General features: G+C 33.6%; 10 protein-coding genes, 1 long non-coding RNA gene and 1 pseudogene across 21 annotated transcripts; 10 read left to right on the plus strand and 2 right to left on the minus strand.

Annotated features, from left to right (window-relative positions):
- Positions 1–2,753: 2,753 nt before the first annotated feature.
- On the minus strand, positions 2,754–79,411 carry LOC143082183 (uncharacterized). Of its 11 annotated transcripts, XM_076257764.1 has the most exons (32): positions 79,272–79,411; positions 75,747–75,945; positions 75,065–75,188; positions 74,256–74,276; positions 73,834–73,854; positions 72,607–72,717; positions 71,908–72,015; positions 68,849–68,995; positions 52,439–52,471; positions 50,883–50,977; positions 50,121–50,202; positions 48,266–48,355; positions 47,110–47,236; positions 42,992–43,071; positions 41,687–41,791; positions 41,217–41,340; positions 35,754–35,771; positions 33,138–33,161; positions 32,508–32,587; positions 31,409–31,651; positions 30,222–30,332; positions 28,976–29,075; positions 27,833–27,953; positions 26,831–26,984; positions 25,617–25,775; positions 22,181–22,356; positions 20,461–20,541; positions 8,006–8,083; positions 7,271–7,464; positions 6,628–6,714; positions 6,295–6,320; positions 4,593–4,754 (listed from the first exon to the last, which is right to left on the minus strand). In XM_076257764.1, exons 2-32 carry the CDS (start codon positions 75,917–75,919, stop codon positions 4,743–4,745), a joined length of 3,105 nt encoding a protein of 1,034 aa, XP_076113879.1. In that variant the 5' UTR covers positions 75,920–75,945; positions 79,272–79,411; the 3' UTR covers positions 4,593–4,742. The 11 variants fall into 11 exon arrangements, with proteins under 11 accessions (XP_076113871.1, XP_076113873.1, XP_076113874.1 ...); XM_076257756.1 differs by lacking the exon at positions 6,295–6,320 and having other exon boundaries at positions 2,754–4,754; XM_076257758.1 differs by lacking the exons at positions 6,295–6,320; positions 74,256–74,276 and having other exon boundaries at positions 2,754–4,754.
- Positions 79,412–79,853: 442 nt separating this feature from the next.
- On the plus strand, positions 79,854–85,397 carry LOC143082184 (uncharacterized). The gene is made up of 4 exons (XR_012980311.1): positions 79,854–80,063; positions 81,302–81,373; positions 81,899–82,065; positions 85,106–85,397. It is a non-coding gene; the product is annotated as an uncharacterized LOC143082184 (long non-coding RNA).
- Positions 85,398–91,533: 6,136 nt separating this feature from the next.
- Positions 91,534–129,994, plus strand: LOC143082185 (arylsulfatase I-like). The gene is made up of 14 exons (XM_076257768.1): positions 91,534–91,757; positions 93,846–93,957; positions 109,452–109,503; positions 110,263–110,366; positions 114,325–114,431; positions 115,276–115,340; positions 116,400–116,504; positions 117,416–117,479; positions 121,779–121,876; positions 122,202–122,338; positions 123,066–123,124; positions 123,392–123,497; positions 127,899–128,200; positions 129,467–129,994. The coding sequence occupies exons 1-14, from the start codon at positions 91,658–91,660 to the stop codon at positions 129,634–129,636; spliced, it is 1,581 nt and encodes a 526-aa protein (XP_076113883.1). The 5' UTR covers positions 91,534–91,657; the 3' UTR covers positions 129,637–129,994.
- Positions 129,995–164,892: 34,898 nt separating this feature from the next.
- Positions 164,893–168,316, plus strand: LOC143082188 (actin-3-like). The gene is made up of 2 exons (XM_076257770.1): positions 164,893–165,188; positions 167,173–168,316. Exons 1-2 carry the CDS (start codon positions 165,063–165,065, stop codon positions 168,175–168,177), a joined length of 1,131 nt encoding a protein of 376 aa, XP_076113885.1. The 5' UTR covers positions 164,893–165,062; the 3' UTR covers positions 168,178–168,316.
- Positions 168,317–179,978: 11,662 nt separating this feature from the next.
- On the plus strand, positions 179,979–182,327 carry LOC143082189 (actin, cytoplasmic-like). Its single transcript, XM_076257771.1, has 2 exons — positions 179,979–180,212; positions 181,169–182,327. Exons 1-2 carry the CDS (start codon positions 180,087–180,089, stop codon positions 182,171–182,173), a joined length of 1,131 nt encoding a protein of 376 aa, XP_076113886.1. The 5' UTR covers positions 179,979–180,086; the 3' UTR covers positions 182,174–182,327.
- Positions 182,328–188,122: 5,795 nt separating this feature from the next.
- On the plus strand, positions 188,123–190,469 carry LOC143082192 (actin-2-like). The gene is made up of 2 exons (XM_076257775.1): positions 188,123–188,277; positions 190,218–190,469. The coding sequence occupies exons 1-2, from the start codon at positions 188,152–188,154 to the stop codon at positions 190,467–190,469; spliced, it is 378 nt and encodes a 125-aa protein (XP_076113890.1). The 5' UTR covers positions 188,123–188,151.
- A 148-nt stretch (positions 190,470–190,617) lies between these two features.
- On the plus strand, positions 190,618–191,380 carry LOC143082191 (actin, cytoplasmic 2-like). The gene has a single exon (XM_076257774.1). The coding sequence runs from the start codon at positions 190,618–190,620 to the stop codon at positions 191,221–191,223; it is 606 nt and encodes a 201-aa protein (XP_076113889.1). The 3' UTR covers positions 191,224–191,380.
- Positions 191,381–210,239: 18,859 nt separating this feature from the next.
- Positions 210,240–212,880, minus strand: LOC143082187 (uncharacterized). The gene has a single exon (XM_076257769.1). It carries the CDS (start codon positions 212,696–212,698, stop codon positions 211,634–211,636), a length of 1,065 nt encoding a protein of 354 aa, XP_076113884.1. The 5' UTR covers positions 212,699–212,880; the 3' UTR covers positions 210,240–211,633.
- Positions 212,881–215,040: 2,160 nt separating this feature from the next.
- On the plus strand, positions 215,041–218,816 carry LOC143082190 (actin, cytoplasmic-like). The gene is made up of 2 exons (XM_076257773.1): positions 215,041–215,250; positions 216,491–218,816. The coding sequence occupies exons 1-2, from the start codon at positions 215,125–215,127 to the stop codon at positions 217,493–217,495; spliced, it is 1,131 nt and encodes a 376-aa protein (XP_076113888.1). The 5' UTR covers positions 215,041–215,124; the 3' UTR covers positions 217,496–218,816.
- A 3,276-nt stretch (positions 218,817–222,092) lies between these two features.
- On the plus strand, positions 222,093–224,127 carry LOC143082194 (actin, cytoplasmic-like; annotated as a pseudogene).
- A 39,939-nt stretch (positions 224,128–264,066) lies between these two features.
- On the plus strand, positions 264,067–275,910 carry LOC143082199 (actin, cytoplasmic type 5-like). Its single transcript, XM_076257781.1, has 3 exons — positions 264,067–264,282; positions 265,807–266,185; positions 275,146–275,910. Exons 1-3 carry the CDS (start codon positions 264,157–264,159, stop codon positions 275,769–275,771), a joined length of 1,131 nt encoding a protein of 376 aa, XP_076113896.1. The 5' UTR covers positions 264,067–264,156; the 3' UTR covers positions 275,772–275,910.
- On the plus strand, positions 272,663–275,572 carry LOC143082198 (actin-2-like). Its single transcript, XM_076257780.1, has 2 exons — positions 272,663–272,820; positions 274,766–275,572. The coding sequence occupies exons 1-2, from the start codon at positions 272,695–272,697 to the stop codon at positions 275,015–275,017; spliced, it is 378 nt and encodes a 125-aa protein (XP_076113895.1). The 5' UTR covers positions 272,663–272,694; the 3' UTR covers positions 275,018–275,572.
- Positions 275,911–288,358: the final 12,448 nt, after the last annotated feature.

Below are 288,358 nucleotides of genomic sequence, written 5' to 3' on the forward strand. Positions count from 1 at the left end.
CTGAAATGTCTTGCCTACTCTACCAGTTCTTATATCTACACACTGAAATGTCTTGCCTATTCTACCAGGTTTTATATCTACACACTGAAATGTCTTGCCTACTCTACCACTTCTTATATCCACACACTGAAATGTCTTGCCTACTCTACCACTTCTTATATCTACACACTGAAATGTCTTGCCTACTCTACCAGTTCTTATATCTACACACTGAAATGTCTTGCCTACTCTACCACTTCTTATATCTACACACTGAAATGTCTTGCCTACTCTACCACTTCTTATATCTACACACTGAAATGTCTTGCCTACTCTACCACTTCTTATATCTACACACTGAAATGTCTTGCCTACTCTACCACTTCTTATATCTACACACTGAAATGTCTTGCCTACTCTACCAGTTCTTATATCTACACACTGAAATGTCTTGCCTACTCTACACACTGAAATGTCTTGTCACTCTACCAGTTTTATGTTCATATTCACAAAAAACTTTACTAAAAGCACAATCAAAGAAAATGAGGTCCAGGTCAGATAACCAAACTGGAAATACATGTACATCATATAATCATCCCATTATTGCTAAGTTTCTTTTAATCCTAATAAGTAAATCTTAACATGAACCAATGAACCATGAAAAAAAAGGTCAAGGTCAGATGATACCTACAAGGCAAACATATACACCTTGCAATCATTCCATACACCAAACATAGTTGACTTATTGCTTATAAGAAAAGCAGACAAAAACATAAAATTTAACACTGAGCATTGAGTTCATGGTAAAATAAAACCTGTTAGATTGATATGTACATTGTAAAATATTTCCATACACCAAATATTGGACCTATTGCATATAGTATTAGATAAAAAGATCTGATTAATACACAAAAACATAACTTCAACCACTGAACCATGAAAATCAGGGCAACGTCCGATGACACCTGCCAATTGAACAGGACCCTGTAAGTTATGCACATACCGAATTTAGTTGTCCTATTACTCATAATAAGGGATACATTAACATTACAAAATATTCAGATTTTTTTTAAGTAGTCACCATGAAAATGAGGTCAAGGACAATGGACATATGACAGATGGAAACTTCATAACATAATGCATCTATAAACAAAATATGAAGCATCCAGATCTTCTACACACTAAAATTTCAAGTCTTTGAGTAGTTAGTTAAAGCCACCACTGAATCTTTATTCCTATGTCGAAATTTCTGCAACAAAAGTCACAGGGTCGAAAAAAAAAATCAAAAATTTAACAATGAGCTATGAACCGTGAAAAATGAAGTCAAAGTCAAATAAAGCTTGTCAAACTGACATGTACATTATAAAACACAAAAATTTGTATTAAGCAATGAACCGTGAAAATGAAGTCAAGGTCAAATAAAACTTGTCTGACTGACATGTACATCATAAAATATTTCCACACACCAAATATTGATGCTGCATTCAGTATTAGAAAAAGAGACCCAAAACATGAAAACTTATCTTTGACAACTTAACCAATAAATTGAGGTCAATGTCAGATGACACCTGCCAGTTGGACATGTACATCTTACAGTCATTACATACATCAAACATTGTAGACCTGGTTATAGCATCTGAGATATGGACTTGACCACCAAAACTTAACCTTTTTCACTGATCCCTGAAATGAGGTTAAGGTCAAGTGAAAACTGACAGGCATGAGGACCTTGCAAGGTATGCACATACAAAATATAGTTATCCTATTACTCATTATAAGAATAAACGTTACAAATCTTTTTTTAAAAGTTGTCACTGAACCATGAAAAAGAGGTCAAGGACATTGACATAAGACAGATGGAAACCTTATACCATAAGGCATCGATTAAAGCATCCAGGTCTTTTACCTTCTGAAATACTTTAGCTTTTAAAAAGTTAAAGTCTTAACCTAGGGTTGGTGCTTTCAAACATGTCATATTCTACATATTCTATATGTTCCTGTCCTAAGCCTACATATTCTATATGTTCCTGTCCTAAGCCTACATATTCTATATGTTCCTGTCCTAAGCCTGTTACTCTGTGGCTGTCATTTGCTGTTGTATATCATGTTTGTTTTGTTGTTCATTTAAATCAGACAGTAAGTTTTTTCTTTCGAATTGTTTTCTTTTTCATTTAGGTGTTTTTTATAGCCAACTATGTGGTATGGGTTTTTGTTTTTGTTGAAGGCCCCACAGTGACCTATAATTGTTAACTTCTGTATCATTTGGTCTCTGGTGAAAGTTGTCTCACTAGCAATCATACCATATCTTCTTATTTTTATATTGTACATATGTATACTATACTTGACTCCGTTAACAACATTACTCAAATATATCATATTAAATTCATTTATAATAAATCCATGATGTTGACCTTTGAACTAGGCTCCTTGATCAATATTACTTAAACCTAAGTTTATGATGTTGACCTTTAAACTTGATTCCTTGATAAACATTATTCATATACGTTATATAAACCCTCACTCCCTGATTTTCATCTTTGAGGTGAGCCATTTGATACTTATTAATTAACAGGCTAGGAGATGGAAATCAATTTTAGAAAGTATCATCATGGAACTCAAAACATTTCCCGAACTTATTGACTAAAATCAAATGGATGGATTGGTAATCCTATTACCATCTTGATCCTGATCAAACAGGGAGATAAATATTATATTTCAATATATTATTAATAATATTTCAACATATTAATAAAGTACAAACATAAAAAACGACGGAAGATTGGATTTTTATTGAGAAGATCACAGATTGTATCAGCAGTAACAACTAACATCAACATTTATAACATGATAATTGGACAACCAGCCATTTTGTTATTTTAACATTGGCAAATATACCAACTGTTCTTACACTATCACATTTAAAATATAGCTACAAATATATATTTCTGTAAATATTGGACGGAATAATACTATTATTATTAAAAAAAATTAATTAAAAAAAGATAAATACGTTTAAATAAAATTTTCATACAAATATGTATAATTCTTATATAAATCTAGATCTTACAGCTAAGAAAATTAAAATTTGGCATACCTCAGTGTTAAGTGTTCATTTGAAGAAAATTGAACTTTATGATTTTGGCAAAAAAATATTTAAAAAAAATAACAACTAATTATCATATCATTGTCTATTTTGACGGGTGAAATGTGAATTCATTTAAATTTTGCAAAGTGAAAGTGAAAATTTTGGCACATCTCAAACTGTGTAATAGAAAAACATATGGATCGATTAAAAATATGAATAATAAACTACTATGGAATGTACTGATAAACTAGAGCTGAAAGTAAGCTGTATCACTTAGCTTATATCTTTGCATAATGACAAATTCTGAATAATGAAAAAAACTCCGGATGATATTCTAACAAAGCTTCATTAGCCTGAATACATTTGGTAGCTTTTACCACTTTACATGATATATTTTTTCAGATTTCTTATATTACTGTTATCTTTTTAAATTTTTTTCAATTTAGTATTTATGATAGCTACTATGTTCAATGGCCTCTAGAAGAAAAAACAAGTAGTTTCTGTTTTTCAATGCAAAATTTCCCTCCATTTCTACTTAGTGTATCAGGGTCGAGTATGTATATAACCTTATGCAATATACTTTAAATTTAAAAAAAAGAATAACATTTGTTATCAGTGGTTTATAAGTATGATATAATATATATTTGTTTCTAATCAATAAACAGCCTTTGTGTATAATATATTAAATTCCTTGTTCTCACAAAATGTTTGTACTTCTACTTGAAGTTTTAAGGAAGTCCACATCTAAAACTTTTTAAAGATAACAATAGTTAATAATTTTCTCATACAATGATTTAATCATTCATACTTCCTGGCTATTTTTATTTAAGTTAAATACAACAAAATATTTCTTCACTGTTAAAGTTATAATTTCTACAAGATAAGATAATTTAAATGTCTTAAATAAGGATGATAAATTACTTTTGTATGAATATTTTCTTATTGAAGAAAAACAATGTTATGCCCCAGCATTAATGAACATTGCCTGTGCTTAGTGTGTATGTGCAAATTAACAGTAACAATAGACCTTAAAGTGATAAGTACATAAGTACACTATTGTATATACAGGAAATGTAAAACACTTCCTTATTAGTCACCATGAAACATATCAAGAAAAGCAGCCTTTAAAATTTCATTAAAAAGGTTTATAACATGAATAAAATTTGACCAAGAGCAGTAAATTAATAAAACAATAAATATAAAAAAATGATAAAAATGTAAAAATAAAGCATTTATCTTTATCCTATATAACAATACAACACATTATCAAGAATATTTTGACACCAGAGAAATCTATAGTGTGGTGATCATCAAGTCTTATAATACTAGTCTTGTAATCTTAGAAGTCTAATTCAAACATTCCAGATATCTGACTGAGGACTTGAGTTGAGGTATGATATGGAATAACATCACACAAGTCCAAGGTTACCAGTATGGTGAAGATAGCCTACACCGACAGACTGTCTCCTATTTATTGGAGGTAATATTTGACTAAGTTGGCTGTAAGCTGAGATTGCCGAACCACTAGACAATGGTTTGGACTGTACTGGGCTGTGCATGGCGGACCCAGGAGTTGTTAACCCCATAGTTGACTCTGTTATCATTCTCTGACGTAATGGATGGAATGGATTGGTCTTCACTTTCTTAGATATAGCTCTGACCAAGTCTCTGGCATGCTTTAAACTGAAAGCTGTAATAACACAAATACACATCAGTCACATGGCTTGGTATTATTGAGTTTTTAAAGCAATTTATCTATTTGCAATAAAATATTCCAATCGTTAAGCTGTTAATGGGATTCATCTTAGAAAGTGAAAGTAAAGACAAATCACTTTAGAAAAGATTGAAGAATTTTACAACTTTAGAAAGTTAAGCATCCAAATGTGGACTCTTATTACATCTCCTCTTATCGGATATACTAGGTGAAATTAAAAAAATCTAAATTTGAAAATTGGGACTATAAGTTTAATGAGCATTAGTTTCGTGATAATAAACCTTAAAAAAAATGGCTGAAAAATGCTAACTCTGTTTGCATTGGTACAGTACTTGGCCAAAAGTATTTGTCACCTGCATTTTTTTGCTTTATATTTCATATAAAAACACATTTTAAAAAAAATATATTTTGAGGGCATTTATGGTTGGATTTTTATCAACAAGGCCTTAAAAGACTTAGAATCGTCTAAAGTATGTGTTTATTTGGTTACAGTTTTGTCTTCAGGTGTTTTTGTGTTCTCTTGATGTGAACACATACAATAAATTTTCATAATTTAATTTGGTTGAATATATAGCCAATTTCTAAACAGAAAATAATATTTGTGTTTATCTTGTGAAAAAATGAAAATGATCAACAAAAATATATAACCAAATAAACAAATAAACCTGTGACAATTCTGCTTCTATTGGTACCAAGTTGCTTAAAATCAAACCAAAAATGACCCCAAAATAATATTTTGAAAAATGTAGTTTTATATAGCCCATTTCTAAACAGAAAATAATATTTGAGTTTATCTTGTGAAAAAATGAAAATGATCAACAAAAATAATATAACCAAATAAACAAATAAACCTGTGACAATTCTGCTTCTATTGGTACCAAGTTGCTCAAAATCAAACCAAAAAGGACCCCAAAATAATATTTTGAAAAATGTAGTTTTATATACAATATATAGCGAAAAATCTCAAGTGATGAATACTTATGGCCACACTCTGTATTTAAATGTATTTGTGTCTTTTAAAAATCGAAAGAAAAGAAATCTATAATCTGCTAGTGCTTATATTTTGGTAAATGACCTTTTATGAGTTATTGAAGTCTTATATGAAAAGAAAAATGAGTGTTATTGGGTAAAACATTTTACCCTACAGGTATCATGTGAAAAAAACCAGGAGTCGGAACATTTGACATAAATTCATAAATCTCACTTGAATACATCCCTAAGACGAACATTGTTTTTACTACCACGTTTCATTTATATGTCTGTAGATTTTTTGACTGGATAGTGGTTTGGTATCCACTGAAACAGCACAGTAAAATGATCATACCATTTAAATGGCCAGATAGGTTCTTAATTGTATGCTAGTACAACAGACCCCATATTGGAAGTTAAAAGTATTCCTATGGTTTATTGTTTTAAAAATAACAGCATAAACAGGGAACACCATGCATCAATTAGTCCGTAAAAATTAAACATGCTTTAAATGAAATTTCAAAATGTTGAAAATCAAAATACTTACCATTAAAAGTTTGAAATTTGACCTTCCTTAAATAGAAAAAATATCAATCCAGCCTGTAGTAGCCTACATACTTTGGGGGTCTTTTAATTCTTATGGTAACAATTTACTTTGATTAAGAAAAACAAATTTTCTTTGATACTGGATTTTTGCCAAGAAATGCTATAGGGAATTTATACTTTGTTGAACGTTTTGAATTTGTGGTTGGTATTACATTGAAAAGATCCACAATACATTGGTATCCACAGATCCACAGTACATTGGTATCCACAGATCCACAGTACATTGGTATCCACAGTGGGATAATGAATCCACAGTACGTTGATTTTCTCTTACCTTTTAATCTGGCTTTTATATCATCAGTAAAATATCCACATTCAATCCACTCATCATAATCCACAATGTAATCAAATGCTGTCAAGCCTTCAAAAAGTAAACATATAACATGTTACATGTACCTAAGCTGCAGAGCAGAAAAAGTTAAAATAGGACAACAGACTTACGTTTGATTACAACAAATTGTTATGCAAATGATTCAATAATTTAGGAACTGTAAATGGAAGTGATAAAAGGACTGTAAATAAAAATCTACTTTTTACTGCACAATGTCTTCTAGGTTAAACAGGTGTTGAAAGTATTAAAAGGCCTTAGAAGAGCATCTATAACAATCAAAGTTTTTTTTTTATTCAGACATTTAAGTCCATATCTATCTGTATATAAGTGATTTATCTCTAACTTTTACTACTAAGACTTCATTCAGACATTTAAGTCCATATCTATCTGGATTGTATATAACTAATTTATCTCTAACTTTTACTACCAAGACTTCATTCAGACATTTAAGTCCATATCTATCTGGATTGTATATAACTAATTTATCTCTAACTATTACTACCAAGACTTCATTCAGACATTTAAGTCCATATCTATCTGGATTGTATATAACTAATTTATATTAACTTTTACTACTAAGACTTACCATGTACATCTTTCTGTCTGACATTAGCCCCTTGCTCCAGGAGAACACATGCAGCAAATTGATTATTGGCCTGGGTAGCATAAAACAGTGGTGTCCTTCCCTCCTCATTGATGGGGTCCACATCAGCTCCGTATGATAAAAATAGTTCCAGTATCTCTGATGTCCCATCCAGTCCAGCAGAATAATGTAGTGCACTGTAATAGAGAACAAGTCCACATACTAACAAGCCTCTCCCAATTAATCAGTGGTTGTCTTTTGTGACATATACAAATATTTTTGTTTGCGTTTAGATTGATTGCATATAAAGCTTAAGCTCCTCTTTCAGCCCTTTTGGCTATTTCACTGCAGCCAGTTATTGTTGATGGAATCCAGCAATAAGTTTTATATACAAAATCATATCGCATAATGACTGAATCATATAACTTATCAATGATTCTTAGTCTCTTAGGATATGTATGCGAATTTAGACAACAATTGGATGTAAGGGGACTCGTTGAGTTGAAATAAGAAAGCACAAGTAAAGCTACTGATAATTGTATGATCTTAAGAATTTCTGAAATCAAACTTATTTTAAGATTGCAAGCCATAAACCTGAAAAGTATGCTTTAAATAAAATATACATATATAGTGTATAGTACTGGTACTTTACTTTTATGCATTTACTAAATATCAATTATGTAACTTACAAAATTTCTTTACATATGTATTATTCTGAACAAATATAATATCACTTACCAATTACCCCCTGGGTACCTTGGATTAACTTCAGCATCATTGTCCAGCAAAAACTGGACAGCATCTACTGAACTCTTCCTGTAAAGATAGTAATATTAAATATACTTGATCATAACTACATAATATGGTAAAAAAACTCATATATACAAACTCAGCTGATAATCACTTCAAATTCAGTAAGGCAAAAGTAAATACAGTATAAGTATGAGCTATACTCATATACAGTTATGGTCAAAGATTATAACCACTTTCACTAAAGAGACAAGTAACACATACTCTTGAAAATTACATATTCAGAACTAACAACATGTTGTCAAACAATTCTACCTTGAAGAAACAAAAAATATTTTATTATTTATTTTAATAAGTAATAGATTTGTCAATAATAACAATAACTATTGGTTTCCTTCTCCTATAAGGGACACGTTAATGCCTTCCTTATAAATACTTTTGAACATTACAGATCTACATATATACACAAAATGTCTGTTTACAGAAAAATAACCAGAGAACAGCACCATACTACTTTTAACACTAACAGCTAAGGGAGATAATTTGTTAATACAGAAACTAAATTATATAAATCTTAAGACTTTGATGACAGTAGAAAAGTAGAAAAATATAAACAGATTTTTCATGGCTTTTATAAAGGAGACCTAAAAATATTGTAAAAACTTTACAATATTCATAAACCTTATCCTTCTGTCACCATAACTTACCATGAATGTATGCCAAAGAAGTCGATTTTAGGTGGATTTTTACATCTAATAAAAATAGATTGTAGATATGACTTACTGTTTTATACATGTATGTTTTACATCGAATGAAAATGTAATTTGTTTATACAGTAAACACAAGATTCTTAATCTGTTAAAAATCACTCTTAGGAGGAGAAGACTCACCCACAATCACCATTGTTTTTTTCTGAATAGATAGGGAGTGATTTTACGAAAAAATGAAAATGGGTGTACTGTACAAAGAAAATGGGTCTGAACATTAAAACTACGCCAAACAAGAATTCTACACAGTAGCAATATTTTCCCCTTGCTGCATAAATGAGGAATATGGATACAATACTCCAATATAATTTATTGTATCATCAACTTATCAATTTTAAAGGAAAATCTATAAATTGATAATCAGGGCTATTCCAGTAAAAATTATCCAGGGGGGGTGGAACGCCACTTATTTTTTGACCCCCCACCTATGGAAAAGATTAAAAAAATACACCCCCACCTAGAACATGTATTTTCTTCCAAGACCCCCTACCTAGAGAAAAAAAATAAAAGTTAGCTAGTTTTTTAAAGTATACAAAAATGTTGCATCCTGTCAAATAAATGTAAAATTTGTTGGTTTATCTATTTCAGTGCATCCAAAAAGGGGCCCCCCCCCCTAAATCCGCCTAATCATACCACATCTTCTTTTTTATACTAGCTATGTTGCTATTAAAATATAAAATGAAACATGTAACAATGTTATGGAGCAGCAGACGACAGATGCAACATGACAGCAATAGCTCACAGTGACCGAAAAAGGGGGGTGCGATTTTAATTATGGCCCATTTTATTTTTAAAACTGTCAATAACATTTTCAGGTACGACATATTCTTCAGGTGGGGAAACTGGTTGGCACCAACCATTTGATGTTTCAGAGTTTAGTTTGAGCCATAAAATATTTTTGGTAGGCACAATGTAATTCTTTTTTTATTTTTTGTATTTCTTATATACATTTTTTTTTTTTCAATAGGCAAATGTTGAGGAAGATGATATACTCTCCTGTGTAACAAGGCCATATTTTTCCGCAAAAATTAGGCCATTTTTTTCCTTCAATACCACCCACGCAACATGCGCAATAAAAATCTAATTGTCTGTGCCAAATATAAATATTTTTTTATGGACCGCATAGTTTGGATGTCACCCACACATATTTTTTTGTGGGGAGACGGTATACAAGGGAGAGGGTACTTGAAGTTGTTATAAACTGTATGCAATAAAATATTATTTGGGACAAAAATTGCAAAGAATTGGCCAGTCCACCTTATTAAGGACATATTCTTTGCAAGGAAAGAGATTTAAGTACAGCAAATTCTGCCATTTCAATTTCAATGAATATACAATAACTTCTTCCAACCGCAACAATATTTAAGTTAACCTTTATTTACAATGTTTAAACTGGTACTGTTGCCTTGTTCATGTTCATGTTGGTTTTTTTTTACATTAAATTTGGGTCTTCGTCGATACCATATATATACTTCCGGTGAAATCATCGGTTACACGTTATTTTTTCAAGCAGAAACTTTACATTTAATGATGCTTTTTTAAGCAAACATTACAAGGGATAATCAACAGAAACATACATCATGTAATATAATTTTAAATTTCACAAGATTCCGACATCACTGATGGGATTAATTAGTAGATAACAAGCTATTTATATATAGTGTATCAATTTGTAAACAAAGAAAATGGCGGTGAACTATGAAAACCGGTACCAATTATCTGAACTGAAAAACATATATACCTTACCATCAGCACCTTATAAGAAGGCACAAAAAACTAATAAAATGCTCATACCATTCGAAAAAATAGATCTGTCACTGTGTAGGAAAGCTGCATATTGTACAATATTTATTACATCTCGTGAAAGAATGCATTTCTGGATTCATGCATTAGGACAATTGATAATCATAGGTAACAAAAATAACCCCTCAATCAAAGTAGATTGGCACGACTCTACTGCACAAGGCATAACAGAAAGAACGGAGTTTGAAGTACACTCTTCCGAAAGTATTGGGGATTATGAAGGGGATACATTAATGTACAAAGTTATTGTGTACCTGACCACAGGTAAAATAATGATTCAAGGGAAATTCTTTCAACAGTGGTGCTCAAATGAATTTGAAAAAACATTACAAATAGTTGAAAACTTGTCATCTAGTTCTGAAATGACCACTCCAAAAAGTCTTCAATTTGAAAACGGAGAAGATGATATTGAGTCCTCCACGAATCACCATACCATTCGAAAAAATGCACCTGTCAATGAAATCATGGAAATTCAATCTAAAAATTCAGAAACCCTTTCTACAAATTTAGAAATCGTATCAACAAATTCAGAAATTTTACAAGAAGAAGATCAGATCAAACTTAAAACTCCACCGGAAAAAGTTCCAATCACACCAGTACTGCAGGCAAAAAATGAAAATATCACTATCAATACAGACTCAAACAATAGTATATCAAATGATCCACATTCAGAATCCTCTCAGATTCAGCAGAGGTTAACTATTTTAGAAGAAAGCACGATTAATATGTCATCGGAAATTTTCAATGCACATTCAACTATAAAAAACTTTGAAACGTTACTCGGTACGAATCTCCAAGGGCTTAGAAATGATATCGTCAAAGACGTGCTAAATTTGATGAATAAAGTTGAAACTTCTCCCGAGTCTATAGAAACACTAAAACAAGTCCATGCAAGAGAGCTTAAAATGCTACGTGAAAAAATACAAGAATCAGATATTGACAAGAAGAAAATAATTGAAAAATTTGAGATAGAAAAATGTCAACTCTTGAGTAAAGCAAAAGAATTGGAGAGGAATAGTTATCACACTAAAGAAGTGTTTCAAGCAGCGGAGGAAAAGCTACAGAATAAGATAATAGTTCTCACTGAAAAACAAACTGAACTAGAAATTCTTCTCCATGAAAAACATGCTAAACTGCAGGAAAAGACGCCACAATTGAAAAATTACATGATAGGCTTCAAACAGTAAAAGAAGATATACTAGGAGGCCAATGGTCGGCTGTGAATGGACAGCAATCCAAGAATGAGTCATGCTTAGAAACGTCTGGTTTCAAACACCAGTCAAATTTGCATCACAATACAAAGAGTTCAGCATCAAGGGATTCTGTGATTCAGGAGAAAGAAGTGTCATTCACTGATTTTTCTACTCTCAAACAAAACCCTGTTAAAAAAAGGGTAATCTTTCATCATAGTTCCATTCCGAAGTTCATTGATATCAAGCGGCTGACAGCATCTTTTCAGTTGGAGGGTCTGGCTAAAAGAACCGCCACATTAGTAGACCTTGAAGGATATATTCAACAGTATGAAGATCTGACTGACAGTATCGTAATTTGTCATGTAGGAACAAATGATATACGACATTCACCTGATGTGGTATATTCCGCAGTGGATAAATATGTAGAAATAATTGAAAATCTTGAAAGACTTGGCGCAAGAATCGTCATCTCATCGCTTTTACCATGTAGAACAACTAGGCTTGCTAGAAATATTTGCCAGTTCAATGAAACATTGTACTCAAAAATAAGAGACAACAAAAATGTTACATGGTGTGACAACTCTAACTTTTTTCTTGACAGCACGTCATATAATGTCAAGTTGAATCTTTATGACAAAGATGGTCTTCACATTAACATTAACGAAGGAACAAGAGTCTTGGCAGGAAATTTGAAAAAGACCTTACATTTCGTGCTAAATGGGAAGTGGCCTTCTTACAAAAAAAACAACAAAGTAACAATCAATAGTACATTCAGTAACAAAAGCTACCAAAACCATGGTTTCTATGATGGCTATGCTAAAGATCAAATGAACAAGCACGACATGAGAAACAACAATGTTAACAACAGATTTGTAGATAACTATGATGGCTATGCTAAAGATCAAGTGAACAAGCACGACATGAGAAACAAGAATGTTAATAACAGATTTGTAGATAACAAGGATATGAAAATGATCGAAATGGTTGTAAACACTGTTGCAGCCCTTCAAATGTTCAAAAATTAACTAGTCCCACCATATTTATGTATAACTGTCATATATACACAATGACTATATAGTATTGTTTATTGTACCTATGATATATTTTATTTTCATTTTTCTTGTTTTGTTTTCATTTTTTTATTTTTATTTTATTTTTTATCTAGTCAATTGTCTTGAATTTTTCTAGTCATAATTTGTTCTCTCACGTTTTTTTTTTTTTTTTATTATTGTTTTTTTCTTCAAAATTTAAAGGATACACATTAAAAAAAAAAAAAAAAAAATTAAAATGTTTCTGTTGAATCCCTTATAATTCAAAGAATGTTAAAAAACAAATTAACAATTAGTTCTTGGAATGTTCATGGTTTGTTTTACAGGGAAGATGGTAATAGATATTGCAAACTTAATGACCCTGATTTTTGTGAAAATATAAATTCTGATATTATATGCCTATTAGAAACAAAGGCTGATAAGGATGACAATCTATGTCTGAAAGGTTATACCTTATTAAAAAAGGTCAATCGCCTCAGGAAAGGTAAAGCTATTCATGGAGGCATTGCTTTATATGCCAGAACTAATGTTAGTAAAGGAATTACATTAATCAAAGGTAATTCATCTGAATTTTTGTGGGCAAAACTAAGTAAAACTTTTTTTTCACATTCATCTGATATATTTGTATGTTTTGCTTACAACTCACCAATACAGTCTAGCTATTCCAAATCTCTAAAAAGTGAGTTAACAACACTAGAAAAGATAGAACAAGACCTGAGTAAGTTTTCAAATTCAGGGGAGACTATCATTATGGGGGACCTAAATGCCCATATTAATGAAAATGATTTAGATTTCATTTCATCTGATCACGTTAAAAGTTTACAAGATATACTTCCTAATTCATATTTGGCAGATAATGTACAGTATAGGAGATATTGTACTAAAAAGAATATTAAGACTGATGAATACGGAAAACGTGTATTAGAGCTTTGCATATCATCTAGAAGCCGAATTCTAAATGGAAGAACTTTAGGGGATACATTAGGTAAACCCACTTCCCATCAATATAATGGTAGTGCTGTTGTTGATTATTGTATTGTTAGTAATAATATGCTAAAAAATGTATGTTTTTTTACTGTAAAGGATTTTACCGTCCACTCTGATCACTGTCCTATAAATGTATGTTTATCTTTAAATTTTTCTCAAGTACAACAAAAAGTTGGGAGACCAATACCTAAGGGTTTACATTGGAACAATGAGGTTCAAAAATGTTATACAGAAATGATGTTATCAAAAGAAGTTGAATCTAATGTAAAATCATTCTTAAGTAAAAACAGAGTACCACAAAGAAATGGGGTGGATGAAGCCACCGAGGATTTAACAGATATTTTTAACAACATTCTCGATAAACTAAGAAGTCATTTAAATCTTCCTAAGGGTAACAGATTTAAATCAAAAAAACGTAAACGAAAGAAATCTAGTTTAGGGTTTGACAGCGAGTGTGAATCAATGTATCGTAATTTAATCCAATCTTCTCGTTCACTCTCTAAGGGTTCTGTAAACGAAGAAAACTTGAAGAATTACTATGGGCTAAAAAAGCAGTTCAAAAAACTAGTACGAAAAAAAACACGACAGTATAAAGCAAAGATGCTTGATTCCTTGCTGGAATTAGAAGATAAAAACCCCAAAGCTTATTGGGATATTATTAATAAATTTAAATATTCTGACAAGGACATCAGTGATCAGAGTTCCAATATTCCCTCTGATGAATGGTATAATTATTTTAATAAACTATTAAATGTAGATTGTAGTAATGAACAGGATGATTTTCCTACAGGGTTTAATGTTTTTCTTGATTATGACATACATATGCAGGAAGTGTTGAAAGCTATAAAAAGTTTAAAGAATAACACAAGTGTAGGTTTTGACTGTATAAGTAAGGCCACGGTTTTTTAATTTGTTGGTTTACGGATTTTTCGCATAAAAAAGTCGGGTCGGTCGGTCGGAAAAAAAAAGAAAAAAAATATCTTTCAAAACAGAAAAAATACGCAAAATAAAATATATATCTCACCTTACTAACAAAATGTTGGTCTTATATGCTGTTTTGTCATCATTTCTTAACATTAAGTTCGTTGAAATGTTATTGATCAGTGATCATGAACATCGCATGACATCGTTTAATAATTTCCTGTAAAAAAGGGGGGTTGCACGGACAAAGACGAAATTAAATCGTCATTTCACAAACAAGAAAAACAGATTCGCGTAGCTCTCAATCAATCTCAGAAAACTTGGTGAATAATGATCTTCAAGCACAAAAACTGATAAAGAAAAAAATATAAAAACGTCGTACAAAAATAAGTTTCAACACACGTGTCGAAAAACGTAATAGACTCGTCCACTGGAAAAACGACAATATCGGGTTAATCAGTTGTCATGCAATCCGGTTTTTATCCCAATGATCGATATTTTTTGTTATCTATGAAACATGAAAATTCCAAATGATTTGTTAATATTCAGTACTTTAATTGATGTATTCCACCTGTCCACATTTGGACAAGTCTATTTCTCTGAGATGATGCATCTTACGGACTGATGACAAATAAGGAAAACGAACTTATTTTGTAAGTGGTTTTAAACACAGGTTTCGTTCCACAAAATTATTTGCGCAAAAGACATTTCAAGGTCAGTTATAATTGATTTGTCTATTTTTAGAAACGTAAATTATTTTTCACAACAGAAAGGGTTACAGTCAACTTTGTTAATGATTAATGCATTTCATTTCATAATAAAGAAAAATTTAATTATTTTTCAGGGATAATGCATTTAAAAGGGTCGGCGGGAATAAAAAAGCATGAAAAGTCAATTTTTATTTTTATTCTGAAAATCGGCAAAATCGGGTCGGCGGATCCGTAAACCAACAAATAAAAAAACCGTGGCCTAATGAGATGCTTAAACATTCTAGTGTGAATATGTTGAATTGTATTTGTAAACTTTTCAATATCATTTTGAAATCAACTTTATTTCCTAGTAGTTGGACAGAAAGTATGATTAAACCTCTTTTTAAATCAGGAGACGTTAGAGATCCAAGTAATTACAGAGGTATAGCAATATCTAGCTGTTTAAGTAAGTTGTTTGTAAAGATCTTGTGTAACAGATTAGATTTTTTAGTATCTGAGAACAACATACTATGTCAAAATCAAATAGGCTTTAGAAAAGCTAATAGAACAATTGATCATGTTTATACATTAAAATCCATTGTGGATAAAATGTTTAGGGCAAAAAAATATCTATATTGCTGTTTTGTTGATTTTAGAAAAGCCTTTGACACAGTCCGGAGGAGTTTTCTGTTTTCTAAACTTTTTGAGCAAGGTATTAGTGGCAATATTTTCCATTTAATTAAAAATATGTACACATGTGTTAAATATTCAGTTAAACTAGATTCCGGACTGACTGATTCCATACTCTCAAATGTTGGTGTTAAACAAGGGTGTATACTGAGTCCCCTTCTTTTCAATTTATTTATGAATGACTTTCCAGGATACCTTGATAAAAAGTGTGATCCAGTAGATATAGGAAATACAAGCCTAAATTGTTTAATGTATGCAGATGACATAATTTTAATGTCTCAAACCAAAGAAGGGCTACAAAATTGTTTATCCTCATTGGAACTTTATTGTCAAAAATGGCAATTATCATTGAATATAGAAAAAACTCAAATAATAGTATTTAACAAATCAGGTAAATTATTGAAAGACTGTAATTTTTATTTTGAGCAAAATCTGATCAAAAGTGTTCAAGAGTATAAATACCTAGGTATTGTAATGAGAGCATCTGGTTCTTTCAGTACTGCAGTTGAAGATCTTAGTAAGAAAGCACTTAAAGTAATTTTCATGATTAAACGTAAATTTCACTGTACACATAATAACACACCTTTGCTTTTAAAACTTTTTGACTCCTGTGTAAAACCAGTCCTTCTCTATGGAAGTGAATTGTGGGGTCCGTACATTCTTAACCTGGACAAAAGATTAACACAAGGTTCAAATGATGATTTAGAAAAAACTTTTTTAAATTTTGCTCCTGAAAAGGTTCACATTCGATATTGTAAATATGTACTGGGTGCCACTAAATATGCTCCTAATATTGCAAGTATGGCAGAACTTGGTCGTTATCCAATCTCTATTTTTGTTATTTTGCAATCTCTTAAATACTGGCTATATTTGTATAAAGACCCTCTTTTGAATTTTTCAAAATTAGCATATAAGTCAATCGAAGAAGTTGATTGTACCTTTCCATGTACCTTCAATAAACATATTTTTAAGTTTCTAAAATTAATTAATTTTGACCATGTTTGGAATAATAAAGGAACTATGTCAGAAGGAAAACTCATATCTGCAGTGAAAAAGATTTTACAAGAAAGATATGGAAATTATTTTTTCTCATGTTTGTCAGGTAAAAAGCAAAACAAACTACGCACATATTACAAGTTAAAAGAGGAATATAAACCTGAGACTTATACAAAGTTAAATATCCCAAAACAATATGTTAGACAATTATGTAAATTAAGAATTTCTAACCACAATTTACACATTGAAAAAGGCAGATATAATAAAACGCCTTTGGATCAAAGAATATGTACACATTGTATTGATAACAAAATTGAAGATGAGTTTCATTTCATATGTGAATGCAACCTCTATCACGAGGAGAGGGAAAAGTTATATGATGACATTGTTAATATTATACCATGTTTTTGCAATTTAGACAATTTTGATAAATTTAAATATTTAATGAACTGTTCGGAGACTGATGTTCTCACCAGATTTCTTATATATATAGACAAATGTATTTTGATTAGACATTCATCAGTGGGAATAATTGCATAATATTGAAATTTGAGTTTTGTCTCTTGCTTGTTATAAGTGTCAAAATTGTTGTCTGTTATGTTTTATTTTTGTTTTGTATATGTTTTTTTTTATATGTGTTTATGTGTTTCAGCGATGATCCTTTTGTACTGGATTTTATACTGAATAAAATTAGTTAGTTAGTTAGTTAGTTACTTATTCCAGACGTTCCGTATCAGAGGACATTTCAGGTAATTCCTCTGCACTTCTTGTATCATTATATCTTCATCACGGTGACAAGAATAACAGTATAGAGTACCATCAATTCATAGAACAAAACAACAAATCGCTGAAGAAGTCATGTTTACAAAATGTCAAAATGAGCCAAAGACCAAAAAATGACAAGGACAGTTAAGCGTCTTTTATGGAGACAAAAACTATATTCCTAAAAAGTCTTTGGGGTTCTTCAATCGAAATAATAGCAAGCTAAACTAAATGAGATTATTATAAGGGCTAAATCTCGTCTGTACTAGCCAAATTTAACAAATTTAAAGTTATTTATAAAAAAAATATATATCATGAATGATGGTTAATTACGTTTTTCGGGTTATCAGTTAGACCGCATGGTTTTATTATTACAATAGGAAAACACCCGAGACGTGAAATCGCATGGTTCTATTATCATAGGTAAACAGGGTTACACTAATGACTGGACCGAATGACAGGACTGAATGACAGGACCAAATGAAAAATGCTAATAACTTTTTCATTTCGCAAAGGATTGATCTCAAATTTGAAATATAATAAGATTTCATCATTTGATAAATAGATTTAAAAAAAAAATTAAAAAATTTTGTAAGAAACTTTAGAAAACGTGACATGACCAACTCTGATAATGACAGGACCAACATCGAGAATGACAGGACCAAATCAAATTGCTAATAACTTTTTTGTTTTTCAAAGGAATTATTTCAGATTTGAAATATAAAATGGTATGTCATATTTTGAAACCAAAATGTTATAAAAATTATAGATTTATTTTCAAAAACTTTCGAAAACGTGACATGACCATCGCTGATTGACAGGACCAACATCGACAATGACCGGACCAGATGAAATTGCTAATTTCTCTTTTATTTCTCAAAATATTTTTCTAAAATTTGATATATAATAAGATTTCATCATTTGATAAATAGATTTAAGAAAAAAAAAATTAAAAAAATTGTAAGAAACTTTAGAAAACGTGACATGACCAACTCTGATAATGACAGGACCAACTTCGACAATAACAGGACCAAATAAAAATGCTAATAACTTTTTTATTTTTCAAAAGAATTATCTCAGATTTGAAACATAAAATGATATGTCACATTTTGAAACATTTATGTTATAAAAAAGAATAATTTATTTTCAAAAACTTTCAAAATCGTGACATGATCCCATCGCTGACTGACATGACCAACCTCGACAAAGACCTGAACAAATGAAATTGCTAATTATTCTTTTATTTCGCAGAATATTTCTCTGAAAATTAAAATATGTGAAGATTGTACCATTTTATACATAAATATAAGAAAAGGTATAAAAAGCTTGCTGAAATGTGACCTGGTTAACGTTGTCAATAACAGGACAATCCTCGACAATTAATGACAGGACCAAATAAAAATGCTAATTATGCATAACATTTGTCAGAATATTCCTCTCAAATTTGAAATAATGACAATTAAGACCATTTTGCACATCATATAAGAAAAATATAGAAAGAAAAACGTATTGAAAGCTTGTGGTTGTGTGACCTGACCAACATCGGCTATGATCTGGCCAATGATTTTACTGAAATTGTTCAATTCTGATCCATAATTAGTAAGATATATCTTATAAATTCAGGAAAATATATTCTATGGTGGTTAAAATTCTTGACCTAGCTACTAAACATGCTAAACGTATGTTGGCAGAGAGTCACAGGACATGCAGAGTCACAGGACAAAAAGACACGAATGATCACTATATTTAAGAAAGAGATCTTGAAATATTTATATGTAATTACATAAAATCATTTTAGAGTTTAAGAGATTGTTCATTAAACTATAGATAAATTCAGATTTATTGAATTGTCATCATAATATTTCTTGAAAAAAAAATATATAGGTGTTCCTATTATTGGAGGAACATTACACAGTTGTGTACACACACATGGCGGCATGGAACACGATCGGAAATTCATTTGACGATATCTAAACGTTTCGAAACGAAGTGAAAAGTATCGTGCGCCACGTGGGCGCTTACATTTGTCACTGTATGCGCCATTTCTTGTCAATATGCGCTATAGGCGCAGGGGGCACGTCCTTCCCGATCACTGGTTTGACAAGAACACAAACGGACGCTTAAAATTAGTGGTCTGCCAACTTTATTTGCAGTCGGATGACCTTTTCAGGAGAATCTTCCTTCATAACAGGGGGAACAATATGTTTAACCTATCATTCCGAAACCCCCCACCAACAGAAATGAATTTAAATCGGGACCACCACCCTCCAGAATACAATTATGTTGATAACCCCCCACCTATGGAAAAAAATATCGTCGGCGTTCCGCCCCTCCTAGGTAAATTTTACTGGAATAGCCCTCAGAGATTTGATAATTGTTTAGACTAATTTTATAACTTTTTTTCACTTAATTCTAATTCATAGTTCAAATAGCGAAAGGTGTAAAAACAATGGTACCAAAATCTATGACATTACCCATTTACTGTAAATTAACCTTTAATTCTAATAAATCATTTGGTTGTATCAAACAACTCAATTTGAAAGTAATAATGACCTATAAAATTTACTCTAACATTTCTATACTTACAAATTTAACTGCTCTGTTAATATTCTTCTTAGTAAAATATTCTGTTCCTTTTCTTTGAAATAAAATCCATTTTCTATCAGCCTGTAAAATGTATAAAGTTGTTCTTTAAAAATTAAAGGTATTTAAAACATTTTGAGTGTTTATGGAAAGGCGGCACAATCTGATGTCATCTAACTAATCCTGATCTTTATATAATTATTATAAAGTCCAAATCAGTAGATCTCCAAACAAGAGGCTGTCAAATTGACAGCAAACCCCATTTTCTTAAATGAAAATTATTTTTGCAAATCTGGACCCCCAAACAGGATCAAGTAAAAAAATAAATATTTTTTTTTAGGGTTAAAAAATGGAAAGGTCATAATCTTCCAAGTATCACTTTTCCGTGCTTAAAGGTTTTCCAACCCATCAACAATAAAGCTAAAATTGAGAAAGTTGACTTTTATTAAGTCACAGGAAACAACATATCTAATTTTGAAAAGGTTTCGTCAAAGTGTCTTCAAGTTATACACAGACAAAGCTCTAAGTATCACTTTTCACAACTTAAAGGTCTAAAATTCAACAAAGATGAAAGATAAAATGTGAAAATAGAACTTGACCTTCATTTAGTCACAGGAAACAACATATCTAAATTTGAAAAGTTTTCTTTAAGGCATTATCAATTAAATGAACAGACTCTGTATGGCAGCCACCATCATGCATACATCATACAAATTAATACTGATTACTGATGGTTTGACTATAAAATATACCACTTTAAAAAGCTGAGTCTATAAAGTCATTAGCCACTGCTAGATGTGGCACACTTTGGATATAATTTACATACCACTTAGCTGAGTCTATAAAGTCATTAGCCACTGCTAGATGTGGCACACTTAGGATATAATTTACATACCACTTAGCTGAGTCTATAAAGTCATTACCCACTGCTAGATGTGGCACACTTTGGATATAATTTACATACCACTTAGCTGAGTCTATAAAGTCATTAGCCACTGCTAGATGTGGCATACTTAGGATATAATTTACATACCACTTAGCTGAGTCTATAAAGTCATTAGCCACTGCTAGATGTGGCACACTTAGGATATAATTTACATACAACTTAGCTGAGTCTATAAAGTCATTAGCCACTGCTAGATGTGGCACACTTAGGATATAATTTACATACCACTTAGCTGAGTCTATAAAGTCATTAGCCACTGCTAGATGTGGCACACTTTGGATATAATTTACATACCACTTAGCTGAGTCTATAAAGTCATTAGCCACTGCTAGATGTGGCATACTTAGGATATAATTTACATACCACTTAGCTGAGTCTATAAAGTCATTAGCCACTGCTAGATGTGGCACACTTTGGATATAATTTACATACCACTTAGCTGAGTCTATAAAGTCATTAGGCACTGCTAGATGTGGCACACTTAGGATATAATTTACATACCACTTAGCTGAGTCTATAAAGTCATTAGCAACTGCTAGATGTGGCATACTTAGGATATAATTTACATACCACTTAGCTGAGTCTATAAAGTCATTAGCCACTGCTAGATGTGGCACACTTAGGATATAATTTACATACCACTTAGCTGAGTCTATAAAGTCATTAGCCACTGCTAGATGTGGCACACTTTGGATATAATTTACATACCACTTAGCTGAGTCTATAAAGTCATTAGCCACTGCTAGATGTGGCATACTTAGGATATAATTTACATACCACTTAGCTGAGTCTATAAAGTCATTAGCCACTGCTAGATGTGGCAAACTTGGTGGATTTTGATCCTCCTCTGCATTAATTGTTTTAATCATTAACCCCTCCTGATCATTACGAATTAACATCTTCATCACATCAATACGTCCCTGCATAGCACAACAATGAATTGGTAGTAGGCTCTAAAACAAAAAAATAATCATATGAAGTTCACATCATCACATCCCTGATAGGCATAGTAATGTATTACAATTAAAACATCAATGAATGCATTGTCATGCTAAGCATACTCAACTTACAGACCCCAAAATGCACACATAGTACAAGTAATATATATTTGTCAACCAAATCTGAAGACACTCTGTTCAGAGGTATAGAAGAAATGTGTGATCCAGTACACAAAATTATTTAAAAGTATTTGGCAACAAAATAGTAGGTACCTGACAGACAAAACAAATGCTGACACAATATACGCCTCATCAAGTTAAGCTGCTGATCAAATGATCTTATTCTGTATTTTTAGTTTCTGAGAAGTGTGAGAACAATGTTTGTTGGACAAACTAACAGATGGAACAAGATGATTGCAATAAAGCCCCTACTCCTTAAATGTTGGTATAATGTGACACACACTAGAAGGACACACTAAAATCATATCTTTGACTCTTTTTAATATTGTTACTGAAGTCTCATTTCCACATCCATAGGGGGCTCCCTTATAAATGGTATGCTATCCATTGGCAGTTGATAAATACACTAACAATATTGACAAAATAAAATTTAAAAAATAAAGCAAATTATCAAAAAATATCATAACAAAACCAGGTGCTCCGCAGGGCGCAGCTTTATACGACCGCAGAGGTCGAACCCTGAACAGTTGGGGCAAGTATGGACAAAACATTCAAGCATGATACAGCTCTGAATTTGGATTGTGATCAAATTTTTGACATTAAATGGTTTTTTTTTACACAAAACAAATGCCAAGATTTTACAAATCAATTAAAGATTTCTTCTTCAAACTTTTTAAATCTAAAATTAAATAGTTGACACAGCATAGGTTTCTGACACAGAATGAATGTGGTCTAATGAACTTAAAAGGTTTTTTTTGCCTTTGAGCAAATCACTATGCTGTTGAATATTAATCCTCTCAAAAAAATGTTTGAAGAAATTTTCTTTTTATTTATGAAATCTGAAATGAGAAAAATTTAACCCCCCCCCTCCCCTTTTTTTTCACATCCCCGTTTCCCTTTTTCAAAACTGATATCAATTCAAATTTCTAATGGAGTTTGCAACAATAACTACTCATTTAAATACATCATAAAATATTAAGATGTAAAAAAACTGCTTGTTATCACTGAATGGTAAAGATTATTTAAATTTATCAGTTGGTAGTAAAAAGTGTATATACATTGTATATTGTATATAACAAAGATTTAAGTTGATTCTGGACAAAGAAAGATAACTCCAATTAAAAAAAATTCTTGCTATTGCACAAATAGGATATTTCTTGCTTACTATTCTGGACAAAGAAAGATAACTCTAATTAAAAAAAAATTTGCTATTTCACAATATTGTGCAATTAGATATTTCTTGCCATTGCACAATACTGTGCAATTGAAAAGACTTGCTATTGCACAATACTTAATATAATAATTTTAGATCCTGATTTGGACCAACTTGAAAACTGGGCCCATAATCAAAAATCTAAGTACATGTTTAGATTCAGCATATCAAAGAGGCCCAAGAATTCAATTTTTGTTAAAATCAAACTTAGTTTAATTTTGGACCCTTTGGACTTTAATGTAGAATTTGAAATTTGAAAACAGGACCAAAAATGAAGAATCTACATACACAGTTAGATTTGGCATATCAAAGAACCCCAAGGATTCAATTTTTGATGAAATCAAACAAAGTTTAATTTTGGACCATTTGGACCTTAATGTAGACCAATTTGAAAACTGGACCAAAAAAACTTCAATAATCAAGAATCTAAGTACATTTTTAGATTCAACATATCAAAGAACCCAACTGATTCATTTTTTGTCAAAATCAAACTAAGTTTAATTTTGGACCCTTTGGACCTTAATGTAGACCAATTTGAAAACGGGACCAAAAGTTGAGAATCTACATATACAGTTAGATTCGGCATATCAAAGAACCCCAATTATTCAATTTTGATGAAATCAAACAAAGTTTAATTTTGGACCCTTTGGGCCCCTTTTTCCTAAACTGTTGGGACCAAAACTCCCAAAATCAATACCAACCTTCCTTTTATGGTCATAAGCCTTGTGTTTAAATTTCATAGATTTGTATTTACTTATACTAACATTATAGTGCGAAAACCAAGAAAAATGCTTATTTGGGTCCTTTTTTGGCCCCTAATTCCTAATCTGTTGGGTCCTAAACTCCCAAAATAAATACCAACCTTCCTTTTGTGGTCATAAACATTGTGTTTAAATTTCATAGATTTCCATTTACTTAACCCAAGGTTATTGTGCAAAAACCAAGAAAAATGCTTATTTGGGCCCTTTATTGGCCCCTTATTCCTAAACTATTGAAACCAAAACTCCCAAAATCAATCCCAATCTTTCTTTTGTGGTCATAAACCTTGTGTCAAAATTTCATAGATTTCTATTAACTTAAACTAAAGTTATGGTGCGAAAACCAAGAAAATGCTTATTTGGGCCCTTTTTGGCCCCTTATTCCTAAAATGTTGGGACCAAAACTCCCAAAATCAATACCAACCTTCCTTTTATGGTCATAAACCTTGTGTTAAAATTTCATAGATTTCTATTCACTTTTACTAAAGTTAGAGTGCGAAAACTAAAAGTATTCGGACGCTGGACGACGACGACGACGACGACGACGACGACGACGACGACGACGACGACGACGACGACGACGACGACGACGCAGACGCCAACGTGATAGCAATATACGACGAAAATTTTTTCAAAATTTGCGGTCGTATAAAAAACCCCATCATTTAACAAATGAAGATCAATTTCTTATTTAAACAATATACAACATATTACACTGTTGTTCCTTTTACTATTGCATTAAATTAAGGACCCCACCTACTTATAACAAGCTATCAGCAATCTTAACCCCCTTTCAATGTATAATTTCCTTCTTTATACATAGCTTATCTTCCAAATGTGGAATGATGATACCAAATTTACTGGGGACCAACAGTGACAACAGGAAGTATTTCTGTAAATTTCAGAAGGAGAGGGGAGGGAGGGAGGGGGGGGGGGGCTATTACCATAACTTTAAATGTTAATTCATCCTTGTACATGACACATCTTTTTGTAGAGGTAAATAAGCATGCCATTTCTGGTCTCCCTAGTAATTCTGTGGATAGAGTGTAAATGATTTGTGATTCCCACTCACAGATGGACAGACTAGCTGAATAGGAGGTGGCTTTAACAATCAGATATCTTACCCTGTTGTTCCGTTTACAAATGTTGGCATTTTTATGAAGCAGAAGTTCTATACTGGCCATTTCTGCTGGTTTCCCTGTTTCTCCGTAACATTTAACATGTAGAGGTGTGTTTCCCTCAGAGTCCTCAGCATCAACTAAAGCTCCTGAGTCAAGTATCTCCTACAATATACAACATATATCATGTAACAAAACATTGATGGTTTCTCCGTAACATTTAACATGTAGAGGTGTGTTTCCCTCAGAGACTTCAGTGTCAACTAAAGCTCCTGAGTCAAGTATCTCCTAAAATATACAGCACATTTTGTCATAAAACATTGTGGACAATGGGAAATCTATCATCAGTGTCTAACTTGTCCTTTCTACTTCTCCTTTTCAGTTTTTTTAATTACTAACAAAATAGCATCTAATAGATAAAATTAAATAGTAATGTAACTATCAAGTAAGATAAAAGTAAATTGTAATGTAACTATCAAGTAAGATAAAAGTAAATTGTAATGTAACTATCAAGTAAAATAAAAGTAAATTGTAATGTAACTATCAAGTAAGATAACAGTAAATTGTAATGTAACTATCAAGTAAGACAAAAGAAAATTGTAATGTAACTATCAAGTAAGATAAAAGTAAATTGTAATGTAACTATCAAGTAAGATAAAAGTAAATTGTAATGTAACTATCAAGTAAAATAAAAGTAAATTGTAATGTAACTATCAAGTAAAATAAAAGTAAATTGTAATGTAACTATCAAGTAAAATAAAAGTAAATTGTAATGTAACTATCAAGTAAGATAACAGTAAATTGTAATGTAACTATCAAGTAAGACAAAAGTAAATTGTAATGTAACTATCAAGTAAGATAAAAGTAAATTGTAATGTAACTATCAAGTAAGATAAAAGTAAATTGTAATGTAACTATCAAGTAAAATAAAAGTAAATTGTAATGTAACTATCAAGTAAGATAAAAGTAAATTGTAATGTAACTACCATGTATATATTTTTTTAGCATGAGGTGATTTTATGAATACAAATTAACAATATTAAAAACAAAATTGGTACTTACACCTATATGACCAGTCTGCAGTGAAATATTTTTTTGTAAATATAAATCATGAAAAGACGTGGAGAAACTCATAAAATGTGTTTGTTGGTGTCACTTTGCACACATATGATTTATTTTTTCAGTTTCACTTAAGTGTAAAGCTGTAAATCTATTTTTACCTCAAGTATTGAAGCATTTCTGGATCTGTGTAATGCCGTAGCTCCTTTGTAGTCCCTCACATTAACATCGACCCTCAATGACAGGATATCTCTTATTCCTTGTATGTGGCCGTGATAAGCTGTAGTGTGAAGTAGGGTACTGCCATTTATACATCTGAAAATAGAAATACTTTGTAACATCTCTTGTCATATCATTCTTCTCATACCAAAGGCCATACCTCACAGAATCTATATCTGAAGGAACAGATCCTAGGAAAGATAATATGATATCAATTATTTAACATTATGGGGTTGAATATACCGTAAACCAACTAATGTTTGTGACTTTCATGAGTAGAAAAATAATCTGAATAGTAGTGAAAATGTGAAAATTGGATCTTTTCTTATTTAACTAAATCCAGTTAATTTGAAAGTCGTGAAATTAAATCATAGTGAAATGGACTATAAAGGGCTGAATGTAAAATAAAGCTTCCACCAAAATAAGCTGGTTTACAGAAGTTAAAACACAAGTAGTTCACCTTAAACTGACCTGATCACAAACTTTTACAATTTGTTGACGCTACCAGAAACAACATACCTAAGTCTCTCGTAGTCAAGGTGAGACAAAAATTTTAAATTGCATCCAGGGTTCTCACTAAGGCGAGTCCATGAGTCCTTGATTCATCATAATCTGTCTGGACTCACCATTTCCAAAACTGGTGAGTCCACAGATGCATCAAGATTGAAATATTTTGTATAAACTGAACACAGTTAAACACAAATATCATCATTTTATAGCAAAAGTTTAAAAGTGATCTGAATTTGATTTCATTTCATTGCTCTGTTAGGAAATGGAGACTAAAATATTACTTTATATTGCAATAAAGTATTTTCCTCTTGCTGTTGGACTCATCATACCTAAAAATGATGAGTCCCTAGACTCCCCTTCAAAAATCCTTAGCGAGAACCCTGATTGCATCTGTTATCAATTTAGGATGAGTCCTACATTTTATTTATACTGACCTGCTTCTTAAACAGCAATACTCTTTATATCCCCTGGAATGGTCTGACAAGGTTCTATCCAATAGATCCATATCACCTGACATTATTTTAGGTACTATATTGGAATAGTGTTCATATAATTCTGGAACAAAAGATAGAGTTATCTAACTGAATGCCATGAGCTGTTATACACTTTATCTAATCCCTTATAGCTATTTTAATATAGAAAATCTAATTATTATTCTTAGTTATACTGACATGTTTACGACTTAACAGTATACTTTCTCCTACAAATCTTTTCCAGAAAACTGTCACATGCTTGTAACCAAATAAGGAGATACTATATATTTTTGTTTGATCATTACAAAGGATGTTATTCTTAACCAAAGTTATTTGTCCATTGAATATGAACTGTAACTTTCCAAGATGTGTACATTCACAAAACATCATTTCTTTATGACTTGTAGTAGAATTTTCTTGGAAAGCAGTGAGGTTTGTCTTTACTGATTTTGTCTCAAGATTAGCCTTGCCCTTTGTATTTCAGATTCATAAAACTTTTCCTCTCAGGAGCAGCTTTACTATATTCAATTTATTTCTATCATTTGCTTTTCCCAAATTTTTATGCAATATAAAATGTAATGCCACTTTTCATTGGATGACATCTACCGTCAATTACATTGTTGAGGGTCTGAAGCTCCTTTTCCAAAGAATCTTATTACAATAACAAATTGTAATTCATATTGAAATTTTCAGGACTTAGAAACTTTTCTGAAATCTGTCACAGATGTTGGCAACAAGGTTTCAGGGATAATTCAAAGGTTGTATTTTGAAGATTTTGCTAAAATTGCATAATAAATAACAGTACTGTAGAAGAGTTGCTATAAAAAAACAGAACTGTTATTCCTACATAAATTGTGAGAGTTTCTGATAGCTACAAAACCAGCTTTAATCCATCATTTTTCTACATATGTAAACGTCTGTAACAAGCCAGGCATATGACAGTTGTTTTTCATTTGTTTATGTGTTTGAGCTTTTGATATTCTTATTGGATAAGGGACTTTCTGTTTTGCATTTTCATTGGAGTTAGATATTTTTGTTATTTCACTTTTTATGCATTTTGTGTGAATTTTCATATTTCATTGGTAATATGTTTGATTTACATACCTATTAAATATTTCTTAAAGTCATCGTTTTTGACAGTTTCAAACGGTGAAAGTTGTTTGGTATTTCTACAGTGAACATCACAACCCCATTCTATAAGGAGCTACAAAATATAAAAGAAGTTAATATGTAAATTTTACTAAATTATGTTGTTAAAAACATTCATAAAATTCTTTTTTTTCTCAAAATTGATCATATCTCTGGAACCTTATAATTTTTAAAACACATATAACATTTTCTTTATTCAAATGGAGTAGATTTAAAATACTTAAAACATTTCATAAACTTTTTTTAATACTGTCAAATACATATACTTTGTCAAATGTCAATGAAAAGGAATTTTTGTTTGTTCTAAGAATTGCAACATTTGAGTATTCTCCCATTGTTATGATTTACACTTACATGACAGACTTTTCTATGAAGACCTTCAATAGCAGCATTCAATGGAGTATTCTCCCTTTGTTTTGATTTACACTTACATGACAGACTTTTCTATGAAGACCTTCAATAGCAGCATTCATTGGAGTATTCTCCCTTTGTTATGATTTACACTTACATGACAGACTTTTCTATGAAGACCTTCAATAGCAGCATTCATTGGAGTATTCTCCCTTTGTTATGATTTACACTTACATGACAGACTTTTCTATGAAGACCTTCAATAGCAGCATTCATTGGAGTATTCTCCCTTTGTTATGATTTACACTTACATGACAGACTTTTCTATGAAGACCTTCAATAGCAGCATTCATTGGAGTATTCTCCCTTTGTTATGATTTACACTTACATGACAGACTTTTCTATGAAGACCTTCAATAGCAGCATTCATTGGAGTATTCTCCCTTTGTTATGATTTACACTTACATGACAGACTTTTCTATGAAGACCTTCAATAGCAGCATTCATTGGAGTATTCTCCCTTTGTTATGATTTACACTTACATGACAGACTTTTCTATGAAGACCTTCAATAGCAGCATTCAATGGAGTATTCTCCCTTTGTTTTGATTTACACTTACATGACAGACTTTTCTATGAAGACCTTCAATAGCAGCATTCAATGGAGTATTCTCCCTTTGTTATGATTTACACTTACATGACAGACTTTTCTATGAAGACCTTCAATAGCAGCATTCATTGGAGAATTCTCCCTTTGTTATGATTTACACTTACATGACAGACTTTTCTATGAAGACCTTCAATAGCAGCATTCAATGGAGTATTCTCCCTTTGTTATGATTTACACTTACATGACAGACTTTTCTATGAAGACCTTCAATAGCAGCATTCAATGGAGTATTCTTCATTATATTTTTAGCATCAATATTGGCACCATTTTCCAATAATAATCTTACAACATCCTGTAATAAAAATATAAAACGACGTGATACCAATATACGACCCCAAAGATTTGTGCGGTCATATAAAAATGACTATCAAAGGAAAGGTACTTATGTTGAGTTATCTTACACATTTATTGATGTGCCCCTATAGTTGTTTTAGTATTTGCATTGTTTCTGTATTTTCAGTGCCTTTGTCTGGCCATTCATGACAGCATTTGTAAGATTTCTGTATGTTAAAGTAGCACAATACAAAGATTTTATAACTCCAACTCCTAAGTTTTAAAATGCTGTAACTTTCCTAATAATGCTTGAAATTTTATAAAAGTGGTAATTTTGGATAGCTAACAGATTACTCTTTCAAATAAATGCAATGTTAGTATTATGCAACAATTATGTAACCAATTATAATGTTAACTGTGTCTAAAATATTTTTCACCAAATTTCCACTTTCAAATGAAATTAGCTTCTGCATAGGTATCCCTCAAGGATTGATTTTGTTATATGTTGCTCCTATGGCCATTATCTACAAAAGGGTGTCTCAGATTTCAGATAGAATGTATAGAACAAATTTTACACCTAATTAAACATTATCTTCTTTTATGTGGTTAGGATGTTTACACTAATTAGAGATTTATGAGAGAATGGAATAAAATAGAGACAATCTGAGACACTCTTTTGAAGCCCATGATGTGTTGATTAAGATTTCGTTAAAATTTTCTGTATAGTTAAAGAGATGATAGAGCTAAATTCATTCAAGTGAACTTACCCAGATTTTGCCACTAATTACATAATAATTGATTACATAATGATTGCATAATAAAGATATTGCATTCATTTAAAAGATTAATCTTTAATCTATCTATATATACCTCTTTTATTATTTTCTATGCATTCATAAGAAAGTTACAGCATTTCAAAGGTTATTGATTGGAAGTAAAAAAATCTTTGTATTGTGCTACCTTAATAGAGAATATACTAAACAAAAACAAAAAAGACATTCAAATTAATTGACTTCAATGTTTTTGTGTATTAGTATATATTTCAAATAATTATAAAAGACCATTTCTAGAAGCATGATTATATGGTATACATACAAAATGTCCATTTCTACAAGCCCAGTGCAGAGCTGTATTAGCAGATTTTGGCTCCTTAGAATTAATAAATGCAGGATGACTTTGGAAAAATACAATCATCTTTTCAACAGTCTCATATTCATTGTCTCTTGCAGCTTTTATAAATAATCTCTGCCATGATACTGTGTTGCCATGGAAAACTTGGTACAGAAACTGCTGGCCAGCTTTCAGTTGTTTGTTTCGACTAGAGGCTTCAACATATATCTAAAATGACAAATACAAAAAATGTAATACCATATAGTCATAAAGAACTTTTTTAGATGAATTTATTCATGTAAAGTCAAACCTATTTTAAGAGACCGATTAAGTGAGAGCAAAAAGTGGTCTCTTAATACAGTTAATCTTTTAATACAAGTTCAATTTATACAAAATGTACTACAGAGGAATCTTAAATCTGATCTTGGTTCAGCATTTTTTTCCGATTTTTGACTTCCTATGCCTTTTCAATAATAATTATGATCAGTAGTTATATGCCTGTGGGTTTGCACTATTTTTGCAAGTTTTAGGCCTCTAAACTTCCTGTGTAAGACACAGAAGGGAAGCCCACCCCTCCAGAAAACCGGCTTTCATCCGATTTCAATTTTCCAAGTCCGTATTTGTGCTCAAAATGGGCACCGCATGGTAAGGGTTAATGAGATATATCTGAGCCAACATCAGCTAATGGTTTTAATGACCTAAACAAAACATTTTTTTTAGATTGATTTTTTTTTGGTGCATATGGTCCTTTAAGACAAATTTTGCAAAGACTTATATTCACAATGTTCTATAATTTTGCTAATATGTTCATTAAGAGTTTATCCAAGTTTGACATATTGAGACATTTTTTTTATATTGGCCTTATTCTTTTACTTCTGAAATTAAAACATTGGTGAATATACATTGGTTAGCAGTAATTTGTTGTTCACTTCTTTTCCCTTCTTTGGAAGATCATACTGATCTCAAAATCAAGATAATCGTTTCTTTGTATATCAACCCAAACAATAATTGTAAGATCAGTAAATAACACCCCCATCTCCTCCTCAATATCACTGCTCCCCTGATATATCTACATTGTACTGACCTCATACTCTGGATGATCATTCGGATGTACATCAACCAAACCAACCGACGGTAACTTTAGTAATTCTCTTACACTTGGTCCTGCAAAATAAAAATTGAAATTAGTATAACTGACTTTTGAAGAAGACTAATGATAGATTTACTCATTGTAGATTTAGAAATAATTGAGTGCATTTTAACTGCTACTTTTGAAAAAGGGACAGATATACAAGAACAATAATTGCGATTCCAGGAAAGTTTGATATGTATAGAAGCAGAATAATATACCAATATATCTCTGTATTATCCCCAATATAAATAAAAGACTTGCCACTGGGCATTAAGCAAACATTCTGCATTCACACATAACAATTCATAACTAGAATTAACGAATTGTTAGAAACAAATATGTGTTTGGACTACTGGACTGACAATATGATGGCAAAAACACCACTCTCAAGTATATGTATAAAATTGCTAAAACCAATCTTCTTGAAAAATGTATAGCTCTTTTCCATGCAACTGATGTGATATAAAAAGTTCACCCCTGATATAGTACAAATACAGCAAAGGAAAACAAAACCATACAGTGTGCTCCCATTTTCTCTAAGTACATTCAAATCAATCAAATATATTGTCTAAAAACTTATACCACTTTTCTTATCATCCTGTTTTTCTGAAAATTTATAAAAGTTATTTAAAAGTACAAAATATATATTCAATGAGCCCCAACACTTTCTAGTCAAGGATTTGTTAGCAGAAGTTTTATATTCAATGAGCATCAACACTTCCTAGTCATGGATTTGTTAGCAGAAGTTTTATGAATAAAATCAGACATAAACATGTAATAACTTTCAAAGTAAAACAGTTTGATCATGTTGAATTATTTGTAGGTCTTACTTTGCTGTACATTATTGCTGTTTACAGGTTATCTCTATCTATAATAATATTCAAGATAATAACCAAAAGCTGCTAAATTTTCAGAAAATTACCAATTCCGGGGCAGACACCCAACAATGGGTTGCATAATTGGTCTGAAAATTTCAGGGCAGATAGACTTTGACCTAACGAACAAATTCATCTACATCAGATTTGCTATAACGCTTTGGTTTCTGAGATTTTAGCCAAAAACTGCATTTTACCCTAGATGTGCTATTTTCAGCCATGTCAGCCATCTTGGTTAGCAGGAAGGGTCATCGGACACATTTTTTAAACTACATACCCTATGATGATTGTGGACCAGTTTGGTCTCAGTAGTTTCAGAGGAGAAGATTTTTGTACAAGATAACAAAAATCGACAAAATTGACAAAAATTGACTATAAAGGGCAATAACTCCTTAAGGGGTCAACTGACCATTTCGGTCATGTTGAGTTATTTGTAGATCTTACTTTGCTGAACATTATTGCTGTTTACAGTTTACCTCTATCTATAATAATACTCAAGATAATAACCAAAAACGGCAAAATTTTTTTAAAATGACCAATTGTGGGGCAGCAACCCAACAACAGGTTGTCCCATTCATCTGAAAATTTCAGGGCAAATAGATCTTGACCTGATAAACAATTCTATCCATGTCAGATTTGCTCATAAGTCTTTGGTTTCAGAGATATAAGCCAAAAACTGCATTTTACCCCTATGTTCTATTTTTAGCCATGGTGGCCATCTTGGTTGGTTGGCCGGGTCACAAGACACATTTTTAAAACTAGATACCCACATGATTGTGGCCAAGTTTGGTTAAATTTGGCCAAGCAGTTTCAGAGGAGAAGATTTTTAAAAGTTAACTATGATGGACGACGGATGCCAAGTGATGAGAAAAGCTCACTTGGCCCTTTGGGCCAGGTGAGCTAAAAATTGTCAATTTAAAATAAATATACAATAATATTTATACGAATATTCAATAATTATATATATCTACTTTCCACTTATTTCTTGGTTATATTGAATATATACATACAGTAAACGTTCAAAAACCAAACTACTGTTTAAATGTTAAAGTAAAATAATGGTAAACCATGGTAACAAACTTTGCCTTCTAACAATTTTTTTTCTTCAACCCTAATATATTCATCAAATCTTTTCTAAAAGATAGTTGGGATTTTAAATCATGAAAACTGAGAAATAATTTAATGCAAACAAAAACAACACCATACGATTGTAGGTTAAAAATATTGATAAACAAGAATGTGTCCAAAGTACACGGATGCCCCACTTGCACTATCATTTTCCATGTTCTATGGACCGTGAATCGGGTAAAAATCTAATTTGGCATTAAAATTAGAAGGATTATACTATAGGAAACATGTGTACAAAGTTTCAAGTTGATTGGACTTCAGCTTCATCAAAAACTACCTTGACCAAAAAACTTTAACCTGAAAATCCCACTTTCATTTTCTATGTTCAGTGGACTGTGAAATTGGGGTCAAAAAGTCTAATTTGGCTTTAAAATCAGAAAGATCATATCATAAGCAACATGTGTACTGTTTCAAGTTGATTGGAATTCAGCTTCATCAAAAACTACCTTGACCAAAAACTTTAACCTGGAGCAGGACAAACGGACGACGAACGAACGAACGAACAGAGCCACAGACCAGAAAACATAATGCCCCTCTACTATCATAGGTGGGGCATAAAAAACTGATTTATTTGAGGGACAAACCCTATTTTTGATGTATCCTGGATCCATCTCTATTATTTATAGTATTACCAGTCAATGTAGCATGAAAATGAAGTCAGAGTTACTTCTCTTGGTTAGGAATCTAGAATTCATTTAAAAAATGCAGCTTTAAACAAAGTTATTTTGTAAGATTTGTAATAACTAAAGATCTGATTTTGAACACATGTGATTTGTTTTCAAAGGTGGCTGGTATACTCCCCAAGATGTCCATTACACCAAGTAATACAATAGTTGACCCCTTAGTATCTGAGAACTGAATTCAGAGGTTCTCTTTGATTAAAATAAATGAAATGTAAAATATGGATGTGTCATAAATTTTGATGAACCCTAGTTAAAAAAAAATATAAGCCAATTGTTTATTTGTTAAACCTTGACCAAAATTAATACTACACAGAATGTGCTATTATCTTTCATGTAAAAGGAGGTCTTACATTGGTGGAAAAAATAAGCAAATAACTGCATATCTAATTTACAAGTATTTGCAAAATCTAATAAATTCAACAAAATTTTATGCAAATGAAAACAAAAAATGATAAAACGCCCAAACCATCACCTATAACAACATGACTACAGCTGTCACTCATAACACATACCTCTGTATATATTCTTTCCTGTACATAAAATGTATTTTTATAACACATGTTCTATAATAATCAGATAACAACAGATTCCAAGTGTTATAATTCAAAATACCGGACAAGGTCATAAATTTGAGCTCGTAATTCAAACATAAACTTTAGTTTCCAAATCCTATCATCAGCTATCAGTACCATCATTTGTGTGTGTTTTTTAATTCGCCAGATAAAGAAAATACAGCTTCAAAGCCATAGTTTTTCTCTAAAATCAAGTTACAATCTTTTCTGTTAAGTTTTCTACATCTAAGTTATAATGTCAGCTACTGGTATCATTTTGGGAAAAAAGCAATAATAAACTTTTATCTAAACAAAAGTCAAAGTTCAGGACAGAGGCAAACTCAAGAAAGGTTCAGGATCAAAACTGGTGTTTAAATAGGATTATAATAGATGACTTTAGCTCCAACTGTAAACTAAGAGCCAGGATTAACAAACAGTATGAACTTTAAAGAAAAGGTCAAAAGGAAGTCACAGTCATTCCTATGTTTGAGGTATTAAAAAAAGAAAAGGCTGACACACAATCTAAATAATTTTGTCAATAAAGGGTCAGTCAAACATAAGAATATGGTCTCACTCTGTCTAAGAGGTTCAAGAGGGTCAAAGGTCAAAAGTAAATTAAGGTCCTGCATGTGTTGGCCATACACATTCTGAAAAAGATCAAACAATTTCACAAAATAAGGAATCAAAATTGAGGGTCAAAGGGGTATATTTGGATTCTGCCTGTATTGAGTCATACATATTCTGAAAAGGATCAAACAAGTTCACAAAATAAGGCTCAGAATCACAAATTCCACTTTACCATTATGATCTTTGCCAAATGACCATGGTTCAGCATCTACATGATAAAAACACAGAACAATGTCTGTATATATTGAAAACATCTATCTATATATAGGATTTAAACATTTAAAAAAAAAATTATTATGAAAAGTAACAATTTTCTAAATAGTTTGACTGAAATCTTAGATGCACTATGGTTAATCTTTAACATTTATATCTAATATAACAGATGTAACAAGAAGTAATTGTAACAGGATGCTGTTACGAAGTCTCCCAAACAAAGCTCCCATAACACGCCATTCATATGGACCCATGTTCATTTGATTTGATTTTTTGTCCCATACAGGAATATATATGGCTTACGAGTAGGGATCTCCACCATTTACAAGTATTCAAACAGGAGGGGGTGGTGGTGACCCCCAGGGAATTTACCTCCATTTCATTTTATTTGTTTTATTGTCCCCTACAAGAATGTATATGGTTTAAGGGTGGGGATCTGGACCGTTTACCAGATAATAGCACATTCTCAAATTGAACGGGGTGGGGCAACCCCCAGGAACTTCCCTTTAATTTCATTTGATTAGCTTTATTGTCCCATACAAGAATATATATGGTTTAGGGGTGGGGATGTTGACCGTTTACAAGTTTTCAAACAAGAGGGGGTGGGGTGACCCCCTAGGGACTTCCCTCTTATTTCATTTCATTTGTTTTATTGTCCCCTACAAGAATATATATGGTTTAGGGGTGGGGATGTTGACCGTTTACAAGTTTTCAAACAAGAGGGGTAGGGGTTACCCCCTACAGAATTCTCTTTTATTTCCTTTCTTTTGTTTTATTGTCCCCTACAAGAATATATATGGTTTAGGGGTGGGGATGTTGACCGTTTACAAGTTTTCAAATAAGAGGGGGTGGGGTTACCCCCTACAGAATTTCTTTTTATTTCATTTCATTTGTTTTATTGTCCCCTACAAGAATATATATGGTTTAGGGGTGGGGATGTTGACCGTTTACAAGTTTTCAAATAAGAGGGGGTGGGGTGACCCCCTAGGAACTTCCCTTTAATTTCATTTCGTTTGTTTTATTGTCCCCTACAAGAATATATATGGTTTAGGGGTGGGGATGTTGACCGTTTACAAGTTTTCAAACAAGAGGGGGTGGGGATGACCCCCTAGGGACTTCCCTTTAATTTCATTTCATTTGTTTTATTGTCCCCTACAAGAATATATGTAGTTTAGGGGTGGGGATCTGGACCATTTACAAGATAATAGCACATTCTCAAATTGACTGGGGTGGGGATGACCCCCTGGGACCTCCCATTAATTTCATTTGATTTGTTTTATTGTCCCATTCAAGAATATATATGGTTTAGGGGTGGGGATCTGGACCGTTTACAAAATATAAGCATATTCTCAAATTGAAGGGGGTGGGGATGAACTCCCAGGGACTCCCCCTATATTTCATGTGATTTGTTTTATTGTCCTATAATCAATTCTGAAGACTGCATGTATCTATCACTTACAGTTTTCAAGTTATATTCATTTGAAAATTTTAGAAAATAAAATCCCATAGGGTTCTATAGTAAACCCCTTCCTCATTTCTACCCCCCAAAATACCCCTTAATAGACCCCAATGCACAAACGAAAGATTGATGGCTCACCTAGACATATTAGTCTACCATTTTATGAAATTCTAAGTCAATCTGACAAGCGGTTTTGGAGAAACGCTGCGGACAAGTTCATTTTTTAAAGTGGCGGAAGAAGAGGAAGAAGAAGAAGAAGAATAACTAGATTTGCCATTGCAAGCAATAGCGGATGGCACCCTTCCCCTATTGCCAGGTGAGCGGCAGCCATTTTGAAAATTCCAAAGTCAAAAATTGCATCTACAGATGTGCATTAACATTGTTGTAACGTTTCATTAATTTTGGAGCATTTTGAAATTTTTGAAATTTTTGCTATTTCCATGGTAACGAGTTCCATTTCTAAAATTGCAAAGACAGGTGCCACTTTGGGACATGCCATGTTACATATCTATAAAGTTTCATTGGGATTGGTGCTATATTCTTCAAGAAAATGCATCTTTAATGTATTTTCCCATAGGGCCAATGTTAAACTTTCGCCCTGTTTCCATGACAATGGCGGCCATTTTGGAATTTTCTTATATTGTCACAACATCTAGGCATACCAAGGAACATTACCACTAAGTTTCATCCAGGTAGGTCTTATAATGAAAGATTTAAAATTTGCATTTTTTTTCACATTTGATCAGTTTCCATGGCAACGGCAGCCATTTTTTACCATTCCAATGTCTCTTGCACAACTTAACATGGCGGTTCATATTATGGTATAGTTCCATCAACATTGGTCTGACCAATTCTGAGAAATAGTATGGACAAAATGTGTGGAAGAATAAAAATAATAATAATAAAAAGAACTAGATTTGCCATTGCAAGCAATAGCGGATGGCACCCTTCCCCTATTGCCAGGTCAGCGGCAGCCATTTTGAAAATTCCAAAGTCAAAGATTGCATCTACAGATGTGTATTAACATTGTTGTAACGTTTCATTAATTTTGGAGCATTTTGAAATTTTTGAAATTTTTGCTATTTCCATGGTAACGGGTACCATTTTTAAAATTCCAAAGACAGGTGCCACTTTGGGACATGCCATGTTACATATCAATAAAGTTTCATCGGGATTGATGCTATATTCTTCAAGCAAATGCTTCTTTAATGTATTTTTCCATAGGGCCAATGTTAAACTTTCGCCCTGTTTCCATGACAATGGCGGCCATTTTGGAATTTTCTTATATTGTCACAACATCTAGGCATACCAAGGAACATTACCACTAAGTTTCATCCAGGTAGGTCTTATAATGAAAGATTTAAAATTTGCATTTTTTTTCACATTTGATCAGTTTCCATGGCAACAGTGGCCATTTTTTACCATTCCAATGTCTCTTGCACAACTTAACATGGCGGTTCATATTATGGTATAGTTCCATCAACATGGGTCTGCCCAATTCTGAGAAATAGTATGGACAAAATGTGTGGAAGAATAAAAATAATAATAATAATAATAAAAAGAAAAAAAAGAAACGAACAATAACAAGATGTCACCCCAACTCCGTTGAGGGTGCCATAAAAAAAAGAAACGAACAATAACAAGATGTCACCCCAACTCCGTTGAGGGTGCCATAATAAAAACTAGAATTGCCATTGCAAGCAATAGCGGATGTCACCCTTCCCCTATTGCCACTAAGCGGCAGCCATTTGAAAACAATTTAACAGTGAATGCAGATCAACGCATTGCGATATATCTTTCTGTAAATTTTCAGTACATTTTGAGCATAGTCAAAAGTTTCACATTTCTTCTGTTTCCATGGCAACAGCAGCCATTTTGAAAATTCCAAAGTCAAAAGTCTCATCTATACATGCCAGTTAACAATAATATGAAGTTTCATTAAGTTTGGAGCATTTTGAAAATATTTGACATTTCTGCAGTTTCCATGGCAACGGTGGCCATTTTGGAAATTCCAACTTCAAAAGTCTCATGCAGACTTGACAGTCAACAAATATATTAAGTTTCATAAATTTTGGAGCATTTTGAAATTTTTGAAATTTTTGACATTTTGGCTGGTTTCTATGGTAACAGATACCATTCCAAATTTCTAATGGCAGATACCACATTGGTACATGGGAGGGAACATACCATCAAAGTTTCAATGGATTTGACCTACCATTTTAAGAAAGTAAATGCCACTTTAAGGTTTTTGAGGCATTTTTACCATTTTTGACTTGTTTCCATGGTAACGGCAGACATTTTTGAAATTCCAACGCCAAATTGCACATCTACCAACGTTGCTCATCGTTACTGTGGAGTTTTATTAAATTTGGAGCATTTTGATATTTTGGAAATTTTTGGTGTAGTTTCCATGGCAACATGATAGTTCCAATGATTGCCAAAATCATCCAAAACCAGTATGTGCCTGGCACCTACATTGTATCAAAATATAAAGATTCTAAGTTAAAGCAACACCAAATAATTCATTAAAACCAAAAACTGGAATTTTTCACAATTGTTCCGTTTCCATGGTAACGGCAGCCATTTTTATGGTCCTAAGACCTACTGCAACCCGGAATTTTGTGTTCCTCATTATAGTTAACTATCATTAAGATTGGTTTCATTGGCTCCGAGAAAACTGCCGGACAAAATAGGTGGAAGAATAATAATAATAATACAGAAAAAGAAACAGAGGAAAAGCAATATGTCACCCGACATTGTCGATCGGGTGACATAATAATAAGAACTGAGCAAAAACAATAAGTCTCCAAACTTTGTTTTGGAGACTTAATAAGTAGCTATTTTTTGCTTTCAGAAAGAATCCGAATTAAGCTAATACAGGAAAATTATCTGATAATTCAGAAACAGTGTTGTAAAAGGCGCTAGTACCAATTGCAGATTTGAGTTTTTTTTATGCTGACAACTTCCAATTCATTACTGTTTTCATTACTATAATTACATACTTTAAAATGTCCAAAATAAAATTATTAAAATATCCATTTAACATTGACTGCGATTGTGTTAAGCTGTTGGCAATAACTCTAGAATTATAGCTGTTTTATCCAATCATTTTTATGAATACAAACCTCGTTTTCCACTGAAATCATCATGAAAATCTTTTGTACGTTTATTTCTCAACACAACTTTTCTCCCTTCTGGCAGAGATTCTTTCTGCATGGCTAAATAAAAGCCTGATCCATTGGTTAAAGTCTGAAAAAAACACATTTATCAGTTTATTGTCCTAATATGAGTACTCCAATAAATGTTAATTATGTGGCAACAGTAGAAGAGCTGTTTTTCTTTTTTCTATTTGCTCCAAGAAGTAAGTGTTGGTGATGCAGGTTTTTTGTATCGTCCAATACTATTGGTTATTTCTGTCATCTTTTTTATGCATAATTTTTAATCAATTGCCAATAAAATGTATGTTAAATCACATTATTAAAACCTGACAATGAATAAAATTCTCAATCATCTTTAATATAGCATGTAAAATTGATGATTTGTTTTTATTCAAAATATATGTAATGAGAAGACTTATAATCAAATGAATACTCACTAAGTTAACAACACAAGACAGACAATAGTCATTAACACTGATATTACGTGGAACATCTATGACATCAAATCGGTCCTTCATCTTATCACGGATCTGTTTTCTAACCTATCAAAAATAAATAAATAGTTACAAAATAAGGCATCCATACTTTAAACACATGAAATATTTTTTACTAAGATAATATATATAGATATAAGAAGATGTGGTATGAGTGCCAATGAGACAACTCTCAATCAAAGTCACAATTTGTAAAAGTATAACATGTTTTAAATTCACTTCTATTTAGCATTAAAATAGCAACAAAGTCTATTTCAATGGCACTTGACATTCTATCATTTTCATTGGTTCAATCATTTCAATGCATTTTCAGATAGCTTTTGTTTTATAAAGCTGAGCAAAAGAACCCAGTATAATATATTATATATACATTTGTGTTCTTTACGACCTTTCAAAGCATCTTTTTGCATGATAATGTGTACCTGAAAATAGCAATAAAGGTTTAATTCTTTCCTCCGTTATGTTTAGTTGTAGATAATTATTCATTATGATGGTATTATTCTACAATCCTTTTGTAGCACAGTTTTTCATTCTCATGTGATTTTTTTTTCTCTTTTTTCATGAAAAATTAGTACCTAACAAGAATGTGTCAAAAGAACACGGATGCCCCACTCCCACTATCATTTTCCATGTTCAATGGACCGTGAAATTGGATAAAAAATATAATCAGGCATTAAAATTAGAAAGATAATATCATAGGGAACATTTGTACTAAGTTTCAAGTTGATTGGACTTCAACTTCATCAAAAACTACCTTGACCAAAAACTTTAACCTGAAACATGCACTTTCATTTTCTATGTTCAGTGGACCGTGAAATTGGGGTCAAAAGTTTAATTTGGCTTAAAAATTAGAAAGATCATATCATAAGGAACATGTGTACTAAGTTTCAAGTTGATTGGACTTCAACTTCATCAAAAACTACCTTGACCAAAAACTTTAACCTGAAGCGGGACAGACGGACGAACGAACGGACGAACGAACGAACGGACCCACAGACCAGAAAACATAATGCCCCTCTACTATCGTAGGTGGGGCATAAAAAAATAAATGAATCCACAGTCTTTTTATTCACATCTGTAATTGTATGAGCCTTCACCAGCTTAAAGCTTTGTTGTGAAGAAGATTATAAGATTTAGATACATTAGTATTAACTATCAAGCTCATTTCAGAATGCTGTTGTAAAAGGTTTAACCTGTCAGTAAATATTTTTGCACATGTAGTTATATCCATAGTAACAAGATACTAACCTCACTTTTGACATCTTCCACATGCTGCATCCATTTCTGACAGTACTTTATATCAAATCTTTTCTTCAATTTTTCCTGAGCTAAAATAAAATAACAAAAGCTATTTTAACCAAAAAAACTCCTATGTGATCCTATCTTCTATACAAATGTATATTCCAATTGAAAGCAAGTAAAGGGTCAAATAAAACTGTTATTACAGAGATATGTCTCGCCTTTTTGTAATTTTGATAATGCAAATGTTGAAATTAAAATAGCAATACTTTAACATGTAAGTAATGCAAATATTCAAAGTCAATGAACAATGATTGTAGGTACATGGCTAAGCAATATCCATTGAAATGAGATGTGTCAATGCTAATTCAACTGCATACCAAATACCATTGACTTATTATAAGTTATTCCCTTTCAACAAACCTAAACTCAAACATCACTTTGTAAACTATGTACAAGTTTCAAAGTCAATGAATCATGATGAGGGGGTGGGGCTATATAATCTCCATGGCAAATGTTTCAAAGTAAATAGACCACGACTGAGGAGCCCTGGAAGTGAAATGTGTCAAAGCTGATAAAACTGCATATCAAATATCATTGACCTATCACTTGTGATGCATCATAAACTAGACCTTATCACAAATTAATACATTGTTGACGCCGCAGCTGCTGAAAACAGTATACCTATGTATCGCATTTTGACTCAATAAAGGCGAGACAAAAACCCAACAGTACTTCACTTCAAACAACTAATCAAAGCGCTGTAAGCGCTGAAGGCAGTTAACCAAAAACCAAGGCAACCGTAATTATGAAAACTGTGGCAATGTTGCCTCAACATTAAACATTCATATATAGTACATTCATGTTTATCTAATGATTAATTTATTAAGGCAAATAATTTATATGTTATCAAGGTTTCAAAAGCAATGCATATATCAATGTATATTTTTTATGGTGAGTCTGCAGTGGTACAAGTTCCCAATGATTGCAGTTGTTCTACTTGGTAGTTAACCTTGGTTTTATTTGACTGCTAGAAGTTCAATTTGACTTAGTATGAACATGTAATAGTATGAATGGACTGGTTTCCCTGGAAAAAAAAACTGAGCTTGTGTTCTATAGTACAAAAGTTATGAGACACGAATCGGACAAATGTTCACTACAACAGGGATCAAAGGTGAGGTCTGACTGACCTGCCCATAGTAAATGTAAATGATTTGTTATTTTGTCCCATACATATGAATATATATAATTTAGGGGTGGGGATCTCAACGGTTTTCAATTTCTCAAACAGATAGGGTATGCAGAGGATTTAGGGGGCAGGGGGCCCGGCCTCCCCTTTTTGAGAAAAAATTGGTTGCTTATATAGGGAATCACTGAAGCGTGACTGGAGCGGGCCTCTCTTAGGTCAGTCAGTGGGCCCCACTTATGAAAATTTCTGGATCTGCCACTGGGGGGGTAGGGTGACCCTAGGGACTTCCCCTACATTTCATTTTATTTGTTAAATTGTCCCATACATGAATATATATGGTTTTGGGGTGGGGATCTCATTGGTTTCCAAGTTCTCAAACAGGAGGGGTAGGGTGACCCCAGGGACTCCCCTATATTTCATTTAATTAGTTATATTGACCCATACATGATTATATATTGTTTTGGTGTGGGGATCTCGACCGTTTTCAAGTTCTCAAACAGGAGGGTTGGGATGACCACAAGGATGTCCCCTATATTTCATTTGATTTGTTATATTGTCCCATACATGAGTATGTATGGTTAAGGGGTAAGGGTCTTGACCATTTCCAAGTTCTCAAACAGGAGGGTGAACAGTGACCTCAGGGACTCCCCTATCTTTTATTTGAATTGTTATTGGTCCTGTACATGAATATATATGGTTAAGGGGTGGCGATCTCAGTGGGTTTCAAATTCTCAAACAGGAGGGGGTGGGGAGACCCAAGGGACTCCTCCTATATTTCATCTGATTTGTTATATTGTCCCATACATGAATATATATGGTTTAGGGGTGGTGATCTCGACCATTTTGAAATTCTAAAACAGGAGGGGTGGGGTGACCCCTAGCGACTCTTCCTATATTTCATTTGCTTTTTCATATTGTCACAAACATGAATATATATGGTTAAGGGGTGTGGATCTCGACCGTTTCCAAGTTCTCAAACAGGAGGGGGTGGGGTAACTCCAGGGACTCCCCCTATATTTCATTTTTTATTTATATTGTCCTATACTTGAATATATGCAGGGGCAAATTCAGACGGGGAGGGTTGCGAGCTTGCACCCCCCCTTAAATTTGCAAAGCATGGGTTGTTCTCAGCTTAATAAAGAATATTCCGATAATTTTACCTCAATTTTTTTTTTAACCTCGCTCTGCTCGTTTGCGCCCCTCCTAACCTAAAATCCTGGATCTGCCCCTCATATGGTGTAGGGGTGGGGAGCTCGCCCGTTTCCAAGTTATCAAACAGGAAGGGGTAGAGTGGCCCAAAGAATGCCACCTATATATCATATGATTTACTTACATTAAGGTATATATAATATAGGTGCATTATTTGTGAAAATAAAGAAAGAAACTTTCAGCTACTTTAATTGACCCTTCAGAATTGAGAAAAAACAAATAACCCCTCGAAATTGCAGTAATATGTTTACACTTTAAAAGCATCTCACATGCATTATCATCATTTATCATTTATAAAGAAAATTTAGACTGTGACCATGAACATGTATATTGTTAGATATACTGTTTCCAGCTGTCACGTTGTATTGGATTTTTAAATTAAAATTTGTCAAAAAGTAATTTTGAGTTTCTGAATAAAATATTTTTCTGCTTTCTTTTACATATATCTTTTAGTTTACAATACTAGTGTTTATATTCATTTACCATCATAGATGTATTTTTTTCACCTGCTTGGATTTATTTTGTACAACATCGCCAAACCCGGAATTACTCTTATCCGCTTCCGGAATCGAATCCGATTTTGTAAAATTTTGTCTTCACGGCCGCCATTGTTATGTGTTTACAATGTTGTTTTTGTCAATCAGGTACGATTTTACTCGAATTTATACAATATTTGTCGGCGATTTTCTGCATAACGCTAGCGATTGAACAAAATGAACATCGCCGTCATGAATAATAATGATAAAAATAAGTTTTTAGCTCGTTTAATTGGAGACTTTGGTGAACATGATGAAAAGGTTTTCAAAGTAATTTCTTATTTTCTTTCAAATGGAAGGTAACTACGTCGGGCGTAGCTAGAAACCAACTATCCTAGTCGAAATTCCGCTTGTAAAAGTGGAAGGTCGCGGACCTCGGACCACTCTAATTTGCACACCTGTCTCCAAATTGAAAAGCTACGAAAATTTCTTTTTCTAATTTGAAATTGCCGCCAACAGCATGAACAGTTGAACTTATTATATAATAGACTCCTGACGTAGTTGTACTACGTATTGATGACAAACAATATTCCTACGACTTTTGTCATTTGGGAAATCTAAACTACTTGTCTTAAGAGATTTTCGGCGATTAAATATTTCATACATTTGTTCTTTGACATCTTAGCTAAAAGCACAAGTCATAATGAACTACACAAGGAATCTTAATAAGCACTACTTCCTATGTGTAACTTTAAAACTTTTGGATAAATCGACGATCATTTAAGGTTTTTCTGGTCATTTTTTTTGTAATCCAGAATAAAAAGTATTACCAAAGTGTTCAATTAGTTATATATAACATAGTAGCAAGCTAGATAATAACAATGGCAAGTATTTCAGGATTTATTGGGTAGAACACAAATCTAGGGTGCTCGCATAATGCAGCTTAACTGCATAATAAAATCATTTTTATAATAGTTTAAATGTCAATGACTAATTATATATACATTTCCATTCTCAATTTCAGTGCAATTATGTGAGAAAATACTACAGATACAAACAAAACCTAGTTTATGTTGTTCTATTTCCTGTTTTAAGACAAACCTAGTTTATGTTGTTCTATTTCCTGTTTTAAGACAAACCTAGTTTATGTTGTTCTATCTCCTGTTTTAAGACAAACCTAGTTTATGTTGTTCTATCTCCTGTTTTAAGACAAACCTAGTTTATGTTGTTCTATTTCCTGTTTTAAGACAAACCTAGTTTATGTTGTTCTATCTCCTGTTTTAAATCTTTCCTTCTCTGTAATTCCTGCATGTTAGAAATCATTGCTGGCATCTTGTCCAGCTGGTGATTACATTCTCTGATTAAACGATTCATAAAATCCTTAAAGAAATAAAAAAATTAAGAATTAAAATTGACACAAAAATAATAATAAAATTCTTATACATGGTACATTGTGTTAATGACATACTGTAGATTCACCTAATTTCGTTGGTACCAATTTTTGTTGATTAAGGAAAACTTACATGTTTGTGGATATTTAAATTCGTGGTTTTGCTGACATTTGCATACAGGCCTATAGGAAATGTGTCATTCGGTAAACATTCAATTTCTTGGTTCACCTTTACATAGGAAATCCATGAAAATTGGTTAACAGCCAAAAATAATGTATCCACAGTACCCCACATATTATATTACTCATTCATATGACATAATAACAATTGTAATGACAAACATTGGCAGATTCATTTTGAAAGACGCTCTCATAGGGTGCCTCCATTTTTTTTCCTCTGACCAACAGCCTTTGATGCAGCATCAGAAGGTTTTGATGTTGTTTTTTTTTACTTACATTTTTGTCTTTTTTAAATTTAATCTCAGTCATATTGGGTAAATTTCCCAATGAAATGTATAAAACTGCAAGCATACTTTTACAGCCTATTCAATATGATAAATAATTGTTGAAGCTAAAATATCAAAATGAACATTGAAATGCAAATAATGACATAAAATAAATTATGCAAATCTAGTTTCAATTATATAATTTCTGTTACTGCTTTCTAGTGGAAAAAGAAAGATATACTGTATCAATTCATGACACAAAACAGCAACGTCATGTACGTACACACAACAGGAACAGATCTAGAGCTTTTATTGCTGTTTTTCATCTTAAAGTGACTTCAGCCCCAGATTGGATTAGCGTAAAATTCCACTAGATGTTGATCACACTACATTTGTTCAATTACAAAAACAGCTGCTAGTAATAGGGAAAATATCAACAAATTATAAATTGTAGCTGGCAACGACAAATATTGTCATACAATGCCAGACAATCTTACTGTAAAATACATAAATTATACAAACATATACACAACCAATGGGCATTTTATGATGTTTTATTTCATTAATACTTACAAATCTACTAAGAACTGCTTGACTTTGCCTAAACTTATATCCCATCATAAAGAAAAAGCAGAAATAGGCACAAACAGACTGGGGGTCAGACTGAAAGAAAAAAAAAATTATTATCTTTAAATCATCATACATCCCTGTCAAAAGAAACAGTACATGTGGAAGTGTGTTTTCCATTTAGTTTTGATAAAATCTCTTCTTATCTTTAAGTTTTACCATATCAGACCCTTGTATAATTTTCCCCAAGGAAGATTCCTAATTTTTTGTATAATGCTAATCCCTGCAAGTTCACCCTTTACCTGAACCAACCAAAGATTTACATGTTCAAAGCCTATCACTGGATCAAATATTATATTGACAATGTCATGTGACTATTTCTTGTAAAGGATTTTATAGATTTTCTTTGCTTGGCTTCTCAATAAGAACCAATTTGTTTTTATTTTTATAACAACAAATTGCACTTTCTACTGTTAACAATATACATCACTAGTTCAGCATTCAAGTGAAGTGTCCCTGTTTGTTAATACCAGAAATCCAGGGTTGTTTTCTGGTAAGCATCATAATTATATATCAACATTAGTTTTATAATCTAACAGCTAAATCATAAAATTATCAGCAGTGAAATAATAAACAAGTAAATATCAGTGAGACTTATTTGTTTAAATATATATAAAAAAAATACTTTATATGTATATATATATATCATCTAGCAATAAATGACTTTTAAGTATTGTTTCCGGAAATTTTTCATATTTTCTCCATTAACTTATGCATTGTTTTTCTATGAAATAACTTCCTGGTTTGAAACAAAATTGTCACACCGTTTTATGACTAAAAATAAAACAAAAAGAAGTGATGTTGCATTTTCACAGGTATGTCTAAATCAGAATGTATCAGTAGTTTAAAGAAGATCAAGAGTAAATACTTGTTTCTTTTTTTAATATATTTTTTTTTGTAACGGTAAATTGATTTAAATAGCCCCGTTATTCGTCACATGTAGCGATGAACGGTAAAATTTATATTACTTAATCAGTTCCCGATATGTAATTTATAAAATTTATTTCTTTAAGTTACTTTTTCATTCATTTATTTTTGCTAGATCATATATTTCTCAAACAAAGAAATTATTTCAACAATTTGACAGTTTTATCTAGAATATATAAGAACCAATTTGTATTGTATATGTTTTGGGTATAATACTTGGCCCTTTTAAACTTTTTTGGATTCGAGCGTCACTGTTGAGTCTTTTGTAGAAGAAAAGCCCTTCTGGCGTATATACGAAATTTAGTACTGGTATCTATGATGAGTTTATTTATTACACAAAAAGGATTTTTTTTTACAGAAAATTAGGTCAATCTTTTAAAAATATTTTAAAAAAGCATGATTATCCCTATCAGTACACCTGAGTTCATCCCTTCTTTTGATGTGTATCATGTTACTTAATTATAAGTTGTCAATGAAGAGTCTAGTGGACTGGTAATTATCATTTCATAATTGTCTTTTGGCCATGTTGGTTTTTTTTCTGTTACATGTACTTATAAATTTTGATTGTCTCCCTTTGGTTTCTTGTTACATTTTAATCCTCACATGACAATCACTGTACGAAATGTTAAATTTACCCCCAAGATGTCTTTTGGTTATTTGTGTGGGTTGCTGTGCATGTTTCTCAGATTTATACCCAATTTCTCCTTTCATTCAGACATAAAGTTATACTGCAGTGTATAAGTTGCCTTTAATAGTAATACCACTTTTATACAATCTATTTTTAAATTATGATGAGCACATACATTCCCCATTAGGTCCTCAATGGCTTAGTTAACTTGATAAGAAGATTGTGGGTTAACTTGGTTATAAATACCTCTACTAAGTCTTCAGAATTAAATGGAGTATCAGCATAAAACATCCTCTCAGCAGCCTTCAGCGCCAGGTTGATTGTCCATCTAAAATTATAAACATCAAATCAAACATTAACATATAATACTGTTGATTCAATATTATTAGTGTGGAGATCTATTCTTCTATTTCATGGGTATAAATTAGTGATGAATTTTAAGTTTCAAAGAAATACAAACTTCCTGTAGGCTTGAATGCAAAAGGTTTTAACCCATGAAACCAAGTATCCATGAAATACATTTAGTTCTAAATCATAGTAAATTTGTATCCAGAAAATAAATGAAGCCCTAGAATACAATAAATAATTTTTTATGAGGCAACTACAAAGACTGTTTTAAAGCAAACAGTGGCTACATGGCATAAGTACATGTGTCATGGACAATGCTTTAAAAGTTGTAAGAATCAATTATCACTTTCAGAATTCTTAAACACATGTTTGAAACTTAATATAGCCTGTTTTATTTTCATATCTTTACACATTTTATTTATTTTTCAAATCATGCTAAGAAGAGTCAAAAAGGTGAATAGAATGAATATACTTGAGACAACCACCATAAATAAATTCTGAAAATTGTTATCAGTACTATGATTGCTGGTATTTGACTTGCAAATAGTTTGACAGTTTGGGTGGTAATTTAAATATGACTATAGTAAAAAGGCCTCAATCACCTAATCCTTAGGACAATTGGAGGGAGTGAGGTGCAATCTGACATATATATATACAAACCTATCATTCAGTAGGAGGTCGGATGTGAAGGTGTTTGGTACAAAAGAGTTCACTAGGGCACAAAGAACACGACTGTCTACTAAATCATCTACTTTCTGAAAGATTAATATGGTTTCAAAAAAGACATGTACTGATAATCTGTATAAATTCAAACAAGAGTGCACACGCTGAAATGTCTCGCCTTCTATACTAATCATTGATATTATGTTGATAGTCCTAAGTATAAAGCTAAGCTTTATTACAACTGTCACATAAACTTAACATTAACCAAGATAACTAAACAAAGACCAATGAACCTTGAAAAAGAGGTCCAGGTCAGATGAACCATGCTAGGCAGACAGGTACAGCTAACAATGCTTCTATACAACATATATAGTTGACACATTACTTATAGTTTAAGAAAAATAGACCAAAACACAAAAACTTAACACTGTGCCATGAACCGTGAAAATGAGGTCAGGGTCAAATAAAACCTGTGCGACTGACATAAAGATCATAAAATATTTCCATACACCAAATATAGTTGACCTATGGCATATAGCATTAGATAAAAAGACCAAAACTCAAAAACTTAACTTTGACCACTGAACCATGAAAATGAGGTCAAGGTCACATGACATCTGCCCGCTAGACATGTACACTTAACAATCATTCCATACAACAAATATAGTAGACCTATTGCATATGGTATGAGAAAAACAGACCAAAACACAAAAATTTAACTATAACCACTGAACCATGAAAATGAGGTCAAGGTCAGATGACACCTGCCAGTTGGACATGTACACCTTACAGTCCTTCCATACACCGAATATACTAGCCCTATTGCTTATAGTATCTGAGATATGGACTTGACCACCAAAACTTAACCTTGTTCACTGATCCATGAAATGAGGTCGAGGTCAAGTGAAAACTGTCTGACAGACACGAGGACCTTGCAAGGTACGCACATATCAAATATAGTTATCCTATTACTTATTATAAGAGAGAATTCAACATTACAAAAAATTTGAACTTTTTTTTCAAGTGGTCACTGAACCATGAAAATGAGGTCAAGGACATTGGACATGTGACTGACGGAAACTTCGTAACATGAGGCATCTATACACAAAGTATGAAGCATCCAGGTCTTTCACCTTCTAAAATATAAAGCTTTTAAGAAGTGAGCTAACGCCGCCGCCGTAGCCGCCGCCACCGCCGCCGGATCACTATCCCTATGTCGAGCTTTCTGCAACAAAAGTTGCAGGCTCGACAAAAAGGGTACAATTAATTTTTTTATAGACTTCAATTTATTCCTAGCTGAGCCATTTAATAAACATTGATGTCTTGTGATTATTTTTGTTGTTAAGTTGTTGTCTCAATGATATATGCCCAAAAGCTGCTTTTATTCATTTTCCACATGCAAAAACAACTGAATTTTTTTTACAATAGAGAATTAATGATACATTTTAAATCACTTAACAATTTACATGTGTACAACTAAATTGCTAAAATTGAAAGACAGTAACATAAAATGCAGTGTTGCTGTGGATATAAAATCTTTAAAGATAACTTACATAGGCATAAAGGCTTCTTCCATCTCTGGTTGTCTAAAATAAAGAAATCAGTAGAAGTTAAGAAATATTTCACACAATATATTGCAGAAAACATAACAATGAAACAAACCCATGTAATATACACTTGATTGGAATATGTTTTCTAAACATAGAGGAATCAAGAAATCAACAGCAAGTTACCATTTTTATCATTTCAATTTCTAATAAAATTTTGTCAGTAAAGTTCAAAATGAGAAAGTTGTATGATCAACTACCTTCAAAAATTTATGTTTAAAAAGAGGAGGTGTGGCAAAGGCCGTATTTGGTACCTAATATTAAGTCCATTATTTCACATGAGGAAAAAATTATGTGGCACAATGTGTCATTTTGGTAAGATAGTCTACTCATTATGGAAAACCATAGTAGAAAGTATAAGAGCTTTCTGTCAAATGGTCTCAGATGAGTTGTTATTGTAGTAGGATAATCTAATTATGATGGAAAACAATAGTAGAAAAGCTTTCTGTCAAAAAGTCTTTGAGGAGGAAAATTTAAAAGGTCACAAATTGTCACAATACTTCATGAAATAGTTCAGTTACAACAACTCCTGTATAAATGGTTAAAACCAATGACTATATAATATCTTTAACTACAAATGAAGGCATATCATACTTTCAAATAACAGAGGTATCTGTAAGAGGGTAAAAACATAACAGAAACAGAAGGACAGACAGATGGAGACCATTCCCATCCCCACAACAGTGCCACGCTTGAAGAACAATTCAAAAGTTTTAGTCAATTGGTAGCTATTGGTTGCACTTTGTAAATACAGCTGTTTCTCAAAACACGCCTCTTTTGGGGAGATCTTGAATATTCATAGAAAATTAATTTTGTTTACATACTGGTTCCCAGTTATGCTCTCTGTGTTCCATCTCACATAGACATAACTTGGGAATGTTACCAGTAAATTTACATGTGCATATTGTTTACATTGAAATCTGTGGTAACCTTTCATTCGAGGTAGGGGTAGTTAAGACAAGAGTGCACACACTGAAATGTCTCGCCTTCTTTACTAATCATTGATATTATGTTGATAGTCCTAAGTATAAAGCTTTACTGTCACATAAACTTACATTAACCAAGATAGCTAAACAAAGACCAATGAACCATGAAAATTAGGTCAAGGTCAGATGAACCATGCCAGGCAGACATGTACAGCTAACAAAGCTTCTATACAACAAATATAGTTGACCTATTACTTATAGTTTAAGAAAAATAGACCAAAACACAAAAACTTAACACTGTGCAATGAACCATGCAATTGAGGTCATGGTCAAATAAAACCTGTGGGACTGACATATAGATCATAATATTTTTCCACACACCAAATATAGGTGACCTTTGGCATATAATATTAGATAAAAAGACCAAAACTTAAAAACTTAACTTAAACTAGAGGCTCTAAAGAGCCTGTGTCGCTCACCTTGGTCTATGTGCATATTAAACAAAGGACACAAATGGATTCATGACAAAATTGTATTTTGGTGATGGTGATGTGTTTGAAGTTCTTACTTTACTGAACGATTTTGCTTCTTACAATTATATCTATAATGAACTTTGCCCATTAGTAACAGAGAACTATATTTGGTAAAAATTTACATATATTTACCAAATTAATGAAAATTGTTAAAAATTGACTATAAAGGGCAATAACTCCTTAAGGGGTCAATTGACCATTTAGGTCATGTTGACTTATTTGTAGATCTTACTTTGCTGAACATTATTGCTGTTTACAGTTTATCGCTATCTATAATAGTATTCAAGATAACCAAAAACGGCAAAATTTCTTTAAAATTACCAATTGGAGGGCAGCAACCCAACAACCAGTTGTCCAATTCATCTGAAAAATTCAGGGCAGATAGATATTGACTTGATTAACAATTTTTCTTCTTGTCAGATTTGCTCTAGATGCTTTGAATTCATAGTTATAAGCCAAAAACTGCATTTTACCCCTATGTTCTATTTTTAGCCGTGGCGGCCATCTTGGTTGAATGGCCAGGTCATCGGACACATTTTTCAAACTAGATACCCCAAAGATGATTGTGGCCTAGTAGTTTCAGTGGAGATTTTGTAAAAGATTACTTAGATTTATGAAAAATGGTTAAAGATTGACTATAAAGGGCAATAACTCCTAAAGGGGTCAACTGACCATTTTGGTCATGTTGACTTATTTGTAGATCTTACTTTGCTGAACATTATTGCTGTTTACAATTTATCTCTATCTATAATAATATTCAAGATAATAACCAAAAACAGAAAAATTTCCTCAAAATTACCAATTCAGGGGCAGCAACCCAACAACCGATTGACCGATTCATCTGAAAATTTCAGGGCAGATAGATCTTGACCTGATAAACATTTTTATCCCATGTCAGATTTCCTCAACATGCTTTGGTTTTTGAGTTATAAGCCAAAAACTGCATTTTACCCCTATGTTCTATTTTTAGCGGTGGCGGCCATCTTGGTTGGTTGACCAGGTCATGCCACACATTTTTTAAATTAGATACCCCAAAGATGATTGTGGCCAAGTTTGGATTAATTTGGCCCAGTAGTTTCAGAGGAGAAGATTTTTGTAAAAGATTAATTTAATTTATGAAAAATGGTTAAAATTGACTATAAAGGGCAATAACTCCTAAACGGGTCAACTGACCATTTTGGTCATGTTGACTTATTTGTAGATCTTACTTTGCTGAACATTATTGCTGTTAACAATTTATCTCTATCTATAATAATATTCAAGATAATAACCAAAAACAGCAAAATTTCCTCAAAATTACCAATTCAGGGGCAGCAACCCAACAACCGATTGACTGATTCATCTGAAAATTTCAGGGCAGATAGATCTTGACCTGATAAACATTTTTATCCCGTCAGATTTCCTCAAAATGCTTTGGTTTTTGAGTTATAAGCCAAAAACTGCATTTTACCCCTATGTTCTATTTTTAGCCGTGGCGGCCATCTTGGTTGGTTGACCAGGTCACGCCACACATTTTTTAAACTAGATACCCCAAAGATGATTGTGGCCAAGTTTGGATTAATTTGGCCCAGTAGTTTCAGAGGAGAAGATTTTTGTAAAAGATTACTTTAATTAACGAAAAATGGTTAAAAATTGACTCTAAAGGGCAATAACTCCTAAACGGGTCAACTGACCATTTTGGTCATGTTGACTTATTTGTAGATCTTACTTTGCTGAACATTTTTGCTGTTAACAGTTTATCTCTATCTATAATAATATTCAAGATAATAACCAAAAACAGCAAAATTTCCTCAAAATTACCAATTCAGGGGCAGCAACCCAACAACCGATTATCCGATTCATCTGAAAATTTCAGGGCAGATAGATCTTGACCTGATAAACATTTTTACCCCATGTCAGATTTGCTCTAAATGCTTTGGTTTTTGAGTTATAAGCCAAAAACTGCATTTTACCCCTATGTTCTATTTTTAGCCGTGGCGGCCATCTTGGTCGGTTGACCGGGTCACGCCACACATTTTTTAAACTAGATACCCCAATGATGATTGTGGCCAAGTTTGGTTTGATTTGGCCCAGTAGTTTCAGAGGAGAAGATTTTTGTAAAAGTTAACGACGACGGACGACGACGGACGACGGACGCCAAGTGATGAGAAAAGCTCACTTGGCCCTTCGGGCCAGGTGAGCTAAAAATAAGCCTTTTAAGAAGTTAAACAACGCCGCTGCCGCCGCCGGATCACTATCCCTATGTCGAGCTTTCTGCAACAAAAGTTGCAGGCTCGACAAAAATTAGTGTTAGTTTAAACTCTGAGAAGTTTAGGGCATATAAACGTTGAAAATATGCCGCACAGCCCTATATTTGACCTTTGAAAAAAATTGTGGTGCATATGAACTTTCAATTGTAGGATAAGATTTGTTTCAAAACTTCATAGTAAAGTGGTAGTTTTAGCCATAAAAGGAGTTCCTATGGGAAATTGCATTGTCAATATTTACAGAAATGCAACCTATTGGTTTGCTTAAGATATAATTTAAAAACCATTTTTTACATGACTGAAATTATTCAGGTAAATAATTGTCTAAAAATTATTGATGTGCTCTTACTAACAGGATTATAGATATATATGTATAAACAATATATATTTATGTGTGTATTCTGTATTGTATTATAAAAATATCTTTATGTCTATATTCATTACATTTATTTATTTATTTATGCATGAATGTTATTTACACAAGCTGCCAAAATTAAACTATTACTGGTTAATATAGACTTTATTAGAAATCCCTGTAATTACCCCTTTAAAGACATTGTTCCTTTCAATAAGGCATTGAATATTAAATCCTAAAGTTTAAATTTTATGTAGTTATCATTGAAAATAATAGGTCAAGCACTCTCGTGACAAGGAAGTTGTATCATATTACAAAGTTCAGGTAAAATTATTTGTTACAAGAGAGAAATAATGGCTTATTCTGCTTCTGTTAAAAGATCCCAGGACATTATAGTTTGTGGATTATGTGAAAAAGACACAAAAGTTAAAGTCAAGTGTATAGACTGTGATCTTTACTTATGTCAAACATGTAAAGTCAAAGGACATGCTAAGTTCAAGAACGCCAATTTACACGATGTTGTGGCCTTAAAGGACATTCACTCACATAAAGCTAAATTCAAACCAGTCCAATGTAGAGACCATTCGAAACAATATTCCTGTATGTACTGCTTAACATGTGAACAACTCGTTTGTCCAATTTGTATATCAAAAACTCATCACAAACATGACATGGGAGAAATTGAAACTATCTGTGAAAGGAAACTTACAGAAGTACAGGGATTCCGTCACAAAGTAGAAAACCAACTGGACAAAGTATTGGAAAAGTTAAGCTTACTGCAAGAAACTAAAGAGGAGGATGAAAATCTTATTAAGGAACTTCAAAAGATTGAGGAAAGTTTTGAAACAAAAGATACTGAAAAGTTTATTGATGGCACAAGCAATCTCCAAAGTGGTATAAAAAAATTCAACAATACATTTTCAATTTTCAAAAAACTACAGGTAGGCATTCCAAAGGCTAAATCAATTGTTAAAGACATCAAATTTGAGAAGAGTGGCACGTACAAAACCTCTACTCCTTTCATAGCCAGCATAACGAGTGATGAGGATGGTAAGCTGTGGATAATAGATAATGACCAATGCATACAACAACTGGAAATAAAAGATGCCATTAATACAGTAAATTCATATACAATTGAAGGTGAAATAGGTGAAATAAGATGTTTAAATAGAAACAAAATCTATTTCACAAGTTCTACACAAATTTTGTGTTTAACTCAAAAGGACAAAATCAAAATATTGAAAGACTTTGCTCCAAACAAAGTTAGCACCATTCATGTATCCAGACGTAAAGAAATTATTGTAGGAATGGATCTAACTGAAACAGAAAGATCTGACGACCAACCAGTCCTAATGACACTTGACATTGATGGGAAAATTACTCAGGTTTATGAAAATCAAGGTCGACAATTACTGACAAGAGACAGGGTTAGATGCTGTACAACTTTAGACGATGGGACTATTTGTTATCTAGATACTACTGATAATTTTTGGAAAGACAAGACTTTTGGAAGCGTGGTCCGTATTGACATCAATGGAACTATTATGTGGAAATACTGCGGGAACACTTTTATCAATTCTGAAGATCAGCCATTTTCCCCTATTGAAATTTTAACTACAGAGTCAAATAACCTTATAATTTCTGATGTGTTTGTTAGTGTTCTGCATATCCTTACTTCAGGAGGTTCAGTACTAACAATTCTAGAACTAAAATCAGTGGGAATTAAAACACCACAGGTGATGACAATGGACATAAACAAGACTTTATGGATTGCATGGAAGGAAAAAGGAATTCAAATGCTAAATGATGTCACATTTTCTGGATTCTAAAGAGATTTATATAAGAAAACAACTTATTTGACTTACTTCTTAAAATCTTACATCATAATGAACATTTGTTCATTTATACTAAGTTTCAAGTTAATATGACCTAACATTTTCACGTTAACTATGTATAACAGAAACACAAAATCCTGATAATGGTTTGTTGAAGGACCACAGACAAAATACAACCATATTGTCTCTTTCTTTTTATTGTTACTTACATTGATTTTGTTTTTGAAAAATAAAAACTTAAATAAATGTATATTGCTATATATGTAGTAAATGGAACTCATGATCCTACATCCTGTCAATATTGTTTACTTTACTTATATTTAGACATTGTATAAGGTCATGTTTTTCTCGACAAAAATGTTATATATCTCTAGCTTGAGGTAAATATGGTCAATTACACATGATGGCACACAATAGTATGTTGTATAAGAGATTTCTGTCAATTGATGTTAGGGGAGTTGCATTTATAAGTTGTCATTGTTCACAATACTCTACAAAATAGGGAAATCAACAACTCATACAAATATATTTGGTAATGAAAAAATTAATTATCAAATTATGTCAACTACAAATATTGTGATTCCCATAAAAATGGTTGAATCAAACAAACAGTTTAATTTGGTTGGTTAGATGATGGCCAACAATCCTATAAAAAGTATAAGATCTTTCTAGTTGTTGTATTCACAAGGTGTTATTGTGACAATATACACAAAAATACATAATTCCTGTAAAAATGTTGGAACATGTACATCATTGTCAACTAAACACGTTGGCAAACAATCTGAAGTATGAGAATTTCAGTAAACAGAATTATAGGAATTGCATTCAAAGTGTCATTCAATTTCTTACAAAATCAAGAAAAAAACATAGTCCAAGTCCCATAACTCCAGTAAAAATTTTAAAATCAAACTGACAATATTGCAAGGTTGGTTGAATATGACATATATGACAATATGATGTCAAATGGTTTCTCAGAATTGATGTGTTTCTGACAGACTTATAATCCACATATCTCATAGGTGATGTACTGGTGGCAAACAAAATGTTTATATAACTGTGTAGTATTTGCTATATATATGTAGGAAAATATATCTTTTGTAAAAAATGAAAACTGCCAGAAATAGTGACCTTTCCCAAAATCCTTCCCTTTTACCAAATACAACTGTAGAAATTAACATGTGCAGGGACAGAAACTTTATATCAAAGTCAATTATACAATATTTCAAAAAGTGTAAAATACATGTTTATAAAATCAGATGAAAATAGGATTGATTGATATTATGTTTACCTCATGCTAATTTTTTAACAATTTTTGAATAAAATAGTTTTTTCCTTCTAATAAAAACATGTTCCTAACTTAATTTATCTCAGAAAATACTGGTACCTATCTTGACCCATCTTAAGACATAATATGTAGGACAATCTTTGTACCCTGCGTCTTAAATCAAGCACGAAATGTGCACAGGCAATTTGCACTATAATGAAAACCATATTACATTTAAATTTGGTTTGTATTGCACTTCTTATACTTATCTTTTGTTATTCTACTGACTGGCTGAAAGGTGACCTATAGTTGTTAACTTCTGTGTCATTTGGTCTCTGGTATAGTTGTCTCATTGACAATCATATCACATCCCTTTATTTACATTTTTATAGATAGTAAAGGAAAGGAATTTAGTTCTTAAGAGCTAGCTTTAGTCGAACTTAAACCAAATGTGATGTTCCTGTTCTTAAATAATCATAAAAATACCTTTTAAATGTTATTGAAAATAAGTTGAAGTTCCTTGATAGTGTATTTTAACAAAGTCAAAATAGAAGCACAAGGAGTGGCTTTGCAATATAATACACATTTATAATAACAAGTTGTGCTTTTTTTATATAGTTGACAATACTAAGAATCTAGGATCTCAAAATTTTTTTATTTGATATTTTGCTTTGAAAATGTGATTTGGCAAAAAGCATTGTATACGAAAAAAGTTAGTCAAGGATTTGTGATTATTTGAGCAGAAAGAAATATTTACAAGTAAGCAATTGATAATTTACAGAAGATTTTTGTTACAAGACTTATAATAAAACTTGAGATGAAAAGGAAAAGAAACTAGAGGCTCTAAAGAGCCTGTGTCGCTCACCTTGGTCTATGTGCATATTAAACAAAGGACACAAATGGATTCATGACAAAATTGTATTTTGGTGATGGTGATGTGTTTGAAGTTCTTACTTTACTGAACGATTTTGCTTCTTACAATTATATCTATAATGAACTTTGCCCATTAGTAACAGAGAACTATATTTGGTAAAAATTTACATAAATTTACCAAATTAATGAAAATTGTTAAAAATTGACTATAAAGGGCAATAACTCCTTAAGGGGTCAATTGACCATTTAGGTCATGTTGACTTATTTGTAGATCTTACTTTGCTGAACATTATTGCTGTTTACAGTTGATCGCTATCTATAATAGTATTCCAGATAACTAAAAACGGCAAAATTTCTTTAAAAATTACCAATTGGAGGGCAGCAACCCAACAACCAGTTGTCCAATTCATCTGAAAAATTCAGGGCAGATAGATATTGACTTGATTAACATTTAACTTCTGTCAGATTTGCTCTAGATGCTTTGGTTTCATAGTTATAAGCCAAAAACTGCATTTTACCCCTGTTCTTTTTTTAGCTGTGGCGGCCATCTTGGTTGAATGGCCAGGTCATCGGACACATTTTTCAAACTAGATACCCCAAAGATGATTGTGGCCTAGTAGTTTCAGTGGAGATTTTGTAAAAGATTACTTAGATTTATGAAAATGGTTAAAGATTGACTATAAAGGGCAATAACTCCTAAAGGGGTCAACTGACCATTTTGGTCATGTTGACTTATTTGTAGATCTTACTTTGCTGAACATTATTGCTGTTAACAATTTATCTCTATCTATAATAATATTCAAGATAATAACCAAAAACAGCAAAATTTCCTCAAAATTACCAATTCAGGGGCAGCAACCCAACAACCGATTGACCGATTCATCTGAAAATTTCAGGGCAGATAGATCTTGACCTGATAAACATTTTTATCCCATGTCAGATTTCCTCAAAATGCTTTGGTTTTTGAGTTATAAGCCAAAAACTGCATTTTACCCCTTTGTTCTATTTTTAGCCGTGGCGGCCATCTTGGTTGGTTGACCAGGTCACGCCACACATTTTTTAAACTAGATACCCCAAAGATGATTGTGGCCAAGTTTGGATTAATTTGGCCCAGTAGTTTCAGAGGAGAAGATTTTTGTAAAAGATTACTTTAATTAACGAAAAATGGTTAAAAATTTACTATAAAGGGCAATAACTCCTAAACGGGTCAATTGACCATTTTGGTCATGTTGACTTATTTGTAGATCTTACTTTGTTGAACATCATTGCTGTTTACAGTTTATCTCTATCTATAATAATATTCAAGATAATAACCAAAAACAGCAAAATTTCCTCAAAATTACCAATTCAGGGGCAGCAACCCAACAACCGATTGACCGATTCATCTGAAAATTTCAGGGCAGATAGATCTTGACCTGATAAACATTTTTACCCCATGTCAGATTTGCTCTAAATGCTTTGGTTTTTGAGTTATAAGCCAAAAACTGCATTTTACCCCTATGTTCTATTTTTAGCCGTGGCAGCCATCTTGGTTGGTATACCGGGTCACGCCACACATTTTTTAAACTACATACCCCAATGATGATTGTGGCCAAGTTTGGTTTGATTTGGCCCAGTAGTTTCAGAGGAGAAGATTTTTGTAAAAGCTAACGCCGGACGACGGACGACGGACGCAAAGTGATGAGAAAAGCTGAGGTGAGCTAAAAATAGTGAGATAAAAATTTATATAATATTTTTTAATAAAAGTTTTAGAGAGCTGTAAGTTATTACTCAGGAGTGACAGTTTCTTAGTGCAGTTCCTAAGCCAATAAATACAAGTTTGGGCAGTATAAGAAATGTATGCTTCAAGTTTCTATAATGTATGTACTGTGGAGACATTATTTGATTATGGGGTACCAATCTTTTGTGAATTTTGGTGTTTATCTTCTGATGGTGAAAAACAATAGTAGTCATAATAAGAGCTTTTAGTCAAAAAGTCTGAGGAGTAGAATTTAAAAAGTGTTATTGTCCCAATTCTCCATAAGATAGTCAAAGTTTCACAACTCCAGTAACGATGGTTAATTCAAAATAATGGTATACTATTATTAACTGCACATGATGACAAATATTACTTTTAAATACAAGTCTCAGATGATTATTGTTCACAAAGTGTTGTTGTTCAATACTTCAACAACTTATCTCCTGTAACAATTGTCAAATCAAACTTAACCATTAAGCATGCTCATCAAAATATGACAACAGATAATTCTTGCTAGTACAAAGATTCATGTCAAAAGTCAATTTCTATTTATAATTTTCAGACAAGACTCAAACAGAACCTTTAAAAATGTTTGATTCGATTAGAAGGTCATGAATTCAGCAGCTACTGGTTTGTTTCTTATAAAATTTTTTTTATAAAAGTTCAGTAATCATATGGGTGAAATTATATTAATCATGGAGTTGCTCTTACTTATAGGGGGATTATAGAAATTCATACACAATATTTGTAATATATGTAATCTGTATTCTAATACAATTTATATGTCTATCCTTATGTCTTTATTATGCTTATTTATCTATGCATGTATGTTTATTTTCTCAAGCTGACAAAATTTACTATTACAGGTTTAGATTTTAACTTTTAACTGTAACTGATCCTTTAAAAAAGATATTGTTTATGACTGAAAGGTCTTTTAATTGATTAAAGACTAAATCCTAAAGTTTAAATTTATGCATTTGTCTTTGAAAATGATAGGTGAAGCGCTCATTCAGAAAGGGAAGTTGTATCCTATTTCAAAGTTCAGTTAAAATTATTATTTTAGAAGAGAACCTATGGCTTATTCTGCTTCTCTTAAAAATCCCCAGGACATAATAGTTTGTGGATTATGTGAAAAAGACACAAAAGTTAAAGTCAAGTGTATGGACTGTGATCTTTACTTATGTCAAACATGTAAAGAGAAAGGACATGCTAAGTTCAAGAATGCTGATTTACACGATGTTGTGGCCTTAAAGGACATTTACTCACATGAAGCTAAATTCAAACCAGTCAGATGTAGAGATCATGCCAAACAATATTCCTGCATTTTCTGTTTAACATGTGATAAACTGGTTTGTCCAATGTGTATAGCAAAAACTCACCAAAAACATGATATAGTGGAAATTGAAAATATCTGTGAAAAGAAACTTACAGAAGTAAAGGAATTCCGTCAGAAAGTAGAAAACCGAATAGAAGAAGTATCAGAAATGTTAGGCTTATTGCAAAAATTCACAGATGAGGATGAAAATATTAAAAAGGAACTTGAAAAGATTGAGAACATTTTTCAAACAAAACAAACAGAAAAGTTCATTGATTGCATAAGTAGTTTGCAAAGAAATATGGAAAAATTCAGCGATTCTATTTCAGTTTTCAAAAAACTACAGGAAGGCATCCCAAAAGCTATATCAATTGTAAGCAGCATCAAATTTGAAAAGAAGGGCAAATATGAAACCTCTTTTCCATTCATAAAAAGCATCACCAGTGATGAGGATGGCAAGCTGTGGATAGCAGACAGTGACCATTGTATACAACTGGAAATAAAAGATGCTGTTAATACAGTAAAATCATTAAAAATTGAAGGAAAGATAGGAGAAATAAGATGTTTAAATAAAAACAAAATCTATTTCACAAGTACTACACAAATTTGCTGCTTAACTAGAAATGGCAAAATCAGAATCTTGAAAAACTTAACTCCAAACAAAGTTAACACAATTCACATATCAAGAGATAGCGAAATTATTGTAGGAATGGATCTAGGGGAAACAGAAAGTACTTACGACCAACCAGTTATAATGAGACTTGACATTGATGGGAAAATTATTCTGGTTTATGAAAATACTGGTGGACAATTGCTGACAAGAGACACTGTAAGATGCTGTACAACCTTAAAGGATGGGACTATTTGTTATCTAGACTCTCCTTATTCTTTAAAGAAGGCTGGAAGTGTTGTCAATATAGACAACAATGGAATAATTCTGTGGAAGTACAGTGGGAACACTTTTATCAATTCTGGAGATCAGCGATTTATCCCTGTTGAAGTTTTAACCACAGAGTCAAACAACCTCATCATTTCTGATTGGAATGGTGGTGTTCTGCATATTCTAACTTCAGGAGGGACCGCACTGACAATACTAGACCTTAAATTAATTGGAATTAATAAACCAGATGTGATGACAATGGACATACATGAGAACTTATGGATCACATGCTTGGAAAATGACACTATAGAGCTAAATGCTGTCACATATTCTGGATTTTAATGACATTTATATAAGAATAAAATGCAAACTTGTATAATGTACTTGTACATCTTTAATCCAACAAGCAAGCACACACTGAAATGTCTCCCCTTCTTTCCTCACAATTGATATTATATTAAAGTTCTAAACATATAGCTTTACTACAACTATCACATACACTAAACTGATCCAAGAAAATGAGGACAAGGTCATATAAACCAAAACAGAAATACATGTACACTTTACAATCATTCAATACACTGAATATATTTGACCTATTGCTTATAGTTTCTAAGAAACAGACTTAACCAAGAAAACCATACATTGACCAATGAATCATGAAAATGAGGTCAAGGTCAGATGAACCATGCCAGGCAGAATTGTACAGCTTACAATTCTTCCATACAACAAAGGAACAAATATAGTTCACCTATGGCTTAAAGTTTAAGAAAAACAGACCAAAACACAAAAACACTGAACAATGAACCCTGAAAATGAGGTCAAGGTCAAATAAAACCTGTGAGACTGACATGTACATCTGAAATATGCCCATACATAAAATATAGCTGACCTATTGCATATAGTATTAGAAAAAATAACAACCTAAAAAACTTAACTTTGACCACTGAACCATGAAAATGAGGTCAAGATCAGATGACACCTGCCAGTTGGACATGTACACCTTACAATCCTTCCATATACCAAATATACTAGACATATTGCTTATAGAATCTGAGATCCATGACAATGAGGTCAATGGCAATGGATATGTGATAGACGGAAACTTCGTAATAAAAAGAATCTATATACAAAGTATGAAGCATCCAGGTCTTCCACCTTCTAAAATATAAAGATTTTAAGAAATTAGTAAAATCTGCGCTCGATTAATATCCCTGTCTAGCTTTCTGAAACTAAAGTTGCCGGCTTGACAAAAATGGTGGAACATGTACATCATTGTCAACTACACACAATGGAAACTAATCTTAACCCTTTCACCGATTGCTGTCCAGACAGAATCTACTCTGAGACGATGGCTTCCCTGGCTACTATTACTCAAGTGGGAGATCTTCATAATAAATGTCAATAAAAACTTGTTTGTAGTTATTTGTGTATTTATTTCATTCACTAACACCATGTTCACAGTTTTGTTCATGTTTTGATAATTTTTCTTCATAAAATATTCAAATTTTCGGCATTTTCTAGGTGAAATTCTCAAAATTCTGCTCTTTGACCCCAAATCGTAATTTTTTAACCCAAAACAGCAAAATTTTTGAAAAATTTTATGAGGCTGTACAAATTCCTCACACTGAACGATGTCCATTCCAAGTGTTTTGTACATAAAACGACATTTTATGTTTTCAACAAACGGAAGCGCCATGTTTACACTTTCATCCGGGTATTTGTCAAAGAAAGATAACTCATGTTTGCACTGTTTTGAGCGGAAAATATAAAAGAGGTATTCCGATCCCGGTAAAACGGGACTCATCGTCAGCTGTCTAAAGCGTGAATCCGACTCATCGGCAAAAGGGTTAAGTACAACAATTTTCATTTAAACAGAATTATAGAAGTTGCATTCAAGGTGTCATTCTAACAAAACTAAAAAATAGTACATAGTCCAAGTCCCATAACTCCAGTAAAAATTGTAAAATCAAACTGACAATATTGCAAGGTCAGGATATGACAACATATAACACTACCAAGTATTACAATATGATGTCAAATGGTATCTTAGAACTGATGTGTTTCTGACAGACTTATAATCCGTATATCTCATAGGTGATGTACTGGGGGCAATCAAAAAGTTTATATAACTGTGTAGTATTTGCTATACAGATGTAGGAAAATATATCTTTTGTAAAAAATGAAAACTGCCAGAAATAGTGACCTTTCCCCAAATCGTTCCCTTTTACCAAAAACAACTGTAGATATAAACATGTGCAGCGACAGAAACTTTCACTTTTTATCAAAGTCAATTATACAATATTTCAAAAAGTGTAAAATACATGTTTATAAAATCAGATGAAAATAGGATTGATTGGTATTATGTTTACCTCATGCTAATTTTTTAACAATTTTTGAATAAAATTGTTTTTTCCTTCTAATAAAAACATGTTCCTAACTTAATTTATCTCAGAAAATACTGGTACCTATCTTGACCCATCTTAAGACATAATATGTAGGACAATCTTTGTACCCTGCGTCTTAAATCAAGCACGAAATGTGCACAGGCAATTTGCACTATAATGAAAACCATATTACATTTAAATTTGGTTTGTATTGCACTTCTTATACTTATCTTTTGTTATTCTACTGACTGGCTGAAAGGTGACCTATAGTTGTTAACTTCTGTGTCATTTGGTCTCTGGTATAGTTGTCTCATTGACAATCATATCACATCCCCTTATTTACATTTTTATAGATAGTAAAGGAAAGGAATTTAGTTCTTAAGAGCTAGCTTTAGTCGAACTTAAACCAAATGTGATGTTCCTGTTCTTAAATAATCATAAAAATACCTTTTAAATGTTATTGAAAATAAGTTGAAGTTCCTTGATAGTGTATTTTAACAAAGTCAAAATAGAAGCACAAGGAGTGGCTTTGCAATATAATACACATTTATAATAACAAGTTGTGCTTTTTTTATATAGTTGACAATACTAAGAATCTAGGATCTCAAAATTTTTTTATTTGATATTTTGCTTCGAAAATGTGATTTGGCAAAAAGCATTGTATACGAAAAAAGTTAGTCAAGGATTTGTGATTATTTGAGCAGACAGAAATATTTACAAGTAAGCAATTGATAATTAAAAGATTTTTGTTACAAGACTTATAATAAAAACTAGAGATAAAAAGACAAAGGAAAAATAGTGAGATAAAATTTACATAACATTTTTTAATAAAAGTTTTCAAGAGCTGTAAGTTATTACTCAGGAATAACAGTTTCTTAGTGCAGTTCCTAAGCCAATAAATACAAGTTTGGGCAGTATAAAAAATGTATGCGTCAAGTTTCTATATTGTATTTACTGTGGAGACATTATTGTTTATGGGGTACCAATTTTTGTGGATTTTTGTAGTTGAAACAAAACAAATTTAAATGAACAACAAAGTGTATATTTCCTATAGCATTGAGCTTGTTTGCAAATTTTGGCCAAAAAACAGGATTTTCCTCAATCCATAAAAATTGGTTCCCAGGATAAATAAATCCACAAGTAAATATATAATCACATACAGATTCTCAATCAATATACTTTTGTTGAATCTTCAAAAACACAGTTATAATTTCCACAGATGAGAAATTTTAAAGCATTAATTTTACACTATAGAAACAAGAAACATAACATTTTTCAATGCTGGCCTTGCTACTTACTGTTTCTGTCTGAAAAATAAATCTTAATCAGCAAAGACTCCAAATAAAATATATATTTATGGCCAGATTAATAAAAAATCTACTTTCTCAAACCTCAATTTTATGCTCCACATTATTTTTAGGTTATATAATTAGCCATACTTTCTTTAATTCAGAAACTGCAATGTTGTATCAAAAAGATAGCTAGCAGGATTCCAACAACAAAAATTAGCAATATGTATATTTTCATAGTTAGGAATCAAGATAATTTTTTTAATAAAAGTCCCCTAGTTTGTTGACTGTTCATCTATTATCCTTTGTCAAATGTTTTACTTTTTGAAAGGGGAGGGGTGACTTTTGACCAATTAATTACCTAAATATTTTTATTTTACATTTCTTGAATTTGTTTTTACCTGTCAACATTTTAATGACATGTATTTGTTTCTAGACACTCTTTAATAACACCAAACAGTGGTGTGACTTTAAGGAGCATGCAATCAATCAATCAAAGACAAGATACATAATTTCTTTTAAAGACTTTTCAAGATGACCTCATTTCTGACATTAGAATCTTTCTCAAAAAAATTTCTTGGTCATCCAAATAGCACAGAAAAGCATATATTTGGTCAATACAACATTCTATCGAATATACTTCACAGAAAATTACTTAGTGCTAAGTTAGCAGTAATTAGCTTCACATGATAAACATGATTCTAAATATAAATACCTTTAACTGATAGTTAACCATTTCCATAATACATTCCTCAGGACTAGGATAATCATCATATTTGACTTTTTTCTTTTTAAATTTCTTTACATAATCAGCATTAGGGAATCTAGAATACGGCTCTGCTTCGACTACTTCTATTTCATCCTGAAAAACAAGGCACAAGTTAGTACTGAGGAGTCAGGAGTAGGACTGCATTGAAATCAAATATCACTTTTAAAAGAAAAATTGACCATTAAATGAAACAGAACGAACAGAACTATATCAGATTGAAATGAGGTGAAGAACATCTGTAAAGTTTAATCCATTTGTAATGATTCCTTACAAACCTTGTTATTTATAGATTTGACAACTTTCCAACAACCTAATGAAAGAGGGACGAAAGATACCAAAGGGACAGTCAAACTCATAAATCCAAAACAAACTGACAATGCCATGGCTATAAATGAAAAAGACAAACAGAAAAACAATAGTACACACGACACAACATAGAAAACTAAAGAATAAACAACACGAACCCCACCAAAAACTAGGGGTGATCTCAGGTGCTCCGGAAGGGTAAGCAGATCCTGTTCCACATGTGGCACCCGTCGTGTTGCTTATGTGATTACAAATCCAGTAAATAGTCTAATTCGGTAGGTCATATTCATGAATAATGACCTGTGACAATGTATTTGCATTTTCTGTTAGTTTTAAATCAAAGAACCAAGAGCGCTATAGGCAGTTAATTAAAAAAAGAACCAAGGGCACTATAGGCAGTTAATTAAAAAAAGAACCATGGCAAACGTGGTAGAAGTTAAGATAAATAGTGTGGGAGAATAGGTTTAATTATTTATCTCAGCTATTTAAAAATCAAAAAATGTTTGTACCTAAATGCTTCTGCTATCCAATCTTACTATTTTCAAAATTTATTTCTAATTTAAAAAAAAATGTTTCTTTTAAACTTTCATGCAAGTTAAAATTACCGCCAACTTAGACTACCATACTTGGCGCCAAACAATATTCTTGTGCCTTTTGCCATTTGGGAAATGTAAACGACTTGTAATTAGAGATTTTCTGCAATGATATATTTCATACAAAAGTTCTTTGACATCTTAGCTAAAAGCACAGGGGATAATAAACTACGTATTGAGCACTATTTCCTGTGTGCAACTTCAAATATTTCACGTGGTTCCACAATCATATAAGGTTATTCAGATCATAATTTGTGTATTCCAGAATTAAAGTAGGAAAAAAGTGTCCGATTAGTTTTAAATAACATGTAAGCCTGCTAATAAATAACAATGGGACTTTTTTCAGCATTCGTTGAGAGGAATACAAATCTAGGGTGCTAGCATAAGGCTGCTTAAGGTGGTAACTAACACTACAGGGAGATAACTCTGTAAAATCAGCTAAACGTTTTAATTACGTTGTGTTGTTAAGGGAATATTAAGCTTCTCAATGATCAAAATAAGTGTTTGTCAAACTGCTATATAACCAGTGTAATTTTTCTGATAAAACAGTTGGTTCAAATTTTTTGAAATTTTTATATTTTTGTAAAAGGGTCAAAGTAAATACTTTGTCAAAATTTTAAGAAAATTAAACGAGCCAAATTAATTTTAGTTAAGGTGTTGGGTACCACCTTAACTGCCTTAAAATGATGTAATGTTATTTTTGAGTTACCTGTGATTCTGATTGCTCCTCTATCACAGCTCCAGGACCAAAGCCTGTCAACAGTGATTTCTTTACCTACCTGTGATTCTGATTGCTCCTCTATCCCAGCTCCAGGACCAAAGCCTGTCAACAATGATTTCTTCACTTACCTGTGATTCTGATTGCTCCTCTATCACAGCTCCAGGACCAAAGCCTGTCAACAGTGATTTCTTTACTTACCTGTGATTCTGATTGCTCCTCTATCACAGCTCCAGGACCAAAGCCTGTCAACAGTGATTTCTTTACTTACCTGTGATTCTGATTGCTCCTCTATCACAGCTCCAGGACCAAAGCCTGTCAACAGTGATTTCCTTACTTTCCTGTGATTCTGATTGCTCCTCTATCACAGCTCCAGGACCAAAGCCGTCAACAGTGATTTCTTTACTTACCTGTGATTCTGATTGCTCCTCTATCACAGCTCCAGGACCAAAGCCTGTCAACAGCGATTTCCTTACTTTCCTGTGATTCTGATTGCTCCTCTATCACAGCTCCAGGACCAAAGCCTGTCAACAGTGATTTCTTTACTTACCTGTGAGTCCGATTGCTCCTCCATCCCAGCTCCAGGACCAAAGCCGTCAACAGTGATTTCTTTACTTACCTGTTATTCTGATTGCTCCTCTATCACAGCTCCAGGACCAAAGCCTGTCAACAGTGATTTCTTTACTTACCTGTGAGTCTGATTGCTCCTCTATACCAGCTCCAGGACCAAAGCCTGTCAACAGTGATTTCTTTACTTACCTTTGATTCTGATTGCTCCTCTATCACAGCTCCAGGACCAAAGCCTGTCAACAGTGATTTCTTTACTCACCTGTGAGTCTGATTGCTCCTCTATAACAGCTCCAGGACCAAAGCCTGTCAACAGTGATTTCTTTACTTACCTGTTATTCTGATTGCTCCTCTATCACAGCTCCAGGACCAAGGCCTGTCAACAGTGATTTCTTTACTTACCTGTGAGTCTGATTGCTCCTCTATACCAGCTCCAGGACCAAAACCTGTCAACAGTGATTTCTTTACTTACCTGTGATTCTGATTGCTCCTCTATCACAGCTCCAGGACCAAAGCCTGTCAACAGTGATTTCTTTACTTACCTTTGATTCTGATTGCTCCTCTATCACAGCTCCAGGACCAAAGCCTGTCAACAGTGATTTCTTTACTTATCTGTGATTCTGATCGCTCCTATATCACAGCTCCAGGACCAAAGCCAGTCAACAGTGATTTCTTTACTTACCTTTGATTCTGATTGCTCCTCTATCACAGCTCCAGGACCAAAGCCGTCAACAGTGATTTCTTTACTTACCTGTGATTCTGATTGCTCCTCTATCACAGCTCAAGGACCAAAACCTGTCAACAGTGATTTCTTTACTTACCTGTGATTCTGATTCCTCCTCTATCACAGCTCCAGGACCAAAGCCTGTCAACAATGATTTCTTGGCTTTCTTTGCTTTTGGTTTTTCTGGAGTAGGTTCTGGAGTCCACTGCAGTATAAAGACACAGTCATGGTAATAGTTATGCGGTAATTATTTGTTCAATAGACATACTTATTAGAAAGCATGAATTTTCCTGTGAAGTATAACCCCCAATTGTAGTTAAAAGTATTGTAAAACAGGAAGGAGGTATCGGACAGATTTTAAAAGTCCAAATCTGCTACAACTATATAGTCATAGTTGGAATGTTGACCACATACATTAATAAAGTCTATTTGTTTAACAGTTTCTGAGATTAATGTGAAGAAATATTTTAATTCGTTCAAAATATCAACAAAAAAAACGAAGTACAAAATGTATCTGCAAATAAGAAGTAGGTAGGTGACAGATAAAAACAGTGCTTACACATTATAACTCATTACTGTAAAGCTGCTGACCAATTGTTGTCATTCTGTTTGGTAAATTCTGAGAAAAATGTGAGGAATTTTCATTGGACGAATTGCCAGACAGACGAGCTGACTGCAGTGTAAATGCTTTATTATGAGCATCAATTTAACATTTTATTTTGCTCAGAAATTTCTGACTTACAATTGGTTAGTGACCATTGAGTATTTTGGTCCAAGTATCCTTTATGTTACATACCTTGAATGGTACTTGGCAGAGTATATCTTCATCTTCGTGTTGCAGGTATTCAGCTCTTTCCCAAACAAACCAAATATCATGGCTGACTAGCCTCCACATGACTTCAAATACCTAAAACAAATTACATTCATATCTTAATAATTGTAAATTCACTTGACTTGGACAAATATTCTGAAAATACAGCATACCTGTATATTTCTATAAGAAGGTTAAATGTTTAAGACAGTCAGATATTGTTTTACACATCATAATTTATCTATATATTTACTGCAAAATTCACTTTCATTAAATCAAAGTCATAGATAATCACATGGTACCAAGAAATATGATATATGTTATAATTTTTAGCAGTTTTAAATGCCTCCTCCTTGGTTATTTAATTTTTAAAGACTCAACAATCGTCTTTTGATGTGGAGTAAAAGAAATTCTCAAGATTTAACATTGGGCCTATCTGTAAACTGATCATTCACATATATATATATATGGAGATATTTGCCAGTCTATGGAAAGTACTTTATTTATAGTGGAAATTTAACTTTCTTCTTTCTTATGGTACTTTATTTATACACAAAGAAAAAGTTTTACATCTTACAGGAAATAAAAAGATCTTAATATATATAATATATAGTGTGAGAATGTCTTCACAGAGAAGTTTTCTTTGAAGAAGTTTAAGGAACTTTATATTATACAGTGAAAAACATTCTAGAGAAATTAAGGGATATTTACATAGACATAGAAAGTTGTACCTTCTTTAGAGAAAAATAAAAGTACTTATATTTATATATTAAAGAAACTTTATAGTCCACATATACTATAAAGATTGTTTAAGATTTCTTAAGAAAATTCAAACTGATATACATTGAAGGAGTTATGGTATAATATCAAAAAACAAGACAGAAAGACAATACACCAAGTTGTCAGTGCAAACGTTTCCAAAGTAATCCCCATTACCATACACAGTTGTGTAGATCACAATGAACGGATAACTTATTACCAATAAACAGCAAATCTTACAGAGGTGAAAATACATATGGGTTGTTTTTCCATTTCACATTACAATGTTTACATTTATATTTATGTCTACTCATTTTTGAGAATTAGAGATAAGTGGTATTTAGGAGGATATTTGATTTCTTTTACTTCTTTCAAAATACACTATTTTTATGCTGATTAGATAGTTTGCTGTATATTGGTAGTAAAATCAAGAATTAATTCACTTTTACTCACATAACGATCGCCTTCAAAATTCTAAAAATTTAACATAAACTGCAAAAATGGCCTTTGTTTGGAGAAATAATATGTGATAGTATGTGTTTTCATACAAATTGTGCATAATAGGCATTCTATTGTCTCCATTCAAAAAACCTATCGTGCATCAGTGGAAATAAATTTAAATAAAATTCAAAAATAATCAAAAATAAGTTATATTTTAAGTGCATCCATGATGGAAAATTGAAACATTTAATACCAGAATAGACATTAAAATTACATGGAGTTTCTTTGAAAGACCACAAAGTTAATATCAATGAAAAGAAATAAAGTTTTCTCAATAACTAACAATTAAAGTTATACAGAAATAAAAATGAAACAACAATCTATTTTATTTAACAACATGTTTACGTTTTTGCATCCCAAAACCAAATTCTTACCACTGGTTCTCCTTTCTCTTTCTGTAAACACATCAAATATAAATATATTTTGTCATTCAGGGGTTGTCTTTGGGTTATATTTTCTTCTTTTGGGACTTAGAAAATTTGTTAAATCTTTTACTTGATACTTTTTGTTTTCTCACAATCTGTTTAGACTTAAGATGATAATGCTTGACATATTTTATAGGCAAAAGAAAACCTCCTAAAGCCCTTTATATATTTTTAGCTGTTCATTTTTTATGTTGGATTACTGTCTCGTTGATGTACATGTTTACCCCACATCTCCATTTTTTTCAATTTGTGTGTCTGACATCTATCTTTAAATGCTTTCTTTGACATAGCCAAATGATATATAATTAATGTAACAACTAAAATAGGATCAGAGACTCAAGTAGATGGTTGAATGGATTGTTTTTGAACAATAGAAAATGGTTTACACTGAAGTAAGTTCAAGTAACTGAACATTTAAATATATGGAAATAAAAAATCCAAACAACTCTATAGTGGAAGGTGAACAACCGCATCAGGTTTTCAAACTATCTGTGAATTCCAAAAATATGCAATCCTTTCCACAAAAAAATCTTACAATCAAAATGTTCATGACTTACAAGTATTTTTACTCTAAAGATTTTTTTTTAAAAGAATGCCTTGATCCAAAAAAAACCAAACATTTGAATTATTTTTTACTAAAAATGACTAAGTTCCAAAGTTTGGAAAAATGAAAAAAAATCCTAAATCATGTCTTGTATATACAATTAATAAATTAAGTAGCATGATTTAAAATAAAATAATTTGTATTATAATCCAACCTGATCAGCACTTCTCATCACAAACAACCGTGAATCAACAGAGGAATCCTGTGGTAATACACCATTGTTCTTCAACTCGTCTACGATCCAGTCTATACGTGTCTGTTTCTGCTGCTGTGACAACCTACACAGATTAATACATCAAAGTTAATTCACAAATCCTATTTATCACTTACAGATAAATAAAGTTTGACACAACAAGACACATAATTATTAAAATTAAAATGTGCTCTGGACTTGCAATATTGTTTTGAAAGTTTTATCTAACATTCCACCACATTCAGGGTACAACAATAAAACGAGGTACTTTCGACTGCCAGCCTGGTAATAAGTATACATGTAGATTTGATTTTCTGCATACTGACTTTTCAAAATATCTCAATTCAGAAATTAAAGACATTTTTTTTAATCATAATTCTAATAACTTTTTTACATTCCTTAAATATGTTTTGTTTGTCTAGAAGGTACCCTGATAAGTTCCGCTGTAACTTTGTGAATTCCCTGTGAGATCAGTTCTGTTTTATGATACAAATCTGTGATACAAGACTTACTGAGTGACAGAGAAAGGTTACAAATTAGATGTATGATACTGATGGCTTAAGCATAGAAAATTTGTATTTGTTGGCAAGATATTTTAGGATAGCATTAAAAGTTTCATTAGATTTCAAATACAACTATTTACCCATCAAAACTCTCCAGTCTTTTTATACTGCTACCAGTCATACTCTCAATTAGAAACTTCATATGGGTACCAGTCAGTAGATCCATCAGACAATTGTTTAACAGTTGGTCATACTGTAACAGCCTCATATTGACCCAGGCCGTAAAGCTACGGATCTTTGTTCGAAGAGACATATTTGGTCTTTGTTTGTATCACTGACCTTTAAAAAAATAAAATGCATTCACAATGTTAACTAAAATTATAAATACTAACATGTTTCTTTTGTTTATATCTACATTGAATGTATATCAATTTGATCTGAGAATCACATAAGATTTCCTCTTTCTGTGTTACTATTTACATGTCATATTATAGCACAGAAAGACATGATCTATTGAAATTCATCAAATATTTACAAATCTATCTAAAATCTTCTTAAGGTTACAGCTACTGAGAATAGATTCCACAGTGTGCTTTCAGTAACTGCTTAGACATGTTAGTTATTGTTTACTATTGTTATCATGTACTTGTTTTTTTAATGTTATCTTCTAAAATTCTATAATACTTTTATTCTATAGTTCTCTTCCTGTATAGATTTGATTAACATACAATGTACCTTAAAACTTTTTTCTGAGAATATCTTGCGATGGTATTGCAATTTAATTGTTTATTACTTCGTGGAACTTTTTAAAGTCTTGTTTTTTAGCCTGCATTCTTGTAGGGTTTTCCAGTTTGGATTTAATGGTATTTCAGATACACTGCTAGTGTTGTGAAATATGTTGCAAGTATATTGTGCAGCTCTTCTTTGCACTTGTTCAGTCTGTATATATTTTCTGAAGTTTGTGGATCCCAAACTGTGCAGCAGTATCAAGTTTTGGGCTTACTATAATTGTTTGATATGCTCTTTCCTTTTGCTAATTTTGAACTTATTTTTATTTTTCGTCTGACAATTGATGTATTTGTTTTTTTTTTGTTGACTCTTAAGATGTTACATTTGTCAGAGTGGAATGACATGAGCCAGTCTTGCTCCCATTTTACAGCTGCTTCTATGTCTTCTTGAAGCTTAAATCATTTGTTTTGGCAGGAAATAGGCCTGTAGATAATTGTGCCATCTGCAAAAGTCTTATTTGGCAGTGTTTAGGGTAGTCAGCTAAGTCATTAATATAAATATGAAAGAGTATTGGTCCTAGTACAGTGCCCTGAGGAACACCTGATGTTATTGGAATTTTTTTAGATGTTGTGTTCCTGAAAGGGTTGTTTAATTGAGTTCTGTTAAATGAAACTGATTGAATCCAATTTCTTGCCTGATCTGAGATGCCTAGTGTTTTAATAATAAAGTAAGCATTTGTGTGGCACTTTGTCCAGTGCTTTGGCAAAATCCATGATTACTAAGTCAGTTTGTATATTCTTATCATTGTTTTGAGCTAGTTGGTGTATAAGAGATATTACTTGACAATTGCATGATCTTTTTGATCTAAATCGGTGTTGTAGTTCATATAGTATTTGATTTGAGGTGTTTCACCATATTGCTACATGTAGCTAGTATATGTTCAAGTAATTTACATGAAATACAGGTATGTGAAACTGGTCTGTAATTACAAGGATGAAGTTCCTCTCTTTTTTTACTTGTGTAACGTTTGCATGGTTCCAGTGGTTCCAGTGGTTCCAGTGGTACATTGTTCCAGTGGTTCCAGTGGTTCCAGAGGTACATTGCATGTTTCTAGAAGTTTTCAGAAAATGATTGTATGTCTGAGGTTATTTTGATGTTTTCCTTCTGTGTTGTATCTGGTCCTGTAGTTTTGTTGGTGTTTTTTTTTTAATGAGTTCGTATACACCTTCCAGACTGATTTTTATTAGTTGATTTGACTTCAAAATAATCAAAAACTACCTCAAACAAAAACTTTAACCTGAAGCGTGATAAACAATCGAATGAAAGGACGTTAAAACCAAAAAACATAATGCCCCTATGTGGTACAAAAAAAAGTAGCAAGAAAATAATAGTATAGTGTTTCCTACAGGTGGTTTTGGCGTGTAATGGCGCCCTGCCGCGATTTCTCGACGCCCTGCCCTTTTTGTGAAAAAAATATGGTGCCTGCCCTAATTTTGTCGAAATTCCTGAAGCCATGCCTTTATCGTCGTAATTAACAACCGGTACTGAAAGACATATTTTATGAATACCGCTCGAGTTATTTCCCTTCAAACGTAAACAAAAGTTCACTAGGACGCCATTTTGTAATCGATTTCATAATCAGCTGATTAGCTGTCAACTGTAAACAATCTTGTTCTAGTGTCAGCAAATACCAAATCAATAGATGATTTGGATATCAGGGAATGTGTCAACCTGTTTTTAGGGAAAAAAAGGAGGATTTGTCAATGACAATTGATATGACCAAAGCAATATTTTTATATATATGACATAGTTCTTTCTTGTTTTTAAACATTTTTAAAGAACTGATTTTGTTTTTAATTGTGTTTATTGTTTTAAATATTTCATATATATGTTTTAAACACCTTTTTCTTGTTTAACAATTTGTTTTAATGATTGATTACAGATGTATATGTCCTTTTTATAGCATTAAACTAGTATGTTTTAAATGAATCTATTTTATAGAAATTGCCTGTTTATATTAAGTAAGTGCCCTAAAATTGTTGTCCATCACGCTTTATGTGCCTTCTGAGCTAACAATTACCCTGCCCTTCTTAAAAGCTGCAGGAAACCCGGTAGGTCTTTTTACCACCAAACATCACCGCACACCAACGAACACCCCAAAAGTTTATTATTTTGTCTTTTATCGTTATCAATGTGAATTAAATATAATATTCAAGTTATTGATTCAACGAATCAGAAGATTTAAAGTCAAAATATCTACAGAAAACAGAAAGGAAGCGTCTTATAACACCCCACTTTTTGCACTCCGCTGACCCTCATGGATACCTCAAATATACTTTTTTCCATTTTTCTTCTTCTATCTCTTCTATAAAATAGTTGTACCAATAATAATAAAAGAGAAAAATATCAAAATCTTACCAATGAACAGAGATCCAGGATACTTGAACTGATTACTAATTATGAATATATTTGAATTTTATAACACACACAATGTAATCCGGAAAGTGATGAATCCGGAGACGTTTTTTCTTATATTGATTTTTGATTTTGACATAAAAATGATGCCCATAAAAATTGAAAAATTGATTAAATTATATGTAATTTAATTTATTTTATCGTTTTATTGTATAATGTCAAAGTTTTTCTTAGTGGTTGGTGGTTTTTCAGGTGTTCGGTGGTGAAAACCCGCAGGAAACACTATAGTAATACTGTTACAGACATCACCCCTTTCAGCTGTCATCTGTCTTTTTCGTATGCTCATAGCAGTATGCAGGTAATATATAATTCATATATAATTATAAATTAAGGGTTGATATAAATTTAAATATTTAGCAGTACCATACTGTATACATGTATAAAAAAAAAGTATTGCGACTTCAAGTTGAAAGTGTTTGCATTACCAATTTACTCTTTATTATGTATATTCTGATGCTAACTGTTTTTAAATAACTTCAGGTCTTATTCTGTGTTGATTAGGTTTCTCCAAGCCATTCCATTTTCTTATGTAGACGATATAATCAGATTTGTGTGCACCTGCATCTTGGCGGTCACTTGGTCGCCATTTGTAAACATACAAGAGATTAATTGTGTCTCGGGATTTATCGTACATAAATATCATCTATCTTACAAGTTCCGAAAAAAAATATGAGGACATTTCGGACCACATGTATTTCGTCTTATGTATTGGAGAATTACAATAATTGTTCCCCGGGTACGTTTAGACTACAAATCACACGGTAAGATATAGGGATGGTTCAAAATTTAAACACTAATTTAAAATATTGCCGTGCTCAGTCTTTACGTAATGATAGAGTTAACATACCTATTATTTTCTATTTAAAAAATTAATAGGCGTTTTTTCTCTCTCTTTTTAATGAAGAGTTCAAAAAAAGACGGGACTAGTGTGTGGACGGAAAGTAGACGGGAATAGTGTGTGGACGGAAAGTAGACAGGAATAGTGTGTGGACAAAAAATCGACGGAAATAGACGGGAATACTGTGTGGACGGAAAATAGCAAACTCCCCGGCAGTTCCAGTTCCGATCCGCATACGGGCCCGAATACTACTCTACACTAATCACTGCCTTCGGCTTTTTTCGTTACGCGCTCTTCAAGCGGTTTGACCCGGATTGACCTTTTGTTGCTACTGAAGCAAATATGGCTGAACATTGATGAATGAGGATAATATTGTCATTAACTTTACCAGTATATATGAATAAAAACACTAACCGTGAGTAAAATGCACTCAATCCAAATAATTTTACAAAATAAAAATTTGCAAATTTCTGTATCGTTAGGTCGAAGAATTCAATTCTGGCATGAAAACTCGATCGACTTTGTTGCATTATATGCCATATAAAAAAATCTTCGTCAATGAAGAAACATAAAATATGATTTTCTCGTCTGTGAAGTTGAAAGAACACTTAACGCTATAGCTTTTGAGATTAAATTGGACATACTTTTAATAAACTGGCACCCAATCATCAGCTAATAAACTCGTTTGAAGAACAGAATACAATGTTGGGAGAGTGGCTAAATTTTACCCGAGAAGCTGCTCCATGTGGAATTAAAGATATTTTACAAAAGACAAATTTGGACTCTATAGGGATAAATTTAGGATTTCCTGGGAAAGGGGTGCAAATAATGCCAAATTGACACATGGCTTAAAATACATTATTTAAACGAACTTCAGTAAGGGCTGTATTACATGTATATAATATTAAGACTCTGTTTACTTACCAATCTCCGAATTTCTCAAAACTCAATTTAGATTTCATGGATAAAAAAAATAAAACAATCATAAATTATTATAATTGAAAAATAATATAGGGTAACACACACATTACTAAATTTGTTATGCAATTTGCTTTTATTATATATATGTCACCATGGTCATGTATGTATTAATTTACAATATTCTGGATGGGAGCATTTCCATTTCGATATTACTATATTTTATTGAATTATTATCCAGTCAATTTATAGTCTATACAATATAATAATAATTAACCCCCCCCCCAAAAAAAAAAAGTAAAATCTTTATAATTTTGGTCCAATTATTCTGTATTCTATTTACCCTTTAAGAACCACATTTGGGCCAAATAAATAAATATGTGTGTTTCCTATTTCCCTCTGTACTAAACCCTATATGTTTTAAGCTTGGAAATAGCTGCCTACCTTAAAGTTTTTTTTGTAATTTTTCAATAAGCACTGTTTAAGTCAGAATATCTCTCCCTTAGACTCAATGTAAAAAAAAAATGTTGAATTACATAAATTCCCTACCTACCTACCATTTATTTTCAAAGATGTAATAGGAAACACACACAGTATTTTATTTGGCCTTAGCCCTTATATATACAATGTACATGTACTCTTAATAAACCTTTTATTCCTGCAATAAAAAACACTTTTGACTATAATTCTAAGACGCCAGTAATCAATTCTAATGTTTTTATTTTTATCTTACAGATGGTGACAAAAAAGATAACAGCACAGTGTTAAGATTGAATCAGAATGAATAAAACAAAAAGATTATAATAGGTATTGGTTTTTTTTTAAAATATTTTTATTTGCATGGATTAATTACTTTATCAATTTATAAAAAAAAAATACTATTTAATTATCCTGCCTTGCATGGAATAATTAATTATCCTGCCTTGCATGGAATAAAATGACAACTTACATTGTTCTAAAAAAAATGTTAGTAAATAATGAGTAAAATTAATGCTCAATAACAATGTTTAAAATGTTAACATGAAAACTGATTTTGATTTGAAGCCATATTTTATGAAATTGATTAATGTAGACAAATCTTTTTTATAGTTACAAATGTAGGTGACACTTAAACACTCAATATCTTTCTTTAATTAGTACATGTATAGTATGATGATACAGATTGATGCCTGTGAAAGAATTATAAAAAAGGTTGCATTCAGTTTTTTATTGTCAATAATACTTCCCTCCCCCTATTTTTCTAACTTTTTATATGTTAAATAATGCAGGTCCTTGCATTTCAACAATTTATTTTTAGTTATACTCATTTTATTATTTCATTATTACTTTCAGCTCCCTCAACCAGAAGAACTATGAACACAGTTATTGATTTCTATGTTTCCTTGGAGATTTTAACAGTTATTGTTAAAACTTGAAATCTAACAGAATGAAAATTTGAGAAAATTTACATATACAGTGTACATGTACATGTAGCTTCAATATAAATCAACTGATAGACCGTAAGTATGTCTTCTATATATGAAAGTTATAAATTGGTTTGTTTACAAAATTTATTTTTTACTAGATATATTTGAGTAAATACCGGACCAAATTATATATTAAAGCAAATACTCACAAACGTTTTTTTTTTTTAAATTACTAATATTTCCTATATGGTGATATAAATTATATGATCAAATTGTGGATACAACTACATGGTTTATGCTATAAACTGTGAATATAAAAAAAGAGTATGTTGTATGATTGCCAATGAGAAAACTCTTCCAACAAGAGACCAAATGACAGAAGTTAACAACTGTAGCCTATAGTAGGTCATAGTACAGTCTTTAAAACAATGAGTAAAGCCCATACCACTCAGAGAGCTATAAAATACACTGAAATGACAAATGTGAAACAATTAAAACTAGAAATTTGGCCTAATTTATCATACATGTATGTACAAAATAATGAACGAAAAACAAATATGTGACACATCAAACAACAACCACTGAACTAAAGGCTCCTGAATTGGGACAGACACAGACATACATAATGTATCGGGTTAAACATGTTCGCTAGGACCCAACCCTCCCCTTACCTGGGACAGTGGTGTAAGAGTACAAAATAAAAACAAACTATAAAATTCAGTTGAAAAAGACTTAAATCTTAACTCATCATGAGATGGATACAAGTAGAAATAAATAAAACCAAGAAAAAGGGGGCATGGTCAGGTACTATTACATACAAACAACTGAAAGACACTTAGTATAGATCTAGATTATTTACTCTAAGCACACTCAAGCTTAATAGATGTGAAAAATGCCCTAAATCTGATAGGTCCTGCAACTTTTAACTCCGAAAAATTACTTACAAAGGGAACTCAATCTTAATTTTGTGTTAAAATTTCATGAGAAATTGTTCAAAGCAAAGGAGAAAGGCATTAAAGGACTATTTTTTGTCCAAGAATATAAACTATTCCAAAAAGCCCCATTATGTTTGGAATTGCATAAATTTAAGAAACATGAATTAAAAACATAATATTTTTTATACGACCGCAAAAATTAAAAATTTTTGGTCGTATAAATTGGTATCACGATGGCGTCGTCGTCGTCGTCCGAATACTTTTAGTTTTCGCACTCTAACTTTAGTAAAAGTGAATAGAAATCTATGAAATTTTAACACAAGGTTTATGATCACAAAAGGAAGGTTGGAATTGATTTTGGGAGTTTTGGTCCCAACATTTTAGGAATTAGGGGCCAAAAAGGGCCCAAATAAGCATTTTCTTGGTTTTCGCACTATAACTTTAGTTTAAGTAAATAGAAATCTATGAAATTTTGACACAAGGTTTATGACCACAAAAGGAAGGTTGGGATTGATTTTGGGAGTTTTGGTTCCAACAGTTGAGGAATTAGGGGCCAAAAAAGAGCCCAAATAAGCATTATTCTTGGTTTTCGCACAATAACTTAAGTATAAGTAAATAGAAATCTATGAAATTTAAACACAAGGTTTATGACCATAAAAGGAAGGTTGGGTTTGATTTTGGGAGTTTTGGTCCCAACAGTTTAGGAATAAGGGGCCCAAAGGGTTCAAAATTAAACTTTGTTTGATTTCATCAAAAATTGAATATTTGGGGTTCTTTGATATGCCGAATCTAACTGTGTATGTAGATTCTTAATTTTTGGTCCCGTTTTCAAATTGGTCTACATTAAGGTCCAAAGGGTCCAAAATTAAACTTAGTTTGATTTAACAAAAATTGAATCCTTGGGGTTCTTTGATATGCTGAATCTAAAAATGTACAGTATTCAGCAATAGCAAGAAATCTTCAATTGCACAGTATTGTGCAATAGCAAGAAATTTTCAATTGCACAGTATTGCGCAATAGCAAGAAATCTTCAATTGCACAGTATTGTGCAATAGCAAATATTTCCAATTGCACAGTATTGCGCAATAGCAAGAAATATCTAATTGCAATTTCAATTGGAGTTATCTTTCCTTGTCCAGAATAGTAGTTGAATCAACTTAAATCATTGTTTTATTCAATATAGAATGTATATTCACTTTTACTACCAACTGATAAATTAAAACAATCTTTACCATTCAGTGATAACAAGCACTTTATTTTACATTTTAATATTTTATGATGTATTTAAATGAGTAGTTATTGTTGCAAACTCCATTATTAGAAATTTGAATTGAGATCACTTTTGGAAAGAGGGAAAGGGGGATGTGAAAAAAAAAAATGGGGGGGGGGGGGGGTTAAATTTTTTTCATTTCAGATTTCATAAATAAAAAGAAAATTTCTTCAAACATTTTTTTGAGAGGATTAATATTCAACAGCATAGTGAATTGCTCAAAGGCAAAAAAAATATTTTAAGTTCATTAGACCAAATTCATTCTGTGTCAGAAACCTATGCTGTGTCAACTATCTAATCACAATCCAAATTTAGAGCTGAATCCAGCTTGAATGTTCATGTGTCCATACTTGCCCCAACCGTTCAGGGTTCAACCTCTGCGGTCGTATAAAGCTGCACCCTGCGGAGCATCTGGTTGTCTGATAAGGTCACAATTACATCATGAAGACGAGGACAAATATAGTATTTATGCAGTTTCCAAAACAACAAAATAATTTTAAAAAACTTTTATTATAACTATTGACATAATCTCACTAAATATAATTTTTTTCTTGGATGGGCACATTACAGTCTAAAATATAATTTTATTTGACAAAAAACAAAGAAAATTAAGAAATTTTACAAATTTGGTCTAAGTTTATTGCCATGGTAACTCTTTAGTTGTAAAAAAACCCCATTATTTTCTGAATATGGTGTACCTTAGTCTAGTTTAGACAAATTTTGAAATATTTAGGATAACTGTTAAATTAGCAGTAATATCTGGGCCAAATAAAAACCTTTTTTAGTTAGCCCCTACTACTTTGAGATATTGAACAAAGTGTTGCCATAATGATTTTAAAGGATGGATGGACAAACAATGGCATAACATATACATCACTTACCTACCAGAAGTTACAAAGTTATAAAAAAAATGTTTATATATTTTCAGATCACAATTATGTCAACCTAATCATTGGAAGTTTATCAAGTTACATGAGAAGCATTGAAAGCCTGCAGAGATTCTACATGTATAAATAAATGGAATAGACTCACACTTAAAAATAACTTTTACACAAGACTAATGCACTCTCAAACAAGGATTATTCATGTTTCAATGAGTGAATTGAAGTGCATACTAGCTGCTCATGAAAATTTGTGTGCATTTTTTAAATATTTATTTTCGTTTTATTGATTGTTGTTTTCAAAAATTTGTATGTCTTCATAAATTAATCATGAACATACATGTATTGTTGTTAATAATTAAGATAGATGTAAAGAATATTTTTATCTCAGTTTTAGCCAAATGATACAGTTAAATCTGATTTAACTTCTTTCCAAATATATAAACATATGAATACAAGGAGATTTGGGGTATAGGTTCATTGGACAGCATCCCAACAACAACAAAAAACCACAAGACTAAAGTTGATTACAATTTTCCAAAACAGAATAGTTTCAATTGGCCATTCATCAAAAAGTGTGAATATATTTATAGCCCAACAAATAAAGATCTGCTATCAACAAAAAGAAAACAATAATAAAATTATCTCGCAAATGAATTATTATTGTGCAAACAGGGTTAACCCGATCTCAAAATGGATACATTATAAACACTTTTGATTAAATAGTAGATTTTATGCATAAAAAAAATGCAGTATTACAACTGCTTTTACTACAATGACATTCATTTTTGTCATGAATTTGATGTTAAAATAATTATGGCATATATTACCATATGAGATATTCAAGCTCCATGTAGCTTTCAGTTTTTGTCGAGCGTGCGACTTTTGTCGCAGAAAGCTCGACATAGGGAGAGTGATCTGGCGGCGGCTGTGTATGCTAACTTCTTAAAAGCAATGTATGTTAGAAGGTGGAAGACCTGGATGCTTCATACTTTGTATATAGATGCTTCATGTTACAAAGTTTCCGTCAGTCACATGTCCAATGTCCTTGACCTCATTTTCATGGTTCAGTGACTACTTGAAAAAAAGTAAAGATTTTTTGTAATGTGAAATTCTCTCTTATCATAAGTAAAAGGATAACTATATTTGGTATATGCGTAGCTTGCAAGGTCCTCATGCCCGTCAGAGAGTTTTCACTTGGCCTTGACCTCATTTCATGGATCAGTGAACAAGGTTAAGTTTTGGTGGTGAAGTCCATATCTCAGATACTATAAGCAATAGGTCTAGTATATTTGGTGAATGGAAGCACTGTAAGGTGTACATGTCCAACTGGCAGTTGTCATCTGACCTTGACCTCATTTTCATGGTTCAGTGGTCAAAGTTAAGTTTTTGAGTTTTGGTCTTTTTTTTCTAATACTATATGCAATAGGTCAACTATATTTGTTGTATGGAAGAATTGTTAGCTGTACATGTCTGCCTGGCATGGTTCATCTGACCTTGAGCTCATTTTCATGGTTCATTGGTCAATGTTAAGTTTTCTTGGTTAATGTTATGTTTATGTGACAGTTGAAATAAAGCTTTATATTTAGGACTATCAACATAATATCAATGATTAGTAAAGAAGGCGAGACATTTCAGCGTGTGCATTCTTGTGTTTCCTTACTGAATAAAAATTATGAGATTTTAATTGCTAGTGAGACAATAATTTAGCAGTGACAAACAGGCAATTGGACCAGATTCCTTTTCAAAGTTTTTGAAATATAAGCAATTAATTTACAGTACATATATTCATCACTGGTTTAATGCACACAACTACAATAACAATTATTGTTAATGCCAAGAGTATCAGGACATAATTTGGGTGTAACAGCTACCAAGGTATCTGTTAGCTTAAAACCCAGTCCCCAATCATGTATATTAAATAATTGAAATTGGTTAATGTGCAGTAAAAGTAAAGAGTATATGTACAATAATGTAAAAGAGAAGGGGTCAAGATAATGTTTTGATGAGCAGTAATAAAAATACAATAAAAATTAATGCAGCAAGGTTCAGTATTTCAAAGAATTATTTCATAGGTGTCTAGGTAAAATGTTTGAACAAGAATAGGATTCATAATTATTAGGACCATTACACCTACATATACCATTCATCTATTAAAAGGGGGGGCAGGTTTGTTTTCTCTCTCGGAAATAACATAAATTTAAACTGCATTGATCAATTTGTTTTATACAACTGCTAGAAATTTGTGGCTGTGTAATGAATGGTATGGTGATGTCATCATTGGGAGACATTTAGTTTTTAGACAATAACTAAAGTATAAGAGAAGGGATCTGTACAAGATGGTCCAACCGGTCCAAAATTAAAGTTTTTGTTTGATTTTTATAAAAAATAAATATTAAGGTTTTTTTGTTATGCTGAAGCTAACCATGAATTTAGATTTTGAGCCCCATTATTAAATTAGTCTCACATTGAAGTCCTAAGGGTCCAAAACTAAACTTAATTAGTTTTCATTAAAAGTTCAATTCTTCTGATTCTTTGATATGCTGAATCTCAACATGTAATTATATTTTGAATATTATACCATATTACATGTACATATTATAAGGGAACTATCCAGTTTTAAAATTTAAAGTTCTTAGTCCACATTCAATCTGTGCCAGAAATCAAGCTATGTCAAATATATATATATAATCACAATCCAAATTGAGAGCTGTATCAAGCTTGAATGTTGTGTCCATTATTGTTCAGGGTTCCACCTCTGGGTAGTATCTTAAGCGGCACCCAACCATGCCAACAGAGCATTATATTTTGGAAGGAACAAACTTATTTTAACAATTCACTTTTGAAAACAATTATTATAGATACAACGTACATAAATGCTGATTTCATGAATTTTCTTGTTGCATTACACCTCTGTCATGATTGATGAAAAGAAAGACTGACCATATTCATACTTGACTTGATGACGTCATAAAAAAGTTCAAGCAGTATCAAGCCTGCAATAACTCTTGGATGTGTGGTTGTTCACAAATAAAATAAAACTGAATAAACATTATAATTGCTATTGTAGGTAAGAAAATCTGGAACACATGTTAAAATATGTCACATTTTGTAAGGTTTGACATGACAAAATGACTGAGATTACTAAATAAGTTTTAGTCATTGCAGACTGTGGCACATGCAGGTTATACCTTATGACCTATAGTTGCTTAAATCAATATCATTTGAACTTTGGTGGATAGTCACATTAGCAATCATACCTGAACTCCATATTTTAATCATCATGTATATTACAGCACATAATGTGTTAAGAGTTTCTGTTCCAATCATTGTATAAATATCAAATGGCCAATATATTATGTGCTACTCAAGTTAGTGAACATATTGAAGGGCAAGTTAACATGGTCATTTGACAACCTCTTTACTTCATACTGAGAATGTCTTGTCATAGTGAAAGTACAAAAGTGAAAAGAATGAAAATGGCACGTACATTTTTATGTTTATGTTATTTGCAAAAACTTTTCCCAGAGAACCTTACTTCTATCTGGCATTTTTTACTAACAATGTTAAACCTTGAACAGAAATGATATGACTGACCTAAAAAGGGGGGGGGGTTTGTTGTTTCCAGTCATGCTTCAGTGATTCCCTATATAATAAACCAACATTTTCCAAGGAAAAAAGGGGGGGGGGGCTGGGCCACCCTGGATCCGACTATAAAAGAGATAAAAGATGTCCCTTTATGTTCATAATTGAGAAAAGGAAACATGGAAAGGCTTGCATAATTTGGTAGACCAAACTTCCTCCGTTGACATCGGCATATTCATTCAAATCATCATTTGTACCTGTCCAAGTTTATGTTGCAGCATTTGGGCTTGTTTTCCCTTTGGACTTAGGAGGGACTATGCGCCTAACATACATATCAATTATATATCTGATTCACGTTTCCCTCCATGTTTACTTTTCAAAGGGTTCGGGGAGATAACTTAGATAAGAATGCACACATAATAAAGGTCCTGTGTGGGACGTAAATTTAATGCTCATTTTTTAAATCTAGGAAAACTTGTTTAAATTTTGGGAAGAAATTATCAAATTGAAGTTTTTCAAGCCGGTAACTAATGGTTCTGAGGAAATTTATTGCGTAGATAATCGTTCCAAAATTTGGAACGAATTTCGAAAGCCGGTGGCAGTGATTGATGGAGTAAGAGAAAACAGTTCCGGAACGGAAACGATCACTGTCCGGAGTTTGGGAAAATAGACGGGAATTGTGTGTGGACGGAAAATAGACGACAACAGTGTGTTGGCGGAAAATAGACCAGAATTATTGAGGACGAATAGTAGAAGTGAGTAATGTGTGGACGGAAAGGAGACCGGAATAGTGCGTGTACGAAAAATAGAGGGAATAGTGTGTGAACGGTTAATAGACGGGAATAGTGTCTGGACGGAAAGTAGACGGGAATAGTGTGTGTACAAAAAATAGACGGATATAGGATGTGGACGGTAAATAGACGGGAAAAGTGTCTGGACGTAAAGTAGACGAGAATAGTGTGTGGACGGAAAATAGACGGGAAGTATGTGTAGACGGAAACTAGACGGGAATAGTATGTGAACGGAAAATAGACGGGAATTGTGTAGACGGGAATAGTGTGTGGACGAAAAGTAGACGGGAATAGTGTGTGGACGGAAAATAGACGGGAATTAGGTGTGGATGGTAAATAGACGGGAGTAATGTGTTGAAGGAAAATAGAAAGTACTTACAGATGAATATGGAGTGAAGAAAAATACTTTATTTGATAAAAATACGGACAAAAAATGTTTTTGAAATTTTGGAATTGACAATAATTATGGATAGCTAAAAGTTTAACAATCATACAAAAAAAAGACAAAAGAAAAATTAAAGAAAAATTAAATACATATACAATTTACTGTTTTCGTGTTAAGACTAGAAATTTCCTTTTTGATAAATAAAATAAAAAAAAAATACGACTTGTTATCATATTTTTGTTTCCCTGATATGCAAACCGACATCATTGAATCAAAAGACAGTCCAATCACTTTCTTATGAATTTAGATTAGCACCGAGGCTTTTAAACACTTTGAGAACACGTTTTGTATTACATGTTTTATATCTTTTATGGTTACCTAGATCGAATTACATTAAATGTTGTTTTTTTGTCATGCTAAGGTGACAGAAATAGCCCGTGATCGGAGCGAAAAGAATAGTCAAACCACCACCCTTAGTTTAATCCGCACATGTTTTCTGTTACATCATTGTCCCAAGTTAGGGTGAGGGTTTGGATCCCGCTAACAAGTCTAACACCGCCACATTCTGTATGTAATATGTCTGTCCCAAGTCAGAAGCCTGTCAGTAATTCAGTGGTTGTAGTTTCTTGCTGTGTTATATATTTAGTTTTTGTGCATTTGTTTGTACATTAATAAGCCTTTAGATTTTTTCGTATGAATTGTTTTGGAGCCTTATTTAGCTGACTATGTGGCATGTGCTTTCCTCATTGTTGAAGGTCATACGGTGACAATTTCTGTGTCATTTGGTCTCTTGTGAAGCGTTGGCAATCATTCCACACCTTCGATTTTCGATATCTTCGATAGCCCCTAGTTAACCTGTAGGCCACTTTAATCTGGCCCTAGTTAACCTGTAGGCCACTTTAATCTGGCCCTAGTTAACCTGTAGGCCACTTTAATCTGGCCCTAGTTAACCTGTAGGCCACTTTAATCTGGCCCTAGTTAACCTGTAGGCCACTTTAATCTTTATCTTATTCTAGTAAAAAAAATAAACATCATCCCATGCAGTGGATAATGTCGATATCTGTCAGGTGAACGAATTACTGTAAATTGAAGATGGTTCAAAGTCCACGACGTGCTTACGGCAAATAGATGTTAATAAAGTTTAAAGAATTTGATTTTCAATTTAACGGTGTAAGATCTGCGGATACTTAACTACTTAGTTTTTGAATGGTGATCTTTTGAATAACGAGTCTCTTGTGTGTCTTAAGAGTCGATGGTTGACAGGTGTACACCTGAACACGATAGTTATCTAAAAAACACTTAAAATTCGCTAGAAAAGTGACTAATTATATCAATTTGATCTGTAAGCACGTCGCATTCAGTACATTTTAATATTACAAATGCAGACCTCTTCTGAAGAACGATTTAAAAGTATTTATCTGGGTATTGACCTTTTGAGGTCAACCAGTTTAGTTTTACATAATATTGTTGACACACAAAAAGTTGTTAATCTATTGAACAATATCTGATATGTGATATATTAGTTATAAACACGCGACCTTTTGTGCTGTAAATCAACCAAGAAACCTGTATATATATAAACACACACTGTTAGCAGTATCTTTATAGTAACTATTTTGAGAGACCTGTCATACTCGTTCATTCCGAATTCGAAGTGTTTGTGATTAAAGCTAAAGATATTTCACATATCACTGCATCTATTTTTCATTTCCGATTTATTTTTTAAATATTTTATTTCCGATTTCCGAAATTTTAATTGAGGTACTTGGAATCTTAACTAACTGGATGTGATGACGACTGCCGGTGTTTGTTAAATTATTGTGAATTTCTCTCTGACAATGGATACTATATATTTATTTTATTTTATGGTGACAATATTTTCCTTAGTCAGTGCATATCGGAAACCAAATATCATATTTATTGTTGCTGACGACTTAGGTATGTATGGGTAAATAAAGCAACTATAAAAATATATCATTTATTCTGAAAAAGAGAGAGACCAGGGGTATTCTTATTGTAATGGAATTGATAAAGCATGTAAAATGATAAAAGATGTGGTATGATTCCCGAGAAGACAATTCTCCACAAAGAGACCAAATAAAACTGTAATTAACAGCTATAGGTTACCGTACGGCCTTCAACAATGAACAAAGCCCATACCGCATAGTCAGCGGTGTAGGTCTATATATATTTATAGGTGCTGTTTTATCCTTAGATTAAACTAAGATGTTTTAAAGAATTGAATATGTTAACTGAAAATTGTATGAATGTGTTATGATTTTGTCATGAAAATAAATTTGAATCGTGATTTCCGCAAGACTGGGGCTGTTTTAAATCCATGTCCGAACGTCTGGACCCTTAATCTTATGTTATATTTCCTATTTTGCAAATTCGGAATTTCAAAATATATCTATAACATCTCCTATATTAAACCCCCTGTGAGCTATAATCACAACTTAACGTTGTAATTTCAATTAAATTTAAATTATGGGAAAGTAGATAGATATTTTTATTATAAAGTATTACATTAGTTATTCAACATTACGCAATTGTAATGGTTTATAGCTACGTAATTTTAACGGCCTATCGCATCTAATGTAGAAAACAGACTCGCTGTATAGGATAATCAAAGGACGAATGTTTTGTTAATAAAATCACGTTTTGATGCAATGTCTTTTCATTACACTTGCACTATTGCACTATATGTCATATTCATAATTAACAATAAAGGGGGTCTCATTAGGGCATTAATCTATGGCTTCTTATATCATATACATACTCAAATAATAGACATTTGGTTGAGACAAGCAAAATATGGGGTCTGATGTAAGAAGTGGTCGCTCCTATAAATATGATGCATTGTTTTTCTGAGAACATTTAAATTTACGTGTTAATTTGTAAACCCAAGATATAATCTATGACTTCTTATATCATATACATACTCAAATAATAAACATGTGGTTGAGACAAACAAAAGATAGAGAACGGAAACCAGACATACGGACGTACGGACGGACGGGTAACACTTAATGCTCCCTCTGGTGACGACGGTGGCATTCACATGTTCTAGTATTATTTGACGTTTAATGAAAGCGGAGAAATATGGGTTAGATTTAGTCCATTGACCGCATTACTCTAGATATAAGATATATACCGGGGTGATATAATCATTAACCTGTAACTAAGTACATAATCAAAGGGCAGAGTGAATTTCATCATAATTCTATCATAACTTAGTACTATAATGTGTATACAATTACTGTTTGTGTTCACCCAAATGAACAGGAAAATACCAATTCAAACATAAGATTAAGGAGAAAAGTATGAAAATATATATAATCATACGGAAGGCCAAAAACTCATTGTCATTGGTTAAAATATTTCATTATTTACTTTTTATTGATTTCTAAAAGCGGTCCATTTTGTATATTTTGACGAAATTATACGGACTTGTATCAGCTAACACAAAAAATGTACTGCTCTCGTGGAAAAAAATGTTGAACCAGATTAATTCAAGTCTTAAGGGACATATTTAATGAATAAAGGATATATACCGAACCATCTAGAACTAGTCTCACATTTACTCAAGAGCATGTCTCAAGTCATGAACCTCGTCTTATCTAAGATGTTGCTTGTTTTTTCGATAATCCGAAACTGTTTACTTCCCTGGCCGGGATTCGAACTCCTGCTACTGAGATATCGTGGCACCAAATCGCCCTGGCTGCACTATGCCCGACACGCTAGACCACTCGACCACCTATAGGGTCTACAAAATAATAAAGTTTACAGTGGCCTAATGTTACCTTTCTTCCTCAGTTTTTATATAGTGTCGTTACACAGTACATGATATATATAAAGCATGACGATGAAATTTTTACAAATAATTTAAATTATCTATCGTAAATGATCTTACAAATCAATGTAGGATGCAGTCACAGAAATAATTATATTACAGGTTAGCCTGAACCAGTGCCAACTCTGCGACTCTACGACTATATATATATTCATAACATAATATTCTTTTAGGTTGGAATGATGTCGGATGGAGAAATCCAGAAATAAAAACACCCAATTTAGACAGACTTGCCAAGAATGGAGTTATACTAAACTCTTCTTATGTCAGTCCCACATGTACACCGTAAGTTTGTTCATCAGTAAAAACTATATTGCTTTCGGTGCAGGTTTTATCCAGGGTATACAAATATTCATGTACACTTAAGGAATGACTGTAAAAAAAATCTGTCTATGAAGAAATAACATCAAAAATTTGGTGCACACTTAATTACGCGCGTAGCGGTTTATTTTAATGTGTGCACCACATTTGTTTATGTTATTTCGAATTGACAGAGAATATATTACAGTTATTTCTTATAAATTTATTCTAAATTTCATTTAAACTGGTGCAAATCTTGAAAAAACGTTGATGATGTCACAGTCACATGTATAATTATGTCTATGAGCTGATAGACAAAACACTGTCAGCCAATCAGAATACGCGTTACAGCCAAAATTAAATTATTTTAGAATAATGATTTTAGATAAAAAAAAAAAAAAAAAAAAAAACGTTTCGCTTTCATTGGTCTGACTTCTTGTTCGAGTTTTGATGCACGTTTTTCTCATTATTTATTTTATAAGCCATCAAATTTTGTATTATACTTTATATACCCAAATATTTTGTTTTCGAGCATCATTGAAGAGACATTATTGTAGAAATACGCATCTGATGCAGTAGCATTGGTACTATTAATATTCTAGCATCGTCAGAATGTTTAAAATATTATTTATACGATCTTATAAGAACTAGAGGCTCTAAAGAGCCTGTGTCGCTCACCTTGGTCTATGGGTCTATGTGAATATTAAACAAAGGACACAGATGGATTCATGACAAAATTGTGTTTTGGCGATGGTGATGTGCTTGTAGATCTTACTTGGTTGGTTGGTCGGGTCACCGACACATTTTTAAAACTAGATACTCTAATGATGACTGTGGCTAAGTTGGATAAATTTGGCCCAGTAGTTTCAGAGAAAAAAAAATTGTACAAGTTAACGACGACGGACGACGAACGCCGGACGCCAAGTGATGAGAAAAGCTCACTTGGCCCTTCGGGCAAGGTGACCTAAAAAGAAGGGAAGCCAAACCATCTAGTTTTTTTCACGTTTCGTAGTGAATACAAATTAAAGACACCAATAAAAGTGTCCGTTCATTACAGAATCATGACACATAGAGTTGATATACGCATGTAAAATACGAAACAGTAATAGTTCTACGATTTTGCTGTGACTATGGCATCGACGAGTAAGCGAGTTAAATCAGAATGACAAATGAATTTGAAGATAGAGCTATAAAAATGTGTCGATTATCAAAAATGTTGCATGTATATATATACTATAATTCTAGTCTATGAGAGCAAACAATTTCAACACTGTTTTCGGCCAGCAGTTTAGAATGATTTCTATTTCTAAATACATTACAAAAATGTATATACGTATGTTTAGTAAGAGTTATATTTGTTACTGACATTATCACTGTATATTCTTAAGACGTGCAGCACCATTAATTGATTAACATCATAATGAATTGTTCTCAATATATCATATTTCAATTACGTACAAACTAATGTTACTATCTGTCAATTGTTTTTTACTTAAAATGACAAGCAGTTTAATCTTGCACATGGACTTTGGACTCAATTGATCATTTTCGTACGAAATTATGATTTTTGTTTCAACTTCCCTATGCTACCAAGAAATAACGAATAAAAATGAGAAATATGTATAGGATGGTGTAGATTTTACGTCCTCAATTTTCCAGTAAATATAAACTAAGTGTAGAACTATCTAAGTTATGTGTATACATAATATGCAATAATATTTTCTAAGACTTGTCTTCACATGGGGCAAGCCTTTACTTTTTCTTTTATATGGGATAATACTTGTGATAAAATAGTAATTATTAAAGGATATTATCACAAGAAAAGTTGAATAGTACAAATTCATTGACCGATTTTCAGATGAAATTGTTAACACATTTTAAAAACAACATGATCTGGCAGTAGTAGGGCAAAGCCGATTCTGCCTCACACATGCAGAATCCTGCATAGAAATCCCCACCTCGAGGGCAAAATGCAAACAGACGGCATTCCTATTGAGTATAGGGTAAATACAAGAATTATGTCTTCCGTACAGAGCATAAGTCAGTCTCCACAGGAAAGTGGGGATAAGGACACCTTAAAGGGAAGGATGTCACAGGTTGAAATAAATAAAAGGATGGAATCCAATAGTGATAACATGGATCACTATCAGGATTTCTTTCTGGAGAATGAAGAAGATTTGGAAGAAAGCACCCCAGCCCCAACCCCTCAAAGGCAGCAGCAGTGCTGTGATGCCCCCAACCTGACGCAGATGGATGAGCATACCCAGATGTGTCAAAATTGCGGTGCGCAGTCCACCAAGCCGCGATTTGAGCATCAACCAGATGGGGAGCAGAAGACCACCTGCGGTTATCCACTGAAAAGGAAGAAGGGGCAGCTCTGCAAGAGCAAGCCCGGGAAGGATGGCCTCTGCTGGAGGCATAGCAAGCAACCACGCCAGCAGGAGGAGGAGATCATCCCAGTCGAGGGTAAGATGGTGGTCAAAGAGACCATGAAGACCCTACGTCAAATAGCTAAGGACGAGGGTCTGAGGGGGATCAGCAGGAAGAACAAGAAGGCCTTAGTGAAGTTCATCGAGGAGAAAACCGCCCGTAAATTTCCCCGCCAGGAAGTCCTCAGCAAAAAGCAGCTCAAAGCACTGGCAAAGAATCGTGGTCTCACCAAGTACTCTCAGCTCAAGAGAGACGATTTGAACCATTTGGTCGAAGAAGATATTAAAAACGCCCCAGTCGAGGATGAGATCAATGTCACCGATAGACGTCAAGCACTGAATGGTGTATTTGGCACGGTCGTTATCGAACCCGCGAAGCAGCACGACGTGGCCACTTTTCTAAAGGTAAGTCGAAGCACCGTCACCACAACCATCTCCGATGCGCTCGCCCAAAAGAAGGGATTGAAGGTAAACTTAGTGCTTCTAGCAGAGCTGGTGAAGACCGACCCAGCGACTGGGGAAAATAAATACGTCACTCCCTACTTTCAATCAGCCCAAGCTATCCTCACCCAGTCATCTGACCTCGAATTAGAAATCGACTTCATGATGGGGAAGGTCAAGGAAAATATGGCAAAGTACATGCGGGAAGGGAGTGGGTGGACATTGGGACACGTCGAGAACCTAGAAATTCACCTCAACCAATTCAACCCGCTCAAAGGGGCTTCCTTCATACCGACTCCATCAGCACTCGCGAAAAAGAAGGCCATCATCAACGTGCAGAACAAGGATCAGGAGTGCTTCAAGTGGGCTATCCTCTCCGCGCTTCATCATGAGGAGGTGGATCAGAAAAATACTAATCGCCCCAGTCAGTACGTGAAGTGGGAGGATGATCTAAAATTTGAAGGCATCGATTTCCCAGTCTCACTCAGGGCGATCGATAAATTCGAGAGGTGTAACGTAGATCTCAACATCAACGTTTACGGCTACGACGGGCTAAAGAAAGGCGAAGATGGGGAAGAAGATCTTCAGGTATATCCCCTCAGAATATCCAAAAATACGGGCATGCGGCACGTAGATCTTCTCTTCCAAACCAGCGATAGCAAGCAGCACTACTGCTGGATCAAGAGCCTTTCACGACTCCTAGGCTCTCAAATCTCAGAGCATGGTCACGAACTCTTCTTCTGCCGAAGATGCCTCAACCATTTTTCCAGGCAGGATATCTTGGACGAGCACATGGAATATTGCAGTCAAAAGGATGCCGTCAGAATCGTGATGCCGGAAGAAGAATCCTTCGTCGGCTTCCATAATCACAAAAAGATGATGAGAGTCCCCTTCGCGATCTACGCGGATTTTGAGTGCTTCACAGAGAAGCTCGACACCTGCCAGCCGGATTCATCACACTCCTACACGAAGGCCTACCAACTTCAGCGACCCTCGGGCTTTTGCTATCACATAAAGTACGCCCACGGCGACTACAAAGATCCGGTCGTCTACTGCGGAGAGGATGCAGCCAAGAAATTCGTGCAGTGCATCGAGGAGGAAGTGCGGGCCATCGCCAAACTATACAAGGAGAAAAAGCCTATGGAGATGACCGACGACGATAAGGCGAACTTCGAAGCAAGCACGCACTGCCACATCTGTGGGGATGCATTGGGAGGGGATAAGGTTCGGGACCATGACCATCTCACCGGGAAATATCGCGGCGCAGCACACAACCAGTGCAATCTGGATTTCCAGCTCCCGAAGCACGTCCCCATCTTTTTCCACAATTTGAGCGGATATGATGCTCACATCTTCGTCAAGGAGCTTGGATTCTCTGAGGGTAAGATCAACGTCATCCCCAATACCGACGAGAAATATATCAGCTTCTCCAAGCAGGTGGATAATTTGGAGATGAGATTCGTCGATTCGTGCAGATTTTTGCTCAGCTCGTTGGATAATCTAGCCAAGAATCTCACACCTGACCAATTCAAGACCGTGAAAGCAAGGTTTGGTGATCGTCACGAGCTGATGATTCGGAAGGGAGTTTTTCCCTACGAATATATGGATGGACCGGTCAAGCTGGAAGAGACTTATCTCCCGCCCAAAGAAGCCTTCTACAGCACGCTCTCCGGAGAGGATATTAGTGACGAGGACTACACGCACGCTCAGAAGGTCTGGGAGGCCTTCGAGTGCAAGACTCTGCGCGATTATCACGATCTTTATCTCGAGACCGACGTGCTTCTGCTGAGTGATATCTTCGAGAATTTCAGGGATATCTGCCAGACTCACTATGGGCTTGATCCTGCCAACTACTACACATCCCCCGGCCTTTCCTACGACGCCGCCCTCAAAACCACTGGGCAAAGATTGGAGCTTCTTTCCGATCCAGATATGCTGATGATGTTTGAGCAGGCGACCAGAGGAGGGGTGGCCATGATCTCTCACCGCTACGGCAAGGCCAACAACCCCTATATGAGCACGTACGACGCTTCCCAGCCCACCAAGTATCTCACCTACCTCGATGCCAATAATCTTTACGGGTGGGCGATGTCGCAGCCTCTTCCCACGGGAGACTTTGAGTGGGTGGAGCCAGAGGAGATTGGGGAGATCCTGGAATATCCCGACGATCACGAATATGGTGCCATGATAGAATGTGATCTCGAATATCCACAGGATCTTCACGACGCCCACAACGACTATCCTCTCGCCCCCCAGAATGTGGAGATCGACAAAGTCCGGAAGCTAGTGCCTCATCTAGGCAAGCGTGAAAAATATACGCTCCACTATCGAAATCTAAAGATGTATTTGGAGATGGGCATGAAGCTTACGAAATGCCGTCGGATCATCAGGTTCAAGCAATCCCCATGGCTCAAGCACTACGTAGATCTGAATACTGCTCTCCGCGCCAAAGCCAAGACCGACTCCGAGAAGGACTTCTTCAAGCTCATGAATAATTCGGTCTTCGGCAAAACAATGGAAAATATTCGGAAGCACGTCGACGTCAGGCTCGTCACCACCGAGAAGCAGGCCCTGAAGCTCGTGGCCAAGCCCAATTTCGATCGTCGCGTCGTCTTCACTGAGAATCTGGCAGCCGTCCACATGAAGAAGACGAAGCTGAAGTTTAATAAGCCGATCTATCTAGGAGCCTGCATCTTGGATATTTCGAAGCTCCTCATGTACGATTTCCACTATGGATTCGTGAGGAAGATGTACGGCGATAAGGCTCGGCTGCTTTTCACCGACACGGACAGCTTGGCCTATGAGATCCAGACCGACGATTTCTACAAGGATATTTCTCCACACGTCGAGGCAAAATTTGATACGTCAAATTATCCCATCGAGCATCCTTCCACCATCCCCACCGGCAAAAATAAGAAAGTCCTCGGGATGTTCAAGGACGAATGCGGCGGGAAGATCATGACCGATTTCGTGGGGCTCCGGGCGAAGCTATACGCCTTCAAGATGGACGACGGTCAGGCCACCAAGAAGGCGAAGGGAGTCACCAAGAGCGTCATCAAGCGCAGCATCGCCTTCGACGACTACAAGCGATGCCTTGAGACTCAGCAGGAGATCCGCCGACCGATGAGCATCCTCCGCAGCCATCTCCATCAGATCTACGCCGAGGAGATCAACAAGATCGCTCTCTCCGCCAAGGACGATAAGCGCCATATCCTCCCGAACGGCATCAGCACCCTTGCCCACGGACATTATCGAATCACTCACGGCGCCCCGCACTTAAATAAATGAGTAGCATACGAGTGCATGACATCCTCCTCCCCCACAAGCCCCTCTCGGATGCAGAGCTCGAGGATGCTGCCTCTGCCCTGGGAATATCTCGATTCAGAGGAATATTCATGCGCGATGGCCTACCACCCGCCCCACGACCCATCGAATGTGGCATCCTGAATCACGACGACTTCCATGGCCCCGGCACGCACTGGACATGCTGGCATAAGCGCGAAGGACTCAAAGTCTACTTCGATCCTTACGGCCTGCCTCCGCCTGACGAAATGGTAGGCTATCTGCGGCCGGAGATTCGATATAATACCGATGAGCTCCAGCGGCGCGGCGACGTGGTCTGCGGACACTTTTGCTTGCACGTATTGAAGCTCCTTTCGGAAGGTCGGACGCTCGAGGATGTGATCTTCGGACTATAGATAAATGGATAAGTTTGGATCTCACTCGAGAAAGCGCATGCCCATCTGGCGGATGCTCCAGGATCTCGATATGAACGATAATCGGATCACCAGTCTGGGATTGCCGAGGGATAGCTCAGACGCGGTCACGAAGCGATGGGTCAATCTCCAGCTAAAGGATGGCGTGAAAGCCATAGATGAGCTAGAGGTGGAGCTTGGTGCGACTCAGAAATCCATCGAGGTAGAGAAGAAGCGTCTGGATCGCATCGAGAAAGAGATGGTAAAGTGCTTACCCACGGCTGGCGGTGAGATGAATGGTGATATAGATATGAGGGGGCATGCCATTCGAAATCTATCAAAAGGGACGGAAGCAGGCGAGCCAGTCACGAAAGGATGGTATGCAAAGAACTGGCAGAAGCTGGTTGCAAATATGCAGGTGAAGATAAACGCCGCGGAATCTAAATATAAAACCCTTGAAAATCAGATGTTCGTCAACCAGGAAAAAATTGATGCCCTTGAGACTTTTATCAAGCTGAAGCATCACACAACTGATAGGGTCGGTCGGCGCTCGGTGAGTGATTTGACCGATTATGAAAGAACGATCGATGCAATCAAGAAAGTGCTCCCACGACGGGGCTAATCCTCTTTCAAGACTTTCTGGTCTCCCTTGATCGAGACCGGAAAGCCTGCTTGGATCATTGCAAGTCGGACTCCTTGATCCAGGAGTTGAATTCTTTGGGATACCCTCTCCACTTGACGTAGATTTCCTTCGTCCCTCCCCGGGTCCGCCGGCGTAAGACTTTCTCGATGCGATAGATATCCTGGTCGGTGCGCTGGAGCTCGGGCTCGTAGAAGGATCCCTTGATTTCCTCACCCTCGTAGTCTTTGAGACGATAGGTGGGCGGCTGCGTCGCTAGGGTCTGGGAGATGGTAAAGACCTCCTCCGTCCAGCGTGGAGTATATCCTTTCTCGAAGGTGCCCTTCTTCTTGGTGATTCGGACCTTATCGCCGACGTCGAATCGCCGTGGCTGCATGGGTGGGAGATCTCCGTAGAGATTCCAAAAGACCTTAGCCTCGTGCTCTTTCTGGCTGGCGGCGGTGGGGGTCATCTTGATGGATCGATGCTTGGTGGTATTATACTGGCGGACGAGATCCTCCAAGACGGGAAGGTAGGCTCGCGTGGAATTGGCCGAGAAGTATTTGAACATCTTCTCCTTCATGGTACGATTCCAGCGCTCCACCACGCTCGATTTCTCTTCATTCTCCGTGGAGTAGAGCTCGACGCCGTGCTTCCGGAGAAGATCCTTCATCTCGCGATTATAAAATTCCGTGCCCTTATCGGTCCATAGCTTCTCGGGCGTGCGATCCTTGAAGACGGTCCGGAAGGCATCTCGCACCGTGGCGCCTTTCTTATCCTTGAGCGGCACCAACCAGCCGTACTTGGAGAAGACGTCGATGATGCTCAAGAGGTATTTGAAGCCTCGGTTATCGCGGGAAAAGGCGCTCATATCTACGAGATCGGCAGCCCAGGTATCATCCACCCCACCTACCACCACGCGACGCTTCTGAAATTTACGTCGGACTGGCTTATGCAGCTCTTCGGCTAGCTCATCCGACCACCGGACTTTTTTTTTTCCCCCACGCCTAGTCCAAATCGTGCTTTGGTACCGATGATGGGTCTGACGATACCACGCTCGAAGCGCTCGCGTGCAGTGGGATTGGGGATGGCATCGAGGGAGGCTAGCATCGTCTTATCGCAGATCGAATTGCGTGCGGCCGTATCCTTATGCTTGGCATAGCAAAGATCGTGGCGATAGGCGGCCTCATCGACTCGATTGATGGGCCTCGACCAAGGTTTGGGGGTGCCGTCGGCATTGAGTCGCTGGCTGAGTCTGGTCCCTGGACCGGTAAAATTATGCCCCGGCAGATGCATCTCGACGGGCAGACGATTGATCATCTTATTCATGAGTCCGGCGCCCCTCTCCGTCTTGATGAATTGCGACTTTCGCGTGCCGCACTCGGCGCAGGTCCCTACCTTCCGCCGCCGCCGTCCGTCATCGCTCGTGATCACGGCACGATTATTCTTCTCCGTCTTCTTCTTGCACTTCAAGCAATACATTCCCATTTTATATAGATAAATGGACGTTGAAGACCTTACCTACGATGAGCCCGCCGTAAGTCGTCGGCATAATCACTATCTCCTCCCGCAGCGATCCATCCGAGGTCTGATCATCGGGAAGTCAGACTGCGGCAAGACGACGCTGCTGAATAACCTTCTCTTGCGCGATGGGTGGCTCGATTACGATCGCCTCTACGTCTTCGGAAAATCGCTCCACCAGCCCATCTATCAGCTACTGCAGCGGGCTCTTGGGAAAGGATTTTCGAAAGACGATATCCGCGACCTTCTCTCCATCAAGGATCGCTATCCCCACTCTTTGGTCGACGTGGTGCAGGCGATGAAGCCACCACCCAAGCCTGGCGGTATCGAACCCTTCTTCTTCGAGGAGGCGAGCGACGTGCCCGATCCCCGAGAGCTCGATCCCACCCGCAAAAACCTCATGGTCTTCGACGACTTGATGCTGAGCAAGCAGAGCAAGTGCGAAGACTACTACGTGCGCGGTCGTCATAATAACGTGGACTGCTTCTACCTCTGCCAAAATTACTTCAAGCTCCCGCGGCAATCGATCCGGGAGAATGCCAACTTCATCTGCCTCTTTGAGCAGGATGCCAAAAATCGCGATCATATCCGCCGGGACCATTGCGGCGATCTCACCCCGGCTCAATTCGATGCCCTATGCGATCACTGCTGGGCCAAGCCTCACGGATTCATGACCATAGATCTCACGAGCCCCAAGACGGCTGGGAAATATCGATGCAATCTAGACGATTTCTATCGAGTCTAAGATAAAGAATGGATCACTTTCAGGAATTTTTCCTTGAGAATCAACGGGACTTGGATCTGAAGAATGCTCCGGAGTCCCCACCACGACCACCCCCTGAATGCGAGCACCAGTGGGAGCGTATGCTTATTAATGGTGAGATCCCGGGATATAGCTGCAGTCAATGTGGTGCTGAAAGATATGCTCGCCGCATCGATGATCAGGATTTCGAAGGAAGGACCTATAATTCCCACTCCAACCGCCAACCTAAGCCGCCGCCCGGACCACCGTGCAGCATCAAGACCGTCCGCGGCCATCGGTGCACGCATCCCTCCGTATCGGGCAGTGATAAGTGTAAGAAGCATTTGAATCTTTTCCCCGAGGCATGCTATCGGTGTGGTGCTCAGATCGCTCGCGGCAAAGATTTGCGTCATATCCACGACGAGATTATAGCCATACCCAAATTTGCCATCCTCTGGTCGGGCGTAAAAGTGAGGATAGTGGGGGAGTACGATATTAAAACCGCGAAGAGAATCAGCCGCGAGCCCTACTGCTCTTTCGAGTGCCTCTTGGATGCGAAGTCTCCGTATGAACTTCCTCCACGCTGGCAGGCAATATTCAAACGCTAAGGGGCGATCCATCCCTTCGGGAATCCACGGTTTTTTCATCCCGCTGAGGCAGGAGGTAAAAAAGCATCGGAGAATGATCGATCAAACGCTATGGGGAGATCGATCCATCGCTTAGGGGCGTTCATTCCAACGCTATGGGGCGATCGATCCATCGCTTAGGTTCGTTCATTCCAACGCTATGGGGCGATCGATCCATCGCTTAGGGGCGTTGGCGATGCTATAAATAAATGACGTTTATCAAGATCACTGATCCCAAGCAGCGTGAGGCGCTTGCCAGGGACTTGCAGGAGACCAAGCGCAGCATCCAAGCTAGCGATATGCAGCGTCGCCTAGATAAGATCGGACTCAGTCGCGACCTTTCCAAGATATTCAAGCCCGTGGTCGAGACGCAAAAGGAGACCGCCTCCCAGATCACCAAAAAGATCGAAGATATCCCACTCGCTCTGCCCGCCCCGGTGCCTGCCCTTCCCCCTCCTCTCCCTACCGACGAGGACGATGACGACCAACTTGCCATCGAGCAAGCATTGAAAACTAACCTCGGTCCGCGAGCCGCCCACTATCTCCAGCTCAGTATGACTCCCCAGGCCGACCATACCTTTGGATTGCGCGTGGAAGACGATACCATCATGATCGGGAGTCTGCCCGTCACCTTCGATGGAGACGATATCTTCGTCGATGGCGAGCGCTATAAGGGTACTCCCGGCCTATGGGAGCTTATGGTCCTGAAGCATCCCAAAGATTTCGACGTGGAGGACTTGCATACCTATGGCGATATCCTGCGAGCATCTAATGTCATGTATCAAGGCAACTCTGCGCTCTCGCAGACCCCCAAGGCCAGCAAAAGCCGTAAATGGAAGGAGATCGTCTCGTATATCTATAAGCAAGATAAGTATGGCAGCGGGGTGCCCACCGTCTTCCTCCCTAAATGCTTCAACCAGCTGCTGGATCGTCTCGATCTTTGCGCTGCCGCCTACCAGGCTGGGAATAATGGGGTGTGCAACGAAATCGTGGCCATCCTCGACGCCATGAGGAAGTCCGGTCATATCAGCAGGGATGAGTACGAGAAGCTACATCGAAAGCTCCTCTAAATAAATTTACGATGCCTTTATTAGTGAATCACGGATATCGTCGGAAGTATGCCGTCGGCGGACGAGGCCTTTTCGATACCATCGCCAATCTAGCCGGACGGGTGCTTACCTCCTCCGCCGCCAAGACGTTGGGTAGCAAGGCCGTGAGCGCCGCCACCAATGCAGCCCTGAAAGGCGTGGAGAAAGGTGCAAGCAAGGCGGTGGACCACGTCGTTAATCGAGTGACCCGCAAAAAGAAGCCTCAAGCACCACCCATCAAGTCCAAGAGGACCTCGCAGCAGCAGGCCCGTCTCAATAATCTCATCTCGGGCGGGGGCATCGCCACCATCCACGACTTCGTCCAGCGCTATAGATAAATATATGATGGCCGATATGCTCTCTATCACCGAAGGACTAACTTTCGATGAAAGTCTCCAGGAATATCAGGTTCACGAATACGAACCTCAAGCCGGGGCGCAGCTGAATAATGCCGGCGCAGAGATACGCATCAATATCGAGACTCAGGATCTCTTCCTCCATCCCGCCGAAAGCTATCTCTTGATCGAAGGCCGACTTCAGAAGAATGATGGCACTGCATATGCTGACGGCGATCTGGTATCGCTCATCCATAACGGTGTCATGTATCTCTTTCGTAGCATCAGCTACCGACTCTCCGGCCAGCAGATCGAGCACCTCAACGACCCCGGCATCGCCACCACCATGCTAGGAATGTTGACGTACCCCGACGATTTTTCCAAATCCCAAGGCCTCAACCAGCTATGGTTCAAAGATTCCACCACCGATGCCGAGGCAGATAACGTTGGATTCGCAGCGCGCCACGGATATATCATCACCAAGCCAGTCAATAAGGGATCCTTTTCCTTCTCCATCCCGCTCAAGCACGTCTTTGGCTTTGCCGAGGACTATGATAAGATCGTCTACGGATTCAAGCACGAGCTCTCCTTGGTGCGCGATTCGGATGCCAATGCCATCCTCCGAGCCGCCGCCGTCAACGACGTGGCCAAAGTAGTCTTGAGCAAGGTCTCGTGGTTCGTCCCCCACGTCATCCCGTCCGACGAAAAGAAGCTGCGGCTCTATAAGACCATCCAGAGCAAGACCAAGATCGATTGCGGATTTCGCATGAGGCAGTGCGACTCCATAGCCGTGCCCCAGACCTCGCAATTCCACTGGCGTCTGGCCGCTAAAAGTGGACGTGAGAAGCCACGATGGATCATCGTCGCCTTTCAGACTGAAAGGGGCAACGACCAGCTGCATAATGCTGCCGTCTTCGACCACTGCCGATTGCGAAATATCCACGTGACCCTCAATGCGGAGCGCTATCCCGCCGTGGACTTCAATGCCGGCTTCACCCAATGCAGGGTCGCCAGGGTCTATAAGGAGGCTGCCGAATTCCGCAAGAAATTCTATAGCATGGAAAGTCTGCTCAGCAATGGTGGCATCAATCCCTCCGACTTCATCGATCTCTATCCCCTATTCGTCATCGACGTGAGCCATCAGTCCGAGCGGCTGAAAGAGTCGACGGTGGATATCCAGATCCGAGCCGACTTCGAGCGCAACGTCCCTGCCAATACCCAAGCCTTCGCCCTGATCATCTCCGATCGAATCCTCCAATTCGAATCCGACGGCCAGAAGATGAGCGTCGTCTTCTGAGGAGGGTTAGATAAATGGATGCTTCACTTTTGCGGAAAATCGCCACCAATACCGAGCCCAAGCATGGGTTCTCCTTCATCGTCTCTGGGAACGATAGTCAGATCTTGACTCGCTTCAATCCACCCCTCCAGCTGCGCGAGGAGAAATCTTACGAGATAACCCTCGTGAATCTGGAGACTTATTACTCCATCCCCAATATTCATGCTGGGAATAATTCCTTCCGCTACTCTCCCGACGATGGCGCCCACTGGTTTCCCATCGCACTGAGCACCGGCTCTTATGGCATCGACGATATCAATGATGAGATCCAGCGGCAACTGCGGCTCAATAAGCATAAGGCTAAGATCCTTCTCGATGCCAATCGCGCGACGCTGAGAGCGACCCTCACTTTCGCTAGAAATTATCAAGTGGATTTCGACGTGCTCAATAGCATCAGTTCGGTGCTTGGATTCGAGCGCCGGACGTATGCCTACGATCGAAGCACTAATGGCTACGTGGAAGGTGAGAATATCGTCAATATCATCAACATCAATAGCATCCTGGTGAATAGCGATATCATCCACGGAAGCTACGTCAACGGCACCCAGCAGTCCACCATCTATAGCTTCTTTCCCGCGGTCGATCCAGGCATGAAGATCATCCAGACTCCCAAGAATCTGGTCTACTTACCCGTGACCCTGAGGACCATCGATCGCATGCAGACGTATCTGACCGATCAAGACGGTCGCCCTATCGATCTGCGAGGAGAGAATCTCACCATCCGCTTCCATCTGCGTGAGGTATAAATAAATGGATTATCAAGAGTACGGTCTCAACTTGACGAAAGGTCAGGCAGAGAAGATTCAGCGTGCGGCAAAGAACGGTTGCCCCGTGAGCGTCCGATTGTCGCATGCCAACCTATCCGGTAATCATAAGATGTTCCTCACTCGCCGCCAGATCCAGCGCATCGCCAAGCTCTTGCAGAGCGGTAAGGGTGGTATGGTCTTGGAGATGAGTCCGAAGCAGGTGAGGTATAACGTGCAGAAAGAAGGTGGATTCCTCCCCATGCTCGCAGGTCTCGCCTCTGCTGCGCTACCCATGCTAGCCAAAACCGTGCTACCTGCTTTGGGCGTGGGCGCATTGAGCGGTTTGGGTAGTGCTGCCATCCAGAAGGCCGTGGGATCTGGATTATATCTCAAGAGGGGTGGAGAAGTATGCTGCGTGAAACCTCGGGGTCGTGGTCTGTATTTGAGCCCAGACACTTTGCCCAATACCTACGGCGATGGATTGTACTTGAAGAGCGGACGTCAATTCTACGATGGTAAGGGGCTGATCTTAGGCCCCAATAGCCCATTTAAGAGTATCCCCCTGCTCGGCATGCTCCTATAAATAAATGACCGATGACGTGGATGCTAAACTCGAGGATTTCCTGGAGTCCGAAGTTCTGAAATATGCCCGCATGCTTCGGATCTATAAGCGACTCGATAAGGTGGTCTCCATTGTCCAAGCTGCGGCCTCCATAAGCAGTCTGCTACTTACCAGCGGCACCATGGGATCTGCTCTGACCGGGGTTGGTGTCGCGGCGTCCCTCCCTCTTGGATCCCTCGCTTGCCTGTGTGCTACGACCGCCCTAGTGCTCTCGCTGATCGCCAAGCGAATCACCAAGAAGAAGAAGAAGCATCATGATACTCTCCGCTTGGCCAGATCCTACCAATCCCAGCTCCCGGGTGAAGATGGTGCCCCTGCCGTCTGCCTGAAGAATTACTACGATGAGAAAGATCAGTTGCGCCGACCTTCTACCACTTTTAGTGAGGACCTTAATGCGCATGCGCCGTAAAAACACGCCTCGTCACTCCGCTACGCTTCGCTCCGCTACGCTCGAGGCGCTAAATAACCAAAAAAAATTTCCCATCCAGCTCTTTTGCCGGATGGGAAATTTTGTACCCCAACCCCCAACTTTTTTTTTTTCATCCTCACATCCTCACCAGGTCGTATGAGAGGTATTGCTGTTGAGATTTCTTGCTCAGCTTGAATCCCGTGCTCTGGACGAAAGCTCCTTGCAAGGGACCCTTCTCTTTGTTGAGCGTGGGGCAGGCCCATACCTTGATAGTCTCCCCTCCTCGATTTTTTAGAGTGAGAATTTTGCTTTTGTTTTTGTCAAATTTTCCATCCACTTCCACCACCTCCAAGATCTTATAAAACACCTCGGTGGGTATGTCCCTCCATTTGAGAGCTTCCTGATTCTGCTCCTTTACTTTCTCCTGAAGGGCGTCCTTGCTGGGAAAATCCTCCATGTTGACGAATCCATTATGTAAGAAAGTCATGATTTACCCTATACTCAATAGGAATGCCGTCTGTTTGCATTTTGCCCTCGAGGTGGGGATTTCTATGCAGGATTCTGCATGTGTGAGGCAGAATCGGCTTTGCCCTACTACTTCTGGCACTAACAAAGTTTTCAAATAATTACAATTAGAAGTATACAAAACTCTTGAGAAATAATAAAGCTACAAAAATTGGCGTAATACTGGTATATATTTCACGGACATTGTGTAGTAGGGATATTTAAGACATCAAATGGCATGTAGAGACAGCAAAAGACCGATAAAAATTAAAAAAAAAAAAAGTCCAGTAATAACAATCTCTAATATATTTTACATCGAATCAGATATTAAAACAATGACTATATGAAATTAGTTTATCTTTGCAGATCTAGAAACAGTATATTAACAGGAGTTTATCCATTTAGAGTTGGATTGCAGGTGAGCCTCCCCTTTTTCTAACAATGTGTTCTCTCCAAAGTATTCGTTAATCTTAACATCTGGTAATGCATGACAAATCCACGTGTGATAGTCAAATCTTTAAACTTTAAAATGCGAGGTTGGCCGAGTATTTAAAACTAGTTTTAACTTCAATGTGTGACTTTTTCAAAATGAATTTATTGAAATTTATGAAACTGGTCAGAATTAACAGATAAAGCTCACTTTTACAAACTTCCCATCCACTGAAAGTTAATGTCTAATAAATCTGTTGAACATAAAGCTTTATCACAGACATGACAATTTCCCAATTGTAAACTTTCCTTAACAGAAAAGTTATCTTTTAGTGTTACTTATTGTACAATAGATACACACAAATATATATATATATATATAATTACAAGTATTACTTCAGGCTGCTCAATATCTGTCAGTCTGATTCCTGCATGATAAGCGAAAACAAGAAATATCATATATATTTATTTTATCATCTGCAAATAGATAAGTATCCAATTTCATTACTCCGAATATTTTGTCTCTTCGTGTTATTTTTTTTCATTTCATATTTCCTTTTTATAATTTGGATAATTTTTTGTGTGGAGAAAACGTGTTCATTAAAGAAAGAGAAAAGGTCAAAATGAGGAAAATAAAATGTGGGAAGGGTGAAATATAGACACAGGAGACAAAATTCGGTCTACCCATTTCATGTGCCTTTAAAAATGAGTTTCCAATGTAACCATACTATCTTATTGTATGTTTTAGCATAGTTCTTTACTACCTCAAGACACTAGACATCTGTCATTGGACACCCCGACCCTTCCAGAGAGACTGAAACATCTGGGATATTCTACTCACATGATAGGAAAGTATGTACACTATCATTAATAATTGATTGTTTTGTTTTGTTTATTAAGCCCAAAATCTGGTTTATTGATAATTGCTATGCATATTCCGGTCAGCAATGGGTGCTGCGAATGGCATACTAAAATATCTCTGATCATGTGTGTACAAGATATAATTTTTGACATTTGGAAAGGGCACGGGAAAAGTTGGGAGATAACATTTTTGCGATCATTGAAACATTAACCCATATTTGAATACATTTACACCCATTTAAATAGAATTTTTATTCATTTATGCCGGTCAAATTTTGACTGGTCAGTACAAATTCCTTTTAAACGACATTCAGGTCATACAACATACATATCAATATAATAAAGTTATAAAAGGTTTACAATTTGAAAAGTTCAGGAATGATCGGTCCATTTACATTTTTATTAAAAATATCAACATAAAAGAATCTTTGATGGGACAGATGTTGTTATAGATTAGTATTGCCTCACAACTTTGATATTTTAATAATTTTACTACAAGGGGTACAAGATCACAAGATATATAACTATCTTAAAAAAACGATGAAATATATTTCATAAAAAGTTAAAACGTTGTTACAATTCTATATGCAGTTTTTTAACAATTGTGACGTCAGTCAGGGAAGAGTAAAGATATTAATCGTCTTGACCTTTGACCACCCATCCTTTCAGAGTATTTTCGGCGATTAAGGAAATTACAGAGTATTCACGATTCAGGACTTCAAATTTGATTGTCAAGTTACTCAGTATTCACTTATAAAAGGAATTCCTGTTAAGTATGTACGCATTTCCTGGCATCATCATGTCAGTGTTTGACCAACGTCATTTTGTTTTCAACATACATTGTAATTGTAAAATGTTGTTACCAATATAAAATGCGTGCATTGAATATAATGTCAACTTTTTTACATTTCCTTCGCACAAGTTTCATTTCTCCATTTTAAGATTTTAAGATAAATATAACAGCAGCATGTGATTATAAGATAAGATAAGATAAGATATTTTTATTTCCAATTATGGGCCCCAAAGGGCATACACATTACAACATCAATAATTTTTTCATAATACAATACAAACAATGAGATAAAAAAAAAAAAAGTTAAACGAGAACTATTTAAGTTCTTAAAGAATACGTAGATAAAGAATCTATAGTATGTTGTTTTTTTTTAATACTAATGCATTTTATTACAAGTGTGGTTGATATAGATAACAAACAAGCAGCCCAAAAAGAAAAAAAAAGAAAAATAGATATCCACATATGTATAGTACACAAAAAGTTGGATCAATTAAATATATAATAATTAGCCAAAAAGAAAGTAGAAATTAAACATGTCCATGACTCATCCTGTGTCAGCAGCAAATAGGAAAGCATTATGGTTTCCTAAAGGCAGCTGACACCAGAGGACGATACCTTATGGGCCATAGGCATGTAAAATGTGTGTAAATGTCTCTTTCCTACCTGTATCAAAAGCAAACAAGGAAGCATCATAGGTAACTTGAATGCAGTTGATACCAGGGGACGATGCCTCAAGGATATAAGAGAACATTTGAATAAATAATATATCTTAACAATTATTTTTTTTTTTTAATCGGCTAGTATGTTTGTGATATTCAGATGAATATAATTTTCTATGTCCAATCAAATGTATATACACACATAGATTTCCTTTAACTAATCTTCACTAAGGAAGATGTTTGTATATAAAATTACATATTATATATATGAGCACATAGACGTATAAACCGCACTTCCATTTTCATATCGAAATCCCATTTATACAAACTGATTACACCGAATCTTAAATACAACCTGCAATAATTTTAATACAAAAATATATAAAAACCCCAACCTGAACAATCGAGAGAATGTTGGGTGTATTCAGCCATGTGATGATATCAAACCAAAGAAACAAACAACCAAAAGACGTCATTCGTATACTCTAAATGATCATCACAAATTAAACGGAACATCTAAAGAACAAATCTTCAACAATTATTTTTCGGTTACTGTTTTGTTTAGACATAAGACCTTTATTTAAACACTATCTCTGGTAGATAATTGTTTCACAAGGCATCATCCAACATCTCACTTTTTTATAACGATCTCTTTCAGTCATACTTTACTAGCCTTCATTACTAATGGTTATATTGTAGAAAAGGGGGTGTCCTTATTAGGTTGAGTGTACTGTATGAACAAAAGGCTGTGTGGACTATACGCTCGACAGAAATTATCATAACAACAAAAATCCCCAAAACATCTAGATGTTATCATACGGTCTTCAGTCCCTTGTAATCCGTTAAACGTTAAACGCAAAAATGAAAAGGGGAGAGTTTTGTTTATCAGAGGCTCGAGGGTATAAAAATTTCAGAAAAAAATCAAACATTTATTTTTCATTACAAATTTTATTTATTTCCTTTTGTAGTTGTTACTTTATCATATGGTACAAAAATCATTCAAAACAATCAATTCGTGTTGGCCCAGATGACTTTCAAAATGTATATATCATTGAAAAAGTTCCAAATTATCTCCCTTTGGTGGAAAAAATGCCATTTTTTGGCTCTTAAATTGAAATATCTTTTTCAACTCATCGGTGACCTTTTTTTTTAATATAATTTCCATATAAGCTGTACTTAAACTAAATTATTGTAAAATTTTAGCGATTTCTGTAATAAATTTCTTTTTTTTATTTCGATATTACCATTATTTCTCCTATTACTTCAACAGAAAAAAAAAACGCCATTACAAAAATGTATGCTTCTTTCGAAGGCAGATTGTGAGCGCAAATGAACGGTGACCCCACTTTTTTATTTTATTTTTCTATTAACTATAAGATAAAGTTCATTTATAGAAAAATATAGAGAAATCCTATATAAATGATTTAGACCCGCGAACCGCCTTAAATAGTCACAGAACCGTTTTGTATACAATGACAACCATCGAAGTTTTAACCTCACTACAGTTTATTTTATTTGTTTGAAAAACGTAAACAAATAAATTGGTGCAATAATAAGATTAAAAGTATTCCAATCGGAGGTTATGAAGGTCAATGACTCTTCGCTTCTTAACATTGAATAGCCATTGGTCATCCTTTAAACTCCAGATTGTATCCAGTAGAATAGAAGTACTAAGTATTTGTTTATACAATATACGTGGGTCAGTTTGTAAATAGTTTAGATAAAAAGAAATCACGCCATCACTTGACCGTTTATTGCCAGGTTTTACACAAATTAGGTCTGTATGAGGTCATCGACCAACCAGAATTTGGACATTTTTTTGCCAGTGACCTTTTTGCACTCACCACTATCAATTTTCTTCTTCCTCAACTACTGGTCACGGGAAATACAAAAATGATTGTATACATATTTCATGCATGAAAGAAGGAAGGATATTCTATCAAATATCTTCTGCATGCGTATTTTGCGAAATATGAATTCAAGAATGCATTAGGTATTTCAATGACACAGCAGCCCAAAGACAACAATCTACCATGTACACTAGATGTTCGAAAAAAATGATAACAAAAAATTTCGTTGGTTGCTGCCCACTATATCAATTTTACGATTATTGTTTTATACAAAGTAAGGCGGAACTTCGGTCAGCAAGTATATAAATAGTTTAGCTTCATTGTTGCTAGCAAGTCGTCAACTCTGATGTTGTGAGTTTAAATTAAACATGAATTGACCAGTATTTGCTTTTTTTATGGTTTTCACTGGACGCTCCGTCCTCCCCTCCCCGCCAATCAAACCGTGACCCCGATATAACCAAGAGTGTTGTGGCGTTCAATACCAATTTAAAAAGCAACTAATCAAACTCAAATCAGGCTGTTGGATTTTTCGTTTTAATTGACATGACAGTTAGTTACATTTGGTTTCTGCTTGATAGTTGTCTCCTTTGCATCATACACTATCTGTTCTTTTAAGGTGACATTTATGTTTGCTTCATGTTCTTCAGATGGCACCTAGGGTTCTGTGATTGGAAGCACACACCTGTACATAGAGGTTTTGATTCATTCTTGGGATTTTTGAATGGCGGCCAGGATTACTACAAGCATAAAAAGGGTAAGCGGTTGTCAAAACAATTCTATAAAAATGAAATAAAATAAAATTTCCATACTAAAAAATTCTCTGTTTTTCCTTATTTTTAAAGATTAACAGAAAGATTTTTTTTCTTTCTTCAATAAAATGAAATATTTCTAACGATATGTTGTCCTGGTATCTATGATGAGTGTATTTACAACCACTGCTGGGTCAATGCCACTGTTGGTGGAGTTTATATCACCCGAGTAGTCAGCACGTCAATGCCACTGTTGGTGGAGTTTATATTACCCGAGTAGTCAGCACTTCTGTGTTGATATGGATTATCATTGATTATGGTGATAATCATAAGTTAACTGTTTACAAAACTTTTAATTTTTGAAATACTTAGGCTTTTCTAGCTCAGGAATAGATGACTTTAGCTGTATTTGGCAAAAGTTTTAGGTACATTTGGTCCTCAATGCTCTTCAACTTCGTACTTTATTTGGTCGATTTATCTTTTATTGATTCGAGCGTCACTGATAAGTCTTTAGTAGACGAAACGTGCGTCTGGCTCAAAAAAATTCAATCTTGGCAGAGACATATGTATTATGTATATGTATATGTCTCTGATCCTGGTATCTATGAAGAGTTTATTGTTACAGTATATATGAATGCGTCTAAATATGTGATAACTTTAATCAGTCTATCGTATAACATATGGTTATAAACATGGCTTTAGCTAACACCACAATTTCATTTTTCTAAGAATAACCCTACAATGTAAATATCAGTGCTGTTTTTATTTTTATTCTAAAGATAACTATGATATAAATTAATAATACTTGTTTTTATTTAAAATAACTTGACGTATATTTGTTCGTTTCAGAGAATACCTATGATTTTTGGTTGAATAAAACAGTTTATTATCCTCCAAAGGGAGAATACTCTACGGTAAGACAAGCAATAAAATTGAGCATGGAAATGGGGAATGTGTCAAAGAGACAACAACCCGACCAAATAAAAACAACAGCAGAAAGTCATCAACAGGTCTTCAATGTAGCGAGAAATTCCCGCACCCGGAGGCGTCCTTCAGCTGGCCCCTAAACAAATATATACTAGTCCAGTGATAATGAACGCCATACTAATTTCCAAATTGTACACAAGAAACTAAAATTAAAATAATACAAGACTAACAAAGGCCAGAGGCTCCTGACTTGGGACAGGCGCAAAAATGCGGCGGGGTTAAACATGTTTGTGAGATCTCAACCCTCCCCCTATACCTCTAACCAATGTAGTAAAGTAAACGCATAACAATACGCACATTAAAATTCAGTTCAAGAGAAATCCGAGTCTGATGTCAGAAGATGTAACCAAAGAAAATAAACAAAATGACAATAATACATAAATAACAACAGACTACTAGCAGTTAACTGACATGCCAGCTCCAGACTTCAATTAAACTGACTGAAAGATTATGATTTCATCATATGAACATCAGGCACAATCCTTCCCGTTAGGGGTTTAGTATCATACCATCATAACATAGATGAGAAGAACATAACCCGTGTCATGCCAACAACTGTTTTTAGAATAAATGTGTTTAGTTCCGATGCAAAGACCTTATCAGTGACTCAATATTAACGCCAAAATATGCAATCTTTAATGACTTGACAACAGTATCGTAATTATATCCCTTCTTAATAAGTCTAAGCATGTAATGAATCTTCCCTCTTTGTCAGTTGGCAACTTGCATGGTTGTTTTCTTGTCAACATTTATAAAAAAACATATTTTTATCACAAATTCAAAAGCTAGATAGTTTGAGAAATTGAAAGCTAAATTAAATCTTTACCAATTTTCTATGGGGAAACGATTACGTCCTCTATGAAACGTTAATTAATCAATAATCAAACAGTTTATTAAAAATAGAGAAACACATGTGGTAAAATACAAGGCATCTCGAGAACTTATATATTTTACTTATATTGTTTCCAATTTACTTATCTTTTTAGAAAACGTTTACTAGGAGAGCAGTTGACCTTTTCAGACAACACAAAGGAAAAAAGAATCCAATGTATTTGTATCTATCCTACCAGGCAGTTCACACTCCTCTTCAAGTATGTTCATTCATGATAATCTAAATAATAACATTAGATGTTACGATGATGTATGTTTCATTATCATACATAATTTTGATTTCCTAACAGCAATCTCGCGATGAATTTACAAAAAGAAGCATTCAATGCTTGATTAAAATATAGAACTCGGATTTCATTATACGAATATAGTATAAGAAGTCCTAGTTCTATATTTTAATTAGATTGAATTATTTTCAAGGAAAAGTATATTTGAGCCGGAATTTCCAAGAAATATTCAGTCTAAAAATGATGGTGTTTTAAATGTTATTTGCTAGCCTAGTCCATTACATTTTTTTTTTTTTTAATTATTCTTTATTTTGTATTTCTTCACCTCATACAATATTTATATGCATTTTATCAAAGAAAAATACAAAACATGTTTATTCATTTTGACCTGTCAGTGTCAGTGCTTATATGAACATCCCCCTCCCCATACAAAAAAAAAACAAAAAAACAAAAAACAGTATCTTAATCCTCTTTGCACAAGGATGATGCATATGATACTTCCTTTTTATATCTTCATCTCTACAATGACAAAGTTCAGGTTACGGCAAGACATTTTAAAGGGTATCCCCTTGATAACAATAATACCCCAGGGACAGACCTTGAATTCGACGCTGTGTAATATATATACACCCTTTAGATGAAATGGTAATTGCCGTAGAATTACAATAATTTGATAATAATGTAGATTAAAATGCCTCTAAACGGGTTAACAAAGCACAGGTTGTTCTGAAACCATCATAGAGATTCGATTATAAAATCATTCTTTAAAAGTAAAACATGTCCCATTGGTGGCCTTCGGCTGTTGTCTTCTCTATGGTCGGGTTGTTTTCGAATTGACACATTCCCCAATTCCTTTCTCAATTTTATTCCCTTTGATATTTCAGGTTCCAAAGAAATATGAGCGTATATACAAACACGTTACAAATAAGGATCGACGTACTTATAACGGTAACTATAAATTTATTGCTAATACATTTGGGTTTTATAAATCAAGGGCAATTACAGTTCATCATACGTCCTTTCAGAGTGTAAACATCCACATGTATCATATATTAGAAGATAAAAGGCTGAAACACCTTTCACGAACTGCATTTATAACTACTCTGTCATCACTGCTGGTAAGCGGATAGTCGTAACTTAAAGTTACGACCATCCGAAAATGGGAGACAACTCTAGGGATAAATTTTTCTTTTCCGATTTTCGTGCAGTAAAAGACTTATTTGAGCCAAACCGCTTGTCTCATACATACTAATCATGAGTGCGTTGTTATTGAAATCAAATTTGACACATTAAATAATTTCAATTTTCGAAAAATAGTCATTCAAAAATTTGAGCATGATGGTCGTAACTTTAAATTGTGATGGTCGTAATGTCAACTATAGTAGTTTGGATGATGGTCAAACCGACATAAGATGGTCGTAACCGATATAAGATGGCCGTAACCGACATAAGATGGTCGTAACGTTGAAAGATGACCGTAACTCAAGTATTTAGACGAACTTTTATCAAATTATTTAAAAAGTACTGTGCACATAACCATGTTAATAAACTCAGTTGATATATAAAGTTTACTACAAACAATATTATTTTATTTGTTACTCTGATAATGGTATGCAGAAATTAAGTTAAAGAATTATCAAACATACATTTTTGATATATTCCAAACGACCATCATTTAGGAGTAACAGTGAAAACCAATCAACTCGCATTAAGCCAAATTGTATGTTAGGCTTGAGTATTAATATATATTTTTTACTGTACGTTAAGGCATCAAATTGTTGAATACTAGTGTGTTCCCTCATATTTTCTTTTAGTTTTTTTTTGTTTACGACTTTTTATTACCTGCAATCATGTCGGCAGATGACATATTTGAACGTACAATTTTGAACACTCATCGTAATTTCTAATCAGCTTTTGCAGTTTTTATAAACCATTGGCTTTCAAATATTCGGCTTTTGGTCGTTCATGATTAATAAAAACCCACAAATGCCAGGTGTTTTTAACGTGTTGTCTTTTTTTTTATCAATTGCATGACGATCTTGCAGTATATCATTGATATTTGTTCTATGTATTGGTACGGAATAAAAACTTAATCCATGGGGTCGCAGTGAACATTGTGTTAACCTAGAAAGTATGAATATTGTTGATATAAAGTTTACAATGCTACACGCGTTGAACTTGAGAGTAAGATCAAATATTAGTAGTTCGTAGCCAGGCTTGTAGCCAGGGTATATTACAAGGTAGAACTAAATGTACTGCGGCAACTATCACATACATATGCAGGTATATAGTTTACAATGCTACACGCGTTGAATTTACGAGTAAGATCAAATATTAGAAGATTGTGGCCAGGCTTGTAGCCAGGCTTGTAGCCAGGATAAAATTACAAGGTAGAACCAAATGTACTGCGGCAACTATCACACACATATGCAGGTATATAGTTTACAATGCTACACGCGTTGAATTTACGAGTAAGATCAAATATTAGAAGATTGTAGCCAGGCTTGTAGCCAGGATATATTACAAGGTAGAACTAAATGTACTGCGGCAACTATCACATACATATGCAGGTATATAGTTTACAATGCTACACGCGTTGAATTTACGAGTAAGATCAAATATTAGAAGATTGTAGCCAGGCTTGTAGCCAGGATAAAATTACAAGGTAGAACCAAATGTACTATCACATTCATCTGCAGGTTGAAAATAATGTTTATGTTATATGTTTATATTGTATGAAGGTACTCAGATTTAAAAGACCAGCACGCTGAGTTGAAGCATAAAGTTCTATCGTTAAAATATTAATATTGGCTACAAGCTATGTATGAATATTGTTTACTGAAGTTCTTTTGCTGAAGTTATAAACATCACATTATCATCAGCATATAGTAAACAATGTAAATTGCTAACTCCTTTAATATTCGTTAGAAAGAAGTTTAAGGATCCATACCATGAAGGAATTTTTGACTCGTGTAGTAATTTTTATTCTAAATATGCTTCCCCCAGTAGTGGAAAGATGATCCCAAATTTTCAAGCCTGTGCCATTATCTGATCATAGACTTTGCAATGTCAAAATGCAGAGGGAATCAACCGAGTTCTGAAAGAGTAGCAAAATGTGTTGCTATTTTGGTAACACCAAGTAAATGTTCAAATTCAATGTGTAGTCTTTCTGAAAGAAGCTTTGGATAAGTCTGATCTACATTTGTAGTCATAGATTTTAATTTTTATAAAGGGTTGAAATATCTCCAAATTTATGTACTATATAAGAGAATAGGTTTTATTGTATGATCAAATACATGAAGGCTTTTTTTTAAAACTTGGATTCAGTGACAGAAAGTCCTTGCGTAGCTTATTGTAGACTTTTAACGCCTTATTATACAATTCTCTCTGAGCGAAGGAAAAAGTTCCAGATGCACTAAAAGTTATTGCTAAATATTAACAATGTTGAGCACAATCAATAAGTCTGTTATCAAAATAAAAATCATGTTTGATATATCTGCCTGTCTTATAAAATATAAGCACCTTGGTTTTAATGGGATTAATTTTCAAACACCAATCTTTACAATAGGTACTTAATCCATCAACTTTACCCTGAAGTCCTTTTGCTGAAGTTAAAAAATGACAATATCATCAGCATACATATAGTAAAGAATGGACTGGTCGTGGATTAAAAACAGTTGGATCAGGGGAACTTTTAAAACAATCAGGAAGTTCATATATGAAAATTTTAAATAAATTTGGACACAAATTGTCTCCCTGTTTTACTCCAACTTTAGTTCTAAAGAGATCTGTTACCTCTTTTTAACTATATCCAATAGCCCAATAGCTTAAGTTTTATCCCTGGGAGAATGTATCAAAAGCCTTCTGGAAATTATTTTTTGATAGTTTTTGAGAATTTTTCATGGTCAATGATAAAGCTGTGAAAATCAAGAGAGAACATTTTCTCGCCAACATTTTAATGGCTAATATCTCGAAAACAAGCACTTGAACCCCTATATTTTTTTTGCTTTTTTATTCCTCAATTCATCTTCTATCAATATATACTAGTGTAATGCAAAGTTATTTATTTTGAAAGTGAGCAGCGAACTTCCTTAATTTGAGTACGGACCAGCGAATTCGCGGGTACGGTCAAGTCTCGATAACGACCCCCATAACATTATTTTGATTCCTTACTTATGCGCTTTCGACTTAAAGTATCAATTTTAAATTGTAGATGTTTCTTTTAAATTCCACCTAATAGGTAGATAATAGTTTTTAAAAAGTTTATCTTTCCAAAAGATGCTAAATATATAAAGAAAATAAATCAGGATACTGTTATTTCAAGTGATGTCAAATTTGTTAAAAACGCCTTTTCTTAATTCGTAACAAAACTAAGAATGATCATAACCAGAGCTGTGTTTCTTGTTTTAAAATGAATTCTCCACTTTTGAGAAATTTATATTGTTATTGAATTTAACCGCTTATAACTATTTGCCTCTTGGTTAATTTTATACATTATATTTAAGTAACAGTGACTGGTTATTTAATTTTGTATTGTTTTTTTCTCGATTCGTTCCATTTTTCTTCCCTTTCGCACTTTACAGGTACCCCTCTCTTCACCCCTTTTAGTTTTTATCATTAATTTTGGTGAAATCAATTTCACAAATATATCATATAATATATTCATATAATAAAAGACACGTTTAAAACCCTTGACTTGTCTTATTCGGTCCTATCTAATAAACAGTTACGACCATCCTGAACATTTTTTTGTTTTAGTTACGACCATCATGCTCGAATTATTAAATGACTATTTAACGAAAATTGAAATGTTTTTATGTATCAAACTTTGTTTCAATATCAACGCACTTACGATTAGTATGTATGAAACAAGCGGTTTGGCTCAAATAAATCTTTTACTGCACGAAAATCGAAAAAGAAAAATTTATCCCTAGAGTTGTCTCCCATTTTCGGATGGTTGTACGACCAACCGCTTACCAACCGTGTACCATGAAAACCATACTTTTGTATATATTACAGTCTGATTTGTATTGTCTATCATCTCATAGACACAATTTGTCATGTGACCGTGACGTCACCAACGTTTTTCCATGATTTATTTCTTAAAATGGAATTAGAATTCAATTAAGGACTGACAATAATATTTGTTCTGTGTATTCGAAATCATAAAAAATGTGGTACACACTGAATAACCCGCGTAGCTCCTTAAACACACATAACACATAATGTTAGTTTATACTATTACAGGAATGGTAACGGCAATGGACCAATCAGTTGGCACAATTCTCTCTGCTCTGAGGAAATACAAAATGCTGGGAAATACAATTATTGTATTTACAACTGATGTAAGTTACTGGTTGAAAGCCTCGTCATGACGTTGAACTGAACAACAGCAATACAAGTGTTTTTCATTTTTTTTCTTGTGTCCTGAAAGAATAACCTTATTTTTCTTTGCACCAGTTAAGGACTACAGGCGTTTTATAAATCTAAGCATGAGATTGTATCCCCCCCCCCCCAAAAAAAAAAGAAAAGAAAAGAAACAAAGTAAAGTTTTATAATTGCCATTTCTAGTTATTTTAGATTTAAAGATCAAAGATGAGTAAGTATAAAGCTGAATCACACAAACTTTCTTTATTTGTTTTTTTTTAAATACTTTATTTATATGTTCAGAATGGAGGAGCAGCAAATATTGCCGGAAGTAATTTGCCTCTCCGTGGGTCTAAGACGACATTGTGGGAAGGTGGTACCCGTGGGGTTGGTTTTGTGTATAGTAAGAGATTGTTCAAGAGGAAATACGTCCATGAAGGGTAAGTAAAGTCTTGTTAATGAAAGAAATTATGAGGGTAACTAGTGTCCAGGGAAACACATGGTCATGACTATTACCGAAGGAAGTAAAGACATATGAAACAACCCACAATACACAGAACACTACACATAAGTACCTTGGAGACACATATATTATATTTCTTATATATATTTCACGGGGTTCTGCTAAAATGTTCGTACTAAAATGAGAAGTTCACAATAGGAAATTAAACAGTTCACCTTGGTATAAACACCAGAAGAGAGCACACACAGCAATTTTGAGAGATTTATGTACATTTTGAGTATTTATAAGCAAATATACAAAGGACATTGTTAACTAACATCAACATTCGGTTGAAAGGAAAGCTGTTTTTGTCTTTAGGGTGCACATTCATTCATTTTGATATCTCCTTTGAACAAAACCAGGACTCCCAAAAATAAATACGTTATAAAAGATGTAAGATAAACAAAACATCTCTTTTGGCAGTTTTAATCACTAATATGTACCACCAGTACTGTACGTACATATAGCGGTCTTTTCAATTTCATTTGTATAGTAAACAAGTAAATCATACAGAGTATCTGATGGTGATGAAACAATACGACAATCCTCAAATAGTCCAATAGAAGCATACATTAAGAATGTGTTGAACTTTCTACGCTCTTTCTTCATCATTTTTTTGAAAATGACTGTTGAGGTATTTACAATATAAGTAAAATATCTTTTAGGTTGTTCCACGCTGTTGATTGGGTACCCACATTATTAGCTGCTGCTGGCGGTAAACAAGGTAGGTTTTTACTTAGTTTAAACAATTGTGAACAGTTTCATTGACAACCAGGTTTCAATGTTCTGAATTTTCAACCAACACTTTTACGCAAATCATTAAATTGACACATTTCCATTTGGTGTAGAATCCAATACTGGTAAGGGCTCTTTGTCAAATTATCATATTCATTTTATAATATCGCTTTAACTTGCCAAAATATCTAAATACTAAATACTACCAAATATATAAAATATCTGTAAGCATATATATCTTTTTCTATGATTTAAGACAAGAAATTAGATGGAATAAACCAGTGGCCTATGTTACGTGGAGGTAAACCATCAAGAAGAAATGGATTCGTCTACTCTATAAGTGAAACAAGTGCAGCAATACGGTAAATATTATTTTTACACTGTTTAATGCATGACTCATATTGAGCAGGATTTGCTAACTGTTCCGTAGCACATTAATATGTGTGACTCTGTCTTTGGTTTTCTATGTTGTGTTTAGCGTACTGTTGTTTGCCTTTAAGTGTGTTTTCCCCATGGCGTTGTCAGTTTATTTACGACTTATAAGTTTGAATGTCCCTTTAGTATCTGTCGCCTCTGTTTTGAGTATATCATGATGTTCAACTTTGTTTCTTATATGTATACAGTGACTATAATCACAGAGATAAAATCATACTATGCATAATGTTAATGAGGCTGAAACCCAATTAACTAATAAACCAAAAAAGACAACATTATTTCTTGTTTATACTGTGTAAAAATACTTTGACTCAAACAAGCATTTCTACGTTTTGTATTTTATGGCCATTGACGTAATACATTATAATTAGTTATCAAAGGTACTAGGATTATAACTTTGTACGCCAGACGCGCGTTTCGTCTACACAAGACTCATCAGTGACGCTCATATTAAAACATTTATATAAGCCTGGCAATATTGATGATTTATTACAACCACAACGACGATGCTGGTGGTGGATGTTGAGTCCCCGAGATATAAGAAGATGAAAATGCTAACAAATATTACTGACTTTCCATTTAGTAAAAATAATATTCATGATACTTCAATCTATTTTTCTACCCCCAGGTATGAATTACCATAGCTGAATTTGGCAAAAATTTGGTTCCTCACTGCACTTCAACTTCGTACTTTATTCTTCCTTTTTAACTTTTTTGATTCGAGCTCGAGTATAGATGAATCTTCTTTTGAAGACGAAACACGAGTATGTTGTACCAAATCTTGATCTTGGTACCTATGCGGACTAGTCCTTAATACTCTTCAACTTACTTCTTGTTTGACTTTCTCACTATTTTGATATGAGCGTCACTGATGAGTCTTATGTGGACAAAACGCGCGTCTGACATATCAAATTATAAGCCAGGTACCTTTAATAACTATTTACACCACCGGGTCGATACCGCTGCTGGTGGACGTTGCAAAAGTATTAATTATTTGAAATACTAAGTATTTTCCTATCCCAGTGATAGATTACCTTAATAGCCGTATTGGGTCACCAATACTTTTCAATATTGTACTTGATTGAATTTTTCACTATTTTAATCTGAGCCCTCATATATATGAGGCTTATGTAAACGAAACGCTCGTTTTACGTATCAAATAATAATCCTGGTGCCTTTGACAATTATGCACACCACTGGGTCGATGCCACTGTTGGTGAACGTTTCATCCCTGATGGTATCACCAGCCCAGTAGTCACGCTTCGGTGTTGACATGTATTTCAATTTTATATGATCATTTTTAGCTCACCTGGCCCGGAGGGCCAAGTGAGGTTTTCCCTTCACTTGGAGTCCTGCGTCCTGCGTCGTCCGTCGTCGTTACTTTTACAAAAATCTTCTCCTCTGAAACTACTGCGCCAAATTTAACCAAACTTGGTCCCAATCATTATTGGGGTATATAGTTTAAAATATGTGTCCGGTGACCCGGCCATCCAACCAAGATGGCCGCCACGGCTAAATATAGAACATAGGGGTAAAATGCAGTTTTTGGCTTATAACTCAAAAAGCAAAGCATTTAATGCAAATCTGCCATGGGGGTAAAATTGTTTATCAGATATATCTGCCCTGAAATTTTCAGATGAATCGGACAACCCGTTGTTGGGTTGCTGCCCTGAATTGGTAATTTTATGGAAATTTTGCTGTTTTTATACGCCCGTCAAAATTTTGACGGGACGTATTATGGTATACAAATGTCCGGTGTCCGTCCGTCCGTCTGTCCGTCTGTCCGGCGTAAACATGTCGCACCGTAACTTGAGAACGACTTATCCAAATTTCATGAAACTTAACATAGTTGTTTCTTATGATGGTCAAATGATCTGTATACTTTTTGGTGAAAATAAGATTAAAACTTTTTGAGTTACGGCACTTTGTAACTAAAACAGGGGTGTGTTTTTTTCACATGTCGCACCGTATCTCAAAAACGATTCTTGATTATGGCTTAAAACTTAAAACACTTCTTAGTTATATTAATCTTAATATCTGTATACTTTTTGGTGATGATTAAAAATTTTATTTTTGAGTTATTGAGTATTTTGTAAAAAAGGGGGAGGTTTTTTTTACATGTCGCACCATATCTCAAAAATGATTTATGATTATTTCTTAAAACTTTACACATGTCTTTGTTATATTAATCTAAAGATCTGTATACTTTTTGGTGATGATTCAAAATTTCATTTTTGAGTTGTTGAGTATTTTGTAAAAAAGGGGGAGGTTTTTTTTTACATGTTGTGCCGTATCTCAAAAACAATTTATGATTATTGCTTAAAACTTTACACACTTTTTTGTTATATTAATCTAAAGATCTGTATACTTTTTGGTGATGATTCAAAACTTTATTTTTGAGTTATTGAGTATTTTGTAAAAAAGGGGGAGGTTTTTTTTACATGTCGCACCATATCTCAAAAATGATTTATGATTATTTCTTAAAACTTTACACATGTCTTTGTTATATTAATCTAAAGATCTGTATACTTTTTGGTGATGATTCAAAATTTCATTTTTGAGTTATTGAGTATTTTGTATAAAAGGGGGAGGTTTTTTTTACATGTTGTGCCGTATCTCAAAAACAATTTATGATTATTGCTTAAAACTTTACACACTTTTTTGTTATATAAATCTAAAGATCTGTATACTTTTTGGTGATGATTCAAAACTTTATTTTGGAGTTATTGAGTATTTTGTTAAACAGGGGAGGGTTTTTTTTACATGTCGCGCCGTATCTCAAAAATAATTTATGATTATTGCTTAAAACTTTACACTCTTCTATGTTATATTAATCTAAAGATCTGTATACTTTTTGGTTTTGATTCAAAATTTTATTTTAGTGATATTTAGTTTTTTGTAAAATAAAAAAAAACAGGGATGGGGGTTTCACATGTCCCGCCGCGTCTCAAAAACAATAAATGCATGGTTATTGCTTAAAACTTTCTCAGAAACTATTTATGATTATTGCATAAAACTTCCACACAAGAAATTCGGGCGTATCATGCGCTCATGGCGCAGCTGTTTATTGGTTATTATCTTGAATATTATTATAGATAGAGATAAACTGTAAACAGCAATAATGTTCAGCAAAGTGAGATTTACAAATAAGTCAACATAACCGAAATGGTCAGTTGACCCCTTTAGGAGTTATTGACCTTTATAGTCAATTTTTAACCATTTTTCGTAAATTTTAGTAATCTTTTACAAAAATCTTCTCCTCTGAAAATACTTGGCTAAATTAATCCAAACTTGGCCACAATCATCTTTGGGGTATGTAGTTTAAAAAAATGTGTCCGGTGACCCGGCCATCCAACCAAGATGGCCACTACGGCTAAATATAGAACATAGGGGTAACATGCAGTTTTAGGCTTATAACTAAAAAATCAAAGCATTTAGAGCAAATCTGACGGAATTAAATTGTTTATTATGTCAAGATCTATCTGCCCTGAAATTTCAGATGGATCCGACAACCGGTTGTTGGGTTGCTGCCCCTAAATTGGTAATTTTAAGGAAATTTTGGCGTTTTTTGTTATTATCTTGAATATTATTATAGATAGAGATTAACTGTAAACAGCAATAATGTACAGCAAAGTAAGACCTAAAATTAAGTCAACATGACCAAATTGGTCAATTGACCCCCTAAGGAGTTATTGTCCTTTATAGTCAATTTTTAACAATTTTCATAAAATTTGTAAATTTTTACTAACATTTTCCACTGAAACTACTGGGCCAAGATCACTATAGATAGAGATAATTGTAAGCAGCAAGAATGTTCAGTAAAGTAAGATCTACAAACGCATCACCATCACTAAAACACAATTTTGTCATGAATCCATCTGTGTGTCCTTCGTTTATGATATGCACATAGACCAAGGTGAGCGACACAGGCCCTTTAGAGCCTCTAGTTATAAATTTACTGTTAGCAAAAGTCTGTACTATTCGAGATACTAAAAACTTTCTTATCTCAGGCATATATTACCGTAGCCGTATTCGGCTCAAATTCCACAACTTTTGGGATTGTTGGGTCCTCAATGCTCTTCAACTTTGTACTTGTATTTTGATCTTAGCGTCCCTGATGAGTATTATTTAGACGAAACGTGTATCAAATTATAAGCCTTGTGTTTCTTGATAACTATTATATATATCTACAAATTAGACTTCTTAATTCCGCTATTAAGATAGAAAAGGTAACCCAATTTAAACAACAAAAGATTAATGATTTTTTTTAATACTGTATCTTTCTCTTGAACATGTATGTCGTGTGTAATGTGTTGGTTTTATTTCAGAATTGGTGACTACAAACTTATTGTAGGAAGTCCAGGGATTTATAACCAATGGTTTACAATGCCCAAAACTAAGTCGTTCTGTAACAGTGGAGAAGTCGCCGAGGATATATTTTTATACGATAATTTGAATAATGCTGTCCGAAATATAAAGAGTTACATCAGTTGGTTTGGAAGTACATTGCCTGGATATTCTTATTGGCGACATTATAAACGATTGCATGCTCTACAGAAGTGTAAGCAGAAGGCTAAGAAAGAAAGACAGAAGTGGGTGTTTCCTAAGTTCCTGTTATATAACATAAAAGGTATGAAAATAGTGATATCTATCTTAATTATAGACTGATTGTATCGCTATAAGTTAAAATTACAGCGGTATACACACAGGAAACCAGAATGTAGACACCACTTAATATTCAACACACAATGAAATATTCTCATACAATATGTAACGAAATATTCTCATTCAATATGTAATATTCTATATACAATAAAATATTCACATACAATATGTAATATTCTATATACAATGAAATATTCTATATACAATGAAATATTCTACATACAATATGTTATAGTCTACATACAATATTATATTCAACATACAATTTATTCTACATACAATGTAATAATTTGCATACAAGGTGATATTCTACATACAATGTAATATTCTCCATACAAGGTAACATTCTACATACAATGTAATATTCTACGTACAATGAAATATTCTACATACAATGTAATATTCTACATACAATGAAGTAATCTATATAATATACAATATTAATGTAAAACAAATCAATTGATTTGATATATAGAAAACCACATACAATGTATATTGCCTTTATCTATATACAATTTTATATTCTTCATACAATGTAATGTTCTACATACAATGTAACATTCTACATACAATGTTAAAAGTAAAATCACAAAAATACTGATCCCCGAGAAAATTCAAAACAGAAAGTCCCTCATCAAATGGCAAAATTAATAGCTTAAAATACATCAAACGAATGGATAACAACTGTCACACTCCTGACTTGGTACAGGTATTTTGTAATGTAGACAATAGTGGATTAAACCTGGTTTTACAGCTAGCTAATTCTCTCACTTGTATGACAGTCACATCAAATTCCACTGTATCGACAACGATATGTGAACAAAACAAACAGACATAATAGGTAAAAATGTCGAAAAGACAGCAGTCAACATTGTTTAATAATCTTAATCTCTAAATCAAACATGCAAATATGTAACAAAAAAAGCACAGAATGACGTATAGACCAAGCATATTAGCCAAAATTAAAGACAAGAATACACAAAGTTACCATAACACAATGACGTGATGTATAAGTACAAAACCACGTCATATATGCAACAAAAAAACACACAAATGAAATATTCCACATACAATGATTTTCTACACATAATGAAATATTCGTCGTACAATGCAATATATCAAAAATGTTTTAAATTTGCACATTATGCACCGAATAAATATTCGAATTCAATTGATTTGTTTTACATTTCAATAAACAAAACACATTTGACACTATTTTTTTTTGTTATAGAGGACCCTACAGAAACCAAGAATCTTGCCGGAAGTAAACCAGTGATATTCAGAAAGTTAAAAAGTCGTTTGGAGAGGTACTGGAAAAGAGCTAAGATTTTCCCAAATCAATCTACATTCAGTGATAATACTGGAAAAGTCAATGAAGTATGGACACCTGGCTGGTGCTAAATGTTAGAACATTTGAATTCACGGTTATTAGCTTAAATTTACAAACTATTGGCTTACGTTTGGATTTGAAAAAACTTGAATGGCAATGCTAATTTCAGAAACATGTTTTGAGTATTATTAGATGAGTGTGCAGAATGAAAGTTTTGGACTGATTGCTGATTGCGTAACGTCATCACCGTTTAGAAGTTCTAAATATAGTTTGTTAATTCGACAATCATCCTTGCTTCACAATGTCAGTAGAGTGTTACTTATATATATGTAGGACAGTTATGTCTCATAGTTTAACAAGAAGAGGTTATCATCTGATCGTTACTGTATAAAATAGTTCAGATTATTATTTATAACAATATTTTCTATATTTCATATAATCTTCTATCATGTTGCCATTGTTAACTATTCTTAAGATGTGCATACTCTTCCGGAGCACATGAGATCATTCCCGATCATGCTGACATTGTTAATTTAGCTTTAGATCCACATACCCTTCCGGAACACCTGAGATCATCCCCGATCATGCTGCTATTGCTATTTCATCTTTCGATTTGAATACCCCGATCAAACTCACATTGTTAACTTAGATCAAGATTCGCATACCCTCCTGGAAAACCTTAAATCACCCAGATCATGCAGTCATTGTTTACACATTTTCAGAATGGAATACCGTCCCGGAGCACCCGATCATGCTGCCATTGCTAAATAAAGGCAACAGTAGTATACCGCTGTCAAACTCATAAATCCATGGACAAAAAACAAAATCGGGGTAACAAACTAAAACTGAGGGAAACACATAAGATATAAGAGGGAAACAACGACACAACACTACAATGTAACACACACAGAAACGGACCAAGCATCAGACAAAATCCCACGAGAAAAACAAATATAACATCAAAACCAAATACATGAATTTGGGATAGACAAGTACCGTGACACGTCTTATCGCAATGTGAATTTACACTTAAAATTAAGAGAAAACAAACGACGCAACGTTAAAATGTAACACACACAGAAACGAACTATAATATAACAATGGCCATATTCCTGACTTGGTACAGGACATTTTTAAAGAAAAAAAAATGGCGGGTTGAACCTGGTTTTGTGGCATGCCAAACATCCCCTTTTATAGCCATGTGAAATATAACATTAAAATGACAACTCAACACCACAGGACTACAATATAAATAAATTGGAGAATACAATTGACAAAGAAACACACGAACAACAGCCAACAAAAGGCAACAAGTTGAAAATTTTAATACGCCAGAAGTGCATTTTATCCACAAAAGATCTACTAGTGATGCCCAGATACAAACGTTTGAAAGCCGAAACAAGCATAAAGTCGAACAGCATCGAGGACCAAAAGATCAAAAAAGCTGTGCCAAAAACGGCCAGGGTTTTCTGTTAGTTACCAGAACATCCTTATTATTTAGAATAATTTAAACTTTTGCAAACAGTAAATTTATAAAATTACTAAACAAAAGCTGTACATGATAGAACTGAAATATTAACTAATTACAGGAAACAACTGAAATACATTACATAACCAGACACATCCGAACAAGCCCAAACCCCAACGCCAAGTGACGTCATATTTGAAATTGTAAAAAATGACAAAAAATGCTAAGTTATTTTTAGATTTGCATACCGTCCAGGAGCATCTGATATCACCCCTGATCATGCCGACATAGTTAATTCCTTTCAAGATATGCATACGCGAGAAGATATACCGGCATAAAACTCAGGGATAAATGAAAGAAAATGAACAAGAAGACACAGATAAAAAAAGACCATCTGGCAAGAAATTGATCATCTAGAAAACCCTGTCACTGATAATGAGGTTAAAATGGATGAAATAACAAATCCATTTACAGAATGGAATTACAATGAAAAGAAAAACGCAGATCATACAGCAAGCAAAGATTCTTCACACACTTAGCAACAAAAAAAAAAGAACAAAATCCCCAGAATGTTAACCCCAGATGGTAGATCCATGAATGTGTTTATGTATACATCAATAATATTTAGTTTGCTTTTAATTTACTGATAACAAAATCAGGATAATATTAATACCAATAAAACAATATTCAAAGATCTAGTTACAATGTTAAATTGATAACCTTTTAGAATAAGTTTATGGGTTATAATATGTTTGTTTACTATAAGACTCTCTGTGGAGCGCACAGACTTGCGTGTAGATGAATTTTAAATTTCATTCTTTAAAACGTCCGTTTGATGTTTACGGCATACCATCCAAAGTATGTTTCGAAGCAAGACAAAATGAATAACTTATTTCAATAATTCTTTATAAAAAAACTAAATATCCAGAAATAAAAGTTGTCACTGTAGTAATAGAAAATAAAACATTTAAAAGAAACAATTGTGCAAAACCTGCAGTTAACTTTTTCTAAGATCTGTCCGTTAGCAAATTGTCAATCATTCTGTAGTTGTAAAGAAATAAAACAATTTGAAAAAAATAAACTATTTGGCATTGGTGACGTCAATCCAATTTTTCTCGACTGTAATTGTTTTTATTTGGATTCATGTCCCTGATCTTCTCCATTTCTAACTTTATTAACAAAGTAATGTAGCAAGACGAAGAAGTGTAATTTATCACTTGGTCTGTTTATCCTCCTAGAGCACACAATATTATCTTCGGGTTTTAGTAGTGTTTGTTCCCCAATTTTACGTCATAAGGTATCATTAGGTTTCGACAATTCTGTTTCAGGAGAATCCAATGTTTTAGAACTGAAACATTTCTAATCATTTTCAAGGCGTTCATTGACATCATTGGACGTATGGTGCATACTACCTGGTTTTGTTTTACTCTGGAGCTCTAATCACCTTGCCAGCACACCAAGAACGGAAACTACGTGTTTGAACGTACGTACGGACGGACAAGGGTAAACTTAATGCCCCATCCACGGCAGCGGGAATAACACATTAGACCAATTCCCGACTATCCCTATAACCCCTATACGATCAGGTTATTCTGGTCTGGTCGATATCGTACTGAGATCGAGTATAGTTGATTTTGGTCTGGCTAGTTAAGTAAAGATCGTCTACAGATCGTTAGATGGTCGGAATAATTGAACACGCATTCAATGATGGAGATTTATGAGTCGTGAATGGTCCAGTTAAAGTCGTGTACAGTCGGATAAAAGTCGTAAACAGGCCCGATCACGAATTTGGTCACGCTTGGTCGTGGACATTTTGACTATCTGGATCATCGAGTTGATCTGATCGGCAGTATGAACCTAGCTTAACAACGTCGTCAATTAATGTAAATATACTTCTATAATATGCTACCGTCACATCAGTCGTAGCTAGAACTATATATTCTGATGTATTTTATATATTTGAATGATCCTGACAGTACTTCGAAAAAATCATTAATTTTGCTCAATTTCGTTTCCATCAAATATCGACTTGCAGTTCGGGTGATGTTTGTTCTAGTCATCCGGTTGTCATGTGAACAGGGATTTCGCATGAGGTTATGTTGCACAAAAAGAGATTAAACTTTCTTTATATAATACTCTTGTGATAGTGCCTAAATGGCGGAAATGTCTTATTGAATTGTATTCCAAATTTCCGCTACTATATTTAGTCTACTCATTCAAATAACAAATCCATATATAGTTATGTGTAACTAAGAGTGCACTTCCATTATAATAATATTTACAAACAATTGGTATTGGTGTCGGTTTTGGTTTTATTAAAGATTTTCCAAAAACGTTAATTGGTTTCCAGAAAAAGAAAACATACTACAATTTAAATACCGGTAACTAATTATCAACAAAATATTAAACAAACATATTGTCAATGCGACATTGATATGTAAATAAAAAATATACATTTAAAAACAGCTTGTGAGTTCAAAAGGTATTATATTAAAAATCTGACGTGTACAAGATATCAGGAAGTATTAACCGTTTTCAAATATTTCAATCATAGTAGAATAATATATTTTGAGTTCATCTTACTCCTATACATACGAGCAGGCGAGTTTATATGGATCAGTATTTCAATCAGTTTGCAAATATTTGAAACTTTTAAAAGGTATGTAGAATACATATAATTGCATTACATACATTTTTGTAAAAATCATGTCCTCAAAATACAAGTCCAAACGCATTGAGGAGAGGCGATATATACCGAGTAAAGAAAATGATATGAAAGATCTTACATTCTATACAAGATATATTAGTCACTATATTACATATCTTATAAAGTTTATTAGATATCGCACCATCTAAACAATTAAATCGGATGTCGTTTTGCTAATTAAATGGAAAATCGTATCGTGTGAACAGAACGCTGTAAAGTTTTGCGACAGTATCAAATCAGATTGAAAATCGAAGGAAAATCGTATTTTACTACAGCTGATAGTATATTCAACCCTAAAGTATGCATCAAAGGAGTTATGTTCAATATGTTTTCACTAATGTGTAAAAAAACATGACTTCCAGATTTTAATAGAATTTAAAAGAATTGTTGAACCCAGACAAATAATGGTACAGAAGACACAACATAGAAATTTAAAGACTAAGCAGCACGAACCCAACCAAAAACTGGGGGCTGATCTCAAGTGCTCTTGAAGAGTGAGCAGATTCTGCTCCACATGTGGCACCCGTCGTGTTGCTTATGTTATTACAAAAGAGGGACGGAAGATACCAAATGCGGTGAATAGTCTCAGGTAGCAATAAACAGTTAGGAAAAAATACTTAAATTTGTCCTTATGAATTTTACCATCCCCTTTTCATTGCTTTCTTGCAATATCAAGCTTACTGTTTGTGTCATATATGGGCATATGTATGTAATCAGAATCTTCCATAAATTTTATATCCAGTATATAAAATGGTAAAATATCATTTCTTTTTGGTGTATCCATGGCAACAATCTGCATTTATTTGTTATAAAATATTGCAAAAAGGGGGGAAAGGTGTCTCATATTTCCCCAAAATTTGGCTAAAAGTAGAATTTCAATCGCTTGAAGTAATAGCTTTTCTGAAACTGTGTACATATATCATTCAGCAAATCCAATGAAAAGCATATGTCTTTCGTCTCATTTTTTTGTAAAATTGCGTCAAAAACTTCGTGTAGAAAAAGAGTGTTTGTAAACAGTACATTAATTTCTGGACCGATGGCCGGTCTAGCTATGAAAATACGGATTGTCAAACAGAAAACAGCCCATAACACATGTAACAAATAATCTTGATGCACTTATAAACCATCTTTGAAGGCTAAATTAACACTCATCTGTCTAAAAATGAATTTTATTACACAATAACTTTCCTATTTGAAAAATCCACAGGGACAAAATGCGAAACTAAACTCCTAACTGTGTATTGCTACCTCAATCGGTAGGTCACATTCGTGAAAAGGGAAGGGTATTGTAGTTAAGGCATGGGGAACATATTCGACATCATCTGTGACGCGGTTATTTCATAACAGCCAACCAAATTGTGATGGCGTCCGTAAAATTTGCGCTATACCATTTGGAACTCCTGGTTTAATAGCTTCCTTTTGAGCAGCACCCCTCTATCAAGAAAATCATTTTTGGAAACACCATCCCGGGAATATCGTATCAATAATATTGGGAGATATATACTTCGTATGCAGTCGCTGCTGGAATGTTGCTAAATAGAAATGAAAAGTTCACAATTTAAAACATATTTTCATTGTTTTTATTCAGCGTAAAATTGAAATGGGTTACTATTTTAGAATACCTAGGCTTTATCTAAATACTTATATTTTTGGGGCAAGCTTTGACAACGTTCGTTGATTTTTTTTCCAATGTTGTTCTTGACCTATATTAAATATATAAACACAAGTCTATCGTTTATTGTTGATGTTTAAACCTCTTTTATATTATTTTATGAATACTCAAGTTAATCAATGTAACAACAAGATATATATTGAAAGGATTTTGCATATTTCAAAATGGAAATATGGCATAGTATTTCATGGTAACGAAATTAGTTTTGTATCATCATTTAATTTAATTGTTTTTGAACTCGATGAATTAAAGTTTAATTTTATTATAGATATGGCAGTACCGATGGAAGTTTACAGGCTCTTAAGAGCATTAGAGGATCCAAATATTGACCTTTCTGCTAAAGCTCCTTATCAGCCAAGTTCAATTGTACGTCATGTTGCATATGGATCTGGATCCAACCATGCATCCCGCTTTATATCGACTTCTCGTTCGCTAGAAGATGCTCAAACCTTCAGATCAATCAATCAATACAATAGATTTTCGAATGGACCAATCGTTAAGATTAGCATTGTTGATGGAATGACTGTCTATGACCTTAATAATCCAATTCAAATAGAACAAATTTTGCAGGCCGAAATTTCAGAGAAGCATTCACAGCAAACCATTAGTCAATTCCGTGACTACGCTGAAGCACGTCACGAAGTTCTAATACAAGACCATGTTCCTTTCAAAAACTTCGTAATTTTGAATAATTAGATATTGTTTATTTCATTTCACATCTGTACATTTGTTATAAACTTAAATATAAGTTCAAAAGAATTCATCGTCAAAAAAGGAGGGGGTTTCTCCACGGACCTAATTTGGATCAGCCACTGCACAAAGTCAGCTAAGTAAGATGCTTCTTATATGTAGGACAGCGATGTCTCATAGTTTAACAAGAAGTGGTTATTTCCGATCATTACTGTATAGAATAGTTCAGAGTTTTGTTCTATTAAATTATTTTTTATATTTCATATAGTCTTGTATCATGATGTCATTGTTAACTCATCTTTGGATCTGCATACCTTTCCGGAACACATGAAATATGCCATTGTTAACTAATTAGGATAAACAAGGCAGTTTGCATTATAAAACTAAAGTTCTACAGGAAAGGAAAGTAAAAGACAAGATATTCTTGCATACATCACATAGGGTAAATGAATGAAAACAAGCATGAAGACCATTGGCGAGAAATTGAAAATCTGGAAAACCCTGTCATTGGTAATGACACACATCCATTTACAGAATGGAATTACAAGGAATGACAAAAATAGATCAAATATCAAGCAAGTAGTTCTTTAGACAATAAGGGACAACAACGAATACGACACCTAAGAATGACGAATAGTTATCAAAGGTACCAGGATTATAATTTAGAAAACACAACAAAACACTCTTTCTGTAGTGATGGAAAATTGAACATAAAAATTACAGTTTAATTTTCAAATTAAAGAAACGTAGGACATTCTGTACAGTAGTATTTTGCTTTTAAGGCAAATTAAAAGAAGGCAAACCACATCATCTTGTATTTGTGAGTAAAGTTGTTTGTCCACACAACCTACTAGCGACTGATTTCTAGATTATCAAAATAAATAACAAATTTCATTCAATAATGTATTGATATCAAAGGTATAATTTACAAATAAAACAACAGCAAAAGAACATGTGCCCTTAAAGAATGTGTCAGAAAAAAGTACCTTTGTATGTATTTAATATATTTGAAATGATCCTATATGTCATTGATTTTTCTCCATTCAGTTTATTTCTAGTATCGACTACCGGTACAGTCCAGTCATCCACTTCATGTTCCTCAACTGCAAATTCAACTTTCCCCAAAAAGTACTCTGATGATTATGTCTATATGACGGGAACGTCTCAAAAAACACATACCGTGTCATACCAAATGTTGTATACCAAATCTCCACAAGTTAATTTACCGACCTATTTGAATATTAAAAAAAGGAGAGGAGATGAGAACAGGATTTAAAAAGGAAATCCCCTTCTGTTGTATTTGAATATTAGTTTGTTTCAGTAAAATATTATGATATTATTACGTAAGTATTTCTGTATTGGCCTTGTTATTGGTCCGAGGCTTTCTATATTGACCTGAGGCGAAGCCGAAGGCCAATACAGCTGGCCTCGGACTTATAACAAGGCCAATACAGAAATACGTACGTAATAATATCTTTATTAATTAACTACAGTGTTACAATATTTTTTTTTATTTCATTTCAAAAGAGATAAATATTTTTACCTTGAAGTGGAACTATCCAAATCTCAGTTTGTTTCTTTTTATTAGATGCAATACATAATGATCTGGTGCTGTTTCTAGGTGTCTTCAGCATTTTCTCATCTGATGAATATTTCTACCCTTTTCAGGCACTATAAAGTGTTACAACTTAACTTTAGACGCAACCCATAAATAGTTATTGAAAAGGTACTGCCATTGCATGTGTTATGCAGAAACTATGTACAATCGTGAAATTATGAGGTCGTCAAGAAATGAACTTTGTGATAATCTACTCGTTCCCCAAACCTGAATTAGTTTATCGTCTGCTTTCAAAATACATTTTAAATGAATATGACCGTCTTTCGCGTAAAATGTATGCCATACTGACATTTTAGCATGTTTAAGATAACTAAATGACCACTGCGTCTTCGAAACAACTGTTTACTTTCAGTTTGTGTTTATCGTGACTATCGTTGTAAAATCTAGAGACGTTCCGAAATCCTGCACTTATGTCAACTCGGCCAATATAGAATAACTCGGCCAATACAGAAAAAAATCTATATTGGCCGAGTTATTCTGTATTGGCCTAGTTTACACATCATATTGCATAGGCAGTTTACATCATATTAAGTCCAATAACAGTGTAGTTAATTAATAAACAAGTATATTTATGTGTAACTTAAAATGAAATCTCCTTTTTGAACAACTTACTTACCCTACCTAGGTTTCTGTTTCAATTTCGGTTTCGGCTTACGGTACATATTTTCTAAAAACAGTTTCCAGAAAAAAAATATACTCGAATTTAAATAAGATATCAACAAAAGATTACACAAAACTATTGTCAAGGCTTCACTCATCTATGATATAGGTAAATTTATTTATTTTAAACACCACGTAGTTCTTTTATTTATAAGTATTATATCACTACGGTGCCGAGCATAAAGTATCAGTAATATTTACCCTTTTCATATATTTGGAAATCTTTAGAGGTATGTAGAATATATATAGTTGCATTTTTCTTTAACAGAAATTTTGTGTGCAGTTTATTTGATCAAACTCGTAAGTCGAAGATAAACTGATATACATGTAACGGATTTTTTGTTGTCTCTTTGACATATTCCCTATTTCCTTTCTAAATCGTATATGTAACGAAGGAGTACCGTTCACCAGATTTACACCTAGTTTGGCATTGTAAACCACTTCTGCGATTTCGTCGTGGTATGAAGTATATAGGGATTTCAATCCAGTGGCGGTGGAAAAAGCAGATCTTGAAGCGCCATAACTTGAATGTAGATGCTGTATGTTACGATATTTGAATCTTTCATCCGTCCAATGTACTTAACCTCATTTTCACGGTTCATTGACTGATGAAAAAATAAATGGTATGGTATGATTACAAAGTGTACATATCGGATGAAAGGTTTAATCCGAATATGACACCATCTACATGGTTCATTGGACAATGTTAAGGTTTTGTGGTTTGGTCCATTTCTAAGATACTATAAGCAACTTGTCAATTATAATTTGTGTATGAATGATTGTCAGGTGTACAGGTCTGTATTGCTGGTTTCATATGACCTTGACCTCATTTCATTGTTCATTCGACAGTTTTTAGTCTTAGTGGTTTTGTCTGTTTCTTAGATACTTTTAGCAAAGGTCAACTTTATGTGATGTATAGAAGGATTGTACGGTGTAGTACATGTCTGTCTGGCACGGTTCATCTATGTTGATAGACGTGCATACTAAAGGCAAATTATCTAAAAACGAATTATTTAGTTTCAAGAACTATGAGGACTTCCTCTGCTAGCCATGCAAAATAGGTGCAATTTTGGTACTGTGACAAAGCCTTATCTGATAAGTAACTCTTTCTAGAAAAAAAACCAAAACCTAACAATTACAGATATCAATTTTTTATATATATATCTTGTATATACTAAATGAAATTCGAATGGCCCCAACGAGAAACAATGTGAAACATTTAACATACAAAAAAAAAGAAGAACAAAAAGCAAACCATTAAAGATCATTAAAAAACCCCAACAAACAAACAAAAAACGCTCGACTTATAAATAAAATACAACAACCACTGATACATTTTTGCGTTTTCTCAATGTTTCTCCTATCCATGAACAATAACCTTGGATAGTGGTGTATCAACACAACATAAGAACAAACAAGTGGAAATAACTGATCATGAAGTACAAACATATCTAACATCAAGACAAACACACAAAGTTCTCGACTAAAAGTAATTGAACTTACTGATACTAGTAGCTGATTATACCAATTAGAAGTAAAAGATAAATTATGTTCTCCTATAGTGTCAATCAGTTAACCTTCCATTGTCCTCAATGATATTCAACTTCGTACTTTAATCACTTTTATTCGAGCGGCACTGATGAAACGCGAGTCTGGCGCAAATATAAAATTTCAATCCTGGTATCTATGATATTTATTTACAACCACTGGGTCGATGCCACTGCTGGTGATGTTTTTATTCCCCGAGGGTATCACCAGCCCAGTAGTCAGCATTTTTGTGTTGACCATATTAATCATTGGTATGGTCATAATTATAAATGAACTGTTGACAAAACTTTGAATTTGTGTAATACTAATGGTTTTCTACCTCATGAATAGATTAACTTAGCTGTATTTGGCAAAATGAGTAGGATTTTTTTTTTAATCCTGAATGCTTTTCAAATTTGTACTTTATTTAGCCTTTTTAATTTTTTTTGTTTCGAGCAGATGTGATGAGTCTTTTGTAGGCGATTCCCGCGTCTGGCGCAAATAATAAATTTTAATCCTGGTATCTATGATGAGTTTATTAAGAACCACTGGTCGATACCGCTGCTGGTGGAGTTTTAATTCCCCGGGGGTATCACCAGTCTAGTAGTCAGCACTTCTGTGTTGGCATGAATTATCATTGATATGGTCATAGTTATAGATTAACTGTTTACCAAACTTTGAATTTTATAAATACTACGGCTTTTCTTCCTCAGGAATAGATTACCTAAGCTGTATTTGGCAAAACTTTTGAAAGGTTTGGTCCTCAATGCTCTTCAACTTCGTACTTTTAATCATTTTTGTTACGAGCGTCACTGATGAGTCTGTTTTTGAAGAAACGCGCGTCTGGCGCGATTATAAAATTTAAGTCCTGGTATATATGATGAGTTTATTTACAACCACTGGATCGATGCCACTGCTGGTGGAGTTTTTATTCCCCGAGGATAGTTTGCACTTCTGTGTTGACATGAATTACCATTGGTATATTCATAAATATAAATTGTTTGAATTTTTGAAAATTAAGGCTTAATTTTACCTAAGTTATGTTATGCAATTTTGTTTAGGAATTTTTGGTCTTCAACCCCGTACTTCATTTGGCCTTTTTAACATTTTTTGATTCAATCGTCACTGATGAGTCTTTTGTAGACAACACGAGCGTCCGGCGCAAATATAAAATTTCAATTCTGGTATCTATGATTAGTTTATTTACCTATTTGTACGTTGCTAAATTACATTCAGGTCTTCCAGCTGCTTTCGCCATGGTTCGGTTTGCATTCGATTTTTATCTGTACACCTACTTGGACTTAAATAACAACGTATGACCATAAGGTTGTCATTTGGTTAATGAATGGAAGTCGTATCGTGTAAACATAACGCTGTAAAATTACCTTGGACGACGTTATCATATCTACTAAAATTAATTGAAAATCAAAGGAAATCATAACGTATAAATAAACACATCATAGATACCAGGACTAAATTTTATATATACGCCAGACGCGCGTTTCGTCTACAAAAGACTCATCAGTGACGCTCGAATCCAAAAAAGTTTAAAAAAAGAAAAGGCAAATAAAGTACGAAGTTGAAGAGCATTGAGATCCAATATTCCTAAAAGTGTTGCCAAATACAGCTAAGGTAATCTATGCCTGAGGTAGAAAAGCCTCAGTATTTCAAAAATTTCAAAATTTTGTAAACAGATAACTTATAAATATAACAATATCAATGATAATTCATGTCGGCACAAAAAGTGCATATAACATCATAGCAGCTTTATCTAGAAAAAAAATCCTTTATAGATATTTTTCTATAATTACGATATTTTGCTGATGGTTTTATCAACCATTGAATAATTGCATCAGTTTTTTTTTAAATATTACATTTTTGTGAAGTTTTGTTTTCAATCGACCCTCTGTGCCAATTTCTAGGTGTAAGTTACGATATGAGGCCGACTTAATTGTTTCTGTTGTATCCTTTATCTCTAGTTAGAGGGGATAGTGGTTTATGCCACAGGGTAGTGATATGCGTCAAGTGTGGTTACAATTCATTGATTTGTCAACTACCGCTGGCTAGCATACTTGCTGTGAGAAAAGAAAGCCGAGTGTGTAAGTGTGTACTGTCTTTCCTGCCAGTACACAGCCTCTACACTATCAAGACTCCTGCAGTGCCTCCCCGCGGCAGTGCACGTAAACTGGGGTCTAGTACCTCAGGCTAAACTGCAGAAGATCTCGGAGCAGCAAGGGCCCTAGAGATGTAGTGTGTAGGCCCACCAGTGTGTGGACATGCCCTAGCACTCATCAACCTTGTCCCAGCTATGGGTAAATAGGCGGTTAGATGAGAGTCGTAGCCCAGTAAGGCAACTCATCTAGGAGATGGTAAACTTCGAAAACAAACCTGGATATAATGGATTCATAAGCTTAGGACAGCAGCCCTTCTAGAGGATGGAACCGTTGACTACAAATTCCCTGGCTCTCCAGGTTGGAGTGTTGGGCATGGGGTTAACTCCCCATCCTGTAAAAACAACTACAGTTACAGAAACCACAACAAATGAAATTAGATTACCCTCTGTTATAGGTTCAACGGGGGACTCAAACCACAGCGGAATGACTTCTCCTAGTGAAAGCCCTATTGTAGAAACTAGGAAAATGAGTTTTCTAGGGCCTAAAGCACAAGTACATATAGGAGCCTTTAATGTTCGCACAATGTATGAAACATCAAAGACTGCACAGGTCATCAAAGAAATGCAGTACTACAGGTTAGACATTCTTGGTGTGAGCGAATGTCGTCGGACTGGCTCTGGAAAGACAAGAACAAATAGTGGAAACATCATCCTACACGCTGGAAACATTGACATACATATTAATGGTGTAGCAATAATTATATGCAAAGAAAAGGCAAAATCATTATTAAAATGGGAACCAATCAGTGAAAGATTAATAACAGCAAGATTTAACTCCAACTACTGTAAACTTTCTATCATACAGTGTTACGCACCAACAAATGATGCTGAAGATGAGATTAAGGATGATTTTTATGAATAGCTGCAGACTGCCATTTCCAAAGTACATCAACACGACATGCTGGTAATAATGGAAGACCTTAATGCCAAAGTAGGATCTGACAACACTGATGCTGAATATGTGATGGGCAGGCATGGTTGCGGGGTGAAAAATGAGAATGGTGAACGTGCTATCGATCTCTATCTTTGCAATAAACTGGTGATAGGAGGTACCATCTTTCCACATTAGAAAAAAACATCCATAAACTAACAAGGAAATCACCTGATGGAAGAACGGTTAACCAGATTGACCATATTGGTGAACAAAATGTGGCGTAGATCATTAAGAGATGTACGAGTATTCAGGGGTGCAGATGTAAACAGTGATCACTATCTACTGAAAGCTACCATCAAACTAAAACTAAGAAAGGCAAAGAGACAAGACACAGCAATGTTGAAGTCACCAAACGTCAAGAAAGCTTTTTGCTTAGAATTGAAAAATCGGTTTAGTGTGCTAGATAACTCTGATGATGGAGAAGATAGTGTACAAGAGAAATGGGAGAACATCAAAGATATTTATGTTAAGACGGCAGGAAAGACAGTTGGTCACAAGACAAAATAGAACAAAGATTGGTTAACATCGGAAACATGGCAGAAAATTGAAGAAAGAAAAACTATAAAACTAAAATCAGTAAATGCAAAAAAATCCAAAAGTTTACAAGATCAACTGCAAGTAACATACAGAGCAAAAGACAAAGAGGTTAAAAGAAGTGCTAGAAAAGATAAAAGACAATATCTGGAGGACCTTGCAAAAGAAGCAGAAAAGGCAGCCATTCTTGGGGAGTTAAGTACAGTTTACAAAATCACCAAACAACTCTGCGGAACACCAAATGCACAGACAGCACATGTAAACGACAAAAATGGCAAAGCATTGAAAACAAAAAGGGAACAAGCGAATCCAACATTTCAAAGAGGTATTAAACTGCTCTGAGTCTGCTTTCATAGCTACCCCTGAACCATCAGAAGATGATTTAAACATCAACACAGAACCACCAACTAAAGATGAAGTAAGAAATGCCATTAAATCATTTAGGACGGGGAAGGCACCAGGCATTGATTCCAGAGATGTTAAAGACAGACTTAGATACACCATCCAAAGTACTCCACAATCTTTTCCTTGTCATCTGGGAAGAAGGGGACATTCCATCAGACTGGAGCAAAGGCTTGATTGTGAAATTACAAAAGAAAGGCAATCTACGGAACTGTGACAACTGGAGAGGGATTACATTACTATCTGTCCCCAGTAAGGTCTTTTGCAAAATTCTTCTAAAAAGAATTGATAAAATTGTGGATAAAAACCTCAGAGAAGAACATGCAGGCTTTAGTAGAGGCAGAGGATGCATTGACCAAATTTTCACTCTGAGGAACATCATCGAACAATGCACTGAATGGATTAAACCACTCTTCATTGATTTCATTGACTTCAAAAAGGCCCTTGACAGTATTCATAGAGAAACTCTTTGGAAAACTGTTAAATCATATGGAATTCCACCCAAGATATTGATGCTAATAAAAGCCTTCTACAACAGCTTTGAATGCATTATCCTCGAGGCCCAAAAACATAACAAATAGATAATAAGGTTTTAGCAGTATTTGGCCACAGCTTTATCTTGAATAAAATATAACATAATTATATGATATATAATATGTATTTAAATTGGCAATCTTGCTCTGAAATATATTTATCAATGTCTGTATTTAATATATATGTAAATCATAATGTTGCTACCGCAAATTATGGCCACTACTATAAATATATTTAAGTAATATGTCTGGTACCAGAAGTTGACTGATGAGCCCTGGTAATCAGAGGTTATCATTACTGTTCACTGAATATATGAATGTTAAATCCAGCGCAGCGAAATGTGCCAAATGTGCTCTGCCAATGTCCACTTTTACATCTATATTATGTTCATTAGTTGTCTCCTACTCTCCCATCTCAGTACCATTAGCAGAAACAAGCTGAAATATAAACTTAAAAGCAGTATCTGGTTTCTTACTTCCATTCAGAACAAATACACATGTAACACAAAATTAATTTACATTGGGAGGGTGGTGGGTTTTTAAGAAGATTATTTTCTCGTCCAATTTTCGTCTGCTGCAATCTTGCCGACGTATTTCGAAAAGACCAAAGCGAGGTTGCGATCAAACTAATCAACACAAATGTTAAATACCCAACAGTGAACCACCACCTGCCCAAATTAAAATCTTCGAGTTTGTACCCAATGGATAACGGGCTTTAAAACTGTAGATTTTAAATCCTTTTATCCTCGAGGCCCAAAACATAACAAATAGATAATAAGGTTTTGGCAGTATTTGGCCACAGCTTTATCTTGAATAAAATATAACATATATGATATATAATATGTATTTAAATTGGCAATCTTGCTCTGAAATATATTTATCAATGTCTGTATTTAATATATATGTAAATCATAATGTGGCTACCGCAAATTATGGCCACTACTATAAATATATTTAAGTAATATGTCTGGTACGAGAAGTTGACTGATGAGCCCTGGTAATCAGAGGCTATCATTACTGTTCACTGAATATATGAATGTTAAATCCAGCGCAGCGAAATGTGCCAAATGTGCTCTGCCAATGTCCACTTTTACATCTACATTATGTTCATTAGTTGTCTCCTACTCTCCCATCTCAGTACCATTAGCAGAAACAAGCTGAAATATAAACTTAAAAGCAGTATCTGGTTTCTTACTTCCATTCAGAACAAATACACATGTAACACAAAATTAATTTACATTGGGAGGGTGGTGGGTTTTTTAAGAAGATTATTTTCTCGTCCAATTTTCGTCTGCTGCAATCTTGCCGACGTATTTCGAAAAGACCAAAGCGAGGTTGCGAGCAAACTAATCAACACAAATGTTAAATACCCAACAGTGAACCACCACCTGCCCAAATTAAAATCTTCGAGTTTGTACCCAATGGATAACGGGCTTTAAAATTGTAGATTTTAAATCCTTTTATCCTCGAGGCCCAAAACATAACAAATAGATAATAAAGTTTTGGCAGTATTTGGCCACAGCTTTATCTTGAATAAAATATAACATATATGATATATAATATGTATTTAAATTGGCAATCTTGCTCTGAAATATATTTATCAATGTCTGTATTTAATATATATGTAAATTATAATGTGGCTACCGCAAATTATGGCAGACCACTAATATAAATATATTTAAGTAATATGTCTGGTACGAGAAGTTGACTGATGAGCCCTGGTAATCAGATGCTATCATTACTGTTCACTGAATATATGAATGTTAAATCCAGCGCAGCGAATTGTGCCAAATTGTCCGATAAGATCAGGGTATTAACTTGATCTGATTGGACAACCGCCACTGAAAAGAGGGGGTGTAGCTGCGCGAAGCTGAGCCAAATAAATTTAATATATTAACTTTCAAGTTACTTCCTAGTAACTTACTTGAAACGTCAGATATAAAATGTTAACATAACAGTTGTATCTAATTACAGTCGGGGAAGGTTAAATTAATGCCAAGATTCCTGATGATCATTTCTAATCCTCCCTGAAGGGTATTAAAACAAATGTTATTTCCCAAAGACGTCAAATGCACTCCATCTTTCATTAAGAATAATTCATTAGCCTTTATATCAGGGTAACGGATGTAACAACCATCTGTTTTGGTTAAACATGATGCTATAGAGGTATTAACCCTCAGTCTACATTTTCCATGGCATTAATATTGTCAGAGTAACGCCAACTTGATCTCGGAATAATTTGAGACCAGACAAAAACTGTGTCCAACATCAGTTGACGCATCCAACTGAACTGTTTCCTTATTAGTTCACAAAGAGTTTTTGTACTTTTTTCCCCTATATCATTGCCTCCAATATGTAAAAGTAATATAGTTGGCGGATCTTCATATTTAAACATGATTCTTATTTGTTGTTTCATGTCCAGCACTTTACCTCCACGTTTTCCCTGCCACCAAATATTTACTCTCATCCTCTGCAGCCCCAAGTTTACCCCTCCCGGTCTTCCTCTGGCTTCCCCACAGGCATGCTTAATAATCGAGAATCCAACGATCCAAACTGTAGCATGTCCTGCAATTCTTAGAAAGCAATTATTACTTGCTTATATTGATGCAGGACATACCATTTATTTACATAATACAATATTTATTCAAATGCCAGCTCAAGACTGCATTACAAAATAAGCAAATATAGAAGCATATTTACACAAATAAATGTACATATATAATGTTCAGGCATTTAAATCCTAATGTAACTCAAAAAGGCCTGTGACTTCCAACGTCCCATTTCTTTAATTTGTTCATCAGAAATACCCTCTAATGCGCATGTAGTTGCCATGCCAATTCTAAAGGAATGGGACTTAAATCCATTGTTTTCTATACCAATTACTGACAGATACCTTTTTAATAATGCTGAAAACTGGTATCTTGTAAGGGGGGATCCATGAAAATGACAAAATAAAGGTCCCAGATAAGATGGGCGAACTTTAATAAAATTAGCCATTATTTGTACTGGACATACATTTTTGTTTTTCTGCTTAGAAATAACGATTGTTGTTCCAGAACCAAACTGATCAGTTTTAGATGACGTCAATAAAACCTCTAATCTTGCATCACAAAGCTTTATATTTTCAAATTTTACAGTATGCATCTGCTTATTTTTTACAATCAACTGTTATTTCACCTACTCTCATAAAACCATGAAAGGCTAGCGAAAATGAAGTCATAAACAGTTTTGTCTCATACCCGTTTTTGCAAATCACCGCCAGTGACCTCAATAATTTTTCCAATATATCTCTCGTTATAGGTAATCTAGTGTCCTTTTGATTTGGGCCTCCCAACCTTTTTATTCCTTCAATCAATTTTCTGACCACAAATTTTTGTGTATTGTCTTCTAAATTGTTGATTTTATTAAAGTAACTTAATCCTGAAATATAGCCAGATACTGTTGAGTGGGACAATTTCTTTCTAAACATATAAACAATGAATGATGTTAAGTCATCAAGCGGAATAGGCCAGACATCATAAAAACCATGATTTTCTCTGAATTTAACAAATATGTCCATGCTATGCAAATATGCTTTCTGTGTACTGGGTGCTAATGAATTTATAAGTAAATGATTCATTTCAGTTCTGAAATCATCGACAGGAATTCTTGTGGGATTGCTGCTGGAGAACTGTCTGCATTCTGAACCAAGTCCATAAAACGTTGTTCCTGAAATCGAGAAAGAGCATCTGCGATTGCATTATGCTCACCCTCAATAAGTTGTGCCCTAAATTGTATGTTATTTTTCATAGTGAGAAAAACTAGTTGTCTTATCAATATCATAACTCTCTTTGATTTTGATGTTCTTTTGTTCACAATGCTTACTAATGCCTGATTATCTATTCTCAATAAAATCTTTTTATTTTTAAATGAAGGACCCCATATCATGAAAGACAGCACGATGGGAATAAGCTCCAAACATGTTATATCCAATGAAATGCTAGTATCAGCCCAACTACTTGGCCACTGGTATTGTACCCAGTGACCTTGAAAATAAGCTCCACAACCTAAAAAAACATTACCTGCACTATCAGTGAATAATTCCAGACTTTCATTAGTCGACCAAAATCTATCAGGAAAATAACACTGACCATTGAATTGATCTAGAAAATTTAACCAAACTCTAGCATCTGCTTTGACCTCTGAATTCAATCTGACAGTATAATGAGGCTTTCCATTCTTAACTAAAGCTATCAAATCGTAAAAACGACGAATGAATGCACGGGCTGATATAATAGCCCTTGAACAAAATGCCATTAAACCAGTAATTGATTCAAGTTCCTTCAGTGCCATTTTCTTTTTCGACAAGACCTGATCAAGCATAAATTTAAGTTTATCTAGTTTTTCAGAGGGGATTCTAACCAACATAAGTACTGTGTCAATTTCAAGGCCTAAAAATGTGATACATGTGGTAGGACCTACTGTTTTACCTAGCTGCCTACATACTTCATTAAAAGTGTCCATCAAAATGGTACAATTATCCGTTGAACTTTCACCAGCAAAGAAAAAGTCATCCAAATAGTTGTCTAAAGTCTCAATGCCAGCTTTCATGCAACTGTTTTATGCAAAAAAGTGGCAAATTTTTCAAAGAGGGCACATGATATAGAATAGCCTTCAGGCAGACATTTATTAATATAATATTTCCCATCAAAGAAAATTCCCAGAAGGTCAAAATCAGCTGGGTGAACCAATAAAATTCTAAAGGCCTGACTAATGTCCATTTTTGCGCAAAGCACGTTATTTCCTAATTCAGAGATCATCCCAACCACTTTATCAAAAGAAGAATACTTTACTTTACAAATTTCTGGATCAATGAAATCATTCACACTCCAGTTTAGAGGATATGACAAGTGAGTTATAAGACGCCATCCCCCGTCATTTTTTGCAACTACCCCAATAGGAGATATTCTTAAAGTTGAAATTGGTATTTTTGAAAAGGGGCCCAACATTCTACCAAGATGCACTTCTTTTTGTAATTTTAAATTCGTTTCAGTTTTGTGAACTTCTGCCGAAATGAGATTGCTTGCAAAACTCGAGATCCTTGGACCAGTATAGTTTAATCTAAACCCCTCTATAAATCCCAATAATAACATTGCTGCATCAGTTTTGTTTTCATAATTTGACAGTAATTCTCTTAAAGATTTAATTTTGACTGGGGTTTTGCCTTTATCCAATAAATAGTCCAGGAGAACGGAATCTTGTGTTATTTTGCATTTGCCTAGGTGCAAAGGGTTGAAAATAAGATGCTGTTTTTTGTGGTGCTTGAGGCCGGGCTGATCTAAATCTCTGAACAATCCCAGGTGACTGAGGATTATTAGAGTTAGTCACTTTGCTATTAGTGCAATATATAACCGGATGTACCCCACTGCATTTTAAACAAGCATGTTTGTATGTGCAATATTGTTGGGTGCACGTCCCATTATAATTATATGCATAGCATTTAAGAAAATTGTTTGTTGGTTTTTGTGCAATATTGAACTCTGGCCCATTAATTGGACCTGCTGGTTGCATATACAATAACCATAGCTCAGTGTCTATGACAGACCAGGATCCAGCAGGCTCCTGTGATCTACGTAGTCTAAACTGTTCATCATACAATTTCCATCCTAAACCTGCATAGCGTTTAGCCCCTAACCTGACAGTTTGCATATACTTCAACAGTTCTTGGAACTGAGATGTATGTATAGTACAATAAATACTGATATATATTAAAAAGACATCCGTCCATATACCTATTGTGTTAATTCTTGTATCCTGTTGCTAATATAATCTGTCCCTGATTAAATGTAAGTGTTTGATTCACTCCTGTTATGTTTTGTGAATTATTCAACAAACTGCCCATATCTACATATTCCCCATTTATTACTTTTTGTTTGACATTTTGCGATACGTTTCGCGCTATGTCATCTGACGCCTTAACCGTTTCAATGGGTAAGGCATAACCTGTGTTAATTAGGGGTTGGTGTAATGTTGTATTACCTGGAGCAGGGTAAATTGTTTCTGCTGGCAGTGTTGCTGGGATCATTATTGGACTGTGTGATAGTACATTAGTTGTCACTGTGTTTGAGCCGAGCTGTACAGGTGGTGTTCCACTTGTTCTAGGTAAATTCCAAGGTAATCTATCTGCAATATTAGCAGTCGCCTCTTCCTGTTGCTGTTTCGACTTCCTTGCAGCAGCCGCTGCGCCTCCATTATTTGCCCTGCTTGTCGGCACCCTTTTTCTGCCGGACCTCCTATACATGATCTGAAACTTAAAGTGTATGTGTTACCTTCATTCAAATAAATACATTTGCTTAACCTTTATATATATATAAAATATTAAAAGTGAATATCCAACAATATACGTATTTCACAAATCTCTCTCCGATTATATGCCTATAGTTTGCTCTTTCGTGTTATTCTCAGGATATATAAACTAAGAATCGATTACTACTTACTAAAATGATTGTTTTGCCATTTGTGCAAATCCGGAACATACGAGTTTATCAAAGCCGGTTCCGGTTTTTATGCCCACCGTTAACCGGAAGTTTGTCATTACAAGTTTGTCAATAAATAGAGTCGAAACACTCAACTTTTTGCTCATTTTTGTCCTGTATTTAGATGAACTAAGTTATCGACTGCATCAATTTATATGCTGACAATAAGCTATTTCTAAATTTCATCGTGAAAATATTTGGTTGATTTGGAAACCCTTTATATCACTAAAGTTCGGCAATAACAGTTATAAATTCCTTCACATTTTCAAATTGCATAAAAATTTAATGTCTAACACAATCTTGGTTTGATTTATTTTTGGCTGTGACCGTTTACTTAAATTCGAAATTCATTTGCACATTAAATTTTTGTATGTTTTTAAATGTCGTTTTTAACTAAAATTTCAAGACATCAGGATTAAATCGATATCAATCCGTCTTTATCGTATATCAAAATAAACTTATAGCCCTTTATCAAACCTATTTCAGGTGTTATTTCAACTTTTTAAGAAGATTATTTTCTCGTCCAATTTTCGTCTGCTGCAATCTTGCCGACGTATTTCGAAAAGACCAAAGCGAGGTTGCGATCAAACTAATCAACACAAATGTTAAATACCCAACAGTGAACCACCACCTGCCCAAATTAAAATCTTCGAGTTTGTACCCAATGGATAACGGGCTTTAAAATTGTAGATTTTAAATCCTTGTGTCATCCTTGATAGCTCTATCTCAGACTCGTTTGAAGTAAAATCTGGTGTAAGACAAGGATGTATTATGTCACCAATCCTATTTTTATTGGCCATTGACTGGATACAAAGAAATACAACATCAGACAAGAAAAGGGGTATCCAGTGGACCATGTTTAACCAGCTAGAAGACCTTGATTTTGCTGATGACATTGCCATATTATCAACAACAAGTGAACACCTCCAAGAGAAGACCAACATTCTTAACAACTATGCAAAGCAAACTGGTCTGAATGTCAATGCCAAGAAGACCAAGGTAATGTCAATAAACACTAGAAATACAAAACCAATGACAATCAATGATCTGCCAGTGGACAGTGTTGAAGATTTTACTTACCTTGGAAGCATCATAGGTAAAGACAATGGGACAGGGAAGGATATAAAGGCAAGACTATCTAAGGCACGTGCAACATTTGCAAGACTTAATACAATCTGGAAGTCCAACCAGTACAGTTTAGGGACCAAACTGCGAATTTACAACAGAAATATAAAATCTGTCCTACTGTATGGTTCAGGAACTTGGCGTGTTTTAGTGAGTGACCTTCAAAAAGTAGATACTTTCCATACTAGCTGCCTAAGAAAATTCAACAAAATATTCTGGCCAAATACAATCAGCAACAAAAGCCTTTTGAAGAAATGCAATGCTAAGAGTATAACAGCAGAAATCAAACAACGAAGATTTAGATGGTTAGGCCATGCACTGAGAATGCCACAACATCGCACACCTAAAACAGCTCTATATTGGACACCACCAGGACAAAAGAAACCAGGGAGACCAAGAATCACCTGGCGAAGAACCGTAACAGCAGAATTAGAAGCAATGGGCTACACCTGGGGCCAAGCCCAGTACATGGCTAATGACATAGAGAAGTGGAGGCAGTTTGTTGTGACCTTATGTCTCACTTGGGATGAAGACGATACGAGAACAGATATATGCGTTCAACAAAGTCACCAAATTCTGAATTATTTAGTGAGAGGACATCATCTATAAAGCGGAAAGTAAAGTTAAAGGATATAACTACCTTCCTATCTTTTTTCCTAAGAGGTTTATGTATGAAGTCAGCCTCTTAAAAATAAAGGAACTGGTCGATAAGAAGAGAGGCACAATTGGTTCCCGTGGGACTGCCGAACTTGATAATGTCAGTTTCAGAGAATTAATCTTTTGATTCTCAAACTTTCTCACTCCCTTGGCCACAAAAAACACACACATACACACATACAGTCGATGCCTGATGCAGAAGTTCTGTTCATGATATATCTAACAAAACACAATAAGTTCATATTTTCCGATATCCTGTATTGTAAAATCCCTACCTGCTTAGGAATTTGAATAACTATGGTCATTACACGTAGATCTTTATGTACTCGAAGTAACTGAAAGTTAGTTGATTGATTGGTTGATTACTTAACGTTCAGTAGTAATAAGTTCTGAAATGTTTAGGACATAAACAAATTTACAATAAATACATGATGAAATTTGGAAGTGTCATTGGAAAATGAGGGTTAATTGGATATGAACAGAAATTTTGCTTTGAGCACACCACCTACGGACCTAGTGTTCTTAACGTAAGAGAGCGTGACATTCTCGTCCACATTCTGACCAGACATTACTAGTATTGCGTACTTATACATCCCGTACAGCGAAACGGACACCTTACTTTGGCAAGAGTTTTTGAGCATGTTGAGGTTTATTCAAGTATTTGTTGTTAGAATTGATATGGTCGGAACTAAAGTTCTAGTTTGTAGTTTCTATATAAGGTGGAATATAATGTTCATACAATTCTATTCATTTTTCATTTCACTTAGGATGAAAGATTAGTTACGATACCGTTGTCAGGTCATTAAAGATTGCATATTTTGGCTTTAATATTGATTCACTTATAGGGTCTTTGCATCGGAAATAAACACATTTACTCTAAAACCAGTTGTTTGTCATGATACAGGTTATATTCTTCTCATATACTTTATGCTGATATGATACCAAACCCCTAACGGGAGGGATTGTGCTTGATATTCATATAATGAAGACATAATTTTTCAATCAGTATAATTGAGGTCTAGAGCTGGCTTGTCAGTAACTGCTAGTAGTCCTTTGTTAATTTATGTATCATTGTCATTTCGATTCGTTTCTTTTGTTACCTTTTCTGATATCAGACTCGGACTTCGTTCTACTAGAGGTTTCCAGATTTGCTACGTATCAGGTACGGTTGGTACGTAACACAACCGTTGGTGCTGTTTGGGAGGTTTCATTTAATGCATGAGATTATTGTATGTATCATGATAAAAATAGAGAAACAAAATTGCATATCAGTGATAAAAACCGTTATCTTTTATTTTATTACGATTTCACTGCTTCTAGAAAACCTTGCATGTGATTTTATACGATAAAATTTATTCTGTGCCCAAGAGAATGAATCAAACAGTCCTTACTGGAACTGAGTTGCCTCAACCTTTATATTCTAAATATAGATTTGCGTTTCTGTATAGCTATTCTGTTTTTGTATATTAAGAAAAGGATTAGAATAAAATCTAATACTGAAATATAAATTGGAATAATTAGAAATTACTTAATAATATCTTACTTGAACCTTACTGGTGTCGTTAATGGCTACATAGACGGATCCAGGGGAAGGGGGGCTTGGGGACCTCCCCCCAATTTCGGGGATAAAAATGGTTGATTATATAGGGAATCACTGAAGGATGGATGGAGCGCCCCCCCCCTTTTATGAAAAGTTCTGGATGCGTCACTGAACTAATACACGTGCTAATGGCAAAAAGGAGTTCAAAATTGTGTTGATTTCTCATTAAAATAAATTTTTATTAATTAAGCTATCTTTTCGATCATTTGAGCAACATTTTTTCATAAAACGCAACACACATTGTAAAACTATCGATCTATCTTTTTACTTATATTTTGTCACTGAACTTTTAATAAAATTGTTGATTATATTAATTGTAAGAATATAAATTTTATGACACTAACGAAAACCATTTTTTGAGTAGAAATATTTATCATCACGATGTTACTTCATCGTGTCAGCTTATTATTATTATGTCACTAGATATTGTTATTACATTAATATTTGTAAATATTGTCGCGAGGAAAATTGCACATGCCTGCGAGTAGTATAATATAATCTACGAGGGGTAATATTAAACCAATATCCATCCATTAATCCTTTGGTCGTACAGCATTGCCAGAAAAACTTCATACAACACAGCGTATTTTGTTCACTGATAACAGCCATAATTTGACGCTATATTTACACTTAGTCTAATGCAATATGAATATGTCTTTCTAACTCTTCGTAATGTTCTACGGAAAATACTGTGTTGCTATATAATGTTTTTTGCACCATTTACAACTGATTTATGGACTCAAAATTAAGGATCATTTTCATCGGTTGGTAAATGTTTCTTGTAATTGGGTTCAGGTTTATATGTACTAGTATCATGAATACGATATTACTTTTAAAAAATAGTTTAACTTCAGTTTTTCTGAGTTTTCTCTCTCGGCTTACTGCGAAAAAGATATTAAAAAGGGCATGTTTCTAAAATTGATAGAGCATATTGATTTTATGAGGGTTTTTTTTTATTAAGAAAAACTTTAAGCCCGACGGTTAAGATAATTGTCCAAAAAGGAAGGATGCCAAGTAAATACGATATCAGCCATATCTCTATGCATAATTGTTCAAATTGAAGATGTAAACGACCTTGTATTTTTTATAACTTCATTCCGGATGTCTGATTTTTTTTTTATTATCTTTATTCAATTCTTCAACATATATTTACAACAGATATATTACATATTACACAAAATTATCACAAGGCAATGTTATTAAGTATAATGACATACATAATCAGTACAGATATAAGAAATCATGCGTTTTGACACCTTTGGTTTCTTGTAACAGAGTATACATTTTTTTAAAGTATGTCTGATTATGTTTATTTTGGCTTTTTTTATCTTGATTCTTATATCCCTTGACAAGTGTAATAGACCTGTCGCGCACTGACAGAACAGTGATTTGGTTTTATATTAATTTTGTCATTTTTCTTTTGTTATTAAGGTCAATTTATTTCGTTCAAATACATTTTATTTGATCATGCTTTCTAAAAACTTACCAAAATAAATACAAAACTTTAACATTTTGTAATGATACATAAAGTTATTACAAACAAAATTTATAAAGTTTTAAATTTGTTTTGTAATTTAGCTCCTTTGTATCTATGTAGTTTCACGGGGAAATAACTCTTAACTATAAACCTTTCGTACCGACGGTTACTTGCAACGGTTGCTTGAAAGCATAATCGAGTGCACACACTATTGTTTTCTACGAATACAAGAAGAAACCACATGAAATTAGTCCCAAATTACAGCTAAAAATTCTCTAAACAGTTCTGCATATGATTCCTAAAACATTTGTTGATATAAAGTGTATACATCAATAATTTTCAAAGTTAAATGACGGCTCCCACTTCGTACTACGGTTGGTACGGTAGCAAATCTGGAAACCTCTACTATGCGTATAGCTGTGTAATAGTTTTTTTTTACGTACGCTAGAGTATATTGGTAAAGGAAAGGGATGAAATCTCACTAAACATGTTTAACCCCGCCGCATGTATGCTCCTGTCCCAAGTTACGAGCCTCTGGTCTTTGTTAGTCTTGTAATGAATTTTTATTTTAGTTAATTTATATATTTTGGAGATAAATATGACGTCCAATATCACTGAACTAGTACAAATTTTTGTTTAGGGATCCAGCTGAAGCACGCCTTCGGATGCGGGATATTTTCGCTGTGTTAAAGAACCATTGGTGGCCTTCGGCTGTTTACTGCTCTTTGTTCGGGTTGTATCTTTTACGCATTTCTATTCTCAATTTTAGTGTTCCAATGACATTTGATGATTAAGGAGTTTTGACGAGTTCAAGTGCGTCTGCAGATAACAATGTCATTATTGTTTAATAAAAAAAGTGTTTGAGAAAAAATAAATATATGTAGGCTCGTGACTGCAGTGCCTGTAATGCCTTTCGGCAGCTACGCCCCGTTTTTTTTTAAATTTCTTCGATGCTGTTCTATAATCTGTCCAATGAATTGAATAAACACAATAAAATTGAGAATGGAAATGGGGAATGTGTCAAAGAGACAACAACCCGACCAAATAAAAAACAACAGCAGAGGGTCACCAACAGGTCTTCAATGTAGCGAGAAATTCCCGCACCCGGAGGCGTCCTTCAGCTGGCCCCTAAACAAATATATACTAGTCCAGTGATAATGAACGCCATACTAATTTCCAAATTGTACACAAGAAACTAAAATTAAAATAATACAAGACTAACAAAGGCCAGAGGCTCCTGACTTGGGACAGGCGCAAAAATGCGGCGGGGTTAAACATGTTTGTGAGATCTCAACCCTCCCCCTATACCTCTAACCAATGTAGTAAAGTAAACGCATAACAATACGCACATTAAAATTCAGTTCAAGAGAAATCCGAGTCTGATGTCAGAAGATGTAACCAAAGAAAATAAACAAAATGACAAAAATACATAAATAACAACAGACTACTAGCAGTTAACTGACATGCCAGCTCCAGACTTCAATTAAACTGACTGAAAGATTATGATTTCATCATATGAACATCTGGCACGATCCTTCCCGTTAGGGGTTTAGTATCATACCATCATAACATATATGAGAAGAACATAACCCGTGTCATGCCAGCAACTGTTTTTTTTTGTTTTTTTTTTAAATTAATGTGTTTAGTTCCCATGCAAAGACCTTATCAGTGACTCAATATTAACGCCAAAATATGCAATCTTTAATGACTTGACAACAGTATCGTAATTATATCCCTTCTTAATTAGTCTATTCAAAGGTTTTGTAAGTTTCTGAGGTGAATACTGACACCTTTGTGCTTTATAAAGAATATTACCATAAAAAATTGGATGTGAAATACCTGAACGTATTAGAAGTCTGCATGTTGAGCTATATTTACGAATGATGTCTTTATACCGATGATAAAATTTAGTAAATGTTTTGACTAGTTTGTGATATCGAAAACCCTGGTGTAATAATTTTTCCGTAATACATAAATTTCTCTCGTTAAAATCTAAAACATTGTTACATACACGAGCGAATCGTACAAGTTGAGATATATAAACACCGTAAGATGGTGACAAAGGAACGTCACCATCTAAAAACGGATAATTAACGATAGGAAATGAAAAATCATCCCTTTTATCATAAATTTTAGTATTCAGCTTTCCATTAGTGATATAGATATCAAGATCGAGAAAATGGCAGTGGTCATTGTTAGTATTAGCAAGTTTATTATCAATTTATAAAATATTTTTTTAACGATTTTATCAATATATAAATTAACCAAAGTAACATTCAGATATGTTGCATATTTTAAAAAGGAACATTGCATAGTTTTCTATTTTATCGAACTTAGTTTTGTATGATTATTAAGGTTTTCAGAAGTTTATGCATTTCTTTTTTTATCTATTTAGATATGGCAGTACAGATGGAAGTTTATAGGCTCTTAAGAGAATTCGAAGACCAATTGCCAAAGCTCCTAATCAGCCAAGTTCAATTGTACATCATGTTGCATATGGATCCTACCATGAATCCCGCTTTATTTCGACTTGTGGTTCACTAAATGATGCTATGACTTTCAGAGCAATCAATCAACACAAAGGATACAAGAATGGACCAATTGTTAAGATTAGCATCGTTGATGGAATGCCTTTCTATGACCTTAATAATCCTTATCAAATAAAAATAATTTTGCAGGCCGAAGGCTTTAAGTTTTCACCACAAACCATTGGCAAATTTCTTTCTTTCGCTGAAGCACGCCACGAAGTGCTAACAGAAGACCGTGTTCCTCGCGGGAACTTCGTAATTTTGGATGTTTAGATTTTGTTTATTTCATTTCACATCTGTACCTTTTCTATAAACTTAAATATAAGTTTAAAAGCATTGATCGTAAAAAACTAGGGGATTTCAACCCCGAATCCCCCTTGTGGTTCAGCCACTGCACGATTTCAGCTAGTATAGTGTTACATATGTGTTGAACAGTTGTGCGTCATAGTTTTACAAGAATATGTTACTTCCGACCATTACTGTGAATCCAGCGAATGGCCTCTCTGCTAAAGCTCCTAACCATCCAAGTTCAGTTGTGTAGCATGTTGCGTATGGATCCTACAAAGAATCCCGCTTTATATCAGCCTGTGGTTCCCTAGAATATGTTATTAACTTTAGAGCAAAAAATCAACAAAATAATGGACCGATTGTTTAGATCAGTATGACTGAGGGAATGACCTTTTACGACCTACGTAATTATGATCAAAGACAGGATATTTTGGTGTCGGAAAACGTGAATCATTCACAAGATACCATAGACTGGTTCCAATCTTTCGCTGGGTCGTTTCAGGAAGTTCTTTTAGAAGATAGCGTTCCTCCCGAGAACACCGTTGTCATGAATGTGTAGATATGCTTTAGCATTGAGTGCATGAAAGACTTTGTCTTGAAAGATATAAAGACTTTTTTAATTGAACTATTTCCGTTTGTAATGTTACTGAAATGAAGTCTGGAAATAATTTTTACTTTTTAATGATCAGAGATATTTAAAAAACATATGCATGAGATAAAGACAAAAATTAACAGATTTTGATTTTATTGTGAATATTTTTCAAGCTATTACAGGTTATAGGTTATTGCGAATACGACGAAAATAACGTGAGTAGTTTGGAGAGAAGTTAGAAAGATTTATAATGAGACGTCTACTCTCAGTTTACTTATAACGTTGCCTAAAAATTATATGAATCTGAAATTTTGAAAGAGGCAAAGACAAAAATTTAATGTGAAATTTTTGAATAAATAACAAAATAAAGAAGAAAATATATGTGATACATAATACACCTGTGATAATATATGTTATGATTATTCCAAATTTTGTAAACGTAAAGCATGTTGTTGTTATTATTTTTATGTTATGTATATGTTTTTATATTTCGTTTTTAGTTTTTTAAATGCTGAATCAAAATAAATCTGATTTTCTTATCTTATCTTATCTCATCTTACATGTCTCAGACACGGCCAGGTTTGTTTGTATACATAATTTTAGACTCTTTTAAAAGCTTTTTTTATACGTTTCCAATGCTAGCTTTTTTCAAATTAAACATAAAATCTGTTTTTAAACGACTGATTCGTAGATAGACCAAATACATACCATATTTCTCAAATAAGCTAATTTTAATTTCCAACAAATGTACACCGAAAATAAGAAATAAGATTGAGTTGTCACTCCTTCTGTTGTGTTACAAAAATAAAACGATTTGAAACAAGCAAATTTTACAACTTAATTGAATTTGTTAAAAAAAATATTCATTCCGGTAACATTTTCCTGTTAAAATCTTCCTTGTAGTTGAATGTAAAAGTTTGATTGCCAGCAACACGGAAACAACTATTATCGACTGATTCCTAGAAAGACAAAATAAATAACATTTACAGTAGTTGTGGGTATAAATCTATAATTTACAAAAACTGTACACATGTTGTAATTCTTCCTTTAGTATTACAAAAGTAAAACAATTCTTTTTGATTTACTTTATAAGTGAGTTTGGCCGTAAAACAAGTTGACGTCCAGCTAATATTCTCTGTGTTACAATTGCTCTTCTTCGGCTCAGTTTCGTTAATCTCCAAACGAATGAAACAAGCCTCATGATCATATGCATATATATGAGATAACCCCGTTTTTAGCAGGGTTCGTGTTGCTCAGCTTTCGTATCTTTAGTTTTTAAGACTTGCTTGGCTTTTGTGCGTTTTGGCCCCCCTTTACTTACCATCATGTCCGTGGTGCAGTAAAAACGATACCTTGACCTTCAACAATATTGTCTTTGTATGATTTGTAGAAGTCATGTTATATTTAATATAGATTAGTGTTTAATAACTGGTAGAATCTTGATAGCTTAGTCCAGGACTGCTAATCTTGACCAGTTTTTGATCAAGTCCATAAGTGAAGCTTTTCTTCCTATAGTCGATTAGTTTTCGATGGTTTTTATCATAAACAACGCCATGACAAGAACGAAAAACACAGATTGAAAAAACTAAGACTTAAGAAATCAAAACGCAATCAAAAACGGAGGCTAATCTTAGGTGCATCTGCAGGATTGGCACTACAAGCTCCCTATCTTACAGTGTTACACCTATACTCCTTAATATTCATCAGTTTATATAAAGTGAAACAGACAGTAAATAAAACCGGATTAGTGATTCAATTTTATCTAGCACTAAGATACAAAAAAATGTTAACCTACAGTTAAAAGATACTCGAGGATCAATCTAGTTTAAATATCGATATCTGATTTCGTTATCCATTATATGTAAACTTTGCAAACCTATTGTGATGATTTTGTATCTAAGGTTAAATTGTTTACATTGGTACAGTTCGGCAGAAGCCTTATTTTATGTTTTTGTATAAACTATAATAAACTAATAAACGAATCAGATGTTTCGCGGGTAAACTTTGGGTCAGGTCAAATTTGAAGGGGTGTTCCAAAGGAAACTGTCAATACGAGTAATGAGACACATTGGAAGAACACCCCTCCATCAATAATGGTACGGCTACCATTAGGGTATATAAGCAGGTGAGATTCCTAGCTCAGGGTCGATTGTCATAAGTCTTCGGAGACATAAGAACAATAAAGATAAAAAAACCCATAAGAACAAGGTATTATTTGACTAATCACCACATTTAGTTAAACATGTCAGGCAGAGGTGGATCGTTATGACCTCAAGCAGTGAGTCATGCTCACCTTCGTTGTTGACTGGCGATATCTTCACCATTGTACACTTACTTGTACATCAAACCGCCAACTGGGACCTCTCAGCAAGGAATGGAGATTGCAAGCTAGTAATAAGATGGAAAAAGTCCAGACAACATGAAGTGCAGACCGAGTCACCTACAATACAAAAGACACGGAAACGGTCATCAGAAGCTAGATCAGACAGGAACAAACGCCGTCTAGAAGCTTACATAGCTAAGAAGTCCGCACCATCGACGTCCACACCAACGACAAAAAATACGGACTTGTACGTTTACAAGCTGAACCGTATTGTACCGTATAGGACAAGAGTGAGTCTGTGACCACCTTGTAAAGTACATAATTGTACCAATGGAACAAACACAAGTGTGTAAACTTGTAAGAATACAAATTTGTATCAGTGTTTTTCATATCTTAACTTACATCTAGAAATTGACAATGAGGGTCGGTTGGAAACAAAACTTTACGACAAAAGAGATGATTTCAGCTTTCCAATTGTGAACTTTACATTTCTAAGTAGCAACATTCCAGAAGCACCTGCATACGGGGTATATGTCTCCCAATTGATACAATATTCCCGTGCTTGCATTTCCTATCATGATTTTCTTGAGAGGGTTGCTGCTCACAAGGAAGCTATTAAACCAAGAGTTCCAAATGGTGAAGTTGAAATCATCCCTTCGTAAATTTTACGGACGCCCTCACGAGTTGGTTGACCGTTATGGAATAATCGTTTCACAAATGATATCGGATATGTTCCTTACGTCGTAACTACAATCCCCTTCCCTTTCATGAATGTGACTTACCGAATTCGACTATTTACCAGATTTGTTATCACATAAGCAACACGACGGGTGCCACATGTGAAGCAGGATCTGCTTACCCTTCCGGAGCACCTGAGATTATCCCTAGTTTTTGGTGGGGTTCGTGTTGTTTATTCTTTAGTTTTCTATGTTTTGTCATGTGTACTATTGTTTGTATGTTTGTCTTTTTCATTTTTAGCCATGGCGTTGTCAGTTTATTTTAGATTTATGAGTTTGACTGTCCCTTTGGTATCTTTCGTCCCTCTTTTAAGTAGAATAGTGTATAAGTGCAGTTGTACATATTTTGGTTCATTGACGTTAATTTATAAATAAAGATTGTTTGTTATATATTCTGTAAATAGAACAGTTTCGGTATCAAACTGGTAACGGACTCATTCTAAAATAGAAACAGACACGCTTACCTACACGTTACACTATGTAAGAAACAAATGATCAAAACATGTGCGCGCTTAGTCGTTTGCATCGTTTGTGTTAGGAAGAAATGCACTCATAGCTACTAATTTATCTAGTTTTATACTAATGCTTTAAATTTTAATCAATCAAATAATAAAATTAACTTTCATGATTTTGAAACCGTATAGCATGTAAACGATTTTAAACGTCTCACTAGACGTTCAAGTTAATGATGTAATATAGATAAGTAGTGGTCCTTTCTAAATAAACCAGAAAAAAGTTTTAAATCTGTAAACATTTAAAATCTGGTAAAAGTTTTGTTTTCAAAATATGATCGAGGACGAATAGTTATTGATATTGTTATGTAGAACGCCACTATGGTTAGAAAACATGTACCGCAGAGTCGGATTTAGGGAGGGGGACAGGGAGCTTTTGGCAAATTTTGCTATGAAAAAAATGTTCTATATACGGGTTTTCCACAGAAAAGGAATTGAGATTTGAAAAAAAAATATTCTGGATAGAAATAAAACGGATAGCGTAATCGTGCTTTAAGAATCACTTTTTTATATTTAGATGACAACAAACTAAACTGCTGCTACCTGTCCGAAGTATTCAGTTTAAAAGCACAACACAAAAGAATCGATTAAATATAAAAGTAGTTTCATCAGGCCTTAAGATAGGCAAGTTAGGAAAAATAGTAAATAGGTGTTGAAAATGATCATTGGCATTGGTTTTAAACCATGATGTCGGTTTTCTTTTTGAATTGTTTTATATTTTTGTCATCCACACGATCTTATAATGCTCATTATACATAATGGTTTTTGTTCGTTGTTATAGGCTGCATGATAACCGGTAGGTTTTGAGACTCAAGTTTTTGGTAGAAAGCTGTTAAATGTGCATCAAACTACATCTCCATATTCTTTTTTTTTTAATTTTCCTTCCATATTCTTTTTTTAATTTTCCTTCCATATTCTTTTTAATTTCCATAGACTATCAGTGAAGAAAACAGGAGATACCTTTGATAAGCCTAAAAATAAATATAAACAAATGTTCTTAAAAAATGTTCTTAAAAGTGTTTTTCAAATGTTTGAGCACAAAAATGAACGGCAAATAATAATCTTACTTTAAAATTCGTATAACATTTTTGGGAAGAATTTTCACTAATCCGATACCAAACCGACTGCTCAAATATATGAATACAAATGATATTTTAATTTTGTATACATTTCAACAAAAGAAAATAATTGCTTCTTCAGCGTAAGTATCTGATATTTTGTAGCTTCTAAATTTTCATTTTGCAGAAGTGCAGTTCTACATTTTCGTTTTTGCTTATAAGACATTTTCGTTTTGCTTAAGGAAGTGTAATCCGACATTTTCATTGATTCAAAAGCCATTAGTGTGATGAACCGACATTTTCACATCAATTTCTTGAAACATTTTGCACCAAAAAAGTCCATACTTAGAAAGATAAAAACAAGAGAGACATTCATTCTAAATCCCGTTCGAAAAAAATCTGAATTCCGCTCCATTTAATTCCATTTACTTCCAGTATCGACTTTCGGTCAAGTGATGTTCCTTCCATTCTTCCGCTTCCCAAGTTTTTTTCGGAGGATCGCCGGTTTCTCAACTGCTAGTTTAACGTTCCTTTTATACTACGTATACTTTTGTGATAATAGCGTGAATGTTTTATAAAACATGGTCACATTTCAAATGGTACATTCTAAATTCACAAGTAAATTAATCAACCTATTTAATTTTTTAAAAGGAAGGGAAAATAAAAGAACGGGATTTTAAAAGGAAACTCCCTTTGTTATGTTGTATTTTAATTGTGTATCGTCGTTTGGATGTAATTTAAAAATCCATATTTTATTTATGCGTAACTTAAACTTGCGTGCACTCCTATTATAAGAATGTATACTCTTTGTTAAAAGTAAAAAAAGTTTATATACCTGGAGGTTTAACATCAAATACAATACTGAGATACAATACTAACGAGTTGTAAAATTACCTGTGATCTATAATAAAAGGTGAGGTCAGAATGCTTCAATACACAGTACACTTAACGTAAACACGCTATTAAATGGAAAGCTTTTACCATATTCATATGCAAATGATTCATTTCTTATCGCCATATATGGTAACATAAATCGCTTTTTTCCCAAGGTGCAAAACGAGGAAGTCCGTTGAATAAAACAAGTGTGGATTTTAAAGTCTTCCCAGTCATTAGTTGTAACAGGAATAGAAAGGTTGTAACCAGCTTAGAAAATTAAACAAATTCAAAATGTGTGACGATGATGTAGCCGCTTTGGTAATTGACAATGGATCTGGAATGTGTAAAGCTGGATTTGCTGGAGATGATGCTCCAAGAGCTGTATTTCCATCAATTGTTGGAAGACCCAGACATCAGGTAGGTAAATTAATAAGTACACATATTAAAGGGTCATTAAATAGTTACGCTATCGGTATACACATGGGAATTGGTTCTGTTCAGCCGTTCACATTATATTTTGTTTTATATGAAGTATTTTTATCATCTTATAAATCTAGTGGCGGATCCAGGGTGTTGGGGTGGGGATGGAGGGATTACGGTGGTTTGACCCCCCTTTTTTGACAATCAAGGTAGTTGAATAGGGAGATTTGAGTTGGAACCCCCTATCCCCCATTTATCCTGGGTTCGGAACCCCCTTTTAAAAACGGCTGGACCCACCCCTTATTTCAATTGCCTTAATTATGTGTCAAGACAAAATCTCAAGAAATTCGAAAAAGGCAGCGCCTAGTTTTAATACAATGTGAAATGCCGGTACACGTTGCTTTTGCCCATATTAGGAGAAGATTTATACTCGAGTAGCGTTGGTCACGCCCATGTATTTAACGATTTAATAGACAAACAAATCTGTGTTGTCAGCAAATCAATATTCACTTTCTATTTCCTTTTGTTTGAGTTTTTATTAAGTGTTGTTTGTCCATATATCAGAAATTCAATATTTTCGACTTAAAATGCTTAAATTGTGTTTTTTGACCATTGGCTATAAACGCAATCAGCGGAACAACGCCTTATATGGTTACCACATGTGACAATGACAGTAAATTCTTGTGTGACCCGATAAGTACAAGACTTGAATATTTCTACTTTGAGTGGGAGTATTTTAACATATTTGTTATCGTACAAAATGTTATTTCGTATAAATGGAAAAGAAGTCAATAGAACCCGATTGAATGGTCTATGGCAGTGATTAGGATAATTCATTGATTAAAACATTACCTAATGATTGCTGGCATGTTTGCTGACATTCAATACACCTTATCGCTATTTTAAAATTCAATCCGGGAAACACAGTCACCGGGACAATTTCCTGTTTAGGTCAAGTGTGTTATAAACAGACCAATAAACAGAGTTCACCAGTAACATCTGAGGAGGACAAAAATTATAAAGCGAACATTATGAAAATTTGATCCACTTATAAAAACAAAAAATACAAACATAAAAAGGCTTTGTTTACCATGGTTTAGACCTGACTTTTTTACAATTTTTTATGCATATTACTAAACACAAGGCCCAAGATAGCTTCAACTGGAAGATAAAGTTCTGAGTTTCAGACCGTGTATGGTCGAATCATATACAAAGCAAGTCATTTTCCAAAAGAAATCCACAATAACCACCAATGCAGAAAATACAAACACAATATACTCTGCAATTTAGTAATACGTATATGTGCTGTTATTTAATGTCATCGCAATATCGTGTAAAAAAAAGGATAACCACAAAAATACTAAAAACTCAAAACGGAAAGTCCCTAATAAAATTGCAAAATCAAAAGCTTAAACACAAGGGTGTCGCTGCGAATCGCAATCTCGCACAGGAAGGAAAACTTCAAATGAAACGTACATATTTGTAGACGAGTTATTTCGACCTATAATGGTTTACTTTTACAAACTGTGACTTGGATTGAGAGATGTCCCATTGACACTTATACCATATTTTCTTATATAAATATGTATGTTGGAAATTTATCAGTTTTAAAAAAACTTCACACTTTTAACACATACCAGGAAGTCTGCCTATATGTAGCTATGAGTAATAATAAAAATGCTTTGGTTAAGAGTCGTGGGAGCATACACACAAGGACATAACATACGACATATTGAGCTTTTAACCGACATTAATATGAAAGATGATCTGTATTGGGGTTCTTAATTTCTGTGTTCTTAATTTTGTTGTTTAGGTATTTGTATCCTTTCTCTATTCTAAGGCACCTCATTTTTCTGGATTCTGTATTTGTTTTTTTGGTTTTTTTTATACACATTCTGACTTTTTATCTTTAATTTGTTTTGTGAATTTTAGGGAATATGACCAATTCAATTAATATTATTATACACGTTTTTTGCTTTAGGGTGTGATGGTTGGTATGGGACAGAAAGACAGCTACGTTGGTGATGAAGCCCAGAGCAAAAGAGGAATTCTCACACTGAAATATCCTATTGAACACGGAATTGTAACAAACTGGGACGATATGGAGAAGATCTGGCATCACACTTTCTATAATGAACTCCGTGTTGCACCAGAAGAACATCCCGTTTTACTGACAGAGGCTCCCCTCAACCCTAAAGCCAACAGAGAAAAGATGACCCAAATTATGTTCGAAACCTTCAACTCCCCAGCTATGTACGTTGCTATTCAGGCCGTTTTGTCTTTATACGCTTCTGGTCGTACAACTGGTATTGTGTTGGACTCTGGTGATGGTGTATCCCATACAGTACCCATCTATGAAGGTTATGCCCTTCCTCATGCTATTATGAGGTTGGATCTTGCCGGACGGGATCTCACAGACTATTTGATGAAAATTCTAACAGAACGTGGATATTCTTTTACAACCACAGCCGAAAGAGAAATCGTTAGAGACATTAAAGAAAAATTGTGCTATGTAGCTTTAGACTTTGAACAAGAAATGTCCACAGCTGCATCATCATCATCATTAGAAAAAAGCTACGAATTACCTGACGGACAGGTTATCACTATCGGTAATGAAAGATTCAGGTGTCCAGAGGCCATGTTACAACCATCTTTCTTGGGAATGGAATCATCAGGTTTACATGAAACAACATACAACAGTATCATGAAATGTGATGTTGATATCCGTAAAGACTTGTATGCTAATACCGTATTATCTGGTGGTTCAACCATGTACCCAGGTATTGCCGACCGTATGCAGAAAGAAATCACAGCACTTGCTCCATCAACAATGAAAATCAAGATTATTGCTCCACCAGAAAGGAAATATTCCGTATGGATCGGTGGTTCCATCTTAGCTTCACTCTCAACCTTCCAACAGATGTGGATAAGCAAACAGGAATACGACGAGGCAGGTCCATCCATTGTCCACAGAAAGTGCTTTTAAACTGCTCAGAACTTCAACTAATTGTTATGTTATATTTTATGTACAAACAGCATTCGTTTGTATCATTGTTAGATTCAAACTATTTTTCTATCATTTTTATAAAGTTCATTGTTGTACAAAAATAAAACTATAAAATTATTTTTCGTCTGTTTCAAAATGTGTTGTTGTTATGGTTAAAAATGATTCGAATACATTAATTGTTTTCTACCACAATGTGCTAGATATTTAATCTGCTTAATTTTATCTGTGATATTGAAAAAGGGACGAAAGGTACCTATGAGTCATTGAAGCACCATGTCTAGAAAGGAAATGATCAGTAGACAAACAATAGTACAAAAGACACAACATAAAAAACTTAAGACAAGCAAACAAACTAAAATCTGGTGGTTATCACAGGTGTCTCAGAAGGGAAATAAATCCTGCTCCACATGTGGCACCCGTATTGTCGATTATATTAGTACAAAACAGTCGATAAGTCTTATTCGCTAGGTGTCATTCGGGGAACAGATACCATTTGGAACATATCCGTTGTCATCTGTGAAACAGATATTAAGTGAGAAATTAAAAGCATACATGAGCAAAACCCTGTACTGATTCTGATGTTAACCATGTTTCGAGAATGAAAATTGATTAATGAAGAAATTAATGATGGTTTAATAATATGAAAAAATATGGACAAAAATAAGCAAACAGGGAGTTTAAACGCAATATGTAGATGTAAAAACATGTGGTATGAGTGCCAATGAGATGACTCCATCTAAGTCACAAATATTAAAAAATAAACAATTGTCGCAAAGTACAGCCTTCAACACGGAGCCTTGGCTCACATCAGCAAGCTATAATGGGACTTAAAATAACTAGTTTAACACTATTCAAACATGAAAACCAACGTTCTAATGTTTACAAAAACAAACTAGAAACGAGAATTACTTATGAACAACTTCAACAAACGACAACCACTGAACACCAGGTTCCTGACTTGGGTACAAACAAATGCTGTGGGTTTAAACAGGCACCAATCTTTACCCTAACGAAGTAACGGTGTAACATTGCAATATAGAAGTACACTATAAAATATTAATTGAAATGACTCTATAATTCAAACCATTATGACACACGACTGAAGTAAGTTTTTAAAATTTTCCTAAATTCAATTAATTTGTAAAAACTGCAGTTTATATTTACAATTCGTGCCAATAATAATCTTCATAAAATATTCTTCAAGTGCTTCTTAACTTCGTTATCGATGTGGGCCATTCTAAAATCGGAAACTCACAGCTGTGACTAATATGCAATAACATTTTTTTTTGGTTTAAATCGGTATTAGGTCTGTATATTAGAATCACTGCAATCGACTTTTATTGTTTGCTAATGATATACATCTTCAATTGTTGGTTAGTACTATGCAAAGCAGTATTTATTGGTCAGTAGACACGTCTGGCTATATTTGATGGTTTGCACACCTGTATGCCTGTATGTGTTAATCAGTACACCTGTTTAGCTGCTACGGTTGATCAGAACACAAACCCTTAAAACCGTATACGGAGGGTATTGTATTTGATGATCCGTACATGTACGCATGCATTTCTGATATGATGGTCAGAACAACCGAATACCTGTATTTTATTGTTAGTATACTAGAATTTCGTATATGATTTTTATCAGTTTTAGAAATAATAATGCATATCTTGAAATTAGATTACAACTTCGGACGACTAAGATTAAAATAATATCGTGTAAATATTAGAGAAATGTATTGAATCATAATTCGTTGAAAAATGAAATCTTATGAGACTCAAAGATGGTAGAAGACTTTCATTCTGCCCTAATCACATCATACAAAACCCCAAATAGGTCCATCTTAATTGCTGTCCATTTGTTTGAACAAAGAAGCATTATGATAGGGATATATCTATAGGCTCATACATTTTATTTGAATATATATGCAACTAAGAAAAATATATATTATTTAAGTTTTATGCTATGCCAATTGCTTTATTTTAGTATTTAGTTATGCTTATTGCTTTATTTGTTAGCAAATGAGAAACTGATTGAATGGAAAACAGCTGTCATATTCCTGACTTGTTACGGGCATTTACCGGAAAATCTTGGGTTAAACCTGGTTATCTAGCTAGCTAGCGAACACTCCAATATTTTCCCATGAATCTATGTTTTTTTTTTTAATAAAATAGTCCTTAAAATTCATAACTGCAGCTACAAACGATGTTTTTTTTTACTGCCGCGCCATAAATAGTTTTTGATTTTTCTTATTAATGAAAACTTCTTTGGTTTATTAATATGGTATTAATGAATGGGTGTTTTTATAATAGCCCTGTTATATGTCCAAGGTCTGTAATAATAGTCGAGGAAGTCTGTAATGGCCCGAGGCAATGCCGAGGGCCATTGCAGACATCCGAGGCCATTATATGTTGCAATTGTGTGATAAAAAAAATCAATGTACTGATTATGCCTGTAATGGGTCCACTAAATACAATACAATATATCTTATCTTATCTTATCTCATACATAATTTGATTAAAAGAAAAATACATAAGGTGTACAGGGAGTGTGAGTTATCATCTATTACCCAACTACCTTATATGTCGGTTATAAGACAACATAAATATTCAGTTTATTGATGGTGGCCGCAAAATGGTAGGAGTAGAAGTAGTAGACAACACAACCTTACTTGTTTATATTCTAACAAATATCCAATATCATCAGTTTTATTTACATTACCTTGAATATGTCGGAACAATCAATACGAACACTGATATATTTTACTAATACTTGCATCATGTGTCATATGTTTTATGTATCTAATGTTTAATCAGAAATACGTTATTTACTTTAAAATTTTACACTATGACGTAATGGTAAGGAAATTCTGTCGGAACAGATACTTAATGATAAAACAAACGACCTATTAAAATCTTAATTCTCACTTGACCTTGACATTAAGCGATTTGATTTTAATAGTAGTTTGTTTTTGTACTTGTATAGATGAGTCAAGCCCTTTTCAACTAATTTTTTAGTATAGTTCGGTCATATGTTATACTGTGACGACGACGGCCAAAGTAAGGGGAGGGTTGGGCGCCAACTTATACATATTTAACCCTGCCAAATTCTCCATATGCCTACCCAAAGTCAAAAGCCTGCAATTCAGTGGTTGTCGTTTTTTTTACCATATATATATTTCTTTCATTGTTTTTTTTATACACAAATCAGACATTTAGTTTTATCGTTTGAATTGTTTTACGTTTGCCATTTCGCAGCCTTTTATAACTGACCATGCGATATGGATTTTCGCTCATTGTTGAAGTCCGTACGGAGACATATAGTTGTTCAAGATGAATTTGGTCATTATGTGAGGCCCCTTTGGTCGTATTTCGCATTTGTCGCTACTTTGATTTTTGAACATTAATGATTTGGCTTTGAGCGTTTTTAATGAAGCTAACAAAAAAGGCGTTGAATTCGGACTAATTTTAGTTAAACATTGTTATTTTCACTGTTTTCTGGTATGTATATAACTTAAGCATTTTGTATATGGCTAGAACACACCCGCTTGTCCATGAGTGAATTAATGTACCTACGCCTGATTTCTAGTCTGTATTGTTTTTTATTTGAATTGTCATCTGTTAAGGTCATGCTCATTATAAGGTGCACAATATTATCTGCTTTCAAAATCTTTCTGTTAGAACCCTTCCTGTTTTTTTTTTATTACAACCTGTAAGATCTGCCACACTCTCCCCAACACCAACACAAACTCTAAAGTGCGATGGGGATGCTAAAGTACGATGGTCACGCTAAAGTGCGATTGTATACGCTAAAGTGCGATTTCTCCATACGCTTAAGTCCGATGGTCCGCGAGAGTATAGACGTAAGAATTGTACTTGGATTATGATGTTAACAGTCGTTTATACAAACCAAAAATGAATATGCCGGAAGATAAATTAAGAATATTTTATTGACAACCTATAAACTAAATGTCCATGACTTAATTTATGACCAAACCGTGTTTCGTCGATCGGCTGAAGTAATTGTGATAATTTTATTTGGATGCTGGAAGATGACGTGTGTCCTTCAGTCGACCATTTTACTTTATGGATACAAAACAGTATACGCATATGTATCGTATATCCTGCTTCTATTGGCAGCGAACGGATGCACTGAAATCATTGTTTACCTTGCAGTTTTCATTGCGGTTCCCGTTAAAATATTATCGATTTTTTTTACGGAAAAGAAAAAGTTCGACGAATATCGCTCTTTTCTCGCATTTGAGATTAAAGCTGAACGCCTTGTACAAATAAATGTTACTTATTCAGACAATGTGGTCGGTCTTTTAAATTTAGAAACTATCACTTTAGCTTACCGAAAAATCATAAAGCCTATCACATTTGTTATACCTTAGCATACTAGCTTTTGCAAAAAGACATTTTTTAAATCCATGTATTTTTATCTTTTTTAAAACCTTATCATATTGGTCCATCGCACTTTAGCGTGATATACCATCGTACTTTAGCAAACAAACAACCATCGCACTTTAGCGTTATACACCATCGTACTTTAGCGAAGACCATCGCACTTTAGCGTGGCCATCGTACTTCAGAGTACCATCGCACTTTAGGGTCCTACATAACCTCCACGTACAAAAAGCGTTTGCACTTTTTGAACAAATGCTATTTATGAAAATCGAATTAGATTATCTCCCCATAATAAAAAAGTGTTGGTAAAATTAATCAGAGTTATCTTACTTTTACCACAAAGAGAGTCTGGCAAACAATTTGTATTTGGAGCATAATTCGTTCAAACAATTTCCACTTAAATAAATGTTACTTTATTCAATTATAAAGGCTTATCAATACACTGCCGGTGCGTGAGAATGTTACATTACTCATGTCTATATCATGGATAGTTTGAAATTCTAAAATATTATACATTTGATACGGTGAATTTATTAAAATAACGGAGGAACTATTTAATATAATATTGGGGCAAATGAAGTGTTTTATTTTTGACACAAACGAAATAGGTGTGTGGCGCAAATGAAAGATTGTTTAAGCGCAATTAAAATACCGACTGAGTAAGTAAGTAAGTAAGTACTTTTTATTGGTTTGAAATCCAAAATCACAGGATTGATACCAAGACAATACACATTGGTTATACACAAACATGACAAACATACAGACATATATATCATACCAAATTCAAAAACATTGTATATATATATATATATATATATATATATATATATATATATATATATATATATATATATATATATATATATATATATATATATATATATATATGAGAAGGTGGTACCACAAAGTAATTTAGTACTTAATAAAGCATTTCTAGAAATATACATATCGCTTATAAATTTAACAACAATTCTAATTATATCAGTCTCACCACACATATACAAAAAAATAAATCTTGTTTCATTAGTCATATTTAATAAAGAGGGAGCTATTTCACTAATTTTGGAAAACAATTGGTCTCTAATTATATTTAGTTTTGTACATTTTAAAGTGAAATGAAATTCATCTTCTACTTCTGAGAGACATAAAGGACAAATTCTTTCTTCTACAGGGGTTTTAGTGTGACGCCTTTGTTCAATTCTAAGAACACTATTACTAATGCGAATTTTAGCAAAATGCCCTATTACTTTTCTGTCTATATTTAACAATAAATAGGTTTCCAATTTATAATTTTCTTTAAGCTGTCTATATGTTATCAGCTTATTACCGTGTACTGATTTATTATCACAAAATATATTTTCTTTCCAATAATTAAGATATCTATCATTAAGTTTGGTATGAATTGCATATAATAAACGCATTTTAATTGATTGATTGATCGATTATCTTTATTTCCTCCATATATATGAAGATGTCACAACTTATATTATAAGAACAGATTCAAGAACATAACACTAACATATTTACATATATATTCTAAACAACATAACAGCAATAAAAAAAAAGTCCATAGGTAGTTACATAACTATATGAAATAGAGTCGAAAACAAAACGTCTATAATTCACCAATTTCTTACAAGAACAATATTAGTTAAGATCAAATATGAGACTATACAGATCATAATTGAAGACCTGATATAGTTTATACATATAATCTGCTATGTGGCACATCAAGAGGCTCCATACATAAGCATTTACAGTTTGCATGGTATGATTCATACTTCCAAGTAACGACTCGACAATTTCGTCATCATCTTGATTAAAGAAACGAACGGAATCTTCTACGTCAAGAATATCGACAATTTTATATAAAAAAAGAAGATGTGGTATGATTGCCAATGAGACAACTATCCACAAAAGACCAAAATGACACAGACATTAACAACTATAGGTCACCCTACGGCCTTCAACAATGAGCAAAGCCCATACCGCATAGTCAGCTATAATAGGCCCCGATAAGACCATGTAAAAAAATTCAAACGAGAAAACTAAGTGTAGAACATTTCTGTCCGAATTTGTGAAAGAGATGCACAGCAAAGTATAGAATGCATAAGTATATCCGTATTATATAAGTTACACAAGGAGCATTTGCCTGTGTGAATAGCTATGGCTCCTAATTTCACAAGCGTCATAAATTTTGAATTAAGAGTGGATAAGTTACCGCTAGTCGTAACAAAAATTTTTTGCAAATTTAATTTAAACTTTGATGGTAGCCAATGACCAATATTTTGACTCTAGATTTGTAATATCTTTTATCATATAAAGAGACCAAACTTCACTACAATAAAGAAGCATAGGCTTAACACAAGCATCAAAAAGCTTTATGTGAGGTAAAACATTGATATCTTCAGAAAATAACAGTTTTCTAATACAAAATATAGCTTTTGAGGCTTTTTTACAAAGAGGTCTCACTGCTTCTGTAAAACTACCAGATGGTTTAAACAGTATATCTATATATTTATATTCTGTATGTTAAAGTGTTCCAAAATATTATCAATAAAAACAAACTCGTCTTTTTAAAGTTTTTTACTTGATTTGTTAAAAATCATAACTTTGGTTTTGTCAAGATTTACTGTTAAATCCCAACTTGTGAAATATAAACTAAGCTTGTCGAGGCATTTTTGTAAGCCATTAGCAGATTCAGAAATAAGGACTAAATCATCAGCGTATAACAGACATGATATATCATTATCATTTAACTTGGATTGTTCACATGTGGAGACAAAAATAGATGGTAAATCATTAATATATAAAGAAAGCAATGTAGGGCTTAAATACACCCTTGTTTTACCCCAACTGAGGAATTAAAAAAAATCAGTGAAAATTTCGATTGACGCGAAAGCAAAGCCTCGATTAAAACTCCATAGAGCGGATTATAATTTGAATAATTTAACTTCATCACATTTCTCTTTGGTATATCTACATACTGACTTATACAGGAAAAATTAAAAAAAAAAACCGTTCAAAAACATTTTTTTTAGAGTATTTTGGTACTACCAGGACATAGTTTCACCAACATAACATCTACTTAGATACGACTCTGGGGCCGGTAACAAGAAGCATTCTTATGTCTTACGAACGTCTAAAGGGCGTCTTAAGATTTAAGAATGTAACAAGACCCAACCTCAGACCTATCTTAGAATGATTGACAGCCCTTAATGTTTTGAAAAATCGCATGATTTAAGAACGATTCTTACGTCTACCTTAAAGCGATCTTACTAATTCCGGTAACACAAAATCATTCTTAAATTTTGGTCAGTTATTAACCCATTAACCCCCAATGACACCTATAGGCGTCATGGCGACAACCATTCTTTGATGGCCCGTATGACCCTCCATACCTTTTTTGAACTGCCCCACCTGAACTGTCATGATAGCAGGGACTTCAACCAAGCAGTTCATGGTCCATAAACTCTTCTCAGACGTCTGTTTATGAAAATATGGCACGTTGAAAGCCGTTTAAGAGTTCAAAATCGGAAAAACGTGAAAAGTAGCCAAAATCAGGTGGGGGTGGGCATCTTTTGATGGCCACTACTTAACTGGTAGTCATTGTAGGTATTAACTATTATCGTAAATGCATGCATAGGTGGTATAGGAACACAAAGAGGTATAATATGGCCAATAGGAATCTAGTCTGTAAAATCTAGGTCACCGTTTTGTCAAAAATCCGTAAAAACGGACATTTAGGCAGACCTGACTTGACGATAATAATTCGCCAGCAAGACACTAAAGTCCCATATACTCCCAGTTAGCATACATGGACTGCTGTAACTATAGGGTAATACTTGAATGATAAAGAAACACAGTCTGGTTAATGTTCACCTCTCAAGGTCGTTTTAAAATCGGAAAATAGACGGAAAATGACCATTTTTCAGTGGGGGTGGGTTAAAACCCACGAGAAAATCTTCCACCTCCCACCCCACCCCCACCCATGCCATTCGCCCCCAAATTGCAATACATAGTTTAATAGATGAGCAGCAGTTACAGCATCAAGAGTTTGCTAATTTGCATATAATTTGCATATGATTGCAAATTTTCGAAAATGCCTGATTTTCCAGAAATCTCTTTGGGGCGAATGAGTTAAACAAAAAATATTTTTTTCCTGATTTTCAACCTTCAAAGAGTGTTTTGGTCAGTTTTACACCCCAAAACGACTCTCAAACCCAACAGAAGTCAAATTTAAAAATTTGACCAAATCGTTTAAACTAAAAATATTTTTTTCCCGATTTTCAATCTCTAAAGAGTGTTTTGGTCAGTTTTACACCCCAAAACGACCCTCAAACCCAACAGAAGTCAAATTTAAAAAATTTGACCAAATCGTTTAACCCATTAACCCCCAATGACGCCTATAGGCGTCATGGCGACAACCATTCTTTGATGGCCCGTTTGACCCTCCATACCTTTTTTGAACTGCCCCACCTGAACTGTCATGATAGCAGGGACTTCAACCAAGCAGTTCATGGTCCATAAACTCTTCTCAGACGTCTGTTTATGAAAGTATGGCACGTTGAAAGCCGTTTAAGAGTTCACCTATTTGTGACATTTTTGCCTATTGTATCCGTTTTGTTCACACATTGTTATCAATATAATGGAATTTGATAAGACTGTCATAAAAGTGAGAGGTTTAGCGCTTTCAACCAGGTTCAATTCACCATTTTTTACATTTGAAAATGCCTGTAACAAGTCAAGAATATGACAAGTGTCATCCATTCGTCTGATGTGTTTTATCATTTGATTTTGCCTTTGGTTCGGGACTTTCCGTTTTGAATTTTCCTCGGAGTTCAGTATTTTTGTGATTTTATTTTTTGTTCTAGAAGGCTTTCAAAATGTGACAAAAATATTGTTTTAAGTGAAAAGATATAGGAAGATGTGGTATGAATGCCAATAAGACAACTCTCCACCCAAATAACAATTTATAAAAGTAAACCATTATAGTAGTGATTTGATCGAAATGAAAGTAGGATAGAAAAATAAGCCTACATCATTTATACAAGATTCAAATCCTACCATTGGCCTGGAATAATAGGACACCCAAAACGCAAAGCACTGATTGATTGTCCTGAGACAAGCATATTTTATTAAAAGAATAATGGTCTATAAGCAGTTAAATTTATTTCATGTTTGAAGCGGTGCAATTTTTTTAATTATCAATAGAGAATAATGGTGGTCTGACCAGAATTGTTCTCGACTCCTAGGAGTCGAGATTAAGAATTGAACGATGGACACTAAGGGCGTTAATTTTTCTTGCTACCTGATTGGAAGATATCACGAGATGTGAATAATTAAAATTTATTGATTGGTTAGGACAATCCGAACCAAGTAAATGTCCTTCACTCCCGTAGAGTATCGGATTTGTCGTCTCTATTTTAGCAATTAGATTTTACACAGGTAACTTTTATCTATAAATAGACGAATCTTCTGGAGTAAACAACAACGTTAAACGATACTACAGTTTCTTAACGCGTGACCTCACATGTGTGGTAAAATTTGTTGATTGATGCACGTGGCTATTCTAGTAAATGAATTAATCTACAAAGCGAGAGCTCTTTCCATTTTCATCAGCTAAGAGTCGAATTTAGCACTTTTTGAAAGGCTATCGCTTGTTTTCCTTAGATTAAATGGTTAGTGGATTGCTATGCGCATTTTATCGTTCATGAAAACGTTTTGATGATTCATTTAAGGTGATTCTAATTTCTTTGCGAGGAACCAAAAACGGAAACGTCAGAAAATTATTAAGAACTCGTAACTTGAAAACTATTACGATGCAACTTAAGGGGGAAATAAGACCGATCCTAGAACAACCTAAGGGAGCTTTGATTTACACTCTTTGAATGATATTAGAATGATCTTATCTTCCCCTCAATTCAATACTTACGACCTCTCTTAATACAACTTCTTGTTACCGGACCCTGAATCATCAATTTTATCGAGAGGAACCTAAAGGAATTATGTGAAAACATATATTCTTTTCTTAGTATCACATATCTCTATATGTAGGTCTGTCATCTATATCAACTGACTGCCACATCCCAAGATATTCTTCGTCATATAATTATAGATTATCGTTGATCATCTGAACGAGATTGATATTCTCGCTTGAGCCGAGACGGCGAAAGCGAGAAAGGCAATCGAGTTGAGATGATCAATGATAATCTGTTTATCGCTATTTTACCTATGACAACGTTGTCAATTTCATGTCAATTTCGTTAGCAACGCCACGTGCCTGCTTAGTTTCTAGCAATAATTTTCCATCTCAAGCGAGGAGCATGATATGAAAATTATCACAAAAAAAGATCAAAGGAAAAATGCACAAAATAGCGATAATCAGATTTATCTTGTCAAAGAATCTTTCTGTCTATTGAATAAGAAGAAAAATAACATTGATGTATTAAAAAGATTTCAAAATGTTATATGGAAATTATACGTTCTTTTGTTTAAACTTTTTAAAATATATGTATACTATGTCATTTTCTCAGTAAATACAATTTTACATCTATATTTAAACACATCGTATTTCATGTATATTTTCCTTATGTATTATACCCATTATTTTCAAATGACCACGTTGCAATTTGTTGAGGCTTATCTCCAGTAAATAAGGTTGTAGCTTCGCTGGCGGTTGAGTTAAAACCAAAGACTTGAAAATTAACTGAAAATAATTATTTATAGTTACTTCGTCTTTTCTTTTCTAAAGGTTTATTGATCAGATATCTGATGTTATAATTTTATCACAAGAAACACGATATGTTCTCTCTGAGATGGTAGAGGGAAAACGAAACGTTAAATTTGCACACTTAAACAAAGTCCAACTATGTTTTTCTTTAACGTAAATAAAGCAATAACAAATAAATAATATATTTTTTTTTTAGAGAGAATTGATCAAAACGAACCAGATTTTAAAAAGAAAACATTGCTTGGTTGATTTGTGTGACCATTTATATCCGTAAACTATACATTATAAATCACTTCTTTGTACAGCATTTTTTTTATATCTTATTTATATGTACAAAATATAACAATACGTGCACCTTCATCATAAACATGTTTAAAAATGCAATCGCCATAATCATTTTTGTAAAATTTGCAGAAAAAAAACTCATTTCTGGTTTTACACCTGATGGTTTTACACCAAAATAAAGGTATAATACCGAAGTGTAAGATCATTATGAATATTTTTAAAATAGATAAATCCATGCTCCAAAGAGCATGACGTTTAAACAGACATATTAAACTGAAAGCTTTTTCTATATTTATCTGCAAATATTATTCATATCTTATCACCATATATGGTAACATCCTGCTTTCTTAACACGGTACATTGACGAGGAAGACAAGTTAATAAAACTAGTGTGAATTTTAAAGTCTTCCCAGTCAATTGTTGTGACAGTAATAGAAAGGTCGTTACAAGTTAAAACAAAATCTAAAATGGACGATGAAGACGTAGCCGCTTTAGTAATTGACAATGGATCAGGAATGTGTAAAGCTGGATTTGCTGGAGATGATGCTCCAAGAGCTGTTTTCCCATCAATTGTAGGAAGACCCAGACATCAGGTTTGTTAACATTTAAAGTTAAAAAACTTTTTATCAAACTATACACCTTATTGCTATTTAGTTCAATCCGAAAATAAACATACGCTTAGACAACTTCCTGTTTTGGTCAAGTGTCCCAAAAAACAAAAGTAATCAGTAACGAGCTGAGGGAGGGAAAAAAGTTAGAACACGAACATTTTGAAACTTTGATAGCCACTTTTTTGAAACACAAATTAAAGTAACAAAATGCATTGTTTGAACAGTTTACCATAATAAGCATAATACATTGTTTTAAAAGGGCCGCACATACTTTCAACTGCATGAAAAAGTAATTTCAGAACTTATCCGGGAAGAAATAAATAGCGATTAGGTGTATTAAGTAAATATTGTCTATTTTTATTCATCCAATTGCCTTGCTACACAATGGACAGCAAAATTATGTGGTGTTTTTGATTGTTAATACAAAACTATCTATTTCAATATCTGTTTCTCATCATTTTCACAAATCGATTACCACTAACACTGCAAAAACAAACATAATCTAAACTGCTAGTCAATTGTATAATTAGTATTGTATATGTTGAATGAATGAATACTTTATTGCAAAAAGCACATATATGCTATATCAACAAAAACATATTTACAACTTGACAAATGTTAAACAGCAGATATTACCGTCGTATCAAATTGTACGACGCATCTTGAGAGCACTGCAAGTCTTCAAGATCGACAACCTCGCTTTGGATAGCGCAACTTTCAATGTTTATAAATACGCATATCGTAAAACCAAGTATTAAGGAACAATTTACATTCTCTCATTTTCAATATGAACAGAAAGGTGGAATTCCTTCAGATAAGTTTGTTTTCTTTGTACTAGATCAATGTTAGAAAATATAAATTAGAGGGTAAATGGTCGGAAAAAATTCGATAGGATTTATATACAATTGATATTGATATGGACGTTTTGTGGTTTCCAGGGTGTAATGGTTGGTATGGGACAAAAAGACAGTTACGTTGGTGATGAAGCCCAAAGCAAAAGAGGAATTCTAACACTGAAATATCCTATTGAACATGGAATTGTCACAAACTGGGACGATATGGAGAAAATCTGGCATCACACTTTCTACAATGAACTTCGTGTGGCACCAGAAGAACATCCCGTTTTACTGACAGAAGCTCCCCTCAACCCTAAAGCCAACAGAGAAAAGATGACACAGATTATGTTCGAAACTTTCAACTCCCCAGCTATGTACGTTGCTATTCAAGCCGTATTGTCTTTATACGCGTCTGGTCGTACAACTGGTATTGTGTTGGACTCTGGTGATGGAGTATCCCACACAGTACCTATCTATGAAGGTTATGCCCTTCCTCACGCTATTATGAGGTTGGATCTCGCCGGACGTGACCTTACAGACTATCTGATGAAAATTCTAACGGAACGTGGATATTCTTTCACAACCACAGCCGAAAGAGAAATCGTTAGAGACATTAAAGAAAAATTGTGCTATGTAGCATTAGACTTTGAACAAGAAATGCAAACAGCCGCTTCATCGTCATCATTAGAGAAAAGCTACGAATTACCTGACGGACAGGTTATCACAATCGGCAATGAAAGATTCAGATGTCCAGAGGCAATGTTACAACCATCTTTCTTGGGCATGGAATCCGCAGGTTTGCATGAAACGACATACAATAGTATCATGAAATGTGACGTTGATATTCGTAAAGACTTGTATGCTAATACCGTACTTTCTGGTGGTTCAACCATGTATCCAGGAATTGCCGACCGTATACAAAAAGAAATAACAGCGCTTGCTCCACCAACAATGAAAATCAAGATTATTGCTCCACCAGAAAGGAAATATTCTGTCTGGATTGGTGGTTCTATCTTGGCTTCACTTTCTACCTTCCAACAAATGTGGATAAGCAAACAGGAATACGACGAATCTGGTCCATCCATCGTCCACAGAAAGTGTTTTTAAACTGCAAAACGTCTTGCTCAGAACTTCAATTATTTGTTATAATACATATATTTGCGTTGATATGCAACTTTTATATCATTTGTATATTCAAATTATGTTATGTTATTTTCGTTAAAGTCTTTGAAATACACAAAAATAAAACAGTAAAAAGTAATTTAAAGTGTTGTTTGATATATGTAATGTTGATTTGGCTTTAAAAAAGTAAAAAAAAAAGAGACATGTAAGATACAAGGATAACAATTTGGCACGTCAGACATGCATTTCGTCTACATACGACTCATCAGACTCATCAGTTGCGCTTGAATTAAAACGATTGGACGCCAAATCAAATACAATATGAAACAAAACAAAATCGAAACGTTGTTCATAAATAAACTCATCATAGATACCAGGATATTACGGTTGCAGTTTGATTAATTCAACTTATTGTTTATAGTAAATGAGCCTATGAATGATGTTTTGTTTAAACCTCTCAATGAGCCAATAGTATATATTGTTTCATTATGTCTGTGGTCTTCAATTTCTTTTTCCAGCATCACTTAATATTGTTTTGCTTGACTGAATCTCACTGGTGCAGCTATTTACTACCATAACAGTGATTAATAATTTCTCTTCATTAAAATATTAAAGTTTGAAAGTTAAAAAACGGTTCGCAAATTACCAAGGTTATATTATGACAGAAGAAAGTCGTAGAAATAAATATACCTCTTTAAATGAGTCCTTTTAATATAATGATGAGATAGACACCTGGTTTAAGATTGTAAATTTTAGTCTACTAAGTAGACCCTCCATTCCGCTAGTATTTGGGAAATAGGCATAAGATATTCTTATACTTGTTTTGTCATGTCGTTTTCAGTTTCCTTTCTATTTGTCTGTTCGGAATATATCATGGCATTTTCAGTTTCCATTCTATTTGTCCGTTCGAAATCTTCTGCCTCCTTTTTAACAGTAGGCATCTACAATGCGTTTAATGCATACCTTTATGAAAAACAGATAGCTTATATTTGCATATCTGGATATTTATTTTCCTTTCCTCAGTTCCAATAATTATGTATTATACAGTTTGCGCATAGATGTCATGTCAAACGTTATGATATTCTCCATCGCGACTTAAATTCTTTATCTAATTCGAACCTTCTCATTACCGGCTTTTACCGTTCTCCAACGCGATTTAAATTCTTGATCTAATTCGACCCTTCTCATTACCGGCTTTTACCGTTCTCCAACGCGATTTAAATTCTTTATCTAATTCGACTCTTATCATTACCGGCTTTTACCGTTCTCAAACGCGATTTAAATTCTTTATCTAATTAGACCCTTCTCATTACCGGCTTTTACCGTTCTCCAACGTGATTTAAATTCTTTATCTAATTCGATCCTTCTCATTACCGGCTTTTACCACTGGCAAGATAACGGGTGTCGTATGCATAATAAGATTTGATCAGCGTCTGATAATGGTTCATACTAATAGCGGTTGTTATTAGAAGCCTTATGTGTGAAGCGTTTGATGTTTATTGTTTTGTATGTTGATCAGTATACCCGTATCGCGGGATCTGATTTGTCTACTTTGTATTTTTTCACTTGATTACAATCCCTATATCCCTTTGATATAGTAAGTTTAGTATACTTTACCTTGAACTCGTCACTTTCAAGTGATTTCTGATCAGTTTCGATTATAAGATCAATTACTTGTTATTGAATAACGATTTTGTATGATTCAAGCCAGTATTGCAGAATTAGAAATACTCATCTGAAGAACATATTGTTTACTTTGCAAAAATGTAGGTTGTATCATGATATTTTCTACGGGTGTCACATGTAGAGCAGGATCTGCTTACACTTCGGTATCACCTTAGATCATCACCGGTTTTTTGTGGGCTTATTGTTTCTTAGTGTCTCGTTTTCTATGTTGATTTTTGTATACTGTTGTTTGTCTTTTGGTCATTTTGTTTGTTTTTTTGCCATTTCGTCGTCAGTTTGTGAGTTTATGAGTCTGACTTTTGGTATCATCCGTCTCTGTTTCTAAAATTGAATGAAAATTATATGTCACACCGCCAATTGCAAGCTGTAGGTTGTGTGAATATTCTTATCTTGTATGAATCATAGAAGAAAAAATGCGATATTTAGTTATTCAAAAAATTTAAAACGACAAAAAAATAGAATTTTGAATTGAAATATAAGCAGATAGTTCTTTTAATATACTGAATCAATTAAAGAATGTCCTGCATTCTTAAAAGAAGCTGCTACCATAAGTTGAAACCGAATGCCTACTTTAATTTTTCCAAATAAAAAAGTCATAAAAATTATTTTAATATCTTATCACGATTAGCTAATTTAAGTAAAACGGAACCGATCATTTAGTGACATTTGCGGTTAAGATGGAGGAAAACTTGTATACCACATTCTATTTATAAAAAACCAAGCCTTTTGCTGAAACATCTAGTATAACGAAAAAGCAGCATACAATATACTTAATAGGATCATTATAAATGTTTGAATGAATGAAACATTATTAAAAACATTTATACAATTTTATATGAATATTGAGGCTAAGTCATTTGTTATAACGGTGTGAAATTGTGTTATAATCTTAATTTGTTTCGCTAATTAGATATGGTTTAAAAAGAAATAAAAAATTACGCAACATTAGATGGTAGGTGCATCCACAAGTAGTCGTCTTCTGATATGCATGCATCACACGCCGTGCCATTCAAGACTCAATTAAAACACTTAAGGCGCCAGTTATTTACCGATGTTCAATTTAGAAACGATTAGGGAAGAGACAAATCAAGATAACACAGAACAAACTGAGAACATCGCATGAATCCAAAAGTAGAGAGACCGGTTGTATCGGCAGGGTAATCGTCTCCTGCTTAGCATGCATCACTAACCCTGCAAATTCATACGTTTTCAAAAAGTCACATTTGGGAATGTGACACAATTGGTAAAATTACAGTTCAGATTACTATAGATCTAAGACCGCGAAAACATATCGCTACTGAGTTGACACAGCGACACATCATGTTGATCAACTCATTCGGTATAGTGACCATAAAACTTACATCGATTTCAGTCGTTCTTCAACATAACTCTGTTTGAACAGTTTTTGTGTAAGGAACACACCTCTTTTTTTATGAAATTCGTATAGTGTGAACATGTGCTATAGTAACGTAGTTACTGAGATATGTAAACGCCATACGATGGAGCAAAGGGTATAATACTGCTGAGAAATGGAAAGTTGAAATCATCACATTTGTCATTAATTTTAGTTTGCTGTCGCCCATCTGTGTGAATATCGAGGAAGAGATCAAGATATGTACCAAACCTTCTACTTTCGGTGGTATCCTTATTCTCAAGTTCAATAGAATAAATGAGATGTAAGCACCCATTGAAATGTGGGTTATTGAGTGACAGAACATAATTAATATATATCTGAAAGTGAAATAAAAGAACTGTGTACGAGGTTTTTTCTTTTTGTCTTTGAGAAAGTACTTAAGTTGTTTCCCTTCGGACGGAAATTTATTTTCAATGGTAATGAAGAGCCAGCAGAAGTATTACATTTATCTGTGATTAATGTGTGCAATCTTTAAGTTTTTAAAATCTGTTCATTCCATTTCATCGTTTGTTAAGCAATCGTTAGTTTTTATTCCATATTGATTAAAATGCCTAATTATCACTTTCAATGTATCCTGCTTTGCATCGACAGCAGCCCATTTTGTTCGTTATATTACCAGTCTGTAATTGCAAAGGGAATCAAAAGAGCGACAAAAGATACCAAAAAAATCAAACTCATAAGTCGAAAAAGAAATGACAATGCCATGTCAAAAAACGAAACACGACCAAAAGACAAACATCAGTCTACAAAACACAACATATGTTAAAACTGAGAAATAACAGAGTCAAATCGAGAATTAACATTATAGACTATTGGAAACCATTGGAATACCGACTGTCTGCTGAAATATAAAACCCATCAAATCTAACAAATACGTTGTCGATAATATATAAAAGTCCAGCAGTTTGAAGATATCATCTTAGGTGTATTTGTTTCGGGAATCGGTTTGGTTTTTCATAAACTAAGACTTTTCATGACTTAAACAAAGAATTGATTAATTTCTCATTTCAGTGTTAAATGAGACGATGCAGTCGATATTAAAATAGGAAATACGAAATAATTTGTGAATATAAAGCCAAGACGACTATTCTTGTATATACAGATCTAAAATCGTGAAGCATTTCTCTTGTGATTAAGATGAAGGCCGTTTTATTTTATTTGTGTCTTGTAAAGCCAACTACAAAATATGAATTTCGATCCCCACTAAAGAGGGATAATCCACAATGGAATATGTGTGTTTTTAAAGGTAAACATGTATTTCTGGAGAGATTACTTTTGGATTTATTTTTAAGTTTGACTTAGATTCTGCCAAAAATAATACATGTCGCTACCACATATAGCATGTGAAGCATAACGGTTAACACAATTATATCTCATATGTTATACATTGATTCGGTGAATTTATTTGAATAATGCAAAAGTTATAAAAACTCGATAAAGCACAGACTAATTTGAATATTATTTCTTCACTTTGTTGCCCCTTTTATAAATTAACATATTGATTTGTACAGGCATAGCACGATTATATTTTAAACAAAATAATAAAACTGCGATCGTGGATATAAACAACTAGAGCAAATAATTTTACCTTCTTTACTTATAATTTGATACAACATTTAAACATAAATTGCATTTAAGGAAATGTCTAAACAATTAGATTAAGAAAGTGTGTGATTTAAATTTTAACTTATATATAATTTCAAACTATGAAGAAAAATGCATTTAAATTTTATGACATCTAATATCGTCTTACGACTGGAAGTAAATACCCCAATATCTATTATTTCAAACATCTTCCTACGATTTTACTGATAAACGTCTTGTTTATTGTAAATATATGGATTTTTGTTTTTAAATTGAATCACACATGATTCAACATTCTATAATTTACATTGGCTTTATATCGACACAAAAGTATTTCACATTGAAATATTGAATAATATTATTGGGACAGTCCTGAGTTGGATTTTAAAACATCATCGGGATCTGTTATTAATCAAATACGTAATTCTTTAACAAATATCAGTGTAAAAGTTCTAACGGATCTTGGTCTGATTTTATAATTTATAAGAGTAGCATTATTTCTGTTTTAAGAATTTTAATGAACCGTACATACTGTTGATTTTAAAATATTTGTCCAATTGGTGTTATCTTTGAATTAATGCATATTATTACTTCCTTAAAAATCACCGGCTATTTAGTCAATGTTAAGTACCACTTTTAACTTAAATATCTGACATGTAAGTGTTTGATAGTTTATTTCAAACCAAAAGCAATACAGCTTATAGGTATAAAAAAGTAAGAAAATATGTGAATTGTTTTTTTGATCATGAACATATGAATATCACGTCACAGCTGTGATTACAACTTTTCTTATTATAAAAAACTCTACCATCCATTCAAACAATGTTTAATACTGAAGTCACCGTTATCATGCAAAACAAATAAACGATTTATCATAATCTTATCTTTCACATTTGTTGAATGCAAATGAAAAAAGCTTTAAATTAAAGATGGTTCACTAACAAATTGTATAAACACGTGTGTATTCTTGAACCAAGTGTGAGATCATTATAAGTATTCAGTAGTTAAAAGAAATGCATAAAAAACATGACGTATGACTTTAACAGGTTCAACGGTCTATTGAACTATAAACCTTTTCCGTTATTCGTATGCAAAAGATTCATTCTGAATTGCCATATATGGTAACAAATAGCTTGCTAGCCCAAGATGAAAAGATGAAAAGGACAGGTGAACGAAAGTAGGGTTAACTTTTAAATCGGCACAGTCGATCTCTGTGATAGGACCAGAAAATTTGCAATAAGTAATATAAAAAATCGAAAAAAATCTCATTAATTTCAAAATGTGTGACGATGATGTAGCCGCTTTGGTAATTGACAATGGATCTGGAATGTGTAAAGCTGGATTTGCAGGAGATGATGCTCCAAGAGCTGTATTCCCATCAATTGTGGGAAGACCCAGACATCAGGTTTGTACATTACACCTGTTCAATATGTGTTCAATAGTAAAGCTATCGGTATACACAAGGGAATGAGTTCTGTTCGACCGTTCACATTACATTTTATTTTGTATGAAGTATGTTTATCATCTTATAAATTAGTGGTGGATACAGGGGATTGGGGTGGGGATGGGGATTACGATGAATTAAACCCCTCTTTTTGACGACCAATGCAGTTGAATAGGGACATTTGAGTTGGAACCCCTATCCCCCATTTATCCTAGGTTCGAAACCCCTTTTAAAAAACGACTGAATCCACCCTTGAATTCAATTGCCTTAATTATGTGTCAAGACAAATAGAAATTCGAAAAAGGCGGCGCCTAGTTTTAATACAATAGAAATGCCGGTACACGTTGCTTTTGCCCATATTGGGAGAAGATTTATACTCGAGTAGCGTTGGTCACGCCCATGTATTTAACGATTTGATAGACAAATAAATATGTGTTGTCAGCAATTCAATATTCATTTTTTATTCGTTTTGTTTGAGTTTTTATTAAGTTTTGTTTGTCCTTTTATCAGAAATTCAATCTTTTCGACTTAAAATGCTTAATTGTGCTTTTTGACCATTGACTATATACGCAATCTGCGGAACAACGCCTTATACGGTTACCACATGTGACAATGAGAGTAAATTCTTGTGTGATACGATAAGTACAAGACTTGAATATTTCTACTTTGAGTGGGAGTATTTTAACATATTTGTTATCGTACAAAGTGTTATTACGTATAAATGGAAAAGAAGTCAATAGAATTGATTGAATGGCCTATGTCAGTGATTAGGATAATTCATTGATTAAAACATTACCTAATGATTGCTTGACATTCAATAAACCTTATCGCTATTTAGTTCAATCCGGGGAACACAGTCACCGAGACAATTTTCTGTTTAGGTCAAGTGTGTTATAAACAGACCAATAAACAGAGGTCACCAGTAACGTCTGAGGAGGACAAACTTTAGAAAGCGAACATTATGAAACTTTCATCCACTTAAAAAACAAAAAATACAAACATAAAAATGTTTTGTTTACTATGGTTTGACCTGATCTTTTACAATTTCTTATGCATGTCACTAAACACAGCCCAAGATAGCTTCAACTGGAAGATAAAGTTGCGAGTTTCAGACCGTGTATGGTCGAATCATATGCAAAGCAAGTCATTTTCCAAAAGAAATCTAACATAACCACAAATGCAGCAAATACAAACAATATACTCTGCAATTTACTAATACGTATATTTGTTGAAATTTAATGTCATCGCAATATCGTGTAAAAAAGGAAATTCACAATAATACTAAAAACTCAAAACGGAAAGTCCCTAATAAAATTGCAAAATCAAAAGCTTAAACACAAGTGTGTCGCTGCAAATCGGAATCTCGCACAGAAGGGGAAACTTCAAATGAAACATACATATTTGTAGACCTTATTTTGATTCTGTGACCTATAATGGTTTACTTTTACAAATTGTGACTTGGATGGAGAGTTGTCTCATTGACACTTATACCATATCTTCTTATATAAATATGTATGTTGGAAATTTACCAGTTAAAAAGTTCACACTTTTAACACAGACCGGGAAGTCTGTCTATATATAGCTATGAGTAATAATAAAAAAAGCTTTGGTGAAGAGTCGTGGTACAAGATACACAAGGACATAACATACGATCTATGGAACTTATAACCGACATTAATATGAAAGATGATCTATATTGGGGATCTTAATTTGTGTGTTCTTAATTTTTTGTGTAGGTATTTGTATCCTTTCTCTATACTAAGGCACCGCATCACTCTGTATTCTGTATCTAAAAAAAAGTAAATATATACATGTTCTGTCTTTTTATCTCTATTTGTTTTGTGAATTTTAGGGAATATGACCAATTCAATTAATATTAATATACACGTTCTTTGTTTTAGGGTGTAATGGTTGGTATGGGACAGAAAGACAGCTACGTTGGTGATGAAGCCCAGAGCAAAAGAGGAATTCTCACACTGAAATACCCTATTGAACACGGAATTGTAACAAACTGGGACGATATGGAGAAGATCTGGCATCACACTTTCTACAATGAACTCCGTGTTGCACCAGAAGAACATCCCGTTTTACTAACAGAGGCTCCCCTCAACCCTAAAGCCAAACAGAGAAAAGATGACCCAAATTATGTTTGAAACCTTTAACTCCCCAGCTATTTACGTTTCTATTCAGGCCGTTTTGTCTTTATACGCTTCTGGTCGTACAACTGGTATTGTGTTGGACTCTGGTGATGGTGTATCCCACACTGTACCCATCTATTAAGGTTATGCCCTTCCTCATGCTATGATGAGGTTGGATCTTGCCGGACGGGATCTCACAGACTATTTGATGAAAATTTTAACTGAACGTGGATATTCTTTTACAACCATAGCCGAAAGAGAAATCGTAAGAGACATTAAAGAAAAATTGTGCTATGTAGCTTTAGACTTTGAACAAGAAATGTCCACAGCCGCATCATCATCATCATTAGAAAAAAGCTACGAATTACCTGACGGACAGGTTATCACTATCGGTAATGAAAGATTCAGGTGTCCAGAGGCCATGTTACAATCATCTTTCTTGGTAATGGAATCATCAGGTTTACATGAAATAACATTCAACAGTATCATGAAATGTGATGTTGATATCCGTAAAGACTTGTACGCTAATACTGTATTATCTGGTGGTTCAACCATGTACCCAGGTATTGCTGATCGTATGCAGAAAGAAATCACAGCACTTGTTCCATCAACAATGAAAATTAAAATTATTGCTCCACCAGAAAGGAAATATTCCGTATGGATCGGTGGTCCTATCTTAGCTTCACTCTCAACCTTCCAACAGATGTGGATAAGCAAACAGGAATACGACGAGGCAGGTCCATCCATTGTCCACAGAAAGTGCTTTTAAACTGCTCAGAACTTCAACTAATTGTTATGTTATGTTTTATGTACAAACAGCATTCGTTTGTATCATTGTTAGATTCAAACTATTTTTCTATCATTCTTATAAAGTTCATTGTTGTACAAAAATAAAACTATAAAATTATTTTTTGTCTGTTTCAAAATATATTAGTATGTGTTGTTGTTTTGGTGATTCGAATACATTAATTGTTTTCTACAGCAATGTGCTAGATATTTAATCTGCTTAATTTTGTCTGTGATATTGATGAAAAAAGGACGAAAGGTACCAATGAGTCATCGAAGCACTATGTCTAGAAAGGAAATGATCAGCAGACAAACAACAGTAAAAAAGACACAACATAAAAATTTAAGACAGGCAAACAAACCAAAATCTTGTGGTGATCGCAGGTGTCTCAGAAGGGAAACAAATCCTGCTCCACATGTGGCACCCGTATTGTCGATTATATTAGTACAAAACAGCTGAAAAGTCTTATTCGCTAGGTGACATTCGGGGAACAGATACCATTTGGAACATATCCGTTGTCATCTGTGAAAGAGATATTAGGTGAGCAATTAAAAGTATACATGAGAAAAACCCAGTACTGATTCTGATGTTAATAGATATAGGAAGATGTGGTGTGAGTGCCAATGAGACAACTCTCCATCCAGATAACAGTTTAAAAAAAGTAAACCATTATAGGTCTATGTACGGCCTTCAACACGGAGCCTTGGCTCACACCGAACAACAAGCTATAAAGGGCCCCAAAATTACTAGTGTAAAACCATTCAAACGGGAAAACCAACGGTCTAATCTATATAAAAAAAGCCGTGTTTCTAGAATGAAAATTGATTAAAGAAGACATTAATGATGGTTTAATAATATGAAAAAATATGGACAAAAATAAGCAAATAGGGTGTTTAAACACAATATATAGATGTAAAAACATGTGGTATGAGTGCCAATGAGATGACTCCATCTAAGTCACAAATATTAGAAAATAAACAATTGGGGCAAAGTACAGCCTTCAACACGGAGTCTCGCCTCACATGAGCAAGCTATAATGGGCCTTAAAGTAACTAGTTTAACACTATTCAAACAGGAAAACCAACGGACTAATGTTTACAAAAACAAACTAGAAACGAGAAATACTTATGAACAACTTCAACAAACGACAACCACTGAACACAAGGTTCCTGACTTGGGTAAAAACAAATGCTGCGGGTTTAAACAGGCACCAATCTTCACCCTAACAAAGTAATGGTGTAACATTGCAATATAGAAAGACACTATAAAATATTAATTGAAATGACTTAACTCAAACCATTATGACACACGACTGAAGTAAGTTTTTAAAATTAAAAAAATTCCTTTCCTGAATTCAATTAATTTGTAAAAACTGCAGTTTATATTTACAATTCGTGCCAATATTAATCTTCAATAGATTTTCTTCAAGTGCTTCTTAACTTCGTTATCGATGCGGGTCATTCTCAAATCGGAAACTGTAACAGCTGTGACTAATATGCAATAAATTTTTTTGGTTCAAATCGGTATTACGTCTGTATATCAGAATCACTGCAATTGACTTTTATTGTTTGCTAATGATATACATCTTTAATTGTTGGTTAGTACGCATGCATAGCAGTATTTATTGGTCAGTACATACGTCTGGCTGTATTTGATGGTTTGCACACCTGTATGCCTGTATGTGTTAATCAGTACACCTGTTTAGCTGTTATGTTTGATCAGAACACAAACCCTTAAAACCGTATACGAAGGTATCCGTTCAGGTACGCATGAAGTTCTGATATGATGGTCAGAACAACCGAATTCCTGCATTTTATGGTTAGTAAACTTGAATTTCGTATATGATTTTTATCAGTTTCAGAAATAATGATGCATATCTTGAAATTAGATTACAACTTCGGATGACTAAGATTAAAATAATATCGTGTAAATATTAGAGAAGTGTATTGAATCATAATTCATTGAAAACTGAAATCTTAAGAGACATCTTCAAGATGGTAAAAGACTTTCATTCTGCCCTAACCACATCAAATAGGTCTATCTTAATTGCTGTCCATTTGTTTGAACAAAGAAGCATTTTGATAGGGATATATCTATAGGCTCATACTTTTTATTTGAATATATATATATAAAAAAATTATGCAACTAAGAAAAAATTTATTATTTAAGTTTTAGGCTATGCCAATTGCTTTATTTTAGTATTTAGTTATGCTTATTGCTTTATTTAAGTATTTCAACTATGTTTATTGTTTATTTAAGTATTGAGGCTATGCATATTGCATTATTAAAGTATTCAGACTATAAATTGTTTTACATTGTCTTATCGGGCCTGTTATAGCTGACTATGAGGTATGGACTTTGCTCATTGTTGAAGGCCGTACGGTGACCTATAGTTGTTAATGTCTGTAATTTTGTTTTTTTTGTGGATAGTTGTCTCATTGGCAATCATACCACATCTTCTTTTTTTATATTATTGCTTTATTAAAGTATTTAGGCTATGCATATTGCTTTAAAGAATATCTAGACTATGCTTATTGTTTTATTAAAGTTTTTAGACTATATGCTTATTGCTTTATTTAAGTATTTAGGCTATGCTTATTGCATTATTAAAGTATTCAGACTATAAATTGTTTTACATTGTCTTATCGGGCCTGTTATAGCTGACTATGCGGTATGGGCTTTGCTCATTGTTGAAGGCCGTACGGTGACCTATAGTTGTTAATGTCTGTAATTTTGTTTTTTTGTGGATAGTTGTCTCATTGGCAATCATACCACATCTTCGTTTTTTTATATTATTGCTTTATTAAAGTATTTAGGCTATGCATATTGCTTTAAAGAATATCTAGGCTATGCTTATTGCTTTATTTAAGTTTTAAGACTGCTTATTGCATTATTAAAGTTTTTAGACTATGATTATTGCTTTAAAGAATATCTAGGCTATGCTTATTGCTTTATTAAAGTATTTAGGCTATGATTATTGCTTTAAAGAATATCTAGGCTATGCTCATTGCTTTGTTAAAGTATTTAGGCTATGATTATTGCTTTAAAGAATATCTAGGCTATGCTTATTGCTTTATTAAAGTATTTAGGCTATGATTATTGTTTTAAAGAATATCTCGGCTATGCTTATTGCTTTATTAAAGTATTTAGGCTATGCTTATTGCTTTATTGAAGTATTTAGGCTATGATTATTGCTTTAAAGAATATATAGGCTATGCTTATTGCTTTATTAAAGTATTTAGGCTATGATTATTGCTTTAAAGAATATCTAGGCTATGCTTATTGCTTTATTTAAGTATTTAGGCTATGATTATTGCTTTAAAGAATATCTAGGCTATGCTTATTGCATTATAAAAGTTTTTAGACTATGCTTATTGCTTTATTTAAGTATTTAGGCTATGCTTATTGCATTATTAAAGTATTTAGGCTATGATTATTGCTTTAAAGAATATCTAGGCTATGCTTATTGCTTTATTAAAGTATTTAGGCTATGATTATTGCTTTAAAGAATATCTAGGCTATGCTTATTGCTTTATTTAAGTATTTAGGCTATGATTATTGCTTTAAAGAATATCTAGGCTATGCTTATTGCATTATAAAAGTTTTTAGACTATGCTTATTGCTTTATTTAAGTATTTAGGCTATGCTTATTGCATTATTAAAGTATTTAGACTATGCTTATTGCTTTATTAAAGTTTTTAGGCTATGCTTATTGCTTTATTAAAGTTTTTAGGCTATGCCTATTGCTTCATTTGTTAGCAAATGAGAAACTGATTGTCATATTCCTGACTTGTTACGGGCATTTCCCGGAAAATCTTGGGTTAAAGCTGGTTATTTAGCTAGCTATCTAAACTCCAATAGTTTCCCATGAATCTATGTCTTTTTTTCTTAATAAAGTAGTCCTTAAAATTCATAATTGCAGCTACAAACGATGTTTTTTTTACTGCCTCGACATAAATAGTTTTGATTTTTCTTATGAATGAAAACTTCTTTGGTTTATTGATTATTCAGACTGACTTATGTATTTTCCTTTAATCAAATTATGTATGGGAGTGTGACTTATCATCTATTACCGTCGGTTAAATAAATATTCAGTTTATTGATGGTGGCCGCAAAATGATAGTAGAAGTAGACAACTCAACCTTACTTGTTAATATTCTAACAAATATCCAATATCATCAGTGTTATTTACATTACCTTGAATATGTCGGAACAATCAATACGAACACTGATATATTTTACTAATACCTGCATCATGTGCCATATTTTCTGCATTTAATGTCTAATCAGAAATACGTATATACTTTAAAAATTACATTATGACGTAATGTTAAGGAAATTCTGTCGGAACAGATACTTAATGATAAAACAAACGACCTGATAAAGTTGTAATTCTCACTTGACCTTGTCTTTAAGTGATTTGATAACAGTAGTCTTTGTTTTTATACTTGTTTTTCTGCTTGTATAGATGAGTCAAGCCCCTTTCAACTGATTTTGATACGACCGCAAAAATTGAAAATTTTTTGGTCGTATATTGGTATGATGTTGGCGTCGTCGTCTGCGTCGTTGTCGTCGTCGTCGTCGTCGTCCGAATACATTTAGTTTTCGCACTCTAACTTTAGTAAAAGTGAATAGAAATCTATGAAATTTTAACACAAGGTTTATGACCACAAAAGGAAGGTTTGGATTGATTTTGGGATGTTTTGTTTTAACAGTTTAGGAATAAGGGGCCAAAAAGGGGCCCAAATAAGCATTATTCTTGGTTTTCGCACCATAACTTTAGTATAAGTAAATAGAAATCTATGAAATTTAAACACAAGGTTTATGACCATAAAAGAAAGGTTGGGTTTGGTTTTGGGAGTTTTGGTCCCAACAGTTTAGGAATAAAGGGCCCAAAGGGTCCAAAATTGAACTTTGTTTGATTTCATCAAAAATTGAATAATTGGGGTTCTTTGATATGCCGAATCTTACTGTGTATATAGATTCTTAAGTTTTGGTCCCGTTTTCAAATCGGTCTACATTAAGGTCCAAAGGGTCCAAAATTAAACTTAGTTTGATTTTAACAAAAATTGAATCCTTTGGGTTCTTTGATATGCTGAATATAAAACTGTTCCTAGATTTTTGATTATTGGTCCAGTTTTCAAGTTGGTCCAAATCGGGGTCCAAAATTAAACTTTGTTTGATTTCATCAAAAATTGAAAAATTGGGGTTCTTTGATATGCCAAATCTAACTGTGTATGTAGATTCTTAATTTGTGGTTCAGTTTTCAAATTGGTCTACATTAAAGTCCAAAGGGTCCAAAATTAAACTAAGTTTGATTTTAACAAAAAATGAATTCTTGGGTTTTTTTGATATGCTGAATCTAAACATGTACTTAGATTTTTGATTATGGACCCAGTTTTCAAGTTGGTTCAAATCAGGATCCAAAATTATTATATTAAGTATTGTGCAATAGCAAGACATTTTCAATTGCACAGTATTCAGCAATAGCAAGAAATCTTCAATTGCACAGTATTGTGCAATAGCAAATATTTTCAAATTGCACAGTATTGCGCAATAGCAAGAAATATCTAATTGCAACCAATCACTTTATTTTACATTTTAATATTTTATGATGTATTTAATAGTAGTTATTGTTGCAAACTCCATTAGAAATTTGAATTGATATCAGTTTTGGAAAAAGGGAAAGGGGGATGTGAAAAAAAATGGGGGGGTTACAGTTTTCTCATTTCAGATTTCATAAATAAAAACAAAATTTCTTCAAACATTTTTTTGAGAGGATTAATATTCAACAGCATAGTGAATTGCTCAAAGGCAAAAAAAAAAAAAAAAAAAAAAATTTAAGTTCATATTAGACCACATTCATTCTGTGTCAGAAACCTATGCTGTGTCAACTATTTAATTTTAGATTTAAATAAGTTTGAAGAAGAAATCGTTAATTGATTTGTAAAATCTTGACATTTGTTTTGTGTAAAAAAACCCATATAATGTCAAAAATTTGATCACAATCCAGAGCTGTATCACGCTTGAATGTTTTGTCCATACTTGCCCAACTGTTCAGGGTTCGACCTCTGTGGTCGTATAAAGCTGCGCCCTGCGGAGCACCTGGTTTAGTATAGTTTGGTCATATGTTATACTGTGACGACGATGGCCAAAAGAAGGGGAGGGTTGGGCGCCAACAGACTTATTTAACCCTGCCAAATTCGCCATGTGCCTACCCAAAGTCAGGAGCCTGCAATTCAGTGGTTGTCGTTTTTAGCTTTTTACCATATGTATATTTCTTTCATTGTTTTTTTTTACACAAATCAGTCATTTAGTTTTATCGTTTGAATTGTTTTACATTTGACATTTCGCAGCATTTTATAACTGACCATGCGGTATGGATTTTCGCTCATTGTTGAAGTCCGTACGGAGACATTTAGTTGTTAAGTTAAATGGCATTTGGTCTCTGGTGGAAAGCTTTATCATTGGCAGCTATATCACATTTACCTATTTTTAAAGATCCATTTTGAATATTTTACCAAAGTCAAAACAATTTGGGGATCCCATGAACTCTTAATTGTTAACGGGAACGGATACTGCAATAAGAAAGTAAATAAGTAAACTTTATTGTAAGTCGTCGTTTACGCACAAAAAAGAATCAATGATAAATTTCTCGTGCTATATCCATGCGCCATGTCATTCCAAACTTAGTCAATACGTCACAGTAAATATAACGGCCTACTCGGTAATCATATACTTAGAACGACTATATTATTTCAAATAAATGCTGGACTATTAGTCATCTCAGTAGTTATTAACAAGGTCACTGTGTAGAACACCACATGGCTATCTTTGACAAGGGGTGGCGGTTTTGAAGCGAAGACAAAGCGTTCAGGGTTATGTTTTGGTCCATTTAGACATACATGTGACTTCTTCATGACCATGATAGTAACGTTAACTGATAAGGAATACAAAACATATTGGGGTATATAACAAAATACTTAGAGGGACCATGATAGTAACGTTAACTGATAAGGAATACAAAACATATTGGGGTGTATAACAAAATACTTAGAGGGACCATGATAGTAACGTTAACTGATGATAGTAACGTTAACTGATAAGGAATACAAAACATATTGGGGTATATAACAAAATACTTAGAGGGACCATGATAGTAACGTTAACTGATAAGGAATACAAAACATATTGGGGTATATAACAAAATACTTAGAGGCTTTTTCTCTATTTCTCACAAAACAAATGCACGTTACTTAAAAACTTTTGTGGCAGAGTCATATTTGATTGATATATTAAAATATTATATTGTTGATTATTAATTTTATTGCAGTGTTTGATAGTTTAGTTACTCATTGTTTCTATTTCTAGCACTATTGTTCTAGTATTATTCTCTTTTCCCTTTGGTGAACCTCTTTTCTTTCATATCATTTTGGAGGGAAAATTCTAACTTTTTGATTGGTCAATCTTCAGGCCATAGGCCTTACTACAGGTTTTCATTGTTTTTGGTAGATTTTGACTGCAAACATATTGGAATGCAGTGAAAATTACCTGCTTGATATATTCAACTCTGACATTCATGATATTTATATTATACTTCTTGGATTTTCAATATTCTTGTATTCAGGTCAGTTGATTAACCTTATTTCTAATTAACAAACTAATAGTATGTCATTTTAATAGTTTGTGAAATAATTGATTGTATGTATTGAATGGAGGAATATATGGAGTATGAAAGAGTAAAAGATTAAATCATTTTATAAAAACACAGAGTCATATTAAATATTTTAATATAAAACATTCTAGTACTTTAAATATTATAAAGTTACAATAAAAGTAAAAGACAGATAACTTTGGTATTTGAATAATACAGAATTCTGAAACTACATATTTTAGATGTAGTTGTGTATTTTATTTAATTGGTGAAATAGTCCTGTCACTGGACTTATGAATGTTATAATTTTATTTATTTAGGATATGGATTAATACCTTGTCAAATTGTCATATGAGTAGTGCTTAGATTTTGTATATACAGCACTGTGATGCCTCCAGATATTACATCGACCTATGTACCATATACATGGTAAGCATTGTGTTCTACGTTGTCTATTTGTAATGTCTGTGTTGTCTATGTTTTATTTACGTAATTGTCTGTTTATGTGAAGTGTAGTTTATGTGATATATTTATGTTGGTCAGAATTTGTATACTTTGTATACAAATCTATTTATAAAATGGACAACTCATTAAGTGATTTGAGAAGTATATATAATTTTTATCATTATGAGATACATATGAATTATGTTGTATTGGAAAGTTAACTAAAGAGTTATATTTGTGTGCTTAACCACAGGCACTTGTATCAGAAAAAAATTTCCTATATATACCTTAATATAACACAAGGTACCTAACTTGCATTTTAGAAAAATGTCAGGTGGTGACGAAGTTCCGTTATATGCCGCTTTATAGGCTGTCAACCCCACTAAAACTTGTTATATCGTAAATCTAAATTGATTTATCTTTACAATGTTGTATAACATGCCTACATTTGTTGTCGGAATCATCCGTAGCAATCCTACCAAAGTATGTCAATCGTAATAATTTTGCAAACCGCTGAAGATTTGGCAATAAACGCGTCACATCTCCTTGTATATCTCGGTTTCCGATTGGTCAATTCTATGGGAAAGTCTAAATGATTCTCGGAGTTATCTGATCTTGTTTCAATTCATAGATAAGATAAGATAAGATAATTTTTATCAACCAATCATGGTGCCCAAAATTTGAGCTATACAATCAAATGAATAACAAAATAAAGCACAGAAAATGATTAGAATGATTAAAGTACATTTAAACAAAAAACTACATGAATACACATTTACACTAATTAACCTGATATAAACCAAGTTATTGACAAAACATAGTTGTTATGGGTGCCACTGTGACCTGGAAAAATTACATAATTCTTTATAGTTCTAGGTCTATGGGAGACAACTGCTGATCAATTTTATTTATATATATTTTTTTCTTCTATATTTTTTCAAACAACAATATTTTCTATAATTTTCTTTCGTTCTTCAAAAAGGGAGTGCAATAAATTAGATAAGTTTGAAGTAACAAACAAATCTTCAGATGAAAGAATCCAAACAAATTTCATTTCATCAGATAATCTTGAAAAATGTTTGAATTTAGAATTTAAATTAGATAGATGTTGAGATCGAGTATCTTTTAGAACAGGACATTTTAAAAGAAAATGTAGTTCGTCTTCAACTGCGTTCTTACATAGCTTACACTTTTTGTCTTCAGCTTTAATTCCAATATACCTCCCTCTTTCGATTTCAAGATCATGACAGCTAGTTCTAAATGTTGTGATTATTTGCCTGTCTTTTTTTGAATTCATTTTTAAATATGGTTCAAACATAAAAATATTTTTAAATTTTCTGTAAGTTCTTAATTTATTGCTAGATTGTAAATTAGTACACTTCCCAGAATTGCTTTCTAAACTAGCTAACCAGCTTTCTTTAAATTTAATAGTTAAAGATGTTTTTACTTTTTTTAGAATATGGTTTTGTTTAAAGTTTGACTGGTTAACAAATAGATATCTAAGTCTAGAAATTTAAATATATGTTTAATGCTTCCTATCCAAGATTCCTGGTTATGTTTGTCCATAGAATGAGATAGATTTATGGCTTCCCTTAGAATAATATTTGAAGGTTCAATATCTTTCATAAGATGGATCCAATATTTAACCATATTCATTATTACATAATACAGTGTAGGGAGTGAACCTAGTTCTCCTTTACATGCCATATTTGATGTTTTTATATCAACTCCAAGTGAAAATTTACAAAGCTTAGTATGAATTTTCTCTAGTACAAGATAATCAGTTTCTTTTGATATAAAGTTATCCAAATGTATTTGTTTCTTATGTGGTATATAACCCCAAATTTCAGATCCATACAACAAGATTGGTCGGATTGTATGGTTATAGATGTGTAATAAAGTACTAGGTTTTGGGCTTTCCACTGAAAAGGTCTCTTCCTTAATTTGAAATATGCTTTCATTCCTTTGTTATAAAGTTCTTTCTTTGCTATTTGGAAACTCCCGGATGATGAAAAATTTATACCTAAGTATGTGTAGTTCTGTACACATTCTAAAGTCTGGTTTCCTAATGATATTTTAATATTTTTAAGTCTCCCTGATTTGTTAAATACAAGAACCTACATCAACATACGTAAAGTCAAGAGAGAGTCTGCAAGACATTGCCGTCATGGGAATATTTGTAACTTATTAGACATACCACAAACAACACTTGTTAGATTTTTTTCACGATATATTATACAATTTTACTAACTGTATGATAAGTTCTATTCATACGAAAACTAACAGGTTTTTTTTAAAACAATTTTTATAATAAATCATTTACTGCGGACGTGTATTGCCAATTCTTCAGCGGTTTGCAAAATTATTACGATTGACATACTTTGATAGGATTGCTACGGATGATTCCGACAACAAATGTAGGCATGTTATACACCATTGAAAGATAAATCAATTTAGATTTACGATATAACAAGTTTTAGCGGGGTTGACAGCCTATAAAGCGACATATAACGGAACTTCGTCACCACCTGACATTTTTCTAAAATGCAAGTTAAGTACCTTGTGTTATAATAAGGTATATAGGAAATTGTTTTCTGAGACAAGTGCCTGTGTGCTTAACGGACTTATTTGAGTATAAAGATATTGAAGGAATAAGTATGAATTGTAGTTATTCCCCTTTGCCCATATGTTACATGTACTGTCTTGTCATGTGAATATTTATTATTTGTTATTATATGTTGTAGTGTCTAAATATTGTGTTATAAAAGGAAAAGAACCCTATATCATCGTTTATGTTGTATTTGCCTAGAAAATACCCCGTTACACTATACTGTATGCCAAATGAAATGTCTTAAAGTTTTCCATACGTTATCATAAAAGAGTATGTGTGCACAAACTGTAATAGATATAGACGATGAAGAACGAATAATAGGCAAATCCATCATTGTTTTGATAAATTCCTCACCCACTTGAAACGCAAAATATGACATCCGAGAGACGCAAAGTATGACATTCCGAGAGACGCAATGTTGACACCCGGGAGACGAAAATATGACGCCCCGAGAGACGCATTACATTTCGATAAAACTAACTTTAAACACATAAAATTTTGACAAAAAGCTGGCAATTGGTTAAATTCTACGATATAAATATTACGGCAACACATCGCCAAAAGTAATTTTTAATCCAAAAACTTGGATAGAAGAAGAAGAAGAAGAAGAAGAAGAAGATATTTTATTTCCAATTATGGGACCCATTTAGTACATAAACATTACAACATCAATCATTTTCATAATACCATACAACCAATGAGATAAAAAAGGTTAATGAGATCTATTTAAGTTCTTAAAGAATATGTAGATAAAGAATCTATGATTTTTTTTTAAAGATACTAATGCATTTTTTTTTGTTACGCAAGTGTGGTCGATATAGATAACAAACAAGCAGCCCAAAAAAGAAAAACGAAAAATAGATATCCATGTATAGTACACTGGATAAATTAAACATAAAATAACTAGTCAAAAAGAAAATAGAAGTTAATGTCTATGACTCATCCTGTGTCAACAGCAAATAGGAAAGTATTATGGTTTCCTAAAGGCAGCTGACACCAGGGGGTGATACCTTATGGACCATAGACTTGTAAAATGTGTGTAAATGTCTCTATGAAGTCTCAACATCTGCAACACGGCAAACAATGGATAGGGGTTTGAGAAAATTAAACGGATCACTGGAAACAGCTGTTTTTGCTTGCTGGACATAGATTATGGTTCGGTTCCTTCAATACAATACGTTATATTGTGCAAACATTTCTCAAAATAGAACATTGGATACATTTACTTAACTTAATTGCGTTTTCCTCGCTTTAAAACCGCCATCCTGTGTAAAACATAGGTAACACCGTGCATGTGGCGTTAGTAGTATTGTATGTGTTGTGTGACCCCCAAACCTCGGACGAGGACGCCAGCGCTATATTTGGACCTGCGCGCATACACTAACGCTATATTTGGGCGGACGTCAGAGTTGGACTTGACATCGAGCGGCATACCTAAGGATACCCTCCAAAGTGGACACTATTATTGACGTCACAACCTTGAAAGTGGACGCAAATTATTCTTAGCTAAACGCTTACACTTTAAGCCCAACCCCTGACACATAAATCTAATAATTTTGAAAAGTTTGTTCAAATAAGTCGGAAAGCAATACTACTGAATGTTTCACGATTGTCATGTTATAAGATAAGAAATCCAAAAACTAAAAAAGAAAAAGATAAACATTTTATGTATTAATAAATTATCTTTACACGTGCATCTTTTTTATAGTACCGCCTACTGGATTGAGTGACAGCTTATCTGATTAATATAAATAGTATATCTTGAAAAATTCTTACAGTTGGTATAAGCATATATAAGTAGTTACTTATTTAAGTGGTAGAACTTTCATTGAAGTCCGATCTGTTTCCATGCAAGGTTTGTTCTGGTACGAAGACTTTCCCCAACACCAACACACACAAGATACACATACGCACAAACATAACACAGTAACTTCCAAGTACAAAAAGCGTTTGAACAAAGATTATTTATAAAAATCGAATTAGATTATCTCCCCAAAATGACAAAATATTGGGAAAAATAATCAGAGTTATCTTACTTTTATTACAAATTTAAGAGAGTCTAGCAAGCAATTTGTATTTGGAGCATAATTAACGTTAAATCAATTTTCTACTTAAATAGATGTTACTTTATTCAATTATCAGGACTTAATTAGCCAAATCTACTGATTTTGTTCTACATTAAAACACTGTGTGAGCATGTTACATTACTCATGTCTATATCATGGATAGTTTCTAATATATTATACATTTGCAATGATACGGTGCATTTATTCAAATAACGGAAGAACTTATTTAATGTTATACTAGTGTAAAAGGAAATGTTTTATTTTTGACACAAACGAAATGGGTTTGTGGCGTCAATGAAAGATTGTTTTGGCACAATTAAAACACCGATTGACGCAAAAGCAAACCAACAATTAAAACTCTATAGAGCGGATTATAATTTGAATATCTTAACTTCATCACATTTTTCTTTGGTATATTAACATACTGACTTATACAGGGGAAAAACAACGTTCAAAAACATTATTATTTTTAGAGTATATTTGTACTACCAGGACATAGTTTCACCAACATAACAACAACTAAGATACGACTCTAAATCATCAATTTTATCGAGAGGAATTATTTGAAAACAATTATACATTCGAAGTCATGTGTGTGTGAAGTTTTACTTTTAATTTATAATAATAATGTGTATTTCCATAGCCTTCAACAAATAAAGTAATGGTAAATCGACCATCATATCTAACATCTGTTTTGAATTTTGTGGTGACACATTTCTAGTATTGCTATTTTTCTGGTTACTATATGTGATCAAATATGGATAAGTTTGAGTTTTTTTACAAGTAATGATATACTTAGTATCACATATCTCTAGGTTAACGTTTGTCATTTATATATACTGACTGCCACATGCGAGATCCTCTTTTTCATACAAACAGATGTATCTTGTTAAAGAATCTTGATGTTTATATGTCGTGTACAAGTTGCGATTTTGTACAGGTTATAACGTACAACAATATTGTACATGTTATAACTTGTATAATGCAAAAATACAAGTTATAACATGTACAAAAGTACCTCATACCTGTAAAAAATATTGCTTCAAAATGGTTTTAACTTGTTCAAAATTTAAGATAAATCTTAATGAAGTAAAATATACATTTAAATTCACCAATGCATAAAGAACAACAATAAATAGGCCAGAACGTGTCTTTTTTTTGTAGAGGACAATGCTCACAAAGTTTCAGAAATATATGCTCCATAACTTATGTTGGCAAAATGTGTTTTCATGTAAAAAGTAAGATTACAAAAATACTGAACTTAGAGGAAAATCAATTCGGAAAGTCCACAATCACATGGCAAAATCAAATAACAAAACGCATCAAAAACGAATGCACAAGAACTGTCATATTCCTGACTTAGTACAGGCATTTTCAAATGTCGAAAATGGTTGATTAAACCTGGTTTTGTAGCGTGAACCCTCTCACTTTGATGACAGTCTCGTCAAATTCCGTTACATTTACATTGATGCGTAAACTAAACAGACACAATAAATAAAATAGTCAAAATATGGGTACATCAGTCATCATCGTATAACAATTTTAAAAGGGACAATTTAACAGAACACAAAAACATCTATCAACAAACACATTCATTGATTTGTGTGTCTGACGTCAGAATTTTTTTTATACGTCACATTAATTTGTCGTTCAATGTGCATGCAAACAATTTTAAAATTTACATAGGCAATGTTAGCTTGTAGGGTTAATAAATCAAAAGTATGTAAGAATAAATATCAGAAATAGACCGAGATTGAAAATAGTCCAAAAGATGTATATAGAATTTATAAGAATCCACAAATAGTTAATTCCACTATCAGGCATCATCGTATAACAATTTTAAAAGGAACAATTTAACAGAAAACAACATCTACCTACAAACACATTCATTGAATTGAGTGTCTGACGTCAGAAAATTTTATACGTCACATAAATTTGTCGTTCAGTGTGAATACACTCATTTTTAAAATTTAAATAGGCAATGTTAGCATATAGGGTTAAAAAATCAAAAGTATGTAAGAATAAATTTCAGAAATAGACCGAGATTGAAAATAGTCGAAAAGTTATATACAGAATTTATAAGAGTCCACAAATAGTAAATTCCACTACGCGATTGAATGATTTTGACGTTTATGGTTAATTGTATGTTTTATGCAGTCCATCATGGCTTAAATAAGTGTGACACTATTTACTAAAACCTTGCATTCCATCAATGACAATTACAATAGATACTAGTAACTAAATTCTTCCAAAAATTTAAAGAACGATGCCTAATAATGTTTGGTAATACTCCTCCCTCTTGTTTTATAGCATGAAAAGACTAAATCAATGTCTTATATGCTTACTCTGTAAAAGCAAGAGAGAGCTTAAATAGTTTTCATTGGATCACGCTTCATTGTCAATATCTTTGGATCTACTCTTCAACATTTTTGGCCTTCAGCATGACTTATGTAAATTTATAACTCATTTTATTTTTAAACTATAAGATTATTGCATGAGGCGAATGTCATTTTGATGTTTTAAATATATATCCTCTACTTTGAGAGCATTTATTTGTGGCCTTTGGATGTTGTGTGCTCCATGGGTGGGTTGTTGTCTTTTAAACACATACCCCATTTCCATTCCCAATTGTCTTTGTAGACACATCTATCCTGGCTATCCTCTTATGTCTTTTAGTTTCAACTAGAATGAAAGTATTTTACTATGCCTTTAAAGTGGACACTCACAATTATAATTCATCAAATAAAGATATGTCCATAGATATAGTCATTAGAGGATCATAAGACATGTCCTAAGATATATCTTATGACCGGTCTTAAGAATACTTCGTAATCTCGACCCCTGGATATTAACTGTATTAAAAAAGGACAAAACACACTAACAAAGTTACATGAAGGAATAATAAAACAGTTATAAAAATATCATTGAGGTTAATATCATATGTTGCAATAATAGAAACATATCCTTATTTTTCGATTTTGTACAAGTTAAAACCATTTTTAAGCAATATTTTGTACAGGTTATAACATGTACGAGGTACTTTTGTACATGTTATAACTTGCATTTTTGCATTATACAAGTTATAACATGTACAATATTATTTTATTGTACAGTTATAACCTGTACAAAATCGAAACTTGTACACGACATATAGATTAAGAAGAAAAATAACATTGATTTATTGCATATTCAATGTGCGCAATGAATATACAACTGCATAATTGTTTTGTTTCATTCTTTCGCAAGAAAAATATAAACAACAAACAAACAATTGAAATTTGAAATTTGGCTGATTACTTGTCATGGCATTTATTCAACAATATTCAACAATATAAACCAACAAACAACCAACATCAACAAACTGGCCAACAAGTTAAAACTTGATGACAATTGGTCACTGAAGGGAAACCAACAGTAAATGCATAATAATTTCTAGCTGCTGGGCAGATCCATAACAGCTTAATGAACGATATTTGAATAAATCACTGCCAGTTGAATCATGTTGATGATGACATCCAACGCACTTTCCATATTGAACGGAATGCCATGACGATAGACACTTTTTTTTTATTCCTGCAAATTCCTGGAATATTTAGGTTTCATTGGATCTTCCGATGAATATTGAAACGTCTGACACTTTTGATGATACATGACAATCTAATAGGAACATTCAACACATTTGGACCTGTTCACCATGTTATCTGAAAAATAAACTAAAAACAGCAGCAATTTTGTTTACTAAAGGGAGGGAGGGTGGGTTGTGCAATCTTGTTGATAAATACTCGTGGAATGAAAATTTAGCGGGAGCACGTGTTTTTATATGACCAAAGTCCACGAGGCGCTTCAAAGCATAGTCTTTCGTATGTTTAAATATATGGTTGTAATTATTTAAATGGCAAAACGTAAATAATGGACTGACGTACATTTAAAACACAATAAACAACTTAATGTAATTTTAATGCAATAAATCAATTTAATTATTAGATCATTAAATTTTATTATTGCATATTCAATGTGCGCAATGAATATACAACTGCATAATTGTTTTGTTTCATTCTTTCGCAAGAAAAATATAAACAACAAACAAACAATTGAAATTTGAAATTTGGCTGATTACTTGTCATGGCATTTATTCAACAATATTCAACAATATAAACCAACAAACAACCAACATCAACAAACTGGCCAACAAGTTAAAACTTGATGACAATTGGTCACTGAAGGGAAACCAACAGTAAATGCATAATAATTTCTAGCTGCTGGGCAGATCCATAACAGCTTAATGAACGATATTTGAATAAATCACTGCCAAAATTGGCATTTTAGTGAACTCTCAATCAAATACTAATCCGCCATGACAATTAAAGCAGCATAAATTTAATGAAATTAATCAACTAGTTGTTATTCTTTTCAACATACAACAAAATAAACAAACAACATCATTCATGCATCGGATAAACAGAATTATTTGGTACATAATAAAATTGTTCTATAGCAGTTTGAAATGAATTCAAAAAGATATCATTGCCAATAAACGACTAATGGACACCATCATCACTAAATAAAGATTGGTGTTTGTCTTCAAAATCAGAATGAGTTATAGTGTAACCCCCAGTTTCATTTAAGTGAGATTTAACCCCCTATTTATGCGTTTCCTGGTTGCATCCATTGCTTTAACATCTTTGGAATATCTCCATTTCAACCGTGGTAAAATGCTTGAAAACATAATTTTACCACCATTCACCATACGTACAACTGTATCTAACATAAATTTAATGTCAAACAAAAGTTTTCCACAGTTAACAAGTCCAATATCATTGCCACCACAGTGAAGCAAAACAGCATCTGGTAAACCGCAACAATGTATCAAATTCTCTACTATTGGTACAACGTTATATACTGACATACCGGACATTCCTGCCCACATCAACTTGTAGCCTAACTTATGCAACCCCAAATCATTTCCCAAAGGTCTTATTTGACTATGTGATGAGGCTTTGGGAACCAAGGAGGATCCAATAATCCAAACCACAAAATTCCCTGAAAACAATTAAAATTATTTAATTTACCAAACGACTTAGCCTTATATATGATTTAAAAGAATTAGAATTCCATCTCCCCAGGGTTTGTATTTCTTCGTCAGTTTTGCCTTCCAAGGCTGCAGTTGTTGCAGCCCCTATCCGGAATGAATGCGTATTAAAATCCTGAGGATTCAAACTAATAAAATTTAAAGCAGACCTTAAAACAGCTAAAAACTGAAAACGAGTCAATTTATTATGATTAAGATGACAAAAAAGTTGACCTTGAGAATCTGGACGTAACTGTAAGTAATCTTTTAACATTTTGACAACACACAGTTCGTTATCATTAACATTTGAAGACAATATTAAAGTTGTTGAACAACCAATTTGATCTGTCTTTGAAGACGTTATTGTAACAAAAACTTCAGAATCAATATCATTAAATTTAGTATCAGATATATTTAAAACATGATTATCAGCATTTTTGTTAACATATGTGATTTCTCCAATTCTTATAAATCCAAAAAAGGCTAAAGCAAATGCTGCCCTAAATAGTTTTGTCTCATAATTTGACTTACAAGCATGATGAAGAATTAATATAATCCGTTTCAATACATCAACAGTAATAGGTTTTCTTGAATCAACTCTTTTACCCAAACGCTGCATACCTTTTACCTTTTAACATTTTTTCCAAAATGAATGATTTGCTATAATCATTCCAATTATTAATTTTCAACTTATGATTAATTCCTGATAGATATGTTTTTGCAGTGGTGTAGGAATAACCATTTTTTGAAAGATATGCAACGTAGTTTATTATGTGATCAACAGGCGGTGGCCAACTTTTCTCTATTTGGAAACTGGTCCGAAATTTATTAAATGAACAGATAGCATTTGCATATACATTCGTTGTATTTGAAGAAACAGAGTGCTGTAAAAGTTTATTCACTTCGTCTTTAAAAGGTTCCAGAACTCCACTCTGGAATTGAATGTGGATGATCGTTGGCTAGTGGTGCTAGACGTCGAACTTTCTGAAAATTTGCACGAGATAATGCATCAGCAATTGCATTGTCCTTTGACAAAATGTGAACAGCTTTAAACTGAAAATTACCAATAAGTGAACAGTAAACAATTAATCTCAAAATGGACATAACTCGTTCAGATTTGCTTGACTTTTTGTTTAAAATATTCACTCTGCCAGATTATCAATGTGAAAAAGTATGTTTTTCTTGTAAAATTGATCAAACCACAAAAATATTGCAAGTGCTATTGGAATGATTTCAAGGTATGTAATATCTTTAAATATTTCTGAACTATTCCATTCGTTAGGCCACTCGGGAAAAGTCCATTTACCATTAAGATAAGCTGCACACCCTTTACCTAATCCACCAGCACTATCTGTGTATAGTTCAAGATCAAAATTTGATATCCAACCTATATCATTTATATACGAATTCCCATTAAACTGTTCCAAAAATAATTTCCACATTAATAAATCATTTTTCATGCCTGATGTCACCCTAATAAAGTGAAACGGTTTTGAAACTTTGCCCATGGTTGAATACAAACGACAACTAAACGCTCTTCCAGCAGGTAGAGCCTTTGTGCAGAAAGCTAATGAACCACATATTGACTGCAATTCTTTTAACGTTACTTTTTTCATTGCTAACAACTTAATAATTCTGTTTAAAAGTTCTTCAACCTTTTCATGTGGAATTTTAACAACCATATTAACCGTATCAATTGTAAGACCCAGATATTCAATCAGTGTAGTTGGACCTTCAGTTTTTTCATTTGCAAGTGGGACTCCTAAACTTTTGCAAATTTGATCATACTGAAACATCAGTTGTTCACATTCATCAGAATCTGATTTGCCACCAAATAAAAAATCATCCAAATAGTGGTCTATATTTTTTGAACCAGACTTGCTTTTTAAAACCCAATGCAAAAAGGTTGAAAACTTTTCAAAAATAGCACATGAAATTGAACAGCCCATTGCCATTGCCTTGTCTATGTAGTATTCATCTTCAATTTTAAAACCAAGTAAGTCAAAATCTCCTGGATAAACCGGAAGTAATCTAAAGGCTGACTCAATGTCCATTTTTGCTAATTAAGCACCTATTCCAAGTTTCTTAACCATATTTACAGTATTATCAAATGAGGAATATTTAACCGAGGTAAACTTTTCATCAATGAAATCGTTAACACTGCTCAAAGGCGGATATGATAAATGTGTAATTAGACGAAGTCCCCCAGTTTTTTTAGGAACTAATCCAATAGGAGAACATCTAAGATTAGATATTGGTCGTTTACAAAAAGGACCTGCTATTCTTCCTAATGATATTTCAGATTCAATCTTAAGTCTAGCTCCAATAGGATTTGACAAAACAGATTTTAAATTTTTTGATTCAAATGGAATTCTTGGTCCATGATAATTCAAACTAAATCCAAATTTAAATCCATTAAACACAATTTGTTTGTCCTGTTGATTAGGATAATCTCTTAAAAATAACTAATGGTTTAATATTAATAGGTGAATATCCCATCTTCCAAATATCATATCTATCCTTTGACAAATCTGAAAGAAAGGTTAATTTCAATTCATTTGATTAAATCTAGGTACTGAATACCTTGTGTTAAATGGTGGCCTATATCTATTTTGTTGAACAAAAGAAGGCCTGTTTTGTCGAAACTGGTTAGACATTTGAGGTCTATTTTGGTTAAACATTGGTGGCCTCAATGATCCAAAACCTTGGTTACCTTGTAACCTGTCAAATCTAACACATGATAAGGCTGGATGTTGTAATGAACATTTCATACAGTTATGTCTATAAAAACACGGAGATTTCTGACAAAATCCTTTAAAGTTAAAATCATAACAAGGTTTTTGTAAGTTAGCCTGATAGACTACAGGATTAGGTGTGCCTTGCGATCCCTTTGCAATGAATTTCAACCAAAGAAAGCCGTCAATCTCAGACCAAGACTTGGAGTGATTTAGTGATAGACGTAATCTAAATTGTCTATCATACTGGTAAACTCTGTCAAAAGGAGTATCTGATATAGCATCTCTTATGATTGACATGTACGTAAACAAGTCTTGTGCTAAGCTAGCATGCTTTTGAAGAAGTATTTTAGAAAAATTTGCAAAAGCTTCAGTCCATAACTCAATGTTATTTATAGTATTGACCTTTGAAGGTTTATTGGAAATGACAAGCATTCCATTTTCAACAGTAACACTTTGTTTCTGATCCACATTGCTATAATATTGACTATTTTGTTTTAGTAGATTACCAAAATCAACAAATTCAAAATTCCAAATTTTTTCTTTGATTTGTTGAGATACAATTATATCAACCTCATTAGCACATGGCATTAACAAGGGACCAGTATTAATTAAAGTATTACCCGGTCCAGCCTGAACTGCCGTAGTTTTCAGCTGTTTCTGTGGTGGAGGCTGATTAATATTCTCAACAGGTTGATCTGGTTGCTGATGCTCTGGCGCAGCACGCCTTCTATTGCCATGTCTACCTCTGTTGACCACTTGTACAACTTCAGGGACGGGTTCCTCTTCAGGTGCAGGTTCTTCCAGAGGAGCAGGTTGTTGAACGTCGTTAACCCTGGGCCGTAATCTCTGACGATATTCATTCCTTCTCCTAGGCATTTTATAAATGAAATCAATATCAGTATAATGTTTATAAATATATAAAGAAGTTCTAATTTATAAAACAGATTACATTGTTGCTTCGGCTGCCTATAGATAAAATCGTTAATTTAACAACTGTTCCGTACTTGAAATATATATACAAATATAAATGTGTATATAAATACGCATCTTAAGACAGCTAAAAGTGTATAATAACCAGTAGTAATTAGGACAGCAGTTGTAAATGCAATATATTTGTAATAATTGGGCGTTCCATAACTTGATAACAGGTAAGCTAGTTAATTTATAATATCAAATTTAAAGACGACTATATACATGTACTTGTATGTACAATAACATCGAGCAAACTGAACAGCAGTTGATTTTATAATTAAATAAATGCCGTTACATTTGTAATAATCGGGCGTTCCGTAACTTGAATAACCGGTATAATGTAAGTGTCAATTTAAATCAATACAGGTAGTTAAGGTACGCGAATTAAATTAACTAAGCGTATAATCGTAAGCAAGCCTACAAATGCATTTCATAGCTAATTAAATGAGAATATTCAATGCTACAATGGTATAATAGAAACAAAATATTACCGATAAAAATACCATGTTTAAGAACTGTGAATCTAATGCAAAACCCAGAAGTCAATGAAATGAAACGGTAATAAATAAGCATACATATAAATGTAATATAGAATTGACATAAAACAATTCATGTATTTAATAGTGGACGTAAAGGGAAACAAAATAACGACCCCATATGCAAACACGTGTTAAATTTAAAGTTACCTGTTTTACTTATCGTTACAGGTTAAAAGTTTGCTCTTTAAATGTAAACTAAATTATCAAATCGAATTTAAATGCATAAAAGGAAACGTATTTAAAGTATAATGAATAAACTAAATCAACTTATCTTATTAACGCTCTGGTTCTTATATCCTTGTGCAATCTTGTTGATAAATACTCGTGGAATGAAAATTTAGCGGGAGCACGTGTTTTTATATGATTAAAGTCCACGAGGCGCTTCAAAGCATAGTCTTTCGTATGTTTAAATATATGGTTGTAATTATTTAAATGGCAAAACGTAAATAATGGACTGACGTACATTTAAAACACAATAAACAACTTAATGTAATTTTAATGCAATAAATCAATTTAATTATTAGATCATTAAATTTTAGTATTAAAAAGATTTCAAAATGTGATACGGAAATTATACGTTCTTTTGTTTAAACCTTTAAAATATATGTTTACTATGTTCTTTTCTCAGTAAATATAATCTTACATCTATATTTAAACATCGTATTTCATGTATATTTTCCTTATGTATTATACCCATTATTTTCAAATTACAACGTTGCAATTTGTCGAGGCTCATCTCCAGTAAATAAGGTTGTAGCTTCACTGGCGGTTGAGTTAAAACCAAAGACTTGATAATTAACTGAAACTATTTACTTATAGCTAATACGTCTTTTCTTTTCTAATTGTTTTTGATCAGATATCTGATGTTATAATTTTATCACAAGAAACACGATATGTTCTCTCTGATATGATATCTAGGGAAAACGAAACGTTAAATTTGCACACTTAAACAAAGTCCAACTGTGTTTTTCTTTAACGTAAATAAAGCAATAACAAGCATTATCGCTATTTTGTGCATTTTTCCTTTGATCCAATTTTGTGATAATTTTTCATATTATGCTACTCGGTTGAGATGGAAAATTATTGCTAGAAACATAGGAGCCACGTGGCGTTGCTAATGAAATTGACATGGAATTGACAACCTTGTCATAGATAAAATAGCGATAAACAGATTATCATTGGTCATCTCAACTCGAAGATTAATGACAATCAATCTCGTTGAGATAACCAACGATAATCTATAAAAGAATATAAAGAATTTAGAGAGAATTGATCGAAACGAACCGGATTTTAAAAGGAAAAAATGCTTGGTTGATTTGTGTCACCATATATCCGTAAACTATACATGGTATATCACTTCTTTGTACAGCAATCAAAACATTGTCTCATATTAATATGTAACAATGCGTGCACCTTCAATATACAAATGTTTACAAAAAGCACCATAATCATATTTCTAAAGTTTGCAGAAGAAAAACTTATTTCTGATTTTACAACAAATAAAGATATAATACCTAAGTGTAAGATTATTATGCATATTTTTAAAATAGATAAATATATGCTTCAAAGAGCATGACGTTTAAACCAGCGTATAAACTAAAAGCTTTTGCTTTATATATCTGCTAATAACATTCATATCTTATCGCCATATATGGTAACATATCGCTTTCGTTAAAAGGTACAAAGAAGAGGAAGACCGGTTAATAAAACTAATGTGAATTTTAAAGTCTTCCCAGTCAATTGTTGTGACAGTAATAGAAAGGTTGTTACAAGGTAAAACATAAATCTAAAATGGACGATGAAGACGTAGCCGCTTTGGTAATTGACAATGGATCAGGAATGTGTAAGGCTGGATTTGCTGGAGATGATGCTCCAAGAGCTGTATTTCCATCAATTGTTGGAAGACCCAGACATCAGGTTTGTTAATAATTAAAGTTTTTAACAAACTATACAACGTATCGCTATTTAGTCCAATCCAAAAAAAATCTCCTTTACTTAGACAACTTCCTGGTTTGGTCAATTTGAAAAAAAAAACCCAGAGGTCATCAGTAAAAGCTGAGGGAATCATTTTGGAACTTTGATACACAAAGTAAGACCCCTTTTTTGGGCCCCAAAATATAGCAGTTTTACAAAACCATCTGAAAAGTGACATTTTTATTTTTTTGCATATTTGATAGATTTTTCATATTTAAGCTTGAATCCGAGGGTTTTTAATGACTAAATCAGTTAAAATCTTTCACACAAACTAATTGAATCAACTGAAAAAGACACTTAAGTGTTTAAAAAGTATCCTTAATCTTTTGTCAGATGAACCTAAACTTTGTTGCCAAAATTGTTTAAACAGGGCCTCAGATAGCTTCAACTTTATGAAAAATGATGTGTAATTTTAGAACTAATTTTGGGATCTCAATACTCTTCAACTTTGTACTTGTTTGGACTAATAACTATTTTGACCTGAGCGTCACTGATGAGTCTGATATAGACGAAACGCGCGTCTGGCGTATTAAATCATAATCCTGGTACCTTTGATAACTATTTATAAAGATTCGGATGGTAATCAGGTGTTTTGAGTAAACCTTGTCTATTTTTATTCATACAAATTGCCTTGTTATACAATGAAATGCAAAATTATGTTGTGTTTTTGTTTTAAATTCATTCAAACCCATATATTTCAAATTCTGCTTCTCATCATCGTCACAAAGTGACAAGACTATTGAAGAAAAAGTGTTTTGTACCGTACAGGTTGCCGGTACACTTTGCCGGAACCATTAATTGGTGATGATTTACACCTCAGTGACTTAAGTCACGCCTACGTATGTACATTAGTACTTTATAAGTTAATATTACAATCGTATCAAATTGTACGACGCACCTTGAAAGCACTCCAAGTCTTCAAGATCGACCATTTCGCTTTTGAAAGCACACCATTCGGTGTATATTAATATGCATGTCGAAAAACTACCCAAAATTAACGTACTATTTACAGTCTCACCGTTACAAAATGAACAGAAAGTTGGAATTTGTATGTCCTTCTGATATATATTTTTTTATACTAGTAGATCAATGTTTGAAATTATATTTAAGGGGTAAATAGGCGGATAACATTTGTTTGATTAATATACAAATTATATTCACATGGCCGTTTTGTGGTTTTCAGGGTGTAATGGTTGGTATGGGACAAAAAGACAGCTATGTTGGGGATGAGGCCCAAAGCAAAAGAGGAATCCTTACTCTGAAATACCCTATTGAACATGGGATTGTCACAAACTGGGACGATATGGAGAAAATATGGCATCACACTTTCTATAATGAACTTCGTGTTGCCCCAGAAGAACATCCAGTTTTACTGACAGAGGCTCCCCTCAACCCTAAAGCCAACAGAGAAAAGATGACCCAGATTATGTTCGAAACCTTTAACTCCCCAGCTATGTACGTTGCTATTCAGGCCGTTTTGTCTTTATATGCTTCTGGTCGTACAACTGGTATTGTGATGGACTCTGGTGATGGTGTATCCCATACAGTACCCATCTATGAAGGTTATGCCCTTCCCCACGCTATTATGAGGTTGGATCTTGCTGGACGTGACCTAACAGACTATCTGATGAAAATTCTAACTGAACGTGGATATTCATTTACAACCACAGCCGAAAGAGAAATCGTTAGAGACATAAAAGAAAAATTGTGCTATATGGCATTAGACTTTGAACAAGAAATGTCCACAGCCTCTACATCGTCATCTTTAGAGAAAAGCTACGAATTACCCGACGGACAGGTTATCACAATCGGCAATGAAAGATTCAGATGTCCAGAGGCAATGTTACAACCATCCTTCTTGGGCATGGAATCACAAGGTTTGCATGAAACAACATACAACAGCATCATGAAATGTGATGTTGATATTCGTAAAGACTTGTATGCCAATACTGTCCTATCTGGGGGTTCAACAATGTTTCCCGGAATAGCTGACCGTATGCAAAAAGAAATAACAGCACTTGCTCCACCAACAATGAAAATCAAAATTATTGCTCCACCAGAAAGGAAATATTCCGTATGGATTGGTGGTTCTATCTTAGCTTCACTCTCAACCTTCCAACAGATGTGGATCAGCAAACAAGAATACGACGAATCCGGTCCATCCATCGTCCACAGAAAATGCTTTTAGATTAAAAAATATCTTGCTCCGAACTACTATTAACTGTTATAATACAGACTTGCCTTGATCTAATTCTTTTGCATCATTCTCAAATTTCAATTTTTATGCCCCACCTACGATAGTAGAGGGGCATTATGTTTTCTGGTCTGTGCTGCCGTCCGTCCGTCTGTCCGTTCGTTTGTCCGTCCGTCTGTCCCGCTTCAGGTTAAAGTTTTTGGTCAAGGTAGTTTTTGATGAAGTTTAAGTCCAATCGACTTCAAACTTAGTACACATGTCCCCTATGATATGATCTTTCTAATTTTAATGCCAAATTAGAGTTTTTACCCCAATTTCACGGTCTACTGAACATGGAAAATGATGGTGCGAGTGGGGCATTCGTGTACTGAGGACACATTCTTGTTGATTACTATTTCAATAAAGTATCCTAAACACAATAAAATCGTTAATATACATTTAATATATGTTTTAATATAAGGATTGTTGTTTGGATTTAAAAAAACTCATATGAGATACAAGGCGTATAATTTTGCGTGTCACACGTCCATTTCGTCTACGTAAGACTCATCAGTTACGCTCGAACAAAAACGGTTCGAACCATACAGTTTCTTTTAGAATAAAATGAATGATTTGAATTTGCATTTCTCAATACTTTTTCCGTACCTCAGTTCAAATAGTTATGTCATGTCAAACGTAATGATATTTCCTATTGTATACAAATCGTCCCTTCTCGTTATTGGCTTTGTCGATTGACAAAACAACGGATGTCTCATACCAAATAATATATGACTAGCGTCCTGTTATGGCGCATATAATCCTTTTTATTGGAGATTTTAATGTTGGTAGTTCGTTGACTGTTGGTCCACTTTGCCTTTTCTTCACTTGACGTCAATCTACATATCCAGTGATATAAAAAAGAAGATGTGGTATGATTGCCAATGAGACAACTATCCACAAAAGACCAAAATGACACAGAATTTAACAACTATAGGTCACCTTACGGCCTTCAACAATGAGCAAAGCCCATACCGCATAGTCAGCTATAAGAGGCCCCGATTAGACAATGTAAAACAATTCAAACGAGAAAACTAACGGCCTTATTTATGTAAAAAAATGAACGAAAAACAAATATGTAACACATAAACAAACGACAACCACTGAATTACAGGCTCCTGACTTGGGACAGGCACATACATAAATAATGTGGCGGGGTTAAATATGTTAGCGGGATCCCAACCCTCCCCCTAACCTGGGACAGTGGTATAACAGTACAACATAAGAACGAACTATAAAAATCAGTTGAAAAAGGCTTAACTCATCAGATGGACAAAAATATGGTTATTTTATTCTCCTTAACTTGGACTCGTCTCTAACATATGATTTCTGATCAGATTTGATTGCAAGACCAATCAATTGTCATTTAATAACGATCTTGTATAATGAAAGTCCAAAATGCAGTGTATTTAACTATTTTAATCGTGGTATTTTCTACGGGTGCAACAAGTGGAGCAAGGCCTTCTTATCCGTCTGTATCAACCCATGTCATCACTTGTTTTACTAAGGTTTATTCTTGCACTGTGTTTTGTATACAGTGTTTTGTCTTTTGCCATGTTGTAAGTTTGTAATCGACTAATGAGTTTGAATTATCTTTTGCCTCTGTATCTAAAATTGAATGAAAAGTAAATAGCACACTGCCTGTTGCAAGCTGTATGTTGTATTTTTTTATATAATGAACTATGAGTAGATAGTACTTTTTGCTTTGATATTGAATCAATTAAGAAATATCCTGCAGTCTTGATAAAAGCTGCTACCATGCGATTGATTCGGATATCCACTTTAAGTTTTTCAGATAAAAAAAGTAGAAACAAATATTTTGTTATCTATTTAGCGATGATTAGGTTATTAGTAAATTCCCATTCATTTAGTAGCATTTGCGGTCAAATAAAGGCAGCAGAAGTATACCGGTGTTCAAAAGTAATATTCTACTTATTTTCATGCTGTTAGGCAATCGGACTGGTAGAATCCTCTGGGACAGACTCTCCACCAGGAAATATTCCAATCTGGTGTTGATAACACATCACGCCTTTCAATACTCAATAACATCACTGATGTTAGGCGATAGTAATTATCGATGTTAAATTTAGAAGTGAAAAGGAAGAGACAAATCGAGGTAACTCACTAAAAACTGAATCACATGAAATCTAAATGGAGAAGGACTGGTTGCGTCACCTGTTTGCATGCATCACGAACAATGCTAAACAAATGTATTCAAAGTGTTACACTCGGAAACACCGTGGACAATTTACAGTTCAGATTGCTTTAGAGCTAAGACCGCGAAAACGATGTATTCGATTCTAAGATACGGAAATACGAAATTATTTGTGAATATAAAGATCAGACAACGATTTGTGTATCTGCAGATCTAAAATCGTAGAGCATGTCACGGTTGGTTGAGATGGTGGCCATTTTATTTTCTTTAATGTCAAAATATGCATTTGGGTCCTAACAAAAGTTGGATACTCCACTTTGGTATGTGTTTTTTCCTCTTGAAATAAACATGTAATTCTTGGATTGACTTTTAAGTTTGTCTAAGATCCTGCCACACATACATATATCACTACCACCGATAGCATGTGAAGGATAACGATTTACAAATTTATATCTCATATTTTATACATTTCATTCGGTGAATTTATTTTAATAATGCAAGAGTTATAAAAATCGCAACACAATTATATACTTAACAAAATCAGAAAACTGCGATCGTTGATAGAAACAACAAAAAGAACCAGAGAGCGAAAATAATTTGACGTTCTCTCTTATAACTTGATACGACATTTAAACACAAATTTCATTTAAAGGAAATGGCTAAACAATTAGATTTAGAAAGTGTGTGATTTAACTTTTAAATTATATACAGCTTTGACGAAAAATGCATTTAAATTCTAACACATCTAATATCTGGAAGTGCATGTAAATATTCCAATATCTATCAAATCCAACATTTTCTACGACTTCACTGTTAAGCGTCATGTTTTGGGAACAGTATATGGATGTTTATTGTAAGAAGATGTGGTATGATTGCCTTTCAGACATTTCTCCGCCAAAGTAACATTGCGTAAAAAGCAAACAATTATAAGCCAAGTATTTTTATAGCCTATTTTTATGCCATCTGACTGGCCCGTAAAAAAGATAGAGACATGTTCCTTTATAAAATTTTTTCCTGAGTTATATAATTGAAATTTATATAAAATTTATATTAAAATATGTATTTCACATTCATATAGTGATCAATAGGATTGGGGCAATCTTGAGTTGCATTTTACAATGTGGAATCCCTAATCAAATACGCAATTCTTTAACACATATCTATAAAAGATCTAACGAGCTGTGATATGATTTTATAATTTATAACAGTAGCAGTAGTTCTGTTTTAAGAATAAGCATAATGACCAATGCATGCTGTTAGTCTACAAATATTTGTCCGCTATCATTAAGTTAATCCATAGTATTGCTTCCTTGTCACATTCACCAGTTATTTAATCAATGTTAGGTACACTTGTATAGAGGTTTGCTGCTCACACGGAAGCTATTTAAACAAGAGTTTCAAATGGTGAAGTTGAAATCATCCCTTCGTTAGTTTTACGGACGCCATCACGAGTCGGTAGACCGTTATGAAATATCCGTTTTACAAATGATAGAGGATATGTTCCATATGTCGTAACAACAATCCCGTTCCCTTCTTACGAATGTGAACTAACGAACTAAACTTATTACCGAGTTTGTGATAACATGAGCAGCACAACATGTGCCACATGAGATCATATGAGATCACCTCAATTTTTGGGGGTTCGTTTTGCTTAGTCTTTATTTTTCGTGTTTTGTGTACTATTGTCTGTCTGTTAAATTTGTCCTTTTTTCTATCAAGAGCGTTGTCAATTTAATTTTGATTTATGAGTTTGAATGTCCCTGTTGTATCTTTCGCTCCTCTTTTGTAACTTTTATATTTGACATTTAAGACAATACGAATGCCGTTCTTGTGATCATGATGAGGATGTTTATTTGTTTCTACATTTGAACACTTTAACTATGAAAATCACGTCACAGTTGTGATTACACATTTTATTATTGATATATAATTGTTAATGAAACCTACCATCATTCAAAATTGCTTAATATTGAAGTCAACATAATTATACAAAATAAATATTTTTCATACTCTTATATTTAACATATGTTAATTTAAATGAAAGCAAACTTTAAAAAATGGTTCACCGACAAATTTATAAATACGTGTGTATTCTTGATCTCAGTATTAGATCATTATAAATATTCAGTATGTAAAATGCATCAATAAACATAACTTGTGACTTTATAGGTTCAACGGTCTATTGAACAATTAACTTTTCAAATACTCGTATGCAAAAGATTCATACTGAATTGCCATATATGGTAACAAATAGCTTGCTATCCCATGATGGAAAGATGAAAAAGAAAGGTGAACTAAAGTAAGGTAAATTTTAAATCGGCACAGTCGATTTCTGTAATAGGACCAGAAAGGTTGCAAAAAATAATTTAAAATATCGAAAAAGATCTCATCAATTTCAAAATGTGTGACGAAGACGTAGCCGCTTTGGTGATTGACAATGGATCAGGAATGTGTAAAGCTGGATTTGCAGGAGACGATGCTCCGAGAGGTGTTTTTCCATCAATTGTTGGAAGACAGAGACATCAGGTTGGTTAAAAAATTTCCAACTTGATATAGAACTTTTAGACTCACGCTGATTGATTTAGATCACAATTATGTAGCTGAACAGTAGATAGCCTTTAAATGCCCTGTTGTTGAATTCAATTTCTTGTGAGCTGTCATAAAAAATCATTTCAAAATTGTATGCCAAAGTGATAACCTAGTACATAGTACAATACAGTTCGACGATTATCGTAATCGGTGCTCATATTTGGTTATGTTTTATACTGGTATAGAACTGGCCACGTCCAACAATGTATCTTTGTTTGGATAAATAATTTCATTACCAATAAAACGTATATATATGCTTAAAATTGAAGTTGTTGTTCATACCAACCTTTGCTCTAATTGATCATTAATGCAAGAGTTGCAAACTCAACATGAGCTTAATTTTACCTTCTGTAATAAAAAATGCATACACTTATCGATTCTTATTGTGTACCACAAACTAAGCTTAAATATACCTTTTATGAATAACAAAATGCATACGCTTAACGATTCTTATTGTGTACCACAAACTAAGCTTAAATATACCTTTTATGAATAACAAAATGCAAAACGAGGTGCAAACATATAATGGAATTTGATGCGACTGTCATACAAGTAAGTGGTTTAGCTAGCTATAAAACCAAGTTCAATCCAACATTTTCTAAATAAGACAATGCCTGTTGCAAGTCAGAAATATGACAGTTGTTATCTATTCATTTGATGTGTTTGAGCTTTTGATTTTGCCATTTGATTAGGGACTTTCCGTTTTGTATTTTCTTCGGAGTTCAGTACTTTTGTGATTTTACTTTTGATTTGCACATTGCAACATTGATACGAAAGCAAATTCGTATACAACTGTCAATTGTTGGTATAAATTTGAATGTAATAAAAATTGAATTTTTGAGTTAAATGGTCTGGATGCATGCCAAATCCTATTAAATGCCTTGACATCTAATGCAATTGGTATTGATAAGGACATTTTGTGTTTTTAGGGTGTAATGGTTGGTATGGGACAACAAAGACAGCTACGTTGGAGATGAAGCTCAAAGCAAAAGAGGAATACTTACACTGAAATACCCTATTGAACACGGAATTGTCACAAACTGGGACGATATGGAGAAAATCTAGCACCACACTTTCTAAAATGGTGTTGCCCCAGAAGAACATCCCGTTTTACTGACAGAGGCTCCACTGAATCCAAAAGCCAACAGAGAAAAGATGACTCAGATTATGTTTGAAACTTTCAACTCCCCAGCTATGTACGTTGCTATTCAAGTCGTTTTGTCTTTATACGCTTCTGGTCGTACAACTGGTATTGTGTTGGACTGTGGTGATGGCGTTACCCATACTGTACCCATCTATGAAGGTTATGCCCTTCCTCGTGCTATTATGAGGTTGGATCTTGCCGGGCGTGACCTTACAGACTATCTGATGAAAATTCTAACTGAACGTGGATATTCATTCACAACCACAGCCGAAAGAGAAATCGTAAGAGACATTAAAGAAAAATTAGCCTATGCAGCATTAGACTTTGAACAAGAAATGTCCACAGCCGCGTCATCATCATCATTAGAGAAAAGCTACGAATTACCTGACGGACAGGTTATCACAATCGGCAATGAAAGATTCAGATGTCCAGAGGCCATGTTACAACCATCTTTCCTTGGAATGGAATCCTAGGGTTTGCATGAAACGACATACATCATGAAGTGTGATGTTGATATTTGTAAAGATTTGTATGCTAATACCGTACTTTCTGGTGGTTCAACCATGTTTCCAAGAATGGCTGAGCGTATGCAGAAAACAATCAGAGCGCTTGCTCCATCAACAATGAAAATCAAGATAATTGCTCCACCAGAAAAGAAATATTCCGTCTGGATCGGTGGTTCCATCTTAGTTTCACTTTCAACCTTACAACAGATGTGCATGAGCAAGCAGGAGTACGACGAAGCTGGTCCATCCATCGTGCACATAAAGTGCTTTTAAACTGCAAAACGTCTTTCTCAGAACTTCAATTCATTGTTATGTTATATTATTGATACAAACTGCATCCGTTTGTATCATTGTTAAATTCAAACTATTTTTTTATCCTTTTTATACAATTCTTCGTTGTACAAAAATAAAGCTGTGAAATCCTATTTTGCCTGTCTAATAATATATGTATTGTTGTACTGGTTAACAGAAATCGAACGCTTTAATCGTTTTGCTAGTTGTATCTCGTGCTTCATTTTATCCGTTATCTTGTAAAAGAGAGACACAATATACAAAAAGGACATTGAATCTCATAAGTCGAAAATAAACTGACAAACAACAGTTACAGTACACAAACAATAACATAGAAAACTGAAGACTTAGCAACACGAACCTCATTAAGAACTCTGATCCGCTGACCTGAATTCTAGTCCTGTCAAACCAGACGTAAATTATGGAGTAAAGACAGACTGCTTGTCCCAAGTCAGGAGTCTGTAAATCAGTGGCTGTCGTTTGTTTCTGTGCTACATATTTGTTTTTCGTTCTTTATTTTGTACATAAATTAGGCCGTTAGTTTTCTCGTTTGAATTGTTTTACATTTGTCATTTCAGGGCCTTTTATAGCTGACTGTGCGGTATGGGCTTTGCTCATTGTTGAAGTCCGTACGATGATCTATAGTTGTTAATTTCTGTGTCATTTGGTCTCTTGTGGAGAGTTGTCTCATTGGTAATCATACCACATCTTTTTTTTTTATAGAATGTCACTAGGTGGCTCAGATTAAGTACAATGGATTCGACTGGGAGGACATGTCATTATATTGAGTGTGCAAGTGCAATAAAAAAAAACCAAAAAAACCTGGTTCAGCGTGGCGGTATATAGTACTAACTAAATAGGGTCCATCTCATTTGATCAAATTTACTAGTAACTTGAACTTGTCATGTCATAGCTAAGATATTGTTCACAACACTCATTCATCCATTTATCTGATACCGTAACAATTTCCAAGAAATAAAAACCACCAAGTACATGCATGCTTGACTTATAGCATAGCGAGACGTAACGCGTGTTCTGTCAAAAGCTTGAGAATTAGCTACTTCTCCACTCAGCAAAAGAAGTACACGTAGTGATCATTTTTTTGGGGCCTAACCCATTGCAGAAGATTAATACTGTATGCACAATAAAATTAGACTTAGAGTGCGGATTTTCTTACACAGTAGGATTCATCTCAAGATAATAAAACAAAATTATCTCTACTTGATATAACGAAAACATTGCATTTTATTTGTCGTACAAAAAGTTTGCGGTATACACCTCCACTACTCAAAGCTGTTCGGGACTTGAATTGTTCGTTACTTTCTGTTTCGTTTCATTTGTACGCATGAAACCTTCATCTACAAATCTTAATCTCCTGCCTGCGAATCCATGTTGTTGAATTACGTTGTTTTTGAAAAAAGTTACAATATCCAAACGTCATGCCGAACCATCGCACTTCAGCGAAAGGACCATCGTGCTTGGGCGCGGACCATCGCACCTCAGCGTGACCATCGCACTTCAGCGGCCCCATCGCACACCACCTCCTAGTCCTACATATGTAACTATAAAATATATTTTTTGTTTAAGAATTAAGGCTAGGCTCATTTCTTTATTTGTTAGTAAATGAGAAACGTTTATACAGATTTAAAGGATTGAATGGAAAACAGCTGTCATATTCCTGACTTGGTACAGGCATTACCGGAAAATTTTGGGTTAAACCTGGTTATCTAGCTAGCTAAAACTCCCATGGTTTCCCATGAATCCATGATTTTTAATTGTGAATGTCCCTTTAACTACAGCTATAACTTGATTATCCTTTCTGTCGCGACATAAACAGTTTTGCTTTTTTCTTTTTAATGAAAACTTCATTGTTGTATTAAATATTTATTGTGTATATTTTCTAACAAAGATCCAATATCATTTTTATCTACATTACCTTGAATATGTCGAAACAATCAATACGAAAACTGATACATTTTACTAATACTTTCGTCGTGTTTCATCTTGCATCAACATGTTTAAACAGAATTTTATTTACAATTTACATAAGGATGTTATGTCAAGGACATTCTGTCGGAAAAGATACTTAATGCATTTTGCATTTTTCTCAAAAAGTATTCAAGATAGAATCGATTTGAAAACGGTAACATGTACAAGACCAGATGGCAATGATAATAAACATATACAATCATTTTGTTGTTAACCCTTATAAGGAGTTATTTCCCTTGAAAAAATATACACAATTTTTGAAAAATTGTATCTCGAGAACCGGAAGTCGTAAAGACTTGGGACCTACACCAATAATCTTAAGTTCATGTGACCTTTAATTTGCACCCAAGGTCAAAGGTCACCAAGTGCAAAAAAAAATTACGCTGCAATTTCAAGCTTGCATATTAAGAAAACAAGAGTTTGCTGCATACTTACAGCGTATAAAATGTTCGTCTCGACGAGTTCTACATTTTATACACTGAGCTCAAAAGTGTCCAACTATCTGTTCAAAAGTTACAACGGGATGATTCTTAAAAGTATAGTATTGTGTGTATATCTTTTTAAAGGTAACAAATATTAATCTACTATAAACTGCAAAGATGATCAGTAATTCAAGACCTTCAATTTGAGGTCAATGTTAGGTCATGCCGACATTTCACCTTGACCTTCACATTATACTATGACCTTGACCTTGTGATATTTGAAAGGTTCTCAAGTTTGGTATTGCATCATATATTTGTTGATTAATTGTGACCTTGGTGAACTTTGAAATTGTCCAAATTCTTTTTCTATAATGTTGTCATTTAACTGTAGATCATTTATCATTTAACAGATTTGAGATATCTTATGTCGTTTTAGAGATAATGCAGTTTGAAATTTTGCAAGCGGCGGCATATATTTCTGAATCAACAACAGCTTACCACTTAAAATGTTTAAGAAATTGAAGAAGTTAACATAGTTATATGTTTGACCAAATACCAAAAAAATTCCATGGAAAAAAACACCAAAAAATCATTTTGAAATTTTCATGTTTTCCATTGACTTTATAAGTTTCATAACTTCTATTTATATCGTTGATATTGCATCATTATTTGCACTTTGTCAAATGGGGTCATCTGATATATATCAAATTGACAAGATGGGGTTATTAAGTGCAAAAATCAAACTTTCTAGAACATGGCGTTGTCGCATATCAAATGAAAGCTCATCTACCCTGTGTTACATATATCATACTTCCGATCTAAAAAATGAAGGCGGATGAGGTCATTAAGTGTAAAAAGCGAAAAGTTTTAAAAGGTATGCTTGTCGTATATCAAACGAAAGGTCGTACAAAGAACATTACGAAAACATCACTTTTACAGGAAAGACCTTTCAATTGTTTTACAAACAATTGAGATACTAGTTGTTACTTGTTTTTCTGCTTGTATCGATCTGATGAGTTGAGCCTTTTTCAACTGATTTTATAGTTTGGTCTTATGTTGTACTGTTACACCACTGTCCGAGGTTAGGGGAGGGTACGTCGCCCGCTAACATGTTTAATCCCACCACATTCTGTATGTGCCTGCTCCAAGTCAGGAGCCTGCAATTCAGTGTTTTTCGATTGTTGCTGTATACCATATTTGTATTTCGTTCATCCTTTAGTTTTATCGTTTGAATTGTTTTACATTTGTCATTTCGGGGCATTTTATAGCTGACTATGCGGTATGCGTTTTGCTCATTGTTGAAGTCCGTACGGAGGCATATAGTTGTTAATGTTTATGTTATTTGGTCTCTGGTGGAGAGTTTTCTAATTGGCAATTATATCACATCTTCTTAGTTTTGTAAATCCATTTTGAATTTACTAACCAAGTCAAAACAATTCAGGAATTCCATGAACTCTAATTGTAGCGGGACCGTCAATAAGTAAGTAAGTAAGTAAGTAAACTTTATTTAAAGTCGGCGTATATGTACAAAAAAAGATCAATGATAAGCTTCTCCTGCAATGCATGCGCCATGTCATTCCAAACTTAGTCAATACGTATATATAACGACATAATCGGTAATTAAAACGACCCTATTTTTTTTTTTAAATTACTGCTGGACTATTAGTCCCGAGATTACCATCATCTCAGTAGTTAGTAACTTGGTCACCGTGTAGAACGCCACATGCGGGTTGGTGTTGGCTATGTTTGACACGGGATGGTGGTTTCTGATAGAGTATGTTTGTTTGAATTACTAACTATCAGATATAGACCGAGTTAAAGGCAAATCTATCTTTATCTTAAGAAATGCCTCACTCCCTTGAGACGCAAAATGAGACACCCTGAGAGACACATTTCGATGATTAATTAACTTTAAAAACAATAAATTTTGAGGAAGAAGCTGGCATTTAGTTAAATTTTATGATAGGAATTAATTTCTATATAAATCGTACGGGAAATAATCGATAAAAGTATTTTTAATTCTAAAACTTGCATATGACGTCTCTAATTTGCAACACGGCAAGCTAGGGTGGGGTGTTTGAGAAAACGGAGCATTGGAAACGTCTGCTTTTGCTTGCTGAAAATAGATTATGGTTCGGTTCCTTCTATGCAATACATTATTTAGTGCAATACAACATTTCTCAACCGTGATCTCTTTTTCTCTTCAAAACCGCCACCCCGTGTCAAACATAGCCAACATCCCGCATGTGGTGTTCTACACGATGTGGGTACTGACATGATTTATAACACACCTTTCTTAAATCATCCGCTGATAAATTAAGGAATTACTAAGAAAAGTAGGTTCCAACTCGCTCAGAAAATGTTGATCCAAGATGGATTTGGCTATTACTTGAGGCCCCTTTGGTCGTATTTCGAGTTTGACGGAACTCTGTTTTTTTTTTAATATTTTGCTTTGAGCGTTCCTGATGAAAGTTAATCAAGAAAAGCGTTTCGGACGGATTTTAGTAAAAAATTGTTATTTTCATTATTGTCTCGTATATATAGAATTATGGCAGTTCTGTATTTGGTACTGACTTTATCAGCAGAAATATCGAGGGATCTCTCATCAGAATATCCGGAAGCGCTTCATTCTAAAAATGTGTGCACAGTCAACGATTTTATAACCCCATAAAATTACTAAAAGAAGCATTCAATACTTACAGCTGCATTTATTTGCTAGGATCATGAAAACACGATTTCTATCAAGTTCTTCTTTTATTGTGGAAGCGTGTGTCCTGATGAATGTTACATTTAATTTTTTTGCAATGCCGGAAGGTTAATTTCAGAATGACGAGATTGTTGTTAGCCAATCAAAATAAAGTATTATAATGAAACATACATGTAATGTTATTATTGGTTTATTAAAGACATTTATGTATATCTATAATTTTATTTATTTGTTTTGAAACCTTTGACATTATTATACGTTCAAAATCATTATATATACCAATATAACGAATCTTTAATAATTTTATAGATATTATTTCGTTACATTTTAAGTTACATAGTTTGATGGGACACATTCTGTAAGAGTACAGATAGTGCATTTGACTCAAACTAATTCTTGAATTGTTAACAAATTACAGCCGGTTTATGGAATAGAAGAATAAGAATAAGAATTTTATTAGTCTAAGATCCAAACAATAGGATTGTTACTAAATAATAATAATAAAAAAAAAACATCAAACAAACAAACATATAAATAACAAAACGATAGACAGAAAACAACACAAACATGTAGCATTGAAAAAAATAAAAATTATTAATATCTATTACAATACTATTTTGACAACATGCCTTCTCTATGAAGTTATCATTTCAAATATCTTGATTATATATTACATTATAATATGAGTCATGAATCATACACAGTTCATATATTGACATTATAGTTGTTTCTCTCATTATACATTTCACTTGTACTGTTAACAATGATAATTGATATCACATTCTTCACAAGAAAATACAAAATCTAATTTGTTTTCATTACGCAGTGAATTAAAACAGGGGACAATATTAGAAATTTCATTATACATTTTGATCCTAGGTTTATTAAGTTCTGTACATGATATGATAAAATGGAATTCATCTTCTTCCTGTTTATGGTATAAAGGACATATTCTACTTTCAAAGGCTGTTTTATTGTATCAACCACGTTCAATAGCCAGCATACTATTACTTATTCTTATTTTGGCATAATTTTTTGTAACATTAATATCTAAACTCAATAAAAGGTAGTTTTCAAGTTCATACTTTACTTTAAATTTTCTGTAGGTTCTTAGTTTATTTCCATTTATTGAATTATCATCATTAAAGAGACAATTTTTCCAAAATATAATATAATGTAATTTTTATTGAGCTTCTTCGTGAGGGTTAAAAGTAATCGTTTTTCAGAAAAGGTACATTGATTTTCCCAAACATGAGTGAATTTCAATTTAGATTGTAACATTTAAATTTTTGAAGCAAATCCATCATGTGATAAATTATATAAATAGTATTTTTTCTACTTACTCCTAAATTTAAGGAAAATTATTCAGGTGATAAATACATGTTTCATATGACATCTGTAGTCATTCTGCTGTTCGGAATACATTGTTTTAAGTAGTTGTCCGCAGCATTGACTTTGCTACTTGTTAAAGCATACATTTATTGTTTTAATATAGTGTATATAACTATGTCAGATTTCAAATGAAGCAGACTTTATTGTCTGGATTTATTTGCATTACTTGTAAAAAAATATAAATATAAGATGTGGTATGATTGCCAATGAGGCAACTCTCCACAAGAGACCAAATGAAACAAATTAACAACTATAGGTTTTTTTTATTCTCCAAGGACAAATGCATGTATGCTCTGTAACACTCCCCAAACACAAACACACACAAGATACACATACGCAAAAACAGATAAACATAACATCATAACCACCACGTACAAAAAGAATTTGAACTTTTTTGAAAAAGAAGATATACGAAAACCGAATTAGATTAGCTCCCCATAATGATAAAAATGTAGGGAAAGTTAACAAGAATTATCTAGCATTCACCACAAAGAGGGGCTTGCAAACCATTTTTAGTTGGAGCTTAATTAACATTAAAACAGTTTTCCTCTTAAAATGGTTGTTACTTTATTCATTATAAGGATTTATTTTTAGCCAAATCTACTTATTTTATTCGATATTATGAATATTTATGACAATATATAAACATGCTTCATGAATATCTTGTAGAATGAAATCTCACATAATTACACATTTGATACGTTGAATTTATTCAAATAATTTGAGGAATTAGTAAAAGTCCATAGAGCGGATTATAAATTTGAATAATTTAACATCATCATTTTCTTCATTTGTGTATTAACATATTGATTTATACAGGTACAAAAATCCATTGATAACATAAAACTTTTAAAGTATTTTTGTACTACCAGGACATAGTTTCACCTTCTTAAAGAACTTCGATACGACTCTGAATCATCAATTTTATCGAGAGAAAACATATTTGAAAATAATAAAACATTAGAAGTGTATGTGTGTGTGTGTGTGATTTTACTATTAATTTATTATTAATTTCACTTGCCTTCAACCAATGAAGTAAAATTAAATCGGCCATTATATCTAACATCTTTTTGAAATTTCAATGTGATAGATATTTTTACTACTAATGATATATTTAGTCTCACATATCTCTAGGTCTGTCATTTATTTTAACTGACTGCCAAGTGCAAAGATCTTTTGTGCATAAACAGATTTATCTTGTTAAAGAATCTTACTGTTTATTGAAACAAAAACAAAAAAATAACATTAATGTATTAAAAAGATTTCAAAATTGATTTGCTCTCACCTATTTTGGATTTTGTATTAGAGGAATCTGTCCTCAATCTTACTTAGTGGTTTAAACATTGCAAGAGAACGTTTGTTAATTAAATATATCGATTGTAAAAAAAAAAATTGAAATGGGCTTGTTTTAATATATTATCAACATAACACTGTGGAATTCCTTCTTTTTTAGTTTCTAAAAGAACTTGTTACACCCATGAATATTGTTAATTAGTGAATATTTGTCCAATAAATTATTCTAATGCAATTAGTTTGTAACGATAATTTTCATTGGATGTTGACAAATATTTTGAGGGGTTAGATTCCACGTTCTACCAGTCCGTAACTAAGAAAGCCACCATTTTGAATTCCGATTTTTTTTAATGTAATTTCTCAAAAAAAAAAAAAAAAAAAAGTCACATTTGGAGCCTCAAATCTTCTTTTTGTCTATATTGAAAACATACTGAAGCGTACGAAAAGTAAAAATACGTTTAATATGTATGTTTGACCTACAGAGTATACATATGACGTCACATTGCTTAGAAGCTAAAAACGATGCAACAGTTTCGTGGACTTTTTCATTTATTGCATTTTTAAACCAAAATATTTATCAAATGAAATTTGTTTTAATATGTGTCATTAGAATGGAGATAACTGTATTTTATTTTAAGCTTGGCCTTCGTAAAACTTGATTTTACTGTCGCAAATATCCGTTTACCTATCTCCGCTCCGCATCGCTAGGTAAACTCAATTTGCGACAGTAAAATCTACGTTTTACGAAGGCCAAGCTTAAAATACAATACAGTTATCTCCTAAATAGTCCTACTTCATTGTTAAATTCTGCCTAAGACAAATAATGTCAAAGTGATTACAATGAGGAAAACTATGAACACTTTTTTTCAAAATGGCTTCTAAAACTTGTTTTGGCCAAGTAAATGAGATAAGGAAATATTACGTTCTTTTGTTTAAACTTTTCAAAACATATGTGGTATACGAAGTGGTACATGTTTATCATTTTCTCAGTATATTAAATCTTACATCTATATTTAACAATTTAAAACAAAAACATTAGACATGTGCTTTAAACCTGTTCAACCAGTTATAAAAAAAACTTAGATGGTGGTCATTTTTAATGACCTGGGGCCGGTAACAAGAAGCATTCTTATGTCTTACGAACGTCTAACGAGCGTCTTAAGTTTTAAGAGTGTAACAAGACCCAACCTCAGACCTATCTTGGAATGAATGACAGCCCTTAATGTTTTGAAAAAGTGCATAATTTAAGAACGATTCTTAAGTCTACTTAAAGCGATCTTACTAATTCCGGTAACACTAAATAATTATTAAATTTTGGTCAGTTATTAAGTGTTCTTAAAACAAACTTAGGGACTTAGGGGTGTACCAAGAACAACTCGCAATAGCTTCTCTTGATATTTTTTGTAAGAGTGGTCCCGACTACTCTTAGCTGCACATTCACTTGTTAATAATATTATAAAATGGCTTTGCTACTGTATGTATGTCAAAAATGCTAAATTAACTTTACTGAAACTTTCTTCGAAAAAAATCACGCGAGATTTTGTGAATGAAAGGGGAAAGAAGATCCTTACGTGGTGCACCCGCACATGTCAATTGCTACTGACCCAATATTTTTTTTATCACAACCAGTCAACTGATACTGACATTTTTATCAGAGAGTACACATCAAAGGAAAAATTGCACAAATTACCGATAAATTGTTATATATGATATTATGGAATTAAATATGTTTTATTACAAAATATGTGTTCTCAATCTTGTAGACAGATATAACAGAATGTCATCAGTACCAAAGACAACTCTCCATCCAAGTCATAATTTGTAAAAGTAAACCATTACAGGTCGAAGTACGGTCTTCAACACGAAGCCTTGGCTCTCACCAAGCAGCAAGATATATAGTCCATATCAATCATGACAATAAACATAAACAAAATAAAAATAACAAATATCGCTTACTAATAATCCTGCCTATATGTATAACATGAAATGCTTGCCATCAGAAATGGAAATATAAATATTCCAACTAACAAAAGCATATGCTTACACATGCAACCAAATATAAAGCACTAAATGCTAATACCAATATGAAGCTCTCATCTATAGAACTTACAAAAATATTGTCAAGATTACAAACCACAAAGTTATATATCAAAAGATATAAGAAGCCAGCTGACAACATGTTCTAGAAAATTATTTGCAATTAATATTTCATTCCAAATCCATTACCACAAAACATCTTCTTACAGTATTACTACATCTGGAAATTAGTAACAACAACACTTAACCTGTACTGTCAAAACTAATTGATTCTTCTAAGACAAAAACCAGATAAAATATTCATCACTTCTATACAAACAAGATGTAATATTGTTATATTTGAACGGCCTTCTGTAGTAGTCCATTTTGTCAAGCAGTAATCCTCAAAAGTAAATAATACGTCTTTCTTATCAAGTTGATTATATTAACCTCACAAACTATTACATAACTGTCCAGACACAGTATGCATTTTAAAACTGCTTGCATTGTCATAAACAGTAAACAATCATATTCCTCAAAACAAAATAAAAACGTGTTTGTATTGCTACCCTAGCTATTATATATATATATATATATATATATATATATATACTGTCTGAAATGCTGAGAAACTGGGAGAAGTGCTGCAAATGCTGCCTACAGATACAGCACTAATCAACTTTTCACAGGAAGGCAACCGAAAATAACTATAGGATATTTTGCAATGTTACCTGCAAAAGTATGAATGTTATTTACATTCTAGAATGTTTGTGGCCACCAATATGTTGGTGAGTCAAAACAGCCTTTCCACAAACGCCTCATTGGCCATAGGAGTGATATCTGTAAGAAGCCACTTCTCCTAGTTTCTCAGCATTTCAAACAGTCGGGTCACAAACTTGATGACTTTAACCGCATGAAAATCCTAGTGATTGAACAAAACATTCACTCGAGTGATGCCCAGCGACAGGTTCGGAAAATTTTTTGGATAAAGGAACTTAATGTACATTATCCAAACGGCATCAATAAGAAATACTAACAGTTTGATTTTTCACTCATTTTGGGAAGTAAATATACTCAGATACGTATATCTGAGTATTGAGTTTTGTTTTATATTATGATGTTCAAGATTTTGGATTAAATCAATAGACCAAAACTTACCTGTATTACTGAGCTATTTTACAAATACATCAGTATTGTTAAAATTATTGACACTGACGAAGGCTATTCGTTAAGCCGAAATATTTGTCAACACGATTTAATAACAACATCTTTGTATAATACCATCTTATATTAGTAGCGTTGTGCAAATTTTTAGACTTATATATATATATATATATATATGTTTTTAGACCCTTCTACAACGAAATTTGTTTTACATGCACACGTATAAAAATTGCGGTTTTTATCCAACGCAATCATAGGTTTGAACGTAGTTTTCAATTTAGACTCGTTTATATTTTTTCGTTTGGGCTTGTATCATATTTTCCCTCCGGTTTATATGATCCGTTCATCCTATATTGACTCTTAAAATTCAAAAGTCTATTTAAAAATGAGGGTACTTTTTATATGGCCTTCCAAAAACTGTTTCGATCCCTAACTTCACTGAAGAGACATTTATTGTCGAAATCCGGATTTGGTGGCCACAATTTAACTTTTTTTTCTGTTTAGTATTAAATTTATATTAAGATCCATTTTGTTACATCTTGTGATCAATTTTATTTGGCAATCGCCAATGGCAGTCAGCAGGGTTAAAGAACATCAGTTGTTCGACCTGTTAGTCAAATGCATTTTGTTTAAATATACTTTTTCACTTTGTGGTCTTTTGGAAAATGTTGTTTGTGCTGTTTTTAGACCCTTCTACAACGAAATTTGTTTTACATGCACACGTATAAAAATTGCGGTTTTTATCCAACGCAATCATAGGTTTGAACGTAGTTTTCAATTTAGACTCGTATATATATATATATATATATATATATAAGTACAATAGTATGCAATTTTATCTGGATATATATATTGTGTGAAGCCCAGGTGGTCGTGTGGTCTAGCGGGACGGCTACAGTGCAGGCGATTTGGTGTCACGATATCTCAGTAGCATGGGTTCGAATCCCGGCGAGGGAAGAACAAAAAATTTGCGAAAGCAAATTTACAGATCTAACATTGTTGGGTTGATGTTTAGACGAGTTGTATATACATAATGTACACAGCCATGTATCACCATCATTGCTGGTGATCCGATGGATAAATCTGTTGTAAAGTTGTCACTGACTCAGACGTACTTATAAATATAATTATTTTCTGTGACTGTATCTTGCACTAATTTGTAGGATCCTTTACTATAGATAATTGAGCTGATTTGTAACAATAACATCTCCATGCCTTATATATCATGTACTGTAGTACGACGCTAGATTAAAACTGACGAGGAAAGGTAACACACGGCCACCGAAAGCTTTATTATTGTGAAGCCAAGGTGCTCGTGTGGTCTAGCGGGACGGCTACAGTGCAGGCGATTTGGTGTCACGATATCTCAGTAGCATGGGTTCGAATCCCGGCGAGGGAAGAACAAAAAATTTGCGAAAGCAAATTTACAGATCTAACATTGTTGAGTTGATGTTTAGACGAGTTATATATATATATATATATATATATATATATATATATATATATATATATATATATATATATATATATATATATATAATATCACATGTGACTATAATTCCTCCATCCATCATCCATCATTACCCTGATCCACCAATACTACAACTAAAAACAAGAATCAGGAGAAAAAACACTATATCTTCATATTGCTTGGAGTGCAAGATTCCAAAAAAAACCTATACCCACAAACCACTGATCTCGAATTCCTTAGGTTAAATACTAGGTAATTGATTATTGTGCGCATTTTATCGTTCATTAAAACGTTTGTATGATTCATTTGAGGCGATTCTAATATCTTTGCGAGGAGCCTAACACGGAGACGCCGGAAAATTATTAACATGAAAACTATTACGATGCAACTTAAGGGGGAAATAAGACCGATCTACTAACAACCTGAGGGAGCTTTGATTTACACTCTTTGTATGATCTTAGGAATATCTTATCTTCCCCTTAATTCAATACTTACGATCTCTCTTTATAAAATTTCTTGTTACTGGCCCATTATAGTATCCTTTGATATTTAAATGAGTTAAGTCACATGGTAAAATGAAACAAACATTCAAAGCACATGTCTAATGTTTTTGTTTTGAATGGAAGGCTGTTACACTATTCATACTGACTCCATCAAGTATTTTATTTAAAAAAAATAGAAGTAACATAGAGACCTAATGGGTAACTTTTTTGATTATTGGCCCAAAATTATTATATTCATAGTCAGAGATCGTATATAACATACATTAACATACATTAAGAAAAAAAAAGTTTATTTTTAAAAATGAATTGTAAGAATTATTTTCTTAAGTTTTATAGAAGTCAAACGGACTATACGGAAGGTTGTAGTTTCGATGCCCGATCGAGGCAAACCAAATACTTGAAAATTAACTGAAAATAATGATCATAGCTAATTCGTCTTTTCTTTCGTAATTGTGTTATCACAGGAAACACGATATGTTCTCTCTGAAATTTTAGAGGGAAAACGAAACCGTTTAATTTGCACACATTTAAACAAAGTCCAACGATGTTTTTCTTTAACGTAAATAAAGCAATAACAATTAAAGGGTTATAAAGAATTTAGTAAGAATTGATCAAAACTAACCGGATTTTAAAAGAAAAAAAATTGCGTGATTTCTGTCAACATTTATATCCGTAAACTATACATGTCATATCATTTCATTGTACTGTCATTAAAACATATCGTCATATTTATATGTAGCTATGCGTGCACTTCCATCATAAACATGTTTTAAAATGAAGTCACCATAATCTCATTTGTTAAGTTTGCAGAAAACACTCATTTCTGATCAAACTGAAAGCATTTACTATATATCTGCAAATATAGTACATATAATATCGCCATATATGGTAACATCTCGCTTTCTTAACAAGGTACATTGATGAGGAAAAACGGTTAATAAAACTAGTGTGAATTGTATAGTCTTTCTAGTCAATTCTTGTGACAGTAATAGAAAGGTTGTTACAAGGTAAAACACAATCTAAAATGGACAATGAAGACGTAGCCGCCTTAGTAATTGACAATGGATCAGGAATGTGTAAAGCTGGATTTGCTGGAGATGATGCCCCAAGAGTTGTTTTCCCATCAATTGTAGGAAGACCCAGACGTCAGGTTTGTTAACATTTAAAGTTATTAATTTGTTTATCAAACTATACACCTTATCGCTACAATGTATTTAGTTCAATCCGGAAAAAGACCATAAACAACTTCCTGTTTTGGTCAAGTGTCGCAAAAACAGAGGTCTTCAGTAACGAGTGAGAAAAAAGTTTAGAACATGAACATTTTGAAACTTTGATAGAATATTATCCACTTTTTTTAAACACAAATTAAAGTAACAAAAATGCTTTGTTTGAACAGTTTACCATAATAAGCATAATATATTGTTTTAAAAGGGCTCCACATACTTTCAACTGAATGAAAAAGTAATTGCAGAACTTATCCGGATAGGAATAAATAGCGATTAGGTGTATTAAGTAAACCATGTCTATTTTTATTCATCCAATTGCCTTGCTACACAATGGAAAGCAAAATTATGTTGTGTTTTTGTTTGTTTATACAAAACCATATATTTCAATATCTGTTCTCATTATTTTCACAAATCGATGAGACTATTGAAAGAAAGTGTTTTGTACCGTATACGTTACCGGTACACGTTGCCGGTACCCATATTTAGTGATGATTTACACATGAGTGGCTTTGGCTACGCCCACGTATGTACATTCTTGAAAACAAATATTTGTGTCACACGTCGATCATCATGTTCATTAAGGCTCAAATTTTTGTTTGTTTTTAATAAATTTTTGTTTGTCAGACATGTAAGCGTTGCGACCACAAAAGCATTATCGTGTCTTTTGTTATAAGAACTATGCAATACGCAGAAAAAAACGTATTATATGGTGACATAGTGTGACAATGACAGTATATACGTGTATTTATTAGGAATCGATATGTTGAAGACTTGGATAATGATACTTTATTTTCGAATAATTACCAATATGTTTGTCTTAATACCCAATGCAATGTCATTTCAATGAAACATTCAACTAGATACCGTGGCGTGAGGCCCAGGTTAATGAATGTGTTGATTTAAATATTTCCAAACTGATTGCCTGCACGTTCGCCCGCTGTCAAATGAGTGAATATAAGAAATATTTAAAACAAATTAAGTCAATTACAAACAAACAAACATTACCAGTAACACTGCAAAAACAAACATAATCTAAACTGCTAATCAATTGTATAATTAGTATTGTATATGTTAATATTACTGTCGTATCAAATTGTACGAAGCATCTTGAGAGCATTGCATGTCTTCAAGATCGTCAACCTCGCTTTGGAAAGTACAACTTTCAATGTATATAAATATGCATATCAAAAAACCAAATATTAAGGTACAATTTACATTCTCCCATTTGCAACATGAACAGAAAGGTGGAATTCGTAAGTTCTACCGATAAGTTTGTTTTATTTGTACTAGATCAATGTTAGAAAATATAAATTAGAGGGTAAATGGTCGGATAAAATTGGATAGGATTTATATACACTTGATATTGATATGGACGCTTTGTGGTTTTCAGGGTGCAATGGTTGGTATGGGACAGAAAGACAGTTACGTTGGTGGTAAAGCTCAAAGAAAAAGAGGAATCCTTACACTAAAATACCCGATTGCGCGGGGAATTGTCACAAACTGGGACGATATGGAGAAAATTTGGCATCACACTTTGTACAACGAACTTCGGGTGGCACCAGAAGAACATCCCGTTTTACTGACAGATCCTCCCCTCACCCATAAAAACTACAGAGAAAAGATGACACAGGTTATGTTTGAAACTTTCAACTCCTCAGCTATGTACGTTGCTATTCAGGCCGTATTGGAATAGGAATACGACGAAGTTGGTCCATCCATCGTTCACAGAAAGTGCTTTTAAACTGCAAAACGTCTTGCTCAGAATTTAATTAATTGTCATGATACATATATTTGCGTTGATATGCAACTGTTGTATCATTTGTAAATTCAAATTATTTTATGTTATTTTCGTTAAAGTCTTCGGAATACACAAAAATAAAAGAGTAAAAAGTAATTTTAAAGTGTTGTTCAATATATGTACTGTTGATTGGGCTTTAAAAAAGTAGAAAAGACATATAAGATATACGGGTAAAAATCTGGCACGTCAGATGTGCATTTCGTCTACATACCACTCACCAGACTCAACAGTTGCGCTTGAATTTAAACAATTGGAAGCCAAATCAAATACAATATGGAAAAAATAAAATAATATAGAAACGGTGTTCATAAATAAACTCATCACATATACCAGGATATTACGGTTGCAGTTTGAATATTTCAACTTATTGTTTATAGTAAATGAGCCTATGAATGATGTTTTGTTTAAACTTAGTTGCTGGCTTCTAGGCTGCTGACGTAACGTCCTCCAGCAGTGGTTGTACAAACTCATCAGAGATACCAGACTAATAATTTTGTACGATTGATGCGTAAGAGAGTTTAAAGCTTAATGATTGTTTGACCTCTCAATGTGCCAATAGTATATATTGTTTCATTATGTATGTGTTCTTCAATTTCCTTATCCAGCATCACTTAATATTGTTTTGCTTGACTGAATCTCACCGGTGCAGGTATTTACTACCATAACAGTGATCAATAATTTCTCTTCATCAAATATTTTGCGAAAGTTAAAAAACGGTTCGCAAATCACAAAGGTTATATTACGGCAGTAGAAAGTCGTAGAAATAGATATACATCGTTAAATGAGTCCTTTTAATATAATGATAAGATAAACACCTGGTTCAAGATTGTAAATTTTAGTTTACTAAGTAGACCTTCCAGTCAGCTAGTATTTGGGAAATAGGCATAAGATATTCTTATACTTGTTTTGTCATGTCGTTTTCAATTTCCATTCTATTTGTCTGTTCGGAATGTTTTGTCATGGCGTTTTCAGTTTCCATTCTATTTGTCCGTTCGAAATCTTCTGCCTCCTTTTTAACAGTTGGCATCTACAATGCGTTTAATGCATACCTTTATGAAAAACAGATGTCTTATATTTGCATATCTGGATATTTTTTTTCCTTTCCTCAGTTCCAATAATTATGTATTATACAGTTTGCGCATAGATGTCATGTCAAACATTATGATATTCTCCATCGCGACTTAAATTCTTTATCTAATCTGAACCTTCTCATTACCGGCTTTTACCGTTCTGCAACGCGATTTAAATTCTTTATCTAATTCGACCCTTCTCATTACCGGCTTTTACCGTTCTCCAACGCGATTTAAATTCTTTATCTAATTCGACCCTTCTCATTACCGGCTTTTACCGTTCTCAAACGCGATTTAAATTCTTTATCTAATTCGATCCTTCTCATTACCGGCTTTTACCACTTGCAATATAACGGGTGTCGCATGCATAATAAGATTTGATCAGCGTCTGATAATTGTTCATACTAATAGCAGTTGTTATTAGAAGCCTCATTGTTGAAGCGTTTGATGTTTATTGTTTGCTGTATGTTGGTCAGTATACCCGTATAGCAGGATATGATTTGTCTACTTTGTATTTTTTCACTTGATTACAATCCCCATATCCCTTTGATATAGTACGTTTAGTATACTTTACCTTGGACTCGTCACTTTTAAGTGATTTCTGATCAGTTTCGATTGTAAGATCAATTACTTGTCATTGAATAACGATTTTGTATGATTCAAGCCAGTATTTCAGAATTAGAAAATACTCATCTGAAGGACATATTGTTTACTTTGCAAAAATGTAGATTGTATCATGATATTTTCTACGGGTGTTGCATGTAGAGCAGTATCTGCTTACCCTTCAGTATCAATTTAGATCACCACGGTTTTTTGTGTTCTTATTGTTTCTCAGTGTCTAGATTTCTATGGTGATTTTTGTATACTGTTCTTTGTCTTTTGGTCATTTTGTTTGTTTTTTGCCATGTTGTTGTCAGTTTGTCATCGGCTTATGAGTTTGAATTTCCTTTTGGTATCTGCCGACTTTGTTTCTAAAATTGAATGAAAAGTATGTCACACCGCCTGTTGCAAGCTGTAGGTTGTGTGAATATTCTTATCTTGCATGAATCATAGAAGAAAAAAATGCGATATTTAGTTATTCAAAAAATTTAAACGACAAAAAAAATAGAATTTTGAATTGAAATATAAGCAGATAGTTCTTTTAATATACTGAATCAATTTAAAAATGTCCTGCATTCTTAAAAGAAGCTGCTACCATAAGTTGAAACCGAATGCCTACTTTAATTTTTCCAAATAAAAAAGTCATAAAAATTATTTTAATATCTGTATCAAGATTAGCTAATTTAAGTAAAACGGACCTGATCATTTAGTAACATTTGCGGTCAAGATGGAGGAAAACTTGTAAACCACATTCTATGTATAAAAATCAAGCCTTTTGCTAAAATGTCTATTATAACGAAAGAGCAGCATAGAGTATACTTATTAGGACCATTGTAAATGTTTGTATGAATGAAACATGCCATATTAAAAACATGATTTTTATATGAGTATTGAGGCTAAGTCATTTGTTATAACGGTGTGAAATTGTGTTATAATCTTAGTTTGATTCGCTAAATTAGATATGGTTTAAAAAAAAAAAAAAAAAAAATACGCAACATTAGATGGTAGGTGCATCCACAAGTAGTCGTCTTCTGATATGCATGCATCACACGCCGTGCCATTCAAGACTCAATTAAAACACTTAAGTAAGGCGACAGTTATTTACCGATGTTCAATTTAGAAACGATTAGGGAAGAGACAAATCAAGATAACACAGAACAAACTGAGAACATCGCATGAATCCAAAAGTAGAGAGACCGGTTGCATCGGCAGGGTAATCGTCTCCTGCTTAGCATGCATCACTAACCCTGCAAATTCATACGTTTTCAAAAAGTCACATTTGGGAATGTGACACAATTGGTAAAATTACAGTTCAGATGACTATAGATCTAAGACCGCGAAAACATGTCGCTACTGAGTTGACACAGCGACACATCATGTTGATCAACTCATTCGGTATAGTGACCATAAAACTTACGTCGATTTTAGTCGTTCTTCAACATAACTCTGTTTGAGCAGTTTTTGTGTAAGGAACACACCTCTTTTTTTTTTTTTTTTATTAAATTCGTATAGTGTGAACATGTGCTATAGTAACGTAGTAACTGAGATATGTAAACGCCATACGATGGAGCAAAGGGTATGATACTGCTGAGAAATGGAAAGTTGAAATCGTCACGTTTGTCATTAATTTTAGTTTGCTGTCGCCCATCTGTGTGAATATCGAGGAAGAGATCAAGATATGTACCAGACCTTCTACTTTCGGTGGTATCCTCATCCTCAAGTTCAATAGAATAAATGAGATGTAAGCACCCATTGAAATGTGGGTTATTGAGTGACAGAACATAATTAATATATATCTGAAAATGAAATGAAAGAACTGTGTAAGAGTTTTTTTTCTTTTTGTCTTTGAGAAAGTACTTTAGTTTTTCCCTTGGGACGAAAATTTATTTTCAATGGTAATGAAGAGCCAGCAGAAGTATCAAATTTATCTGTGATTAATGTGTGTAATCTTTATGTTTTTAAAATCTTTTCATTCCATTTCATAGTTTGTTAACCAATCGTTAGTTTTTATTCCAAATTGATTAAAATGCCTAATTATCACTTCCAATGTATCCTGCTTTGCATCGACAGCAGCCCATTTTGTTCGTTATATTACCAGTCTGTAATTGCAAAGGGAATCAAAAGAGAGACAAAAGATACCAAAGAAATAGTCAAACTCATAAGCCGAAAAAAAATGACAATGCCATGTCAAAAAACGAAACACTACCAAAAGACAAACATCAGTCTACAAAACACAGCATATGTTGAAACTTACTAATAACAGAATCAAATCTAGAATTGACATTATAGACTATTGGAAACCATTGGAATACCGACTGTCTGCTGAAATATAAAACCCATCAAATTTAACAAATACGTTGTCGATGATATATAAAAGTCCAGCAATTTGAAGATATCATCTTCGGTGTATTTGTTTCGGGAATCGGTTTGGTTTTTCATAAACAAAGATTTTTCATGACTTAAACAAAGAATTTATTAATTTCTCATTTTTGAAGAAAATTCTCTGTTAAATGAGACGATGCAGTCGATATTAAAATAGGAAATACGAAATAATTTGTGAATATAAAGACAAGAAGACTATTCTTGTATATACATATCTAAAATCGTGTAGCATTTCTCTGGTGATTGAGATGAAGGCCGTTTTATTTTATTTGTGTCTTGTAAAGCCAACTACCAAATATGAATTTCGATCCCCACTAAAAAGGGATAATCCACAATGGAATATGTGTTTTTTTAAAGGTAAACATGTATTTCTGGAGAGATTACTTTTGGATTTATTTTTAAGTTTGACTTAGATTCTGCCAAATATAATACATGTCACTACCACATATAACATGTGAAGCATAACGGATAACAAAATTATATCTCATATGTTATACATTGATTCGGTGAATTTATTTAAATAATGCAATAGTTATAAAAACTCGATAAAGCACAGACTAATTTGAATATTATTTCTTCACTTTGTTGCCCCTTTTATAAATTAGCATATTGATTTGTACAGGCACAGCACGATTATATTTTAAACAAAATAATAAAACTGCGATCGTGGATATAAACAACCAGAGCAAATAGTTTTACCTTCTTTACTTATAATTTGATACGACATTTAAAGCTTAATTGCATTTAAAGGAAATGTCTAAACAATTAGATTTAGAAAGTGTGTAATTTAAATTTTAACTTATTTATAATTTCAAACTATGAGGAAAAATACATTTAAATTTTATCATATCAAACATCTTCATACGACTTTACTGATAAACGTCTTGTTTTGTGTACAATATATTGATTTAGGTTTATAAATTGAATCATACATGTTTCAACGTCTATTTTTATATCATCTGACTGGCCCTGAAGTACCACTTTTAGATCATGATGAGGCTGTTTATTTGTGTCTACATTTGTATCCTGAAATTATGAAAATCACGTCACAGCTGTGGTTACAAATTTTATCATTACATTAAAGTCTACCATCCATTCAAAGAATGTTTAATATTAAAGTCACCGTAATCATACAAAATAAATCAACGAATTATCATACTCTTATCTTTCACATTTGTTGAATTTAAATGAAAACAAACTTAAAAAAGATGGTTCACTAACAAATTGTATAAATACGTGTGTATTCTTGAACTAAGTGTGAGATCATTATAAATATTCAGTAGTTAAAAGAAATTCATCAACATACATGACGTATGACCTTTACAGGTTCAACGGTCTATTGAACTATAAACTTTTCCGATACTTTTATGCAAAATATTCACAGTATCACTATTTTGCGGGTTGCAGGTTGCAGGCTGTGGGTTGTGGGCTGAGGGTTGCGGGCTGCTCTATTTTTTTCTCGATCTTGTTTTTTCTCAACAAACATAGACTCATTAATTTTTAATCTGACAATGAGTTAAACCATAGCATAATATAATAACTTTATTATAGCAGTTTCGTTCATAATGATAAATTGACTTTATTCAGCATAATGACTGAAACTTTTACCTTGGAATAATGAAGATAAAGTCAGTACAAAGTATCAACAAACATATGTACATATTAATATTACAGTATTACTACATTCATGCATCTTTTAGTTAGTCTTGATAGTATCAGTCTCTTTGACAAGCAATACAAATATTCAGAACCTACCATGTTTTTCTTCAAATACATATTGAAATATCAAAATGAAAAGAATGCAAAACATGTTTCTTAACCATTCACGTGTACAAATTGCAAACATTTATCACTATGCTCAGTAAAGTAATATAAAAAAGTGCGTCTGATAAAATGACATATGCAAAAGCAAAACAAACACTAAAGTTCAATTCCTAAATTGGTGAGATAATGCCTGTGCTCTTCTGACAATGTTTGTCTTAGTTCATTTGTGATAATTATATCGCCAGCCTTAAAATTTGGATGCACTTTTTGCACACAGTCAGTCTGTAAATGATAATACGCATTTGATTTTTCTTTATTAGCTGAAATGTACCACTTCTTTTTGTCTTTATTGAAACGAGGACGTATTTCCAAATGTTTTATTATTACATGAAATGGGGGTATTCTGTTTATATCTGTGTATCACAACCAAAGCATTTATAGATACTACCATGACGATAGGTCAGTTCAAAAGGGTCACTTGAAGATAAATGCCAATATCTGTTTTTCAAATCTGAATAATTAAAAATTGAAGGAATGTTCAGTTTTAAAGAATTTGGTTCTAAGGCAAATGCATAAAGTTTGTTTACTATATCCCCCACTTCAGTTAGAGTGTAGCTATATTATTTGATACTATTACAGGTTTGTGAATAGTCTAAGCAAATCACTATGAAAAATCTGTGTTTACATGCCACCTTTCTCAATTTTTCAAAACGGACCCGGGCAAGTATATTTCTGGTCAAAACAAACTGCATATGTTTCTCCCTGGGGTGAAACAAGGCTCACAGTAGCTTGCATTAGGGAATTAATGTTTACTTCAATGCACTTATAATCCCCCATTGCCTTAGTTTTTTCAATTATGATGTTAAACTCTTTCAAACTATTGGTCCTTGTCTTTCCAATTGATCTTTTGTCTGAGCTTTTGTCCGCTCTGTGTGATGAACTTGGTTCAGCCATGAATGTTACAGTTGTTGGTAATTGTGGAGCCTTACCACCTTTGAATTGATCATCTAACTCATGTAAAAGATTTTCTGCTCGACTATTTGCCTTTTGCTCCAAAATCATCTGTTTTCGTTGATATGATGGACAAGATCCAGCTTTTACTACACCAGAAAAGTAACCTTTCACAGCCTGTTGGTACTTAAAGCAATCTGATATATCAAAAAAATGTTGTTTGTATCAAATTAAGATTGGAACAACCACAATGGGTTGTAGATGCATGTGACACCTCGGCTAAGTTGGTATTAGGAGCTGAAACATCCCTATACGCATCCATAACATGGTTTCGCCTTTTATCCCACCATTGTAGCCATTTAAGTAGAGACGATTTATTGGTTTCCATGATAAATCTGTTAACCTCATTGTACCGTGAATTGTACTGATTAACAGTTGTTGAATGCACCATGTCATTATCTTCTTTCTTAATTCAACTATATTCTGTTGTTTGTCATCATTGCCTATAAAAACGGAAGATGTGTGTCTATTTCTACACATTTTCAAATGTAGTTGGCAGGTAACAATTCTGTCCTGACAGTAAATTGCACCATATTTGGTTTCCAGTGCTGAATGGAGAACACCTCTTTCATCCATCATCCACCCTGAGGCAGGTCTGAATTCATTTATTTTTTGATCGGAATAATGTTTCAGCATTTCGTCAATACCTTTTAGGAACAGCAAAACAGTTTCCTTATCTTCTTTTCGCAGTCCATTCTAACAAGCCATACTACCTTTTTTAATATGACGTGGTACACTCATAAACCCAGAGTTTTTAAATTTTTACCTTTTCCTTTAATTCTGTTTTTCTTAAAGTCTACATATACATATTGCCCCCATTATATCGTCTAATTTCACTATTTCTGTCAAGAGCTTCAGTTTTTCCTTTGATGATTTTAGAACAAAAACATAATTTTTTCATTACTAGTCCACTGTGATTTTACAATTTTATCTTTTTTCAACTCCGACAATATAACTTTACAACTGGAAGTGTTTACATTTTGCTCTAACATTTGAAATTTATACAGAAAATATGGATCTTTATAGATATCCACACATTAATTTTGAAGTTCAAATTATTTTCTGCACACTTTACCAGATTTATCAACTACAGATTGTTTATTGTTTCTTGATTTTGAATCGTCTTCAAGATTAAAAAGCCATGTCTTCGACTTCTTCTCTTAATGCTGCAGTTTCATAATTAGTTTAGATGACACTTCACATGGTTTAAAATATTGATTCAATTCATACATTGGTTTAATTTTATCAACTGGAGGATAAGGTTTGTTTATTACCGGACAAGCGTGGTCTCCAAAATGATAAACATTTACAAAGTTACATCATCGCAGTGAATAAATTCCATCCCTCCCCCACATTCCTCACAATTTGTTTTATCTCCTTCTTTTAAAACACGCTGATAAATGAAATACTTCAAATATGGACAACCAACATTCTTACATCTGAAGGATCCTTTGCATGAAGCACGTAACCTTGTACCATGTGATGACTTAAAATAGTATGTGTAAGATTTTTTATACCTCTTTCATGACATACCGTCCTGAGAGGATGTCATTTTCTGACGCTCTTTATTGTCATAAAGAAGTTGAAAAGCTACATTTCCATTAATGTTGTTAGGTAATTTTTCTACCGGTTTTGGTGTCAAAGACCAAGTGTCATACATATTCTTATTTATACGTGTTATCGTTTCTGTTGTTTTTGCATCTGATTCACTCGAAACAATAATTACTTTTGCATAATTCCTCTGTTTCTTAGCAGTGATATCGAGTTTCTGATGACTCAGCTTTCTCCTTTTTCTCTTCAATATCGGTAATCTGTTTTGTTCATCTGAGGATGAGGAGGATATAAGATCTTTATATTGGATTCTTTTTTGGGATGTCTTCTTAGGAGAATCACTGATAACTATGACATTGTTGATTGGTGAACATGGTGCAAAGTTATTACATCCTTTTACGGGAGAATTGGAATCACTGATTATAATGGGATCTAGAGTATCCATGTTTTCTGACCCTTCAATTGTATTTTCCTGAGATATGCTATCAAATGGGATAATATCCAAAGGCACCTCACTTGTGTTTGGAAAAATATCTTCACTTTTCTTCTTTGAAGATTCATGGGACAAAGACACAGCCATGTTCTCCAGATATATATCTTGACGCCCAATAAATTCGAATAGTGCAGTTGCCCTGGTTTCCATCTGAAAAAAACCTCTTCTATTAATTCGCCATCTTCAAAGTATTTCACTAAAATGAAATCTTCTTCACTATGATTAATGCATGTAGCATCAAATCTAAAACACATTTTTAAACTAATGTGACCAAAGCTGACAAAATGATACCTTTTCATAGATTGTTAATCATATCCGTAACCATAATTATGCCAGTGGCATTAAGCTTACCATTGTCCGTACATCTCTACATTCCAAAATTGGTTTCCGTTCTCTAACTTTCAGTCTTGGGCTTTGCTCATTGTTGAAGGCCGTGCGGTGACCTATAGTTGTTAATGTCTGTGTTATTTTGGTCTCCTGTGGACAGTTGTCTCATTGGCAATCATACCACATCTTCTTTTTTATATTTAGTTTTTCGTAATCAAATGTTATGAAACATATACACAAAAAGTTTTAAATTTTGGTGGCGTCCCTTTAACCGTTCTATATATGCCCCTTTATAAATAGAAACATTACTGAATTTTTCGTTTCCATTCTCTAATTTTGTTTGCCTCAACCAAATCTTATGACTCATATACTCAATGATATTTACCACAGAACTCAGATCAAGCACCCATTAGGGTGGCATCACTTTTATCATTCTTGAGTTATGTTCCTTTATAAAATATGCAAGCGGAGGCATCATCTGTGTCCCCATGACTAATTTCCCATTTATTTTCTTTCTCTAAATCAGTTGTATTCAATTGCACAGATATAGCTTTATCGAAAACCGTTGGTACTTTTAAAGGGCCGTAATGAACTTGCAGAAATGAGAGCTATGAATTGGGTCACATTTTAACATGCCAGTGCCTATTAGATTACGGTGAGAGTTTTTTTTATTGTCGAAGGCCATACTGTGACCTATAGATGCTGACATATATGTTCTTGAGTCACTAGTAGATAGCTGTCTTGTCTCCTTTACAATTATTACACTTCTCCTTATATATTGTATATAGATATATAAAATGCAATGTATGCATTAAACAACAAAAGAAATAAGCTTTTGCTCATAACACGGAAGAGGGTAAACAATCCTCTTTTAAGGGCAATCACTCAAATAAAGGGTGACAGTCTACTAAATGTATCGGTAAAATTTGACTTGTTAGAAGATCTTGCGTTGCTGATTATATTTTGCGATTTAAAGTGTCTATTTATCTTTTATGATTTTTATCATATAAGGCAAAACGCGAAAAAAAATGATAAAAGTCTTCATTTAAGGGCAATAACTCTTATAAAGAGTAGTCCGACGATTTCCATCATTTGTCTTAATTGTAGATGTAGTCTTGTTGATCTTTTTTGCCAATTTAAGTTTCTAACTATCTATTATTATTTTTAAAGATATAAGGGAGAATACAAAAAATTGGTAAAAAATATCATTAAAGCTAGGTTCACACTGCCGATCAGATCAACTCGATCAAGTCCGATCAAGACAAATTACGTGATCGGGAGACTGGTCTGACTCAATCGACAAGAATGTTCGGGATAGTCTACCTTGCTGGCCATCGATCTGATTTTCTACCCGAGAGTTTTTGACATGTCAAAAACATTCGAGTAAGGATCGAGAAGCAAGTCACTCGAGAAGACATCGGGAATTCGTCGAGTAGTGGTCGAATTGATCGGGAAAGGATCATGTTTGGTCGGAATACAAAATTTTTACCGATCAGTACTCGATCATTTCGACCTTCGCTCGACTAATGTCCGATCATTTCCAAATTAACTCGTCCAATGCCCGATCGCTTCCAGATCACTACAACTTGTATATTTATTGTATCCCAGACCAACTCGACCAATACCCGATCCCTTTGCGACCACATTCGACCACTCTTCGATCTCTACTTGACCATACACGAGAACACATGACTGCTACACGATTCTCTAAAAGTGTTTGTTGATCTGATTAACTCTCATAACTCTGCTTCCGCAAAAATATATTGACAACATTATTTTTAACTGTACAAAAATTCCTCGATGTACAGTATGTGTCATTACTTTTGCAAGGAGATGTAACATTTTAAAAGATAGGCAAAAAACACCAAAGGAACAATCAAACTCAAAGGTCGTTAACAAACCGACACAGCCATAGCGAAAAACGGAAACCGACGAGACGACAAACAGAAGTCCACATAACATACAAAACTAAAACATTAGCAACACGTAATCCAACAATACCTTGGATGATCTCAGATGTTCCGGAAGGGGAGAAAATCCTGCAATTTTGGCACTGGCGGATTTTTCAAATAGTAAAGTAATTGTGCAATAATATTCATTGTTAGACTGCTGATGACTAAGTTATCTTTCAAAATTGGTTTATAAGAACATCAAGATTATATTTTACCTGTTTTATGGGCTATTTTCCGTTTTGTCTCTCCGTATTTTCCGTTTGTCCAGAAATGTTTGTAGAATAAAAAAGAAGATGTGATACAATTGCCAATGAGATAGCTCTGCACAGACCAAAAAATGACACAGAAATTATCAATAACAACTATAGGTCACACCTACAGTCCTTTTTTTCATTCGAAATTGTTGACGTTATTTCACACCAATTTTTCTAAAATTACTCAAAATTTCAATCCCCTCTAGTTTCAGAAAAGGTATCACTCAAGGGGATTGAAACTCTACTTTGGATCAAATTTTGGGGAAATATGTAACATCTTTGCCCTCTTTTTGCAATACATTTTGGCAAATACATACAGGTTGTTGCCATACTGCAAATACTGATTACATACTTATGCACATATATTTGACAAATATTTGCAAGAAAGCAAGGAAATGGGGATGGTAAAGTTTATGTATATTACAACCTAACATAAGTACTAATCCAGTGACAAATCTCATTTTGTGGTGTCATTTTCTAAAAAAGTGCAATGAAACTACCATTACATATCAGTGTCCACTATGAGGAAGTTTTTATAAACATTAAGTTTCCTCTTTGTTGAGTTAGTGCAAGTCTCTTATACTGCACGAACAGTGGTCGTCGTGTCAGCCACTGCCTCACCTAGGCGGCCGGTGCTGTCTACATCATCTTGTTCGTCTTCTGTGCACTCTTCAAGCTCCGTCACAGCTATTGACCTGTCTCTCTGAGCTCTTACCACCTTGCCCACAAATCCAATTGTTTCATTTCTCTGTAGATATTTTAGATGTATGATTTTACTCGGACCTTCTACTGAATATAACCATATAAGCGGAGAATGTGTCCATGGGACACTGATCATGCCCCAGCTAGCATATAATAAGTTATATGGTTCGTTACTGACCACCTACGATCCATAGAGGGTTAGTAAAATTCATAGGGGGTGAGACCGGAGGACGAATCCCCTATGGATTCGTAGGGGTCAGTAAATAACCATATAACGAATTTATCGCACTCTGGACTTTTTCTGCTGCGTTTTGTTGAAAAATAAACAATGAACACAACAAAATTTATAGATAACGTCACCATTAACGCGTCATGAACCCCCTATGAAATTTACTAACCCCTACGGTCTCACAAGGGGTCACCACGTGACGGCGTAAAACCAATCACAACGTGATAATTTACCTGCGGTGCGATAAAACATTATAAAGGGTCATATTGGGACGTATGTGCGTACGGACGGACAAGGGTAATACTTAATGCCCACTAAGAAGCGGCGGGGAATAAAAAAATCGGACGTTTCTATACTGAAATGTGCATACCCGAACAATTTCCGATTATCCCTACGACGCATATACGATCAGGTCGATCTGGTCTGGTCGAGATCAGGCTTAGATCGTGAATAGTTGATTTGGTTTAGCTAGTCGAGTAAAGATCGTGAATTGATCGGAATTATCGAATAAGTATTTATTTTGTTGTCGGGATGGAGTCGTGATGGAGTCATTTAGGAGTCGTGAATGGTCGAGTGAAGGTCGTGTACAGTCGGGTGGCGGTCTGGTAGAAGTCGTAAACAGGCCCGATCAAGAATTTGGTTGAGCTTGGTCGTGGAAATGGACAATCGGGATAATCGAGTTCATCTGATCGGCAGTATGAACCTAGCTTAACGGGCAATAACTCCAATAAGGAGTCGTCAGACGATTTCCTCAATTCTTGTCTTAATTGTAGATCTTGTTTTGCTGATAATTTTACCTTATTTATTTATCTATCTATCTATTATAATTTTTAACATATAAGGTAAAAAAATGCTGGGCTGAGCGCAGCCTGATACAACCGCAGAGGTCGAAACCTGAACAGTTGGGGCAAGTTTGGACACAAAATTCAAGCTTGATACTGTCTGAATTTGGATTGTGTTAAAATTTTTGAGATATTATATGTTTTTGACACACAATAAATGTGGTCAAAGATCTTAAAAACCTATTGCGCAATACAAGTCAATCGAAGATTTCTCCATGAAACTTTAAAAAAAAATTGAAATTTCATAAATTTTGAAGAAAAAAATATGACCCCAACCCCCCCAAAAAAAAGATTGTAAAAAAAATCCCCCAAATGTTTTAAACCCCCATTTGGAGCAATACCCCAAACTCAATCCCAGCCATCCCTTTGTGGTATGGAACCTTGTAGTACAATTTTAGAGAGATCCATACACTTAAACACAAGTTCTTGTCTGGAAACTAGAACAACTGCTTGTTTTTGGCACCTAATTCCCAAACTGTTGGTACCATAACCCCCAAAAATAATCCCTACCTTCCTTTTATGGTCATAAACCTTGTATTGAACCTTCTTGTAAAATTTCATAGAGATCTATTTACTTCAACTTAATTTATTGTCCGGAAACCAAATGTGTCTTCAGATGACGACGATGCAGACGACGCCGACGACGACATCATAGCATTATACGAACCCCAAAAAATTTTGGCGGTCGTCTAAAAATACAAGATATTGGTAAAAATTGTCATCAAAGGGCAATTACTAATAAGTAGTCAACTGACGATTTTGACTATGTGGACTAATTTGTAATCATTTTTTAATCGTGTTAGAATAGCTGAAATGCTTCTGTTTCACAGATATAAGCCAAAAATTGTATTTTACCCCTATGTTCTGTTTTTAGCCATGGTGGCCATCTTGGTAGGTGGTTCCGTTCATCAGATAATTTTATTTTTAAGTTTTTAGAGGAGAAGTGTTTTGTTAAAGATAACAAAAATTAACGAAAATTTGTGAAAAAATTCTTTAAAGGGCAATTACTCTTTGAGGGATCAATTGACAATTTTCGTCATGTTGACTTATTTGTAGGTTTTACTTTGCTTAATACTTTTGCTTTACAGTTTATCTCTATCTATTATGATATTCAAGATAATAACCAATAAACAGCTTCGCATTAGCGCATTATACGTCGTCGCTTTTTCAAAAAAAAAGTTCAATAACTTTTCAATGTCATTTCAGAAATTGAGTGTTATCTTAATAAATATAAACCAGTCAACAAAGTTTCATGGTAACTGCTCAAAGCACTTTAAAGATACCCCCCTTTTTAATGAAAAAAACCCCCATAACTCAGAAACTAAGATCTAAATTTCATAAAAAACGAAAGGGAGCTCACGCCAATAGATATAAACAAATCGCCAAAGTTTCATGAAAACTGCTGAAAGCATTTTTTAGTTATTGTCCGAAAACTGGAAAATCTCCCTTATTTAATGAATAAAAGCCCATCACCCAGAAACGTAAAATCTTAAATTTTTATAAAAATTGAATTAGACATCATGTCAATAGATATAAACAATTCACCAAAGTTTCTTGCAAATTGGTGAAAGAGTTTTTGAGTTTGTTCGGACGGACAGACAGACGGACGACGGACGAACAAACGTACATACAACGGTATACCATAATATGTCCCGTAAACGGGCGTTTAAAAACTGCAAATCTTCTTAAAATTACCAATCCAGGACCAACTCAACAACGAGTGATCTGATTTGTATAGATCTTAACCTGATTAATAATTTAACCCCTGTCAGATTTGTTCTAAATGCTTTGGTTTCAGAGATGTCCAAATCTACATTTTACCCCTATGCTTCAATTTTTAGCGATGGCGACCATCTTGGTTGGTGGACGAGGTATTTGGATACATTTCTTTTTTAAATAGATACCGTAAGGATGATTTAGGCCAAGTTTGGTTCAATTTGGCCGAGTAGTTTCAGAGGAGAATATTTTTGTGAAAGTTAACGGACGATGACGGACGACGAAAGACGACGACGCAAGACGGGCGCCAAGTGATGAGAAGGACTTTGGGTCAGGTGAGCTAAATATGATGGTTAAGATTGATTTTTGGGGTTATGGCCATAACCGTTTAGGAAAAAGAGGCCAAAACAATACTTTGTTAATACTTTGTATAATTTGCTTATTTCTTGACCAATTTCAATAGGGTTTCCTTTAAAGTATTGAATTCTTGGGGTTCTTTATATTGCATCCACCGTGTATTTAGATTTTGGATTTTGGCCCCTTTTCATATTTGTCTACGTTGTGGTTGAAAGGGTTTAACATTAAAAATGTTGTTAGATTTTGATCAAAAATGATATAACGTGGTTGTTTGATATGCTGAATATAACATGTATTTAGATTTTAAATTTTAGGCCCTAATTTCAAATTGGTCCAAAGGCTCCAAAATAAATCTTTATTTCAACTAAAAATTGAATACGTCGGGTTCTTTGATATGCCGATTCTAACCTTGTATTTAGATTTAGAATTTTGGGCCCCGTTATAAAAGAGGGACAAAAGATACCAGAGGGACAGTCAAACTCATAAATCGAAAATAAACTGAAAGCACCATGGCTAAAAATGTAAAAAACAAACAGACAAACAACAGGACACATGACACAACATAGAAAACTAAAGAATAAGCAACACGAACCCCACCATAAACTAGGGATGATCTCAGGTGCTCCGGAAGGGTAAGCAGATCCTGCTCCACATATGGCACTCGTCGTGTTGCTCATGTCATAACAAATCCGGTAAATAGTTTAATTCGGTAGGTCACATTCATGAAAGGGATGGGGATTGTAGTTACGACGTAAGGAACATATCCGATATCATCTGTGAAACGGTTATTCCATAACGGTCAACCAACTCGTGATGGCGTCCGTAAACTTTACGAAGGGATGATTTCAACTTCACCATTTGGAACCCTTGGTTTAAAAGCTTCCTTGGGAGCAGCAACCCTCTATCAAGAAAATTATGATAGGAAATACAAGCACGGGAATATCGTATCAATTTGGAGATATATACCCCGTATGCAGGTGCTGCTGGAATGTTGGAATGAAAGGTCACAATTGGAAAGCTGAAATCATGTCTTTTGTCGTAAAGTTTTGTTTTCAACCGACACTCATTGTCAATTTCTAGATACAAGTCAAGATATGAGGCCGACTTAACTGTATCTGTTGTATCCTTTATCTCTAGTTCGATGGGACAGATGCGATCAACATAGTCACCAAATTTTGACTTATTTAGTGAAAGAACATCATCTATATAGCGGAAATTAAGGTTAAAGGATATTGTTAACTTCTTATCTTTCTTCCTAAGAAGTTCCTGCATGAAGTCAGCCTCGTAATAATAAAGAAACAAGTCGGGAAAAAGAGGGCAAAATTGGTTCCCATTGGAATGCCGACAGTCTGTTGAAAAACACGTCCTCCGAACGTAACAATTATGTTGTCAATCTAGAAATCAAGCATCTTGATAATGTCAGTTTCAGAGAATTTTTTGTTTGAAGCAGAGTGATCCTTTACAAAGTAGGATTTATCCCTCCCTAAGACAAGATACATGTATCTACGTTGGCCATTCTTTTTTATGAAACAAAGCAATACCAACTCTTTCAATTTGTCTTTTAGTTTGGAATGTGGAATACTCGTGTAAAGTGTAGAAAAATAAATGTTTTAATACTATTGCAAGATGAAATAGAGTTAGATTGTATGTACTCTAAAAGATCTTTGGAATTGTTTAGTATCCACTTCTGATTCACGCCACCTCTAAAAAAGCAGTTCTAAGACCAAGTTAGTTATGTGTCAGAAACTTATGCTGTGTCAAATATTTAATCAAAATCCAAATTCAGAGCCGTATTTATCTTGAATGTTGTGTCCATATTGACCCAACTTTTCAGGGTTCGACCTCTACGGTCATATCAAGCTGCGCCCTTCAGAGCATTTTATTGAGATTATTTTGATGTAGCACTGACTTAATGGGATAGGCCATGTGGCACAGAAAAGAATAATAGTGTATCAATACTAAACATTGCATAGGCAATTCCACTGTGATACATTTACAAACTATATGTTACCTCGTTAATTTTCTGCAGAAAACTCAGATATGCAATTTATTTGTATTTACACCAAAGTGTCATTAAAGGTAAATTGAAATGCTGCATTTATCTTGCTTTAACATTAAACAAGTTTAAACTGCTTAAGGAACAACCTCTTAAACTACGCAAAGCTATCATTATGAAGTAACCATATTATGATGAGGTAAATTAGACGCAACAAATCAGGGTATCACCCTCATGTGTGTATTTAATGCTTACAGAAGGTTTGGTAAAGGCTATATGAAGAATAAAATCTTACCTTTCATGTCCCATTTTCTTGAAACTGTACTTTTCTCTGATTCTGTAAAAAAAATCACCTTAAAAAATATATACCATTCGATGTTTCTTTATAGACATTTTTTTTTTTTTTATAAAAGTTAACAACTCATCTAAGACTTATTCCTATTTTCTTCTAATTGTCTTCTAATCGTCACAGTTTTTTAAGCTACCGGTAATCTGAAATTTTTAGAATTGATGATGTAATTACAAACTTTACTCTTAATTTAGTAAATTGTGAACACACAGATTTAAGTTTTTCTTCAACTAATGAATTTTGGTGCATTTTTAGGCTCTCATCGATGCAGAGGCATTAAGTTTTACCCTTGCCTGTTTACACTAGTTAAGTATTTTATTAAAATACAAAGTTACAAATAAATCTATATACCAATTGGTTGAAAGGTAATGAAGAGCTGCGCCATGAGCGCATGGTAAGCCCGTCGCTTCTTCAATGAATAAAGTTCAATAACTCCTCAATGTCATATCAGAAATGAATAAAAAAAATTAAAGGGAGGTTATTTTAATAAATATAAACCAGTCTCAAAGTTTCATGAAAACTGCTCAAAGCATTCCTGAGTTATTGTACGAAAACTGGAAAATCCCCCTTTCTTACTGAATAAAACCACATTACTCGGAAATGGAAAATGTAAAATTTATATAAATCGCAAGGGAACTTACGTCAATATATATAAACAATTCACCAAACGTTCATCCAAATTGATTAAAGCGTTTTTGAGTAATGGTCCAACATATTGACGACCCACGGACATACGGATAAACGGGCGTATACAAAGGGAAAAAAATTTTGTTAAAAATAATAAGGAAGATGACTTTTGTCCAGATGATGAAAATTAAATTATTTTTTGTAAAATTATCACAAATGTTTGGCGCTTGGACAGTGAAGTATAATTGTAACAAGCTATCTTTAGAATAAAGAATATATTTGTTGTCAATAAAAAAAAAACATTATCACAAATAAAAAAAAATATACATTATCTTATTTTGTTTTAAACCTTTATTTGTTTCTCCAGTTTACTAGGACATATTGCCTAACCATAAAAACACAAATTAAAAAAAAATATATTTAATAAGTGAATTTTGAACAAATTCTATCTGACATTAAATATATATCCTCTTTATTTTTTTGTCATTATATCTATGGTAAAATATGTACACAGGCTTAACAAATTGGACAAAGGGTTACTTTATGATGCTTATGTTTGTAATAAAATTTGAGATGCAGAAAACATTAATTGTTGGTATTCATCTATGAGATATGTACTTCAATCACTTGATATACAAAATTTAGATACAAAGCTCAATAAATTCACTAAATTTGTAAAATGTAAACTTTGTAATAGTTTCAAAACATTTTGGTTGGTCAAAAGATCTGAAACCTTATCACAAGGTAAAAGTAAATTAGAAAATTATTTCAACCTCAAGACTAAATTTGTAAAGGAGGCTTATTTATCAATTAAAGATTTTAGTATAAGGAGAGCTATATGTAAAATGAGAATAAGTGCTCATGATCTTAGAATTGAGAAAGAAAGTTATAGTAAAAAATACATAGAGAGAACTCAACGTCTTTGTCATCACTGCTTATCACATGGATCAAATTCTATTGAAGATGAGACCCATTTTACAGTAAATTGTCCATTATATAATGAACAGAGGAAATTATTATTTGATAAAGTTATCATTTTTTGTTCTAATTTTAAAGAACTACCTAATGATAAGAAATATTTCTGGCTGTTCACAAATGAGCATTTACCAACTCTCATGTGACTAGGAAATTACATTATTAAAGGTTTAGAAATAAGATCCAGATGTAAACAAAATATATGAAGTAATGTAATATTTTATTGTTATAAGATTTGATATAATAGTTATATAAAACACATGTTGTGTTAGGCTCTGATCCTGTCCATAACGTTATAGTATGGTATTAGTTTTCTGTTTTTCTTTTTCCAATCATATTGTGTTGTAAAATGATGCCCTTTATGGGTTCTTGATTAGATTAATAAAATTCTTATCTTATCCTCTTATATAATTGTAAACATATAACTATTGACTTACCGATAACCTTTCTCTTCTTTCTTGTAAAGGCACTTTGTATGCACTTGCTGTATGTTCTATGGCTTCTCTTTCATTAAGTTTCGGTACTTTATAAAATTATTTCATTTTATTTTAAGGATGAAAGGTCTTTTTAAGATATGCAATTATACATAACTTTTACATCTCCTTTACTTTTATATAATTAGTTTGGACAGAAGGACATAAATCCTTCATTTGAAACAATTAAACTTGTTATATAAAATTTTGTCTGAAGAAATCTGTCACTTAAACCAATAAATCCATCCTAAAGCTAGATGGTTCACGCAATAAATTTCTGACCTGAAAAATTTGGTAAATCTGGTTAATTATCTATAATATTCAATTAAATCATGTTTTATCTAACGAAAAGGAGAAAAAGAAGAAACACAAACAAATAGGAAGTAAAGTATATATATCTTTAATATGAATATATTAATCGCCAATTGCAGTCAGCAGGGTTTTAAGAACACCAGTTGTTCGACCTATTAGTCAAATGCGTTTTGTTTAAATATACTTTTTCACTTTTTTTCTCGTTTGGAAAATGTTGTTTGTGCTGTAGTTCGACCCCTCTACCAAGAAATTTGTTTTACGTTCACACGTATAAAAATTGCGGTTTTTATCCAACGCAATCATAGATTTGAACGTTGTTTTCAATTTAGACTTGTTTATATCTTTAATATAATTGTATATAACAAATCAAAACAATTTTTTATAGCACATAAACAGTTTAAGGTCTGAATGACAAATGTATGACAAATATGAGATGATCTAGAATCATAGTAAGATAAACATCATAGCAATCTTTGGACACGTTTAGATTACTTAAATTACAAAAAACAAAAAAACTGCTCATATACGATCATTATTTTTTTTAACCACTTAATTCAGAGATTTTAAGAAATTATGTAATTTGAATTTTCTTTCTGAAAAGTTCCCTTTTGTACACTCGCTTTTTGTGGTTTTTCTAGAGCACTGACCTAGCTGGTTAACAATTTTTATGTTTTATCAATTTCTAAATTATAAAATAAGTGATCATTTTGGTTTTGATATTTTGTATTTATTTTCTGATATATTGGCATAATGAATGACCAGTAATAAATCACAATAAGTTTGTTAATAATAACGTATACACATTTTTACACAATTTTTCACAAATACCTTTTAAAAATATATCAATGTTTTGGTGATTTTTTCTTCCCTCTTTATTGTTCAACTGACTTATACATCGCGACCCGCAACCAGCAACCCGCATCCCGCAACCAGCAAAATATACACAATATAGGAAATAAATCAAGGTTAGGTAAATTTTGGCTCAAAATGGTCTAGATATATTTTTTTATTACCAAAAGTTCATTTTTGCAAATTTGTTTGTTAGTTCAATTAAACAAAGACAACAAAGGTGCTATTTTCTCAGGGAAGGACTTTTACATACGTTCTAAATTGAAATGGATGCATTGGTGATCTAACACCTACAAACATTCCGTTTACATGTGCAGATTTACTTTGGTACTGAATGTTACCCTGTAAAGGGGTGTTGCTTGTTTTATAAACAGATGTGGTAAATCCTATTTCATGATAGAGATGAAAAATTCTGCCTTTTAAATATTTTTTTTTAAACGGCCGTTGCTATCTTTTCAGTTGTTAGATATATCGCCTTATTGTTCGCTCGCTTATTGTTCGCTAGCTTCAGCCTGGTTATTGACACCTAGAGTTTACAGGAGAAATACAGGGGTCGTATCAAAGATAAAAATCATTCAGGTATACCATGCATATACGTACATATTCGATTTGGACGTTATTATTTTGAAAAAGAACGGATATTGAGCAAATATATAGCTATTGTGGATTTTCTGTGCTTTTTCCCCTTTCCATCGTGTAATACTTTTTATACTTTTTATATGTAAACATTTATTTATAAAAAATAAAAAGTAAAATCACAAAAATACTGAACTTCGAGAAAAATTCAAAACGGAAAATCCATAATAAAATGGCAAAATCAAATGATAAAACATATAAAACGAATGGACAACAACTGTCATATTCCTGACTTGGTACAGGTATTTTCAAATGTAGAAAATGGTGGATTGAACCTGGTTTTATAGCGCTTAACCAATCACTCGTAAGACAATTTCCATTATATTGACAATGATGCATGAACAAAATGTCACAAATAGGGGTACATAAACAACACGGACCCCACCAAAACTAGGGATGATTTCAGATACTACGGAAGGGGAAGCAGATCCTGCTTCAAATGTGGCATCCGTCGTGTTGCTCATGTTGTTACAAAGCCGGTAAATAGTCTAATTCGGTAGGTCACATTCGTGAAAAGGGAAGGGGATTGTAGTTACGACATAAGGAACATATCCGATATCATCTGTATAACGAATATTCCATAACGTTCAACCAACTCGTGATGGCGTCCGTAATATTTTTGTAGTGATGATTACAAATTCACCATTTGGATCTCTTGGTTTATAGATGAAAAGGTAACAATTGGGAAGCTGAAATCATCTCTTTTGTCGTAAACGATTTCTCTTTCAATTCTATAAAAAGAAAAAAATCGGCAATCTATTCATATCCGAATCCATTGCTTCCTCGGTAATATAATTATTAATATTTAGTTGTACGAGTTTTCCATGGAAGATAGCACCGCTTGCAAATAGCCGTTAACTCGTTTTTGGAATGTTATTTGATGACTCTACATTTTATCATCCCCATAGTAATTAAGTTACTGAGAGGATATTGTAATGGGACTATCTGTCTGTCCGTAACGCGTTCAGACCACACTTATGGATGTTGCGTTTCTCAACAGATCTTCGCTGTACTTGTTTTACATATTGAATACTATTGACTGTTATAAGTTGTCCCTTTGTTATTGATATATTTTCTCCATTCCAGGGCATAACCTTTACGAGAAACACGTCAAGTGCCTTGTCAAAGGCTATAACTGTCTACCCTGTCAGACCATTTTTTTTTGTCCCAGTTTAACGGAGCCAGTATTTTCTCATATAATTGGGTGTTTATGAGAAAATTGGCCTTTTTCTCTTGTCCCCGGATTTGTTTTTGTTTCTTGAGTTTCCTTTGTGTGGATCTACGCTTCGGTTCTCTACTCTTATCTAGTTTTACTATGCGTCCCAATGGTCCATTTTATTTCATTTCTGACCAAACATAGGGGAGGTTTTGGATCCAATTATATAAGTAAAAACCCCGCTGCATATGTTGTGCGCTTGTTCAAACCCCGGAATATGCTGGTCAATGGTATATTCTTTTCTCGGAAGAATGTTTATTTTACAATATTATGCTGCGTCATTGAATTTGATTTTTTGTGTTTGTCGGGGCCGATCAGGTCTCGCCCCTTGGTAATGATTACCCGACAGTATTGAAGATCACGCGGTAACTCTGAATGTCTGTTTGATGTGTTGCATTATGTGCTTTTATGCTTTATTCGTGTCGTGTCCACTGCCCGCGCCTGCCTTTTTCTCCATATTGTCAAAGTCTGTTTTTTGCTATTGGAATCATAAACAAGATATAAACAAAATATGAAATAGGACATTCGCATTATCTAAATATTCTGTACAAATTGTCTCTGAATACAGATTAAAAATTGAACATAGCTTGAGTGAATTAAAAAAACCTATCAAGTATGAAGTACATTACTAAGGAATCTGAGACTAAAAATAACGGACTTTGTATAGACATGTGCCGCCCTTGTCAATAGACATACAGCAATTGTCTGTTTGAATATTTACTACTTTTATTTTCATTTTGCTAGTTTAAAGTAGCTTGAATCTCATCTTCTAAAAATATTGATTGAATATACAGATTTCCTTTTTATTCATTCATGAGAGTCTGGATGGGGTCCCTCAACTCTCTTACTTTTTAAGCCATTGTCTCTATCTTTATTTAATTTGCCCATTTTTCTCCATTCTTTATAGTTAAACACCCAATTCTCCTCTATACTTTTCTTTGTTTTGCCTATTTTTCTCTATTCTTTATTTTTTTGTCCATGATTTTTTAGTATCGGTTAATTTATGTCTATTCTGTAAACCCCATCCAGACCCTCATTCAAACCAAATTCAAAAATGAAATTGAAGAATTTAAATCAATTAATCGATTACAACCCAAACAAAAAAATATCGTTGTGGTAAATAAATATAGGCAAACAGATCCTTTCAATTCAGTTCCTTGTAAGCAGTATATACAATCATCATTACTTTGAGACGACCACTTACAATCTAACCTGTCGTAGTCGTTGAGAACTGTAGGTGTAGACAATTGTTGAGTAATTTTTTTTTTAAATGGACGATAAAGACGTAGCCGCGTTGGTAATTGACAATGGATCTGGAATGTGTAAAGCTGGATTTGCTGGAGATGATGCTCCAAGAGCTGTATTTCCATCAATTGTTGGAAGACCCAGACATCAGGTTTGTTAACATTTAAAACTTTTTATCAAACTATTAAGTAAACTTTGTCTATTTTTATTTTATCCCAATTGACTTGCTACACAATGGAAAGCAAAATGATGTTGTGTTTTTGATTTATTCAAAACTATATATTTCAATATCCGACAAGTGTTTTGTACCGTACACGTTGCCGGTACCCATATTTGGTGATGATTTACGCCTGAGTGGCTTTGGCCACGCCCACGTATGTACATTCTTGAAAACAAATATTTGTGTCACACATCGATCATTTAGGCTTATAATTTTGATATTTTTAATCAATTTTTGTTTGTCATCGATCTAACATGTAAGTGTTGCGACCACAAATGCCTAATCGTGTCTTTCATCATTAGAAATATGCAATATACAGAAAAACGACCTATATGGTGACCAAGGGCGACTATAACAGTATATACGTGTAACTAGTCGGAACCAATATGTCGAAGACTTGGATAATGATACCTTACCAATATTTTTCTCTTAATACTCAATGCAATACAGTGTCACTGAACTATTTAACTAGATACCGTTGCGTGAGATCCAGGTTAGAGAAAGTGTTGATTTAAATATTTCCAAACTGATTGCATGCACGCTCGCTAGCTCTCTATTGAGTGAATGATTATAAGAAATATTTGAAACATATTAAGTCACTTGCAAACAAACAAACATTTCCATTAACACAGCAAAAAAACCAAAACATAATCTATACTTGCTAATCAGTTGTATAGTAAGTACGCTGTATATGTTATTATCTTACCTCCTATACATTTCTAGGAATATCATTGGTCAAAAGCAGTACGTGGCCCTTGTAAATTTAATATGGGAATAGTGGGCGTGTTTTATTCTAATATTGTGCTAGTAGCAGTGTTACGTCCCTTTGTAAAAACAACATGACGTTGAAGAAAAATCTGAAACGTTTCGCACAAACAACAGATGAAGAAATTGATGATGAACGACTGAAAATAAATACAGTAAACACATTGATAACAAGTGGTTTTTTTTGGCATTTGTTTTTGTAGGTTCTTAATATTGAAGACTTGATCACTTTGATAGCTACTAGTCTAAATACAACATGTTAAGATAGTCGGTAAGATGAATTCGTTACACAGTGTGCTTCGCTCTCACTCATATGGAATTTACTAAACCCATATATATCGTATAAGGTCACTAGCTCACTGTGTAACAAATAATTTTACCATCATATCAAATTGTACGACGCATTTTGAGAGCACTGCACAGTTTTCAAGATTGACAACCTCGCATCAGAACTTTCAATGCACAGAGTTATGCATGTCGAAAACCTACCAAGTATTAAGGTACAATTTATATTCTCCCATTTGCAACATGAACAGACAAGTTGAATTCCCGAGTTCTCCCGATAGTTTTTTTTTGTTGGTTCTAGATAAATGTTAGATCATGTAAATACAGAGGTAAATGGTCGGACATAAAAATTGCGATAGGAGTTATATACAATTGATGTTTATAATGACGTTTTGTTGTTTTCAGGGTGTAATGGTTGGGATGGGAATGAAAGACAGCTACGTCGGTGATGAAGCTCAAAGCAAAAGAGGAATCCTTACACTGAAATACCCGATTGAACATGGTATTGTCACAAACTGGGATGATATGGAGAAAATTTGGCATCATACTTTCTACAATGAACTTCGTGTGGCACCAGAAAGACATCCCGTTTTACTGACAGAAGCTCCCCTCAACCCTAAAGCCAACAGAGAAAAGATGGCACAGGTTATGTTCGAAACTTTCAACTCCCCAGCTATGTATGTTGCTATTCAGGCCGTATTGTCTTTATACTCTTCTGGTCGTACAACTGGTATTGTGTTGGACTCTGGTGATGGTGTATCCCATACTCTACCCATCTATGAAGGTTATGTCCTTACTCACGCTATTATGAGGTTGGATCTTGCCGGACGTGACCTTACAGATTATCTGATAAAAATTCTGGCAGAACGTGGATATTCTTTCACAGCCAAAACCGATAGAGAAATCGTGAGTGACATTAAAGAAAAACTGTGCTATGTAGCATTAGACTTTGAACAAGAAATGTCCACAGCCGCTTCATCATCATCATTAGAGAAAAGCTATGAATTACCTGACGGACAGGTTATCACAATCGGCAATGAAAGATTCAGATGTCCAGAGGCAATGTTTCAACCATCTTTCGTGAGAATGGAATCCTCAGGTTTGCATGAAATGACAAATAACAGTATTATGAAATGTGATGTTGATATTCGTAAAGACTTGTATGCTAATACCGTACTTTCTGGTGGTTCAACCATGTATCCAGGTATTGCTGACCGTATACAGAAAGAAATATCAGCACTTGCTCCACCAACAATGAAAATCAAGATAATTGCTCCACCAGAAAGGAAATATTCCGACTGGATTGGTGGTTCTATCTTGGCTTCATTTTCGACCTTTCCACAAATGTGGATAAGCAAGCAGGAATACGACGAGTCCGGTCGATCCATCGTCCACAGAAAGTGCTTTTAAACCGCGAAATATCTTGCTCAGAACTACAAGTAATTGTTATAATATAAATATTTGTATTGATATGATGCTTTTGTATTATTTGTAAATTCAAAATATTTTGTATAATTTTTATAAAAGTCTTCGCATTACAAAAATAAAACAGTAAACACACATTTGATGTGTCGTGTAATATATAGATTGTTGTCGTGGTTTCAAAAAAGTCATATGAGATACAAGGGAAATAATTTGGCCCACCAGACGTGCATTTCGTCTACGTTAGACTCATCACACTCACCAGTTGCGCTCGAATTAAAACTGTTGGAATACAATATGAAAAAAAATAAAAGAAATCGACCTCTCAATGTGCCAATAATATATTCTGTTTTATTATGTGTGTGTTCTTGAATGTCCTAAACCAGAATCACTTAATATTGTTTTGCTGAATTTCACTGGTGCTGCTTTTAACTACAATAACAGTGATCAATAATTTCTTTTTCCAAAATATTTGTTGAAAGTTAAATCACAAAGGTTTAACTAAGGCAGTAGAAAATCGTAAAAATAGACAATTGTCCATTAAGAAATGCAGCTTTAAATCAGTCATATTCATTTAATGATGAGATATACACTTGGTTTAAGAAAGTAAAATTAGTCTCCGTAGTAGACTTTCAATCCCGCTAATGTTTGGGAAATGGGCGTAATATATTTGTTTCTGGGATGTTTTGAAACAGAACAGTGCTCATTCTTAGTGTTGTATGGGGTAGCAAAAGTAAGTCGATGTTATATGTAAAAATGAGTAAAAGATGTAGAAATGCGTCAATGTGACAACGATACACACAAAAAAATTCATTACGGTTTTCATTCCTTAATTTGTACATTTGTTATTACCATTAGAAATATGACGGGTGCCACATGTGAAGCAAAATCTACAAACGAAACACATGAGAGCTGCAACAGTGTTTTCGGGTGGTTTGTTTATGCTCATTTTTTATTTTTTTATGAAGTGTTTTGTGTCTTTTCTTTTTTCGCAATTGCGTTTCAAATGTTCTTCTACTTATGTATCTTAGTTGTCCGCTCGGTATCGTCTGCCTCTTTGTAATAAAATTTGGCATATAAAATGCATGTAATGCATACCTTTATGAAAAACATATGACTTCAATTTGCATTTCCAGATAGTTTTTTCCTTTCCTGAATTCCAAAAATATTGTATCATACAGTTTGTGCATACATGTCATGTCAAACAAAATGATATTTTCCAACGCGATTTATATATGTTATCGAATTCGGCCCTTCTCGTTACTGGCTTTGATGACTGGAAAGACAACGGGTGTCGCATGCATACGGTGACCTATAGTTGGTAATGTCTGTGTCATTTTGTTCTTTTGTGGATAGTTGTCTCATTGGCAATCATACCACATCTTCTTTTTTATAAAGTAAGATATGACTAGCGTCCTATAGTGCCGCATACCAATAGCGGTTGTTATTAGAAGCCTTTTTGTGGAAGCTTTTGAGTTTAATTGTTTGCTGTATGTTGGTCAGTACACCAGTTTCACTGCATTTTATTTGTCTACTTTCTTTTTTCTTCACTTGATTTCAATCCCCATATCCCTTTGATATAGTTAGTTTAATATATCTTACCTTGGACTTGTCACCTACAAGTGATTTCTGATCAGTTTCGATTGTAAGATCAATTACTTGTCATTGAATAACGACTTCGTATGATTCTAGCCAGTATTGCAGAATTAGAAAATACTCCTCTGTAGGAAGTATTATTTACTTTGCAAAAATGTAGATTGTATCATGATATTTTCTACGGGTGTCACATGTAGAGCAGGATCTGCTTACCCTTCGGTATCACCTTAGATCATCACCGGTTTTTTGTGGGCTTATTGTTTCTTAGTGTCTCGTTTTCTATGTTGATTTTTGTATACTGTTGTTTGTCTTTTGGTCATTTTGTTTGTTTTTTGCCATTTCGTCGTCAGTTTGAGAGTTTATGAGTCTGACTTTTGGTATCATCCGTCTCTGTTTCTAAAATTGAATGAAAATTATATGTCACACCGCCTATTGCAAGCTGTAGGTTGTGTGAATATTCTTATCTTGTATGAATCATAGAAGAAAAAATGCGATATTTAGTTATTCAAAAAATTTAAAACGACAAAAAAATAGAATTTTGAATTGAAATATAAGCAGATAGTTCTTTTAATATACTGAATCAATTAAAGAATGTCCTGCATTCTTAAAAGAAGCTGCTACCATAAGTTGAAACCGAATGCCTACTTTAATTTTTCCAAATAAAAAAGTCATAAAAATTATTTTAATATCTTATCACGATTAGCAAATTTAAGTAAAACGGAACCGATCATTTAGTGACATTTGCGGTTAAGATGGAGGAAAACTTGTATACCACATTCTATGTATAAAAAACCAAGCCTTTTGCTGAAACATCTAGTATAACGAAAAAGCAGCATACAATATACTTATTAGGATCATTATAAATGTTTGTATGAATGAAACATTATTAAAAACATGAATTTTATATGAATATTGAGGCTAAGTCATTTGTTATAACGGTGTGAAATTGTGTTATAATCTTAATTTGTTTCGCTAATTAGATATGGTTTAAAAAAATTAAAAAAATACGCAACATTAGATGGTAGGTGCATCCACAAGTAGTCGTCTTCTGATATGCATGCATCACACGCCGTGCCATTCAAGACTCAATTAAAACACTTAAGTAAGGCGCCAGTTATTTACCGATGTTCAATTTAGAAACGATTAGGGAAGAGACAAATCAAGATAACACAGACCAAACTGAGGACATCGCATGAATCCAAAAGTAGAGAGACCGGTTGCATCGGCAGGGTAATCGTCTACTGCTTAGCATGCATCACTAACCCTGCAAATTCATACGTTTTCAAAAAGTCACAATCGGGAATGGGACACAATTGGTAAAATTACAGTTCAGATTACTATAGATCTAAGACCGCGAAAACATATCGCTACTGAGTTGACACAGCGACACATCATGTTGATTAACTCATTCGGTATGGTGACCATAAAACTTACGTCGATTTCAGTCGTTCTTCAACAGTTTTTGTGTAAGGAACACACCTCTTTTTATGAAATTCGTATATTGTGAACATGTGCTATAGTAACGTAGTAACTGAGATATGTAAACGCCATACGATGGAGCAAAGGGTAAAATACTGCTGAGAAATGGAAAGTTGAAGTCATCAAATTTGTCATTAATTTTAGTTTGCTGTCGCCCATCTGTGTGAATATCGAGGACGAGATCAAGATATGTACCAGACCTTCTACTTTCGGTCGTATCCTTATTCTCAAGTTCAATAGAATAAATGAAATGTACGCACCCATTGAAATGTGGGTTATTGAGTGACAGAACATAATTAATATATATCTGAAAGTGAAATAAAAGAACTGTGTACGAGGTTTTTTTCTTTTTGTCTTTGAGAAAGTACTTAAGATGTTTCCCTTCGGACGGAAATTTATTTTCAATGGTAATGAAGAGCCAGCAGAAGTATTACATTTATCTGTGATTAATGTGTGTAATCTTTAAGTTTTTAAAATCTGTTCATTCCATTTCATCGTTTGTTAAGCAATCGTTAGTTTTTATTCCATATTGATTAAAATGCCTAATTATCACTTTCAATGTATCCTGCTTTGCATCGACAGCAGCCCATTTTGTTCGTTATATTACCAGTCTGTAATTGCAAAGGGAATCAAAAGAGCGACAGAAGATACCAAAAAAATCAAACTCATAAGTCGAAAAAGAAATGACAATGCCATGTCAAAAAACGAAACACGACCAAAAGACAAACATCAGTCTACAAAACACAACATATGTTAAAACTGAGAAATAACAGAGTCAAATCGAGAATTAACATTATAGACTATTGGAAACCATTGGAATACCGACTGTCTGCTGAAATATAAAACCCATCAAATCTAACAAATACGTTGTCGATAATATATAAAAGTCCAGCAGTTTGAAGATATCATCTTAGGTGTATTTGTTTCGGGAATCGGTTTGGTTTTTCATAAACTAAGACTTTTCATGACTTAAACAAAGAATTGATTAATTTCTCATTTCAGTGTTAAATGAGACGATGCAGTCGATATTAAAATAGGAAATACGAAATAATTTGTGAATATAAAGCCAAGACGACTATTCTTGTATATACAGATCTAAAATCGTGAAGCATTTCTCTTGTGATTAAGATGAAGGCCGTTTTATTTTATTTGTGTCTTGTAAAGCCAACTACAAAATATGAATTTCGATCCCCACTAAAGAGGGATAATCCACAATGGAATATGTGTGTTTTTAAAGGTAAACATGTATTTCTGGAGAGATTACTTTTGGATTTATTTTTAAGTTTGACTTAGATTCTGCCAAAAATAATACATGTCGCTACCACATATAGCATGTGAAGCATAACGGTTAACACAATTATATCTCATATGTTATACATTGATTCGGTGAATTTATTTGAATAATGCAAAAGTTATAAAAACTCGATAAAGCACAGACTAATTTGAATATTATTTCTTCACTTTGTTGCTCCTTTTATAAATTAACATATTGATTTGTACAGGCACAGCACGATTATATTTTAAACAAAATAATAAAACTGCGATCGTGGATATAAACAACTAGAGCAAATAATTTTACCTTCTTTACTTATAATTTGATACAACTTTTAAACATAAATTGCATTTAAGGAAATGTCCAACAATTAGATTAAGAAAGTGTGTGATTTAAATTTTAACTTATATATAATTTCAAACTATGAAGAAAAATGCATTTAAATTTTATCACATTTAATATCGTCTTACGACTGGAAGTAAATACCCCAATATCTATTATTTCAAACATCTTCCTACGATTTTACTGATAAACGTCTTGTTTATTGTAACTATATGGATTTTTGTTTTTAAATTAAATCACACATGATTCAACATTCTATAATTTACATTGGCTTTATATCGACACAAAAGTATTTCACATTTATTTATTGAATAATATGATTGGGACAGTCCTGAGTTGGATTTTAAAACATCATCGGGATCTGTTATTAATCAAATACGCAATTCTTTAACAAATATCAGTGTAAAAGTTCTAACGGATCTTGGTCTGATTTTATAATTTATAAGAGTAGCATTATTTCTGTTTTAAGAATTTTAATGAACCGTACATACTGTTAATTTTAAAATATTTGTCCAATTGGTGTTATCTTTGAATTAATGCATATTATTACTTCCTTAAAAATCACCGGCTATTTAGTCAATGTTAAGTACCACTTTTAACTTAAATATCTGACATGTAAGAAAATATGTGAATTGTTTTTTTGATCATGAACATATGAATATCACGTCACAGCTGTGATTACAACTTTTCTTATTATAAAAAACTCTACCATCCATTCAAACAATGTTTAAAACTGAAGTCACCGTTATCATGAAAAACAAATAAACGATTGATCATAATCTTATCTTTCACATTTGTTGAATGCAAATGAAAAAAGCTTTAAATTAAAGATGGTTCACTAACAAATTGTATAAACACGTGTGTATTCTTGAACCAAGTGTGAGATCATTATAAGTATTCAGTAGTTAAAAGAAATGCATAAAAAAACATGACGTATGACTTTAACAGGTTCAACGGTCTATTGAACTATAAACCTTTTCCGTTATTCGTATACAAAAGATTCATTCTGAATTGCCATATATGGTAACAAATAGCTTGCTATCCCAAGATGAAAAGCTGAAAAGGACAGGTGAACGAAAGTAGGGTTAACTTTTAAATCGGCACAGTCGATCTCTGTGATAGGACCAGAAAATTTGCAATAAGTAATATAAAAAATCGAAAAAAATCTCATTAATTTCAAAATGTGTGACGATGATGTAGCCGCTTTGGTAATTGACAATGGATCTGGAATGTGTAAAGCTGGATTTGCAGGAGATGATGCTCCAAGAGCTGTATTTCCATCAATTGTGGGAAGACCCAGACATCAGGTTTGTACATTACACCTGTTCAATATGTGTTCAATAGTAAAGCTGTCGGTATACACAAGGGAATGAGTTCTGTTCAACCGTTCACATTACATTTTATTTTGTATGAAGTATGTTTATCATCTTATAAATTAGTGGTGGATACAGGGGATTGGGGTGGGGATGGGGATTACGATGAATTAAACCCCTCTTTTTGACGACCAATGCAGTTGAATAGGGACATTTGAGTTGGAACCCCTATCCCCCATTTATCCTAGGTTCGAAACCCCTTTTAAAAAACGACTGAATCCACCCTTGAATTCAATTGCCTTAATTATGTGTCAAGACAAAAAGAAATTCGAAAAAGGTGGCGCCTAGTTTTAATACAATGTGAAATGCCGGTACACGTTGCTTTTGCCCATATTGGGAGAAGATTTATACTCGAGTAGCGTTGGTCACGCCCATGTATTTAACGATTTGATAGACAAATAAATATGTGTTGTCAGCAATTCAATATTCACTTTTTATTTCGTTTTGTTTGAGTTTTTATTAAGTTTTGTTTGTCCTTTTATCAGAAATTCAATCTTTTCGACTTAAAATGCTTACTTGTGCTTTTTGACCATTGACTATATACGCAATCTGCGGAACAACGCCTTATACGGTTACCACATGTGACAATGACAGTAAATTCTTGTGTGATACGATAAGTACAAGACTTGAATATTTCTACTTTGAGTGGGAGTATTTTAACATATTTGTTATCGTACAAAGTGTTATTACGTATAAATGGAAAAGAAGTCAATAGAATTGATTGAATGGCCTATGTCAGTGATTAGGATAATTCATTGATTAAAACATTACCTAATGATTGCTTGACATTCAATACACCTTATCGCTATTTAGTTCAATCCGGGGAACACAGTCACCGAGACAATTTTCTGTTTAGGTCAAGTGTGTTATAAACAGACCAATAAACAGAGGTCACCAGTAACGTCTGAGGAGGACAAACTTTAGAAAGCGAACATTATGAAACTTTCATCCACTTAAAAAACAAAAAATATAAACATAAAAATGTTTTGTTTACTATGGTTTAGACCTGATCTTTTACAATTTCTTATGTATGTCACTAAACACAGCCCAAGATAGCTTCAACTGGAAGATAAAGTTGCGAGTTTCAGACCGTGTATGGTCGAATCATATGCAAAGCAAGTCATTTTCCAAAAGAAATCTAACATAACCACAAATGCAGCAAATACAAACAATATACTCTGCAATTTACTAATACGTATATTTGTTGAAATTTAATGTCATCGCAATATCGTGTAAAAAGGGAAATTCACAATAATACTAAAAACTCAAAACGGAAAGTCCCTAATAAAATTGCAAAATCAAAAGCTTAAACACAAGTGTGTCGCTGCAAATCGGAATATCGCGCAGAAGGGGAAACTTCAAATGAAACATACATATTTGTAGACCTTATTTTGATTCTGTGACCTATAATGGTTTACTTTTACAAATTGTGACTTGGATGGAGAGTTGTCTCATTGACACTTATACCATATCTTCTTATATAAATATGTATGTTGGAAATTTACCAGTTAAAAAGTTCACACTTTTAACACAGACCGGGAAGTCTGTCGATATATAGCTATGAGTAATAATAAAAAAAGCTTTGGTGAAGAGTCGTGGTACAAGATACACAAGGACATAACATACGATCTATGGAACTTATAACCGACATTAATATGAAAGATGATCTATATTGGGGATCTTAATTTGTGTGTTCTTAATTTTTTGTGTAGGTATTTGTATCCTTTCTCTATACTAAGGCACCGCATCACTCTGTATTCTGTATCTAAAAAAAAAGTAAATATATACATGTTCTGTCTTTTTATCTCTATTTGTTTTGTGAATTTTAGGGAATATGACCAAATTCAATTAATATTAATATACACGTTCTTTGTTTTAGGGTGTAATGGTTGGTATGGGACAGAAAGACAGCTACGTTGGTGATGAAGCCCAGAGCAAAAGAGGAATTCTCACACTGAAATACCCTATTGAACACAGAATTGTAACAAACTGGGACGATATGGAGAAGATCTGGCATCACACTTTCTACAATGAACTCCGTGTTGCACCAGAAGAACATCCCGTTTTACTAACAGAGGCTCCCCTCAACCCTAAAGCCAAACAGAGAAAAGATGACCCAAATTATGTTTGAAACCTTTAACTCCCCAGCTATGTACGTTGCTATTCAGGCCGTTTTGTCTTTATACGCTTCTGGTCGTACATCTGGTATTGTGTTGGACTCTGGTGATGGTGTATCCCACACTGTACCCATCTATTAAGGTTATGCCCTTCCTCATGCTATGATGAGGTTGGATCTTGCCGGACGGGATCTCACAGACTATTTGATGAAAATTTTAACTGAACGTGGATATTCTTTTACAACCACAGCCGAAAGAGAAATCGTAAGAGACATTAAAGAAAAATTGTGCTATGTAGCATTAGACTTTGAACAAGAAATGTCCACAGCCGCATCATCATCATCATTAGAAAAAAGCTACGAATTACCTGACGGACAGGTTATCACTATCGTTAATGAAAGATTCAGGTGTCCAGAGGCCATGTTACAACCATCTTTCTTGGTAATGGAATCATCAGGTTTACATGAAACAACATTCAACAGTATCATGAAATGTGATGTTGATATCCGTAAAGACTTGTACGCTAATACTGTATTATCTGGTGGTTCAACCATGTACCCAGGTATTGCTGATCGTATGCAGAAAGAAATCACAGCACTTGTTCCATCAACAATGAAAATTAAAATTATTGCTCCACCAGAAAGGAAATATTCCGTATGGATCGGTGGTTCTATCTTAGCTTCACTCTCAACCTTCCAACAGATGTGGATACGCAAACAGGAATACGACGAGGCAGGTCCATCCATTGTCCACAGAAAGTGCTTTTAAACTGCTCAGAACTTCAACTAATTGTTATGTTATATTTTATGTACAAACAGCATTCGTTTGTATCATTGTTAGATTCAAACTATTTTTCTATCATTTTTATAAAGTTCATTGTTGTACAAAAATAAAACTATAAAATTATTTTTTGTCTGTTTCAAAATATATTAGTATGTGTTGTTGTTTTGGTGATTCGAATACATTAATTGTTTTCTACAACAATGTGCTAGATATTTAATCTGCTTAATTTTGTCTGTGATATTGAAGAAAAAAGGACGAAAGGTACCAATGAGTCATCGAAGCACTATGTCTAGAAAGGAAATGATCAGCAGACAAACAACAGTAAAAAAGACACAACATAAAAATCTAAGACAGGCAAACAAACCAAAATCTTGTGGTGATCGCAGGTGTCTCAGAAGGGAAACAAATCCTGCTCCACATGTGGCACCCGTATTGTCGATTATATTAGTACAAAACAGCTGAAAAGTCTTATTCGCTAGGTGACATTCGGGGAACAGATACCATTTGGAACATATCCGTTGTCATCTGTGAAAGAGATATTAGGTGAGCAATTAAAAGTATACATGAGAAAAACCCAGTACTGATTCTGATGTTAATAGATATAGGAAGATGTGGTGTGAGTGCCAATGAGACAACTCTCCATCCAGATAACAGTTTAAAAAAAGTAAACCATTATAGGTCAATGTACGGCCTTCAACACGGAGCCTTGGCTCACACCGAACAACAAGCTATAAAGGGCCCCAAAATTACTAGTGTAAAACCAATCAAACGGGAAAACCAACGGTCTAATCTATATAAAAAAAGCCGTGTTTCGAGAATGAAAATTGATTAAAGAAGAAATTAATGATGGTTTAATAATATGAAAAAATATGGACAAAAATAAGCAAATAGGGTGTTTAAACACAATATATAGATGTAAAAACATGTGGTATGAGTGCCAATGAGATGACTCCATCTAAGTCACAAATATTAGAAAATAAACAATTGGGGCAAAGTACAGCCTTCAACACGGAGTCTCGCCTCACATCAGCAAGCTATAATGGGCCTTAAAGTAACTAGTTTAACACTATTCAAACAGGAAAACCAACGGTCTAATGTTTACAAAAACAAACTAGAAACGAGAAATACTTATGAACAACTTCAACAAACGACAACCACTGAACACAAGGTTCCTGACTTGGGTAAAAACAAATGCTGCGGGTTTAAACAGGCACCAATCTTCACCCTGACAAAGTAATGGTGTAACATTGCAATAAAGAAAGACACTATAAAATATTAATTGAAATGACTTAACTCAAACCATTATGACACACGACTGAAGTAAGTTTTTAAAATTAAAAAAAAATCCTTTCCTGAATTCAATTAATTTGTAAAAACTGCAGTTTATATTTACAATTCGTGCCAATATTAATCTTCAATAGATTTTCTTCAAGTGCTTCTTAACTTCGTTATCGATGTGGGCCATTCTCAAATCGGAAATTGTAACAGCTGTGACTAATATGCAATACAATTTTTTGGTTCAAATCGGTATTACGTCTGTATATCAGAATCACTGCAATTGACTTTTATTGTTTGCTAATGATATACATCTTTAATTGTTGGTTAGTACGCATGCATAGCAGTATTTATTGGTCAGTACATACGTCTGGCTGTATTTGATGGTTTGCACACCTGTATGCCTGTATGTGTTAATCAGAACACCTGTTTAGCTGTTACGTTTGATCAGAACACAAACCCTTAAAACCGTATATGAAGGTATTGTATTTGATGGTCCGTTCAGGTACGCATGAAGTTCTGATATGATGGTCAGAACAACCGAATTCCTGCATTTTATGGTTAGTAAACTTGAATTTCGTATATGATTTTTATCAGTTTCAGAAATAATGATGCATATCTTGAAATTAGATTACAACTTCGGATGACTAAGATTAAAATAATATCGTGTAAATATTAGAGAAGTGTATTGAATCATAATTCATTGAAAACTGAAATCTTAAGAGACATCTTCAAGATGGTAGAAGACTTTCATTCTGCCCTAACCACATCAAATAGGTCTATCTTAATTGCTGTCCATTTGTTTGAACAAAGAAGCATTATGATAGGGATATATCTATAGGCTCATACTTTTTATTTGAATATATATATAAAAAAAAATTATGCAACTAAGAAAAAATTTATTATTTAAGTTTTAGGCTATGCCAATTGCTTAATTTTAGTATTTAGTTATGCTTATTGCTTTATTTAAGTATTTCAACTATGTGTATTGCTTTATTTAAGTATTTAGGCTATGCATATTGCTTTAAAAAATATCTAGACTATGCTTATTGTTTTATTAAAGTTTTTAGACTATATGCTTATTGCTTTATTTAAGTATTTAGGCTATGCTTATTGCATTATTAAAGTATTCAGACTATAAATTGTTTTACATTGTCTTATCGGGCCTGTTATAGCTGACTATGCGGTATGGGCTTTGCTCATTGTTGAAGGCCGTACGGTGACCTATAGTTGTTAATGTCTGTAATTTAAAGAATATCTAGGCTATGCTTATTGCTTTATTTAAGTTTTTAGACTGCTTATTGCATTATTAAAGTTTTTAGACTATGATTATTGCTTTAAAGAATATCTAGGCTATGCTTATTGCTTTATTAAAGTATTTAGGCTATGATTATTGCTTTAAAGAATATCTAGGCTATGCTTATTGCTTTATTAAAGTATTTAGGCTATGATTATTGCTTTAAAGAATATCTAGGCTACGCTTATTGCTTTATTAAAGTATTTAGGCTATGATTATTGCTTTAAAGAATATCTAGGCTATGCTTATTGCTTTATTAAAGTATTTAGGCTATGATTATTGCCTTAAAGAATATCTAGGCTATGCTTATTGCTTTATTAAAGTATTTAGGCTATGATTATTGCTTTAAAGAATATCTAGGCTATGCTTATTGCTTTATTAAAGTATTTAGGCTATGATTATTGCTTTAAAGAATATCTAGGCTATGCTTATTGCTTTATTTAAGTATTTAGGCTATAATTATTGCTGTAAAGAATATCTAGGCTATGCTTATTGCTTTATTAAAGTTTTTAGGCTATGCTTATTGCTTTATTAAAGTTTTTAGGCTATGCCTATTGCTTTATTTGTTAGCAAATGAGAAACTGATTGTCATATTCCTGACTTGTTACGGGCATTTCCCAGAAAATCTTGGGTTAAAGCTGGTTATTTAGCTAGCTAGCTAAACTCCAATAGTTCCCATGAATCTATGTCTTTTTTTCTTAATAAAGTAGTCCTTAAAATTCATAATTGCAGCTACAAACGATGTTTTTTTACTGCCTCGACATAAATTGTTTTGATTTTTGTTATGAATGAAAACTTCTTTGGTTTATTGATTATTCATACTGAACATATGTACACCTTATGTATTTTCCTTTAATCAAATTATGTATGGGAGTGTGACTTATCATCTATTACCGTCGGTTAAATAAATATTCAGTTTATTGATGGTGGCCGCAAAATGATAGTAGAAGTAGACAACTCAACCTTACTTGTTAATATTCTAACAAATATCCAATATCATCAGTGTTATTTACATTACCTTGAATATGTCGGAACAATCAATACGAACACTGATATATTTTACTAATACCTGCATCATGTGTCATATTTTCTGCATTTAATGTCTAATCAGAAATACGTATATACTTTAAAAATTACATTATGACGTAATGTTAAGGAAATTCTGTCGGAACAGATACTTAATGATAAAACAAACGACCTGATAAAGTTGTAATTCTCACTTGACCTTGTCTTTAAGTGATTTGATAACAGTAGTCTTTGTTTTTATACTTGTTTTTCTGCTTGTATAGATGAGTCAAGCCCCTTTCAACTGATTTTTATACGACCGCAAAAACTGAAAATTTTTTGGTCGTATATTGGTATGATGTTGGCGTCGTCGTCTGCGTCGTTGTCGTCGTCGTCGTCGTCGTCCGAATACATTTAGTTTTCGCACTCTAACTTTAGTAAAAAAGAATAGAAATCTATGAAATTTTAACACAAGGTTTATGACCACAAAAGGAAGGTTTGGATTGATTTTGGGATGTTTGGTTTTAACAGTTTAGGAAAAAGGGGCCAAAAAGGGGCCCAAATAAGCATTATTCTTGGTTTTCGCACCATAACTTTAGTATAAGTAAATAGAAATCTATGAAATTTAAACACAAGGTTTATGACCATAAAAGAAAGGTTGGGTTTGGTTTTGGGAGTTTTGGTCCCAACAGTTTAGGAATAAAGGGCCCAAAGGGTCCAAAATTGAACTTTGTTTGATTTCATCAAAAATTGAATAATTGGGGTTCTTTGATATGCCGAATCTTACTGTGTATATAGATTCTTAAGTTTTGGTCCCGTTTTCAAATTGGTCTACATTAAGGTCCAAAGGGTCCAAAATTAAACTAAGTTTGATTTTAACAAAAAATGAATTCTTGGGCTTTTTTGATATGCTGAATCTAAACATGTACTTAGATTTTTGATTATGGACCCAGTTTTCAAGTTGGTTCAAATCAGGATCCAAAATTATTATATTAAGTATTGTGCAATAGCAAGACATTTTCAATTGCACAGTATTGTGCAATAGCAAGTAATCTTCAATTGCACAGTATTGTGCAATAGCAAGTAATCTTCAATTGCACAGTATTGTGCAATAGCAAGTAATCTTCAATTGCACAGTATTGTGCAATAGCAAGTAATCTTCAATTGCACAGTATTGCGCAAAAGCAAGAAATTTTCAATTGCACAGTATTGTGCAATAGCAAATATTTTCAAATTGCACAGTATTGCGCAATAGCAAGACATATCTAATTGCAACCAATCTTTACCATTCAGTGATAACAATCACTTTATTTTACATTTTAATATTTTATGATGTATTTAAGAGTAGTTATTGTTGCAAACTCCATTAGAAATTTGAATTGATATCAGTTTTGGAAAAAGGGAAAGGGGGATGTGAAAAAAAATGGGGGGGGGGGGGGGGTTTACAGTTTTCTCATTTCAGATTTCATAAATAAAAAGAAAATTTCTTCAAACATTTTTTTGAGAGGATTAATATTCAACAGAATAGTGAATTGCTCAAAGGCAAAAAAAAAAAAAAAAAAAAAAAAAAAATTAAGTTCATATTAGACCACATTCATTCTGTGTCAGAAACCTATGCTGTGTCAACTATTTAATTTTAGATTTAAATAAGTTTGAAGAAGAAATCGTTAATTGATTTGTAAAATCTTGACATTTGTTTTGTGTAAAAAAACCCATATAATGTCAAAAATTTGATCACAATCCAGAGCTGTATCACGCTTGAATGTTTTGTCCATACTTGCCAAACTGTTCAGGGTTCGACCTCTGCGGTCGTATAAAGCTGCGCCCTGCGGAGCACCTGGTTTAGTATAGTTTGGTCATATGTTATACTGTGACGACGATGGCCAAAAGAAGGGGAGGGTTGGGCGCCAACAGACTTATTTAACCCTGCCAAATTCGCCATGTGCCTACCCAAAGTCAGGAGCCTGCAATTCAGTGGTTGTCGTTTTTAGCTTTTTACCATATGTATATTTCTTTCATTGTTTTTTTTTACACAAATCAGTCATTTAGTTTTATCGTATGAATTGTTTTACATTTGCCATTTCGCAGCATTTTATAACTGACCATGCGGTATGGATTTTCGCTCATTGTTGAAGTCCGTACGGAGACATTTAGTTGTTAAGTTAAATGGCATTTGGTCTCTGGCAGAAAGCTTTATCATTGGCAGCTATATCACATTTACCTATTTTTAAAGATCCATTTTGAATATTTTACCAAAGTCAAAACAATTCGGGGATCCCATGAACTCTTAATTGTTAACGGGAACGGATACTGCAATAAGAAAGTAAATAAGTAAACTTTATTGTAAGTCGTCGTTTACGCACAAAAAAGAATCAATGATAAATTTCTCGTGCTATATCCATGCGCCATGTCATTCCAAACTTAGTCAATACGTCACAGTAAATATAACGGCCTACTCGGTAATCATATACTTAGAACGACTATATCATTTCAAATAAATGCTGGACTATTAGTCATCTCAGTAGTTATAAACAAGGTCACTGTGTAGAACACCACATGGCTATCTTTGACAAGGGGTGGCGGTTTTGAAGCGAAGACAAAGCGTTCACGGTTATGTTTTGGTCCATTTAGACATACATGTGACTTCTTCATGACCATGATAGTAACGTTAACTGATAAGGAATACAAAACATATTGGGGTATATAACAAAATACTTAGAGGGACCATGATAGTAACGTTAACTGATAAGGAATACAAAACATATTGGGGTGTATAACAAAATACTTAGAGGGACCATGATAGTAACGTTAACTGATAAGGAATACAAAACATATTGGGGTATATAACAAAATACTTAGAGGCTTTTTCTCAATTTCTCACAAAACAAATGCACGTTACTTAAAAACTTTTGTGGCAGAGTCATATTTGATTGATATATTAAAATATTATATTGTTGATTATTAATTTTATTGCAGTGTTTGATAGTTTAGTTACTCATTGTTTCTATTTCTAGCACTATTGTTCTAGTATTATTCTCTTTTCCCTTTGGTGAACCTCTTTTCTTTCATATCATTTTGGAGGGAAAATTCTAACTTTTTGATTGGTCAATCTTCAGGCCATAGGCCTTACTACAGGTTTTCATTGTTTTTGGTAGATTTTGACTGCAAACATATTGGAATGCAGTGAAAATTACCTGCTTGATATATTCAACTCTGACATTCATGATATTTATATTATACTTCTTGGATTTTCAATATTCTTGTATTCAGGTCAGTTGATTAACCTTATTTCTAATTAACAAACTAATAGTATGTCATTTTAATAGTTTGTGAAATGATTGATTGTATGTATTGAATGGAGGAATATATGGAGTATGAAAGAGTAAAAGATTAAATCATTTTATAAAAACACAGAGTCTTATTAAACATTTTAATATAAAACATTCTAGTACTTTAAATATTATAAAGTTACAATAAAAGTAAAAGACAGATAACTTTGGTATTTGAATAATACAGAATTCTGAAACTACATATTTTAGATGTAGTTGTGTATTTTATTTAATTGGTGATATAGTCCTGTCACTGGACTTATGAATGTTATAATTTTATTTATTTAGGATATGGATTAATACCTTGTCAAATTGTCATATGAGTAGTGCTTAGATTTTGTATATACAGCACTGTGATGCCTCCAGATATTACATCGACCTATGTACCATATACATGGTAAGCATTGTGTTCTACGTTGTCTATTTGTAATGTCTGTGTTGTCTATGTTTTATTTACGTAATTGTCTGTTTATGTGAAGTGTAGTTTATGTGATATATTTATGTTGGTCAGAATTTGTATACTTTGTATACAAATCTATTTATAAAATGGACAACTCATTAAGTGATTTGAGATGTATATAATTTTTATCATTATGAGATACATATGAATTATATTGTATTGGAAAGTTAACTAAACGGTTATATTTGTGTGCTTAACCACAGGCACTTGTATCAGAAAAAAATTTCCTATATATACCTTAATATAACACAAGGTACTTAACTTGCATTTTAGAAAAATGTCAGGTGGTGACGAAGTTCCGTTATATGCCGCTTTATAGGCTGTCAACCCCACTAAAACTTGTTATATAGTAAATCTGAATTGATTTATCTTTACAATGTTGTATAACATGCCTACATTTGTTGTCGGAATCATCCGTAGCAATCCTACCAAAGTATGTCAATCGTAATAATTTTGCAAACCGCTGAAGATTTGGCAATAAACGCGTCACATCTCCTTGTATATCTCGGTTTCCGATTGGTCAATTCTATGGGAAAGTCTAAATGATTCTCGGAGTTATCTGATCTTGTTTCAATTCATAGATAAGATAAGATAAGATAATTTTTATCAACCAATCATGGTGCCCAAAATTTGAGCTATACAATCAAATGAATTACAAAATAAAGCACAGAAAATGATTAGAATGATTAAAGTACATTTAAACAAAAAACTACATGAATACACATTTACACTAATTAACCTGATATAAACCAAGTTATTGACAAAACATAGTTGTTATGGGTGCCACTGTGACCTGGAAAAATTACATAATTCTTTATAGTTCTAGGTCTATGGGAGACAACTGCTGATCAATTTTATTTATATATATATTTTTTTCTTCTATATTTTTTCAAACAACAATATTTTCTATAATTTTCTTTCGTTCTTCAAAAAGGGAGTGCAATAAATTAGATAAGTTTGAAGTAACATACAAATCTTCAGATGAAAGAATCCAAACAAATTTCATTTCATTAGATAATCTTGAAAAATGTTTGAATTTAGAATTTAAATTTTACATAGCTTACACTTTTTGTCTTCAGCTTTAATTCCAATATACCTCCCTCTTTCGATTTCAAGATCATGACAGCTAGTTCTAAATGTTGTGATTATTTGCCTGTCTTTTTTTGAATTCATTTTTAAATATGGTTCAAACATAAAAATATTTTTAAATTTTCTGTAAGTTCTTAATTTATTGCTAGATTGTAAATTAGTACACTTCCCAGAATTGCTTTCTAAACTAGCTAACCAGCTTTCTTTAAATTTAATCGTTAAAGATGTTTTTACTTTTTTTAGAATATGGTTTTGTTTAAAGTTTGACTGGTTAACAAATAGATATCTAAGTCTAGAAATTTAAATATATGTTTAATGCTTCCTATCCAAGATTCCTGGTTATGTTTGTCCATAGAATGAGATAGATTTATGGCTTCCCTTAGAATAATATTTGAAGGTTCAATATCTTTCATAAGATGGATCCAATATTTAACCATATTCATTATTACATAATACATTGTAGGGAGTGAACCTAGTTCTCCTCTACATGCCATATTTGATGTTTTTATATCAACTCCAAGTGAAAATTTACAAAGCTTAGTATGAATTTTCTCTAGTACAAGATAATCAGTTTCTTTTGATATAAAGTTATCCAAATGTATTTGTTTCTTATGTGGTATATAACCCCAAATTTCAGATCCATACAACAAGATTGGTCGGATTGTATGGTTATAGATGTGTAATAAAGTACTAGGTTTTGGGCTTTCCACTGAAAAGGTCTCTTCCTTAATTTGAAATATGCTTTCATTCCTTTGTTATAAAGTTCTTTCTTTGCTATTTGGAAACTCCCGGATGATGAAAAATTTATACCTAAGTATGTGTAGTTCTGTACACATTCTAAAGTCTGGTTTCCTAATGATATTTTAATATTTTTAAGTCTTCCTGATTTGTTAAATACAAGAACCTACATCAACATACGTAAAGTCAAGAGAGAGTCTGCAAGACATTGCCGTCATGGGAAAATTTGTAACTTATTAGACATACCACAAACAACACTTGTTAGATTTTTTTCACGATATATTATACAATTTTACTAACTGTATGATAAGTTCTATTCATACGAAAACTAACAGGTTTTTTTAAAACAATTTTTATAATAAATCATTTACTGCGGACGTGTATTGCCAATTCTTCAGCGGTTTGCAAAATTATTACGATTGACATACTTTGATAGGATTGCTACGGATGATTCCGACAACAAATGTAGGCATGTTATACACCATTGAAAGATAAATCAATTTAGATTTACGATATAACAAGTTTTAGCGGGGTTGACAGCCTATAAAGCGACATATAACGGAACTTCGTCACCACCTGACATTTTTCTAAAATGCAAGTTAAGTACCTTGTGTTATAATAAGGTATATAGGAAATTTTTTTCTGAGACAAGTGCCTGTGTGCTTAACGGACTTATTTGAGTATAAAGATATTGAAGGAATAAGTATGAATTGTAGTTATTCCCCTTTGCCCATATGTTACATGTACTGTCTTGTCATGTGAATATTTATTATTTGTTATTATATGTTGTAGTGTCTAAATATTGTGTTATAAAAGGGAAAGAACCCTATATCATCGTTTATGTTGTATTTGCCTAGAAAATACCCCGTTACACTATACTGTATGCCAAATGAAATGCCTTAAAGTTTTCCATACGTTATCATAAAAGAGTATGTGTGCACAAACTGTAATAGATATAGACTATGAAGAACGAATAATAGGCAAATCCATCATTGTTTTGATAAATTCCTCACCCACTTGAAACGCAAAATATGACATCCGAGAGACGCAAAGTATGACATTCCGAGAGACGCAATGTTGACACCCGGGAGACGAAAATATGACGCCCCGAGAGACGCATTACATTTCGATAAAACTAACTTTAAACACATAAAATTTTGACAAAAAGCTGGCAATTGGTTAAATTCTACGATATAAATATTACGGCAACACATCGCCAAAAGTAATTTTTAATCCAAAAACTTGGATAGAAGAAGAAGAAGAAGAAGAAGAAGAAGAAGAAGAAGAAGAAGAAGAAGAAGAAGAAGAAGAAGAAGAAAAAGATATTTTATTTCCAATTATGGGACCTATTTAGTACATAAACATTACAACATCAATCATTTTCATAATACCATACAACCAATGAGATAAAAAAGGTTAATGAGATCTATTTAAGTTCTTAAAGAATATGTAGATAAAGAATCTATGATTTTTTTTTAAAGATACTAATGCATTTTTTTTTGTTACGCAAGTGTGGTCGATATAGATAACAAACAAGCAGCCCAAAAAAGAAAAACGAAAAATAGATATCCATGTATAGTACACTGGATAAATTAAACATAAAATAACTAGTCAAAAAGAAAATAGAAGTTAATGCCTATGACTCATCCTGTGTCAACAGCAAATAGGAAAGTATTATGGTTTCCTAAAGGCAGCTGACACCAGGGGGTGATACCTTATGGACAATAGACTTGTAAAATGTGTGTAAATGTCTCTATGAAGTCTCAACATCTGCAACACGGCAAACAATGGATAGGGGTTTGAGAAAATTAAACGGATCACTGGAAACAGCTGTTTTTGCTTGCTGGACATAGATTATGGTTCGGTTCCTTCAATACAATACGTTATATTGTGCAAACATTTCTCAAAATAGAACATTGGATACATTTACTTAACTTAATTGCGTTTTCCTCGCTTTAAAACCGCCATCCTGTGTAAAACATAGGTAACACCGTGCATGTGGCGTTAGTAGTATTGTATGTGTTGTGTGACCCCCAAACCTCGGACGCGGACGCCAGCGCTATATTTGGACCTGCGCGCATACACTAACGCTATATTTGGGCGGACGTCAGAGTTGGACTTGACATCGAGCGGCATACCTAAGGATACCCTCCAAAGTGGACACTATTATTGACGTCACAACCTTGAAAGTGGACGCAAATTATTCTTAGCTAAACGCTTACCCTTTAAGCCCAACCCCTGACACATAAATCTAATAATTTTGAAAAGTTTGTTCAAATAAGTCGGAAAGCAATACTACTGAATGTTTCACGATTGTCATGTTATAAGATAAGAAATCCAAAAACTAAAAAAGAAAAAGATAAACATTTTATGTATTCATAAATTATCTTTACACGTGCATCTTTTTTATAGTACCGCCTACTGGATTGAGTGACAGCTTATCTGATTAATATAAATAGTATATCTTGAAAAATTCTTACAGTTGGTATAAGCATATATAAGTAGCTACTTATTTAAGTGGTAGAACTTTCATTGAAGTCCGATCTGTTTCCATGCAAGGTTTGTTCTGGTACGAAGACTTTCCCCAACACCAACACACACAAGATACACATACGCACAAACATAACACAGTAACTTCCAAGTACAAAAAGCGTTTGAACAAAGATTATTTATAAAAATCGAATTAGATTATCTCCCCATAATGACAAAATATTGGGAAAAATAATCAGAGTTATCTTACTTTTATTACAAATTTAAGAGAGTCTAGCAAGCAATTTGTATTTGGAGCATAATTAACGTTAAATCAATTTTCTACTTAAATAAATGTTACTTTATTCAATTATCAGGACTTAATTAGCCAAATCTACTGATTTTGATCTACATTAAAACACTGTGTGAGCATGTTACATTACTCATGTCTATATCATGGATAGTTTCTAATATATTATACATTTGCAATGATACGGTGCATTTATTCAAATAACGGAAGAACTTATTTAATGTTATACTAGTGTAAAAGGAAATGTTTTATTTTTGACACAAACGAAATGGGTTTGTGGCGTCAATGAAAGATTGTTTTGGCACAATTAAAACACCGATTGACGCAAAAGCAAACCAACAATTAAAACTCTATAGAGCGGATTATAATTTGAATATTTTAACTTCATCACATTTTTCTTTGGTATATTAACATACTGACTTATACAGGGGAAAAACAACGTTCAAAAACATTATTATTTTTAGAGTATATTTGTACTACCAGGACATAGTTTCACCAACATAAAACAACTAAGATACGACTCTAAATCATCAATTTTATCGAGAGGAATTATTTGAAAACAATTATACATTCGAAGTCATGTGTGTGTGAAGTTTTACT

This window comes from Mytilus galloprovincialis, chromosome 7, assembly GCF_965363235.1.
Source record: "Mytilus galloprovincialis chromosome 7, xbMytGall1.hap1.1, whole genome shotgun sequence".
NCBI lineage: Eukaryota > Metazoa > Mollusca > Bivalvia > Mytilida > Mytilidae > Mytilus > Mytilus galloprovincialis.

Excerpts from the sequence above, each read along its gene's own strand:
- LOC143082183 (XM_076257756.1), bottom strand. The coding sequence starts at position 75,919 with ATGTCTCTTCGAACAAAGATCCGTAGCTTTACGGCCTGGGTCAATATG. Across the intron at positions 75,189-75,746 it reads AGACTGGAGAGTTTTGATGG|GTTGTCACAGCAGCAGAAAC; the intron begins GTAAATAGTTGT and ends TAATCTGTGTAG. Across the intron at positions 52,472-68,848 it reads TGGTTAACTATCAGTTAAAG|ACAACCAGAGATGGAAGAAG; the intron begins GTATTTATATTT and ends TCTTTATTTTAG.
- LOC143082185 (XM_076257768.1), top strand. The coding sequence starts at position 91,658 with ATGGATACTATATATTTATTTTATTTTATGGTGACAATATTTTCCTTA. Across the intron at positions 110,367-114,324 it reads TCTACTCACATGATAGGAAA|ATGGCACCTAGGGTTCTGTG; the intron begins GTATGTACACTA and ends CATGTTCTTCAG. Across the intron at positions 121,877-122,201 it reads TTATTGTATTTACAACTGAT|AATGGAGGAGCAGCAAATAT; the intron begins GTAAGTTACTGG and ends TTATATGTTCAG.
- LOC143082188 (XM_076257770.1), top strand. The coding sequence starts at position 165,063 with ATGTGTGACGATGATGTAGCCGCTTTGGTAATTGACAATGGATCTGGA. Across the intron at positions 165,189-167,172 it reads TTGGAAGACCCAGACATCAG|GGTGTGATGGTTGGTATGGG; the intron begins GTAGGTAAATTA and ends TTTTTGCTTTAG.
- LOC143082189 (XM_076257771.1), top strand. The coding sequence starts at position 180,087 with ATGGACGATGAAGACGTAGCCGCTTTAGTAATTGACAATGGATCAGGA. Across the intron at positions 180,213-181,168 it reads TAGGAAGACCCAGACATCAG|GGTGTAATGGTTGGTATGGG; the intron begins GTTTGTTAACAT and ends TGTGGTTTCCAG.
- LOC143082192 (XM_076257775.1), top strand. The coding sequence starts at position 188,152 with ATGTGTGACGATGATGTAGCCGCTTTGGTAATTGACAATGGATCTGGA. Across the intron at positions 188,278-190,217 it reads TGGGAAGACCCAGACATCAG|GGTGTAATGGTTGGTATGGG; the intron begins GTTTGTACATTA and ends TCTTTGTTTTAG.
- LOC143082191 (XM_076257774.1), top strand. The coding sequence starts at position 190,618 with ATGATGAGGTTGGATCTTGCCGGACGGGATCTCACAGACTATTTGATG.
- LOC143082187 (XM_076257769.1), bottom strand. The coding sequence starts at position 212,698 with ATGCCTAGGAGAAGGAATGAATATCGTCAGAGATTACGGCCCAGGGTT.
- LOC143082190 (XM_076257773.1), top strand. The coding sequence starts at position 215,125 with ATGGACGATGAAGACGTAGCCGCTTTGGTAATTGACAATGGATCAGGA. Across the intron at positions 215,251-216,490 it reads TTGGAAGACCCAGACATCAG|GGTGTAATGGTTGGTATGGG; the intron begins GTTTGTTAATAA and ends TGTGGTTTTCAG.
- LOC143082199 (XM_076257781.1), top strand. The coding sequence starts at position 264,157 with ATGGACGATAAAGACGTAGCCGCGTTGGTAATTGACAATGGATCTGGA. Across the intron at positions 264,283-265,806 it reads TTGGAAGACCCAGACATCAG|GGTGTAATGGTTGGGATGGG; the intron begins GTTTGTTAACAT and ends TGTTGTTTTCAG. Across the intron at positions 266,186-275,145 it reads TACTCTACCCATCTATGAAG|GTTATGCCCTTCCTCATGCT; the intron begins GTTATGTCCTTA and ends CCATCTATTAAG.
- LOC143082198 (XM_076257780.1), top strand. The coding sequence starts at position 272,695 with ATGTGTGACGATGATGTAGCCGCTTTGGTAATTGACAATGGATCTGGA. Across the intron at positions 272,821-274,765 it reads TGGGAAGACCCAGACATCAG|GGTGTAATGGTTGGTATGGG; the intron begins GTTTGTACATTA and ends TCTTTGTTTTAG.